Source organism: Primulina eburnea, chromosome 11 (genome assembly GCF_022965805.1).
Source record: "Primulina eburnea isolate SZY01 chromosome 11, ASM2296580v1, whole genome shotgun sequence".
Taxonomy (NCBI): Eukaryota; Viridiplantae; Streptophyta; class Magnoliopsida; order Lamiales; family Gesneriaceae; genus Primulina; species Primulina eburnea.
In genome coordinates, this window is record NC_133111.1 from 2709042 (window position 1) to 2955232 (window position 246191).

General features: G+C 34.3%; 33 protein-coding genes, 3 long non-coding RNA genes and 4 pseudogenes across 57 annotated transcripts; 20 read left to right on the forward strand and 20 right to left on the reverse strand.

Moving 5' to 3' along the window:
• Positions 1–2790: 2790 nt before the first annotated feature.
• On the forward strand, positions 2791–5137 carry LOC140804870 (scarecrow-like protein 8). The gene is given in 2 exon segments (XM_073161027.1): positions 2791–4080; positions 4082–5137. Coding segments are annotated over 2 exon segments (1917 nt in total). The 5' UTR covers positions 2791–3054; the 3' UTR covers positions 4973–5137.
• A 4492-nt stretch (positions 5138–9629) lies between these two features.
• Positions 9630–12250, forward strand: LOC140805018 (uncharacterized; annotated as a pseudogene).
• Positions 12251–12788: 538 nt separating this feature from the next.
• Positions 12789–15053, reverse strand: LOC140805717 (uncharacterized; annotated as a pseudogene).
• A 1513-nt stretch (positions 15054–16566) lies between these two features.
• On the forward strand, positions 16567–17855 carry LOC140804949 (septum site-determining protein minD homolog, chloroplastic). The gene has a single exon (XM_073161114.1). It carries the CDS (start codon positions 16681–16683, stop codon positions 17629–17631), a length of 951 nt encoding a protein of 316 aa, XP_073017215.1. The 5' UTR covers positions 16567–16680; the 3' UTR covers positions 17632–17855.
• Positions 17856–22916: 5061 nt separating this feature from the next.
• Positions 22917–26035, forward strand: LOC140804404 (heat shock protein 83). Its single transcript, XM_073160411.1, has 3 exons — positions 22917–23309; positions 23760–24040; positions 24257–26035. The coding sequence occupies exons 1-3, from the start codon at positions 23030–23032 to the stop codon at positions 25805–25807; spliced, it is 2112 nt and encodes a 703-aa protein (XP_073016512.1). The 5' UTR covers positions 22917–23029; the 3' UTR covers positions 25808–26035.
• Positions 26036–28494: 2459 nt separating this feature from the next.
• LOC140804871 (protein SGT1 homolog) lies at positions 28495–33483 on the forward strand. The gene is made up of 10 exons (XM_073161028.1): positions 28495–28824; positions 29259–29328; positions 30054–30178; positions 31277–31409; positions 31985–32081; positions 32181–32246; positions 32514–32655; positions 32740–32819; positions 32935–33039; positions 33150–33483. The coding sequence occupies exons 1-10, from the start codon at positions 28662–28664 to the stop codon at positions 33255–33257; spliced, it is 1089 nt and encodes a 362-aa protein (XP_073017129.1). The 5' UTR covers positions 28495–28661; the 3' UTR covers positions 33258–33483.
• A 1526-nt stretch (positions 33484–35009) lies between these two features.
• On the reverse strand, positions 35010–37082 carry LOC140804762 (probable membrane-associated kinase regulator 2). Its single transcript, XM_073160884.1, has 2 exons — positions 36114–37082; positions 35010–35397 (listed from the first exon to the last, which is right to left on the reverse strand). Exons 1-2 carry the CDS (start codon positions 37039–37041, stop codon positions 35306–35308), a joined length of 1020 nt encoding a protein of 339 aa, XP_073016985.1. The 5' UTR covers positions 37042–37082; the 3' UTR covers positions 35010–35305.
• A 3150-nt stretch (positions 37083–40232) lies between these two features.
• On the forward strand, positions 40233–43020 carry LOC140804648 (reticulon-like protein B5). Its single transcript, XM_073160728.1, has 5 exons — positions 40233–40548; positions 41781–41961; positions 42050–42191; positions 42436–42505; positions 42600–43020. The coding sequence occupies exons 1-5, from the start codon at positions 40350–40352 to the stop codon at positions 42761–42763; spliced, it is 756 nt and encodes a 251-aa protein (XP_073016829.1). The 5' UTR covers positions 40233–40349; the 3' UTR covers positions 42764–43020.
• Positions 43021–47432: 4412 nt separating this feature from the next.
• LOC140804823 (plastidial pyruvate kinase 2-like) lies at positions 47433–52011 on the forward strand. The gene is made up of 12 exons (XM_073160971.1): positions 47433–47927; positions 48113–48403; positions 48704–48869; positions 49235–49369; positions 49516–49626; positions 49736–49824; positions 50216–50278; positions 50409–50584; positions 50719–50821; positions 50940–51088; positions 51321–51429; positions 51674–52011. Exons 1-12 carry the CDS (start codon positions 47676–47678, stop codon positions 51788–51790), a joined length of 1761 nt encoding a protein of 586 aa, XP_073017072.1. The 5' UTR covers positions 47433–47675; the 3' UTR covers positions 51791–52011.
• A 257-nt stretch (positions 52012–52268) lies between these two features.
• On the reverse strand, positions 52269–56265 carry LOC140804822 (uncharacterized). Its single transcript, XM_073160970.1, has 2 exons — positions 56032–56265; positions 52269–54736 (listed from the first exon to the last, which is right to left on the reverse strand). The coding sequence occupies exon 2, from the start codon at positions 54418–54420 to the stop codon at positions 52516–52518; it is 1905 nt and encodes a 634-aa protein (XP_073017071.1). The 5' UTR covers positions 54421–54736; positions 56032–56265; the 3' UTR covers positions 52269–52515.
• A 1187-nt stretch (positions 56266–57452) lies between these two features.
• On the reverse strand, positions 57453–60802 carry LOC140805277 (uncharacterized). Of its 2 annotated transcripts, none has more exons than XM_073161531.1 (3): positions 58536–60802; positions 58249–58440; positions 57453–58128 (listed from the first exon to the last, which is right to left on the reverse strand). In XM_073161531.1, exons 1-3 carry the CDS (start codon positions 60686–60688, stop codon positions 57705–57707), a joined length of 2769 nt encoding a protein of 922 aa, XP_073017632.1. In that variant the 5' UTR covers positions 60689–60802; the 3' UTR covers positions 57453–57704. The 2 variants fall into 2 exon arrangements, with proteins under 2 accessions (XP_073017632.1, XP_073017633.1); XM_073161532.1 differs by having other exon boundaries at positions 57950–58133.
• A 3454-nt stretch (positions 60803–64256) lies between these two features.
• On the reverse strand, positions 64257–65629 carry LOC140805053 (ethylene-responsive transcription factor CRF4-like). The gene has a single exon (XM_073161238.1). The coding sequence runs from the start codon at positions 65532–65534 to the stop codon at positions 64347–64349; it is 1188 nt and encodes a 395-aa protein (XP_073017339.1). The 5' UTR covers positions 65535–65629; the 3' UTR covers positions 64257–64346.
• Positions 65630–71782: 6153 nt separating this feature from the next.
• On the reverse strand, positions 71783–73649 carry LOC140804148 (low affinity inorganic phosphate transporter 4-like). The gene is made up of 2 exons (XM_073159982.1): positions 72343–73649; positions 71783–72261 (listed from the first exon to the last, which is right to left on the reverse strand). Exons 1-2 carry the CDS (start codon positions 73647–73649, stop codon positions 71967–71969), a joined length of 1602 nt encoding a protein of 533 aa, XP_073016083.1. The 3' UTR covers positions 71783–71966.
• On the forward strand, positions 73561–82660 carry LOC140804149 (mitochondrial carrier protein MTM1-like). Of its 3 annotated transcripts, none has more exons than XM_073159985.1 (11): positions 73561–73665; positions 77380–77709; positions 78241–78330; positions 79545–79673; positions 79928–79987; positions 80115–80285; positions 80371–80473; positions 80880–80971; positions 81059–81208; positions 81667–81725; positions 82230–82660. In XM_073159985.1, exons 2-11 carry the CDS (start codon positions 77479–77481, stop codon positions 82360–82362), a joined length of 1218 nt encoding a protein of 405 aa, XP_073016086.1. In that variant the 5' UTR covers positions 73561–73665; positions 77380–77478; the 3' UTR covers positions 82363–82660. The 3 variants fall into 3 exon arrangements, with proteins under 3 accessions (XP_073016086.1, XP_073016084.1, XP_073016085.1); XM_073159983.1 differs by lacking the exon at positions 73561–73665 and adding an exon at positions 76440–76661; XM_073159984.1 differs by lacking the exon at positions 73561–73665 and adding an exon at positions 76446–76587.
• A 581-nt stretch (positions 82661–83241) lies between these two features.
• On the reverse strand, positions 83242–85474 carry LOC140804580 (putative RING-H2 finger protein ATL21A). Its single transcript, XM_073160636.1, has 2 exons — positions 84704–85474; positions 83242–83838 (listed from the first exon to the last, which is right to left on the reverse strand). The coding sequence occupies exons 1-2, from the start codon at positions 85380–85382 to the stop codon at positions 83402–83404; spliced, it is 1116 nt and encodes a 371-aa protein (XP_073016737.1). The 5' UTR covers positions 85383–85474; the 3' UTR covers positions 83242–83401.
• A 7482-nt stretch (positions 85475–92956) lies between these two features.
• Positions 92957–95715, forward strand: LOC140804816 (GDSL esterase/lipase At4g10955-like). Of its 2 annotated transcripts, none has more exons than XM_073160957.1 (3): positions 92957–93091; positions 93596–93740; positions 94513–95715. In XM_073160957.1, exons 2-3 carry the CDS (start codon positions 93679–93681, stop codon positions 95486–95488), a joined length of 1038 nt encoding a protein of 345 aa, XP_073017058.1. In that variant the 5' UTR covers positions 92957–93091; positions 93596–93678; the 3' UTR covers positions 95489–95715. The 2 variants fall into 2 exon arrangements, with proteins under 2 accessions (XP_073017058.1, XP_073017057.1); XM_073160956.1 differs by having other exon boundaries at positions 92959–93091; positions 93657–93740.
• A 211-nt stretch (positions 95716–95926) lies between these two features.
• On the reverse strand, positions 95927–99590 carry LOC140804595 (probable pectinesterase/pectinesterase inhibitor 61). Its single transcript, XM_073160656.1, has 3 exons — positions 98561–99590; positions 97646–97782; positions 95927–96848 (listed from the first exon to the last, which is right to left on the reverse strand). Exons 1-3 carry the CDS (start codon positions 99496–99498, stop codon positions 96151–96153), a joined length of 1773 nt encoding a protein of 590 aa, XP_073016757.1. The 5' UTR covers positions 99499–99590; the 3' UTR covers positions 95927–96150.
• Positions 99591–106084: 6494 nt separating this feature from the next.
• LOC140804620 (E3 ubiquitin-protein ligase SINAT3-like) lies at positions 106085–109068 on the reverse strand. The gene is given in 4 exon segments (XM_073160689.1): positions 106085–106618; positions 107084–107313; positions 107316–107469; positions 108253–109068. Coding segments are annotated over 4 exon segments (957 nt in total). The 5' UTR covers positions 108463–109068; the 3' UTR covers positions 106085–106255.
• Positions 109069–111149: 2081 nt separating this feature from the next.
• Positions 111150–111668, reverse strand: LOC140804420 (uncharacterized). The gene is made up of 3 exons (XR_012112175.1): positions 111596–111668; positions 111429–111513; positions 111150–111243 (listed from the first exon to the last, which is right to left on the reverse strand). It is a non-coding gene; the product is annotated as an uncharacterized lncRNA (long non-coding RNA).
• A 1064-nt stretch (positions 111669–112732) lies between these two features.
• On the reverse strand, positions 112733–120952 carry LOC140804818 (nicotinamide/nicotinic acid mononucleotide adenylyltransferase-like). 6 transcript variants are annotated; one of them, XM_073160964.1, is made up of 11 exons: positions 120766–120952; positions 115614–115923; positions 115435–115501; positions 115079–115152; positions 114724–114809; positions 114169–114252; positions 113918–114002; positions 113523–113602; positions 113287–113388; positions 113090–113148; positions 112733–112986 (listed from the first exon to the last, which is right to left on the reverse strand). In XM_073160964.1, exons 2-11 carry the CDS (start codon positions 115729–115731, stop codon positions 112917–112919), a joined length of 825 nt encoding a protein of 274 aa, XP_073017065.1. In that variant the 5' UTR covers positions 115732–115923; positions 120766–120952; the 3' UTR covers positions 112733–112916. The 6 variants fall into 6 exon arrangements, with proteins under 6 accessions (XP_073017065.1, XP_073017062.1, XP_073017064.1 ...); XM_073160961.1 differs by having other exon boundaries at positions 112733–112973; positions 120766–120947; XM_073160963.1 differs by having other exon boundaries at positions 112733–112973; positions 120790–120945.
• Positions 120953–122790: 1838 nt separating this feature from the next.
• LOC140804872 (uncharacterized) lies at positions 122791–123536 on the reverse strand. Its single transcript, XR_012112223.1, has 3 exons — positions 123296–123536; positions 123148–123200; positions 122791–122999 (listed from the first exon to the last, which is right to left on the reverse strand). It is a non-coding gene; the product is annotated as an uncharacterized lncRNA (long non-coding RNA).
• Positions 123537–134608: 11072 nt separating this feature from the next.
• Positions 134609–135990, forward strand: LOC140805106 (uncharacterized). The gene is made up of 2 exons (XR_012112271.1): positions 134609–134658; positions 135759–135990. It is a non-coding gene; the product is annotated as an uncharacterized lncRNA (long non-coding RNA).
• A 1044-nt stretch (positions 135991–137034) lies between these two features.
• Positions 137035–141400, reverse strand: LOC140804656 (uncharacterized). Of its 3 annotated transcripts, none has more exons than XM_073160742.1 (8): positions 141190–141381; positions 139476–140658; positions 139301–139391; positions 139046–139203; positions 138901–138952; positions 138696–138775; positions 138492–138585; positions 137035–138399 (listed from the first exon to the last, which is right to left on the reverse strand). In XM_073160742.1, exons 2-8 carry the CDS (start codon positions 140631–140633, stop codon positions 137867–137869), a joined length of 2166 nt encoding a protein of 721 aa, XP_073016843.1. In that variant the 5' UTR covers positions 140634–140658; positions 141190–141381; the 3' UTR covers positions 137035–137866. The 3 variants fall into 3 exon arrangements, with proteins under 3 accessions (XP_073016843.1, XP_073016844.1, XP_073016842.1); XM_073160743.1 differs by lacking the exon at positions 141190–141381 and adding an exon at positions 140927–141117; XM_073160741.1 differs by having other exon boundaries at positions 137036–138399; positions 141244–141400.
• A 10036-nt stretch (positions 141401–151436) lies between these two features.
• Positions 151437–153050, forward strand: LOC140804465 (dof zinc finger protein DOF3.7-like). Its single transcript, XM_073160503.1, has 2 exons — positions 151437–151542; positions 152164–153050. Exons 1-2 carry the CDS (start codon positions 151519–151521, stop codon positions 152899–152901), a joined length of 762 nt encoding a protein of 253 aa, XP_073016604.1. The 5' UTR covers positions 151437–151518; the 3' UTR covers positions 152902–153050.
• A 4263-nt stretch (positions 153051–157313) lies between these two features.
• On the reverse strand, positions 157314–161164 carry LOC140805784 (uncharacterized). Its single transcript, XM_073162089.1, has 8 exons — positions 160937–161164; positions 159776–159920; positions 159526–159694; positions 159151–159421; positions 158694–158959; positions 158370–158585; positions 157856–157958; positions 157314–157574 (listed from the first exon to the last, which is right to left on the reverse strand). Exons 1-8 carry the CDS (start codon positions 161085–161087, stop codon positions 157510–157512), a joined length of 1386 nt encoding a protein of 461 aa, XP_073018190.1. The 5' UTR covers positions 161088–161164; the 3' UTR covers positions 157314–157509.
• A 1807-nt stretch (positions 161165–162971) lies between these two features.
• Positions 162972–168461, reverse strand: LOC140804598 (vacuolar protein sorting-associated protein 26B). 2 transcript variants are annotated; one of them, XM_073160659.1, is made up of 12 exons: positions 168326–168461; positions 168019–168075; positions 167863–167937; positions 167421–167495; positions 167239–167311; positions 166939–166983; positions 166607–166718; positions 166198–166264; positions 165429–165473; positions 165166–165221; positions 163662–163837; positions 162972–163478 (listed from the first exon to the last, which is right to left on the reverse strand). In XM_073160659.1, exons 2-12 carry the CDS (start codon positions 168019–168021, stop codon positions 163300–163302), a joined length of 906 nt encoding a protein of 301 aa, XP_073016760.1. In that variant the 5' UTR covers positions 168022–168075; positions 168326–168461; the 3' UTR covers positions 162972–163299. The 2 variants fall into 2 exon arrangements, with proteins under 2 accessions (XP_073016760.1, XP_073016761.1); XM_073160660.1 differs by lacking the exon at positions 168326–168461 and having other exon boundaries at positions 168019–168093.
• Positions 168462–171914: 3453 nt separating this feature from the next.
• On the forward strand, positions 171915–175479 carry LOC140804386 (metal-nicotianamine transporter YSL3-like). Of its 4 annotated transcripts, none has more exons than XM_073160382.1 (8): positions 171915–172470; positions 172581–172960; positions 173067–173239; positions 173383–173480; positions 173573–173707; positions 173804–173975; positions 174054–174168; positions 174395–175479. In XM_073160382.1, the coding sequence occupies exons 2-8, from the start codon at positions 172603–172605 to the stop codon at positions 175321–175323; spliced, it is 1980 nt and encodes a 659-aa protein (XP_073016483.1). In that variant the 5' UTR covers positions 171915–172470; positions 172581–172602; the 3' UTR covers positions 175324–175479. The 4 variants fall into 4 exon arrangements, with proteins under 4 accessions (XP_073016483.1, XP_073016484.1, XP_073016481.1 ...); XM_073160380.1 differs by having other exon boundaries at positions 171926–172470; positions 173786–173975; positions 174395–175477; XM_073160381.1 differs by having other exon boundaries at positions 171927–172470; positions 172584–172960; positions 173786–173975; positions 174395–175477.
• Positions 175480–177362: 1883 nt separating this feature from the next.
• On the forward strand, positions 177363–178663 carry LOC140804388 (cytochrome b5-like). 2 transcript variants are annotated; one of them, XM_073160384.1, is made up of 4 exons: positions 177363–177499; positions 177632–177731; positions 178094–178160; positions 178242–178663. In XM_073160384.1, the coding sequence occupies exons 2-4, from the start codon at positions 177645–177647 to the stop codon at positions 178481–178483; spliced, it is 396 nt and encodes a 131-aa protein (XP_073016485.1). In that variant the 5' UTR covers positions 177363–177499; positions 177632–177644; the 3' UTR covers positions 178484–178663. The 2 variants fall into 2 exon arrangements, with proteins under 2 accessions (XP_073016485.1, XP_073016486.1); XM_073160385.1 differs by having other exon boundaries at positions 177410–177495.
• Positions 178664–180551: 1888 nt separating this feature from the next.
• Positions 180552–181932, forward strand: LOC140804605 (ubiquitin-ribosomal protein eL40 fusion protein). The gene is made up of 5 exons (XM_073160671.1): positions 180552–180710; positions 180836–180922; positions 181014–181116; positions 181459–181525; positions 181636–181932. The coding sequence occupies exons 1-5, from the start codon at positions 180608–180610 to the stop codon at positions 181660–181662; spliced, it is 387 nt and encodes a 128-aa protein (XP_073016772.1). The 5' UTR covers positions 180552–180607; the 3' UTR covers positions 181663–181932.
• A 1258-nt stretch (positions 181933–183190) lies between these two features.
• On the forward strand, positions 183191–184273 carry LOC140804500 (uncharacterized). The gene has a single exon (XM_073160537.1). It carries the CDS (start codon positions 183191–183193, stop codon positions 184271–184273), a length of 1083 nt encoding a protein of 360 aa, XP_073016638.1.
• Positions 184274–187700: 3427 nt separating this feature from the next.
• LOC140804350 (uncharacterized) lies at positions 187701–193357 on the forward strand. Of its 5 annotated transcripts, XM_073160308.1 has the most exons (16): positions 187703–188154; positions 188331–188381; positions 188493–188729; positions 188842–188940; positions 189046–189101; positions 189391–189502; positions 189807–189986; positions 190070–190324; positions 190747–190947; positions 191045–191257; positions 191615–191722; positions 191795–191908; positions 192021–192119; positions 192202–192611; positions 192698–192730; positions 193195–193357. In XM_073160308.1, coding segments are annotated over exons 1-16 (2301 nt in total). In that variant the 5' UTR covers positions 187703–188022; the 3' UTR covers positions 193196–193357. The 5 variants fall into 5 exon arrangements, with proteins under 5 accessions (XP_073016408.1, XP_073016406.1, XP_073016407.1 ...); XM_073160307.1 differs by having other exon boundaries at positions 187701–188154; positions 191051–191257; positions 191615–191908; XM_073160305.1 differs by having other exon boundaries at positions 187702–188154; positions 191615–191908.
• Positions 193358–194014: 657 nt separating this feature from the next.
• Positions 194015–196067, reverse strand: LOC140805265 (GRF1-interacting factor 2-like). The gene is made up of 4 exons (XM_073161519.1): positions 195882–196067; positions 195424–195500; positions 194591–194678; positions 194015–194518 (listed from the first exon to the last, which is right to left on the reverse strand). Exons 1-4 carry the CDS (start codon positions 195960–195962, stop codon positions 194171–194173), a joined length of 594 nt encoding a protein of 197 aa, XP_073017620.1. The 5' UTR covers positions 195963–196067; the 3' UTR covers positions 194015–194170.
• Positions 196068–197607: 1540 nt separating this feature from the next.
• On the reverse strand, positions 197608–201058 carry LOC140804760 (polyadenylate-binding protein-interacting protein 11-like; annotated as a pseudogene).
• A 2439-nt stretch (positions 201059–203497) lies between these two features.
• On the reverse strand, positions 203498–205915 carry LOC140805045 (ribosome-binding factor PSRP1, chloroplastic-like). Its single transcript, XM_073161229.1, has 5 exons — positions 205550–205915; positions 204541–204684; positions 204191–204445; positions 203935–204043; positions 203498–203858 (listed from the first exon to the last, which is right to left on the reverse strand). Exons 1-5 carry the CDS (start codon positions 205820–205822, stop codon positions 203743–203745), a joined length of 897 nt encoding a protein of 298 aa, XP_073017330.1. The 5' UTR covers positions 205823–205915; the 3' UTR covers positions 203498–203742.
• Positions 205916–211175: 5260 nt separating this feature from the next.
• On the forward strand, positions 211176–214797 carry LOC140805146 (two-component response regulator-like APRR5; annotated as a pseudogene).
• A 1578-nt stretch (positions 214798–216375) lies between these two features.
• On the forward strand, positions 216376–220395 carry LOC140804345 (uncharacterized). 2 transcript variants are annotated; one of them, XM_073160300.1, is made up of 3 exons: positions 216495–216511; positions 216742–216845; positions 218587–220395. In XM_073160300.1, the coding sequence occupies exon 3, from the start codon at positions 218589–218591 to the stop codon at positions 220119–220121; it is 1533 nt and encodes a 510-aa protein (XP_073016401.1). In that variant the 5' UTR covers positions 216495–216511; positions 216742–216845; positions 218587–218588; the 3' UTR covers positions 220122–220395. The 2 variants fall into 2 exon arrangements, with proteins under 2 accessions (XP_073016400.1, XP_073016401.1); XM_073160299.1 differs by lacking the exon at positions 216742–216845 and having other exon boundaries at positions 216376–216511.
• Positions 220396–220857: 462 nt separating this feature from the next.
• On the reverse strand, positions 220858–225457 carry LOC140804344 (uncharacterized). The gene is made up of 6 exons (XM_073160298.1): positions 225351–225457; positions 224242–225136; positions 222158–223704; positions 221807–221923; positions 221493–221670; positions 220858–221426 (listed from the first exon to the last, which is right to left on the reverse strand). Exons 2-6 carry the CDS (start codon positions 225125–225127, stop codon positions 221197–221199), a joined length of 2958 nt encoding a protein of 985 aa, XP_073016399.1. The 5' UTR covers positions 225128–225136; positions 225351–225457; the 3' UTR covers positions 220858–221196.
• Positions 225458–230278: 4821 nt separating this feature from the next.
• On the forward strand, positions 230279–232264 carry LOC140805159 (protein mago nashi homolog). The gene is made up of 3 exons (XM_073161373.1): positions 230279–230551; positions 230642–230818; positions 232008–232264. The coding sequence occupies exons 1-3, from the start codon at positions 230327–230329 to the stop codon at positions 232065–232067; spliced, it is 462 nt and encodes a 153-aa protein (XP_073017474.1). The 5' UTR covers positions 230279–230326; the 3' UTR covers positions 232068–232264.
• Positions 232265–232895: 631 nt separating this feature from the next.
• Positions 232896–233547, forward strand: LOC140804505 (stellacyanin-like). The gene is made up of 2 exons (XM_073160544.1): positions 232896–233052; positions 233168–233547. Exons 1-2 carry the CDS (start codon positions 232896–232898, stop codon positions 233545–233547), a joined length of 537 nt encoding a protein of 178 aa, XP_073016645.1.
• A 603-nt stretch (positions 233548–234150) lies between these two features.
• On the reverse strand, positions 234151–240713 carry LOC140804689 (polyadenylate-binding protein 1-like). The gene is made up of 6 exons (XM_073160784.1): positions 240387–240713; positions 240148–240250; positions 235854–235927; positions 234944–235135; positions 234738–234862; positions 234151–234514 (listed from the first exon to the last, which is right to left on the reverse strand). The coding sequence occupies exons 1-6, from the start codon at positions 240513–240515 to the stop codon at positions 234469–234471; spliced, it is 669 nt and encodes a 222-aa protein (XP_073016885.1). The 5' UTR covers positions 240516–240713; the 3' UTR covers positions 234151–234468.
• Positions 240714–246191: the final 5478 nt, after the last annotated feature.

The window sequence follows — 246191 nt, forward strand, 5'->3', positions numbered from 1 at the left end:
ATATCTGCCTCGCGTTTTTTTTTTTAATAATGCTTGTACTTATAATTTATTCGTTACTTTTATTGTCATTTTAATAGATTTAGAACTTAACTAGTAAAATGTATTGTTATTTTTCTTGTACCATCATGTCAAATTTGACAAAGCTCGAATTTGTTGTGCTTGACATTATGAGAAAAAATGATATGACACAGACTCTCGATGTAGAAATGCATCTTGAGTCATTGAGTATAAGTGAGACCATTAAAGAAAATGGTATCTCATCATCGTAAGAAAAATCAAAAGCTATGATATTATTGCGTCGACATCTTGATGAAAGATTACAATGTGCATATCTCAATGAAAAAGATCTCATGGATTTATGGAAATGATTAAAAGAAATATTTGAACATATATTATACTTCCGACAGCCCGTGATGAATGTAATACATTAATATTCCTAGATTTTAAGAAAGTCAGTGATTACAACTCGGCGATTTATCGAATAATCTCGCAATTAAAATTTTGTGGACATTAGATTACATAATCGAAAATGCTTTAAAAAATATTTTTCACTTTTCACATCAAATATAACTCTAATACAACAATATAGAGTGTGTGGATTTGCGAGATATTATGAACTTATCGCATGTCTTCTTGTGGTAGAAAATAAGTAAATAACAATGAGCTGCTAATAAGAAATCATCAGTTTCGATACACTGGATCAACAGCATTTTCAGAAGTAAATGTTGTAAGTCAAAATGAATTTAAACATGGAAACCAAAATCAAAGTCAAAGACATGGTTTTGATTGAGGTCGGAATCGAAGTAGTGGTCGTGGTCGTGGTCGTGGTCATGGACGTGGACATGGAAGTGGTTATGGGCGCGGCCGTGGTTTTGAAAACAATCGATATAGTTACTTCTATAACTCATCTCAAAATGGCGTCACGAACTTCCAATTGAAAAGACATGATGAGCTCGACTTGTTGCACAAGGTTTTCCTCCACTGTCTGGAATTGAGTATGAAGAAACATATTCTTCTGTTATGGATGCAATTACTGTTTCAGTATTTTATTAGTTTGACGGTATCTAAAAATTTAGAAATTTATCTTATGGATGTTGTCACAACTTACTTATACTGATCACTCGATAGTAATATACACACACGTTATGTATATATGAAAATCCCTGAAGGATTTAAGATGCCCGAAACACAAAGTTTAAAATCTAAAGAATGTTATTATGTGAAATTGCATAAATCAATATATGTGTTAAAGCAATTAGGTCGAATGTAGTATAATCGGCTAAGTGAACACTTACTGAAAAAGAGATATGTAAACAATTCAATATGCATTTGCGTTTTTATTAATAAAACAACATCTGAATGCATAATTATTGCTATATATGTTGATGATTTAAACATCATTGAAATGAATAAGGAAATTCAAGAAGTTGTGTTGTACTTGAAGGAATAATTTGAAATGAAGGACTTTGGAAGAACAAAGTATTGTCTGAATTTATAAATTGAACAAAAAGAATGTGGAATATTTGTTCACGGGTCAAATTATACAGAAAAGGTTCTTAAACGTTTTAATATGGATAAATCAAATCCTTCAAGTACTCCAACTGTTATTAGATAATTAAACATAAAAAAAGATTCATTATGTCTATGTGAAGATGACGAAGTAATTATTGGTCCAGAAGTACCATATCTAAGTGTTATTGATGTTCTTATGTATTTTGCATATTGTACAAGACTTGTTATGTTTTTTGTTGTAATTTTATTGGCGAGATTTAACTAATATCCAACAAAGAGACACTGGAGCGGCATTAAACATATATTTCGTTATCTACGAGTAACGACATATATTTAAATTTTTAGTATTCAAAAGTTACCAATCAAAGCATAATTGGGGTATGTTGATGCTATATATTTATCTGATCCACACAAGATACGTTCCCAAACTGAATATGTATTTTACTCGTGGAGGCATTGCAATTTTTTGGCGTTCACAGAAAAAAAAACTAGTAACTACTCCATCAAATCACGCCGAGATTATTGCACTACATGAAGCAAATCGTGAATGTGTATGTCTAATATCAATGACCGAACATTTCTAAATATAATGCGGATCATTCGACAAGAAGCATGCGACACTATATGAAGATAATGATGCATATGTTACTCAAATGAAAGAAAGATACATAAAAAACGACAGAACTAAAGATATTCTCCCTTAAGTTCTTCGCATTCACCTAAGAGCTTGAGAAGAATAAAGATATTGATATTCGTCACATTCAGTCAAGTGAAAACTTATCAGATCTCTTCACAAATGCACTCTCTGCGACAATATTCAGAAATCATATTCTTACTCTAAAAATTTGTGAATAATCGTTTGCGTTGACACGAGGGAGAGTGTACGTGACTGCACTTTTTTTTCTTTACTATGGTTTTTATCCCAATGAGTTTTTCCTAGTAAAGTTTTTAATGAGGAACTATAAAAACATATAATGAAGACAATCATTGTATCATGATCATTATCACAAATGAGAATGTTGAAAGTAAGAGATTGAATATCGAAAATAAGAGTTGTAAATATTAAAAATTAGTGTATGATGATATATATAATGATGTACTTGTTTTTGGATTATTTTCAAGTTTTTTATAAACAAGTCTCTTAATTTGTGAAGAAAAGCATAATTAAGTATACAAAATTTTATAAAATATGTATTTTATTATATTTGATAAATTTGAGATTTTAAATTTTTACCACAATATTTACTTTTTAACAATAACTAAATTATAAATTTGATTTCTTTTTCTTTCTACGACATTTGCTTCTCTCTCTAGGAATGAATGAAGGTTAGAACTTAGAATAATACCAGTTCCTTAAATCGAAAAAACTCTTACTCTGCACGGCCACTCCCTCTTCTCTCTCCTAAAGGTCCTTCCACTTTTTCATTTTCAAATGCAGAATTTTCCTAAATCTCAAAAAAAGGAAAGAAGTTTCCTAAATCAAGCCTTCTTGTTAATCGCACATCTCTGAATTGAAGAACCAAATTCGATTCTCTGGATAAAATGTCTTCTGGTTTTTCCGGTAGCCTGCCGGACTTCTTAACTGCCGGCAGGAGGCCCGCCAACATGCCATTGAACATGGACAGCAACAATATCTACTCACAGCAGCAGGTTTCTTTTAAGTCGCCGCTTTCTGGGATTCAGACTGACCCGAATGCACAGATCGCCACCTACCGGAGACCCGATTTGATCGGGAAAAGGTCTCTCGTTGAATTTCAGCATCAACAGAGCATCTTGCAGCAGCAGGGGTTGGGGTTTTATCTTAGGAACGTGAAGCCGAGGGCTAATTACCAGCATGCATCGCCGATATCCACTCTCTCTCCCGTAGATTTCCCCCCGGTTAATACCCCGTCGCCTGGCGTTTCTTCCATATCCAATTCTCTCGTGAACAGCACAAACCCGCGGTACGGTTTTCCGATGCTCCAGCAACAAAGGCTACAGCCTTTGATTCTTTCAAACACAAACGTTAATAACGTTCCATCTAGTATTTCTTTGCCAAAGTTGGTGTTAAACCAGGCACCTGTGAATTTGGGTCTCGGCCAGGATCTCTCTGCGCAAGAATCGGAGAAAAAGATGCTGAATCACAAGTTACAGGAGCTGGAGAAACAGCTCTTAGGCGATGAAGATGAAGATGAAGGAGAAGCAGCTTCTGTTGTTACTAGCAGCGAATGGTCTGAAACCATACAGAATCTCATCAACCCGGCCCAAAAACCCATTTCCACATCGCCAACCTCTTCTTCTTCTTCTTCGTGTTCGTCCACTTCCGCCTCACCTCCTCTGCCTTGCCCAAAACAATCATTAGTTGACGCCGCCTTGGCCATCTCCGAAGGAAAGCCAGAAATTGCCGCTGATATATTCACGCGCCTTCAACATGTGGCTAGCGTGAAAGGGAACTCAGAACAGAGGCTGGCAGCACACGTGATATCATCCCTTAAATCGCGCGTTAACCCTGTATTAAATCCTCCTCCGGTATCCGAGATTTACAGTAAAGAACAATCAGTATCAGCCCAAATGTTATACGAGTTTTCATTCATGTTTCAAGCTGGGATTCATGGCTGCAAACATAGCCATCCTTGAAGCCACCTCAGAACAGGGTTTCAACAAGATTCATGTCGTGGACTTGGATATCGGGCAAGGCGGACAGTACATGCATTTGCTCCACGCGCTGGCAGCGAAGAAGTGTGAAGGAAAACCCACCTCCATGTTAAAGATCACAACTTTAACAGATCCCGCCGCCGCGGCGCCTGGCTGTAGTAGCGAAGAAAAGCTGCGAATTGTCGGGGAGGAGCTGGAATCTCTGGCAAATAAACTCGGCGTTTGCTTATCAATATGCGTAAAAAACGCAAACATCATGGAGTTGAGCAGAGAAAGATTGGAAATAAACGCCGACGAAGCCTTAGCCGTGAATTTCGCATTCCAGCTCTACAAACTTCCCGACGAAAGCGTCACAACAGACAATCCAAGAGACGAGATGCTCCGCCGCGTGAAAGGTTTGTCCCCCACCGTGATGACAATCATCGAACAAGAAATGAATGCAAACACCGCACCTCTGGTGGCGCGTGTGAGGGAAGTGTGCGAACACTACGGCGCGTTATTCGACTCGCTGGATGCCACCGTTTCGAGAGATAACTCGAACAGGGTTCTAATCGAGGAGGGACTGAGCCGGAAAATAAAAAACTCGGTTGCTTGCGAAGGGAGGGATCGCGTTGAGAGATGCGAAATGTTCGGCAAATGGCGATCCCGGGTGGGCATGGCCGGGTTCAAGATTCGACCCATGAGTCAACTCTCCGCCGATTCGCTCCGATCCAAGTTGGTCTCGAGTACACGTGGCAACCCGGGATTCACTGTCAACGAGCATTCCGGAGGCATCTGCTTTGGTTGGATGGGACGAACACTTACCGTCGCATCCGCTTGGAATTAATTTCATCATCTTCATCTATTTTTCCAAAAAAGTAGTTTTTATTAATTAAATAATAATAGTAATTAATCAGTATTGATTCGAAATATTTTTCTCATTATTGCTTCCATTATCATATGATAATTTTGTTGTAAGGCTTGTATTTGGAAAATGAAATGTTTGTGACCCCACCAGAAAAAGCAATAACTACTAATAAATGTTGGTGTAGGTCTATTGTGAGACGATTTTACGAATTTTTATCTGTGAGACGGGTCAATCTTACTGATATTAACAATAAAAAGTAATATTTTAGCATAAAAAATAATATTTTTTCATGGATGATTTAAGTAAGAGATCCGTATAACAAAATACGATCCGTGAGATCATTTTACATAAGTTTTTGTCCAAATGTTGTGCATTTTCAGTTGCCTCAAACCACCTTGTGCCAAGTTCAAATTTACGAAGCAAAGTTCGTTGGAATTTTATTGTATAATAAAGTTATAATTAAAGTTAAATATTTTATTTATTAAATTAAATATTCAAATTTATTTCTAAAATACAATATGCATTCATTTTTCATGATGGGTTTTTATTTTAGGAGATTTGCTTATACTGCGCGAGATATGATCAATCACGCCACATTAATTTATGTAATCGTTTTTAATTTTTTATATAGTAAAGATAAAAAGATTATGATTAATGTGCAAATTGTAATACAATTTATGTGAAAATTGTATATATTAATTTTTATGGTACGTTTGGTCATAGTCGAGGTTGGGTGGGGCACGTGTACGATTTTTTCTTTGGCTGTAGCTGATACCATTATTTTTGAATTAACTATGTTGCTATTTTGTTGTTATATTTGTATTGATTTATATAATATAATATTTTAATAATTAAATAGTCAAATTTATTTCTAAAATACAAGATATATTATGTTTTTATGATGAGTATGTCTATTGTAAGACAGTCTTATTAAATATTTATTCGTGAGAAGGGTCAATTCTACCGATATTCACAATAAAAAGTAATACTCTTATCATATTAGTGACCCAAATAAGAGATTCGTCTGACAAAATACGACCGTGAGATTGTCTCACATAAATTTTTTACTTTTATACAATGGGTTTTTAAGAGAGAGGTGTGTCGTGTGTATTGAACATAGTATGAGCTTTTTCCTCCTCCGTTTCTGTTTTTAAGTTTTGGCATATTCCCAGTTTCCCACGAAAGGAAGCTACCTAAAATTATGTGATCACGTTCTTTGCAATTGTTTAATCCTAAATTTGGTCCTAACATGCCTCCATTGTTCATCCTTTCTTTTATTATTATATTTAACAATATTAGAAGCAAACATAAACTTCCAAGGGACATCTTCTATGATCTATTTTAAATCTTTCCTTCCTATGTGGACTCATTTGTTTTGACATGAAACAAGATGTAAGAAACGTACGACATAGAATGGTTATTATTTGATGTGTAATAAAAGTGTGTTTTACTTGGTACGGGTTTATGAAATTAGAGTGGCAGATTATATATTCATGTTAATTTTTGTAGAAATTAACGAATATTGGGTTTGTCCTATATAAGAAAATAAAAGCGACATAGATGAGCTTATATTGTATTACACTCTATGAAACTGTCAGAATGATTGGTCAATGTTGGTGATGGATACAAATGGTTACTTTGAGTAAAAAAATTTGGGATACTAGAAGAAGTAATTACCCGCTCTGTCCAGTTGATTTCATATTTTTAGTATATGTTTTATATATAGGCAAAAACTTGTATGAGACGGTTTCACGGGTTGTATTTTGTGAGACAGATATCTTATTTGAGTCATCCATGAAAAAATATTACTTAGTATTATTTTTTATTGTGAATATCGACAAGATTGACTTGTCTCAGAGATAAAGATTCATGAGACCGTATCACATTATATCTACTCTTACATATAAACATTTATGTTTGAAATACATTATGTATTGTTCATTATGCGCGCAAACACAATCACATATATAGAAAATATTAATCGAGGAGATTGGGTGGTGTTAATTGGCATTAAATGAATATTGAATGATTGTGAGGCAATCCAGATAAATTCCAGTCTGCAAACCTTTGTTGGATATTAATTTATTGTGGCATTTCCTCACACCATAAGTTTTATAATTAGTTCAGTAGATAAATTTCATGTTATTTAATTTAATTAAATGTATTAAATCTTACACCATCTTATTTAATTTTGACATCGTATTATTAGCCCAAGACGGCGATGGTTACGATGTTGTCTTTGAGACATTGGTATTAATGCTTAAATGATTATTAAAATATATAATGATATGAATTACTCTGTTTTTAAGATTTTCTAGCTCCTTATTTAATTTGAATCTGTTTTTTTTTTAATCCAAAAAAATAAAATAAATTACCAATATGAGATTCAACCCCAAAAGTTGCTCCTTCAAATTTTGAATTTCTTTGTTTTGACAAAAAGATAATTAGTTTTCGAAAAACGAAAACTACAGTATAAAGAAGGTCATGTACATGTGAATCAAATATCTTAAATTTTAAAATTCAAAATATTCAGATAATGACTAATTTGAGATAATTGATTCATGAATGTTGTGATCAGAGTTTAGAATCTGGCATCCAGAAAAAGAGTTGCTAGAGCATAGTACCTTGCCTCCATGGTTGGATGCAGGTTTGGTAGAAGGCGCTCTTGTCTTAGATTCGGATAGTTTCTACATGTCCAACTCCCTCCTGTCGATCTCGATCCAACTCATACAAGTTCACTAGTTGTCGATTCCCGTGCATTCATTTGGCTTCAACATTGGATCAAGCTACCTTATTAAGTATTGCGGCCTGCTTTTCAAGGGATAAAATAGAACTCTTTTGGTAATCGGATTTCGCTCGTTCATGTTAGTTTTCTGTGGGAGTAACAGTACAAGGAAATTTTCATGTACCCAAGACAAAAAGAAACAAAGGATAAATCGGTGGCAGGAGGGCTCAGAATTGATGACATATATATCAAGTTCGTTGGGTAAGATGGATAATCCAACATATGCCATTTACATGGATAGAAAAACTTCATTCTGCTTCTGATCAGACAGCCAAAATTGAAGGGAAAACAGAATTTTCAATGGTGAGCAAAAGACAGTGGTGGTCGGATAGCCTTTAGTGACCTTTCGAACTCAGTCAAGTCATCTATCTGAACAACAGGTGCCTAGGACAGCACTTCGACAGAAGAACGTGATAACCATCCATTCCTAAAACAAATTTACTCATATTTCATCATTATCTTAATTTGGTTTAGTAACTTAGTCTTCCTCTTGGGTATCTCAGATTTTCCTGGGAGTCCATCTACAACAGGTGCGCAGTCATTGAAAAAAGTACCTTTTGCACCATCATCTAAAAGTTCGAACATCAACGTTTTAGATGTGAAATGTGAGATGAGAACTCATGATTCATGGTTCAGCTTGAAAATGCCTTGTCTCATGGTGAGATAGAAGAGATAATAGAGCATGCTTTCCTAGATCAAATTCCTAAATGCTAGAAATCAAAGCTTTCCAGCCACATTTGACCTGCGCGTAGATCACCAATATCGCCCCAAGCCATGGTACATTAATATTGATATGATGTTGATCAAGAACCCAAAACCACGCTATCCCTGAAGCTCCAACAATCCATGTGATGAGTAGAACGTGATCATTATTTGAAACACAAGAATTCCAATATTGGATGATGAATTTTAAACACTGATGAAGAATGATCACATATTCAGTCAATTATTTTCAGGGTTCCATGAATTTAAGCTCTAGCTAGTTTGTCTAGAGAGGTGGTGCCTTCTTTCATTGTTTCTGCAAACTCAATTATATTAGGTTGTTCCCTAAAGTGCAGCAACTGCTTAAGCTACCAGTATCCAAAGACCACACTTTTTTTCCTTTTCTTCTTCCCCAGCTTTCGGGAAGCATGGAAGGGTGAAGGTGGTCGCGGGTCGGTATCTTTTTCACCTACCAAAGCTCGAGTTTGATGAAGTAGCAAGTTTGGAACTCAAGTCTAATGGAACAAAAGCTTCTAGTTTTGAGTGATTCAACACAATTTTCTACTATTGTTCACATACACACACAATTTTTTATGAAATTGTTTCATCTCGAAATTGACTTATTTCATCTTCATAAGGTACGTAACAATATAGAAAAGAATTTTAGAAGTGATTAATGGAAAAGTTCGTGGTAGATCATAGTATCATAGATTAAGCTTTTAGAACAAAAAGATGATCTTCCAGATCTACAAGTTTTTTTATAGTATTTTAGTTTCTCACTGGATCTAATTCTAATAACGAGATTTAGAGATAGTAGAACGTGATACGCGAATGACAATAACCAATATATAGATAATTGTGTTAATTATCACTGTTATTTTTATTTTAGTTCATCATAAAAATAAAAATTACAATTTAGTTTTTATACATTAACGACTCACATTTTATCAATTATAATCGATCACTTTTACTTAAACTTAACCTTAATACACAACTAATAATACATAATTATTCACGTATAATTTTATTAACTTTAATTGATCTAACAGCATAAACAAATAAGAGCTGGACAAAAAAAAAAAACCGGAGCTTGAGCTTAGTTATTGGATGGAGGTAAATAGTCACAAAAGGGGTATTTTCGTCAAATGCCCAACAGAAATCAATTGCAAATGAAATGGAATCACTAACAAAGCTGACTGATATCTTCTCAGCAAAAAAAACCTAAAAATTCTAACACGAGGAAGAGAACACAACAAACGACCAAGATTCTTACTTCATCGGACGGTCGTTCTCCATTTTAAGGTTCATCGTTAGCTATTCAGTGAATCAATCACCGCGCATGCTGCCGCCTTTTTTCTCGAGCTCTTTTTATGAACTTCTCCGTTTGGTTGCAGGAATGAGGATTGTAGCTGAGGGGGTTGATTGAATCGAAGATAATAGAGGATTTTGTTGTGAATTCTGCGTTTTTTTCCAGAATCGCACATCGGGTGACTAAGTCAAGTAATTTGAAATCGTACATTTTGTGGAAATCCTAATTGCAGGTACATGAATTGAATCCCTGATATATATATATATATATATATATATATATATATATATATATATATATATATATATATCTTTTTCAGAATATGCATTTTGCTCTGGATTTTATGGAACAAAATTTGGTTTCACTGCCTTACCCGAACGTTGCCGCATCAGAGTATTTTTCTTTCATTTATCAATACTGGCTTGTTCTCGAGAAACCCTTTTGATTCCACAAAACTTCATATGATCGGTATTTACGGAAACCTTTAGAGTTCGATCGATGGTATTAAATCAATGCTTTAGTTCATCCCTTATATATTGACATCGTAAGGTGGCAAGTTCCACGCTCATTTTGTTTCAATTTCCTAAATTTGACTAGTTAAGTTGCTGATGAACGTAAATTTTTACCATAACCTTTATCGTTTGTATATTGTTTGAGATTTGTTTATGACTTTTTGTTTTTTCTTCCCTTTGAAATCTTAGGATTTGGATTTAATTTCAATTAACTGCTTGACTGATGAACTGTGATGTTTTTTTATAGTTTGACTTCGTGTTTTTTAGGGCAAATGCCAAAATTGACGTGGCTTGTGGGAAATTAATCAATATGAATCTGGGGTGGGGTGTTCAAGGCTTTTTTTTTATTGTTGATTGTTGTGTGCAGGTTTCTCTAGCGTTTTTCTTGGTATGTTGATGTTGAGAAAAGCGAAGATGAATGCATGTGATGTTACTGATTTGGATGCGGATGCCCTTTTGCCACCTCGGAAACGCCTGCTTGCAGGATTGAAGAGACAGAATTCTGATGTTAATTTCCCAATACTGTCTGCTTCCAGAAATGCTGGTAGCGAATTCGATGCCCATCTTAATCGTCTTCTGAGCTCCCGGTTGAGTGATCCTAATACAACGAACGAGGAGATTGTTGAAGCCTCTAGGCGTGCTGCCACAGAAGCTGCAAGGATTGCGGGGATAGCGAGAGCTAATGCCGAAGATAAGGCTGCAAAAGCAGCAAAGGCAGTGGCAGCTGCCAAGAGTGCCTTGGAACTTGTTGCTACTCTTTCAGAGGAGGCTTCGAAAAAAGAACACCGTCTGAAAAAGAACAAGTTGAAGAAGCACATACCTGTTGAATCACTGTACAGTAAGAACAAAGGGAAAACTAATTGTAGAGCAGATGAAGAGTTAGCCAGGAATTTGCACCGGTCCATAAACAGTTCCCCAAGAATATCAAAGAGCTTACCGAGTTCTGACGCAAAAACTCACAAGCCCAAGAGGCTCAAGAATTCAGCCTCTTATGAGAAAACCTACATCCACGGTGGAGGTCTCGTCCGGGAAGGAAATCGACCTTCCATAGCCACAAGCATTGGAAATGGTATACAAAAAGAGGTAAGCATTGAAGGTCCTGTAAAAGAAATAGAGAAGACGAGGGTAGATTTGAACACATCAAAATCTGAAAAAGTTGGCAAACCAACATTATTTTATCGGGAAGAATCACACCCCAATACAACCGATCGAACAAAGTTGGAACACAGGGAGCTAAAGGTACTTAATTCCAAGGATAAAGTTTCTGATTCATTTGATGGTTTTGGTAAAAAGAGAGGAAGAATCAAGCAAAAGAAAACTGCCTTTGAGCATCTGTAGTTTCAGGGATAAATCTGGCCCAAAAGAGCAGCAGAAACCCAAAGGCTTGCCACAGTCAGAAGACGATTCGAGCGGAGCTGCGGCAGGAAATCATCCCTCTTTTCCTGATAGTTTGATTCCTGTGGAGAGAACATTAGTCTGGAAGTGCCAAGCATTGAAGACACCAGCCTGTGTCAAGCAAAATAATGTACATTCATAGTGTTCATAATTCTACTTGGACAATGAGAAACTATCATGATAGGGGCGAACGGCCAATGTATTCAGAACAGGTACGTTCTTTATTACTCATACGAGTAGTGCTGTCATTCAGTTTGAGCCTTAGATTGAGAAAAAATTGAATAAGCATTAAACTGAAAAGTGCAATGCTCAGTTCTCCTCTAGAAATCTAAGACTCTGCTAAATCTCGGCATTACTCGTGCAGTAGTCTGAGCAGAGCAGGTTCTTCTTGTTTTTTTTTTTTAGATGAAGCCTTGTGTCTTTTATTCTTTTTCCCCTCTTTTTTTGGTTTTCTTTGTGCTTGTGGTGAGTACACTGTCGCTGAACTTAAATATTTATTGAACTTCTTGAGTGCTTGTAAATTTTTGTTGAATCATATCAATTGTTTTATCACCTATATAGTCCTACACCCAATTGATAACTTAATCCTCTTCGTATATTCTTTGCATTATCTACCTTCTGTTTGTCGGGTGTAACAAATTCTATAATTGGCATTTAATTGCAGATGATAAGAATACGAAACCTAACTTCACACTTCCTGGGGTTTCCTTACGCCTTTTCATCTTAGAAAACATTCTAAGATGAATGCATCATCTAGCTAACTATAGGTATTAGGTATCCTTGTCCTTCCTAGAATTGTTATTCTATCCTAGGGATGCAAACAAATTACACAGATTTCGCTATTATTTATTTTTAAAAATTCGAGTTCGAGGTCAAACTAGAAGCTTAAGTTTAACTCCGACCGAGAGTTCTAATTTGATTTTGTTTAATTTGTTTCGGACTTGAATTCAAGCTTGTGCTATTTTAAATATTTTAATAATTAAAATAAAGTTCAAGCTTGTGAATTTCGTACAGAAATCAAATAGTACTCTTTAACTACATCGAAAAGTTTGTGAACCGAGAACCCCAGTTCAATGCTAATATTATCTCATTTTTTTGGTGACAAATAATCTGAAAGGGGAAAAAAGAAGACTTCAAATGGTAATATATCATTTTCAAGTTAATCGAATAGGACATTAACTTATCAATAATTAATCAGTAAAACCAAGAAACTACAAATGGTAATCGTTCAGAAAAAAATTAGGAATCAGTGCTGCAGTATTTCATTGTTCAGAAGTTTACATAAACTTCAAAACATACTGTCCAAAAGCAATACCAAGAAATGTCGCGATTGCAATGCCAAAAATACCGGCAAGAATACCAGAAACGATTAAAGAACTCCATCCTTTTGCTGCAGCCATACCACAAGCTGTTGTGGGCCTCCAACATTTGCATTCGAGGCCAGTAGTAGTAATCTCAGTTCAAACCCGAACAATTTTCCGAACCCGAGAATAAATGCTAGATGTACCGTTCTCTGAACTAGAGAAAATAAAAAGATACTCGGTGCTGTGCTTATAACATTCCTGATGCTTCCACTAGCGCCAATGACTGAAAAAACACCTAACACCAAGTATAGATAATCATTTCTAAATGAATTTCAGTGTATTGTAGAGTATAAAACACAAATGCGTAATGGATCGATTGTTTTTTAATATATGAGTTGATTAGTTGAAGCAAATGTGAATACACCGACGATTACTTATCAGTAACATGTTGACTTTCCGAATTTCGGTTCTTATCATTAAATGCAAATAGGAAGCAGTGTCAACGGACTATTACTTCGGGAATAATAGTGTTGTAAACATATTTCCAGAAAATTTCATAGTTTCGTGGTGACCCACTTTTAGGATATTTAGCTTGTGAGACGTGAAGATATCAAGTTCATAAATGTAGCATGAAGATTTGAAATGATACAAAAGAAAAGGTGGTGTAATGTGCATACCTGCATCAATATCAATGCCATAGACTCGCTGGAAGGTGCAAGATAAGCAAACTGATCCGGGAAAATGGTTGCCAAAACTACAACAATAGCAGTAATGGCTGGAAAGCTACCTCCTTGAATCCCAAAATATTCAATGAAATAACCAGCACTTGCGCAAATAGCAAATGATACAGCTAGTGCAGTTGCTGTCTGCAGTACGGGTAGTTTGTTTCCTGATGCTGATTTTTTGTCAAATCCAACCTCTTAAACACGATACCCTTGTTAAAAGTGGAGAGAAAAGAAGATGGAAACTGAAGTTGCAAAACCTTATATCACGCACCAGCTGTTGAAGATTAAGGCTCGGCAGGAATTATCGACGCCAGTGCAAATACTGTTGCAAAGTATATTGCACAGAGAACAATATCTGCAGCTAACCCAGCAGCTAACACGGAGGGGGAGACTTGAAGGGCTTCAGAAATGGCAACATAGTTGACAGCTACCTTATGAATATAATCTTTAAGTAACAACATAAGACAGGCTAGCATGAAACTTCATGAACGACCACACGATATGAACTAGCAAGTCCCTGGTAACAGAAGAAAACAACCCAAAACGCAAAGTCCAACATTTGTAAGAAAAAGCTAGATAGCTTTTGAGTGCTCAATACTAAAGCAAAATATCTATGATATCAGGAGGCGGCAATTCTCCAGAAAGCCCCTGGCCCCAAACATCCTACTTTGTCCTTTCTGCGTAATATTGACCCAAATTAACATCTTGTGTTCGGTCAAAAATTGGGAAAAGAGCAAAAGAGTGATTGTTTGTTTCTTATCCAAATTTCTCCATATATTTACATACTACAGAATAGGTAAGGGTCTGGTAGATTACCTCCACCAATATGCCTTCCCATCAAAGCAGCAGCTATCTTCCAACCATCTTGACCAAGTGATCCCATTCGCACCAGCAAGAAAGCAACAACTTTCCCCACCGTGGTTGCAAATGTAAAAGAATAGCACCAGGTTGTTTGGAGGGATAAATTATGGCTAGACTTCCACATAGTTCAAAACCAGTGAAAATTGACAGAGAAACTCACAGAATGAAGCATTTGGATTGTGGGAACGACTTAATTCCATTTTGTCATTTGAATTTGGAACAATTGAAGCACAAATAGGGAAGATAAACAATTTATTCAACCAAGAAAATGTTATTGGTTTCTCATTGCTCGACTATAATGTACTTTAATTTTGATCCATTTAATCATACGCTCTATTTCATCTCCTTCATATAATTACATAAATCACAACGTTATTTTAATCAAAAGAGCAGCAATTGCAATTTCCAAAAAGCAATAAATAAAGCACCCAAAATCAACAAAAGATTTGGCTAAAAACAGGATATTTTACCTGATCCAAGCAGGAAAGCCAACAGCAGGTTGCCAGTGGACCGCATTACTCGGTTCGTATCCGCTCTAAACAGCAGCAATGGCACAGCCAATGGCATCAGATACTCAAACACAACTTTATAAGCTGGCGCTTCACTCGCAATAATCCCCAAATTACTCGCCACAAGACCGATTAAAGTACTCACCAACGCACCACTCAACATGCTCCCAATCTGGGTCTTCTCCGACCCTTCCATTGCACAAGGAAGAGATGGAAAAAAATTAAGATCCATTTTCAGACTTTGCCGGCTAAAAGGAACGTTCAGTTTACCAGATGCCGAAAGCCCCGGTGGCGAAAAGAGCAGTCCAAGTACCCCATTGATCTTGTGGTGAAATTATTGAGAAATTCAACTGTGATCTGGTGATCACACGTCTCTTGGAAGTTAGTGATTTGTTGCGAAATGATGGAGTAAGAATAGTTGCGACCAGTCGGGTGGTTTATTGGGAATGAAGACTTGACCTTTACATCGGGGGACGAAGATAGTGCGTCCTGTGGAGGAAAGAAAACGTTGACGCCGTCCTCCTAGCGATAGGATTGGAGTGTGAAGTGAGCTCAAAGTTCCAGTTTTTTAGACTTTTGTTTGTCGTGCACAAGTTCACGGGGTCAAGTTCGTTGCTCAGCCATCGGAGGCGACGAGTGTGGCGAGTGATGGGTTAAGTGGGATGGTTCACAAGTTACAATCCAACTGACTATCTGATTGATTCAAGATTCTGCACTGACCAGCAGCACTCGGAAACGAAATCAGACAACAAAAAGTTGAAAACTGGGAACGAAAATAAAGAGGAATTGATCACATGAGAGGATGAGCGGATCAGAAGGAGATGGGCAAATCTGAAAATGAATGTGAGAGTGGACACGCCACATATGATGAGGTCTCGTGAGTGGTAAGTACACTCACACCCATTATGCTGACACAAATAAGTAAACCTGAGTACGAAATACAACCGATTTGTAAGCGTCGTAAGCGTATGATTAGTAGGCTGTAACTTCTTAGGTGGGAACTTCGTCAGATTAGATCGATAAGTTGTAACTCCGTAAGTCGAAACTTCACAAGCATAGACCACTAAGCTATAATTTCCTGGATCGTCATCTACGTCACAAACACTTATCAAGTGCGTCGAATAATTACTCGACGATAGACGTTCTGACACTCAAATTAACAAAGAACTTAATGATAATCCCAAATAGTGAGATAGCTCTAAATGAAAAACAAATGAGAAACATCTATTTGCAGATTGTTAGGAGTGTTTGTCGGGTTTGTATCCATGTATCTTGGGCTTATTTTATTAATTAATGTATTCGACTTCCTTGACCATCCCATCAATATTCATAAAATGAGAGATCCTGAATTCCTCGTGTTCCAAAAAACAATTTAATTACGTAATTTTCTTTTCACCTAAATTTTAAAATATTCAATATTGTAAACATACGTACAAACAGCTTAAATGTGCATTTTTTTTGTAGGAATATATACAGTGTAGCGCCTGGGCCTTTGATTGGAAAGTTTCCCCTTTTTCTCCACCGCTACACTTCACCACTCTAACCCACACTATGCTTTGAACTTCTTGACATACAAATACTCAGTATGATATCTCTCCAACCCCTTACCAATCCCAAACTCTCCCCTCTTTCCTTCCACCCCAGGAAACCTCTCAAGAAACCCAGATCCCTAACCACCCATTCCCTCCTACAGTACAATCGTAAGCCCCAACTCGCCGGAGAAACGCCGCGTGTGGTGGTCATCACCTCTGGGAAGGGCGGTGTCGGCAAGACCACCACCACCGCCAACATCGGTCTGTCCCTCGCCCGCCTTGGCTTCTCAGCAGTCGCTATCGACGCCGACGTTGGCCTCCGAAACCTCGATCTTCTCCTCGGGCTTGAGAATCGTGTGAATTACACCGTTGTGGAGGTGCTCAATGGTGATTGCCGCCTCGATCAAGCCCTCGTTCGCGACAAGCGCTGGTCGAATTTCGAGCTTCTTTGCATTTCAAAACCTCGGTCCAAATTGCCGTTAGGGTTTGGGGGAAAGGCCTTGACTTGGCTCGTTGAAGCATTGAAAGCCCGCGAAGAAGGCGCCCCGGATTTCATTCTAATCGATTGCCCAGCCGGGATTGATGCCGGGTTTATTACTGCCATAACTCCTGCTAATGAGGCGGTTCTGGTTACCACACCAGATATCACAAGCCTCCGGGATGCGGACAGGGTTACGGGATTGCTTGAATGCGATGGGATTAGGGACATTAAGATGATTGTGAATCGGGTTCGAACGGATATGATAAAGGGGGAGGATATGATGTCAGTTTTGGATGTCCAGGAAATGTTAGGGTTGCCTTTGTTGGGTGTGATTCCAGAAGATTCCGAAGTTATCAGGAGCACAAATCGAGGGTATCCGTTGGTTTTGAATAAACCGCCTGCGCTAGCAGGGTTGGCGTTTGAGCAGGCGGCGTGGAGGCTGGTGGAGCAGGATAGTATGAAGGCGGTGATGGTGGAGGAGGAGCCAAAGAAACGCGGTTTCTTCTCTTTCTTTGGAGGCTAGAACTCGATGACACCATTTTCAGATGATCTCTGTGCTGGCTTTTGGACAAGAAGCGTGTATAGTAGGAAGTAAGTTAGCTGGTTCATGATTATTTCACGGTTTTGTGGTTGATGTTAGCTAAGCGTGCTACGAGCTTAGAAACAACGGTGTTTGGATGCACATTGTTTGATACAGTTCTTTTGAATGTGATCAGTTTCTTGGCAATTTTATGGTTAATTTTCTTAGCATTTGTGCTGCCTGATACGTTGATGGCCGGAGTTGACTGTTTATTATGAATTAATCTTGGCAATATCATCCAACTGGGAGGCTGCAAATGTGTTTTATGGTGTTGAGTTCTTTGTTTTTTACTTCCTGGTTTGCTTCTGTGTTAGTGAATGTATCTGTCAAAAGTTCAATTCTCGTGTTACAGTGATTGGATAATCACGTGGCGAATTTTTTCCCTCAGTTATACCCATCATAACAAGTTTCAGTTCTTGGGATCTTTTAAAAAGAAAATTATGTTTTTCTCCGTTTGGTTTTATTGAATAGCCCATGTGTCTGATGTCGTTCTTCCTCCCAAATCAAGTTGCGTATCAAAATTTTCAGTTTGAGAATTGAACTCGAACTGGTACATTAAAGATTGAATTGACGCCAAAGATTAAATTGTACCACAACGTGGATCTCTTAGTTTTTAAATTCAATTCATGAATTTCTTTGTGAATAAAATTTCGGTTGGTTTGATTCTCCAAACTTTTCTTTTCCATATTAACTATAACTATTGGAATTATTATATAGAAAAAGTGTTCACACTTGTTTTTGAAAATAGTTATCTCCTACACTGAAAAAAATAAGAAATGAGTATTTTTTTTAAAAAAAAAAGTCGGTTAAAAAATTACTCCATTATTTATTTATTTTTTCTGAAAATTTCATTTTGGTCATGGCGATTTTAGATTTTTATTTATCAAATTTCAGTTGAATTTATTTGCAATTTTGATTTTTTCCTAATATGATATATGGTGTTCAAAATTCGTCATGTAATCATATAACATATTATGTATACCACCATCATCCTCAATCACATTTTCGCTAGTTGCGGGGTCGGATTTAAGTTTTCAATTGTATATCGCTCCTTCCACTCTTTCATTAAATTGTCAATCTAAAATTTGTCGGATTGAGGTCGTGTCTGATCTTCTCTTCACATTATCAAATCATGCTAGACGTCTCTCTCTAGTCTTATCTTTTATGTAGGACTACACCTAAATAGCTCATAATCATTTCATTCATAGCTCTGTCCTTGTATGTTTTGCCACATATTCATCTTAACGTACGTATTTCTGCTACCGGCATCTTATGAATGTGTAGTCATGTAGCGGTCCAACACTCCAAGCAATAAAACATAGCTGGTCGAACAATTGTCTTATAATATTTTTTTTTCAATCTCGCAGCATACTTTATCGCATAAGACTTCTCATGTCATCCTCCATTTCATTGACCCTGCTTTAATCTTATGATATATATCCTCTTTAATGTTCTCAGTCTTTTGGATAATTGATCCTAAATAGCGAGAAATTTCACATTCAAAGACTTCTCGACCATCAATCTCAATTAGACTACCCATTCGTCTTTCTCCTACATAATGTATATACAACAAAATAATGCTGATCAACACATTGTTTACATCAGTGCATCATAGACGATATAATCATTATACAACAAATAACTCTAATACGACAATAAATATTGTCTCTATCCACTATTAAATACATGACTTCTTTGACTAAACACTTTTAGTCCTTCATCTATATCCAGTCTCGACACTAATCATATAACATGTCCAATAGAAACAATCCTCGAATAATGATCATCTACAACAAGCATCATCGAAATACATAACATATATATAATATAACTGAAATCATAAAATAAATAATGTACTCATTCATGCTATTCGAAAATTATTTTGTTTTTCTGAATGATGATTAATATAACAATAAACAAGATCAACAAACGTCAGTCTCGTACTATCGCGACAAACAACATCAACAATATGTAATTCCTTTAATACTGCGACAAACAATATTAGCATGTGTCGTTCTCTTACTACCGCAACTATATTAACAACAAATCACTGCTCGATGATCAGTAGCCGACAACAACAATCACAACAACTCATATAATATCAAATCACTCATTCTTGGTGAATTATCATAGTTTAACATAATAGTACTCATCAATACTAAACAATAATAACATATGTTTATACGTCAATATATATTTGATGATCGAGTATATATAAAACATGACTAATTCTTTGATACCGAGGTTTGTGACCAGGGATGGACCTATGCTTGGCCCGTCCTAAGCCCAATTTTATTTTTTTTACAAAGAGTTATAGAGATTCGAGCCAATTCTAATTTTTTTTGGTAAATATGTATAGAGATTTAAGTACAGTCAATTTTTTTTAAAGATATCAGGTGCAAATTACTCATAAAAGTTAATATCTAGAATACGCATTTAACTTTCACAGTGAATAAAGGTAGATTTTCGATATTTCAAAGGGGGTTTGGTACAAATAACTCATAAAAGTGATAAATTTATTTTATCAATTCTTTTATTTAATAGAATTTAATTTTGAAAGTACATTTAAAATATATTAAAAATAGTTTTAAAATATTAATTTTGAATCTAAGTGTAACTTGTCTTATATTACACGGGTTATATATTAATTTAAATAATATATAAATTTTGAAAAATGATATTGATTAAACTTCTTTTTTTTTTTTAATCAAATCTCCTATTTCGAATACGCTAGCAACAATAGGTTTTTTTTAAAAAAAAATACCAAGATCATATTGCTAACTATTTTTATATTAATATCTCATATTTGATATATATATATATATATATATATATATATATAAACTTGTTATATTAAGTTCAAGCTCACCCCAACTTTAATTTTTAGATCCGTTTCTGTTTGTGAAGTATCTCAAATAAAAAATCTTGTGTCAACGATCTTAAAATTGACATCAGTTTATCGATTGAATAAACTGATAAATCACAAAATTAAAAAAAAATGAAAACTTTTGTTTCGCTCTTCCTCCTCCTTCTTGTGTCCATAAATGACATTTGCTCCATGGAATTGAATTCAATTCCACCAACATGTTTTTCATTTTTAAAATATTATATATACATTATATAATATAATATATATAAACATTCTAACACCGAATGTCCATTCGGACTACTATAAAAATTAAAGTTATCAAATTTCAAAATACGAAATTTATATATATAAGAATTTTTTATTTCATCACAAAATTTCAACTCATTTTGACCGATGTGGATGAGACCTATTCTGGTAACAGGAAGGAATTATGTTTTGACACTTACTGGTTTCTTTTTTTAAAAATTATTCTAATTTAATTTGACTTAAATGTCTTATGTTTATCCCATGCTAGGATAATTTGATTATTATATTATTTATTTTTAATTTATTATTTTCGTTTGTAATTTTTTGTACTATTATTATTTGTAAATATTACTTATTTAAGATATTTTATGAATTTTACAGTTACTTTAATATATTTTTATGTATTTCTAAACACATTGGACAAAGAAAATATTATACCGAATAAAATAACGTGGTAATTTTTTTTTGATCCCGGATAATTAAATTTTCAATCTTAGCTTAATTATGGACTTTAATAAAGTAAAAATATATGCACTTCTATGTGTTTAAAACGTCGCACGTACTTTTAATCTTTTCTAAAATTTAGAATTTAAACTCTTTTGTGGGCTTAAAAAATAGCAAAAATTTATGTGAGACAATCTCACGTGTTGTATTTTATGTGACAAAATCTCTTAATTGGGTCTTCAATGAAAAAAATATTACTTTTTATGCTAAGAGTATTACTGTTGGAAACTTAATTCCGGTGTTTTGACAAAAAGACTTACCAACTGAACTGATCATCAGCTGAACACGTCATCTGCTGAACTCAATCAACTGTTCTATACAACTGAAGTTCATTCTCGGCAACTGATTCGTTACCAACTTACCTCTCAGTTGTACACGTCATCAGTTGAAAGCGACAACAGACAAAATAGTACATATACCTGCAACTAGTGGTGGAACGCCGCATTGCAGAATGAACAGTATACGATTGTCAGAATATATCGACGTGGCAATCAACGGTTTGAATATTCAAACATTCTTTAATGTTACCGTTGAGAGGAAATCATATAAATAGTCGAAGGCAGCAACTGAAGAATCACCGACTTTCAGTTATCTCATTCTACTTGTTGTTACGCTGGAAAAATATCTACTCACAATCAGATATCAAAGCTCACGTTTATTAGTCATATCAGTAGTATTCAAGACTACATTCTCGAGCTTAAATAACACTTTGTAATTGTTGATAGATTTTCTAAGTTGTGCTAAAGATCAGTTACAATCTATAAAAGTGTTGTATGCTAAGAGTTTCAGTTTTGGCAAAGTGTTAAGTCCAAACTGAAGTGGGTCAGTACAGTGTCGTGTATTTGATCAAAGTCTTTTAGTGGATATCCTATCTTCATGATAAAAGGAGTGACGTAGGAGTTATTCAATTCTCCGAACATCCAGAAACAAATTGTGGTGTCATTATTTCAGTTATCATTCTCAGTTAGATACTCTATCTTTCAGTCAGTTAGTTTTCCGTAACTGTTTTATTCAGTTTACGGGATATTTAGTTTCAGTTTGTAACAAAACTAAATTTATATTGTCGAAAAATATTTTTAAATTCGAGCAGTGTTTATTCAACCCCTTCTAAATATTTTTTAGTCGATTAACCGATCCTATCAAGTTTATTTTGAATATCGGTAGTATTGACTCATCTCATATATAAAGATTCGTGAGACTGTCTCATAAGATATTTACTCTTAAAAGACTTAAATGTTTGTTTATTTAATGAAGTATTATAGAAAGTGTGAAAATTTTAAAAGGGTTAATTCGTTAAATAACATATAAGAAAAACCAAGTCGATTTATGAATTAAATAGATGAAATATTTTTCAAGTGTAAATAATTTTTCCTTTATTTTATTTACATTCCGTTTTTAGAATATATTAAATTTATCAAAAAAATATAATATAATATAAAGATCAAATATAAGCGAAATTTGAAATTCCAACGGGAGGAGAAAACACACGACTCTAAGAATCGCGATTTTGTGTTTTAAATTTTGAGAAATTCCAGACACGAATGGAAGAGTCGAGAAAGCGGAGTCTGCGCCTCTCTCGAACCTCCTAGAAATCTCGCCACTTATATAAACCCCTTCAGTGAGTCTTCACCTCAAGACTCGTAAAAATCATTTGATAATTCTTCATCGCTTGCATTCTCATCGTTCTAGCGATTATCGATCATTTCACTATCTTGCTCATCAATGGCGGACGCGCAGATGGCCGAGGCAGAGACTTTCGCTTTCCAGGCGGAGATTAACCAGCTTTTGAGCCTGATTATCAACACTTTCTACAGCAACAAGGAGATTTTCCTTCGCGAGTTGATCAGCAACTCATCCGATGCGTTGGATAAAATCAGGTTCGAAAGTCTGACTGATAAAAGTAAGCTTGATGCTCAACCGGAGTTGTTTATCCGTCTCGTGCCGGATAAGGTTAATAAGACGCTCTCAATCGTTGACAGCGGTATCGGGATGACTAAAGCAGGTATGGGTGTAGATAAACGTCTTCTTTTTTGATGGATGAGAAATTTTAGTTGTGTACCAATGATTTGCCACAGGAAGTGGTGTGATGTTTATGTGTTGATAACTTGATGCTCAATAAACAATAATCCAAATGTGTTTGACGTTGACCTACACTGTGGTCTGATTCTTGATGAACCTGAATTTTTTTGGAAGTAGTTGTTTCTAGTGACTGGGTGTCGTGCCGTGAGGAAGATTTACAATTCTCGATGGGAAGAAAATTTTATCGATGGTTGTGTATTTTAAAATGTTGTCTTGTATCTTGGTAGAAATGTACGATTCTCTTGTTTAATGTTGTCGTCTCTTCAGTGAAGGTTGAGATGAGGGGAAATAGAGTTTTAAGAAAGACGTTTATTTTACTATACTATATTTTAGATTCAGGTGCTGATGATGTTCCGGTTATACATCCTTGCAGATTTGGTAAATAATCTGGGGACTATTGCGAGATCTGGAACTAAAGAGTTCATGGAAGCTCTGCAAGCTGGTGCTGATGTTAGTATGATTGGACAATTCGGTGTTGGCTTCTACTCTGCTTACCTTGTGGCGGAAAAGGTCATCGTTACGACCAAACACAATGATGACGAGCAGTATATATGGGAATCACAAGCTGGTGGCTCGTTTACGGTGACCAGGGACGTTGAAGGTGAGCAGCTTGGCAGGGGGACCAAGATTACCCTCTTCTTGAAGGAAGATCAGGTAATTGTCTGTATGATTCAGGCAGTGTTGTACTACTTTTAAGTACCGGCTCTTTATATTGAGGATATAACAATGTTTTGGGAGACGTGATTCTCTGATGATAATCGTTCATCTTGGTTGTTTGTGACTTGTCGTTGAATTATGGATTGCGTTGAATTATTGGTAATATGATGTGTGGTGTTGGATGCTGATACTGTGCTCTTGTGCAATGTGCAGTTGGAATACCTGGAGGAGAGGAAAATCAAAGAACTTGTGAAGAAGCACTCTGAGTTCATTAGCTATCCAATTTACCTCTGGACTGAGAAGACGACTGAAAAAGAGATCAGTGACGATGAAGATGATGAACCCAAAAAGGAAGAGGAAGGTGACGTTGAGGAGGTCGATGAGGAGAAAGAGAAGGACAAGGGTAAGAAGAAGAAGATTAAAGAAGTTTCTCATGAGTGGCAGCTCATCAATAAGCAGAAGCCCATTTGGTTACGCAAGCCAGAAGAAATAACAAAAGATGAGTATGCATCTTTCTACAAGAGCCTGACAAATGACTGGGAGGATCACCTTGCTGTCAAACACTTCTCTGTGGAAGGTCAGCTTGAGTTCAAAGCTATCCTCTTTGTTCCGAAGAGGGCACCATTTGACCTCTTTGACACCCGGAAGAAAATGAATAATATTAAACTCTATGTCAGGAGGGTGTTTATCATGGATAACTGCGAGGAAATTATCCCCGAGTACCTCAGCTTTGTCAAGGGTGTCGTCGATTCCGATGATTTACCTCTTAACATTTCCCGTGAGATGTTGCAGCAAAACAAGATTCTGAAAGTCATTAGGAAGAATCTTGTGAAGAAGTGCATCGAAATGTTCAATGAAATAGCAGAGAACAAGGACGATTACAATAAATTCTACGAGGCTTTTTCAAAGAACTTGAAGTTGGGTATTCATGAAGACAGCCAAAACAGATCCAAACTAGCTGATCTGCTCAGATATTACTCTACCAAAAGTGGTGATGAGCTGACCAGCCTGAAAGACTATGTTACCAGGATGAAAGAAGGTCAGAAGGATATATACTATATCACTGGCGAAAGCAAGAAGGCTGTAGAGAATTCCCCATTCCTTGAGCGCCTCAAAAAGAAAGGTTACGAAGTAATCTTCATGGTTGATGCAATTGATGAATATGCAGTCGGGCAACTAAAAGAATATGAAGGTAAAAAGCTTGTTTCGGCTACCAAAGAGGGGTTAAAACTTGATGATGAAACCGAGGAAGAGAAAAAGAAAAAAGAAGAAAAAAAGCAGTCGTTCGAGAGCTTGTGCAAAGTGATCAAAGATATACTCGGTGACAGGGTAGAGAAAGTTGTCATCTCTGACAGGATCGTCGACTCCCCCTGTGTGTTGGTTACCGGAGAGTACGGGTGGACTGCAAACATGGAAAGGATCATGAAAGCTCAGGCTTTGAGGGATAGTAGCATGGGTTCCTACATGTCTAGCAAGAAAACCATGGAGATAAACCCTGATAACGGGATTATGGAAGAACTGAGGAAGAGAGCTGAGGTTGACAAGAATGACAAATCTGTCAAGGATCTCGTTCTCCTGTTGTTCGAGACAGCCCTTTTGACCTCCGGTTTCAGTTTGGATGATCCGAACACATTTGCTTCGAGGATTCACAGGATGCTGAAATTGGGATTGAGCATTGATGAAGAGGAAGGCGGTGAAGATACCGACATGCCAGCTTTGGAGGAAGAGGGAACCGAGGAGAGCAAAATGGAAGAGGTCGATTAATAAATTGTCGAATAATCGTCTTTGTGGCTTTTGATGTCTGTGAAGTTTAAGTTTCTAGGTAATGTTGTGTGTGTCTCATTAGCTGAATCGTCAGATTTTCCGTTGTGATGTCGAGTCTTGGTTTGGTGAATATATATATATATAGTTTCTGTATCTCATCTTAATGTTTACTATGATGATTTTGTGGTGATCCGATATCGCAATAATTATTGCTCGTGTGTTTAATAATTTATTTTTTGAATTTATTAAAACTAAGTTTCTATAAATAAAAAAAATAAATATTTAATTATTTGACGGATCATTATATAGTAAATATATGTTGTAAAATTTAATTTTAGTTAGTGACTTTATTGTCTATGATATAAAATCGGAAAAAAAGTTGTCAGTATTTTTACAATTTTTTTTGTTTATGTGGCTGTGTTTACAATGTTTAATTACCTAAGTAAGTAAGTAAGATACCTATAATAAAATGTAGTTCATAAAATGCGGAAACTTGATAAAACCAACATAAATGCAATCCAAGCTAGACTTATATAGATTTTGGTAACAATCATGGTATCAGTTGATCTTAGGGATGGCAATTTCCTCCGAACCCATTGGAGGATCCGATACACGACCCGAATAAAAGAGGGTATGGAGGAATTTTTAGACCCGATTAAATAATTGGGTAATCGGGTAAGGGGATTTTCGGGTTTGGGTATGGAGACGGGTTTGATATAATCCGACCCACGTCTTATCCGAATACTCGTTTAAATATTATTAATATATATAGTATATGTATATAGTAATTATATTTATTTATATTAAATATTCATTTCTCAAATCCAAGTAAATCGATACTTTTTCTTTTTTTTTCCTTTCACTTTTACGTTTCAAGGTTTTACCGCTCTTTCATTCAATTGCTCATCTTCTTCATTGGTAAGTTTATTCCATGTTTGACTTTAAAAATTGAAAAATAATTTATTTTTTTAAAATTACGTACTTTTGTTCAACTAATATAAACTTTTTTTAATATTTTATTATTTTTTTTTATAAAGTTTACTTTGCAAATTTTTATCAACAATAATTTTTCTTATTGTTCATTTAAATAATTTTTTTAAATATTCATAACTTCATTGAAACAATTTAAATTTGAAAAATTCAATTGTATATGATAACAGGGTATTTGGGTAGGGTATGGATATCCGATAATCCGATGGATATGGGGATGAGGATGAAATTCAATACCCGATGGGTATAGGGATGGGTATGAAGATGAATTTAATAAATGGGTATGGGGATGGATGTATCAAATCCGACTCATACCCTACCCATTGACATATCAACTTGATCTAATAGCTCAACTGATATCAGGATTGCTACCAAGATCTATATAAGTCTAGGAGGTCTTGGGTTTTAATCTTAGGGATGTAAAAACTCCAGTGTCTAGGCTGGAGAAGTTCTATGCGTAATGGTGCATGGGTATGAACATGCATAAATATTAGGGCTCGTTATAATCATTATTAATAAGTGAATAACAAAAAAATAAGTTTAAAATTTGTGTTTGTATATATAAAAATTTGGATGTGACATTCTCGTGAATAGGAACGACATACAATAAAATCACATACAAAATAAACATATATCTCAATGTGCAAGCATTCTTTGGGCGAGATGAATAAATTTTGTCTCATTTCACTTTTACCCTCCAATAACATACCTCGTTGGCTATTACCAATTTCTGATCCAGCTATCAAGTAATAAATAAAATCCGTTTCAATTCTAAATTAGTTTTGCCAAAAAAAAATAAAAATTAATTTAATAATTCTTTTCTAAATTGGAACTTCATTTGATGGTGTCATTGGAAAAATGTAATCGGGGTTTGAAAACGTAGTTATGAGATTCGAATGTTATTGTGTTCTTCTCCTCGTTATGTTGTTTTGTTGTAGTTTATTAATTTTTTTTTTTTTGCATCAGAATATTTTGACAATGATTATTTCACATGAAAATTTATTATTTGCATTTGTTCAACTCATTACTCACCTAATATAAAATCACATCTCAGCTTTGTCTCTAATGGCATAGCTACAGATAAACAAACGTTGATTTTTTTTTATTTTAGATATGAATTTGGTGGATCTGTCTGATAAGAGACATACTTTTTTTAAAAGAATATTTTGTGTATTTTATTTAAATAAAAATTGGAAGTTTGGTTCTTGATGTGTTTGCGATTTTGGTTCTCAATATTATTACATTTTAATTTTAATGAAATATACATTTTAATTTTTGGCAATTATAACTTTTTCCTTGAGAATGTTATTTGATCCTGCATATATCAATGAGTGAGTCTCATGTGAGACGGTCTCACGGATATTAATCTGTGAGACGGGTCAATCCTGCTGATATTCAAAATAAAAAGTAATACTCTTAGCATATAAAATAATACTTTTTCACGGATGACCCAAATAAGAGATCCGTCTCACAAATACGATACGTGAGACCGTCTTACACAAATTTTTGCCTACATCTATACTATGTTGACTTCAAATAAACAAATATAACAAATTAAAACCGAGTTTGAAAATAACTAAAAACGCAAAAAGTTACCATATAAGAATAAAAATATTTTTTTCCCTTTAATTATAAAATAAAAAGATATGATATTAATCTTATATATTTAGTTACAAAAGTGGTCAAGTGATCAACCAAGATTTTCTTTCCGTGTGTTTTTGAACACAAATCTCTCTTCCTTTCGGACTGTTCTTCCACCTGAAATCATTCGGTGTTATCTAGAGAGTTCCACGAATTTATTTCCGAACATCAATTTCACGGACATACACTCGTAGAATATCGTGGGTTGACTCAAAATCTGTTAATGGCGTCGTCGGGTCTGGAAAGCAAGGCGAGGGAGGCGTTTATTGATGACCTCTTCGAACTTGCCATTGACCTTTACTCCCAGGCCATCTCCCTAAATCCTAACAGCGCCGACCTCTTCACCGACCGTGCTCAGGCCAATATTAAGCTTCGAAACTTTGCCGGTATTTGCGGATCGAGTTTAATATCGTCTATTGTCTTTTTCTCCACCATATTGCTTTTTACTCTGAATTGCGCGACATGAATATTCTGTGGATTTTAGAGAAAGATTTGTGCTTGATAGGATTCCTTTCTTCAGAGGAGTGGCTAGGTTATGTATTTCAAACGAAGTTACTTTTTTGTTTGCTAGAAGTTGGAATTTTTGGATGGTGTCTACACGTGGAGACTTAGGCGATGAGTTCTTAAAACTCACATGTGATTATAGTTATATACAACGACGATTCCTTTATGACAATAGAATATGGAAGTACTGCCTTTGAGACTGATTTTTTTTCATATGACGTGCTTTTGTCTGGTATAAGTTTATTGAACTTGCCAAGTAATTTGTTGATTTGTGCTTTACAAAATTAGTTTTGAGATAGTTAGATTTGATGCACAGAGGCTGTTGCCGATGCCAATAAGGCAATTGGACTTGACCCAGCGAATGCCAAAGCATTTTATCGAAAAGGGTGAGTTTTTACATTTTATTTTCATTTTTTGGTTTGAAGTGGTATCTGATCCATATTCTTTAGACTGAAATTTCTTTGTACAAATTTCATTATAAATTATGTTACAGATTCAATAAACAGAAAAGACATTTAATTGGTCTGCTTTCAGCTTATTGAACTTTGAAAATTCATGGTTGGATTTTTATGATGAACTACTGTTGCAAGTTCAACAACAAACTCCTGTTGTTGATATTCTTTATTTTACTTTTGGCTTTAGTTTGATGTCTTGCATTTGTCGAGATGCCGTTCATGAGGAATTCTGCGAATCTGGATGTACATTGAATCTCCTGAGGCCTAACTACCAGTGCTCTAATCTTCATGTTACATGAGTTAGTTTAAGTCATGTTTCAATTCAAATCTTATCTGAAGGAGCTTTAATATCATTCTTATGATTATTCAGGATTGAATTTGGGCCCCCTTTCTGTTGGCTGCTCAATGAGTCTTTAAATCATGATCTCAACGTTGTACCTATTACCTCTTTCTTAATGATAGTAAACCAAGTGTATTTTTTCACGGGCTTTTTCCATAGAAGGTCGCAAAATTAGTTTGCGCAATGCGTATGGTTGATTGGTTGCAGTTAATGACTTTCTACTGTATCGGCCAAACTTAGTATATCATCTGTCTTCCTTTATATAATGTTTTTCAATGTAATTCTTACAAATTACGGTTCCACGTTCTGCTCGCAGCATGGCTTGTATCGAACTTGAAGAGTACGAGACTGCTAAGACAGCCTTTGAGACTGGTGCTTCTTTAGCACCTGGAGATTCCAGGTTCACAGACATGATAAAAGAGTGTGAAAAACGTATAGCAGGTAACTTGACTGAAAACTTTTGTGGTATATTAGATACATATTCATTTCATTTCTCGACGGTGATGGTGTCATTGCTCAATTAAATATATTGGCCTCAATCAAACATGGTTAAAGTTAGTTCTTTATGAATTTAAAATCGAATCTCTTTGCTGCCTTCTTTCCCTTAATCAAACCATTGCTTTAGTGCGTCTTTCTGTATGCTGGAAACTTACGTATGCGTACTGGAACTTAATTTTTTATTTATCGACAAGTTAATTTATGTTGTTTTTCTCTAGTTTTTGTATTTCGGCCGCGGCCATTTCCAAATTATGTTACACTTTGATGGAAATGACATGCTTATGGAATTTTTTGGTCCGGATAATTTGTTTTGTGCAACTTAACCTTGGCTAAGAAATGCTTATGTATATCACGTTTCATTGATCAAAAGCCCATATCTCGTGGATTTTCCTTTATTCTTTCATAAATGCTGTGATCAATTTACTTATTCACATAACTGACTGGCAAGCTCTTTTGTAGGAGACTCCCTAGCATAAGTTGCTAAAACAAATGGTAGAGGGGCTACCTGCTCTATCATAATAAATAAAACAATCGTTTTCACTAAAAATTGGTGCTTGTTTCATTTAAATTTAAAGTATTGTTGTCTACATAACGGTGGGTCTATCTTTGATATCATGTTAAGATGGATTACTAGACCTAACTTCACCCCAAAAACTAGTTCAAGAGGGACTTAGCCCAAGTCTCAATCTTAATATGGTATCAGGGTTCAAATCTTAACATGGTATCAGATATTATGTCCACCGTTTTGTGCTGGACTGTCATTATGAACCATCCGTTAATGTATTGTAAACTTCAAGTTCTAGTTGTTTATTCCAGGGCATATATATGGTAGTTGTATATATGGACTTGAAGAATCCTCCCATTTCAGTTAACTTTTGTGGTACTTGGTTTAGATCCAAGTTCTAATCTTAACATGTATTTTATGCGTTGATCATATAATCTCCCTCCTTCATTCATATTGTACCTATTTATGCTCACAAACTGAAATATTACTGTTGGGGATCTTATTCTCATTTATTTCATGTTTCTTGCCTATTTCAGAGGGCGCTGAAGCACTGCCAAAAAAATTAGCTGATAAAGCTCCAGAATATGTGATGACTCCTAATAATGGGCCCCCGGCTGTTGCCATACCTAGTGAAGGAACAACGATTTCATCAACCAAACCAAGATATAGGTTAATATTTTTGCACGTGGATTGACCAACCCATTAGTCTGTTTGTGTAAAATATTGTAATAAATATATGTTGGATGCGATATTTCTTTTTGTATTGTTAGAAGCCCCGGAATGCTAGTTTTGGTGATCTTGTTGGTGACGTTCAAGTCAATACAAAATTATGAGCTGGTTTAAGCCTTTGTATTTTTCGAATCGGTTAAACACTCTCACAAGATCACCAAACGTATCCCCATGATTTACCTAAAGTCTACATGAAATTGTCGATTGGTCTTCCAAATTGTTTGAGAAATATCTCTACATTCCTTTTCTGTTCACTTGGTCTTTTAATTAACTAGGACATATTAAGAGGGCTTGTCATGTGGCTTAGTTGACACGGGAAAGAGCATTTCCTTGTACATATAAACAATAAACAACCCTTTACCTCCTATTTATCGGAATGTAAAGTTTCAATAAAATATGTTCACTTAATACAGTTCTGGAAATTGCTGTGAGCTGCAGTAGGTTTTCAATTATGGGGATGTCCTCTTGCCAGGATGATTGTGTATGTCCTTTAATACTGATAATATGTTTTGCAGGCATGAATTTTTTCAGAAACCAGAGGAAGTAGTGGTAACAATATTTGCAAAGGGTATTCCACCCGACAGGGTTGTAATTGATTTTGGCGAACAAATAGTGAGTGAAACATCCATTTATTTTACTTTGTTTTAAATATCTCTTCAGTAGCTTTTGCTAATGTACTTACTCCTTCTGTCCTCCCCCCCTGATTTTCAGCTCAGCGTTACCATCGAGGTGCCAGGTGAAGATGCTTATCATTTTCAACCAAGATTGTTTGGAAAGGTGATGTATAAACTTGATGCTTCTCAACTGATTTTGGGTCGATATTTTGCTTGAACTAATATCATGCGTCATAACCTTTCCCACGTGGTAAAAATGGACCAATGTTATTGTTAACTGACTTGTGTTCTCAAACTCCTGTTAGTGCTTTGGTAAAATGAGAAAATAAAGGCAACACTATCTTTTCTTTTTCTATCCATATATTTTTGGTACGAGATTGAAAGCCTTCTGCTACTTACAACCTATGTTTCTTACGTTCTTCACCTACAGATTGTCCCTGAAAAATGCAGATACGTTGTCCTATCTACCAAAATTGAAATCAGACTTGCCAAAGCTGAAGCCATAAATTGGTCGTCCCTTGAATTCAGCAAGAATGTTGCATTTGTTCAGAAAGAAATTGCAACATCATCAGGTTTGTTGCTTACTTCTTGAAGTTCCAAGTCCAGGTCACTTCGTGTTCCAGTTTACTTTTTACAACTTTTAACTTGACTTTCAGGTTATCAAAAACCTACTTATCCTTCCTCCAAGCCAAAAGGGGTGGACTGGGATAAATTGGAGGCTCAAGTAAAAAAGGAGGTATGTTTGTAATATAGTACCCCTCACCGTTATCATTTGCCGTGAAATAGTCTATAGAGCTTCTGAATCAGCCCATTATTTACATGTGACAATTCTCTTGTTCTTTTTATATCAGGAGGAGGACGAAAAACTAGATGGCGATGCAGGTTTGAACAAGCTATTCCGAGGCATTTACAAAAATGCAGACGAGGACACTAGAAGAGCCATGAGCAAATCTTTAGTATGGCCATCACCTTTTTCATGGACCTAAAATTTACTTATCTTGATAAATCATCTACAGTAGGAATTCGGTTATGCGTATTTTTAATCACTGCATGAAACGTTGTTCAGGTTGAATCGAATGGTACAGTGCTATCAACTAACTGGAAAGAAGTGGGGTCGAAAAAGGTGGAAGGAAGTCCCCCGGACGGCATGGAAATGAACAAATGGGAATACTGAGGTGGTTATATATTTACCCTTGTTATTTTTGCGACATTATTCGCCCTATGTTCCGAGTTACTTTGGTTTTGCTATGAACCCGTTTATATTTTTTTGTTTGATGAATCAAGTTGGAATATTTTAATTTATGTACTTGTCTTTAAACCTGGAGACATTCGGTTGCCTGAAAACACGAATTCTTATTTCTGTGGTGAAACTTCCGTATACTGATTTGGAATTTTCTTGCTTTGCGTTTTCTTGCATTCTGGAATTTTTCATTTTGAGCTTGCAATTGTGTTTAAATCTTATTTCATGTATAAGCCTAAATAATAATTTGGTATTGGAATTGGATGGGTTTGAAATTCACTTGGGTGGTTCTTCTTTGAGAGTAAGGATTTCAAAATCTTCTAACTTGTTGTGGATGAACAAATTCATTGAATTTTAAATTCTTTCTAGATCAATTTATTATGGCCACGGTTGCCGTCTTGGGTTCAAATCCTACATTTGTGGATTGCAGATATATTAGATAAGAAATTTTTTCACCCCATTTATCAAAAATATTATTTACTAATAATTTTGATGAATTTCAAATATTTCGAAAATGAACATTATTTGAAATTTATATCTCAAATGTCTTCTTAAATCAAATATCTTCCTCAAAATCATATTTTTTCATCAAACACAGTTTGAATTTATTGCATGACAATATGTATTCTTATGCTTTAAATTTTATGCAAACCAAAGGGGAATCTGTGTTCTTATGCTTGCGTGCAAATTGAAATTGTTAAGTAATTTTCTTTCGAAGCAAAAGCGTCATTACTAATCCCAGCAAGACAATATGATGTGGGTAAAAAGAGCATAAAACGAGACGGTGTATTCCGGTGATTATCGCTCGGAAATGACTTTAGCAAACACGAAATGGAGTCTGTGTTTTTGTCAATGGAAACCCAACATCTCATTAATTACAACGCACAATTTCCAATAAATGACATACATGGAACTCAAAGGGAATATTGGAAAATGAGCGCACATAAATAAATTTATAAGGAAAGTGTCGTTGGGTTGGAATTTCGGTGACATAATATTAGCACAAGTGTGCTTTATAAAAGAATTGGCTGTTACTTTAGTTTTTTATTTTTATTTTATTAAAAAGGTTACCACGTGAATGGAAAACCCCTCGAGTCAGAGGTAAGTTGACTCCGATAATATGGTAAATCCGAAAATAAGAGCATGAAGAAAGTCAAGAGAGATGAATGCAAACATTGATCTTCAAAGTGTAATCTTACGATATTAGAGTGAGAAATATGTTTCAAGTGAAGATCAATGATGGGATGTCGAAAAATATCATCTCACGTCGTCTCAAACCTTACCAACTCCCAAAAATAGATGTTACTTTAGTCTATCCTCATGTAATACATTGACAAGGGTCCTATAGAATATTCTGCTTAACATTTATTCACCATTTTTTTTGTTACTAAGAACTATATCATGCTTGAGAGATGTAAACCAAATATAATTTAGTTATTTAGTAAATAAAAATAAAATAAACAACATATCAAAACTATAATAAAAAAGGTAATTTTCTAAAGTTGAGGACGTTTGGCAATAAACGTTTAGAACTTCATAGCAATAGATATTCCGATTCTTGAATCATAAAAGATGCATGTTAATTAACATAAATATAATTAATAAACCAACCATCAGTATGTTCAATTAACTCTATTAAATCCCAAAAAAGGTTAAATTCAAATATCCACAAGCATTTACTTCATTTTTTCCCAATTTAAAGTTAAATACAATACAGAATACTGCTCATGAAAACCATCCCTCTTTACAGAGGAAAAACAGACGTCTGCCATTTACACAGTGTAGCTAAACACGTCAAAACGGGTTGGCGGGGGCAGCCCGACAGACTTAACCCAATTTTACAAGTCTAAATGTAGCAGCTTTTTATATGTGTTTTCCCAAACGCCATAATTTTGACAAAAAATACAAATTATGACATCATGCAATCGTCAGCTCATGTTCCTGCAATTTTGTTCTTTCTTCTTGAACCCCTTCATTATGATTCAAATGCTGCATCTCTTCAGCTCTTGACATGAATTTCTTCCCATATTGTCGTGCGAACAGTAGTTGCCGAATCCAATTAATCGAGTGTATTCTGAAATTATTCCACAAAAATAAATTCTCGAGAAATATAAATACTTAGACCATCTCCAATCCATTGCACTACATTCTGCACTATATTCTGCACTACAATAGTGTAACACTAAATTAATCTTCAACCTATCTACAATAGGTTCTACACTAAAAAAGAATATTCTCATAATATTCTTATAATATTAATTTTAATTCAATAATAACTATTTATAATTTTATTACACAATTATACATAATAATTCCACTACACTAAATATCATTTAATAAATTTTATTGTTTGTATCGTAATTTTGTTGTTTGTTTGTTGTTGTTTTTAAAATTATTTCGTATTATATTGTAAAATGTATCATTTTAATGTATTAGTAATATAATTTGGTTGTTTATTAAATTAATTTAATATCTATTTATTTTTTTAAAAAAAGTTTTAAAAAATTTAAATTAATATTTAAGTTTCAAGAAAAAATTATTTTAAAAATTTAAAAAATAAAAATATTAATTCTATAATTAATATATAATAAAATATTAAATATTTATAATTATTAAAAAACAAATAAAAAAATTAAAAAAAAAAAAGATTTTGTGCTGCGCCACATGTAGAGTGGTATATGGGAGAACTCCAGTCCAGCACCATTTTTGGTGATGGATTGGAGTAAAAAACCTTGCTCGACAAAGAGCGAGGATTGGAGTTGCGCTTTTTCTTAGAAAAAGGAAATGTACCAGCGGATGAAGAATTGTACGATTCTTTGCAGTGAAGAATGGCGCCTTGAATTCCATCATGCTGTTCGAGTAACGAATCGTCTCTCCGGCTGATAGGTGGCTGTGCCGTTGACGTGTATCGGCTCTGTCCCGAATACCTTGCCACAACTTTAAAACTTCCTACTATGCTCCTCCCATCACGAAAATTTGATACGTTCATCGGAGCCGTCATCGGAGAAGGTAATGGCGTCAAGGATGTGTTTGGCTTCACCTGCTTCTCGTTCTGTCTCTTTGAAACCTTTGCGTAGAAAGGTTTAATTAGCTTCAGATACTTTCGGACAGAATCCCTCGAAAGTTTCTCGGGAGAAACGACGTAGGAGGAGGTCTCTCGCTTGCAATCATACTTTTCTTCCAGCATTTTACTTCTCAAGCTGTTGTCTCTGGCGAAAACTGAAGAAACGTGAAATTCATCCTCTTTGCGTTTCGCAGAGACCTGAGTCCGCTGTTCAATTTTCGAGGATTTCCCGAACACAGTCACCGGACTCGTATTCAACTGGGCGTTAGGCTCAGATTTGCGCATTTGCACGATTTGTTTGAAACCCAACCTGAAGGCTTTTAACTTGGGAGGCGACCGCATGAGAGAAATGTGAGACGTCTCCTTCGAATTAGCATCTAACACTCGGTTTTTACTCAAAAAAACATCTCTAAGGGACTCCATAAACTGCAGATCTTTCTTCGAAGCTTCATTGCCTCCCTCGATGGTGGAGGAATCAGGCGATTTGAAAACCAAATCGAAGAACATCTCCTCGTCTTCTTCACCGTCGGTGCACGAATTGCTCGCGTCCTTGTTGGTGTTTCCGCAATAATTCGTGAATGAGTCGCCGCCGGAGAAGGCGTCAAGTCCGAAGCCGGCATTTCGCCAGATATTAAAATCAGTGGAAGCTTCCATTTGAGATCGTTTGAAAAGTGAATTGAATCAGGTTAGTCTGCAAGTACTTATAGGGGAGAGGGCTTGCTAACACCTTGTTTGGTGTGAGTTAAAATGGCGGTCAAGTGGGACAAATGATTAAAGTTAAAAAACGGGTCAAAAAAGATGACACCAAACACTGAATTACACTCGGCTGAAACAGGGACTACTCATGCAGATCACAGACTGTATTTTGCAGACGCACCCCTCGACCCGGACGCAGACCCATAATAAATAACCATTGCTGACCGGGTTTGGATCTGAAAATTTCCGACTCAAATAAATAATTTATTTTAGAATAAATGTTAATTAAAGATTTATTATGTTATAAAGTTAGTTTCTATTTATAAGTAAATATCTTATGACACGAGAACATAGAAATATTTAAAACATTTTAGAATTTATAAAATACAAGATAAATATTTTTGTATCGCATACTCCCAAAATAAAAGATAAATCTTCTCGAAAACTTCTGTAATTAAATTTCAAATAAATACTTTAGGAGAGGTTTTAGTATTATTATCTGCAACTATATGACCCAAAACAAATAGGTAACCATGTATATTTGTTAAATTTTTTTGAGTGTGTTCGAGGTAAAAATTTGTGTGATACGGTCTCATGGGTCGTATTTTGTGAAATAGATCTTCTATTTGGGTCATCCATAAAAAAATATTATTTTTTATGCTAAGAGTATTAATTTTTTATTGTGAATATCGGTAGGATTGACCCGTCTCACAGATAAAGATTCGTGAGACCGTTGTTGACTGAATTATATTTTTACCACGTACTTATTATTTATAATATTAAATAAAAAAAATTATAGCATGTTTATGAGGGAAAGAAGTGGTGAAGAAGGAAATTCACGAGGATGGACATAAATTTTACAAGAAGAAAGTTTACAAAAAAGAGGGAAAATAAAAGTAAAAGAAAAGAGTAGAGAAAAAGGGCAAAAAATTAGTGAATCTTTGCGAGCTTTAAGTTTTACTTTTTCCAGTCTTTATTTGCTAAATAATAAATCTGTCCAAGCAAAGCAGGTATCGGGGATTGTGCATGCCGAGTCAGACTTCGGGTATTTAAAGGTTTGACTTGTAGGTTTGGTAATTTGAAATTTTGCTGACTTTTTTTATTGTTTTATTTTATTCAGTCTAATTTTAGTTTTAGTTTGAATTTTGATTTCTAAAACATTTTATTATGGTATATTTTAAAATTTTAAATATCTCATAATACTTCTGTATCTGTTTACACAGTCTATTTTCAAGAAAACACTTAAAAAAAAAAAATTAAAGTCCAAACATATCTTATAAACTTCTGGTCCTCAGCTACCAAAAGTGTTAATTTCTTTTAAAATTATTTTAAAAAGAGCTTTATTATCTAATGTAAATAAATTAAAGTTGGAAACAACGTGGGAAACAAAAGGGAAAATAAATAAAGTCAAAAGACTGTAAAAGTGTTAATTTTCCAAAAATAATTTCTTCTGCCACACATTTTTTAAAAAATCTTTAACGGTTTTACCACACAAATTTGCTTAAATGTAAAGTAGGAAAACGCCCATCGTATTTCCGTTATCATCTATCATGTCCATTAATAAGTGACATTCATTAATTAAATATATAATTTGGATATAATTTATCACATCTAACATGTAAATGTCATTACATATATATATATATATATATATATATATATATATATTATAATTATTAAGTTTCAGATCCTTGACGTATCTAACTTTTAGTGTCATGTTTTGTTTTAATAATTATATATATTAATAAATTGTTAAAACTTTAACGTTGGTCATATATAACTTAGTGGATAAAATCTTTTTTTCTTAAATATTAAGTCGTAGGTTCAACTCTTAATTTGTTTAAATGAATTATAAAAAATATTATGTAGTGTGTTTCAGTAAACTAGTATTTAATCATGTACCAACAAGATTTGCTTGCGTACACGACCACAACTGAACTTTTTTTTTGGGAAATCGGTCCAACGGATTGGGACCAAGGCCCAACTAAAAAACATAAAACTTTCACCCATTGGGCTAAACTAATTGAGAGTCGTAGATATATAATTATCTATGTCTACACAATAATAAAATATCTAGAATAATTTTGTAACGTCCAAAAAGAGATTTTTTTTTGAAAATTTCAGGAAGGGCGCTCGAGACAAGCTCCGGAATAAAATACCAGCAAACGATAAAATATTATTTTATGATTTTTAGCTTTTATTTCAAATTCCTAGGAAAAAAGTAATTTTAAAAGCCCATTTAATTATTATTTTTCAGATTTTAAAAGCTCATGCACTTAGTCAATAATTTTCAGATTTTTTTAAAGCATTATCATATTTTAAATGCTCGTGCATTTAAAACAGCCATTTGAAAATATAGAAACAAACTATAGCTAGCCCAAAAAAAAAAGAGATGATCATCCGATTTTGATATGTACTGACCGAAATCATGATTGATATTCACTGAAAATTTAGGGTCCGATTTCAGCAAGTGACACTAGATTAGACGTAGGTTTCGAATTTGCACTAAGGCTGAAATCACGAAAAAAATAGTAGAAATATAAGATGAGAACAACTAAAGATGTCGCTGAAAAACAATATAGTGAATGAATGAATCATATGCTCAAAACTGATATTTATAAGAGAATATATGTGTCAGTCATGGCCCATGGGCCATTTACTTGTGTTAAAGGATTAGTCGGGAGTTTGGGTACGATGTTGATGGATCCATTCCTGAGGTATCAACGACTCTTGACGTTTTGTGAAAAATATATGCAAAAAAAAAAAATGTAAAATCTGTCAAGTCTTCCATATCCAGAAATCGCCTGTTTTTTTTGCCTCCACATAGTCCGGTGCCATTGCCGGAGACCGATTGGGAACAAATTTTTTTATTTTTATGTAAATGTGAAACGTAGCGTCGTGAAGCTTCGCCCATCTAAAAATTTCATGGATACTACTTCAATGTGCATTAAAGATAGAAATATTTAATAATTAATAATTATGGGTTTACTGAACCAACGACCTATCATCCCTCACCGCCCCACACGATTTCCCTTTCCCTCTGTATCAAAATCAAAAAAGAAAAGAAAGGCATACGTTGCCCCGGGTTCTTCCGAACCTTAGGCTCTGAAACTACAAGCCTCAAACCTAGATAGGTTTAAAACCTTCTAGGCTTTTCCACCATATCCCCCACTCTCTTGCTCAAGTGAAGCAGTCAAAAACTGCCGAAACAATCAACTCTCGGGAAACACACCGTAAGTCAGCTTGTGAGATCGTTGATTGGATCCATGGCCGACGAACGGGAGAAACACGCGCCAACCTCTGAATCATTGATTGATAAGATCACGGAGAAATTTCACAGTCACGAATCATCTTCATCGTCATCGTCAGATTCGGACAATGATAGAGACGAAAAACCGGTCGCTAAGGTCTACCGTCTCTTTGGCCGCGAAAAGCCAGTGCACGAGGTCCTAGGCGGTGGAAAACGTACGTTTTTCCTGCTATTAAATTTTTCTAAACATTTTAATCGTTCTTTGCTCTAGATTTTGTAGTTTTATAGAGCGATAATGCAATTTTGTGTTGAAGGCGGATTTCGGAATTTGGATGTGTCGATTGAATCACTTGCACGTTCACATTTATAGAACTATTACTCTGTTCTTTAATTATTTAATTGTTTCCGAATTCAATTGTGAGAAGTGCACTGTCAGTGAAAATTGATGTATTTTTTTTTGTTGCGAAATGATACTAGTTATTTGGGATTCTTTCACAAGTTAAGACACCGGATGTTTTTGGTCGATTTTAGTTGTTGCGGGTGTTTATTCTGTTCTTTGTTTGTCCATTAGATCTGTTCTAATTCTCTTCTAGACTCGCAGATAAACCGTGTAACGAGTAAAGAGAAATTCGGGAAGTTATTTACAGTATGTGTACGTGTCTCTTTTGGATGCCGTACTGGACTAGTTTTTATATTTTGTGCGAGAGATAATGTTAGGGATGTTGCTTTTCTGTGTGGTTTCCTGAGGTATAAAGAAATAAATGTTCAGTGAGTTCCACTGATGAATATGAAATTATAAAAAAGTTTTTTAGTGGCCTTACTTAAGTAAGGAAAGGTCTCTATTCGACAGGTATACAGTTAACAATCATTTAACGTGACTGATTGACTTTCTCATTGACAATGTGTTCAAGTAGCGTTCTCGGTTTCACTTTTTACTTCTCTTTCGTTGTTTCATCCTCATGACACTTGAATTCCGCAGATGAACCGAGAGTTGTTAAGTTTTAAGTTTTATATTCTGAATCCCATGTTTTGACTGGAATGTTATTTTTTCATATAATATGTCTGTATATGACTCATGTCCACTTGAAACACGAAGAGTCTGTGTGAATGCGTGGGAGCCAAATTCGTTAAGTTTTGTTATACCAAGGGACGGATTGGTACGGTTTTGTATTTTGATTTTCTGAAATACAAGGTATAGGATCTAAATTTAAATTGTGATCTGTTCGATGATGAGTTTGCCACCAGTCGAAAATTCGATGTTTAATGTTCTCAATTGGTTTGCAGGCCAGTGGTTCTTGTATGCATACTGTTGAAGTTCTATAAGTTTTTCAGCCATAAGAACTGGCAATATGTTATTATGTAGTCGGATATGCTTTATCACTGGTGTTTTGAATTAACCCAACTAGATTGAATCTTTTGAATTCGTCTCACACTGATTATCTGTCAGCTGCTGATATTTTCCTATGGAGGGACAAGAAAATTTCTGGCGGGTTGCTTGGTGTTGCCACCGCAATTTGGGTGCTTTTTGAACTGCTTGAATATCATTTGCTCTCGCTAGTGTGCCATATCCTGATTTTTGCCCTGGCAGTCCTTTTCCTGTGGTCAAATGCATCCACGTTCATCAACAAGTGTGTTTCTCAAGTGGCCCATAAGATTTCCGTTTTTTGCATAATTTTTACAATCTTCTTATTTTTCAGTTTTACTTGTGCATCCCAGGTCTCCACCTAAGATCCCAGAAGTCATTATTCCGGAGGATATCATCTTGAGTGTGGCTTCTGCTTTTAGGGTCGAATTCAACAGAGCTTTTGCTATCATTAGAGATATTGCGCGTGGGAGAGATCTGAAGAAATTCCTCGCTGTATGTGCTAGCATTGTTTGCTCTTAATAGATTATGAGAATGCGGTTTCTAGTTTAATTTCATTTTGCTTTTATATTAACATATATTTGTAGACCATAGATTTCTCGATGGCAGGGTAAGTCTTCTTGAAATTAATTAGATAATGCATAATTTGATCACGTGAATAGTTTGCCTCAAGGAACTTTATTGCTATTGTACATGGCTTGTTCATCAATCATCAAATCATTCTGTTTCTGATTTTTAGGTGATTGCTGGCCTATGGGTGTTATCTGTTCTGGGAAGTTGGTGTAGCTTCCTCACTTTATTTTACATGGGTACTAAGCATTTTAATTCTGGGATTAAAAGCAATATTCTTTGCATTTCTTGATTGAGTTTTTAACTATTTCCCATTTTCCCCTTCAAATGTAGGTTTCATTTTGGCGCACACAGTACCTGTAATCTATGAAAAATATGATGATCGGATTGATGCTTTTGCCGAGAGAGTTGAAGCAGAGTTCAAGAAACAATATGCTGTGTTCGATGCGAAGGTACTGAGTAAAATTCCTAAAGGTATCAAAGACAAGCTTCCATAGATCTTGCAAAATGGTGCGTACTGAGTGTTTTTCTGCAAGACTCGGTGTCTGATAGAAGAAACCTAACTCTTACTGGTTTGTTTTTTGACCAAGTCTATGGTTTCATATAATTTATAATGGATTCAGTAGTTTTGTGAGTCGGTTCAGTTTTTCCACTCAATGTTTGATTCAGATTGCTGTGTTGTATGGTTACTTGGTTACTTGTTGGTATCATAACTGAGAGGTTTTTTTTTTAAAAAAAATATTGTTATTATCTATTTTTTTATGAGTTGTATTTATCTTATTGGAATAAACTTCAAGTAAATGATAAACTTTAAACTTCAAGTTTATTGGAATAAACTTCAAGTAAATGGTTACTTGGTTACTTGTTGGTATCATAACTGAGAGGATTCAGTAGGTGTCTCAAATTTATCTTATTGGAATAAACTTCAAGTAAATGATACGATGAAAGAAATTTCTGAAATTTTGTTCGACAATTCAGAATGATGTTATTTGCTCAAGTTGCAGTTTTGTAATTTGCAAATACGTGCGTTTAGGTGATGAAGGCGATTTAAGCTTGTATTTTCAAAATATCGGAAAATTACCTTCAAAACTAATAGCAAAATGTCTGTCTTTCTAACATGATAATCATGATTAACAATAGCTAAAAAGTTTTGAGAAATATTTCGACTTTATAAAAATATTTTAATTAAGCTAAGCAAACCAATTTTTTTTAACAGTTAATTTCATTACTTTTTCGTAAATGTAAATTGTTGCATAAACTTTTACGTACTTTTTGAGGCTCAATAACGATTTAATTGAATTATACATTAGGATTTAAACCGACTACATCAGTTTTTATAGAAGACAATTATATCTTCTATTAACTTAAATTTAAATTTAAATTTAAAATATCGAATTTATACCAGTGGAATACCAAATAAATCTAGATAATAGATTTTCAGGTCGTACTTTTTTGTTTAGAACAATATTTTATGTTGATAAATGCTTTGTCGGCTATGGGGAAATGCAAACAAAATTATATCGTTAAAAATTAAGTTCAAATAAATACTGTTTCCGAGAAACTCAAAATATTACTATTGAACGATGTATGATAACAGTTTCATAGTTCCTAAGAACAATTTAGACAAAATTAATGGATTTAACACAACAAATTGTTATTATAATGACAATTAAAGCTGACTTAGTCGATATATTTACATATTAACATGAATTTATTCGAAAACATTAACTAATTGTGTCCATTTACATTTTAAAAATATATGACATCTTGGCCTATTTTTTTTAATCACAGTGTGTTTTTGGTTTCTTTAGGAGGTTCCAAATGTTATCTTGGTCTATACTCCACAATCCGCCAAAGTCATGAGAAAATTGGCTTTGGTTAACTTGAGTTCTTTTTGTTTCGGTGGCACTTGATTGCAGTTAGAAAATAATAGAGTGTCTCATCTAATCAAGAAATTTTCAGACATGCTTAACACATAAAAGTGAACAAACATACCATAGACAAAAATCAAGGTTCTAAAAAGCGTGAAGCGTTCTGAAGCGCGGATGTCGAGTTCGAATCTTAATCGAGATTAGCACAGGCGTAAGCGTAAAAAAAACGTTTTTTTAGTGTATTTGTAATTATCTCAAACCAATAAATAGATAAAATAATACATAAATTTAAGATTGATGCATTAATTCTCATATTTATAAAAGCATAAAAATCTAAAATTTGCGATCTTTATTTGTTTTTCCAACTAGACCACATAAAAAATGCTAAATATTTGTCAAATCATTAATAGATATGCTTAATCATAATTAAAATTAAAAAATAAATATCTAAATTATAAACTTAATTTATTATTTTAAAATAAAAAGACGAACTTTCAAAATAAAAAAATGTAAAAATAAATAGATGTGATTAATTGTGTTTAAGTATACTTAATTAAATATCTTAATTACGCTTAATTCAGTCAAACTACATTTTAAACTCTTTTTTCTACTTTTCCCCGAAGCGGGGGGTTTTTGTCGAGCTGCAGACTTAAGCAGATTTTTTAGAACACTGACGAAAATATATGGCTCATTTCACATGGTTTTCTATTCCACGGTTTTTTTGCAGTTGCCTAGGACATTGTAAATCGTTCTGTGATAGATGTATCCTCTAATCAAAGTAAACACACATAAAGGTGACACCTGAAAAAAACGATATTTTTTTAAAAAATATTTTCTGTTCCCCATTTTTTTTGCAGTTTACTAGGAAGCTGACACATAACCATGATTCTATGTTGCTAAGAATTCAAAGCACGACTAGAGATTGCCTTACAATGAAGATATGTCTAAGAATTTAAGGGTTTTCACCTGTCGTGTCGATAGAGGTTATATCTGAAGTATGGCAAAAATTTATGTTAGACGATCTTACGGGTCGTATTTGTGAGATGGATATCTTATTTGGATCATTTATGAAAAAAGTATTATTTTTTATGCTAAGATTATTACTTTTTATTGTGAATATGGGTAGGGTTGACCCATCTCACGAATTAAGATCCGTGAGACGGTCTCACATGAGACTCACTCCCGAAGTATTGGAGCACTTGTTGCTATTTCTGAAAACAATTGAACCACAACTCGATCCGCTTCAAATACAGTTCTTCTCATAACCACGTCCATGGGAAAGAACCAAGAGAAAATGAAAGAGTGAAAGATTAAATATAATTGTGGATCAACTTATCTTTCTCGGGACTTTTCTTTTAAAAAAAGGTGATTATCATGAATTCCATGAAATAAGGTTTAATCTTTGGTCATATTAATAGATGGTGGGTATAATATAATGACATATTGTAGAATCCAACAAGATATCTAATACTACTGATAATATGTACCTATGTATGCTCTTTTGAAAGCATTGCGTATAATATAATGACCTATTGTAGAACCCAACAAGATATCTAAAACTACTGATGTTGCAATGCACTTATGTATGCTCTTTTGAAAGTGTTTTTCCAATCTATATACGATGATATCCAGGTGAATCGGGTATGAGATACTTGGGCAATCCATCGGATGATGAGGATAATTTTGTGTTAGGAAATTTGAGCAAGAATAATGGCTTCAACTAGGACTTGAAAACAAAGAAAAGAACTCGTGAATGGGCGCTAGAAGAGTGTCCGACGTATTCACTCTGATGCTTAAGTCAGCATGTTGAAGATAAGGACAATATATGTGAGAATATATGAGAATACTCGAAAATACAAAATTCCAGACCTTGTAAATGAGAAATGTATCTTCTGTTTATAGGAGGAGATCTCATTATTACCTTGTTTTCAGTGCTCACTAGGTCTGTAAACGAATCGAATCGAATCAAATTTTAAGAAATTTTCAGTATTCAAGCTCGAGCTCGAATCCGAATAAACATATTCGAAGCTCGTTCGAAATTCGAACTTTTATTATTTTCGATTCGAACTCGATTCGAACTGAGGCTCGAGTTCGAATTCGATTCGAACTTTTCATATATATATATATATATTGATGTATCAAAAAATTATAATTATCCGAACTACTCTACTGGTTCGTAATCGGGTCTTCCAAGTAACTGATGGAGAGAAATATTTGTGGGCTATCACCTGCGTCACAAACAAAATGTCAGAGGCGCCGGGGTAGACACTCCGACACTCAAGTCAGGAAATAACTCCTAGATCGTAATTGAGAGTTTAAGTATCCAAAAAAAAATCTTCCTTGAATAATGAAAATACTCTCTTATTTATAGATTTTTTTGGAGAGTGTATAGTGGGCTTGGGCTTTTATAATTAATATAATGGGCTTGGACTTTTATAATTAATTTGAGCCTCATAGTGCATTAATATATATATATATATATATATATATAATATATATATATATATATATACTCAATAATATTTTATTTATTTTTTAAATATAATGCTAAGGTTCGCGAACAGTTCGCAAACAATCGAACAATATAATTTTAGCTCGAATTCGATTCGAAAAATATTCGAACATGTTCGAGTTTTCGAATTCGAGCCAAATATTATTCGAACCGGCTCGAAAAGTTAGTGAACGTGTTCGGTTCGTTTACACCTCTAGTGCCCACCTGATAAGTATAGAAGGGCAGCTGCCCATACCTTGCGCTTCTGATGGCTTATCTAACATGTCAAACCCGCGTTGTTCTGACAGATAAGATTGTCCATATCAATATACTCGAGTGCAGTGCGCTTCTCGAGATAGTCCGTATAGAAGTTTCTGGGAGATTGCATGAGAGCTTGGGAAGAAAATATCCTGGGTGTCCCCATGCCCGATTGCTGAATAAGATACTCTGTATATTGACTCTGATTTGAGCCATTTATTTAGTACTCCAAGTCATGTGTGACCTGGGTTCTTATAGAAGTATCAATATTAATCTTAATTTCAACGTGATTACAAAATCCACGTCAAAATTACAAAAAAAAAAAAAAAAAAATAATAATAATGTAGCTTGTAAGCTCTTTCACAACCACAAATGGTTGTCACTGGTTACAGCATTCCATAACCTGCATATGTTTAAGACAATTCGATTTGATTCGTATCCATGATGATGTTATTTCCGAGGATGCCGAAATCAAAGATGCAAATAAATGAAGTTCCATTATTATCTAACATGCTTGAACGTATTTACTCTGTGGTCTAGCCCGCAGGCAATAGCAGCTCCCAAAGCTGAAGCTCAAAACGCGACGTCGTTTAGTGGTTAGCTGTTGGCCTGAAAGCAACATAGGCCCAACTTTCTCCCGTAAAGCGAAGCGATACAAACGAAGGCCGCCTCGCAAACTCCAATTTTGTTGTCGATTTCTGCAAAATCTCTCCCAAGTTGTCACCTATATCTCTCTGCATTCATCTCCGCTGATCACTCTCTCTCTCTTGTTGTATCGTGATTTTGGCGATGAATACAGCGGTGTCGGCGCAGTCAATGCATGGCTCATTTTCGCCGAATCCTGGCTCTGGATCACTTGAAATCCGATCCAAGAAGCTGGAGCTGAAGCTGAAGCCAAATGTTGGTTTCATGTCGGAGGCTTTGGCTCGAGCCGAGAAGAGTAGTAGCCGCCGTGGGGTTGTCCACTTCAGCGAGCGGATCAGGGCATCCGCTGGTGTCCAGACGGAAGCCATTAAAGTGTCCCCTGAAGATGCTGCCAAGGTTTCGTGTTTTCATTTTTTCGCTGATTTCTTTGGTCGTTGTGTGTGTTTTGGGGGTGAATGACTGCGTTTGTATTTGTTTATCTTTTACTGAATGATATGGACTCCTATCTGCGTGTGAGAGAAAATTAAGTACAGCGACTTCTATTATTGATGCATATTTCTTGTTGCTTGTCTGTTGATCAGGCAGAGGAGCAGCAAAATGAGTATCTACAAGGAATTCAGCAACTTGACAGCTTACCAGAGGGTATGTGGTCTAAGCCTATAGTCAGGCGCAAGACAAAGATTGTTTGCACTATCGGTCCCTCTACCAACACCAGAGAAATGATATGGAAGCTGGCAGAGGCTGGAATGAATGTTGCTCGTCTCAACATGTCCCATGGAGACCATGCATCTCATCAGAAGGTCATCGATTTGGTCAAGGAATATAATGCCCAAGCAAAGGACAATGTTATTGCCATCATGCTTGACACCAAGGCAAGTCTTTCTTCTTTTGGCACGCATGAATTAACTGGGTTGACAAAATGGTCCTTTAGTTAAAACTTCAGCCAAGTTAATCACACTTGCAGTTATATCGTTGATGGAAACATTTGTCGATAAAGGATGTCATAGGTTTGAAAAACATCATTATATTTATGGTGAATTTGACATTTCCATTTAGAATTATATCCAGAAGTAATGTTCTGCAAGGCGTGTCCATTTATCTCTATTTTACATGCTTAAGTGTTGTGCATTATCATCTGATGTTTCTGCTTTTGGTATTTGGTTTTTTTTAAGGGTCCTGAGGTTAGGAGTGGCGATTTACCTCAGCCAATCGAATTGAATTCTGGTCAGGAATTCACTTTCACAATTAGAAGTGGAGTGGGATCGGCAGACTCTGTCAGTGTTAACTATGATGATTTTGTAAATGATGTAGAAGTAGGGGACATACTTCTTGTTGATGGTACGATGCTATAACTTTTCTTTCCTTTTGGTTAATGACTGATCAACTTACTTACTCAACAGAAAGATTTGAACTGTTATTCCAGATGCAAAATCGATTTGGTTCTTTTGGACTTTGTTGATTAATTATGATGTTGGCCAAACTTATTGATTTATAATCAAGGTCATATAACTTCACCGAAGCCTACGAATGGGAATTTGTACATCACAAAATTGAACTTTTGAGCTCTTCCTCGGTCGATTTACTTACTAAAGAAATTCACTCCCGCAGTTTTGTGCACTTGCTCGTACCGAAATTTTAGTCTCAGTATATTTTGATGTTGCTTTTACGTTTGCTTCTCTATTGACTACCTCTTGGCTTTTTAGGTGGCATGATGTCATTCTTGGTAAGATCCAAGACTAATGATTCTGTGAAATGTGAAGTTGTTGATGGAGGAGAACTTAAATCCCGACGTCATCTTAATGTTAGGGGAAAAAGCGCCACACTTCCATCCATTACTGGTCTGACTCAGCAATGATATTTTTAATATACATCGTAGCCTTTTTGTCCCATCAAGTTAAATAATCACGTAGCAAGTGCTCAAAATAACATTTCTTTAGGATGTGCTTAGTCTCTGAAAGAACCTTTTGGTCTTTATTTGCTTCAGAAAAAGACTGGGATGATATAAAATTTGGAGTGGACAATAAAGTTGACTTCTATGCAGTTTCTTTTGTTAAAGATGCAGCTGTGGTACATGAATTGAAGAATTACCTGAAAGGTAAACATAAAATTTTATCGATTTATTTGCTTCTACAGAACAGTTAATTGTACCTGATGAATTAAGTTATGCGTCTTTAACTTGAAGATTCATAATCTTTACGATGCAGATTGTGGTGCAGACATCCATATCATAGTGAAAATTGAAAGTGCAGATTCCATCCCAAATCTGCATTCAATAATAACTGCTTCTGATGGGGTTAGCACAATGATGTTATCAATTCGTTGGATGAATATTGTTACTTCCATTTCTTTTAATTTGAGACGATCAAAACTCATTTTGAAGAAGCCAATTTATTTTGAATAATCCCGACAATCAAGTCTCAATTCGTTTTAGTTAGTACTTATTGTGTTGACTGGTGTTTATATTTTTCTTAAAAGCTGTTATTTATCCATTTGAAAAAGAATACTAGAACTCGTACTATTGTTGTCAGCAAGAGGGAAACAGCTGGAACAGCAGGTGGGCTGTTGAGGCAGTACTCCATTGGAGCCAAACTGCTACTTCTCTTTTTTGAGTTATCTCTACTTTTAATCTGGTATTCATTTACCAAATACATTGAGTTCATGGTCATTTTTCTCGTCTTTCTCAGGCCATGGTTGCCAGAGGAGATCTTGGTGCAGAATTGCCAATTGAAGAGGTCCCTTTGTTGCAGGTAATCTTATGACTTCTCTCTACCTGCTATGCCAGTTAGAGCAGAAGAAACATTAATATTTCTACAGTTCCCTACCAAACATGGTTGACTCCAAATAATTTTCCATGAAAGCAAAATATGACAACTGCAGGAAGAAATTATCAGGATATGTCGTAGTATGGGAAAAGCCGTCATAGTGGCCACAAATATGCTTGAGAGCATGATAGTTCATCCCACACCTACCCGAGCAGAGGTCTCGGATATTGCCATTGCCGTTAAAGAAGGTGCAGATGCAGTTATGCTTTCTGGAGAAACTGCTCATGGGAAGTAAGTAAATTGGTCTTTATTTTGACATTAAATCTCTATCCTTTTATCATATATTTTCTTGCACAACTTTTGTTGTGAATGAATTGACCTCGACTAAGAAAAAATTGTTGAATGGATTTGTCTTTCAATGAAAGGTTTCCTCTCAAAGCTGTCAAGGTAATGCACAATGTCTCCTTGCGAACTGAAGCTACTGTAGTGGGAGCAGAAACTCCTCCAAATCTAGGTCAAGCCTTCAAGGTAAGTGCATTCTTGTTTAGCAATTCCCAAGCCAATGTTCTTTGCATGATTTTTATGCATGCCAATGCATATCCTCCTCCATGCAGCCAAATTTTACCATGTATTTGGGTATATGCAGAACCATATGAGTGAAATGTTTGCTTTTCACGCAACAATGATGTCAAATACGCTTGGAACTTCAATTGTTGTTTTCACTAGAACGGGATTCATGGCCATTTTACTGAGCCATTATCGGCCTTCAGGCACTATATTTGCCTTTACAAATGAGTAAGTATTATTTATATTATTTCAATTGCATTGCAGCAGCTTTTAAAAAATGATTGTACATATTAATACGAGATTGTGTTCATTCATGCATAGCATTTTGGTGGCTGAAGATAAACTCTCAACTGAATTTGATTATTCGACTAGTTAATTGGGAAAAATTATACTTGTCGAAAATGATTAGTCTTGACTAGTCCATTTCGTTGACAGATTTTTGCCATGCAACTGTTGACAGGAAGCGAGTACAACAGAGACTGGCTTTGTACCAGGGTGTCAGCCCCATTTACATGGAGTTTTCTTCTGATGCTGAGGAGTCATTCGCCGCTGCATTAGATTTATTAAAGGTGAACACTCAATAGTATCAGTATCGGCCTTCCCAGTAGTTTCTACCAGTCGATGATCTACTGCTAACATTTTGCCAAGCAAATAACTACATACATTATCTTGCCGTTCTTCGACCAATGGGGAAAACTGAAAAGCTAGTGATTTCCAATGGGTTCAAGCTTCCCTGAAATGTCTATTTTCTTATTTACTGTGCAATAAATACCACCGGCTCTCTTCTCACACTGAATTTTCGCCAATTTACAGAATCAGCGAATGGTGAAAGAAGGCGATGAGGTTGCTCTTGTTCAAAGTGGCAGGCAGCCGATTTGGCGGTTCCAATCCACCCATAACATTCAGGTCAGGAAAGTGTACAAGGGATGATGACATTGGATACGACCACTCCCTTGCATTACATTGTAATGATTTTCGGTGTGTTTTTTCCTCTATTTTATTTAATGATAACGCCGCCCCGAACTTCTCAATTGTCGACTTTCTTTAGTTGTCACGTGTTACTATTAGTAGCTACATACTGTGATGATGATTTTGTTGGTTGATGAATATTATAAATAAAAGTGGCGGAAGAATTCCTGCAAAAATCTGACTTTGCCCAATTTTGTTGTTCTTTCCCTTAACTATTTACAATTTGACTGTACAATCGAAGATACGATAAGTTTCGCATGCCTAATGCAATGAGAAGCATTGGGTGTAATTTTTTGCCCCCCGAGGGATCATTGGGTGGTATAATACAGTTGAATTATGTAAACTAATGTGGGTGTCATGCAAAGTAACTAACCCACGAGTGCATCTCACACAACCTAAATAAAAAGGTCGAAAGCCAGAGGGAATGACCAGCGGCAAATCAAGCAAACTATGGTTCAAATACAGATAATATCTACACATAACAGAGTCAAACCTAGCTTAATCTGACACTGTAGAAATCCCAATACCACGCATTAACTTAAGAGTTAAGACACTTATGACATACGCAAACACTTGTACATTTTGTGACACTAACAAAAAATAACAATTTGTTATCAACCACGACCAGACATCAATACAAGCACAAAGCATACTAGTCGACTGAAACCAAGAAAAAATGCTTACAGTCAACTATGAGTTCTAGGATAGGGCTCTCCTGGCTCAACACCACCACTGATTTCTTGAATATTGTTCCTTGTACCACCCCTAAGCATTGCCATCAGGCTACCTCCATGAACCCTGCCCTCGGGAAGAGAGAGATGATTCAAGCAAGCATTTCCAAAGGTGAAATTCTGGTTCGGCATATTTGGTGGAGGGAACAACTGTGCATGATCGAGTACGGTGAAAGGGTAAGAAAGAACGTCTCCAGCTGCAGAAATGCCTTTCATTTGTGTAGATGTTGCGGAATGTGTGTCATTAGTTGTCGAATCCATTCCAAAGCTTTCTTTAATTGGTTTGTTAGGACATTGAGCACTGTGGGAAGCACACAGGCCAGATTTTCCCCTAGCAAATTTATCGCATGGAACCACACATGTACCACCAAACTCTGAACCCAACTGTCCCCAAGAACATCGTCTTCCTCCACCATGTGCCTTGCAAAAATCTGTGCTCCCTTGAGCACTCTTTGGGCAACCTTCAAACTGACACCTTTTTCCGCCACCATGGCCGACACAATAATCTGTACGCCCTCTGGCACTCTTGGTACATTCAAGAATAGCACATCTCTTGCCCCCACCATGACGAACACAAAATAAAGTTCCCCCATGCACACTCTTCGAGCATCCTTGCGATGTACATCTTTTCCCACCACCATGGCCTTTACAGTATGGAGTGCTACCTTCTGCACCTTTTGTGCACCCGAAAGATGTGCATCTTCTGCCACCGCCGTGAGCTTTACAAAACATGGTGCTTCCTTGAGCACCCTTTTTGCAGTCTGGGTATTGGCAACGGCGGCCACCTCCATGGGATATGCAGAGTCCAGATATACCCTCAGCACTCTTCGAGCAATTTTCCATCTTGCACCTTTTGCCGCCCCCATGACGAATACACAAGCCTGACTTACCTCTTGCTGCACGACTGCAATTCACATGACTGCACCGTCTACCACCACCGTGACTAATACAGTACTCGGTGCGGCCTTCAGCACTTTTGGTACATCCAAGTTGCTCGCAGCGGCGACCACCTCCATGTGCCTTGCAAAAAGCAGTCTTGCCTTCAGCTCCCTTTTGACACCCGACCCTCTGACACCTCCTGCCACCTCCATGAGCAATACAGAGGCCAGAAGCACCTCTGGCACCTCTAGTGCATCCTTCGAAGCTGCAGCTTTTCACACTCTTTTTGTGTTGTTGATTAGGGAGATCAGAAGCAGCGCCCACTAAGCTTGATGACACTGTAGATGATGAAAATTTTGGTATCACAGATTTAGGATTCACACAACCATGATCAATGTATAAAAGGGTAGAACTCTCAAAATTTTGTGATGGGGGAACAAGAGGACCAATTCTCCACCGGGATGAAGTTGATCCTTCATCCACCAGTTGGACTGTTGAAGTTACAGCTGGTGGCTCAAAATTACCCGGATGAGAAATTAATCCATGATTGAGAGTGGTGATGTCAGATTTAGAGGGTCCGGTGGATAGGCTCAGCTGAAGATCTAAAGTGGGCTTCCTTGTCGCAAATGAATTCAGAGTGCCAGTGGAAACCCTCTTCGAATTGTGTAGCCTTTCATCTCCTGTGTTGAGGCTAATACTTAGACCAAGATCTATAGAAGACTCCTCTTCCGATTCTTTCCCCGAGGATGTGGTGGTGCAGGAAATTGATGAAAGCCCCAACCCAAGAGCCAGAGGAGACCCATCTCTCAAATTTGTATGTCCATTAACGTCATTACATTTTCTCTTAGATCCGCCTGAAAATAAAGAACTTGGCACACCAGGCGAATTAACATGTACAGCAGAGACAACCGTGTGAGGAAAAACTCGTTCCAAATCTTTTGATGCAGAAGGGAGAGTGGTATAGCCAGGGATACCATCCATGCACTGAACTTGCAGCTTGGCCAACACAACTTAAATTCAATTAAAAACGAAAACAATAATTTACTGGGCTTCTGAATTATAAGTGAGAGAAGAAGACGGTGGGTGGGATAAGAAAAGAACGGGAAAAAAACCTAATAGTCAACTATCAAATTATAAAGTCCCTTGTGAGGAAGCAACCGCCACTAACAAAACCTGAAGTGTCCTGGCGATCCATTTGAAGAGCCGATAATACGATTTGAGCAAGTCACAAGAGACCAGAAAACATTAACTGAGATTTTTTTAAAGCTGTCGCAGACCAAAATTCCCAACCGGCATCCTGTTTAAAGACATTAGAATCCATTACAAAAAAGAGTTTTCCATAAAAACTGACACAATTTCATTGAAATTCAATCTAGTGAAAAGGGTGAAGTCGCTTCGAAACAAGAACATCAACTCCATTGCAATGTCCGTCAAAGCTCGATACACACAAATGTGAATATATGAATTCATAGATTTCTATAACAAATTAACTCAACATAGCAGTGTGCAAGTTCAAATGACAAGACTGAACCAAGTATTTTTTTGACTTATTTTTCAAGGGCCCCGAAACTATATGGCAAAGTCCCAAGGGCGATAAGATTCCAAGGCAGCTCAAGGGGAAGACATTTTTAAAAAAAAAAAACCTTGGGAGCCAGCAACCGCTACCTATGGTCGACACAGTAACCTCTAACCACGCTCATCGAACAAATCAGACTGGTCAAACCCTACATGACAGACTCAAAACTGAGATGGCAGACGCAAGAAGAGATGGAGATCCCCATATCCTACCATTCAAACCACCAGGTAAAAATCTGCTCAAGGAGAAGACACGACAGAACGAAGTGTGTTTAAGCATGAGAACAAGTGAGAAGAGTGATATGTGTACAAACAAAGAGGCTGTAAAAGAAGGGTACAAAATTTCAGAATCCATCATCCTTTCCTTCAATAAGCTCATGTACAATCAAATGTATGTCTGTCCAATTCAAAACACACTTCAGCATACGTCTGTCAGAAAATAAAAAAAGAAAAGCGATTTTTTATGGAAATTCACCTCACCCTCCCTCAAGAAAAAGCACAAAACATCTGTTGTTTGTCTTATTAACACAAGAAAATCTTGAAGAATGCAAAGAAAATCAAATCAAATCAAATCCCCGACCAATAAAAAGCAGAATAAAAGAGTTTCGAAGATAAGTTAAATCAAACCCCAATAATTATTAACACAAGAAAATCTTGAAGAATGCAAAGAAAATAAAATCAAAATCCCCGACCAATAAAAAGCAGAATAAAAGAGTTTCGAAGATAAGTTAAATCAAACCCCAAGAATACTGTCAGACATAAAATCAACCACGTTTAAACACAGATCACCGTATAAAATCGTCATTCTTCAATTTCTTCCGGCTTTAATTGTATTCGCATGCACAGAATCAGAAATAAGCAGCAAAACACGCTAAAAACTAAACACGTCAATTCAGCACAATCCAATTCTTTACCAAGAAATAACACAACTTCAATCACAAAAAAAATTGTATAATAAAATCGATATAAAACCACATAATACCGAATCGTACTATTCCAAAAAGAATATTGAATTACCTCCAAATCTTAAGGAAAAAGTGGCTCTGCGCAGCACAGAATGCGCCTGCGTTGGGCGCAAAGGGAACTAGGGTTCTGGGGTGCCAGCAAATCGCGAAACGAGGAAAAATAGAGAGGTGCCCAGGTGGGAAGAGACAAAAAAGACCGGTGGAGAACACGAAGGGTAAGTATGTGACTGATTAGGCGCGTGCATATGCTAGTCGCGCAATATCGATCCTCCGCGTGCGGGCGCAGGTTACTACCTATGGGTCTTCCCCGGTCTTGAACTTTTAAAGTCTGAATCGAACGTGATATATAACATATGGTAAAAATTTGTGTGAAACGGTCTCACTAGTTGTATTTGTGAGACAGATCTCTTATTTAGGTCATCCATAAAAAAATATTACTTTTTATGTACTTTCTATTATGAATATGAGTAGGATTGACCTGTCTCACAGATTATGATCTGTGAGAAGTCTCACATGAGACCCACTCAACATTATTACCAACATAAAATTTTAATAAGATTTCGAATATTTTAGAGTTAACTTGAATTATTATAATCTTATTGTGTGGATTGTGTATTGATTTATCATATCGATATCGAATCAATCAAGGATTTGTTTGAAATATTAGAAAACAAAACATTATTCATTTAAAAGAATGATATTCATTTTGATATACGAGCTATTAATAAATTGATTATTATAAATGATTTAATTAGTATATGATCAAACTAAAAATTCAATTTTATACATAACAAAAATCGAGTTTTTTAGTTTAATCTTAATAAACTCAATAAGGTACAAATTTTTTATTTCAGGCTTATTTTAATGATTGCTATTTTATATATATAAAAAATTGCACTTATTATATTAGGTCGTATCTCTAAATTCCAAAAACGTGGGGGAAAAGGTGAAGAAAACGCAATGGGAGTAGCAAAACATCGACCGCAGACAATCAAAAATGCATATGCAAATGACGCCATCAGTGACATCATTTCCGCACTCGGAGTCGTAAGGTTGTTTGGTCACCAGTAACTTTGGGTATATACCAAAGTTTCATGGATGGAATATGCTCTTGTTTTTGTTGTGTGGGTTTCGAACTCAACTTTATATTATTAAATTAAATATCAATTTTCACTGCTTTAAGATTATTTTGGAATGTGTAAGATTTCTACTTCTATTTGGTTATGCAACATGAAGAGAATATCTGGGTAATATTCCTCTTCATATCTTTAGATTATAAGATAATGATATAAGATCTACTTTTTGCCACTTTAGAATTGAGGAAATTAACGTGGAGATATTTAATTGCTTGTTAATTATTAAAGAAACGAAAATCAGGAGGAACATATTTTCAGTAGCTGAACAATGAGAACCGAAAAACAAAGAAAAACTACATCAATTTCTTTTGTTACTTTGATCGTAATGAAGTATAAAAACCAATTTATAATTAACATTATTATTCAGGACAGGAATAAATTGTTACACAGGTAAGTGATACAACACTACTATGTTGGCATGTTAGATTAAATACATCAAATACACCTCAACTTCAAGCTGTTGATTTGTCCTCAGGAAATATGTCTTGAAACAAGGCCTTGGAGACAGAACAAGAGTTTCCCAAATCTTCTTGTTCTTTGTCTCGTCTGGTGCCCGCACGTTTGTTTCCAGTCAATGGTGTTTCATGTACTACACTAGAACCAGGCTCATGCCAATCCTTTCTTTTTGATTTTTTGGAAGAGAATCCAACTTATCTTTCATTTTCTGCTGCTGTTTTGGAGCCCAGACTCTTTGCAAATCTTGGACCCGGCTGGTGAAGGACGAGAATCTTCGAGCCCTTTCCCTCCGTTCACGAGCTTTATTCAGCATTTCGAAATGATCATTTTCACCTGTTTCTTTTTTATTCTCTTCGCAATTTGAGTACTTGTCTTCTTCTGAGACCGATTGACTAATGCTGTAAGCCTCAGGCTTCTCATGTTTATCTTTCCACGATTGATTGCTATCCTCGCTGTTGAATAATGAAAGACTTGGTGCTTCATCTTCATCGCCAAATGGCAGGAAATCCATTTTTGTGTATATCTTTCTCACGATGTCTTCAAGCTCTTCTGAGTACCTATACTATACTATAGTGTCAAAATCCTGATGATCGTTTCAATGACATGTAATTGCTTGGACCCATTTTGGAAGAAAATGAAGAAAATATAGAATTTTAGGTTTGAAATGATGCGATTACCTTGCTTTGATACTCCTCTCTACGTAATCATATAAGCTAATAGGACCGTGAATACCTCCTGCCACAAGATATTGAATGATCTCTAAGAGAGAACAAATTTGTTTCAGCAATTTTTGTTTTCGAGATTCCTCTATCATTGCTGAAACATCTGATCGCATAATCTCCAGTCGAAGAAAAATTTGCAGTTCATAACTGTTGAACAGTTAAGGAAGCACATAAAAATAAAGATAAATTGCAACTTTAGATGTTCTTAGAATTAGGAATATATAATGAAAAAAAGAGGATACTCTCTGACTAGGTTTTCTGATGAAGAAGGGGGTTGAGATGCTTTCGAGGGAGAATCTTGTTCCTGATGCATCTCTTTCATTTCCTTAGGTTCCCTTAGGATAAGCTCCATCAATTTGATGTCAAAGGCATCACTGCAAGAACCATCCTGAATTTGCATTTGTGATTGATCGATATGATCATTCTTAGTTGCACGATTTTGATGCAACCAATGAATGGATGATCTGACCACTCGCTGTGCAAGAATATGCAAGTCTATTCCAGATTCCAGACCGTGCTGGATTCTCTTTGGAAGATTATTAAAAAAAGATTCTGAACTCTCTGAGCTTGAAGTAAGCATAGCCTCTTCCGTTGCAGATGGAACACAGTAGGCAGAAAATTCCTCCGTGGACTGGGATTGGAGCGATGTTGTTAAGCAATATGGATCAATCTTCTCAATTTGTTTCATCCAGCATTTCAAAAACTTCAGCTTTTTAGAATTTTCAAATTGTCCGGCAGCGTACACCTCAAACAAGTCCATTTGAGATCCTTCAAATGCTGCCTTGCAGAAGGAACTCCATGTCATCTGCTGATACAGTTGAATTCGTTTCTTTTTCCTCTTTCCAACTGCATATTTTTCATAATTTCCAGATGTCGACGACTCAATTTGGGAATCAAAACAAGGATTTGAGTCAGGTAAGGCTTCAGCAGAAGTACCACAGACCCGATCCTCTATCTTTCGCAATTTCGATCGACTAATACAGTTAGATAAAACATTATCACAGTCCAAGATGGATAGAATTGCTGAATGAGCTGTGAAAGGTTTTAGACTCCCTATGCGTGTTTGCCCATTGCCACTCAAGAGGGAGACAACAGCCGAGAAACCGTTTGTATGGAGAAAGCTCAAAAAAAATTTCCAGGTGGGAATCTGACTACTATAATTGACTATACCCATGTCTTTATGCAGTGATTCAAGAACCCTGTCTGCAAAAAAGTCCCCATTACATTTCTTTCCAACTTTTCCCACCTCTTCAAGGAACTCGCGCACAAAAACATGATCTGAATAGCATCTGATCTTCTTAAGCTCAGGATATCCAAGCACAGCTTTAACGTACAACTTTAGACTACCATCACCAAACTGACTCAAAAAAGAGTCTTCATCATGGTCTTCACCCTGTGAATCCCTGAGTTCCAAGTTACCAAATGCATTATTGTTTCTAAAAGCACTAGACAAACTCTTCAATTTCACAAACTCAAGATCACAGCACTTGTACTCTAAAGGCATCCCCTTCGTATCCAATATCTCAAGATTCAATTGTCCACCGCATTTGCTCTCATCCGTCCCACCAAAATCCACGAAATCAAATGGTAGCCCAATTTGTGGATAAATCAACCCTAACGGTAACAAAGCTGAGCCCAAAACAATCCAATTGGTCGAACAAAATCCCCACCCCATTTTCCTAATACAATTCAAAAGAACTTGTGATTGGGTCATGTATTTGTTGTCTAATTTCTCATCATTGATGTTTTCAAGCTGTAGTTCATCGCTATTGACATCAATCCAACATACATGCATATCCCTACTTAAAAAAGCCTCCCTCACAGCAGAAAATATACCATCAAACTTCGCCGATAATTCTTCAGAATCATGAAAACTTATAGAATCTAGCAGAAATTTTAGCGGAGAAAAAAACAGAACCAAATTCGATGGAATTTTAAAAAATTCACTAAACACTGATTTATCCCTACCTACGGAAATTTCGCTCTCATTTTCCCAACCGTAGTCGTGAACGAGCTGAAGCAGCGCTCTTTTAATATGCAGAACAAGTGGACTCCCCGGAGAATTTGGCGGATCAAGAAGGGTTAGAACTGAGTTTAGGTTGATCGAGAGGGACGCTAAAGTTTCAAGAGGGAATTTGAAAGAGAGAGATGTAGAGCAGAGGTGGCGAGGGAGCACGTCGGCGGATCTGAGAGGAGACAGGGATGAGAAGAATAATTTGTAGGCAAAAAGAGAGTTGGAGAGCGGCGGGAAACGGAGCAAACGAGACGCGGCGGAGGTTACAGTAGCGATATAGGCCGATTGATTTTGGAAAGAGAGTAGGGGTTGGAGGTCAATGAGGAAAACCAGGCGTTGTGTTTTGGAAAAGTCTACTAGGTGTGGTTGATTTGCTGCCATTCGTGAAGATCCAGCTGTTAGACGGCGAAAACTGACGTCCGCCGGCGAGTCTATGGTTATGGAGGTGGAATGGGATCAAACGGAGGACAGCCCCATGCCTTCAAGATCTGGAGTTTAAGCGGGAAAATGAAAGTAGGCGGGGAAATTAAAATTTTAGATTTCTTTAAAATAATATATATTATTATATTTTCATTATTTTGTATCTCAAATGTCATATCTATAATATATATATATATTATTAAGCTTGAGATCTTTAGGCATAGTTTGTTATACATGATAGGATAAATATGTCATATATAATATAAGGATAAATTAAGGATAAATAAGATGTAAAATATTATATTTAATGTTTGGTATGATTTTAATAAGACTGATTAAATTTATATATTAGATTGTAATGACAAAATTAACCTTATCATAATAAATTTTATAATTTCAAAGTTGTTGCTTGAGTTCATATTTTTTATCTGTTCATGTGCCGATAGTACTTTCATTATTTATTTATTTTTACCTAATTTTATATATTATATAATATGATAATTGAGTCCTTGGTTTTTTGAGTCAAGTCAAATATCAATTTTTAAGGTTAATCGAGTGATACTAATAATTTTATTGAGATTTATAAAAATTATTTATATAATTATCTCGAATTCATTTATATAATTATCATATTATATAATATATAAAAATAAATAAAATATTTATTTAATTTTAATTTCTACCTACTAGCATAGATTTATAAAAAATCATTTATAAATTGATGGTAATTAAGTCATTTGTAATGTATTTTATCATTAAATTAAAATTATCACACTTCTATTAGGGATAATTTATCATTCTAAAAAATTATTTATCAAACGCACATGATATTATCATGAGCTTTTTAGAAAGATACCAAACATGGGATAAGGAGGATTATTTATCAATATCTCTCTTATCTCATGTATCAAACTATGCATAACTGTTATTTAACCGATTAATTATTTGATTGTATTTTAGTTGAGTATATCTAATAAATTCGAACGAATTATGAAAAAATATTACTTTTTATAGCGAAAATATTATCTTTCATTATAAATACGAATTAAATCGACATGTATCACGTCTAATTGTCCCTCATACCTACTTTGTCATGTCTATCCAAAATTCCTTCAAACTAAAACCAACTAATGTCTGAAAGTTGAGGTTACACGTTTCCACGCCATTTTTCAATTTTGCCTTAGTTTTACAGGTGAGGAATTAATTTAAAAATAGTAGATTTAAAATTTTAATATGAAAAATTCCTACAAAGTTAAACTTCCTTGTAATTATAATATATAATTTATTTGAATAAAACGACCTCCGTTATCGATGTTAGGCACGTATGCAAGTTCAAGTAAGAGGACGTCATAAAAAAAAATTAAAAAGTCCAAATTCTGCTAAAAGTCTGCAATCGATCATACAAAATATATAGTAACTCAAAATTTGAATGGCCTACGATTATACTTCATTTTCAAAGAAGACGATAAATAGTACTCGACCTTGTTTAATTGTCCTATTTCTTTTATTTTTTCTTAAAAACTTTTGTTGTTCATAATTATTTGTTATTTGCTTAAGATTTCTAGAGAAAATTTCCCAACATTTTATTTTATTAAAACAACGATTCTTCAAATACATCGCTATTTTTTTTGTGTATGAAATAATTGAACATGGTTGTTATTTGAGTAGGTGTTTCGTGTGATTGTGTCATGAATAAATATCTGTTATACAGGTTAACTCGATCCATTCTTAGAATACAAAATAATTTTTTCACAGGTTAAATCTGATAAAATATCTACACATAAAATTGAGAGTAAGTCTCTTGTGAGACGGTCTCACTAATCTTTATATGTGATATGAGTCAACTCTACCGATAAACACAATAAAAAATAATACTCTTAGTATGAAAAGTAATACTTTTTCATGGATGACTCAAATAAAAGATCTGTCTAACGAAATATGACACGTAAGACCAACTCACACGAATTTTTGCGTAAAATTGATCATTTAAAAGTTTTGTTTTGCTGTTTGTAAAAAATCTAAAAAAAGTTAAAATTCTACCCTTCTTAAAAAAAAAAAAATCAAAATGTGAGAGGTTTTTTTTTTTCACATGAGAGTTTGTCAGATAAAACTGACTTTTGATAAAGTTAAGTGTTTGGCCCAGAATTCTGTCTGTCGTTGGTTGGTTAACCAAAGGGCCCAACAGAACATGGCCTGGGCAAGTACTGACTTGAACCACGAGTCATTATGTTTTTCCTACACAATGATTGAAATACGTGGTGGAATACAATCAATCTCATGTTTTCTTTTACTTCTTGTTCCTTTGTTCTGATTTTAATGAATAAGTCGTGCATATCCAATGTCGGGTATGACCTTTCCTCAATAACAAATATATGGACATCTTCGATCTGTAGCCGAATTCACAAGTAGCCGATGTAATATACGAAACTTTTAACTCTTAACAAGTTGTTTCAGCGCGGGAAGAAGAACACGCATAACCATTGTTCAACAAAACGGGATTGAACACATATTAAGTGGTATTAGATGAGTCGAGAATTTTGTCTATTGTGAGATAGTCTCATGAAATTTGATTTATGAGACGGGTCAATCCTACCGATTTTTACAATAAAAAATAATATTTTTTTATTAATGACTCAAATAAGAGATTCGTCTCACAAAATACGACATGTGAGACCGTCTCACACAAGTTTTTGCTTAAGTCGAGATAGGCACCCCCAATCTACTGTGATAATGAAAATTAAATTATATCACTACTATTAATTTTTTTTCCAAAGAACTAATATTTAATGTTGTGAATTGTTAAGGTTCGTTGAATGTGATGAATTATTTTGGAGAGATGGATTTGCCCATCGAGATATTTTAAATATTTGGATTTGTTTGAATTGGTAACATTCAAGTTAATTTCAAATTCATTGTATATCGAGTTATACAATTTTAATAGTATTAGTGTCTGTTTGCACGTACTTATATAATTGTAAAATGATTGAAGTATGTTATTTATATTTTTCTATTAGCAGTTATATAATTATCTAAAAATTAAAATAATATAGATAAATATAAATAAATACTTTTAATATTTTTCTATTATAAGTGATATAATTAGCTAAAAATTAAAAAAAATATATAGATAAATAAATTTAATAATTCAAAAAATTACGATAAATTGATAGAATGTGTTAGTTATAGATAAGTTAAAAATTAACTAAATATGTTTTATAATTTTTTTTAAAATAAAAATGGATCTTAATAAACAAAAGGGTATTTATTGGTATATTTTAAAAATTCACCGTGACAGTAAAGTTAGTTACTTTTGATCATCAACCTTAATAATATTCTAGTATCTTGTTGCGTGCTTGTAAACTGAGTCCTTTATTTTGAAATTTTTTCTTTAGATTTCAATTAATTTTTTGTAATTAATTTGATTTATTTTATAACATATGGGCTATATTTATGTTGCTATTAAAAATCCAAAAATATATTAAATGCAAATATTACATTATAGTACTTAGAATAAATAATGCCTCTCAAATTCATAAAAAAAAATAAAAAATCCGATACACAAAATTGGTGTATTAACTAGCAAACCGGCCACATAACGGCAGATGTTTAATTTTGAACCTCACAGAATGAGCAATGAATCGGCAAAAACATAATCACTAGAATCATTGAAATCTTGAAATGTATCGTTAAACTCTCCGATATAGGCTTCTCGCAAATCGGCATGCAATGGCCACAAGTTTGAATCATCGGGAGACACTGTAAGATCATGACCAAAATTTTGTGGCCCCTGCGATAATGTTTGCTCTTGTGGATGAAAAATGAATAACTCATTCAAGAATGGAATTTCATTGTACAAGCTATCGCATGGCAGATCCGATTCCACGCTTGTTTCAACTTTGCACACGATTTCAGGAACCGGTTCATTTACCAGACGGGTGATATTCGTAGAATAGTACTCCGTTGTACCAGTTTTCCCTCGAAGATCCTTCTCTGCATGAACTTGTTCCATACCAAGACGGAATTCATTCAATAAACTATTCAGAAATTCATCCGGTTCGTATTCTGTGACCTCACTTTGAAGCGGGTGGGCTGAACTTGGTTCAATAACTCGACACATATTGCTGCTTCTGAAATGAAGAACGGAAATTGGAGAAGGAAGGCTGCATGGCTCTTCACCTGAATCATAGCCGGAAACTGAGGTCACATTGATCTCTGTCGACTCCTCCTTCACGGGAATAGTGCCAAAGTTGGTCAAAGCATCCGGTCCACGGAGCTTTATCGCGGCATTGTCGTAAACCATAGCTGCCTCCTCCGCCGTATCATATGTTCCCAACCAAAGCCTAACCTTTCTTGCAGGATCCCTGATTTCAGCAGCCCACTTTCCCCACGGCCGTTGCCGGACACCCCGGAACTTCCTAACTCCACCGGACGCTGCCACCGTCGACGCAGGAGCCTCCTTGACTTTCTTAGGCTTCGGCTTGGGCACGTGACGGTCTGTCTCTGCTTTTTTCTTCCTGCAGTTAGTTTTATTAATACTAACCGATGTCTCCATTCTGATTTCGGACACGTATTTCTTGACACGCTGCCTTCGGAAAAGCTCATCCTCTTCATCGCCGGACGAGTCTGTCGCATCAGGATCGGTGACATAAATCCTGACAGTTCTCCAGCCATTGAAAGTTTGCTGTTTAAGAAATTCTTCTGATCGAATAATCGAATTTTTTGAGCTATGTTTGAGGGGATTGGTGATTTTTTTGGTAATATTTTTGTGCTCCGTATGCTTAACAGACCACAGCCTACACTGTTCCATTCTCGCTATCCCTGGAAGCCAATCGAAAACAAGAAGAAACCCATAAAAGAGTGATCACAGAACCTTCATATAGAAGCTTAAAGAAACACGGAGAATAAAAAAACCCACCAAACTCTGACAGAAAAAAGAAAAAAACTTGCATTAAAAGATGGGATCACTAAAGTTACCCGAACGAACCCAAACAAGAGAGGAGGGGAGAGACCCTTTTCATGGTAAAAGAGAACGAATCAGTAGCTAAAAAGAAGCGTCTTCAAAAAGATGGATACAAGAGCGTGAGATTTATAAAGGGGTTTTTGTGGGGTTAAAGTTGGGAACTGTATCTGTATCAATTTCGAAAAGGGTAAACTCAAAGATTCCAGGATCCTGGTTTTATTTTATGTAATGATTTCCGTTCGCAATTTTACATACCGTATATACATAATGTGTTTCTATGTTTATTACGAAAATCAAGAATTTTTTTAAAAAAGGAAATTAAGACAATTAGTCGAGGAAGAGTTTTTAACGTTTTGTTGTATCAATAACGCAAAATCTGCTGTCTTAGATTCGCCCATAGTGGAAACCTAAGCATTAAACAACTGGAATTTGTTACGTCAATAATTAATTATAAAATTTCACTTTTCTCTTTAAAAAAACAAAAACTCATGTGAGACGATCTCATAGTTAATATTTATAAGATAAATCTCTTATTTAGATCATCCATGAAAAAATATTATTTTTTATATTAATAGTATTATTTTTTATTGTGAATATTGATAAGATTGATCCGTTTCACAAATAAAAATTCGTAAAACCATCTTACAATATATTTATTATGAAAAAACTATATATTTTTTGTACGATATTTTGCGCGCGTGAGTTCTTTCCCGAATCTTGAAGTACGGCCGTACGGGTGAAATGTCACGTGAGGCCCAAGATGCGCAGCCCAATTTAAATCAAAATTAAAGTCAAATACATAATTGGTTTCTTCTGAATTTTCTTGATACCTCGATTTATCAAAATTTAAGATTGTGTTAGCAATTAACATCCTTCAAACGCACGATTAAAGGACTTGAGGTACAACTTACGAAAGCCTTGGTAAAGAAGTTTACACGTTTTTTAACCTCCGGAATTAGAATTCAAGTCCAATTTAGAGTTTGCATTAAGTTTTTGTCAAAAAATTATGTGTTTGCACTCCTTATCCAAAAAAAAAATATATTTGCACTCTTTGAGACTAGGTGTTGGGCTACCCAATGAACCACTTGAATAATCATCTTCTATTGAATTAGCTTTTGAGATATATTTTGTCTAAAATCTTATATCCTGTGTCATTTTCTTGGCCCACAGTTGTTAGGAATTTAAAAATAGGGTTGGTATTAAGTAGTTAGGCCATCTCCAACCCATTGCACTATCTTAGCGTAACACTAACTTCAAAATAATGTAATTTGTACACCAAATATAAAATTCATCTCCAACCCATCAACTCTAAATTCAACACTAAAAAGAATATTCCCGGAATATTCTCTAATATTTTATTTACTATAACTAATATTCATTCCACAAAATAAATGTAACATATTAATTAAAAATACATTAATATTAAATTTCATTTGTTACTGAATTATTAATAGTAGTTATTCATTTATATAGATAATAATATGCGATTATAAAATTTAAATAAAAATTTGAAATTTGAAATTTATTATTTTAAATAGTGAAATATATTAAATACAATTGAAAAATTAAAAAATATATAACTATAATTGGTCTTTTAAATATATGTATAACATCCATCGAATCAATTAATTGAAATTATAATATTATAATCGAATAATGAAATGCACCACCGAGTTTTATAACGAATTATAAGACATACCACTTGCTTTCAACTAAATTATACATTAAATTACAACCATAACAAGAAGCATTAAAATACTAAAATAAAGCTTATGAAATAGAAATGAAACACAAATATCGAACTTCTAACTAACTGAATGACTATATAAATCCCACAAATGGTCGATTAGTGCATCACGTAGTGAGAAATGAGCCTCTTTATCTTTAATTTTTTTAAATCGAGCAAGAAATTGTTGAAATCTTATGTTTTGATTTGTAACAATTTCCACATTCAGAGGCGGTGATTCCATCACATCTTGGATTGGTGTATCCAAGTCTCGTTCATCCTCGATAATCATATTATGCATTATAATACATGCGGTCATTATGTCTTGTAGGTGTCTCTTCTGCCAAGCACGTGCCGGAGATGCTACAATCGCAAATCGTGATTGAAGAACTCCAAACGCCCGTTCAACATCTTTTCTACAAGACTCTTGTTTCATTGCAAAATATTTTTTTTTCGGACCGCGTGGATCATGAATTGTTTGCACAAGAGTTGACCATTTCGGATATATGCCATCGGCTAAGTAATATCCTTGATGATACTCTTTTCCACCAATAAAGTAATGTGCCGGAGGAGCTATACCTTGTGCAAGATTTGAAAATAGATTTGATGCCTCAAGAACATTAATGTCATTATTAGATCCTGGCATGCCAAAAAATGCATGCCATATCCAAAGATCATAATCAGCGACTGCTTCCAAGATAATTGTCGGAGATCCACTACGGCCTGCATACTGTCCTGCCCATGCTGTGGGGCAATTTTTCCATTTCCAATGCATGCAATCGAGGCTTCCCAGCATTCCAGGAAATCCACGTTTTTCACCGATACGTAGTAGTCTATCAATATCGGAAAGGGTAGGTGACCTTAGGTATCGTTCCGCAAACACCTCTACAACAGATCGACAAAAACGTTGAAGGCATTGAATTGTGGTAGATTCTCCAATCTTTATATATTCATCAGCAGCATCAGCAGGTGTACCATATGCCAACATCCGCATTGCAGCTGTAATTTTCTGATTAGTTGAAAGTCCGACTCGCCCGAGACCATCTACTCGTTGTGTGAAGTAATGGTCGTGATTCTTCACAGCATCAGCGATACGAAGAAAAAGTCCTCGTGACATCCGAAAACGTCTCCGAAACATTATTTCATTATATCTTGGATGCTCAGCAAAATAATCGTTGAATAGATTACGATCGGCCATTTCACGATCACGTTGAATAACGATATGACCGGGAATCGATCCGCCATGTCTAACTTCGGATTCATTTTGCTCAACATATGTGGCCGCTAAAACAGTGTTATTAGCAGCTAGAATCCCTAATAAGTTCTCTGTTTCATTAAGAGACTCAAATTGAGTTTCAAGATGTGAATCGAATTCATCATCCGAAGTAGAGGACGATGAATGATAGAAATGAAAATTTTGATAATTCATTATGTAGATTGATTGAATTCATTACCTTATCATAGCGATATTATATAATAACACTAAGAAGTCACATGCATTGTAATATTTTATCCAAGAAATCTAATCCAACTTACACACCGTTGGATTAGATTTCATTCAATCACAACCGTACGATCTTTATCTTTTATCCAAGAAATCTAATCCAACTTACACACCGTTCGATTAGATTTCATTCAATCACAACCGTACGATCTTTATCTTTTATCTAAGAAATCTAATCCAACTTACACACCGTTCGATTAGATTACATTCAATCACAACCGTACGATCTTTATCTTTTATCCAAGAAATCTAATCCAACTTACACACCGTTCGATTAGATTACATTGAATCACAACCGTACAATTTTTATCTTCTAATATTATTCATTCTATAAATATATATCACATCATTCATTAACATTCACCACTACAATTTTCTATCTAAGATATATCACTTATCACCAACCATATTTCCACTACAATGGCTTCCAGTGCACGAAGTGCTTCTTATTCCTATCAAGAAGATATGCATCTCTGTCATGTTTATCTTGATATTTCCCAAGATCCTATCAAAGGCATAAATCAATCTCGAAACCAATTTTGGACTCGTGTCGAGGAAAGCTACAACAATTCCAGGACATCCGATATGACTGAAGTACGTAACAAAAGATCAGTGCAATCTCGTATGCAGGTAATATTGACGGCAATTAGTAAATTAAAAGCATGCATCCAACAAATCGAACAACTCAATCCTAGCGGTGCCTCTGAAATGGATATTGTGAGTTTTATTAAATAGAATATGTTATCATTACTTTTTATTATTTACAATTAATTTAACATCTTTATACAGATGATCCGTGCGAAAGAGTTAATGAAACAAGATGATAATTTCAAGAAAGGATTTAAGTTTGATCATGTATGGTCAATTATGAAAGATATGGAGAAATTTACAGCTTCCTCAAACCCGTCAAGGAATCCAATTCAAAGGAGTGTTGAACTTTTCGATTCTCCACAATCAGACACACAAGCAACAGATTCTCCCAAATCAGCGTCTCCTAGTTTATCTCAATTTGAACTTAATCTCAGTGATGAAAATATTGGTGGTAGTTCATCGCAGAGACCACTTGGAGTGAAGAAAGCAAAGCTAAAAAAGAAGAAAGATGAATTTTTTTCACAGACAATTGAATCAATGAGAGCAGGACAAGAAAAAATTATTGAAATGATACAACATGGAACTGTTTGTCGTGAACAAATCAATGAAATGCAAATGCAACGCATGCAACAAACTCAACGAAAACTGGAATAAAATGAAACAAAAATAGAACAAAATCGACAACTATTGGAACTAACGAGGTTTCAAGAAGAAAACAAAATTTTGCTAATCGATCTCAACTCTATTCAAGAGCCTTTATTGCGTGAAAATTTTCGCGCCGAACAGTTGAGAATTCTGAATGAAAGGGATGAAAGGAAACGTGCACATGAAAATCCCAACTATGGAAAATACTTCGGAGATATTGGAGGGTCTGGATCCGACTTACCGGAGTTTTAATCTTTTCGTGCTTATCATCCCGTTTTAATTTCTGTTGTATTGTGTTGTGATATTTGATAATTTATTTTTGCTAATCATGTTTAATTTCATATTTCATTGGCTTTTATTCGGACGATTTTAGTGTTTGTCAGTTATTGTACTATCTAAATGTTCAACCGTGATCTGGTTTTAATAAAGTGTTTTTCAATACTTCAGTTTCTATTCAATTGTGTTGTTATTTTTTTTAAATTTTTTTAATTAATATTATTTAGACAAAATACAAGTTTATCATTATCAAGTATGATAATATAAAATCAATATGTACAATACTTTACAAATTTACAACAAACACATAAATTTACAAATTTTAAAAATCAATAACATCAAAAAACAAAATATAAACAAATTATCAAAAAAAAAAGAAGGAAAAGTAATGCAGAAAACAAATACAAAAAATTTAAAAAAAATAAAAAACTTTAACGCTATCGCTACAGTGTTGCACCAAATTTGGTGCAACACTGTAGCTCTATCTTCAAAATAGCGTTAACTTTGGTGTTGGTTGGAGAGCTTTTCTCAACGTCAATTTAGCGTAATACACCAAATTGATGTCCGATTGGAGATGCTCTTACATTTCCAGTAACTCTCGTACCCAATTTCAGTCCCGACAAGAATTGAGATTTTTTTCCTTCTGATCCCATATCTGACACAAATATCCGAGATCCTGAAAGTTTCGGATCTCATCGGGTAAAGTGATGATATCCCAAAAGTTTAGGACCTCACTAGATAGGAAGATGATATTATGAAAAATATAGGGATGAAAACACTAATGTATTCTCTTCATGTTTTTAAATTAGGTTGATAGGGAGAAAATGATGATAAAATCTTTTATTATTATTTTGCATAATTTTATTTTAATTATAATATTTGTCTATATGAATTTTTATTTTATGATTTTGATGAATTAGTTAAACCATTCAATTTAAGCCATAAAATCTTCATAAATGAGCTAACCCCCTTTTTAAATGGGTGAGTCAATTTCTATATGGACGTGGATCCAATTTATTTATTTATTTATGATAATATGATAATAATATGATAATATTTTTTTAAAAACATATAATATGGTAATATTTTTTTTAAAAATTAAAAAATAATCAGATCGGGTTGAGAATTCCTTCGGGTGAACATTAGTTTCTCTCTTCCTCTTCCCACATTGATTAGCATTTGAAAAATCTCGACAATTCGGGTAAGAAAAATTCGGTTTCAAGATTTTTCCTGATCGAGATTTGAGTTAGATCAGGATTTTCAGTTCTTTTGTCAGCACTATTTAAAAGTGGTATTGGCTTTTCAGTTCTTTCAGTTCAAAATAATTGTGTTCGGGTTTGTGCAAAGTCAAGCTAATTTATGAATTTTATTTTGGGGGCGGTTTCTTGAGCCTGGCTTCATGTTCGTATACGTGTATTGATTGGTATAGATTACGAGCAACCACACTCGCTAGTATGGTTTATTGAATCCAACGAAGGATTGCTAATTTGCTTCTATCTTACATATTCGTATCAATGTTCGACTGCTCTTATAAGAATTAAAGATAATTCCTCGAATCTTCCCAATTTTCCGACTGACTGGCCGGGTATTTTGCAGTCACCTGACCCTCCACGCCACCTCCGTCTTCACCGGAAATCTCCTCCAAGGATCTCCCCTTTGTTTCTGTCAGAAGAAAAGTAAAGAAAAAGCCCAATAAATTCGTCACGGCCAACAGAGTCATAGCTTTCCTGATCTTGGGCACGTCTTCATCTTGGGTGTAATATTGAATCCCAAAGGCGCCGATCATCGCCCCCGCCTTCCCTGAGGCGGCGCTAAATGCATGGCATGTGGACCTAACCGGGTGCAAAATACACAATTAAACTCTGGAAGGATTTGAATACAGGGGATATGAGTTTGAATGTGAATCAACTGACCTGACCCTCGTCGGGAAAAGCTCCGCTGGGAGGACAAAGGTGGTGCTATTAGGGCCAAAGTTCGCGAAGAAGAAGGTGAGCCCATAAAGCGCTGCGAAGGTCCATCTGTGTTCTTTCATCTTCAGCGTTTCATACTCCACAGCCATTGTAAGCATGAAAACGGACATCATGAAGAAGCCCACCAACTGTATGTAAAAACGTCCGATCCTTTCAATAAAAGCTACGGTGAACCAGTATCCTGGAAAGGTCCCCAGCAAGGCGATCACAAACATCGCACGCGATGTTTCGAACATTTCTCTGAGCGCACTCACGTTTTCAGCTTTGTTGGTAAGACCAATAGTTGGAAATATGTCTTTTTGTGTGAGATTTTGGCTGTAAAATGCTATGTCTAGCAGAAACCATGTGGTCATTGTGCCAATTAGATGTTTCCCATGGCGTCTTACGAATTCATATGAGAATAAAGAGTACTCGTTTGACGCATTGAATTGGGCTATCTTTTCAGGTTCGGCTTCAATTTCAAAATCAAGAACTCTGCCCATGTCGGAAGCTGCTAGCTTTGCGTTCCCTTCGATTATGGCCGTGTAACGAGCTGTTTCAGGCATTTTCATCCTCCAGTAGAATGTGAGGAGGGCTGGAAGTGCCCCGAGCATTAGCAATATTCGCCATGCATAATCCCCCTCTGGTTCTGTAGAGAAAAGACTTGCCTCAGAAAAATTTCGAGCTCCATAATAGTTGAGGAAAATTTTAGAAACGATCATTGCAACAAGTCCAGCAAAAACGATCCCAACTCCTTGCATAGCAAACACTGCGGCTATGAATGCCCCACGAGTTTTCTTGTTAGCATATTCTGACATGATAGTAGCAGATAAAGGGTAGTCACCACCGATCCCAAATCCGAGCCAGAACCTAAAGAAACAAAGAGTTCCCATCACAGCTTTCGCACTGTGCCCAAAGGATATACCAGAACAGATGGCACAAATGCACATAAGAACTAAAGTGATGCCATAAACCTTTTTCCGGCCTAACTTGTCTCCCAAGTACCCAAATACCAATTGCCCCATTAGCGTACCAACAAGCGCGACTCCAATAACTAAGTTATTGATGGAATGAGGAAGCTTTCCAGGCTTCCCTGTGGAGGGATCGAAGTAGTATAAACGACCTAAGAGTTTCGAGACGGTGGAAATGCAAAAAAGATCATATGCATCCGTGAAAAATCCCATTCCAGCTATCACAATTGTGGTAAAATGGTACCATTGTGTACGTGCATTATCCAGAGCATTAAGCACAGAAATGCTGTGTGAGGGCATTGCCTTTTCTTCTGAGGTTTGCTTTCTTGATCTGTTTCTTTCGTGCTGATATGATTTGTTTTTTTGGAAACAATGTGTTGATATGATTAGTCTTTATACATGTGTATAATTTCTTGATTATGCCGATGTTTTTACCATAAGAAATTGACTGATGGTGTATACTTTAGCATATACCTTTGTGTTGTTGAAATCAAGGGATTTGATTACTGTACAATGAAGTTTATGGATGCATTTGTAACATATAACCAATAGATTGGCTTAATAAGAGAATGTTCATTGAGTGATGCTGTGACAATAATATTAATATGTAAGTTTTGTTTGTAGTTGTTTTTAAAAGATTATTTAATTGCTCCTTTTGTTTTATATGATTGTCCGTTTAAGATGAGTTTTTCTTTCCGGAGTATTTGATTTAAGTTAATGAAGTATCTTGAAAAATGGGAGGGATATATATATATATATCTATACTATTTATTAAGGTCGAGCACCTTAAAAAAACTGTCAAGAGGACACCATCTTTTTTCCAGTTTTACCCTTACAGTTATAGTAATATTACACTTTTGTTTTTTAGTTTTTTTTTTATTTTAACAGACACTTTTATTTTTATTTCAATCATTCAAAAATCAATTTAGTCCCTCCATAATTTGTCAATTTTCATTTTAGTCTATCGATAATGATAAAAAAAGACTGTACACACACGCAACGCGTGTGCAGATTAACTAGTATATATATATATCAACGCTATATATATATGTATATATATATGTGTGTGTTATTTATATCGCATACAATCTTAATAAATATTTTAAGAGCACCGATAAAAAGATGGAATTTGAAGTTCTTAATATGTGTAATCTAAAACAAAACCCTAAATACCGATTCCATTTTTGTTAAACCATGAAGGCATCTTTATTCTTCAAAAAAATTGCTGGAGCTTCAGTTATTTCACGGTTCCCATTAATTGGTGCGCTCAACTTTCGAATTAATTCTCAATGATTCCTAATGATATAAACCTTAATAATAAGTGATGCCCTGGGTAGTTCCCAGCCCACTAAACCTAGCTAGACTAAGTTCCTAGGACTAGCTCGAGAATTACCCGAGGTAAGTAATGTCCAAGGAAGAGGAGGTCGGATGATCTTTAGGTCGGGATAAAGGCTGAACTCGAACATTTGGTGACCGGATTCTAGGAGTTGGTGCTTTCGGGTTAATGTTACGACGGTGGAAGTTGGGTTCACAATAAGGAGTCAAGGACTAACTAAGAAGACAACCAAGTTAAATTATACCCGAGGAGGAGTAGTTTGAACACCCTGTACAATGGGAAGAAGAGATGAGTTCGGATACTTGATGATCCAACTCTAATCACGACAACAGCGATCGGGTTTACAAGACGCAGTACCATACTCTAGCTAACCATGTAGATTACGATGTCTTTAAGGAAAGATCCTAAACTCAGGCCCGAGCTCATAGTAAAAGCTTCAGGTTAATGCAGTTATTTCACTCATTCGGCTCATGTCGTATTTTGTGTATACTTATATATTTAGAGTTTTCTTTTCGTGAGCTCAATAATAATTGACTACGTGTTGAAATGATCCCGCCAATAAAATTTTCCGACACACCGTCCACGAGTTTTTTTTTAAAATTGAGTGTGTGTGTGTGTGTGTGTGAACTAGGGTAAAAAATCAAAGCCCTTGGAGCTCCACTGCTGTCAAAAGATCTCTCTTGAAGCTCGGAAATCTCATCTGGAGCTATATTCACGAACAATCACCAACTCGGGAAATGAGCAACTTGGGCAAGTAACATTTAGTTGACGTGGAACCTGATGGGCTTTGCAAGTTGTGAACTAGATTTTTATGTCGGCCCAATTCATCTATATTTATCATAAAAACTAGTGCAGACGTGTATAATATTTTTTTTATTCATTTGATTTATATTTAAATGATGATCAAAATATAATTATAAGAAATAGTGAGAGACTCCACTATAATTTTGATATATAAATTAAAAAATAAATTGAAAAATAAAAGAATAAAAAAATGACCTCAATAAGAATTGAACCAATAACTTAAATCTCAAGAAACAATAACTCTATCCGCTGAACTACATATGACTTGCATTAAAATTTTAACATTTTATTAATATATATAATTATTAAAACAGACCATGACAGCAAAGTTAGTTATTCTAAATGTCTCAAACTTAATAAAATAATATAAATAGTAAATGATCGTGGGAAATAAAAAACTTGTATTACCACAATTTTGATCGAACAATAAGACAAAAATATAAAACCTCCGTGTTTCTGTTACTTTTTTTTTCTTAATTAATAAATAATTAGTATTGCTGCTACAAAAAATATTCAATTTTGGCAACAATGGAATTGGACTTATTTCACTCTTTTCTAGTCGTTATTTTGATTATTATTCACAACTTATTTCACTATTTTCTTATAAAAATTCAAAATATTTAACGTGGAATTTATTCACATGTAGACTAAGACTTAGGCCATAATTCGGTTTGCACTTGGATTGATGGATTATAAATCTGTGAATTTCGAATTTATTTAAATGCTTGTTTGTAACCATAAATTTCAAAACACTGTTTATATAATAAACATTTTAGGATTATCTAATAATGATTTGATTGGAAATATATTATAATTTACATTATTAAATTTTTTAAAATAAATTATAAATTCAAAATTTAGATTATTATTTCATTATAAATAATAAAATTAATTGTGACACACAAAACTAGTGGCTTCCGTGAGAGAATTTTTTGTATAAAATTCTAATTTCGGGCAGCGGACCAGAATGGAGCCCTAAAAATCGAGAGACTTCGATTAATTCTTTCTGTGTGGCGACGATTGCTTCTTCCCCAAGAACACGGAGAACTTGGATGTGATTCTGTAATTTACCTTAAATACGAGAAAGCTACCAAAAAAGTAAATAATCAGTGCTAAGCTCTTCACTTTTGAAGCTCAACGGCACATGATTCAAACTTGACAATCGCAAAAAGGCTAGTTTGGTCGTTAATTAATCGTTATTTTAATTGTTTTGGTGTTTTAGTTTCAGATTTTACACGTTTTATTTATAGGCTGTGTACTGTTTTATTCTGTTGCTTTTCTTTCCGGAAGGATTGATGTTCAATCGTATTTTGTTCGCAGAGTTTTGCGAAGATGGTGTTGAAATGTCGTTATTTGTTATTGTGTCGTCGGTTTTTGTTTCTCTTTGGTTTTATGTTTTATTTTTGAAGCATGGTACGCACTCTTCGAGTGAGTGCAAACTCCTACAAATCATAGGAGAAGGTGGAGGACGAGCGGAGATTTACAGCCTTACTTGGAAATGAGAGGAGGCAAAAGCCTAGAACAATGTTTTTATGCCTGTTCCAGTTGTTTAGAAATTAACTGATATCTATGCTACCAAATGTAGCCGGTAACTAAAGCCCATATCGCTTTATTAAATTTGGATGTATTGATTAATCGATTATCCAAACGTATCTCTGTGCAGTTTTGTGTAATTCAAAACGTGATTTTCTTTTTTCTTTTCTTTTAAATGTGAAATTGTTAGTTATTGTTTTCTCTCTGTTATCTTCTTATTGTGTTGATTTTACCTGTTGGATGTTTGAATATAACAAGCAATTCCGGAGTTTATACAAGATTTATTAATTTCATGTGAAAACTGAATATTATTACCCATATGCTGGAAACTTGACATTATGGAATTTTGAATTCCAGGTGGGCCCGTTTTTTAGTCATGGTTAGAATTTAATTTGAAAAAGGTTGTGATCCTTACAGAGGGTGTTCAAAGAATCACAGCACCCCAAGGATTCAAGGATGAGCACGGCCAAGCGGACCTCCAGAATTCTGGAAGTTGATAATGGTATATCCTTGATGTCTGATTCAATGTTGATTGAGGATGGAACTGAAGTTACCAGGACTTCAGAGCTGCAGGCGCACCATAGCACCGTTTTGGATTACCAGTTAGGTCTGCGTGAGAGAGCATTTTCTGCTGCTGGAGCTGCATTTCTATCAGCCATTTTGGTTAACCCACTTGATGTTGCAAAGGTACATTAATGCTTTAGTTGTATCCTTTTGTTTGCTTAATCTTTAAACATTTAGTTTTATCTATTGATAAATATCTATTGATAAATCTGACATTCAACAATGCTCCTGTTGTGCTTTTTATGTTTCCCATCTCATATATTTGAGTTTATTCTTGGATATTCCGCTTGTATTTTTATGCTTTCTGTAGGCTGCAGTTGTCCGATGGTTTATTTTAAAATTCCCTTATATTCCTTGCTAGTGAGATTTCTTGTAAATTTCAGTACCTGGTTTGGCGTTTGAACTTTATAGAAACTTTTTTCCCCATGGTTAATGAGAAAAATTTATCTATGACCTTGGATCCTTTACATTTGTTGGCAGTTGTATCTTCCTTTTGCTGATTTGAAATTTTAGTGCAACTTTTATATGGTTTAAACAGTATGATTTGGAATTTACTCTTTTCACCCCTTGTCATTTGGGTCTTTTCGGTACTCAAGTGAAGTTTTATATATAAACTTCATAATTTTCGGATTATTTAATTTTTAAACATTGCAGACGAGATTGCAGGCTCAGGCTGCAGGAGTCCCTTACTCACACCCATTGAGTAATGTTATAAGTCGCATGGCAGTTTTCGGACCCCAAATGGTTGGTGTGATTTTGTTGTTCTCCTTTATTTTTTCCTGTTCATTAGTTTCTTCACTAGCCATTGTCATACATGACTAATTGAGTTTTTTGCCTTTATTAATTGCTAATGGTTCAGAAGTTGTGGCCCTAGGTTAATATATGTTAACTAGATTCTGTGGATTGGTATTTTTTGTGCTGATAAATTCCGGATCTGTTCTCCATTAAACATCGATCAATGCTAATTTTGGGAGATAACAAAGTAAGATCTAGATGACATACATAGTATTGGCAATGTAAGAAGTTTGCTGTTTTTACTTTGATATTATGTCCCAATTCATTTACTTATATGCTTTGTTCAAATCTCATCATGAAGGTATTCAACATTTTACATTGTCAGAACACAAACATTTTTTTTGGAACATTCACCTCTTACTTGTTTTGTATGCATTTCAGACGTTAGTACTGCTAAATAAGAGTTTGAGCTTTTGTTGAAGCCTTCAGTTGAATTCTACAGTGGCAATCACACATCTTGAAAAACGTACCTGGTGTATTAGTATTTTTCAAGGTTATCTTGTAGAGGTGCAAACGTGTCGCTGTAGACTATGGAACTTAAGCTTGAGCTCAAAATGACGGTGCTTGAGTTTGAGCTTGGTTTGTGAGATCAGATTCTGTTCACGGTTTAAATCATGAGTTTGGGTTGTGAGCTCGAGCTCATAAACCCTATGTATAAAATTAGTAATAAAGTTTATGTGTCAATGCTATATTATATAAAGCTAAAAATATCAATCTTATTTTATATTTTCCAAATATAAATTTTTATTTAAAATTTAGTTTTGAGGTCATGATGCCAATAACTTTCGAGCTCGCATGATTTCAGAGAACCCTTAGCTCAAATCAAGCCAGCTCGCTGGCCAGGTTTGTGATCCGAGTAGACTCATTTTATGTTCGTATTACTTGTCCATCACCATCTCCAAGGGATACTAATTGAAATATTTAATTGAATATGCTACGATCTCCTTCTCTCACTGTCATTAATAGTATATTCACAATCAACACTCAATATAATATTAATAAATATTTAGTTACTACAGCTATGGTACACATGCTTTCAGAAAATTTTATATTTTTTGAACCACTTGGTATGGTGTGTTCACCATGGTCGATTTCCACGCTGGTTAAAGGTTTCTTGTCTCTGCAATTGAAATTTGATTCATGTACTGCAATGTGTTTGCTAGATGTTTGCTGATCTAAGGTGTTCTCCCTCATGCACGCGTGCTGGGGTTCATGGTACAGTGGCAATTTGCCCACCTGATTGTTTCCATTACAAAGGGACACTCGATGTGTTTTACAAAATCATACGACAGGTTAGTGATTTTTATTCAACTTTAGACATATGTCATTATGAAGCTAATACAATTTCTGCACTGTATTTTGTTGCTAAATCCAACCATTAAATATGTGGTGATGTATATGAATTTCATGTCATTCGTGTGTTCTACTGATAATAATTTGTATCTTCTGGATGCAATATTCAAACTTATTATGTTTCTAGAGCACATCTTTTGCAGATAAATATTGAGTATTTTGGCTTATGTAGTTACTTGTACATTTTCAACAGGAAGGATTTTTGAGACTTTGGAGAGGCACGAATGCTGGCTTAGCGCTTGCTGTGCCCACTGTCAGTTATTTAAGAACTTCCTCAAAAATTTCAATAGGAAAAACTATCAGTTACTGCGTGTCTTTGTTTTTTTATTGAATCCCTCTGTTTCAAACTGAGTAATGCACTTTAATGTTTGACAAAACAGGTTGGCATATACTTGCCTTGCTATGACATTTTCCGTAACATGTTAGAGGAATTTGCTGTACAGAGTGCTCCTATCTTAGAGCCATACACACCTTTGCTGGCTGGTTCAATGGCACGTTCACTAGCTTGCACAAGTTGCTACCCTATTGAGCTTGCCAAAACACGAATGCAGGTGCTTGATATATTTGTTGCGGACGGATTTTCTTCTCTCGTTCTTCACTTTCTTATACATGTGTAACTGCTATCTCACCATGCAGGCGTTTAAGCATGTGAATGGCGATACAAGACCCCCTGGAGTCTTGAAAACTTTAATTGGCAATATTCCACGGGTCAAGAGCACAAACAACTTTGGAAACAGCTGTAAGTCGATTTCTTTAATTATTTGAAAGTTGATCTTCTGCACTTACTGTATGATATTGCCACACTTCCACCAGAAATTGTAGCTTTGTAATTTTTGGTTGATGTCCCTTCGAATCCTTAAAAAGAATGATAAAGTTTCTTTGGCCGTTTCTAGACTATGTTCATGTTACAGGCGGACGATAGTTCTTTTCCTTTTCTGGCAGTTGTTTTTTTGGTCTCAAATAAATGGTACTTTTTCCCCACTATTGGCAAATGCAAATCCCTTTGCCATGGTGGTAGGGATCTAATCAAACTTTGAATTTTGTTTAGTCAGTTAATGAATTTCCGTGTTCAGAATAACCTTAAAGTTTTATTTAGTTTTTTATATCTTAACCATTTACCTATAAGATTGCATTTTTTTATGCAGTGCAAAGCTACCGTGTCTTGTGGACGGGCCTTGGTGCTCAGCTTGCTCGTGATGTTCCTTTCTCTGCCATCTGCTGGCCAACCCTTGAGCTGGTTTTACCTCATTCCTTATTCCTTGTTTATATGGAATTGTGCAGATATCTTGTGCTATGTGCCTTAAGTGTAAAAATGTGGTTCCAGGTAAGAAGGCGGCTTTTAGGTCTTGTTGGAGATGAAGCTAGCGCAGCCAGTATCCTTGGGGCAAATTTTTCTGCTGGTTTTGTTGCTGGTAGCCTTGCTGCTGCTGCTACGTGTCCACTTGACGTTGCAAAGACCCGCAGGCAAATTGAGGTTGTTTGTCCTTCTTAATTACTAGTGCTTGCACAGTCTGTATGTCCAGTTTCTACCTAAATTCTATTGGTTCTTGTTTTTACAATGGCCCCAATGAATGCTTTTGATTGCTAATTTTTTAGATTTTGGGACCATTTGTGTCACACAACTGAACTGCGAAATTAGTCTGATGCATGAATAATCCTAATTTTAAGTGATGCCAGGACCTGTATAAGTTCAAGCAGTCAAGCTGATATCAGACTGTATGGATTCATAGACTTGTCCATCTGGTGCAATTTAACATTTCAACTTAACATTTCAATTGACATTTACCATTTTATTGTTTTTTCCTAGTAAAAGAATTAAACATTGAGCTATCTAAAACTATGTTGGAGTTTGTGCACCAAAGTGAATGGTTTATTTTATGTGAAAATGAGCGGTATCTAACTAACATAGTAATGTAATGTTGCATTTTGCAGAAGGATCCCATGAGGGCATTGAAGATGAGTACAAGACAGACACTGTTAGAGATATGGAGGTATGTCTACAAATGACTGACCGTTCAATTTTTTCATGCACTATGATCCATTATGTTCTTCAGTAGAAATTTTCATCTTGGGAATCAATTGCATGAACAAGCAATTTTAGTTCATTGTACTTGGTGGTTTCTCCATAAACTTGGTTATAATTTGTAGGCTGCCCGACATTGCCCAAGGCTTCTAAGATTTATAGGCAGAAAACCTGATCGTACTTTAATGGGTTTTTTCCTACGGAACCAAAACCCTTACTTTACCTTGGCCTTTTTTGTTTCATGGAATTTTTTCATAACACGTTATTTCCTGTTAAAAACTTTTAAAATGGTCAAAACAAGCATTCTTAATTCTCTCTCTCCAGAATTTTTTCATAACACGTTATTTCCTGTTAAAAACTTTTAAAATGGTCAAAACAAGCATTCTTAATTCTCTCTCTCCAGATTTTAGGTGTTGGTACATGTGACAATTCTTTCCAACCATTTTTGACAGTGTACCTAAAATTTTGACAGGGATGGAGGGATGAAGGGATTGTTTACTGGAGTTGGTCCTCGTATTGGCCGTGCTGGTCCGTCGGTTGGGATTGTGGTTTCATTTTATGAAGTCGTTAAGTACATTCTACAGAATCCATATACTGCTGCTTAATCTATCACTAATCTTCCTTCATTTGTGAAAACCAACATCTGCTGACACTTAGAGCTGAATCATTGGCATCGAGAATAGGCTAGATCAGACAGTTTTGCTATGTTAATGGTAGCATTGCCTGAGTGGCAAAAAATAATTCATCTTCTCATTTATTTTTTTTCATCCTACTTTTGTCAACTTGTTAGCCATACACAAGCTCCTCGAATGAGAAGGGATTTTGTTGAGTTTTTTCCTCACATCGATTAGCAGAGCATTTTGGCATTTATTTCACCATTATGTTTGATATTCTACTTTGTATTTGCCGATAAAATAACACAACCATACGTGAGAAATGTCTTATCAGAAATTTTTTGTTCACACTCCTCATTTGTTAAGTACTCCAAGCTAATCGCTTTTGTATTTTTCACCCCTATTGCAACTATAGTTTTGCTTTTTCCCTTGTTGGATGAGTTTAATATTCATCTGATAAGTTGGTTTCGTAGTTTCACATATTAAGATGGATTCTGGCAAATATAATGTATAAGAAATCAAAATTATTTTTTTTCAGAATTTTTTTGTTCTCTATTGAGACTAGAAAGTCATGGCGAGAAAATGCGACTTTGAATTTGATCGACGGAGGGGCAAGTAGGGTGGTCCTAACAATGAACTACTGCTCTTCGTAAGTCGAGAAAGTTTGGCCACCAAAAAATAGATTTCTAAAAAAACGCGCTTAATTAGCAAATACATTGATACCAGAACACGTTCTTACGATGCCAATCTCGAATTTTTTTTTAGCTCCTATTCTTAGGACACATATAATTTTCAATTCAAGGAAAAAGAAAAGAAAAAAGTTCCTTGAAACTATTTTCTTACTGCATTTCTTGGCACTCACACATCAAAATATATTTTTCTTATTGATGTGAACTATGTACATTTTAATGCTTATTAAATATCTTGTCCATCTCCACGTTAGACTTGCATCAATTCTCGAAGGACTTCAAATTTAATTTTCTTCACAAATACTTCATGTTACGAAAAAGAGAAAAAAAAGGCAAAATCCTCAAGAAACTTGAATATCAACGGACGTGCATTTGGGAGAATTCCTACAAATGGGGCACGAAGCTTTTAACTTCAGCCATTGGTCCACACAATCTGCATGAAAGCAATGCTGACATTCGGGTATACTTCTGAGGGTCTCCTTGGGCTTGTACTCAGATAAGCAAATCGTGCAAGTGTTGTCGTTAGGCTCAGGCAACCTTCGGCTCTCCCCTAGGATCGTTTTGGGGTAAGATTCAATTGTTGAACTGTCGAGCCCACCCGTGATGACTAGAGTTTGTGGCGCTACAGCGGCAGAGCTGCTGGAGTCAACAATCGGTAGGCGCCGCCCCGTGAAGCCCTTCACCTTGCGGCAAATCCAGCACATAAATCCCATTATTAAAAGGAGCGCAGGCACTCCGGCCCCAGCAATTACTGCGTAACGCGCACCTCTTGGAAGTCCTGGGAAAATGAGTCGATGATCATAGGTTCTGATCAACATGCCTAGCTATAAGGTTTTCCGAGGCTCCAAAAAATTACTAGCCCTTTAATCTTTTGTTCACATCTTTCTCGTTCCCACAGCTATATTTGACCCTAAACTAATTCATTGTCGAATCAAGTCGAATCGAATCCGGAAAATCTGATTCTTGATTTACAGTACCCAATTCAAACTTCAAATCAATTTTACGTGCTGAAATCGAGCTTTTAATTTATGATGATCACTCAATATCCCATCTAGCTTTTGATAAAAAATTTCCATGAGGAAAAGGTCGAGCTAAACAATATATATACTTGCCCTAATACAAGTGATTTGGTTTCAAGAAGTTTTATTTTTTTGGGAAACACTTTCAGATAATATTTCGAAATAAATATCCGGTTATATTTAGAAAAACTACAGAGTAGATTTTTTATTATAACTTGAGTTCATTATCAAATAAATTTACATATAATTATCTGGTAAAAGCTTATATGAGATGGTCTTACGGGTCGTATTTTGTGAGACGTATATCTTATTTGGGTCATCTACGAAAAATTATTAGTTTGTATATTAAGAGTATTAATTTTTATTATGAATATCAGTAGATTTGACACGTCTCACAGATTAAGATTCGTGAGACCGTCTCACAAGAGACCTGTTCTAATATCTCTAGTCCACCCTACTCTTGTCCTCGGTTAATATTGCAATAAAGTGGTGTATTCTAAATTTTTTTAATTGAAGTTTTTTTTATTTATTACTATTGATTGTTGAATTTCCCCGTGTCAAATTAGAAACCAATCATCGGCGGTTTACGTTATTTCAAGGAAAAATGTTAAATGAAAGACTTACCGCGGCGAGAAACGAGACTGCATTCAGCAAGTGTAGTGGAGTTGCTCTTGAGCCCACACCGTCCACCTCTCGACTCGCACCGCCCGCACTGCGGGTTGTCCCAACTGAGCAAGATGTCTTCACTGAGATCCGACGTCGCCATTGGTTCAGAAAACGTCCACTGAACCGGCACAGACACCGTAGATATCAGGCTACACCTAGATGTCAAGAATGAGATAGCAATCACAGAAGACGAGGCGAAAACCGTGTAATTCTGACCGCTCAAACATCCGATAGGGTTGAACTTATACTTGGTGTAATCAAGCGTCGCGCAATTAAAGAAGGCAAAATTCTGATTGAAATAGCCAGAAAACGGAGACGCTGAAAGGTTTAAAGTAAAGAGACGTTTGGGGAGGCAGCTGTCCGGATCGTTGAGCCATATGCGTTGCGTTTGGTAGTCTATAGCTTGGACTGTGAATTGGCCTGAGTTTGGGATGTCGATAACTGTTTGATCTGATGCGTTACAGGAAAGATTGAAGCCCCGGTAGCCGCATGACTTTGGCTGAAGGTTTTGGAGCTGGAACGGGAACCGGATCTTGGGTTCCCCGAGATGGCAGGAAGAATCTGAACATAGTTGAGCAAATGAATACTCGACGAATAAAAAAATGAAGAGAAAGAAGAGGGTTTCGATGGTATCCATGGGAGCAGCTGGTTGAACTTTGAAGCTTAATTCTCAACTTGGAAACACAGGAAAAAACCTGCAATGGATCACTACTAATTTAAATTGTTTAATAAACAGAACTATGGATGTCATTCTTTTTTTAATTTATAGAAGTTTATTAATTTATTTTTTTTAAATGATGGCTTTAAAAAATTTGAGTAGGTAGGTATCTTGTGAGACGGTCTCACGAATCTTTATATGTGAGACGGGTCAACCCTATCGATATTCACAATAAAAAGTAATATTCTTATCATAAAAAATAATATTTTTTTATAAATGACCGAAATAAGATATTTATCTCATAAAATATGATCCGTGAGACCGTCTCATACAAGTTTTTGTCTAAAAAATTTGAGACAAATAATTTATTTACTGACTCAATTGTCATGATTAATGTTGTAACACTTTTTTTTTACGGAAAATTATTGCAAAACCTAAATTGATAATTAATAAATTAATTCTTTTATTTAAAAATATGATCATTCTATATCACTTTAATATTATTTAAAAGTTATTTGAAATTTAATTAATTTATGTACATCAATTGTGTTTAAAAAGTAATCAACTAAAACCATATATTATATATTATAATCAACTAAAACCATATATTATATATTATTCATGTATAATAAAAAGAAGCATATGACATAAATCAATATAATTAATTTATGCTTTTGTCATTGTATAAATTGGCTTTCTGATAAAGTATTTATTATCTAGTATTAATATATAATTAAATTCAAATCATTATGAGCGAGTCTCATGTGAGATCATTTCACGGATCATAATCTGTAAGATGGGTAAACCCTACCCATATTCACAATAAAAAGTAATATTCTTAGAATAAAAATTAATATTTTTATAAGTGACCCAAATAAGAGATCCGTCTCACAAATACGACCCGTGAGATCGTCTCACACAAGTTTTGTCATTATTATATTAGATTAATATTCTAAAAATTATTATAAGTTATATTTATGTTCTTTGTTGTTGTTTAAATCTAATGGTTGTCGTCGCTTCCGGCCAATTCCAAGTAATATAGGTAAATATCGTTTATTTATTTTTATTTTTTTAAATCTTTTGTTTTCTCGTCGATTTTTTGTTAATACAAATTTATATTTTAAGTTCAAATTTAAATTATGAAATTGAGCTAGTGGAATGACATGAAACCAAGTCAAATGTAGAAGTTTTTTAAAGTAAAATAGTGCATATGGTCATTTACAGCTTTCAATGGTTCAAATTGCTGTCCATCAATTAATGATCGTATTTTTACGTAAAGAGTATGTCTTTTGTGAGACGGTTTCATGAATCTTTATTTGCGAGATGAGTCAACCTTATCGATATTAACAATAAAAAATAATATTCATAGCATAAAAAAAAATATTTTTCATTAATGACCCAAATAAAATATATGTATCACAAAATACAACACGCGAGATTATTTCACACAAATTTTTATCTTACATAAAAACTAATGAAATCAGCTAGGTAGTTTCTCAATATGAGAGGACGAAGACCATCGCGTAATATTCAAAGTAACCCAAAGCAGAAGTTATTATTAATTCAATTCAACGCATCACTTTTTTTCTTTTTATTATTTATATGAGTTTCCATTCATCTCATCTCACTTTGCATTCCAGTCCTTTTTAAACAACACTTATTTTAATCTATTTTCATAATTATAAACACACGCAATATACTATGTTTAGAAATACAAGAACATAGAGGTGATAACGGTGCAGTTTGGATTATTTTCTGATAAAATTCAGACCGAGGTGTTATGTGTTGGAAATTTGAATCAAATTTAGAGTTTGAATAAAAATTATGTCTCTTGAATGCAGGGACAGATCCAGGAATAAGAGTTGGGGTGGGCTTGAACTCAATATGATAAATTATATATTATTAAAAAAGTACATTATATCGTTCAACGAAGTTGTGCCTTACGGGATTTTAAAACATAAAATTCATCAATAATTGAATTTACATCAATATGTTTAGCTAAATCTCGTTCAACATAGAGTGTCAAACAATCGGCAAGAAAGTCATCCTCCATTTTATTGCGAAGTGTCGTCTTCACATGCTTCATTGCTGAAAAAGCCCGTTCAATAGTGGCAGTAGACACAGATAATGTCAAAACAAGATGAATCAATCTAGTCAACATAACATAAACACTTGACCGTCCACTCTCGGTCAATTGCTGACACAACTCAACAAGTGTAGAAACCTTTAAATTCTGCATCACATCGAGTTTATAAATGTATCAATGCATACTTCAAAACAACAATTTCTTGATCTGTGAAATCTCCAGGATAAAACTTCTTCACAAGCTTGCAAATATCATCACTGTTAAATGAGTCAAATGAATTTTTAGGATCTAAAACTATACTAAGAGAAAGAAGTTTCACCGATGACTCATTGAACCGAGTATTTAACTCCATCAAAATGAAATTTATTGCTGCATTAAAAATATCAAAGTGGTAATGATGTTCTATTGAATAAACCGTCGCTAATTAAAACCGCCGATCCACCTTTTTTTTATTTTTTAATACTTTAGCGACGGTTTTAGAAATAACCGTCGCTAATATTTGCGACGGTGTTTGATAAAACTGTCGCCTATCCACATCGGCGACGGGTTTACTAAAACCGTCGCAAAAGTAGTGACGGTTTTCAAAAAACCGTCGCTAAAACCGTCGCTAAATAAAAAAAATGGGCTGGGCTACAGCCCAGTATAGCCCTAGCGTAGATCCGTCTCTGCGTGAATGTGTGAGTGTCTTTTAGCTCTCTACATTCTTGAGTTAGTTGTGACTCATTATTGTGGAAGTATCTTTTGACTTTCTACATTCTTGAGTTAATTGAAAACTTTTGGCTCTTCATATTCTTGAATTAATGAGAAGATTAATTAATCTTGCATGACTCTTGGTGTGTATTTTGGGGAATATAAATAGTGCATTCATTTCTTCATTTCACATACATTAAAATTTTAAAAACACTCGAGATCTCTTTCAAGCATTCTCTTACATTTCATATTGTTATCTTTTCATTTGACCTCCGTTAAATTTCGGTGATAAAGTGAATGTATGTATTCAGTTACCCGTAATAGTGCCTAGCTCGTACTAAGTCACTATTGGTTGTTCTGTTGCATCATGGGAAACATACGTCCAAGACGATCCTCGAAGCACATACAGTAGGGGACGAATATGTTTTAAGAACACTGTACTTCGTACAAGCCTCTGTTTGGTTACTTTAAGTTTTGCCCTATTGTGTTTTTTCACCACTTTTTTCACTGGTTTTTGCGAAAGTTTACTATACTTTATCGTTCGATATATAGTACAACATTATGTATAGTTCGATTTAAAATGTATTTTTGTAATTACTCTTTTTTTAATGCAAAATTAGATTTGCGGTTTGGATGGTTGGTTTGGTTTTTTTTTTTTCAGTGGAGAGAATGACTACCAATAAATAAGAAATAAGTTATTAGTACAATGGAATAAAAAAATTGACATAAAACAGCAAACAAACTTAGAATGTCATTCAAATAGAAAATATAAAGTATAAATAATAGAAAATATAAAGTCTAAATGATAAAAATCAATAAAATTGTATAAAAAAATATATTTGTATTTTAATTCTTCAATATTTTTACGTTTATGATTGGTTTTTTTGTCTTATAGATATAGAGTGGAAATAGGTATATTTGGAATTTTATAACCTAATCAAATTTGAAAACAATCTCAACCATAAACTTGGAGCCTGTTGCTCCATAAAAAAACGTGGAATCTTCTAGTGTAAAAATGGGGTAAAATTATATTAGAATTGCACTAATTAAGAATGTTTCCATACACTAGCTAGGGATGGCAATGGATCGAGCGGGGGCGGATTTGTCATTCCCATCCCCATCCCCGAATTCCATCCCCACCCCCATCCCCGTCCCCATCCCCGTCCCCATCCCGCTTTTTCGGGTTCGAGGAATCCCCGAACCCGAAACTTCGGGGATCAACATCATATCTCCGTTCCCATCCACATTTCAAAAATATTAATATGACAAAACGATGATGGATTCGAAAATTTTCTCAAACCAAAATTTATTATTATCTATTATTATTAGATATAATATTAATATTGATAACAATATCAATATTAATAATAATAATAATATTATTAATATTTTAAAAAACAATATTATTATTATATTATTAATACTAATAATACTATTATTTTATTATTGATATTATTTTCGGGGTGGGTTCGGGGATTTCAGGGGTGGGGATAATAATCTCATACCCACCCCAAACTACATCGGGGATTTAAAAAAATCCCCGAACCCGAAACCAAAACCGAAAAAATCGGGGATCCCCATCCCCATTTCGAGTTTTCTCCGCGGGGCCCTAAACCCGTGAGGAAAATTGCCATCCCTAACACTAGCAGCTATAGGTCAAATATAAAACTACATTATAAAAATAAAAACTAATTATTTTACTTATGTGGTGCAGTTGGTTTAGCTGCTCACTCAAATTGCGACCGCACCATATCATGAGGTACGGTGTGTGATTTGGTTTTACACATCCAGATATTTCAGCGTTAATTTTTCTGATAATTTAATTTAAGTTAAAAATTTGTGTGAGACAAGTCCTATTTTGTGAGACGGATCTCTTATTTGGGTCATCCATGAAAAATTATTAATGTTTATGCTAAGAGTATTACTTTTTATTGTGAATATCGATAGGGTTGATCTGTCTCGCAGATAAAAATTCGTTAGATCGTCTCATAAGAGTCATACACTTAATTTAAAGAGGTATGTCTTGATCTAGTTCCCTCCTCTTTTAGTTTTTCTTGTCCGTTTATATATATATTGGTTGAGGTCCATCAAACCGCACCAAAATTTAAGGGGGTATATTCAATGTAAGAGATTTATTGATTTTTAATGACTTTTGTAGATTTTAAAAGTCTAGATATATTCAATTAAGACTTTTACATATTCTATAGAAATCTAGTGATATTAAAAATAGAGTTTCATAAAGTTTTAAAAAGTCAAGTGGTATTCAACATTGATTTTTAAAAATTTATAAAAGTCTGTAGGTATTCAAATTTTCAATAGACTTTTAATAATTTTATGGAATTCATTTAACATACAAACATTAAAGCTTAAGGTACAACTATAAATTGTCAAAAATTATATTTGATTCAACCCAAAGATTTGGATGAATTTTTAAAACTTTTAACTTATACACAAGCTATTTATTTTTTTCTTTGTCGTTTTACATTGCATCTCTTCTTATCTTCTCTCCTCTCATCTATCTCTATCACTCCCTTAAATTTTCGAAGTATATATACATCTTTACTTTTCAAATTTTTATTATTTGGCTGATTGTTGATTTAATAGTTTTTATTTTAATATCATAGGAAAATTTGAAATCTAGAATTGATTTTGTGACTTTTAATTTTATGATATATACAAATTAATGTAATATTCAATAATAATAAAAGATGATCAAAAAAATGTCGGTTAATTCTTTATAATTGAATAGCTTCACAACAATCGTGATTTTTTAAATTCTTCTTAGCATTTTCAATGAATATGTAAGATATGGTATTTTTATACAAAATTATATCCACACAATACTAAATAATATTCTTTTCACATGTATATTTTATTCAATTAAAAAACAAGGTTATAGATTGATCAATTGATTATTTTAAAAAATTTACAAACATGTATACAAACTCACATATATATAAATATAAGGATTAAATTATATAACTCTTAAATAAGTAAATTTATTTATTAATATAAATATTGAAAAATTATTTCAAACGAATATGTTATATATATCAATTAAGTATTGGTTCAAAAAAAAATTAATAAAAAATAATATGTTATAATTAAGTACAAAATCTATAAAATCATATTAAAAAAATTCACAAAAGTCTACAAAAATCTTGCAAAATAGTCTACATGAATCAACATAAATATGTGAAATTCTGTAAAAATTAATAAAACTTTATTAAATTTATAAAAGTATATCATTTGAAAAAATAAAACTTTGGTTTGAATATACCCACTAAATATATTTTGAATTTGGTCCATTTAGGCATTAATAACCAAATGCACCAGAAAAATCAATGCTTTTTCCCTCTTAGAAAAACGGTAGAGTCGATCCTGGGTGTGGGGGCACTGCCCCACACCCAATCAAGGGTCAAGATTCAATCATGGGGGGTGGAATTTTTTTTAAAAAAAAAAATAAAATGGGCCAGAAATTTTCTGGCCCTTGGATCTGCCCGTGCAGGCAGTGCCTGCACGGGCAGCATCGAATTTTCCTAGAAAAACTGTGTGTAAGACATTATCTGAATCTCAATGTAAGTGGACCACAAAAGGCCTTTATTCTTCTATTAAAAATTCTCGAAATATTCTCGAAATTGCCTCCTAATTGTTTTACTCAATTTATTGTGTTTTTGTTTCTCCCCTCGGAGGATACTATATGAATAAATTTTTTTTTAAAAAAATTATTTAAGGGGTTTTACTGGTTTATGTGCTTGGAAACCTTTAATGGGTTAGTTCGATTATGGGTGTGGGGGCAGTGCTCACACCCCATATGAGTGGTTGAGATTCCACCTCATGGGGATAAAAAAAATTAAAAAAAATAAAATTGGGCCAGAAAAAATTCTGGCCCTTGGATGTACCCCTGCAGGCAGTGCCTGCAGGGGTAGGATGAAATAATCCCCTTTAATGGGCTAGAACTTAACATTTCCTTGCTATCTACAAATAAATGAACAAGGACGATGACGATCGATTATCTAAATTGTACTGTATTTGAAAGAGTTTATTTTAAGTATTTTTCATTTTATATATATATATATATAATTTTTAATATTTAATTTTCCCGAAGGTTGAAATCACTTAAAATAAATTCTTGCACACAGTATCTTGATGACTTTCTACGTAATCTCTAAGATTTCACGAAATTTTTAATATTACTATTATAATTATCATTCACGGCCTTCATGAGTGTAATTATTGGTTACAATTAATTTTATTAATTTTGAATGGAATAAAATAAATTTAATATTATTTATTTATAAAAAAACTTATTGTTTATTATAAAAAAAAGGCCCGCTAAACATTTTGAAACTATAAACTAGTTTAAAATTTATTATAACATTCTAAACTTTTTTATGGAATATCACAAAATAAAACCTTTCATATTATTCTCATAGTAATACATTTTTAAAATTATACAAAAAATATCCTATAATACCAAATGTATCACCTATTCACCATATTTAAGCTCAATTATCTTATTTTATCCAGATATCTTGAACAATTATTTCTTAAAATAATAAAATCTATTTATTAGTGGGCCAAAATAGCAACTTGATCCTCTAGGAAATAGGTAACCAAAAAACTTACCCTACACTTATCTCTCCATTTATTAGACGCAATGCAATTTATTAGTTGGCCATATTAATCTAATTAACAATTGATTCTTTCAATATATATAAAATATAAATATATAAAATAAATCACCCTCCCATTGACTTCTAAGTTTTCCGTTGACATTGGACAATTTTCGTGCCAACTTGTATTGTAATATCCTCGATTCTTTCCTCGGCCTTGTCTCTGCATTTGTATACTCACCAATTGTTGGAAAGCAGAAAACCCTCATTTTCTGGAGATATCTTCTAGATTTAAGGTAATTTTATTTATAACATGAAATGTGATGTTTCTTTCTTTCTTGTTCTCAATTTTGGATTTTGTGAGTGATTTTTTTTTTTAAATTATATTAAAGTCATGCATGCACTAGGAATGAACTTATCCTATATCTATTTCTAGTTTACTTTGCTTTTAGATTTCCAGTGGTTGAGGATTACTAGATCTCCAGCTTCATAAGTTTAACTAGGACCATTTAGAGCAATTTGACATATTCAGAAATTTTTAGTTTGGATCGATGAATTTGATTTAAAAGAATTTAAACGGTGAATTTCAACTTATACATATTTAGACAGATCTGAAATCTGCCACTATCACTTGAAATCCATTTAAATTTTGTCATCGAAAAGAAAAGAAATTCGAAATCAGAATATTTGAACTATATATTCTCAAATCTATCATTCCAAGTACAAGTACTGATTATTTTTACATCGATTCAAATGTAATTTAAAATTCATTCTCGAAAGTAAGTTGACTTTTTTGTTAGGTATAGATTTCACCCACTATTGGAGAGATATGTGCTGACAAATCTGGCTCTCACATTTTAGGAGGAAAAGACAATTTGGAGTCATGGCATCGGAAAAGGAAAGTTTTCATCTAGCCGGTCCATCTTTTTTGACTGCCATTGATTGGTAAGTGAAGTAATATGGATGTTGCATTCGCCGTTCAATGCCAAACAGGAATGTGCATTAAACTCGAAAAAAAAAAAACAAATTTCGTCTTCTCTCTTCATAATTTTGTGAAGAAAAAAATAAGAATTACTTTGTTTAAAGTTTAAAGACAATAAATAAATCTATAAACCGAATTAGGGTTTCGTATAATGTTAGAAGGGTGAAGGCAAAAACTTATGTGAGACGGTCTCACGGGTCGTATTTGTGAGAATCTATTATTTGGGTCATTCATGAAAAAATATCACTTTTTATGCTAAGTGTATTACTTTTTATTGTGAATATTGATAGGGTTGACCTGTCTCACATATTAAGATTCGTGAGACGGTCTCACATGAAATTCACTCACGGATGAATTCATCAACATATCAGCGAGTCAAAAGGGTAGTGTCATTCCCTTCTAAGTAAAAATCTATTTTTTTTTTGAATCATTTTATCCAAAAATTACAATACAATAACAAGATTTATAAACCTAGCTCTAAGGAGATTTTTAATACATACTTGGGCAAAGAGGGTTTAACATATCATTTACACCAACATGCTTTTATTTTATTTTATTTTTATTTTTAAAACATAAATACATGTAAAAAATTCATAGTTCCATTAATAGACTATTTATTATTTATAGATGTAAAATAAGAATTATTTTAATAATTTATGAAATGGGAGAAAATTGAGTAGTTATTGACATTAAGGTAACTTTGACACCAATATAATTTTGGTGAAATTTAAACAGGAATAACTCGTACCATAGGAGATCCATTGCTGCAAGCTTGGTTCAAGGAGTGTACCAGCTCGAACGCGACCGGCACCACAACCGGCAAGGACCTCACGCCCTCGCGACGCAATGGTGGGAATTCTTCAATTTCAGATTAATCCAAGTCCTCGTAGACGATCACGACGTCTCCTACTTTGGCGCCATTTTCGAGTTCAAATCTTCCCATCCGATACCTCTCAATTCTTCATTCCAGAGGCCACCTCCGGTCTATGTAATCGCCTTCCGCGGAACCATCAGGAAAGCTATCAACAGAGCCCAAGATTTCAAGCTCAACCTCCACTGCATACTAAATAATCTTGAAAAAAGCACGAGGTTTCACAGCGGGTTCGAAGCAGTTCGAGGGGCGGCCGCTAGGGTCGGCTCAGGGAACATTTGGTTGGCGGGACATTCGTTGGGAGCATCCATTGCGCTCACCATCGGAAGGGAAATGGCCAGAAATGATGGTGACCATGTAGAAACTTATCTTTTCAATCCTCCGTTCATGTCCCCTCCTATCGACCGGATAAAAAACGAAAATTTGAGGCTCGGGTTGAGGTTCGCAAGCAGCGTCCTCACAGCAGGACTTGCTATGGCTGTTAATGGAAGGCAAAAGGCCAGAGAGACCGACCAGTTTACCATGTTGTCGTCTTGGGTGCCGTACTTGTTTATCAACCCGAACGATCTAATTTGCAGCGAATATATGGGGTATTTCGAGCACAGGGAGAAGATGGAGTCGATCGGGGCAGGAAAAATTGCGAGAATAGCTACGCAGCATTCTATTGGGAGCATCGTGTCGGCTGTTAGAGGGAAGGTTTGTGGTGCAGTGCATCTGATTCCTTCGGCATATTTGAGTATCAATTGCGGCCCTTGTAGGAGTTTCGGTGAAGCCCACGGAATTAATCAATGGTGGAGGCCAGATTTGGAATTGAAGTACAAATTTTACCAATACAAGTAAATGCATGCTTAATCGGTTGTTGTTATTACTTTTTAAATGTTGAACAAGTTTGGTGTTCGAAAATCTTGTTGCATGGATCAATTTGGATATCGAACTTTGTGTAAATTAAGGTTTCTTTTGTTGCCTTTGGAAATTACGAGGCACATATACAAGTGTGAGTATTATATTTACCTTCTGCGTGATAAAAATTGTATTGTTTGAACTATTTAAGAAAATATTTCGAATTATTGACGTTTGAATTGGGCTTTTAGGCCAGCTTGGATAGATAAGGTGTAAGATTTAAAGTCAAACTTCATTAATGGATCATTTGCCTTTAATCATCCACTCACAATCGCGAGTCTGATAATTTTTCAAAGAGTTTTAACGCCACCGACAAAATAGGAACATTTCCTTTATTGTAAGCAATTAAACTCCACCGATCGAATTGCCCTTTACCAATTTTTGGGGTAAAATTCAATTTTATTTCAAATTAGTCAAGTCCCCTTCAAACAAATGATTACACCAACGAGTCCAAAACTCGTCAAATTAAAGCTAGTAGTACATTTACAAATTCCTTTTTTAACAAATACATAAACGTAGACTTAGTACTACACACTAAATCAAGAATTGATTTGATTCAACACATTTTCTTATAAGCTTCATGTGCGTATGAGTAAAATAATTCAGGTTGAGAGACCTGACAAGAACGCTACCCCGGTCGAGGGCAACCAAGACGATCCATAAATAAACCGTGCCACCGTGAACCTGCTGGCCTCCTCCGTGGACTTAATGACACGATAACCGGGCCATTTTACGCGCTGCCCTAACTTGCTACCGGGACCATAATTCATATACTCGCCATAGTACAATGTGTCTAGGGCAAATGCTGCATTCCACTCTAACCAACCCCTGGGGTGAATGTGATCTCCCATGTTGGAAAGCATGTACACCGTTCTCGAATATAACTTCCAGGGTCGCCCTAAATATGTTGGATAGGCATCCTTTTCTTTCTCAAGATCGGGTTCCGCCACGAGTGTGCATGCATGGATCGAAATGCCAGTGTTCTGGTTAGGATCCTTGCGATTCTGTGCCGTGATGGTGTTCTTTTGAAGTGACATCGGCTTACGTGCATGAATGGTACAGCTCTGGATAACGACTGCGGCATTGCCGAATATAAAGTCTACGGTGCCGTATATGTCGCATTCACGGTAAAATTGCCTCTGGGAGTGAACGTATAGGGTGTCTTGATATCCAACGATGTTGCATCGGAAAATCACTGCGTGATCGGCTCCGACACGGAGCGCCACAGCTTGGTGCTTGCTCGGTCCTGCCCAGTTTTCAAATGATATGTCCCTCGCAATGAAACCAGCTCCTGTTGCCGCTGTATGCAAATTAATATATTAATAATCAATTTATAGGTCCCCGTCACTATTCATGTACTCTTAAAATGCATAGTGCAATTTTGGATTAGAATTATTAAATAGGCGTGCATCAAGTAATTAACAAAACATATTTCATTATCAGTCGATCGCATATTTTATCTACTAAACGCGATGAATTATATCTAAATTATATATATATATATATACAGTGAATGAACATCATATCAAAATTATATATATATATATATATATATATATGTATGTGTGTTTTTTTTAAAAATAAATAAAAAATTCATTGTTTATTGTTAGATAATCGCTTTCCAAAAGTCAAGTGAACAAGGAACAGAAACATGTGAACAGGTTGGCTCACGCTGGTGGGTTTGTTCTTGTCTAAGTCAAATTAGTCAATGCACCACATCTTTGCTATCTTTGCTAAATAACAGTATACCTAATTTCATCCCATATCTATTTTATTCTATTAAAATTGAAGACAAATATTTGTGTGAGACGGTCTCAGGGGTCGTATTTGTGAGACAGATCTCTTATTTGAGTCATCGATGAAAAAATATTATTTTTTATGCTAAAATACTACTTTTTATTGTGAATATAGGTAGGATTGACCCGTCTCACATGACCCGCTCAAAATTGAATACATGATAAAAACCGTCAAGGACATCAAAATATGTATATTTAATTTTCTCCTCCATTAACAAAGGCTAAAACGGTCAATGATTTTATATATAAATAATAAAACTGTGGAAAAAAATATAAAAAAAGGTGGCGAATAGAAATTTACCGAAAGAAGCGGTGTGGAATGTAGTGATGTTATCAAATATATTTCTCCCACCCGCAATGACCGTCTTGCCCTTCCCATCTCCGATAAACATCACATTCGTCTTCTTCCTCCCCACTTTCAAGTTGTCCTCTTCATACCTAAGCAACGAATAATGGCATTTATCAAAACCCCCCACACTTTTGTCAAAATTTTATTATAAACCCAAAAAAATTCAATATTTGGAAATACCGATTGAATGACAATTATTTCAACATGAGAGTATATTTGAATGAAATTTTCTTAAATCAAATATTTTCTAATAGAAAAGTTTGTTTTCTTAAAGAGTAAGTCTCTGGTGAAACGGTCTCACGAATCTTTATCTGTGAGACATGTCAACCCTACCGATATTCACAATAAAAAGTAATATTTTTTCATGAATAACCCAAATAAAAGATCTGTCTCACAAAATACGACCTGTGAGACCATTTCACACAAGTTTTTACATTTTTTAAATTAAAAAACAACCCCCATATTCCAACTTATCATTTCCATGTGTTTACATTATTATTAAACTTAATAGTCAACATTTCAATTATTATATAATGAAACTATGACTCACTGACATGTAATTGTTAAATAAACCAAGTATACATGATTAATTAAATCAATTTAATAATTGTTAAGAGTAATTAAAAAGCAAACAATCTTTCTAGAAATAAATATTCTAGTAAGTAGGTATTGTATTCTCCATACTAAATGTATTTTGGGTCCTCTTGTAATATTTGTCTTCCCCCCTTTTAGATGTCTAAATTTCCTTTTTAAATTATTATTAGTTAGCACCAAAAAAATATGAGTCTATATTGGTATTTATAGTAATTGAATTATGAAAAATGGAATTTCTAAGGGTGTTGGATATATATAGACGTGTGAACTTACTTTCCTGCCCTCACATAGACTATAGTTCGACGAGTAGCGTGCTCCGGCACCTTCTTGATCGCCTCCGCGATCGTCTTGCACGTTCCACTTCCATCTTTCGATACGATTATATCGGCATTGATCGCCGTCACCGGCATGTCTAACAGCATTCGATCTTTTCGAGACAACCATGCCGGGAAATTCCCGTGGTTTTCCTCGCTGCCCAGTAATCTCCGCCGGCGATTCTGTATTGGAATATAGGAGAAATCGTCGTTACCGCCATTGGCTGCGTAAATCGCGAGTGAATTACTCACGAGTTCGGATAAATCCTGCAACCGATCCGACATTTGATTCTTCACGTCTCCTGTCAGTTCCTCGAATCCTTCATTGCAGGTGTCATGATTGGTCAGCGAGGCGCTGAGCCAGGTTAAGACGTCCTGAGTCGACGCGGGGGCGGCGTCTTCCCCGCCAGGGTATACGGATAGGAGTGAACGCCTGAGGAGGTCAACTGAATCGTCCATGAGTTCGAGGCAGTCTTCGTACGCTGATCTTTCGTGAGAACCCATGGGGATGTTAGTGAATTCGGAGGCGTGATACAGAGCGCGGCCCACTCGCTGCAGAGTCATGTTAACGGAGATGTGAACGAAGTCTTTATCGGAGGCTGCGAGTGCGCCAGGGAAATCTATGAGGGAATCCAAACAAAGAGATGGGTACAGAGTCTTGCTGCAGGTTCTTGACATGGCTTGTGAGGGATGCCGCCGATGTAGCTTTGTGGCTGTTGCTGTGTTTCGGAGAGTCACCACTAGCGCGGCGCAGATGGCGGACGCCACCATGAGAATGGCGGCGAGGATCAGCAGAAGCTTGAGTTTGGACTTCTTTGGTTTCAAGTTGGGTTCGTTGTTCAGGTTCGGGGTAGAGGAGCCTTTAGGCTCCGTGGGTCCGAGCCTGCCACATTCCATTGGCTTAAGCTAAGTGATCTAGAGAGGGAAGGAAGACACTTAGGTACCCTAGTCGAAGCTGTGGCCTCTATAAGTAAGGACTGAACACATTTTTTGAAGTTGATTTATGACAAAAATTTGTGTTAGATGGTTTCATAAATCGTATTTTGTGAGACGAATTTCTTATTTGAGTCATCTATGAAAAATATTACTTTTTATGCTAAGAATATTATTTTTTATTGTGAATATCGGTAAGATTAACTCATTTCACATATAAAGATTCGTGACAAGAGACATACTCTTGATTTATACACTTGTCTCTTTTATGACCCGTGGCCGAGGAGAGGGGTTAAAATGGAAGTTTAGGTATAAATTGGATTGCTTACAAGATATAATTTTATAATTTCAAATACATCTTGTAATATAATGTGTAACTCAATTTATATATTTAGCATAATTCAGAAGTTTATAGTTTTAGCTATTTATCTCCCATCCAAAAAAAAAAAAAAAATATTTCAAGACCATAGTATTATCAAATCATGAATAATAAAATATTAGTATTTTCATGGGTAATTTAATACGAAATCTCTCGACAAATTCCGTTATCGAATTCAAGTGTTGCAATCTTGAAATTTCAAATTTTAACATCTTTTAACTATATTAATATGAAAAAAGAGAAATTAGAAGGATTTGGGTTTGAGTATATGAATGCGAATCAGGGGTCTATTTATAATGTGGTGAAGAGTTATGAGCTAATATTTTGGTTAAAAGACACATCCGACCTATGACAAAAATTCGTGTGAGACGGTCTCACGAGTCGTATTTTGTGAGACGGATATCTTATTTGGGTCATCCATAAAAAAAGTATTACTTTTTATGTTAAAAATATTACTTTCTATTGTGAATATCGGTAGGGTGGACCCGTCTCATAAATAAATATTCGTGAGATCGTCTCACAAGAGACCTACTCCCTACTATAGACCATGTAGACAAATAAATATAGGGTAATATTAATTACACGTTTATTTCATCCCGCGTTTGATTCATTATCGATCCTTTTTGGCGAATTTTTAGCATCGTCGCTTTTTAATGTCTCAATCCTTTGGGTGGATTTCTTTTATCACCATTGCCGTAAAAGGTCTTTCTAAACATTGCTAATTTTTTTATGTATTCAATAACTATACCTTCGTGCAGCGTAAGCTACTTAGATTTATGTGCCAAAAATATATATGGACTAATTTTAATTTGTACATATATATCAAATAAATGTTCAAATACATATACTTTTTTATGTTTTTTTATTCAGAAACTTTACCAATATGGATATTATTTAAAAACAAAACGTAAAATTATTGATCTAAATTAAATTATTTTATCCAATCACAACCTCATACCCATTCAGGTCTTACACAATGAGTGGTGTCAATAAGCCAAGTCATGCTCCATATATCCATTAAATTAATTAGAGATCCACTCACCCTATTTTTTTTATATAAAAATAATATATTTTTATAAATAATCCAAATAAGAGATCTATCTCACAAAACTAACATATTAGATCGTGTCATGTGAGTTTTTTTTTTATTTTTTGTTTTTTATTTTTTTTAGCAAGCCACTGACGCTATGCTTTATTCACATTATTATTTGAAAATTTAATAAATTGAATATAATTTGAATAGATATATAGAGTTATATATTAGCATGATATCACATGCACATGGACGAGTCACATCGTATATAATTTTTATTTGATGTGGAGTTTCATTTTCTTTGAAACGGAGGTTTGGTGTAAGGTCGATGTCTTGGGGAGGTAGATGGCATAGAAAATTCCATCGAGGTAGCATTGAGAAGGACCGGTTTCTTTCCAATTTTTTTTCGTTTTTTTTATTAAATCCAAGCATTTTGTCGTTCTGGAAAATACAAGAACAATTCGATACAAACCTCACATTTTATGTAATTTTTTTAAATTCAAGTTTTTTTTTTTATTGTTCATGAACTAATAAATTTTAGGAAAATTTGAAATTTTACTCACATAACTTGGTTTGTTTTGACGTTGTTAATGTTTAGTTTTCATCTACAAACATAGATTTTTTAGCTATTTTTTTGGCCTGAAGCCAGTGACTCATTTGTATAATGTATATCTGATATCGGTGCTCTTCTACGTAGCTCATGTATCGAGAATAAACACATATTACATACACAAAATAAATCTAAAAAAACAAAGAGAAAAAATAAAGTAAAATGATACTCAATATTATAGATGGAAAAACTTGTCGTTTTCCTTTACTTTCCTTGTATAAATTTCAGTATGTATGATATAGATTTTATTATTGTCATATGGATCATGTAGAAAATTATCGGTTTCAAATAATCAATAGATTTAATAGTTTCGAGTGAAAATTATCAAAATAGAAAAAATTCAAGTTAGTTGATAAAAACAAAATATTGATAAATTATATGATTAAAACAAAAAAAATACTTCAATTTTTCCTAAATTTTTAAAACATTCAATCCACTAGCTTATAATTAAATTAGGGGAATAGATTATAAAAATTGCGGATAAACACGAAATATATATTTCACCATTTGTGTTTGTCTTGGAGCCCTGAGAATCAACCACATGTAAGTTTTTTTTGGCCGTACTCTTAAAAAATTCAAAATCAATTGTATTCTCTGAAGAAATTGTTTGAATTAAGGACCAATTAATATCATTTTCATGTTCATTTATTAATATATCTTTCATCAAATTCTGATGTGTGAATGACTTCTATGGCCACATGGGGTTAATGGTAATGTGGACCGAAATAAATTGTGCGTGGCTGCCAAACCTTTAATTCGTAGGCAACTGAAAATGCAATATTTGAGTGTTACCTTTGGCCATCGAGAATTTGCAAATTTTCTGATTTTCTTCCAGTTGAAACCTTCTAAGGATTTCACACTCTCTATAGATGATATATATTTTTCTTATGAGGTGTGTGCTTAGAGACATCAATCACCTCTATTTATAGGCGTTTCTCATACCATCAACGAAAAAAGTCAGGACTCTGAATGTCAGAAGAAGAGGCGCATGCCGTCTCAATTGTCAAAAATTTGAGGCTGGATGTACTGCTCATAAAAAATGGTAGACTTCTTGGCCGTCGTCAATTCCTATACACTACTTCTTTTAATATGTGTCATGTTTCTTACAGGTTAACTATGGGGTTAGTGGTTTCCGTGATTAACTTGAGACCAAAGTGTCCAATTATGCTTGAGTTGATTATCTATAACTGGTTATTATTATTTGTAATGAAAATATTGAAAGCATTCAAAAGGTAAATGATGACTTATTTTTTGGTAACACGCACTTAATAACACAATGGAATATTGAAGAAAGATTCAGAAAATTTCAGATAAAGGTATGAGATCCATTAACTTAAATATTGCCTGTTGTATTTTGGGCAAAAATAGAAACTAATGAACTTTAAAGGAAGAAAGTGTCATATGTTGTATCTTGGTTGGATTAATTATCTCGAAGTTGTATATATGTATTTGAACAATCATATCTTTTTGAATTAGTTTTTGAGATTGAATTATGTACAAGTCTCGATCTTAACAAGATATTAGATTCAAAGTTCACTGTTATGTGTTGCACTATTCTATAGACAACTCATTAATGTCTTGTAAACTTCAATCTCATTTGAATAATTTTCTCTCATTGAATCAACTCTTGATGTTGAATTATGTCCAAGTCCTGATCTTCGTGTAAAACGGTGAAAATGTCAGGGTAATATATGGATGCTCGTAGAAGCAAAAGGAGAAAGGAATTTAATGTTGTAAAGTCATATATATACATAAAAAAGGACAATAATCTCTTATTCGTTGAATCATATATTACATACATATATATGAATTAGTTTGAGCGCTTACGTGTTAGGACTCGGGACCACTTCATTTTAACCATATTGAGAATATAGTATAATATAGTGTGTGATTGAAAAGATTGATTGATCAGGGTCATGGTAATATATATCATATACCAATTATTATATATTGTTTATAAGTGTTTGATTTTTTTTTTTTTTATAATTTTAATAATTTTAATTTTTTTCATCTTTAAGTCCTGATCGATATGTCAGCACCACATCAATACTGCAACTGTGCTACATCAGTGTCACACAAAAAATGGTTAAGTTATCAAAAAATACAAAGATGGTGGATTAAGACTGATTTGAAAAAAATAAAACATCGAAATCGTTAAAAGACAAATATAAGAAGAAAAAACAATTTTACCTATATATTATATATAAAAAGAAAACACATCCCTTATTTTAAATATGGTCCTCGTTCAATTTATATTTTTAATATGCGACCAGCATGCAGCCTTCACTCTGTAATAATTAAGATATGCAAGTTTTATTATCATAATTTTGTATAAACCATATATTCCATTTGAGAAAGTAGTGAAAAGCACACAAAAAAGAGAATCTACATAAATGTGAGTGCCCCCCCTTTCACCATTTTTTTTTTTTAATATATAACAAAGTCAGCTAGGCTCCTAGCTATGACAACACTTTGGAGTTAATTACTGAAACTACAAAATTAATTTTCATAAATGAGGATTTTTTTTTTAAAAAAAGGTATTGCAGCACATCTCATGCCAAAACCAATAATTTTAAAAATTATATGAATTGAATCTAAATTAATTTCAATAAGGGAAGAAAAGCGATGCAGATGCTCTTGCAACTTTAGAATAATAAAGAAAAAAAGAGACTTGTTACTTTAGATGGTTCCATCTCTTTTAAGTTGTTCTCTTGGTAGAATAAGCTCACAGAACTGCAAATTCAAAATGATCAATTTGTCCTACATTCAATATATATAATATAAAAGATGTTGATGAAATTCGGGATGGTAGTTGAGAGGTCGGATCAAACTTTCGAAATCTGGAAGCACAAACGAGAACGTTAGAAGGGAGACGAGAAAGTTGTTCCGGCGTTCAAAGAATAGAAAGCAGAGAGAATACTGTGTGCAGAGTGAGTGAATATCTGAATCAATAAACAATGAATTAAACATGATATTTATAGAAAAAATAGTAAAGTTCAGATTTGGTAAGTCTAGATTCTCAGAATTTTGGACGAGATTAGATTAAATTTTCGCAGGCTTTATTTTTTTGGGCTTTATTTCTGTGGACTACTGTTAATGTCTACTCGAGCTCTCCTAGGCAAGAGCTCGTTTCCAATCTGGATACTGTGGGAGTTCGGCCAAAACATTCCCAATCAATATGATACCATAAACGGGGAGGTCGGCTCGAGTCATGATGGAAAGTCGGCATGGGAGGTCGGCCACCTCCTGATTGACGAGATTACGGGCGGATAAGAGGTCGGCCGAAATGACCTCCCATCAGTTTTGTGTAAATGAAATGATCTCTTGACGGACTCTGTCACGAAAATGACTTTATGCGACTTTCTGAATACTGAGCTCAAATCCACTGGAGCTACCGAGGGTGGGCGAACCCATCTTTAGGGGTATCAATATAGTTTTAGGGAAAAAAATTGTAATAATTATATATATAAATTGCTTACTTTTATATATCCACGTCTCGAAAGTGTACAAGAAAAACTCCACATAGAGCTATAAATGAATGAAAAGGTGACAAAGTATTTAATTTGTGAGTGGTCCCAACAATGAAAGGACGCAATTGAACATGGCTTGTTCCAACATTTCCAGCTACGTGTCCAAATTCACCAGTTGTATGTAGTATAATAGGGGTGGGGGGCTGTCTTCGGGAATCGGATCGAAGGAAAATATGGATGGGCTTTTGCATGGATAAATCACTCGAAGCAAATGAAAAGGTTTCGAATGCTAGGCTTCGGATTTTTTTTATTACAAAAAAAATGAAAAATTTAATAGCCTTTGTATTTAAAATAAACCAAAAATTTAAGAAGGTTATTTTACTCCATTGCGAAAATTGTTTGATTGCACACGATCAAATTTTTTAACTTCAACCATATCAATAAATGTCTCATTTTAGCATGACCGTTCGTATCAACATGTGATACATATTTCAACAAGGCAAAAATTCGTGTGAGACGGTCTCACGTATCATATTTTGTGAGACATATATCTTATTTGGATCATCCATGAAAAAATATTATTTTTTATGCTAAGAGTGTTAATTTTTATTGTGAATATCAGTAAAATTGATCAGTCTCACAGATAAATATTCGTTAAACCGTCTCACAAGAGACCTACTCTTTCAACAATATAAAATACCAAGACTTGTCATTTTTTGCATTCTTCTTCTGGTTTGGGCTTTTTACTTCCCAACTCAACAAATATAATTTATTTTATCATTGAATTATACTTTTGAAAACACATATTATTTATACTTGTAATTAGTTAAAAATACACAGTTGATAATATTTTAGAAATTACCTAATTTCTTTTACATGTCATTTAATAATTATACAAAAGAGAAAAAAAAACAGGTATGAAATAAATAAAGTCTAGACAAAAGGTTTTTTTTGGTTAAAATATGAAGTATAGGGATTGTGTTTGGATTTGTGAAAAAAATAATATCTATGTTTAATAAGCCAACCCAAAAATGACGATTACCTCCCATGCAAATAGATGATTGGGACGTACATTTAATAACAAAATTATAAATGATTTCGGAGTATCAGTCAACAAACTGTACTTGATATGTTAAACAGCAGAAGTTTAGCACCGGAACACATCCCTTAAGCAGACACACGAAAGCCGGAAAACACGTAAAATCTTACTAAAAAATCAACGTGCTCGATCAACTACAGAGATTTGGTATGCAGGCGCCAGCATCTGGATTCTGCTGTTCTTTCCATATTCTTCCAGTGACTCGAAGCTTAAGCTCTTTCCTGTCAACTCCAGAGAAAAAGAGTGCCATGTTTCTTTGAATGACAAGCCCATCGTGGCTGTCTCTTACTTTACGATGGCTATCTCGAATGCTTCGCGGTGTACCCTCCCATATGAGCTTCCTGCCATTAGCTCCAACCTCTAAACTGTAGCTGAAGTTTCGGGATTCATTCTCATCGCCCATGAAACGAAGAAATGCCATGTAAACGGGTGCCATTCCGAGTTGAAATGCTTCAAAGTGAAGGCAAAAATATTGGCCGAAACAATGGAATACCTAATGAAAACAAGGAAATGGGCCAAGATTAAGAATGCAGATACCAAATAAAATGTTTAGAAGAGCACGGCCAGTATGTCAAATCTATACTATTATCAGGTGGCATATACTGCAAGTGTTGATAATATTGGATCATAAGAAACATAATAAGATCCACAAAGATTCACGTAGAACCAAAAGGTAACTCACGTGATCTAATGGCAATGACTAGGCCAAACAAAAATCACCATGCATAGCTTGGAAAATCATCTTTGGACACACTCAAAAAGAAATAAGCAAAGAGTGTATTCATTCTGAATAGAGAAGACTACAAAACACTACAATATGTGCACAAGAAGTCATCTAGATCACAAAAGAAAAAAATTAAAGGCGATTCAAAGGCTGGAGAAAATCAAGAACATCATAGATTCTTGCTACCGGTGCCCAAAATAAATTCGAAGTACCCAAAAGGGACTGTGAACTCACTGTTAACATCCAAGTGGCATTTTCTACTTCACGAGGATTTGACTTCACATAGCGATGATTAAAAGTACAACCTGTGTGCATGTCCACTTTATGGTCATCTTTCAAATGGGAAACGAGGAAGGGAATGTCCCCGGTAACCGAACACTCCGATCCAGCATATGGACAACTGTATGGTCTGAAATTGCAAACTACTTCATGTTTGAGTTTACTATAATATGGAAAAATTTCGGGCATCCCAAAGAATAATATGTGCAAGGTAGATCTAATGATTCTGCAACCTTCTCCAGTGCCAAGCACCGGATATCACCAAGCTCTTGTCTGCATGTAGGGCATCGATTATGCACTCTTGTCTTGCACGTTGAACAGAGAGTGTGCCCATTGTGACACTGTAAAAGAGCACATTATATATCGACCATGCTTCATATTACAAAAATAAACTGGAACTACATATTGTTTTCTAGCTTGTAAAGTTCTCTATGAGCCAAAGCTCAGGAACAGTAAATCATGGCAATAATAAAAAATGGATAAAATGAAAAGTGACAGTGGCATATAAGAATCCTGAATCCAAAATGCAAAAATATCCTTCTCAAGCTTTTTAATTTAGTGCCAGTATAAGCAACTAAGTTTGCTGTGTCTTGTTTCACACAACTTTTAATGTATTATGGAAACATAACCTCTCATTTTCCAGGTATGTCATAGGTAAAGACCCTGAAATTTACAGAAAAGGGACTTAGATACTACTACAGTGTATATACAAAAATATAGCAGAATCCAATCAAAATATTGAAATGAAATTCCGATTCTGAATGAAGAAAAACATATATGCTTGCCAGAGAGTGCGATTTACATTCTTTATATATTCATCATCTAAGGTAGAAAAATCTCCACACACAGCCATCTAATGCCAAAAATACATTAGTATACCTCACCTAAGAATAATGCAACCAAGATTCTCATGACTGAATAGATGCTATAAATTACTCCAGCAAATTCCAACAAATCGAACTAATCTAATTCAGTTTCAAACAAGTAAAACCAAAGCATCACATTCCAATCAACACGTAACGGTATGCATATTTAATCACAGATTGGATAACAATAAACAATATACCAAAGAGATGAATAAGCCCCATAAAGCTAGAATAAAAGAACCGAGAGAAAGAGTATACCTGATGAATTGGCGGGTACATAGAATTAGTACAGACAGGGCATTCAAGCAATTCATGGACGCTTGTCGGAGTAATTCCAGAGGGCACCGCCTTATGATTCTTTGAATAAAACAAATGTGGGTGAGAAGACACCAATGATTGCATCTCTTCATCTTCAATGTCATCCGATGAAGAAAAGCACTCGACGCTTTCGATTTCAACTGTTGCCATTTTAAGTATAAAACAGAAATATGACAACAGATCCAATCTTCTCCAAATGATTGAAATGCACACTTCGAATATTGGAAATTTTATGGCAGAAATATGTGAAGCTAACAAGGGAAGAAGATACAATCTTTTGCAGAAATCTCAAAAGCCCAGATCTATAAGTTTAATGATTGAGTGCAATATCTTCTCCCCACCCGAAAAATTCGACCTTTGGCACAAATCAAAACTGCCCACTTTCAAAAACCCATATTTCGTCGATTTCGAGGGTAATGCTTCCGATCTCCTCCCCTCGAAATCTTATCTTTCTGGGTATTTTATTAAAAAAAGAAAGAAAAACAGAAATAACAATAATTAGAAGGAAACCGAAAGAGAGATCGATAAGGAATCAAGGATCGATTCAAAAGAACCCAACAAGAATCATTTCCTGGAGACGAGGTTCCTTTCTTCTTCTCTCTCTGTTTTTGGGAAGAGAGAGAAATAAGGATCGCCGCTGGTTTTGAAATCAGGATGTCGATCCAGCGGATACAATCGTAGTATTTACGTTCACTTTAAAATATATATTTTTTTAAAAAAGATTAGTCCTTTATTCGTCAGATTTGAGTCAAAGAAGAACACTCGTCATGTATTTTCTTCGATTTAGAGCAATGTTGGTTGTGATTTCGTTGAAAAAGAAAACTTCAATTTGTCCTAAAAAGATTGGCTTCCATTTGCTGTTATTGTCCACCAATAATTCCCTTTTTTCTTATTTTGTATTAGTAGATATGATATTATTTGCTACGGTAATATATGTGGAAAGTAATATTTGATCTCTGAAAATGAATGCTTTATTTCTTTTTTCAGGCATAAGAAATATTATATATAATAATTTTTAAATTACTCGACTAATTGATTATTGAGTAGGTCTCTTGTGAGATGGTCTCACGAATCTTTATCTGTGAGACAGATCAACTATACCGATATTCACAAAAAAAATTAATATTTTTAGTATAAAAAATAACATTTTTTCATGGATGACCTAAATAAGATATCTGTCTCACAAAATATTATCCTTGAGAGAGTCTCATACAAGTTTTTGTATTGATTATTTGATGATTTCACAATGATATAAACCATGAAATCAACAACAAAATGATAGCAGGGACTGTTTTGGCATACAATCTAGATAGGGGCGTCAATCGGGTGGGTTGGGTCGAGTTTCGGGTTAACTCGTGAAATTTTTTTATTTTTTTTTCAACCCGAACCCGAAGCAACCCGAAAACCCCCAACCCGAACACGAACCCGTATAACCCGATTCAATCCGTCTAACCCGCCTAACTCGAATTTTATTAATTTTTTTAAAAAAAATTAATGAAAAAAATTCAAAAAAATAAAAAATAATAATATTATTTTAATTTAAACACATAATAACAAAATTTTCAATTTAAATTTGAAAGTTTAATCGTAGAAAATTAAAAGTATATTTACTAAATCAAATAAAAAATTGTTAAAAAATTAAAAATATGCAAAATAAATATTAAATGATGAAATTTATAATATAAATATACAATAAATTTTGTTCAAAAATACAATATATAAAAATATAGGTAATAGTTTCAAAAAAAAAGTTCGCGGGTCAACCCGACCCAACCCGAAACCCGCCTAACATGGCACTAACCCGAGTCCACCCAACCCGAACCCGAAAAACCCCAACCCGAACCTGATTTTTTTCTTGTTAGGTCGTGTCGTATTTTGACACCCCTAAATCTAGACTTGTATATATCCTAATTTTCCATTAACTTGTAATAGAACCATTGCTAATGTGGTAATATGTGTTAATTTTCAAAATAATTATTTTTTCAAATGCTAAAATAAATTAATTTTATAGATCAGGAATTAGATACAACTATTCTGGGACTGCGCAATAGAAAACACAACAATCATTTTCATTGTCTTTCTTCTTCCATTTTCATTTGTTGCAACTGATGTGCAAAAGATACAAGGCCACAGAAGTTGAGAGCAATAAATTTGACTAGATATATGAGGTGACCCGGGTGAAATGGATGAGCAGGGTCGGGTGCTCCACCGGATCGAATCAAGAATTTATAGTGTTGTTTAGGAAAATGAACAAGGTAGATGGCTTCGATCGTGACCTGCAAACAATGAAAGGAACTCGTGAATGGGCGCCGGAGGGGTGTCCGGCGTGACCACTCCGATGCTTAAGTCAGCAGGGTACTCAAGCAATAAAACCAATGTAACCAAGTGATGGCTGTGATATTGGTGCGTAATGAATGAGAGTATTAAATGTTCATTAATATCTGAATGAATGAATAAAGAGAGAACCTGGTATTTATAGTATGAGAAGTGATGATGACCTCGTTCTCCGTGCTACCTACTAATTATAGTAGGACGGCTGAGCACACTCTATATTCTGACATGTCAACTCATCGGCACGGTGTCAGAGATGGGACAGTCGCCCACATCCTATTCTGCTAGTACACTCGAGTGCGGTGCTCATATCGAGGTGGCCGGGTAGAATGCCTCCCTGGAGATTTATACAAGAGCCCAGGCCTATGACTGCCCGGAGAGTAGAGCATGGGCTTGCACCTGCCCGGCTCCAGAAGAATCCACTTGCAAACTCTCGGATTTGGGAATCCATTTGATATTCCGGGTCATCCATGACCCGGGCTCTTACGGGGATATCATCAATATATAAATTAGCTACATTCATTACACAGTCCCAGCCTTTGTCATCAACCCACGGTCTCAGCTGCAGCACCTTTCGGTGAGTTTGACGGAACCAAACTGCTAAAAAGGTTGTAAAAAAAACAAAACAAAACAAAACAGTATCAAGATGCATGAAAACAGGGCCAAGGACATTATCTATTCGTTACCGCGTATTTGTGCAACAAATTTTTAAGAAATCTTACTTGAGTTTAGACGTAAGTGCAAAGCATAGACTTCAAAACTTTTAAAAAATACTAAAACTTCACCTGTCTATTCCGCACTTGTCGGGGAAACATGCAGGAAAGAATATAGCCTCACCGAGATATTGCTTGAATGCCCATGATTCAATATCTATTGAGTAAAAATTGTATTAGAAGCTTGGTGTGAACTTAAATTAAGTCAGTCCCATGAAGAAAAAGAAAAAAAAACTTACTGAACTCCTCTTTCCAATGTTTTTTGTGCTTTTCATCCAGGTAAAAGATCTGGTCATGGATAGGATGTGCAACCTAAAAGCAAAAGCAATAGGCCAAGTGAAAAATGGGATTTCAGAATACACAAGGAATTTCCCAGAAATATTGCTCTGTTGCCCGGACTAAATTTTAAACGATAATTTTTTTTAATATTTTAAATTGATCTACTCGAACTAATAGTATATTATTTAAAATTATACAAAATTTATACATTAAAACAAAAAAATTGGACTGTTTGGGCCGCATAAAGGAGCAGGTGGCTCCGCAGCCTCTGAAGAACTGCCGAATATTAATGTCAACCTGTAACATCATAAACCAAAGTATTACAATACTTCTGCTTCAAACATAGAGATCTTAATCGCAATTGCTGATGTCTGGTGCCATTTTCCAGAATGCGATTTGGCATAGGACAGAACTGGAGTGGAACGTTTTAAACATAACTTTATGATGTCATAAATTACTGTTGCAACAGATTACTCTCTAACATGTTAAATAAAATAAATTTATATATATATATATATATATATAATATTAAAGTTTTTTTACTTCTAAAAAAGTGTTGTCGTAAATTTTTTTATATATTGACTGTCCAAAAATTGTTATTATTATTATTTTTATTTTAACTAAAAATATAATAAAATATTCAACTATATCTTCAAAAAATTTAATCAAAATTTTTCATCTAATTTTGGAGAAATATTATTTACTTTTTTATAGATAAAATAATATAAATATTTTTATTTATTGTTTTTATTATTAATAATAAAAGAATAAAAGTTCCATTTAACCAAAATTAAAAAATCAATTTAACATTATCTTCATTTGAGATAACTATGAAATTATCTCCAACATAAGATGTGGCAGTGAAGAAGTATGTATTACCCAAAAAATAAACCTCTCATTTAGATATGGCATTCTTTAAATACCCAGAGATATGATTGGCAGTAATTGGAATATTTTGTATACTTTCAAACTATTTGATCCACACAATTTGGGAAAGAAAACGTGAATGTGTCTCTTGGGAACTCCACATATTTCAGTGGAAACCACATGAATTTGAGTTCTCTTTTTCTTTTCTTTTTTTGTTGGCAATAAAAGCATTCATCGGAATTTCTTTGTAAGAGAATCATTAATAATTGACAAACCATGTATAAGAAATAATGTTCCTCATCACCATACATGTTCACTTTCCGGGCAAAAGAGCTCCAAACAGTGAACACTACTCATCCGTTGATAGGATAATCTTCTGTGTGTCTTGTGTACAAGTTATTTTGTTGGATATAGTCAATTACTTCGTCTGCTGTCAAATATTTCACCGACTGCCGTCTTGAAATGCATTCTCTGGGCATGGAAACTTGTGCAGTGTTATAAGCTCGAATTCGTTGGATCAATGACCAAGATTCAAACTATATATATGTATAAGAAGATTGATACATGTTCAGAGTGGGCGTTTTTACCTCAAGCCTGTCGAACTGATCCCATTCGGTACAACTTCATCGACAATCTTGATATTATCCTGCAATGAATTATGTTGATCGAGAAAATAGTTTGTTTATGATACGGAGAGAAACTTGCAAGGCTTTTGAAAAATTATTTGACCCCCTTCGTTCGACGACAACTTTGGAACGACTGGAAGGCACAATGAAAGTATTACCTTGAATTCATTCAAAATATCATCATTCAATACGATATTCTCGACGTCTTGACCATCTCTACGGATGCAAACCAACCCAAAGTCTCTACATATAGTTTTTACCTGGAAATAAAACAATGCGCGTGACAAAACTAAGCAAAATGAAGTTTTAACAATTTGCTTTTGCAAATTATTTTAGACATGCACATTTCTGTATTAGTCTTCTTCCTCTACTCGAGCATATTGCACAACTTTACCTGTTCACGAATCCAAACTCCGGGAACGGTGAAAGATTCTAATAGATCAGAACCACAAAGAAGCATGACTTTCAGAGACTCTACGAAAAAGGACAATTTCATTAGCTTGACATGTAAAAGCGAAGTAAAAATGGTAACTTCATTGCAACAAAGATTTCTTATTTAATCATCAGAAAGAAAACTTGTAGAACAGTAAAATCCAAAAAAAGCACATGTTTTTACATTCAGAATGATATTTTCGACAATGCAGAACTCTAATTTTGGGATAGACTCAACAAGATTGTCTATAATATCTCACTGATGTTTCACTTAAACTTAAGCTACTTTAGAAAATGGGATCTATGTGCAATTAACCAACAATCAGTAAGAACTAACATAAAAGGAAATGAGTTTACCATGGGATACACATCCGCTCTCGCATAGAGAAGTCCTAATTCTAGACAAAACTGTTAATGTGCGCTGGTAGGTATCCTGACTTGCCTATCAGATAGAAATAGTCAAAAAGACAAAAAAATGTACAAATTTAATTGCAGTAGCAGATGCATGAGAAAGTAATTCAAACTTCCGAAATTTAATGATTTGTGTGCTAATTATTCTTTAGTCTGATAATGTGCAATGTGTGTGTACGTGACAGAGTGAGAGTAACCTCCCATGAATCCACCATAATAAAGTTAGAACTTCTACAAGCGAGATCACACATGGTAACACGATGTTGAGCAGGTAAAAGACCCTGAAATTTAGATAAGAACATAAGAAACTGATTGGTTCAAAACCCTTATGCATATAATGAGATCTGGTGGAAGTTGTTTTTCCGTACACCCATGACACGCAGGCATAAAAAAACAATTCAAAAATTTAAAAAAAAAAAATAAGTTGAAGTTACCTTACTCTGAAATATTTTAATTAGAGAGTTGATGAAAAAACTTAAAAGGGCATGAGTTTACTGATCAAAAAGGTAAAATCCGTTTCCACCATAGTTATCAGGGAACTAGCCCGGTGCCATTATACATGTTATTTCTCATGTAGCTTCAGCAACTTATAATCTTATAATACCTTTTCTTTCATTAATTTTTTCATCTTAACATCTTCAATATTGTTGAAAATTATTCTACCAATGGAAAGTCGCCCAAGCTGTTACTTTCTTTGCCGTAAATCAGGGAATGGGCATCCATATAGCTCATGTCGCATGCTCAATACCTACCTTCTTTTTGTATGCATCATTTACAGGTGAGATATAACCACCAATGACACAGAACCCTTGCGAATTTAATGCGTCTCTTGCAAGCTCTGACCAAAAGAACAAGAATTGTCGGCAAAACGTCATAGAAATATGCAACAACGAGCAATAACAATTAGTACAACTATCAATTTCACTAGGAAAATTCGCACGAGAATGTATTCAACAGCAACTAACCCAAACCATTGGAGCACATCTACTGGTACAAGAAAAGAAATAAAGGCAAGAAACAATAGATAAAAGTGGGATTAGAACAACACAAGAATTTATCATCATTGCTGCATTGCATAAAAGTATCATTGACGATGAGATGTCTCACCAAAACAACGCAAGTGCATGTATGTAGGAGGATTGAAACTTCCAGTTGCAACCAGTACCACATAAACATTTCTCCTGAAACAAATTGTTCAATGTCTAAAAAGACATAACCAGGGGCAAAACAACCAAAGGGAGCCACGATTGATATGCCAATATTTCAACTAAATTATCAAAATAGGATATGCTAAAGAAAAGGAAAGCAAAAAATCCAAATTCCTATGCAAGCCATTAAGTAAATTTACTTGAACTAAGTTCTTGATCAAGAAACAGAAAAACTATAATAGGTAAAACAAGCAACAAATTTCATCATGAGAAACAAACTAAAAAACGTGACAAAAGGCTGAGCGACAAACTTACTGTCTCTCAGAGCTGGATAAACCATTTTGATGGATGGATTTCAAGGTTAATTTATCCCGCGGCAGTGCTATAATTATATCAGCAAAGGAACGAATAAATCACAAAGCAACAACAGGAGAATTTAGGCAAAAAAAAATTTACGTTTTTAACATTCGCTGTCTGCGAGATATTGAATTTACCCGAATCAAGAGCTGACATCAAAGGGGGGCGGAATGGCACTAATGATTGCAACTCTTCATCTGCAACGTCATACGATGCCGAGATGCATTCAACGCTTTTGATTTCAGATGTTGCCATTTTAACACAGAAATAAAACTCCAAATCCCAGACTCGAACTTTTCCCAATATATGAAACGCCCACTTCGAAAATTGAAATTTTTGGCAGAAATTCGAGATGACCACAAGCAAAATTTCAATCTTTAGCAGAAATCTCCGAAGCCCGTGAGTGGTGACATAGTAGACAATCTGCTATCGGAGATTCTATAACAACTGCAATTGCAAAAATCAGGCATTCGAAATTTATGACCCAGCTCGCAGTTGACAGTTGATTGAGGAACATTGCAGTGAAGGACGGAAACTACTCCAAATAAGGGTAATACGAAGAAAGAAAATTCACCCTCATACCCATTTTTTTAAACCCTTCATACCATTTTCAGTCAGCATTCATAAAATAGTAATAGATTTATTTATTTTTATTTGTTCAAAAAGAATTATGACACGTTGTAAAGTTATTTTGGGTTTTATATATATAAAAAAAATTAAAACTTAAATTTTGTAAATTAAAAATCACAATTGAATTGATGTAAGTTTCACAATTTTGAATTTTGTTAATTTTTTTTATTGAATACTAACATCTGCTTTTTCACCTTGCCGGGTTTTAACTGTTATCACAAACAACTAATTCTCTCATTCTGAATACATTTAAAGCTTGAAAATAGACTTTGAAGCAGGGATAATATGCAGTGTTGCCTCCTTGTCAACTGCCAAAGCAGTATGAACAATTCAAGCATTTTCCTCAGACCCATAATCTACTTCCAAACAACTATTGAAGTTAATTTACAATCTTGACGCACTTCAGGTATTGGTCTATTGGATGAGAGGTTTAAGACTCCACAGATTAACCCAAGACTTGTAATACATTTCAGCACATAGTCACACATTTGAAGCCGACGTGCATAAATTTCACATTGAAAGGATCCAATTTAATGCAGAAAATAGGAGTACAATAATAAAAGATCGTCAGCACACCAAGGAACAACTTTCTGTAGTTCTAAACTAATTGAATCGAAAACATCCCATTGTTTACAAATGAACCTTCATAAGAAAACTATTAAATGCTCAGTAAAGCAAACATCAAATCAAAAATTTCATACAGAACCATGGACACGATAAGTAAACCTATGGCTACCAATCAAGGCCGCCGTAATGGTCGTGGAGACTATCGTTCTAGCTACATCCTATTACAACCCAAATCTGTTCCGTTCCTGACCATATTGCCAAGTGTTGTACCAATTCGTGCCTTCCAAAATAAAACAACCCCACAAACCTCAAAATACAGATACAAAGAGCACAAGTGTAAGAAAACTAACCAGCTAAATTCCCATTTGCATGGAGAGTTGAAGCTCCTGTTTCCATATTTCAACAGCACGACGGCGGAGCAAATTTGGATGCATGAAAGAAGGGTTTATGTGTTGGTTATGACAAAATGGCCGAACCATAGTTTAGAATGAAATCAAAAATGGGCCGTATCTTCGTTGAAATAATTGATTTAAAAAAGTCTCCATTCCTCTACATTTTATGAGACCACGCTTTTTTCTTTTTTTTTTGACAAAAATTTGCGTGCGACAGTCTTACGGATCGTATTTTGTGAGACGGATTTTCTATTTGAGTCATCCATGAAAAACTATTATTTTTTATGCTGAGAGTATTACTTTTTATTGTGAATATCGGAAGAACTAACCCATCTCTTTTTTGTTTTATTCAGACATGAAAATTTGTTATATTTACCACTATATTGTCTTGTAGGATTAAAACTATTCTAACAACCACATATTAAACGTAAATGTTACTTTGGACACAATAAAACAAAATTATTTTTGCTGTCCTTTACGGCATCCGAGATAAAATAGTTTGGGGATTGGAGCAAAATTTGGTTTTTGCCCCCAAACCATTGAGAAACCCCAACCTCTTCCTTTCAAGTCCTCATGTTCGATGAAAGTATGTTCATCTCCATATTCGATCATAAATGACAATTTCCTCCTACTTACATTTAGCTTCGAAAGGTGGCAGGTTTAATAAATATTAATGTCACACAAATAACAGCAACTAAACTATCGTCCCACTGACGTTTTTAAGTCGTCGTTGCTTTCGCTCATTTAATAAGTTTATTTATAGATTACTGACCAGAAATATGAACATAGAAAACAACTATGTTGCATAACATAATATTTAACAAATAAAGTTACATCCAGACAAGAGTGTCCGTGATGACACAAGCATTCGTAGTAATTCTAAACATGTATATAGAAAATAGCAACTTATTTCCCTTTAAAAGGAAAAAAGAGCAATCCCCTAGGCAAGCCATATGAACGATAAAACTCCATGTCATCTATACACAATAATATCACACAACATTCACATCCTATGTTACATACTAGTGACGAAGAAACTGGATTTACACAAACCATGGTTTAGAAAGCTGAAAATAGCCATCCGATGGTCCAGCCGACAAGCAAACCAGCACCAGCAAGGCTCAATCCTAGTGCAAAAGCAAAAGCACATTTGCATATGCAACATCCACCTTTACCCGGTTTTGTTCTGATCTTATGCCTGTTCTTTCCCGATACAATGTTTTTAACTGATGGGAGGTGACTTTTACTCCCATGCTGGAGACAAAGTGTCTCAATTTGCAGAATTCGGATCCATTGCTTATAAGCAAACAGATAAGATGCCTGTCTGAAAAAAAGTTCGATTATGTGGTCCTTCTCATCACAGGCATCCTGTGCTAACTTCTCGGCTTCTCTTGCACGGGTTTGAGAATGGCAGAGTGCCTCTAAAAGCTGAGTTTTGTTGAGGTCGCAACTTTCTTGTCCTGGGGTAACTGATGAATCAACTTTGATTGTACCAAAGTTGCCATTGCTTGTCATACAGAGAAATATATAACCAAGTTAGTAACTAACTAGCCTTCACTTTCTTTCATATGATTCAATTCGTCCACGGGAAGAGGGCGGGAGGTGCTTTTCAAATTTCAATTATTAACGCAGCAAACGATCAATCTTAGCTCAAAGCCTCGAACAAGACATCAATTTTTTTTTTGAAAAAAACAATATACATGAGTAATTAAAAGTAAAATGTAATTACATGTCAATCGTGAGCAAGAGTCACAGACTCCATGTCATATGATCAATTTCCTTTCCCCGTATTCAATTTCTACTGTCCCCACTTCTAATCCCAAATTTCATCACCAACAAAGCCATAATATTATCTCCAGTGTTAGATAAAGGTAATAGCACTTGAAGCAACGCTTTTTTTTCGTAAACTCATGCATGAGGCGCATAAATTTGATAGCAGCCACAAAAAATTAGAAATCTTCAAATATGGTTATCATATCCATCAGAAAAAAGAACAAGAAGAATAGCCATACATTTTAGGCAGGCAATGAACCATTTACCAATCTAGAGTAGTGAGGGATAAATTCTCTGTCATTAAACTTCTAACTTCATACTTAAGTAAAAAAGGTTGACATTGTCACCTCACACGTAAATTTCCTGAGTATACCTGAATGTTTCATCCGAACCTTGAAATGTGCACTCCATTAATCCTGCACCTTTTCCTAGAGAACAGTCGGCCGCACGCAAAACCTTCTCCTTTTTATTTTCCATTTGTTCTTTTACCTGGTCAAAACAGTTTACACCATTATCTGACCCCTTCTCAAAATGCAAGGCCTGAGGTTCTGGCAGATCACAATTTATGATGTGGGAAGATGACCTCCGAGAAATAAAGGATGCTACGTCATCTTTATCAGCTGAATGCCACCATGGTTCAATCTTCGTAATTTCGCTCCACTGAGAATCCAGATCAGAGCAATTTTTCTCTGACCGTTCACAGTCCAAATATATTAAATTAGTAATTGGGTGCCAGGACTCTTTCAAGTCCTTGCTCATCGATGCCCTTTCAAAACTTTCATCAGCAATGGACTCAAGTTCCCGCAACCATCTATCTTGATCGCTTTTAGCATTAGAACAACTATTCTTTGATGGCTTGCCCAAACAAAAAGCAGCAGAATTTTCGGAAAAGGTTTCACAATATTCCTCAATAAGCTGGTTCTCTCCACTTACTTTCGCATTTTCATTAAAGAGTGTGACATCTAGTTCCGACACGTTTGTTTGGCCGCAGGAGCAACTTTTCCCAAGATTTTCATCTTTTAACAACAATAACAATTTGTTGTCATGCAAAAAATCGTGACTTGAAGAATTACATGTGCAATGCTTGTGATCCCGGAGAAAACTATATGACCTATTGACTGACTCACCATCATTGCCACGTGATAATGGTTTCAACATAGACATGGAGCAGCAATCTTACAGAAGTATTCAAGCAAAATCTTAAAATAAAGACACAATGTTTTCAGGTTATCTCTACACAACCTTGATAGCACGAAACTGGAACAAAATCCAACTCAACTCTAACCACATATAACTGCAGCAAAGTAAAAACAACCAACAGTTAGTTGCAACACAACTTTTATCTCTCATATGCAAATAGGATATCGATATAAACAAGACTAGAAGAATCCTAAATAAATAAAATGGTTCAGAATTGATAAACCACGCTATCATTAACAGAAAAAATACCAGTTGAACGCAAAAGGAAGTTTAAACCTGACAGGAAAATCACCACATAGAATCGACCAAGTTTATATCTTACATGAATTTTACCACTCTTCAGAAAACAAGCCCCAAGTCAAATTAAACCCACAAAAGTTCAATTATGGCAAATTTAATCCAAAAAGCCACTAATAACAGGACTACTGAGTGCAATCAATAAGATCAAGCAAATCGATTCAATATTCCATTCCATAAATGAATTTTACTCAGCTCCATAGTCCACACAATAATTCACCGAATATTACGAAGAAAAACGCACTTTCGGATACAAGTTACCTAAAATTTTCACCAAAAAGGAAAAAAACCACAAAGAAACTAACCAAAATTAGCTAAAAATAAATAGATCAAACACAAAACGTTTTAGCAAACCAAAAACCGCAAACTTCAACTACCGATCATCAGTCACACGAAATTAACGTAAAAATATAAATTAAACTCGAAGCACCTAGGACAAAAATTGGTGTAACACCTGACGCTACGAAAATTCGACGAATTGGAGATGAACTATTGATTTTGCAATCTGATACAGATAAAATCTAGTACAATGATACAGTTTACATTTTATGTTTCTTGTCTTAGGTGTATAAAAAAAGACTAATTACATTTGTCCCAATCCTTTAGATTTCAAGAAGTTGCTATTTACCTAACACGTTTTTAGTTTTTTTTCTTACACACGTTTTTAAGTCCTTGTGTGCAGTTAGCGAGGAAGTCGCTTTCTATCAAAGTTTAAATATTATCCATTTCGATCCCTTTTTTAACCTATTCTGGCTCGGTCCATCTTTTGTATCCCATTCAGCCCACAGAAGAGAGAGGTAGATTACTTTTTATTATGAGCAGATCTTTCGAGACATATCAACTTTATCGATATTCACAATAAAAAATAATACTTTTAATATAAAAAATAATAATTTTTCATAGATGACCCAAATAAGAGATCTGTCTCACAAAATACGACTCGTAAAACCATCTCACTTAAGTTTTTGCATTTTATTATAAATATAAACAAGATGCATTCGTTTGTATGGTCTCACAAAAAACCTACTCATTTTAAAATTATTTTGATAATGTGAGAATTTGGATTTTTTATTTTTTAAAATAATGAAAAAACTACGATTTTATTTTATTTGTCAAAAAAAAAAATTATCTTCACATCTCAATATATCTTATTGGATTAATAAATAAAATTGCAAATCAAATAATTTATATGGCCGGTCAATACAATTTTGCTCTTCCATTGGAGTCAAGTCCCGAACCTCTTCTCTGAAGAAATATGGACAATGTTTTTATTGTTATTCAATGTAACGACAGAACCAAGATGCTGCAAATGGTCTCAAGAAACTTTACAAACATTTCTTGAATGGTTAGATCCATGATCTTAAAAGAGGTCATTCCTTCTTTGATCGATTCGCTTAAATACCAAATCCAGTTGGACGGAAGGTTTTCGAAAATTTATGTAAAAAAAAAAAAAACGATCATCGATCTTACAATCTTTATAATGGTGTGTCTATCTTGAATCCTTATCAGATATCAAATGCTTGTGGTTAGTGGTTAGTGGTTGATACAACACTTTACATGGTGTGTGTTGAGGCATTGAAACTATTTGGCCTTCACTTGCATTATTTTTGAAGACAGATAAAGAGATGCACTTTATCCCATATATGTAGGAAACGACATATTGTACTACAATTTTCATTTTCATAGTACTACGTGATAAAGTTACCATCAAAACATTAGTCATTATGCAAGAATGAAAATATCTAAAGAGATCAAGATTCTGTAACTAAGGATCACGAGTCTGAAACGGTTCTTATCATAACTTAAGATCCGCCCCACATCATTTAGACCAGTTTGTCTCGGACCCTAAATTCGGCGGGTTCAATCTGTGTTGGACACTCTTAAAATTAAATAATTCTAATAATTATACAATAAAAAATTATTAAAATTACTTTTAACTTTATGTTAATAATATTTAGAAACAAAAAAATATTACCCAAGTTAAAATCTTTTAATTTTTATTCAAATTATGGATTAATGTATATATTATTCAATAAATAAAAAATATAAATAGATTCTTAATAATATATGTACATATATATACATGGATACTTATATAGTTATTTATATATACAGTGACGGGCCGGGTATATCGAATCCCCGAACCTTCTCCGGACCCGTTTAATCGAGTCTAAATATGCCGGGACGAGTTTAATACAAGATCGAGTTTAAACTTAATCTATTGTCATCTCTACTTGTAGTTATGTCCATAAAGCGTACATGGACTAGGCCCTATACTATTAAAATAGAAACTAAAGCGAATTATATTAATTCAAAATTTAATAAATCCGATTTAGAGCCAAATATTTAATTATTCTCGATCACTTACACGATATATGAGATAAATTCCAGTTGATCAGAAAGCTGACGGCGCTTTCAAAATTGATTTTTGTTATTTCAATAATATATATATTATATCTCAACTATCACATTTATATATATATGCATGCATAATACACAAACAAAACTTTCACGTTTTGATCAAGAAAGGGCTAGCTAGGGATTCTTAGCACCACCACCGTTTCCACCTTTCTTTCCATGCTTGGGATTAGGGCCTGGGTCGTCGTAATCCATTATAACATCCTTGAAAGACAGAAGCTTTCTTGAATTTATTTTCACCTCTTCCTATTTATGAAGAAACTAATTCATCAAATTATATATAATTAAACTTTAATTTGAAGAAAATAGACATAAAATTAGATAATTTTTTTGGGTACTTTGCATAGGGAAAATACGTCCCAGTTCTACATTACAAATTGTAGAGCAAACTTACTACGTTAAGCGAATTCATAGGGTTCGCACGAATGCCGAAACCCGCAACGATGCCTGCAAAGAGAAGGGAAGACAAATATATAATTTTTATCAAATAAGCAAAGCAATATCAGACTTGATTTCCGGGGTAAGCTTGATGCCATAATCACCTGCGATGAGGAAAATAGCTAAGACAGAGGCTTTTAGTCTTGGATTCATAGCTATATATAACCTCGACTGAAATAAAAGTAGGCCACTTTTCAAAATTTAAGAAAGGGTAATATGGCTTCTTCTACAAAACTATATGTTCAAGGAATACGGAGGCGCCGTTTACGGATCAGCTGCTTGTTCTTTCTTTCTTTCTTTCTTTTCCGAAAAAAACGCAAACGTTTGAGTGATCAGACATGAAGTTTCGTTGCCTTTAAATAAAAGTTCCACAAGCAGGAGAGGCGTGGCTTTAGATGCACCAGTACCCGACCCCCACCCACCCCACTCAACAGGTTGATAATGGTGATGCATGACCAAAAATTTAAGTCAACTATATTATGTGCATGTTACATCAAGGTATAAGAACATAGTGCTTATATGCATGTGGACACACTTCTTTCTTTTAGATGCCTAAAGTTATTGCCATTTCTCGAGGTGGAGTTTTGGTTTTCAGTTCGCTTTTCACCTCTCCATCTGGTTTAAGGTAATAATATTCTAGCTACTTTGTGCTTTGAATGTATTATATCACTTCTAACTTCTATCTAGTACTGCCCAAATGGCTTATATTAAATTAGGTATCAAACATGTATGATGCACGAGTCTTCTTTTTTCTTCTTCTAGTGGTCACCACTATATGAACATGAAAAAATACGATCTCAAAGCCATTCATTATGGATATGCTAGCTACTTCGTTTGCTTCTTGTTTTCTACCACGCAATATGCTATAAGAGTTCGATTTCTCCTACCAACATTTTCTCGTGTAAGCATGTCGGTTGTCGCACAATGTTCTTGCAGTCTCTATCAGTAATACCTAGGGGATTATGATGCGATGATACTAGATGCTCTTGCCATTCACTACAACAAAAATGGTTTTCCAGCAGCGCGCAGTAAAGTTGCAAGCGGTTAAAAGTTCAAAATTATCCGCGGTATACATATGCACGCTGTTAATACTATTATCAACGGCGTGCATATGTACGCTGTTAATACAACTTTCCGCAGCGTGCAATGTACGCCGTTAATAGTGAAAAAAATAAAATATTAGCGACGGTTTTCGACAAAACCGTCGCAAATCGACGACGGTAAAAGATCGGAAAACTGTCGCTGATTTATCGACGGTCCTTAAATTTAGTCACAATTTTATAATTTCGCAACCGTCGCAAAATTTAGAGTAAAAATAAAAAAATCTACTTTTATAATTTAATAATTTTTTATAAAAACTATAATAATAATAATACTCATTCTCTTAATTAACAATTTAAAAATTAATCATAAATTCAAACAAAAACACGTATCTAAATCGAAAATAAAATCGTATAAGTAGAGAAAAATTTTAAGTGTTGTGAATTAAAATGAAACGGAAATCGGATATAAATAGAGAATTTGCGATTTTGTAGCGGCGGTTTTTTATAAGACCGTCGCCGATGTACATTTATTAGCGACGGTTAATGCTAACCGTCGTCGATTTTAAATCCACGACGGTTTTATATAAATCGTCGCTCCATTAGCGACGGTTGTAAGAACACCGTTGCTAATAAATTCGCATGTCGTGAATAATACTATTGACGGCGTGCGATTAATGTATGCCGTTAATGTCTTAACACAATTTTTTTTTAAAAAAAAATATGATTTACTTTTAACAGCACACATAAAAATGTACGCCGTTAATGTCTGAACACAATTTTTTTTTAAAAAAATATGATTTACTTTTAACAGCACACATAAAAATACACGTCGTTAATAGTATTATTAACGGCGTGCATTTATTGTGCGCTGCGGATATTACCATCCGCAGCGTGCTTTTAATACACGCCGTCCATAGTAATATCTGCAGCGTGCTTATAATGCACGCCGTTCATAGTATCAAGTTACTATCCGCAGCGTGCTTTATGCAAGCCGTCAATAGTAATATCTGCAGCGTCCTTTTAATGCACGCCTTTAATAGTATCAAGTGCAACACTATTAACAGCGCACATATGGGTGCACGCCGTGAAAAGTAATATTCGCAGCGTGCATTATGTGGAAATCATTTTTCTTGTAATGATTATATGATGGGTGCAATAAGACTTCAGTTCAGACGTCCTTGATCAAGGGATTGATAAAAAGAATGAGACTAATTATGATAAGTCTGAATAAGAACAAATATTGTTCTGAATCACATGAAGTTGTGAACCCACGACTTGTTGTATCTCTGAACCATTAGGGTCACACAAGTTTTGGATTATGTGTTCCTGTTGAGATGGTCAAATTAAAAGAGTTGAATTTGACGACTGTAGTTGGATAGATGTGAAACAGATTGAATATAAATAAGTTTATAAACTGATTATGTGTATTGGAAGTTGTGTAATTTAGTTTAACTTCTAATTAAGTGAAGAGAATGGAACTATTTATTTTAGTGAATGATTTCACAAAACTGACAACTATAAAAAATAGATCAGTGAAAAATTGTCCTTCAAAATTTTCTTTTTTCATTATGTGAACAAGATTTGTACCCACAATTTTTTGTCCACAAAAAAAAATCTCTCCCTATCTCCTCTCACACGGCCAAACCCCTTCCTCCACAGCAGTGACAGCACCACCGTGCTGCCGCACCAATTTTGAAATTCTGGCAATTAATTACTATCAAAACAAATTTTTTTAAAAAAACAATTTTTTTAAAAAAAAATTTCTAGTGTGATCTATAAAATGAATTCGGTTTTTAATCGTGGTCCTGATATAGAAAATTGAAGAAGGTGGTTGATTCTAGTTGATCTTTCGTAGAGATTTATAAGAACGACCAACTCCACTAATCTCGGACTTGTTTAGTGTCCAGCTTTCTTAAACGCAAAGGTAAATCAAATATGAATTTAATATGAATGGTGTAAATCATACGACGCTCAAAAACTTTCGCTTTTCTTTGGATGCGAGAAAACGGTAAACCAACACATAAAGTCGAGGTCTCATCATACTTCGATCGTCTATAGTTTGGCACTCATGCGGCATATCGAAACGTGCCATATTGTGGCTGATTAAGGAGCATGGACTCATGCATGCAACTCCCGAATTTAGTTGTTAGATTTTGTTAACTAGCCATATATGCATGGAAAGAGAGCTACCTACAAGATCGAAGAAATTTTTGGGATTTCTAATGTAACTAAAAACAAGAATCTTGATCTTATCGAGCTCGATCTATAAACGGCCATGCGAAAGAGAAACAGTGGAACTTCTAATTGTTAGTCCATAAATCGAAATTCATATGTATCATCGTATGTACTTATTCGTGCATCCCTTCTTCTTTGTTTACCAAGGAAGAATTAATGTTTAAGAGTTAGTTAAATTGAGGTTATGATTTTTTAGGCCTTCAAAATTTTGGTCCAGCTAGCTAGCTATCGATTGTACCAAATTCAAACTTTTCTTCCACCTATTTTGGCTTTCGTCACACTGAAAAATCAAATTTCGTTAGAAGAAAAAAATGGAGAGTGACCAACCTTTGTAATAAATGTGATTTAATTTAGAGTTGAAATTTTGGAAAATGACACTGCTGTGGGAGCACTACCAAAAAAGGTCGACAACAACACATGCAAAGATAACATTACTATTTGAGAAATAATATTGATATATATTCTAAATTTATATTTTAAGAAAAAATAAAAATTATATACATTATAAAATAAGATTTGATGGCAAATTTTATACACATTAATATTCCTGATCATCGAAAATCCAAAATCACTAAATTCACGCGAGTATACAACATAATTACTAGCACACATTTGAACGTTCAGTTGTGATGATTTCAATGTTAAATATTACTTATATAAATTTAGAGTAGGTTTTTTGTGAGACGATCTCATTGATTTTTACTGTCTTATGAGACTGTTTCGTGAGAATTTTTTGTGATAAATCTTTACTATCACTTAGATCATTTATTATGAGTGATGTAATATATGGTGAGAATTCAAATGTTTCAATCAAAAGAAAGGCAACAGTGGGAAAAGGAACCGAAAAAGGAGCAGTACTATTTGAACACTGTTCAGTGTGGCGGATGCTGTTCGTTCCAAATTCTGGCCTAAATCGTGTTTTATTTATCCAACGCGTTCTTTACCGTCAATAATTTTGCTCCCACGATTTTATGCATGCATGCGCGTTTCAGTACGTCATCAAATTAGTATTATTTTTTATTTTTTTTACGGAAGGAGTGAAATCATCTACTTTTAACTCCATCTTGTGTGTCATCTTGTGCTTATATAAATACATATTAATATAATTGACCCTTAATCTTTTATTTTTTTGACTAATAAATCTTGTGTATAATTGGAATTACGCATGTATTTTAGGAACTAAAAAGTATTGGCAAAAAGTGTGTGAGACGTTCTTACGGATCGTATTTGTAAGACGAATCTCTTATTTGGATCATCCATGAAAAAATATTATTTTTTATGCTAAGAGTATTACTCTTTATTGTGAATATGAGTAGGGTTGACCCGTCTCACAGATTATGATCCGTAAGACGGTCTCACATGAGACCCACTCAAAAGTATTTATGACTCGCCTATGAGCCTTTTCCTAAATCTTTTATTTTTAAAAAAAAATTTGGTGTAATTTGAAAAGATGGAATTTTGAAATGTTATTGATAGTTGATGTGATTTGATTTAAGTTAATTAATAAAATATGTCTATATTTAGGATTGAATGATTTAGATATGAGAAAATAATTGCGGGAGAATTTAAAATGATTTCATTTTGGGATTGACACGACTTAAAAATAATTATTTTAGATTTGTAATCTATTTATTTATTGTCAAGTTGATTTGTCCAAACAAACTAATATATTTGTTATTATAGATTTGAAATCTATATATTCAAAAATGCAAAGATTTTGTGGGACTTGGGTTTTGTGGAAAATAAAAATTAATTTTTAAATTTGTATAACTTACTATAAAATATTTTTTCTAATTTTCCAAAAAAATTATACTACTAATTTCCACACAGTTTACTATATATTTTGAGAATATTATTTTAAAATCGATCAAAAAAATTATATTAAATTTTTCTATAAATTATTTCTTATTCTTAAAAAACCTCCATTTTTAATACAAAAATTCTAATGTATCAAATTTTATTAACTTTTTAAAAATTTCTCTTGATGAACTCTCTATTCTTTTCATTTATTCGAAAAAATATTTAATAAAAATTGGTTTTTCTTTCAAAATACTTTTTCTTTTTATATCTTAAAAAACCATGTACCAGCATTTATATTAATGTTATAAATAAACAAAGTTATTTTTTAAAAATAAGCAACGTAGAATTTTTGTAATAGCGAATAATATTATTTTTAACAGTCAATCCTAATTCTTAGATAACATTTAAAATTTTTACCAAACAACAAAATGGAATTTCAAATCCATGATTCAAATCCAAATATTATAGATAGGGTTTACGCCACTTCTGCAGTTATGCTCAATGGGGCTGTGTTCAATAAGTACTTTGAAAAGTTAAAATATATGTTTGATTTCGTTACGAAATATATTATTACAGTTGCACACCTTTAAGAAAAATATTTGACTTATTTAAATATCAGACTAACCACGTCTAAAAACCTTCATGCGCCCCCATTAACATTCTTTGTTCTTAACAGTGTGCAGATCATTCAACCCGAGAATTATCTTCAAGCGTCCCCGAGAGAAGCTTACTTGGCGCGGTGAATCTCCCACCCAACTCACCCGATTTACTCGACCATCATCAAAGGAGATAACTTATACATCCAAAATAAATAAGTGAGACAATTTATCTCATGATAATATATATTCATATTGTAAAATATAAAATAATAAAGCTAGAGAAATGTCCGAAGTGACATATAAAAATATAAAATTCAAAATTAAAGGACATCAAATTACATTTACTTCCGATATGGACCGGCCAAGCAAAAACAAGCAATATATTTTAGAAAATTTTTTTAAAAAAAATATTTATTGTATATTTTATTTCTAAACACATAGATTTAGCTTAGAAATATATTACATCGTCTCTATGTATATATCAGTTTTGATAACACTTTTGTGATCATCGATGAGGTGTCATTCACCTATTATATAAACGACACCTCGTATCAAATTTATTGAGAATGTATGTGTGCATATATAACTGGTATCAAGATCTTTTACCCGAAGAAAACCGCGCGCGCAATCGGAGGACCTCCTTTTTAACATTGCTTGCCCAAATGAGCATCACAAAAACTGATTGGAAAACCCGAAAGAGAAACCAAGAAACAACTTGTGTTCCATTCGGTTTAAAAGTTCCCCTTTGGAATACTCATTTGAGCAAGAAACATTATATGAAGGAATATTCAAATATCATTTCTTTTGCATCACTTCTCCAGCGATCTCTAGGTTTCATCCAAAGAGGAAAAAGAAGAAGTCGGATGGGGGTATATGTGCCCACGAAGTACTTATTAAAGACGGTATTCAACTACGGCTTCTCAGGAAACCGGGCGTTCGGATTCGAATTCGAGTCCTCCCTGCCAGCTAGAATAAGATTTCAAAAACAAAAAACAAACAAACCTCGGCTTCTCCATCAGGTTTCACTCGATAAGTGTTTGGTGCAGGTTAAGGGACGTAGCCAATTAAATTAATATTTTTTGTTGCAAACTATGAATCGATGTTTTTAAAACAAATGCATGTCATCTAACAAATGTGAAGTAAAACAAGAAATTATTGGAATGTTGGTTGGGAAATGGAGAAACGTATGTTATTTGGTAGTTGAACCATGAATGGCAGATAAAAAACACGGGACGAGTATTCCATTTCGTTGCTAACAATATTGTTTTTCTTTTCTTTTTAATAAAATAATTTAAAAAAAAAAAAACATCTATATATATAATATGGATGTTATTATATGTAATATAAATTCATCGAAATAATTTTAAGTAACTCGACAGATTTAGATACGTTTAAAATTTGTTCTATTCTAACTAGATATTCTTGATAAAATTGTCAAAATGCGGATAAAAAATTAAGATTAAATGCAAATTTAAATACCGAAAATTAATATTTCATTCATATGTTCTTCTGTAATTTCATGATGGAGCTTAATTAGATACATATATATACAGACTACCCAATATGGTTTATTTCACCCTATCTTGTGAGGCACTGCCCCATGAAGTGATCAAAGACCCAGATTTAATCACCATGTAAAATCAATGGTTGAGATCCTGTGAGGACACTGCCCCCACACCCCCACAGGTAGCATCTACTCTACCATCATGTTCTGAATATCTGTTAACTGTACTTATAATAACCTTTACGTCAATTTATTGTCGGTAACGAATAGCCTTTACGGATTTTTTTTTTTAAATGTATATATATATATATATATATTAAAGAGTTTAAACCGAAAAACAATCGCGCCGTAAATCTTGGTTTGTTTTGTTCGATTTAAATGATTTTTGGGTTGGTTTCTGTTTTGATTGTTTGAGAATTTCAATTTTCGGTTTGGTTTTCCAGTTTTTAAAATTAAAATATTGTAAACACGAAATCGATCGTTTTACATATAATATATATGTATATGCGAGGTTTATATAACTAGTTTTCTTATATAATCATTTCTTCTTGATTATCTTTGAACTAATTCAATTTTTATATAAAAATTAGGTAAAAAATTGTGTGAGACGGTATCACGGAGTCGTATTTTATTAGACGGATATCTTATTTGGGTCATCAATGAAAAAATATTATTTTTTATGCTAAAAGTTTACTTTTTATTGTGAATATCGGTAGAGTTGACTTATCTTACAGATAAAAATTCATGAGACTGTATAAATTTTTCTGAGATTCTGTTTCTAATAATGGAAGACTGGGAGGATATTTTAATATTCTTTCCAATGCAAGAGGTCTACTCTTTTAAATTAACACACTATTATAAAGTAAAAGAAATACGCTAAAATTTCCAAATGAATAAAATGATAATTACAAGATTGTCAGGGTTGAAATAAAAATTATCAAAACATATTATGTTCAATACAGAATATTTAATGACTTTTACTATTTTTTTATATTTTAAAATTTTAGATATATTTAATTAAGATTTTTATATATTAAGTCCCAAGATATTCAAATTGACTTTAATTGAGTTTTAAAAAATCAAGTGATATTCAATATTAATTTTTAAAAACTCTACAAAAGTCTAGAGATATTTAAATTTTCAATAGATTTTTAATTCGTAAAATTCATTAACATATAAACATTTAAGCACAAAACAGAACTATAAACCATAAAAAATGTCTTTTTCCAAATATTTAGATGGTTTAAAAAACTTTGAGTGAGTCTCACGTGAGATCGTCTCACGGATCTTAATCTGTGAGACGGGTCAACTCTATACATATTCGCAATAAAAAGTAATACTCTTAGCATAAAAAAATAATATTTTTTCCTGGATGACCCAAATAAGATATCCGTCTCACGAATATGATCAGTGAGACCGTCTCACACAAGTTTTTGTCAAATACTTTTAAGGAAGGCAAACTTGTGGGAGACGGTCTCACGGGTCGTATTTGTGAGATGGATCTCTTATTTAGGTCACCCATGAAAAAGTATTACTTTTTATGCTAAAAATATTACTTTTTATTGTGAATATGGGTAGGGTTGATCCGTCTCACGGATTATGACCCGTGAGACGGTCTCACATGAGACTCACTCTTTAAGGAATACACACTCTTTCTCGATCACCTATAATCTTTTCTTCTCTCTCACTCTCTGTCATCTTAAAAATATATTTGTGTATATATTTTATCTTTTCCTCTTCAGATTTTTCATTTTTTTTTTTTGCGCTGGCTCATTTATTAATTTCTTTAGAATAATTTGAAATCAAAATCAACAGTACGAATGTAGTAGGAATTTTTGAATTTTGGTGCTGATTTCGTGATTTTTAATTTATGATGTATATCAATGATTGTAATATTCAATAATAATAATAAATATTATCTAAAAATATATAGTGCCACTTAATTCTTAAATATTTAAACAGTCTCGCAACAAATATGATAAAAAGATAAAATAAAAAATAGAGTTTAAGTTATAGAGAAATTTAATGATATATTTAATAAAAACAAATATTTTTTTGTTGTCTAAAAAATTTAACTTTATTTTCTTTATTTTATAACTTCTAATCATGAAATTCTATAAAGTTTAAAATTATATTTTTTTTAATATAATTATTACACTATATATGGGAGAATCATAAAATTTTATCGGCCTATATAATTGAAAGTAATAATAAATTTTTAATTAAAAAACTATAATTTTATTACGAAATGATTTTTAATTCTTTTAAAATTTCCAATTAATCTGTAATTTTTTATATTTTTATCAAGAATTATATTTAAACAATGGTAAATAATATCAAACACGAGGTTACAATTTAATATTGTGATTTTTTTTAAAAAAATTCAAACAATCACACAATCTCACATATATACACATATAAGGATTAAATTATTTTACTTTTAAACAATTACATTTATTTACATCAATAAATTTTAAAAAAAAAGCCATGTCAAATTGTCATCTATATCAAATAATTATTAATTTAAAGAAATCAATGAAAAATAATAAATTATAATTATGTATAAATTCTAAAAAATTTATGAAAATAGTTTACAAAATATGAGGAGTAGGTCTCTTGTGAGACGGTCTATAAATCTTTATCTGTGAGATGGGTCAACCCCACCGATATTCACAATAAAAAGTAATACTCTTACCATAAAAAGTAATATTTTTTCATGGATGACCCAAATAAAAGATATGTCTCATAAAATACGACCCATGAGGCAGTCTCATAAAGTTTTTGCCAAATATGAGTGCATAGAATTATATTTGCAAATCTGGAAATTATATAAAAATAAAAATGAAATTAAACTGAAGTATAAGAAAACCAAATCGAATTTAGACATTTGAAAACGATCCAAAATTGACCAAGACCAAACCGAAGGCTCGTAGCTCGATAATATGTGGCAAGGTCTTTCAAAGCTCGGAATTTATATATAAAAATATTATACATTCCTATATTCAGAAGTTCGAAATCGTAGAAACACAGTAGATGGAGGATTCCGGCGTGAATACGGCGTCGTATTACGAGAAGGTGGACGGCCTTGCGCGGTGGTTTGGGACTAGCGTCGCGGCGGCGTTTTTCGCCTCACTCGAGCGATGTTCTTGTGTTAATCTTACCACCTCGGACACTGACGATGAGGACGAGGAGGCGAAAGATCGCCCACTCATGTTGACAAATCTCCGCTTCAGCTCCACGTCTTCTTCCTCCTCCTCCGTGAATCACAATGTCAACCATTCTCACTCGGCCGTCGATAATCTTCCAGTCTGAACCCGATCCAGCATCCCTTGATCATTGGTAAAATATTAATCTTTCTACGGGTTTTATTGTGCGTGATCTGTTGATGATCGTCTGTGTTTTTGGGTAAGTAAGTTGTGAAAGTGAGGGATTTTTAATTTAATTGATGTCATGATATAGTTCTCATTTTGCCTTGATTCTATCACCTATACTTATATTAATCGATGCTCGCTCTTTCCTTGTGCAAGCTTTATTTTTTTTAGATATTTGAAGTTAAAACTCTATTATCGATTAATCTATGCATTTTTAAGGATGATTTGAATTGGTTTTGAGAGATTCCGCAAAAGTTGAGTCAATTTTATTTATTTTTTATGCTATGATAGAGAAATTTAACCTTGTTTATTTCCCAGTCGGCTGGATAGCAAATTTGTACAAAATGGGACAGTTTTAATGCAGTGCATTGTTGTGCACCTGACCTAGTGAATCTCCGTGTTGATGTTAAAATAGCGATGCATTTTATCTTCTAAATTCTAATTTTATTATTCTCTATGGAATTGCACGATGATTGAGTTCAGTATTAAGATAAAATGAAGACGACCTCAAAAGTTTCTCTAATTTTTATGGGTAATGGAAGCAGGAGCCAGGAAGTTGACATTTTTATACCAGATATGAGAACTACATGATTTGCGAAGCCTCACTGGTAGCACGCATAATATCCATGCTTATTATTATTATAATGGAGTTGTTTTGTCCCCCTTGTTTGTAATTTGTGACACTGAGATTCCACATTTTTTTACATTTATAATGTCTCTCTGTTTGTGGGTTAATTTTTAACTTTCTTGCTTGGACACTTGGTAAAATGGAAATTTTGGTTGAGTAATATGATTTTGGTTAGTGATTGTATGCGCAGGACAAACCAAATTTAGGTGCCCCATCTTTTTGTTAAATTTTTTGACAGGATTATACCACTATCAGAATAAAAGTTCAACCAGTTGTGGTAGTATGATGTATTATTCCTATCTCCTGATAATCGTGTTATCGGTGATAAGCATTACTTTTGGACCCCAACTCCCGCTCATTCATCACATATCTTGTTAGTCTATGATGACAGTAGAATGTTTGTTTTTCTCCATCGAGCTGGTTTCTACTTGTGGTGTATCCTGTTATGGTTGCTTCCTTAGAAGTTGTCTGTTATTACATCATTTAAAGTGAAAGATAGAAATAAAGTCTTTATCCTCGGGCTGTTGATGTTTTGGTATAACACAATGTTCTTATAAATGTCTCACGCTCCCCAAGAAAACATTATGAAAAGGAATTTAAAATTGTGGATTTGTCTGCATGGGCAACAGTTTGCCACTAACTTGTGCTAGAGAATGATTATCCTTTTAACTGTTTAATTCATGGACGAAAAATTTTAGGGTTTGGCAAGCAGTAATAATATACCTTTATTACACTAGTTCTTGGAACATTTCAAAGTCAGAGTCAGCAAAATATTTTGTCTATAAATTTTGGACCATTTAGTTGAATTTCTTTGTCCAGCAGGTTTGAGAATCCTGATCTTATCCTAAAATATGTATTCTATACTGTCTGAATTATGTGATACTCCTTGACCGTCTCAGATCACCATGCATGTCTGTGTGCCAATGTCGCCACTCTTATCCATGAACTTTTGTATGCTCTTAAATGCAAGTCCCGTCCCATGCATATTGCTAATTCTTGTTGCGAGTATGGATCATTTGATAAGCCATGCATATTAAAAGGAAATCATGCCATTTCTGATTTGCTGATACTGGTCCAACTTGTTGTGAATCCCACATGTATCAATTATCTCACAATGAATGATTATTATGATGAAGAAATTTGGTGATATTCAATGATTCTTTTAGGATAAAAACAACTATGACGGATCCATTTTGTAAAGCTTCGACCTGAAATCAGGCTAGTCCTTGTGCATGATGGTCCTTTTGCTATGATGAATTTAATTTCGTTAAGGTTTTGCAGAAATAGTGGAATCATCACGGATAACTAAATAATTTGTCTGCGTTCACATGCCGAACATGTAGTTTTGATAGTATTCCCTGAAGCTAACTTCCAAATTTATCTTCAGGCACTATGGTTTTGCAAGTTTCAATTCGGAGTTTGGATGTGGGGATGCCAAGAACACTCTATTTTCACTGTGTTCACATATGTAATTTGTTTGTTACACTAATACAAACTTCTGGATAGTTGCTCTTTCTTCCTGCATTTGTTAAAACCGCAGATGTTTTGTCATACAGTAATCTTCCGATCTGCACCTTGTGCTTGATTAGTCTCTGTATAATTCTCACACTTCCCTTTCATGCCTCATTTATATTAATAGTATAATATATAATATAAAGCTTGAGATCATTAGAGTAACAGCAAAATCTTTCCAATTTTTATCTCAACATTCTAATATGTAGATATTTTATTTTATATAGTCATGTCACCAAAATTTTCTCAACAAATTCCTTTGGTAAATCACTTTTTAATGTATTTAATAATCATTAAACATAATAATTATATTTAAAATAATTATTTGAAAATTTTTAAAAATATCATACATAAACAACCAATGATATTTATGGTAAGATCAAGTGTTTAAAATTTTATTAAAAGATATAGTTGGTAGAAACGTTCTAATTCAAATATTTTATATTGTATAATATTCCAACAAAAATAAATATTACATAATATTTGTATATAATATTATATACAACACAGAAAATGCCATCACGTCACTAGTATATGATAAAAATTGACAAGACGCCATGTTTTAAAATTCTACCAACAATTTGAATTTGTCTGGTGGGTATCTTCCGGGTCCTTATATCACGTGCTTTGCTCCAATGATGCACGAGAATATATTTCATTCAATATTTTTATGTCCCCATTCTTATATTCTTTAAATTCACGTTCTGAATATATATATATATATAGTGTAAGACGGTTTCACGAGTCATATTTTGTGAGACGGGTCTCTTGTTTGAGTTATCCATGAAAAAATATTACTTTTTATGTTAAGAGTATTATTTTTTTATTATGAATATCGGTAAGATTAACCCGTCTCATAAAGATTCGTGAGATCATCTTACTCTTATACAATTGAAAACGTATCCATTTTTAGAGATTGATGGAACATATAAACTTTGGTTCTAAAAGTTATATTTAATTATACGCGTATAATTATCACACCAAAGTTAGCTCATGTAGCTTAATAATAATAATAATAATAATAATAATAGATATAGTATATATGTATACATGTTTGTGTGTATGTACTACATATGTATATATACATGTATATTAGGTAATATATAATATATCTGTATGTAATCAATTGAACCAATTATTAACTCATTTATTAACAAAGTTTCAAATCAACAGCAGAAGAAATTCGTTACTCTACACATCTATTCGGACATAAAAATGTGACTATAACATTTTTTTTAAAAAAATAATTAGCAAAAATCACATAAAATTTGCAATACTTCTGAATTCTGAACACTAGCTACAGCCAGAAGCGATCCACAAACTCGTTACCCCCGGAGACAAAATCATAGGCCACCCCACCGGAAAACGTCCCCGGCCCCTCCCCGAGCCCTGGCCAGCAACCTTCGTCGTGATCAAAAAAATGGCAGACAAATTACTTAATAATTCAGACCGACCAACGTAACATAAAGATGGGATTCCCCACTAAAATCTTCCTCAAGCAACTCTCAGCCACCGGTTTTGCTCTCGGAGCCCCACCTGAACGAATAAATGGCACAAATTTTTCGAGGTCCCGCGAGCAATTCCATCGTGCATATCAGTCTCTAGCTGACGTTTCCTAACACATGATTCCATTTCTTTTCTGGGCCAGAGGCAAAAAAATATCCAATTCACAAATGAATGGATGAATCATACTGAAAGCTGCATAGTTACATCGCATGCAGATAAGGCAAACCTCAGCTGTTTCTTTAAATGGAGTGGTGCTTTTTACAATTTGGATTTTTGACTCCCATCCAACTGTCGTTGCCTATACAAACTTCATTTTGTGAGCAGCATTTGAAAGGGACCTTCAATACAGAGCAGGGAAAGGGATTGGGGCCGGTCAATGAATTTCCAATATGTGACAGCCTGGACTGAAATGACTGGCAAAAAACTGCCAATCAAGGAAGATTGCATAGAAGTTCTTGATATTTACGGATCCTTGCGTTATGGGGGAATAGGTAAACCGTAATTGTGGAAAGATTTGATTTTTCCATTCCAACTTGCGGTAACAAGTACCAGACCCCATGCATGAGAAGTGGATGAACTCTGGCAAGAAGTCTTGAGAAGTTTGTACCGAGATTTACACATTGAAGATGATGCAGACCCAGGAATGGTAGTTGGAAGCTTTTCCTCAGGCCAAGTGGCGGATCCCTTCAGGTTTGATTCGAGGAAAAATTCTTGCCCCGAAGAGAGGTAAGTGGACGGTGAAAAAAGCAATGAATTTATAGGAGTATTGTGTTTTCTTGATTTCAACTCGCTTTCTGAGTTTCTGATTTTCAGGCCGGACCAAGGTATGACAACGGAAGCATCTGAGGGGAAACTCTCGAAGGATCTAACGGATTTTGACTGCGAAAAAGTAGATGTACCAGGACAGGTGTAGTTCCAAATATAGACATTTGAATCCTCAGACGCGGAGACAATGTGTTTGCCGTCTGAAGTAAATGAAGCGGAAATCTGATTCACAGCATTTCGCAGACCTGAATTATAAAGAAAATAAGACAAGACGACGTGATTTTAAATTATCAAGCAAGTCGTCGAATAAACAAACATGAAAGAATCAAGTGCGTACCTTTGTACTTGATCATCACATCCATCCCATTAAGAACTCTGACTTGTGAATCGGCACATGTTACCAATAGTTTGCTCGGGTCTTGTGGTAAAAACTGCTCCACAGAATAACAAAATCAGTAGGAATTTTGTGAGAATTTACCAAAACGAGAACTGAAACGAAATCAAAACAGATTAGCAACCTTTGAAAGTTAATGACAGCTACCTGGAAGCCGGTTATTCTTCTACAGGATGTTTTCTTCTTACCACCTACGCATATCTGAGCTTCCAATTGAATTTGATCATCTGATACAATCAACACATTTTCGTTCAACACTTGTTAGTCACAGAATGTATATGGAAATTTCGGCTCCCCAAGTAATGCATTAATTAAAAAGCATAACAATTTCCAAAGAACTGACTAAAAGTACCTGATATGTTAAAATATCGACAGATACCGGTAATGGAGCCAATAACACCACTCTGTAAGACAAGCAAACATATACTCAATTAGTATGCCTCGATGATTTACAGAAGCTAAACTTGTTAACAAAAAAAGAAGCAATCCTAACAGACCTGACCATCAGGGCGGTAAGAAATGGCAGTTATTATGTCCTTTATTTCCGTCCAATTCACAACATGACAGCCATTTATTTCCCAAATTCGAACCTTCCCGTCAATAGAACCACTGATGAAGTAATCATCATTCACAGGGTTAAACTGAATGCAGGTCACTGCATTGAATGAATATTTGAGAAATCAGTATTTCTAAGCCATGTGCAATTTTAAATTTTTGGGAAATTCAATAGATTGCTGATTATATGTACACACCATAGTCAGTATGAGAGAAAACCTTGAGACACTGATCAAGTCCAACCCGCCACAAACGAACAGTTTTATCAACCGATGATGAAAGCAAACACTGCGAGAAAACAAGTAAAAACGCCTTAATTTAAAGAAACCAATTTCAAATATTTCAAATAAATTTGCAATGATTAGACAGTACATCATTCTTTGACCAAGAAAGATCCAAGATCTCTCCTTTGTGTCCATGGAACACGTGCAGTGGCTTCTCCAAGATTCTGAAAACCTTTGGAGGGAAGATAATGCATGCCGAATCTGGTGTTTTTTTAAGATTCTTGGATTTGTTAACACTACCATTCTGTGACGTAAGAGGTCTTAATTCAGACAAATGGTTTACTGAGAAGTACACACATGATGGATCCACATCTGCAATGTCAAATATATCTGATCTTTCATCTTCCAGCACTTGCCACACTTTCACAAGCTTATCTTCTCCCGCACTTGCCAGGTACTTACCGTCATGACTAAATTTCATAGCCAATATTGAACCCTCGTGGGCTTGGAAATCTTGTCCCACGAAAAGGGCTGAGAGTTCCTTCAACCTTCTTCGATAATTGCGAACTCCAACTCTCTGAAACCCCCTCTCTCGAACTTGGCTCAAGTTATTTGACTCCACAGTACCATTTCTCATATTCATGCCCATCATACAAGTCAGGTAACGCAATCTACTCCACCTATCCTTCGCCCTATTTGTTGTTTTTGTTGCATTTTCATTTCCCTCCAGCTCTCTTTGTACAAGTTGCTGAACCGATTTAGCTGATTGAGAATCATTCTTAGACTCCCCAAATATTGGAACTTGGGAATTTGTGTCCCGAATTTTTTCTATCCTCTTATCTCCCCCCCATTGGTCCACAGAGTATTCACTTCCACCATCAGAAATCCCACAGCAGATCCTACCTTCAAGTAAATCCGCTCCGCTTAACAAATCCAAATCATCAGTAGACCAACTCGACAAAGAAGAGCGGCTAGAAGAAAACTCGTCTTCGACACCTGAAGTTCTCAGAACAGCCCCGGTATTCTGCATAACTCTGCCAACATTACCTCTAAACACACAACCATCTTCACTATTGTCACATACATCAACCGAATCACCTCCTTCTAACCCATTTTTATTCAATCCCATCCATCGAACAAATTTCCTTCGACGTTCATCAATACTTAGGGGACTACTAATCCACACATCATATTCCCAATCTTTGTAACCAGGGCAACCATCAACAGAATCAAATGTCGGTGACATTTGCTCTAATGCATCAAAAAATCGGGAACCTTCCGCAAAGTCGCTGAAACTATCCATCATTCCTAGACTTCAACCCATGGATAAACTGAAATCCACAAAAAAGAAACCAACCTTTTCAAACCGTATGAAACGAAATGTGGCTAATACCATTACCATTCTAATATAACACCTTTAACAACAAACAAAGCATCGCAGACGTCAGAAAAAAATAACAAACTAAACAAACAATCCACACAGTAATCAAGGTTTCAGAAACATTGAATATTAACTAAATAAATTTATCAGGTCACTAAGAACATAAAAAAAGTACAAATGATAAAAATAATAGATCCAACATGGATCCCAATCCTCACCCATTGAACCTAGTCTCCACACGAATACCTCGTTACCTTCCCATAAGTAAAAAAACAATAAATTGTTTGATTCATTTTATACTACAATGCCTAAAAAATAGAACCCATATTTTTTTCGGAAATACTAGGAAAACCCCACTAACGCCCAGCAAAAGATATGAGAACCCATTATGAAGACAACAACTTTCTGGCCTCTAAACACTAACCCGACAGCGTTTTGACAACAGCAAGTAAGAAAAATTAGCAAAAACGAAAAGGCTCGCCTCGTAAACATGTATAAAATGAACGAAAATTTTTTTTATGTAAGATTTTCTCACTTGGGTTTGATTCAGCTTTTAGCCATTAAAGCATAGAGATCAAGAAGGATAGCTTTGGGATTCTCTGAAGTGGAAGAGTAGCACTGAAAAAATGGCAAAGAGAGAGAATGTTTTAAACATTGCAATTTTTTCCATTCACTGGAGAAAATTTGGTTAAATAGATATAACCCCACATCGAGAATGCAACTTTTACAGTAGATAAGATTTTTTTTCCCAGGGATGCATTCAGTATTCGGTAGTAGTTTCCGGAATTCTTTTTCCCCCAACATTCAGCAAAGCAACACGAGTTTTCGAAAAAAAAAACAAAACAAAAATTTGTGTGAGACGGTCTCACAGGTCTTATTTATGACACATAAGGTCATCAATAAAAAAGTATTACTTTTTATACTAATAATATTATTTTTTATTGTGGATATCGATATGATTGACATGTCTTATAGATTAAGATTTGTGAGACGGTCTCTAATAAGACTTACTCTTAAAAAACAATCATTTTAGACAGATTTTAAATATATTACAACACACATACGATAATATTTGAAATCATATAGTATTTTTTAAAAAAATATATTTTACATAAGTATATTCTGTTTAAGAACTAGCGACGTGTAATATCATAGCTAATCTTAAATTTATTCATTGAATAATATATGAGTCAACTTAAAATTTATTTTGGATTTTTTTTACGTTTTACTTGATAATTTTAAATATATTTGCGATCATTTTTCTATATCTACATATAATCGTAAGAAATTTGATCGTCGTACTATCGATTTTATATGAAAGTTATTACCATATTCATCATCCAATTTTGCATATGATTTATTAATAGACAAAAACTTGTGTGAGACGGTCTCACGGATCTTATTTAATGAGACAAATATCTATTTGGGTCATTAATGAAAAAGTATTACATTTTATGCTACAAGTATTGCTTTTTATTGTGAATATGGGTAGGGTTGACCCCTCTCACATATAAAGATCCGTGAGACCGTCTTACAAGAGACCTACTCTTATTAATATATCTGATGTTCACTAAAAAAATCAATGGACGTCATGTATATTGATAAATTTATTCCCTTAGATGCAAGATAATGCATTAAATATACCATCTAAACTTTAGACCTGAGGCAGTGAATGTGCTCGTGATACAAAAAATTGGTTAACTGAGAAGTTCATCCAACCATATTTCATGAACCTGACTACTGCATTCACTAATTAATTAACACAAAAAAAAATAAAAAAATTGAGAGGTTCTCGCGAGACATTTTTGTAAGACAGACATTTTTGTAAGGTCACTAGTAAAAAATATTAATTATTATTGTAAATATGAATATAATTGACTTGACGTGAGTCTAATTTATTAAAATATCAAAAATATCGTTTGTATTGGTCTAAATTGAGGGCATGCAATAAAGAAAGACAACTTTAATAAAGTGACATATATATCTATAACAAATCGGCTTGGTTCCAATCAATTTCTTGAAGTTGATTGGCCACGAGTTGTTACTTTATATGCAACTGCGATAATTTTTTTTTAAAAAATGAAATTAAATAATATTATATAGTTGGGTGAGCAGATGCATTTATTTATATAAGATAAGATAGGATAAGATGTTATATAGAGTCTCGTGTGTGTGTTATGTAACTTAAAATCTGAATTTGTGTTAGACGGTCTCACACGTCATATTTTGTGAGATAGATTTTTTTTGGGCATACATGAAACCTCATTCTCTCATGTAAGGAGAACGACTAATGGAGTTGTCCATTTTTCAGCAAAATTTTGCTTGTTCTTTCTTTGATATATTTCATTGAGTATCTGAAAATTTTCTTTTTGTCTGGTTAATCTTTTTATAAAAGACATTCAATGATATCAATAAAAGTTACAATTTTAATTGTCCAAAAATATATGTATGTGAAAATAGGTGGGCGTGAGTAAGAGTTTAATTTGTGTTGCTAGATTTGTTTTCAATGTCTTCTACTATTTTATATTTCGTTTGGACAAAAGTTATAAAACGTTTGTATAAAAATATTGTTTACAAAAAGCTTATAAAATAATTTAAAATTTATTTTAAGAATATATATGTGTTTATACAAATCTTTTATAAAACATTTTTACATTTAAAAATGTATTTTTACAATTTCCTCTATTAAAAATATCAAAAAAATATGTCTCACTTGTTTTAAAAACTATATTTGAATAACATTTAAAAAAAATCATAAACTATTTTAAAAAAATGAATAAATAAATATAGGTCTTGAATTAAATTATTATCAAATTAAATAGTTTGAATCATATAAATTTAATTTTCTATGCCAGCGATCTTTTATTAAAATGTAAGTTATAATTTTGGTATTGTTTTTTTTTCCAGATTTAAATAGTTCGAATCATATAAATTTAGTTTTGTTTATCTAAATATCTATTTTTCTTGTTAGTTTCTATATTTTTCAATAATTCATCTATATCGTATTCAAATTCATAATCAATTCTTTTTTATCTCATACGAATTGTTTAAAAAATATACCGAATATTTTTTTCCCAAATCTTTCGTAACACCGAATAAAAGTCGGCAAAAACTTGTGTGAGACGGTCTCACGGGTCGTATTCGTGAGACGAATATCTTATTTGGGTTATCTATGAAAAAGTATTACTTTTTATGCTAAGAGTATTACTTTTTATTGTGAATATGGGTAGGGTTGACCCGTCTCACAGATTAAAATCCGTGAGACGGTCTCACGTGAGACCCACTCATAAAAGTCACCGTCGAGAAAACTGTTTTCCGAATCGCCATTAATTGAAAGTGAGGGAAACACCTGATGGGTTCCAATCTCATTAATTATAGGAAAATTAATCTTACGACCCAACGCAACAAATAATGATAATTCCTGTGATAAATACGATAAACATTATATTATATAAAATTAATTATTTTGTATAAATATAAAAGAAAAATTGCGTCTCATCTGGCATGCGACGTGACACAAACCATATGTATACAAAGTGGTGGGGATCCTAAGGATTTGACAATTTCTATGACTCTATCGATTGGGTTAAAAAATAAATAAAATATTATTGAATATTTTTCTGTGGATAAATCATTAGTGACACTATTCTCAAATCTAATTGGTAGCCACAAGAATTGGGCATATTGAGCTGTCTATTTCAAGTAAAATCAATTCCAAAATAGGTCAATTTGACTTATTTCTCCTGTAAGAATTTCTGTTCTGTGTAGGGAAAATCTTGGTTGGCTCATATCACCTTGGATATTTTTCCATGTGACTAACAAAACTATTTTTGGGATGTTCTGGAGTACGCGGTCCTCAACAAACACGACATTTGACAAATAGCATTCTAAGCGAAGAAAGATTGAAAGACATGGAGGTAGTGAAAACTATACGCCCTTCCTTCGTCTTCGAGTTCTTATTCATAGTTGAAAGACTTCCAACATCCACCAGCAACCAGAACCATAGTTTAGCATCAATTTCTCGCGTCATTTTTTTACGTGATACAATATATTGATTGACGTGAAAATACATGTGTAACTTCTTTTGAAATCATTTGATATATACTTAGCGTCGAATAAATCATTGTTTACTTTAAGGAAGCCTCTCAAACACCAAAATTCGTTTAAAAAAACATTATTTCGGATGATTATGATTATACATTAATTAGGATAATTTTGAAGATTAAAATATTATTTAAATAAATATGAAAAAAGAGTGTGAAAATGATACTCTTTTACATTTGTTTAGATATTTTAGATGAGCCATTATAACTACAATGCATTGTTTGAAGAGTCCCACAAAAGTTGTTGTATAAAAAAGACAGTGTCGGCATCCGACAAATTAGTGGGAATTTTAGTCTCTTTATTGTTAATAATTAACATTTTATTTTATATGTATAAATAAATAATTTCTACGTAATAAAAAAATAAATCAAGATATAAAGAATGGAAAAATATAAAACATTTCGATTATAATAAAAAGATACGACGAACGATTAATTGGTGATGTGTGCTCGCTAACCACCATGTCTTTAGCAAAGCAGGGATGGACCTTGTCAATGTCGATCTGTATCGCTTTCTCTTTGCATGCAAATTAGTTTTTTTATCTATATATATATATATATATACACACACACACACGTACATAATGTTGATACGGTTTTATCTTATTTTACTCGATTTTCATGATTAGTCCAATTAAAAAATAATAAAACTGAAAGTAAAAATAAGAACACGTGCAATTTTAACGTGGTTCGTTCCAATCGACTTACATTTATGAGACCATGAATATATATATCAAGCAAATCCACTAAATTTCATATGTTAAGAATAGAATTTATGAATGAAAAATGGATCAAAAGAGTTACAAACCAAAAGACAAACAAGAATTAAATAATGAAAAATGTCCATATTTAGAATAAACTGTCCAAATAGAACAAACGAACTAGAGATGTTCGAGACATGAGACTCGAACAAACCAGACGAAGCCAACAGCCTTCATTTGGCCTAAGTAATTATTGGAAAATTAGGAGTGAGCAATAACTTGTCCCTTATCTTTTATTTGGCACTAAAAACAATATTATTGGTCTACGTTTGATCATAATTTTGAGATGAACAAAGTCACTTCCCATGTCACACTAACCCCACCACTATTTTTACGGATTATATATAAATGGTTAAGGCAAAAATTTGTGTGAGAGGGTCTTACGAGTTGTATTTGTGAGACGGATCTCTTATTTGGGTCACTCATGAAAAAGTATTACTTTTTATCGTGAATATGGGTAGAGTTGACCCGTCTCACATGAGACCCACTCAAATGTTAAAAAAGGATTAAGCAAACACCATCTTCGTTTTTTCCCCTCATAACGACAATTCTTTCAAACATTTAAGATATTCAAAAATTATAAAATAAGATGTAAATTGCTTTTTCTCTTATGAATGGAATCCGTAGTTCACTACTCTTCGATTTATATTGGGTAAACATTCGAGATAAAGCAACACGGTAGCCTGCAAACCATGCTAGGTGGATAAAATGCATCGAACAAACCATGTGTGACAGCCTCGTCCATAAAAATGTTGTTAAAGGAAGTCAACTCATGACTATTGACCAAACACTGATTTAATTAACCAACTTGAACACGTTTAAAGCCATTTCGTTTAAAATCACTAGCAGTTTGTTTGGCAACTAGGATTTTGGTGGATTTAATGGGATTTGGAATTGGATTTGAAAATTCAAGAATTTGAAATTCCATTTGGTGTTTGGTTTAAAATTTAAAAATGATATTCACAAATCTATTTCTTGTTTGGATGAAAAAGGATTCGAATTTGGAATTTTAAAATTTTACTAATATACCCTTATAAATCATCTAAACATAAATAATCCAAAAAAGTTTAGAAATTAATAATTCTTCTCTATTATTTGTGTATGTAAATTAAAAAATTATGTGAAGAAAGTTGACCGATGAGAATGATGTGTTTGTGAAGAATGATGACGAGAAAGAAACAATATTTTTTATATAAGTTCTCAAAAATAAATAGAGATACTTGAAATTTTTTTCTCGAATATGCAAAATATTATTATAAATAAGAACCAAATAAAAAACGAAGATGATTTGAAGAATTGTATATTTTGGGAAAGACAATATATATGAAATTATCGTTTGAGTATATATATAAGTTAATGAATTATGTTAATACTACCTAGATAATATATAATATATTTTATTTGGATAAAAAAATAATTGTGTGTTTTTAAAATCCAAAATCCCACCAAATCTTGTCAAATTTGATGGGATTTGGATATTTTTATTGAAATCCCATAAAATTTTAAACAAATCCGAATTTTTTTTTTATTATCTTGCCAAACAGTAAAAATATGATTTTGAAATCCAAATCCCATGAAATCCATCCAAATCCTGGTTACCAAACATACTGTAGATCTAACTTGCGGTTGTTCCAACTTTTATTACACGAATGGAAAGCACAAACAAATCCAATCTGTGTGGTATGATTAGGCCTGGCCGTGTTTCGGGTTGGACTGGACCATACCCGGCCCATGCTCAACAGGTTGGTTAACCGGATTAACGGATTTTGACCCGGAAATGTGACCGTTACGGGTACGGTTTTAGCATTAAAAACCGTGGACGGGGTTGGGATTATTTCACCCTACCCCTGCAGGCACTGCCTGCAGGGGTATATCCAAGGGTCAAAATTTTTTCTGGCCCAATTTTTTTTTTTTTTAAATTTTTTTATTCCCCATGATATGAATCTCAACCCTTGATCCTGGGTGTGGGCACTGCCCCCACACCCAGGATCGAACCTTCCACGGGGTTGGACGGCTCGAGCCTGATGATTTGACATTATTTTTATTATTATTATTATTATTATTATTATTATTATTATTATTATTATTATTATTATTATCTAAAAGGTGAGTATCATTTTATTGATAGGTATAAATATAAGCACAAATATTATGTAGCATAACAAAACTATATATATACATATGCGTATGTTTTTAAATTTTAAAAGAACTGGAAATTTGGATAGTTCTTCGAGGAACTTGGTGAAAAATCCCCAATCAAAACATTTCTTTTGGTTTATTTCCTACCCACAAAATTTTGGTACTATGTCATACAAAATGTGGTACACTTCATGTGAAAATGTGATACTAAAAAATTACCCAAGGACTGAACACAAAAAAAATCGACGGCTGAGGACTGAACGCCAATTTCTCGTAGTTCTTATATCTTGGAATCTATCTGGGCCTTTGAATCCGTTACTAGAATTGGGCCAATTGTTTAGATGAAGTTCCATAATACAACATAACTTACAGATGGGCTAACCTATTATACATCGTGGATTTACTCTTTTTTTTAAAAAAATTATTATATTGTTATATAAAGGGAAGACAAATAATAATTTGGCAAACGTGGGCTGCGACATGCGTGTGTTATCGAACCCATGACTTGAGCTCAGCTCGTTTTGTGGACAATGTACGGATGAGACATCGGCTCATGTTAATGATAAACATAAATTGATTATATATTTTTGTTTCATCCAATATTAGGTTTGAATTCTATATAAAAAAATTAAATTTATTGATCATTATATCTTCGTATGTATGATTTAATCGTCAATATTTTATATCATATCGAATCATTAGAAGTAAACAATGTATTACCGTTGGTACAAATTTATTTAGAATTCTGATTATATATTTGCAACAACTTATTTATAGAAAAAAAGTATTTAAATTTTTTGAAAAGAATAAAAAAAGTTAATTATTGTCCACCAATTAATGTACGTACTGTGACGTCGGCGCATTTCCAAATCCGAAGTAGCTGGCGTCACTTGGCTGCTAGATTGGACGGTCCAGATTGGCTATACAAGGTTCCGTGTTCCAACGTTTTGAGTTTCAAGGTCTCCTTCCTGGTTGGTTGGAACTAAGGGAGTTATGGAGGATAAATTTTCTTTAACTTTTTTTTTAAAACATAAATAATGATACATTGTTTAAAATATTTATGTATCTAATTAAGAAATTTCACATTATCTACTCCTGAATACAATAATGACGTGGCTGCAAATAATTGTTGATAAATCATATATCACATCGACGATTCGGGGAAAAAAATAAAACTGAATCAAAATAATTATACTAAAGTAAATTTATCTAATTAGATAATCAAAATTACATAATCAAAAGTACACATTCTCTTATATTATCTAGACTAGTCCACATGCCATTTCCTTTTTTTTTTCCAGACAATAGTAATGTGACATTAGGATCCAAAGATCCGAGGATATTACATGGTTTGTAATATGAATGGTTAATACCCGAAAGATGAAAGTTTCACCAATACTGTTCAACATAGTGCATGGATGAACCGATTCATACCTGAATAGAAGACATAAAATATTTGATAGAAACTACTCATATCAACAAGATATATATTTTTTTCGGAAGTTCAACACTTAAAAAATTCAAAGTTAAGTGTGTATGCTTTTGTGGAATTATGAGATAGGTGACGACCCCTGTGAATTTTCTCGAGCGTGTGTGAATGAGGGCGTAAACACATTAGAAAAATTTGCGTTGGTGCAAAGGTGATGATCCTCAAAAATAAATATATATATATATATATAAAGAGGAAATGGGAACCCCTAACAAAAAAAAAACGACACAATAATTTTCTTTAAATAAATATTACGTATAAGTTTTTGAATTACATTGATTTATCATTATTACATGAGTAGGTCTCTTATGAGACGGTCTCACGAATCTTTATCTGTAAGACATGTCAATTCTACCGATATTCAAAAAAAAAAAAAATACTCTTAGAATAAAAATTAATATTTTTTCATGGATAACCTAAATAAGATATCTGTAGTGACCCGTTCCAGAATCACCTACTAATCAAGAACTAAGCATGCAACTAACTTAATTAATAATAATCAGAGATAATTGCGGAAAAGGCCAACAAACGACAGTTATACAACCCAATCGAAAATCCAGAACAACTCGAACTAAAATGAAATATACGGTACAACCATATCGAAAAGAATAGTACTGAAAATTAACCCAACCAGCCACTCACTGTCCTCCTCCTGCTCTTCCTGAGCTGTCCAACCTGAGGCCTGCCCCGTGGGAATGGGGTGTCCAAGATAAACAAAACCGAGGACGTGAGCGATAAGAACGCCCAGTACAAAAGCATGAGTATACAAGCCTATATGAAATGCACATGCTATGATATTACCAGGGTAGTCAAGAAACAGGAGTAACAAAGGATCTCAAAATGCTCAGTCTAGAGGCGCCAAGTGGATAGTGCCGCGCGGTACTCCTCTGGGTCACTGCATCCACTACAAGAACAGACGTGGACCAAAAATGTCCCGGATCACCGAAGCCCTCCCGACCCGTCGGCCACTGTGTACTCTCGGTGTCCATGCGTCCACAAGACAAGACAGGGCTGAGCGGCCCCACAAGATATAGCTTATCTCGAAAGAGATACAGCTCAACAGTAAAGACTATCTCGAAGGAGATACGGCTCAACATGAAATGCAACATGCATCATACAGCGTGACATAATAGCATGCATCATATGACATATATCAATGCACCACATAATCATGCAACACATATAAGAATGTATACTCGACCAGGATATCTCGGATAGTACTTTCGTACCTCAAACCAGCAGATCCTAACAATCAGTCCTAGACTCACGCCTGCGTCCGCAGTCAGCCCACTGGTGCCGCTAGCTCCAAACTAGAGCACAGCTCCGCTACAACACTAGTAGCTCCCCGCTAGTGCCCGAACCTCGGAAAAAGACTAGAACCTGTCAGAAACGACTGAAATGCTCTGGAACACTCTGAAATGGCGAGTCACAAATGAAGCCTCGCGCCTCTATTTATAGCCAATGTTCGGACGCTCCGAACCACTTCGTACGATCCGATCCGGTACACTTCGGACGGTCCGAACCCTGATCGGACGATCCGAACCTTGCATGACTTCCACGAGTACAGCCACCTGTCTCGGACGGTCCGAACCCACTTCGGATGATCCGAACTCTTCCACGTGTCCAGAACCCTTCCACGTGTCCAGCCACCTGTCTCGGACGATCCGAACCACCTTCGGACGCTCCGAACCCTCTTCGGACGATCCGAACCCGGTTCGGTCCTTCCGATCCTACCGAAAATAATTAATCCAATAATTAACTCAAATTAGGAGTCGGGATACTACAATATCTGTCTCATAAAATACGACATTTGAGACCGTCTCACATAAGTTTTTGCCTTATTATATTATGAATTTTTCATCATCTCATCCATGAGCCAATCGGTGTTTTAAGAAATTGATTCTTGAAATTTCAAGAATGAATATTAGTCACATAATGCTACTATTTCTATTCGTGTGTTCTTATTCGTTCCATAATGCAACTTCTATTCGTGTGTTCTTAATCGTTCCAAAGATCGAGCATCTATAAAATTATATATTTTTCGGTTTTTTTTTTGTTTTCGAATTAATAGCAATGATTGAGAAAGGTTAGATCCGGTCCACGTAAACCCACCTGTTCTACTTGCAATATTTATCACCATCCCCCACTATGAGCGGGCACGTATTGTAGGAAGAAAACACACAGAAACGCCAAATACTAACCCTTCATGTACGTAGCTTTCTTGCTTTAACAAAAGTGGTTCACTTTCCTTTCTTTCAACACCCTAACTCATCTTTTTTCCTCTCTTCCTTCATTTCTTTTCTACTTTCCTTTTTGCTATGGATGCCTCTCAGTGGACACAGGTAAATTAATTTTTAAAAAAAAAAGAGAGAAAATTCTTTCTAGGGTTTAAAGATTTATAGGGTTTATTTTAGATATGGTTTTTGCAATTTCTATATTTTTTTAGCTGATCACTTTACCCTTGTTGGGATTATCAAACCCCACCAATCTTTTTTGCTTTGAATTTGTAATATTTGTGGCGACAATTAATCATGTTAGAAAATAGTACACACTTCCTTATTTTATAGTTTATCATATGTAACTTTCTGATCAATAATTCACTTTTGTTGGGAAAAAAAAGAAAGTGGATTCAGTTTCTTGATATTGCTTTTGTGGAAAAGCTAGCTAGCTCACATGTTATCGTATGTTTTGATTCTTATATTCGTATTGCTTTCTTATCTTCTACTAATTCTCAAGCAAAAGTTTAGGCCTTTCTTGATTTTTCATCAACATCATGCACTGATTTTTATAAAATCAAGCTTTTAGCAATCGTGATATTGTGACCTAAAACTGTGTTTTTGAGCTTTTTTTTCTCAATCTGTTGTTCAGTTTATTCATCAGATCCTTCTGCATGCATTTTTATAATTTGATTGCGAAATTATTCAGTTCTTCTTACAATTTCTTTTAAATCTGAAATCAATTAGGGTATTGAAGCTTTTGTAAACTCAAGGCCATTAGGCATAGAAAAGAAGCAAAGGCCACCAAAAGACGAAGTTTTAAACTGTCCAAGATGCAACTCAATCAACACAAAATTCTGTTACTACAATAACCACAGTTTATTCCAGCCAAGATACTTCTGCAAGACCTGTAGAAGGTATTGGACTAACGGAGGTTCTTTGAGAAATGTTCCTGTGGGGGGAGGTTCAAGAAAGAATCGAAGATCATCCCCGTCGTCGAAAAAATCAGCTCAAAATCACGTCCCATCAAAAGTTTCACCTCAAAACCCCGATGTTCAAGAAGGGCAAACCCTAAATTTGGCCTTTAATCCGTCCACTTCTTTTAACAGCTTTAATGGGGTGTCTCAGTTTGTTGGTCTGCCAGTTTATCTTAATATTCCTCACAACCCTAATAGCTCTCAATCATGGGGGTTAACTAGTTCTTTTGTTAATGATCCCATGCCAATTGCCGAGGATACCAACTCCATAATTTACTCATCTGGTTTAGTTTCTACGCAAGAATTTAAGCCATGCTTGAACTTTTCATCAGATTGGGTAGAAAATAGATATGTGAATTTGCAAGGAGTTGATCAAGATCGTGATAATGGAAGCTCATCAAAATTTATCCTCCCATTTGAGGGTTTGAAGGCAAATGAAGAATTGGATCAAGAAAGATCGAATGGAGATATTTGGAATGGAATGCTTGCTGGAAGAGGTCCATGGTGAAATCATTATATAATGAATTTAGATTTATATGTTGTTTCACTTTGGTAGATTTACCGATGTAATTTCTTTTTTTTAAAAAAAAGAATCATGGGAGGAAATTGGTTTTAATTTATTTTGTTGGTCATGTGTTGATCAGTTACTCTTGTTTAATCTTCTTTTGAAGTTCATGATAATCATCTAGATTCTTGTCAAATATTGGTTTCCTCTGTTACGTGCATGAATTAGATTTACGGTTTTAGAAGTATAGGATCAAGTGAACGCTTGCCAAAGTATATATAGTTGATGGTAAATATACAATTCTCTAATCTAGACGTCCGGCCTAACTACTCGCCACTTTTTGAATATATGCTGATTTACAAAGAGGTGATTGATCTATTCTTTTACTTGTTCGTTCCCCTTGTGTGCTATTTTTGTAGCTTTCTAGCAGCACCTTAAAGCCCTCGAAACTAAAATTTCAGATTTCGTGCATAATATGTTGAAGACCTGCCGCATAAATTCGTGTTTATTTTCTTAATAAAGATTCTTACAAAATCACATCTGCGTATTGAAAATTGAATAACGCTCAACTGAAGCATAAAAAAAATAAAAGCAAAATACTTTCGTTAAAGGCGAAAACTTGTGTGAAACAGTCTCACATGTCGTATTTTGTGAGACGAATCTCTTATTTGAGTCATCCATGAAAAAATATTACTTTTTATGATAATGATATTACTTTTTATTATGAATATAAGTAGGGTTGACCCGTTTCACAGATAAAGATTCGTGAGACCGTCTCACAAAAGACCTGCTCTCCATTAAAAGTGGTGTTTGATTATATTTTTATTTTTAAAATCACTTCAAATGAGAGACAAGAAAATATTTTAGATATGGTATTTAACTATTTATATATCTCCAATTTAAAATTAAATTTAAACATAAGCTTGATCCTATGTTTCATTAAAAAAAAATCTTAAAATTTATACTAAGTAAAATAATTTTTTTTAAGCAACGTAGTTTCGTATGACAAAATATTTTTGTTCATTCAACAAAAGATAAAATTAGAAAACAATATTTTCTCCTTTAAATTTTTTTTTAACTGGGGCCCACTGACATTTCCCTTTACCAGGCAGGCGTGCTGGACTACTTATCCATCCCATTCCATAAACCCTCATCTAGATTGGCCCATCGCGATTCTTCTGTTTACGCTTCGCCTTTTTAAAATTTTTTTTTTAATTAATATTAATTATTTTTGTTAGAAAAAATATATGGCATATTGCATTTTTTTCTCCAGATTTTCCCTCTAAATTATCTTCCACCATTAATCCCTCGGGATTTTGAGTTCTATATATATGCACTCTTGGTTTTTTTTTTTTAAATGATTTTGTGATTTGTCTCTCTTTTTCTTCTCTTATATACATGGATGAATATAATGGGGGAAGTTGGTGAAAAATCCCCAATCAAAACATTTTTTTGGGTTCACTCTTTACCCACAAAATTGTGGTATTATGTCATACAAAATGTGGTACACTTCATGTGGAAATGTGGTACTAAAAAAGTACCCAGGAACTGAACAAAAAAAAATCGACGCCAGCAGTAGCAGATGTAGAATGTGAAAGGTGGGATTCGAATATAATGTACATGCACGTGTACAGTATCTATGAAGTAAAGCTCGATTGTACGTATCTTGATCGTGGTTGAGCTCAAGAATCTCTCTATATTGAGCTACAATTAAGTATAATCATCTTTAATCCAAAAAATCGAGTGTGCTGATTTATCATCTTTCCATCATACAATATGCATTATACTCAGGGACGTAGCCAGAGGTTTTTCATCGGGTCGGAAAATTTTGTATCGAGGAAGCGTCGACGAGTTATATCTTTTAAAAAAACTTGTTTTATGGTTGTTTTAATTAAGTGCATCATCAAGCAAAGTAGGGAACAATTTGAAAATTGAAAAATAATTAAAAATAGTAACATATTTGTTGTTAAATTAGAATTTGATAGTTCCTACTTGGATATATTTTTGTTGGGCTAGACTACCTAAACATTTCGACCAAAAATCCTGTCGGGCAATTGTCCACCTTTGCCCATACTTCTCCTCCGCCCCTTTACGTACTTTACATTTAAATTCAGATGATCCATGCATGAGTTTTAAGTTTAAATCGAGATTATAACGTTCATAATTTCATTTAAAATAAAAAAGTTTTCTTCGTCTAAGAAAAATAAAAATCCTCTCCTATTCTCGAGTTGGAACGTACGTGCGAGTTTTCAAATACAATAACGGGTAAATTTTTTCCCATGCCTCGAAAAACAAATAGTAATGGAACATGAGAAATTCCGTGTTGGTGAAGAAGGTCTACTTCCTTCACATTGTGGCAAAGAAGCATAGAGGAGTGATATTGATTCGGCTCAACATGATCACGTACATTTAGCCTAACCATGTCGACCGATTCGGACTGGGTTTAGTCGTGCCGCGTTGAGCCGAAAGCAATATCACACCATGTCTACCTCTTCATGGAAGACAATTTTCTCTAAAGGGGATATGATTAAAAGTTCTATGGATTGTGCAAATCGTGCAATATCACCTCATTGTATATATAAGCACAAAGGGTACTGAACTAATTTCTTTTTTCCTTTTTTTTTTAATTTTTAAAATGATGATGAAGATAATGAGAGGTTCAATATTCAATGGAATCTCTCCTATTCTAATTGGTGGCACCTATAATTATTTAATTCAATAATTGTCCATGATCGAACAATCGGAACATGGTGTTTGAATAACTGTACGGTTTAAAATATTTGAGTTACACAATTATCACCAGCTATATTTTTTGTTAAATCAAATATTTATGAAATTTATTAATACTAATTTTCATGAATTAACAAGATCCAAGAATCAACTATATATTAGTCTAGTTTTCGATTGTTTATCATGGAGAGAAGACATAGCTGAGGATAGTATGGAAATTGCACATGATGCGTACGAGATTGTTTAAATTACGACGACAAACATAGGTTAATTTATATCTTTATTTATAATATTTTATCACGTGGAATTAATTATTCAAATTCATATTTGTTTAGAATTAACGTATTAGTGGAGCGATAGTAATTAATGATGGATAAACAATTGAATAGATCTTTGGGTTAGTAATTATAAAATAAAATAGCAAAAAATTGTGTTAGACGGTCTCATGGGTCGTATTTTGTAAGATTAATCTCTTATTTTAGTCATCCATTAATCTAAGAGTATTACTTTTTATTGTAAATATCGATATGATTAACCCGTCTCGTCTCACATATAAAGATTCGTGAGACCATCTCACAAGAGACCTACTCAAATAAAATAGACTCTTATATCTTTTAATTTGGGAGCTCGAGCGCACGGTTGCGCGAGGATATCGCTCAGCTCCGCTCTTGTTATTGTCATGCATCTCAATTCTTATTGCTTAGACTTGGTTTCCTTTTAAACTCTGTGGTATGTTTTGGGTGTGATTACAAATTCTTAGGAATCTAAATGGCGAGGGAAGATAATCCACAGATTCTTAATAATGTCATTTACAATAAATATTGATGAGCGGTGGAGACCAGACAGGGATAGTAATAATTAAGAAATCATATATATTAATTATTATTATGTAATTAATGAATTTAAATAAAACCGACCAAGACAAAAATGCACCAATCTGTCGGCTTTTATTATTAATATTCTCCTCTCCCCTATGGATACCAATAAATGAATTAGGTCAAAGATTAATATATTAATACACAAGGACATTTAAATCGCCGCCGTGAATTAGGTCAAGATACTATTACTCCTTTTAATCATCGTCACTATTGAGTAAGGTTAAGCCTAAATGTAATTAAAGTAACAAGGTTCCATTACATGAGACTACATAATTAAGGGGACACACGTTTCACTGTTTCACGAATTAATTTTATGAGACGAATCTTCGATCTGACTCAAATAAAGCAGCCTACGGAATGCTCTTGTCATGGCCGGAATTGTTTAAAATAGGTCAAAGCGAATAATAATTGCAAATAATGTTTAGAATTTTAAAATAGGTCAAAGGGAATATGTGCATATGAACAGAGCACAAGATTTTATACAAGCAAATATTGTGAGAAATAAGTTTTCTCACCTCGATCGGATGAGAGTAAACAACAATGTCAATCAAGCCCTGATCTAGCTTCTTTAGCGGTTATTACTTCGTCTATGTCTACCAGATCGAATCCAAAAGAATACTTTGTATAATTCTTAAAACCCTTTCCGAGAAGTCGATGACTATCCATAGCTAAAGTAACATTGATAAAATTAGGTTTCACACTCCATTTTATTTGATTTTTTTAGGCAAATGGAAAATAATAATCGTGGATACAAAAATAGGGGCCTTTTGATATTTAATACAAGCTATAAGTTTTGGGAGATGTGGGTGGGACACCAAAAGTAGTGAGATATTACTACAAAATTAATTATTACATATAGAATAGGACATAAACCTCAGGTGCTACTGCATGTGTCTTTTGTTTTAGGAAACAATATCTTTACCAAAAAAAAAAAAACGATTAGTAGCAAAAATTGATTTTAAACTCTGTTGAGATATAATCGCAGTTAAAGTTATTTGAATCTTCAAGCATCACCTAACGGCTCAGATTCTGTATCATTTTCCTTCAACATTGTCCATTCCTCCGTCTCTGCAGATAAGAACAAATGGAAAACTATAAATGTCATACATCATAATATATATCGGTCTGTACAACCAACATTTCTTAGAACTGAATAGAGAAGTAATAACTAGTATCAGAGAAATGGGGATTTTAGTAGGAAAAACATTTGCTATTTTTAGTATAGAATAAGATATAGTTCAAGGAATTTTTAGTGATACTTCCCATTTATGATCTCGCACAGCAAGTCTCTCATGGACTTTCAAATAGTGGTCCTATTATAGTTTATTGGCAACAGAATGAATACTCACTTGGCTTATCCCCGATTGCTGCGAGCCGTCTTTGAAGAATATATGCCACAAAGAGGAATATGGAGCACATGCCAAACATAACAGTGATGGGGAATGCATTAACCTACACAAACACATCAAAAAACTGTTATTAATCTTCTGTTTATCCGGTAAATAACATACAGTATATCCCTAAAGTTCAAATTTAATATTTTACGATATTTGGTGTTACATTTCCAGCTTCAGGATGTTTATCGTGTGTCTTAGGACAGCTATCAAGTTCCAATGTCCTTTTAATTAATAGGTATGCACATTAAAATGTCTAAAATTGAGGATGTAAATCAGGACTAAATATGGTAAAACTGTGGAAAAGTAGGAAAAGCCACCATTTATTATTGTCCACGAATGTAAAATTGGGTTGATGTGTTAAGATGTGTAGGAAAAAGAGACGTCTGGGAAAGACAACTAATCAAATAAAGAAAACAGACCATAAGAGTTGTGTGCTGCTTGAATAGCAGTAGTCAAGAAAACATACATTGTACAGCACGATGCAGACAAAGATGTTTAGTGGGATACGAAAGAAGTTCATGATGGTGCTTCGAGCCTCCTCGGGAATGTATTGGGATCTCATCTTCATAATAGATGGCCAGAAAATTCCAACACAAGCTTCAAAGATACAGAAGCCAAGAAGTTGGAGACTGCCTGAAAAAGAGATGCCACCCCCTTTCACATCTGAAGGAGGTACCAAGAACTGCCACAAAACAGTAAGAAGTTAATCATAGCTCATCAAGAGAACACGGAGACAATGAATAGATATGATCAACCAAGAAACCATTGGTTAAGGTTTACATTGACCTACATTCGTCAATACGGGGAGCAAAAGAGAGGCTGAAGAAATGACAAATACAATCTGCATATAGATCTCAACTCTAAGAGTGTTGCGGGCTAATAAGCGAGATGCAATTGAGCTTCCCAACATTGAAGACAACATGAAATTCGCAAAAATAAAACCATGGGGAATTTCTTCATCATTTGGACTCAGAGCAGGCGTCCAGAGGAACACAAATGTATACATAGAACCTTCAAAGAGGGACTGTATGGCACCGAGTAATGCAATCTTCTCATCTGACCATTAAAACCATTAACGAAATTCCATGAGGAAAACGCGAAAAAGAACCAGAAAAACCAAACGTCCTACAAATCCAAGTTTTGTTTGGGAAGATAAGAACCTAGAACTAGAACCTTTCTTTTAACTATGCAGGGGATGGACTAACAAATAGCTTGAACGATTTTTCATACAAGAAATTTAGAAAAACCTGAAGCAATTGCTACAGCTGCAACCTTGAATTGAGTTAGTAGGTCCTTGTTCTCTGAAGGGTCCCCATAGTTCTCAGTCCATGATGACAATATGACGGCCATTCCAATAGCTAGAATTATCCCCGCAGCATCAAAGGGGGATACAGGGCCAAGATTCAAGGAATCAACTAGCAGATTTCCTACCAATCCAGATAGAATGGCAACAAGACCATTGCCAAAGAATATTGCCTTGGAGAAAGTTATTGAGAGCCACTGCTGATCGAAACCTCTCTGCAAAGACAGATTGAATTGAAAATTTCAGTCAATAACCGTGAATCAATTAGATATATGATTACACAGTAGTAACACCAAATAATGTTGTACAGACACATCACCTTGAAGTGTTCAGCCACAAGCCATGATTCAAATGCTGAAAACAATAGAGATGTGGCAATACCACCCAAAATACGTCCGATCATCAGAACCTTGTACTGAGGAGAATGCTTGGTCAAGCAGCTGAGAATGTAAGTGACACAGTAAGTAACGCATGCTCTCTTCCGCCCCCTGCAATGTCAATGCCAAAAACAATTGGGAGAGAGATTCAGAACGATGATCAATTCACATTAGCTCAGGAAGATATCTCACTGTTTGTCTGCTAGGGATCCAACAATTGTTCCAAACAACATGGAAGACCCAAATCCAGCAATAAACAGCTGCCCAATTTCACCTTTCCCAAAACCATATGTGCTGTAGAGGTAGTAAACATATGGACCCTGCAACCAGTCACCAGCTATTTGCCACATGAAAAGCATCATCAGCAACACCGATTATAGTTCACAGGCATATTTCTTGAAATAAAAGATAAGTTTCAGAACCTCTTATCAAGAGAAAAAGTATAATAAAAGAGACAGAAATACGGAAATCTAAATTGACAACAGTTGGAGAATAGTTAACCATATCATATAAACTAACTTTCCTACATTCAGAGACCAGAATTGAGAACAAATATGGTAAAGGAATCCCCTCATTTAAGAATCGATTTTGTATATTCTGAAAAAACCAGTGTAAAACTCAAGAACAAAGCCGATATCATACGGAATGAAGGTATTGTTTTTCTTAACATGTAATATTTATCAATACACAAAGCAATCCTGAGATATAAATGTATAATTGACCATCATGATCAGGCCCATCAGTACAAATCCATTCAATAGTAATGAGATGGATACAAATCTAGACCCAGACACTGATTTTCAAGTGAGATATATCATATCACAAGTGATATATAGGTTCAACTGTGCAAAATTCCACTAAACGATCTTCCAAGTGTAAAGCTTTAAATGGAACCACATTCATAAATATCATATCCAAAACAAATCACTCGTCTACTTCAGTCGATGAAAGCAGAAGATAAACTAACTAAATAATAATCACGTTGTAAATTCTCAAAATTATTAAAAATACAAAAATAATATCAACAACATATCTTCGACTCCTGATTGTTGGCGCCATTTTAGTGGAGCAAACACTTGGGTACCCATTTCCATAAATTTTGTTTCACGAAGAAAATAGCAACAACAAATTAAAGCTTATATAGGTTGAATAATTCAGACATTCATTAACTTACCCATCGAACTCATAATTTTCCAAAATTCTCATTTATAAAAAGGGAAAATGCATGCAGTCGAATTTTACTCTCCAGTCGTTTGCCACCTCCCTCATATTTAGATCGAACAAAAATGTTCGCACACGATGAGATTTTATCAAATTCACCAGATCGAAGGTTTTTACTATCATTTCACATACCCATCATAATCGAGTAAACAAGCACGTAATTGTTCTTGAAGGAATTGAAAGAAGCTGACGCATTGATCCGATCTTTGTTACTTTTACTCAGCTCCAATGCTGCAACCACAGCTCCTACCGCCCCAAAAACCAAATAATAAAACAACTCCATTTTCCTCCAACACAATACACCACGAAATTCCTCCTCGGAAAAATGGAGATTGAAAGTGTCTACAAAGAAAATGTATATGTGGCGTGACGCCAGAGGTGTGATCTTTATTTTTCTTGTTTGATTGATCATGTACGTCTGCCGGGATTCCGACACGTGGCGGGCTCCGGATTATTGGATCTGTTGGATTTTGAGCGGGTTACAATGAAATGGATCTTTGAGAAGGATCGGTGAACTATGGGACGTGGATTTCGCGAGCTGTTAATATATGCCGTTGGATTTTATTAATGGTAAGACACGCTCAATTCATCATTTACCAATTAATAAATATTATCTTTTTGGATTTGGAATGATTTTATGTTGAGATACATCTAAAATAATTGGAAGATGTATTTATACTGAAAATCAAGGAATTTGAAATTTTTAACTTCAAAATAATCCATCCAAATGCAATCTAAATCTTTTTTGAGCTCAAAAATCAAACTTACAATCTAAATTTTTTTATAAAAAATAAAATTTATCCTCGGGTTCTTGAGTATGTCTCTTGTGACACGATCTCACGAATTTTTATCTGTGAGACAGGTCAATCCTACCAATATTCAAAATAAAAAATAATACACTTAGCATAAAATGTAATATTTTTTCATGAATGCATAAAATACGATCCGTAATACCATCTCACACAAATTTTTGCTCGAGTTCTTGCTAGTTATGTTTGGAAAATGTGCGAGGGTTGTTTTTCATTTAATTGTCTTAGCAAATGTCACATGGGATTGACATAGGAAGATATAGCATGACATGTTTGGAGACCTAAATCCTAAGAACTTGTGCCCATAATTTGCTACATTTGGCTCATCAAATTTGTTTTTCAAAGTTTCACGTGTGACCTATAACTTTAGTAACTATAAAATCAGATCATTTTAAAATTCGATTCGTTTCTTGATTTGATGGCCACAACCGATCATGTGTTAAGGGAGGGCATGGGGTTTACCTGTTTACATTAAATATAATCGAATTTGTCAAGTTTTTTTGGAGCAACGATTTAAGTTATATTTATAATTTTTTTATCAATCCAAATGCAATGACATTTACTTGTCCGCAAGCAGTAATATATATATATGGCAAAAACTTGTGTGAGACAGTCTCACGGGTCGTATTTGTGAGACGGATCTTTTATTTCGATCATCTATGAAAAAATATTATTTTTTATTCTAAGAGTATGACTTTTTATTGTGAATATGGGTAGAGTTGACCCGTCTCACAGATTAAGATCCGTAATATATATATATATATATATATATATATATATATATATATAAAAGAAAGGTTGGTGTTGATCAAAATTGAAGGATAGTTATCAAAATATATATATAAAGAAATACAAGAAAGGTTGGTGTAGATCAAAATTGAAGGATAGGTATCAAATTTAATTCATTATTAATGGTGTGACTAACTAGGGAACTTTTTGAGAGTGTGGTAGAACTACTGATCAAAATTGAAGGATAGTTATTAAATTTAGTTATTTCTTTCTTTCTTTCTTTCTTTCTTTCTTTCTTTCTTTCTGTTTTTATCAATTATATCTTTATTACTGATACCGAGTGTGGTAGAACTACTCCTTTCCGATGAAGATTGAACAAATTTCTTGCTTTTAGAAAATTCTTGAGATTTATTAAAAACTAAAGAAGCCATTACGTGCTAAATTATTGTTTCGATCTCTTCATGTCGAGTGAGTGCCTTGCACGTTTGGTATATTTGATAATCGAATTGACAGGTAAGTCTATCCACACGAAGAACCTAATCGTTGCCCATATTCATTCATCTAAACAAAAAAGACTTGGAAGATCGATTCAAATTGTATTTCACACATCTAGATAAATGGAAAGCATATTCAAAAGAACTTCAAAATTATTTGACATACAACTCATTCATCACCTTCTGACAGACCGGTTTAGGCCAAAGGCCTTAAAAAAGTCGCTACACGGGTACATGTACACAATGTTCAAACTATACAAAGAACGTGTTCTGCAGCAAAGATGAGACCAATTTATGACAAATACTGATGGAAAGAAAAGTGTGAAAAGTATCCTCTTTCTATAATAATAATAATAATTAAAAAAAAAAAAGAAGAGATCTTAGTCTTACAGTCGAACTTCAGATGGTAAAATCACATAAAAATGCCAGGAGGCGATATGTGTCCATGCATTCATGAGTTGAATCAAGATGATTTCTCGAGCCGGTACACTGTAATTTCTTGTTGCTTGAAGTACCGACGGTCCTCTTCATCAACAAGAACTAGGTTCAAATAGTACTTCACGCTGAATTTGTTGTTGATGTTTCGATATGTAGGAGTTAGCTCATATGGGCTTAGGAACAATCTTACCGGAATCGATTCACCTGTCAAAAGAGTGTTCAAGATGTAAATCATCTTACTTGTCAAAATTCAAAATCATTACAGGTTGTGAACTTCAAAAGGCTATCCAATTTGAGGACCTAAAGAGGGAGGTACATGCGCGGTTACTCTTAATAAACCAATGTGTATAAGCATGAATTGCAAAATAAAAAGAAATCTTTATATACCTCTGACTGGGGTACCATCCATAAGTTCAAACTTGGCTAGTGTCTCTGTTTCTACATGAGTGTTTGTCCCCGATCCTGTTGATTCTCGGCGTCTAATCTCAAGATCCATGTTTTTTATCTTGATTCTTACAAGAAGGAAGTATATTTTCCCGATGATGACGTCTTTCAGATGGTACCTAGATATTTTAAATTTCAAGTTACAGTCTATTTGTAATGCGTGAATCCTTATTTGAATGAAGTATCAATGAAGACATGATTAAAGAGTGTTCATTAAATATTATTAAGAAATTGATTAATTAAACATCAATGTGTTGGGATTCATCGAAATTAAAATAGATCACCCAATCTACTTCAGATTACTTTGTCCCGAGAAATCTAACCAGACGAATGAGATTATTACACGTGAAAGAGAAGATTGCATTATGATCTTCTGAACTAGTCCAGATACAGCCTATAAATGAAAGTTAATTTCATTTGTTTCCTAACCCGCTTTCCCTCAGTTTCTCATTTTCTAGAAACTTTAGTGTCGACTCGATGAGGGGTCGGTGAACCGGGACATGAAGATCGAGACGTCATCGGTATGTTGGTTTTGTCAAGGTTTAGACGAGTAAACTTTCTTTCAAATTGATTTAGTGAGGTACGTGAGGTACGTGATGCACTAACTGGGACATCCAAGCGTAGTATACATATTTATATGCTGCATATTTATCTGTTGCATGATACATGTTTTATTGTTTTGATATATTATGCATGACATATCATGTTGGGCCTGATATCTTTTGAGATATACCTCGTTTTTTTGGGCAGCTCAGCTTTGTTCTGTATTGTGGACGGTTGGGTATCGAGAGCTACAGTGTCCGACGGGACCCGCGGGCTATGAAGACCCTGGACATTGTAGTCCACGTCTTGATGATGAGTATGGTAGCCAAAACATGTCTACGACAGATCAAAGACTACACACTCAAACGCATCCAGACCAAGCATTAGATTCTTGACTTGATCCTTGATATCCGAGCATAATGCATTTCACATGCATCATATCAGTTTGTATACTTGTACATTCTCGTATTGGGTGATTGTCGTTCACGTCCTTGTTTTCATCTTGTACCCCATTCCACGAGACATGTCTTAGGTTGGACGGTTCAGACGGCCAGGACAATGACTAGAGCAGTTGGGTTTTCGGTGGAGATCCAGTGGAAGTTTTATTTTGGTGTCTCGTAATCTCGTGCATGATTATGATTTCGATTCGTCGTATTAACGATTAAGATTGACATTATTGTTCTGTTTTGGGTTGTAAAATGATTAAGTTATTTGGTTTCGTTGTTTAATTGTTGTTATCAAGTTTAATTATGCATGATTTGTAGTAGCTCGGGCAAGATCACTACACCATTAACAAACCACAAACATTATTCAAATGCAATTCTACTTGTACCAAAATTCGCAAGTGAATTTAGATTGAGATACATAATTGAAGTTAAAGGTCACAACGTGATTAGTAACTCACTTGCTCTTATTGTACTCGAACTCAATATGGAGACAGTCCTCGATTCCAACTTCCATCTACATATAGAAGACCACATCTTAAAGAGAACATAGTGATACTTTGCATAGATGCATAAAAAATCACATGGCGTTGTTCAAGTATCCAGGAAGTCAGGTACAGAAGCTCTAGATATGTTTCAAACATCTTCAAAATAGTTTCATTTGCAAAATTGTATATGCCTCAGATGAAACAACCTCAATAAAAATTACTGTTAACAACAATACCTTGATACTATTATTGATAGATGGGAGAGGGCTATAGTTTCGAACCTGATCCATGGAAAACAGAATACCAAATTAAGCGATTGGGTAGATTTCAGCAGTTAAAGCTTATAAGGGGCAAACAATTGAAGTTATGAACGCTAACAATAAAGGAAAGTCCAACACATGGATCACAGAAGAAAAACATGAAAATTGAAGATTGATTCCTGCCATAATGGCTCCTTCAATCTGAGTATAAAATTGAACAAATTACTAGTAAGCCCAGAGTGCATGAGAGACTAAAAATCGAAATGTACTTTAAGCGTCTTCAAGTATAATAGCTACAAGCAGGGAAGAATTTAAAGCATCTAACAGTTGCAAGAGGTGTGACTGTGTGAGAATCAGTTTTTCATGCAGCAACAAGCAGTAAAGAATTTAAAGTATTTAACAGTTGAAAAAGGTGTGAGTGTGAGAATCAGTCTTTCAAGCAGCAAGACTGCCATTTTATTGACAAGTTGGGATAAAGTCGGTGGTGTCGAGATGACAAACATATTCATATAATTGTGAGTCTCTGGTTCATCGACTTCTTCACAGACCAAGGTCACCACAAAATGACCAGGCAATGGCCTCGACCGTGGTAATTACGTCATACCGCGGATCGCATCTCTATAAATTACATAAATAAACAAGATTCAAGAGAAACGTTGACATCAATGCATTCCCTTCAACATCAGAAAATTCTGCATTGACAGTGTTAATATTTCTTTGTTAAGCAAGATAATTTTTATATTACCACAAAGTCCTGGTATTCCACAATGCTACCAGCATAGCCCCGACTTATCGTCACTTTGAGGACATACCTAAAAGCATAGAAGTACCTAAAGTTAGGCTACGATTTAATATCTGAAATTAGAAACATGTTACACACTAAAAAAGATAATGTTAACGCATGTGGAAATGTAACGGTCTTCTGTGAACTTCGCACCAGCAGTAAACTTTTTTGAAGGATATTCACTGCATGATGAACGAATAAGTGTTCCACTGCCATTAAACTAAGTGAAACAGAACTTAATAGAGCTCATTTTGCAAATACCCAAAGCTAATTTTATGCTTCCCACAACAGAAAGAGACACTATTGGAGTTGTGCAATTGATTGAGCAACATGCCATAAGGAAATATTTAATATGAAATTAATAACTCACCTAAGCCGCACATTAACCCCGTTATAAGTCTCATTTGGCATCTCTACAGTCGAAAATTCAAAAGGAAATGTTTTCCGCTCATATATTTCTCCAGGAACATCCAGTTCACGAACTAGAGGAAAAGAAGAAGGAATATCAGAACTATCGTCAACAGGAAAATCTTGCTTACGAGAATGGGAAATTGTGCCATGAAGCTGAATGGGCTTTTACAGAAAATAATAGAGATATTAATCAATCATCGCAAATCATTGCATGTTGTGAAACCAAAAAATTGTAAGGTGTCAGAAATCAAAAAACTTGGGAATGCAGCACACAGCCTTATTTGTACTTACCCAAAGACGTGAAATCATAGAAGTTGCCTTTGTCGAAGTACATTTCTGCAAAGGAAATTAATGGTTAGAAACTGCAACAAGACAAAAAGGTATGAAGATGAATCATATCCAATATGCAGAAAGAATCAGCACATGCTTAAGTCCATCTTTCTTTATGCTTTGATAATGTCTGTACATATGAATTCTGAAGTATGTTTCAAGTAACTACATAATACAATTCAAAAATTCAAGCACATCATAGAAGCAAAAACAACTACATAGCTACTGAATTCAATGCACGACATATGAGCAGAGAAATACCTATCTGACCAAGAAGCTCAACTTTGATTCCATTGTGTTCTACCTTCTTCCCCGAAAATGGTTCAACCGAAACCTACAGAACAGTGCATGGATATGCATGGCTAAACAGTCTTCTGTGCATAAAATTTCACAAAAAATAGATATATGATAGCAATAATATCAATGAATAAACAAAACAATACCTGACCAGTGATGTTCTCTTGATTTTGAAAGAGAGGTACCATAATAGTTTGACCATTTTCTTTCTTCAAAGGGACCTATTATGCAAATAAAATGGAGGGAAATACAAGGTTGACAATAAGCAATAAAAACTAGACATGCAGATCTCAATATAGCAACCAAGTATCTTTGGAACTAACAAAATTACTATTTTTAAAAATAACAGACAAGAAGCAAGCATATTGACAAGACACTATAGTATCTGCTTCTAAAAATATCAACATGAAATAATGTGAAAAACGCATCCCCGTGTACAGGGTTGTCCAGAACAGAATGACCACTTTTCGGAACAAACTAGTGAATACAAAAAAACTACAATGACATTCCACAATGATTCAATCTAAGTGGATTGATGCGTTAATCCCACAAATGGATTACAAAAAGGTTCAACAATTTGAAACAAACCTGCTTTCGGGTTTTCCCATCTGAAAACACAACGGAAATGTGGCATGCTGGCTTAAAAGCTCCAATTATGTAATTCTGGGGACATCTAACACCAATTAACAAGGTGAAAATAGAAAACCCACAAAAAAATCATTCTAGTAAGTTTTGAAGATTAACCATAGCTGAGATTTAAACCCTGACGGCTGAGGCAATCCAAACACCTGTCCGTAACACCTGCGACATATTCCATCCACCATACAAGCTCCGATTATTACTACATATGAACAATTACGAAAGATCTAATCCAACAAAACACTGAGGCCAGTATATGAGCTGAAAACGCAATGCCTTACGTGAAATTATAACAGAAATTGCAAAGCTATACACTTAAAAAACCCTACCCTAAACGATCAATTCTTTCGAATTCAAATCATTCGCCAAAATATTCGATTGAAAACCAAATCAACCATGCATACTAACTTACAGGATATATAGGAGGTTTCTGAAGAAGATCCACAGGTGATTGACAACAATCGACGATGGGAAATGCGCTGGAGAGAGAAAATTACTCGAAGTCTAAAGCCAGCCAAATGATTTTTTTATTTAAAAAATGATTAATTTCAACCATCGGAAACTTGAGTGTTTTATTATTTATATTATTTTTATTTTTAAGAAGAAAGTAAAGGTGAAATTGAAAAAGCGATTTTAGAAATTTAAAATATTTTAGGAATAATTTTTCTACTTTGTTAATATATCTTCTTAAAAAATAAATATTTTTAATTAAAACAACTTTTCTATTTTATGCTCGTGATGGTGCATTGGTGGTATGAGCATGAGACAAGAGCCTTTGTAATAATCTTTTTTGAAAAATATATATTAATTATTTTAATTTTAATATAAAAGAATCAAAGAAAATCATTAGTTTTTTTCCTCTAAAAACAAGAGTTGATTTCATGTGAGACCGTCTCACGGATCTTAATCTGTGAGACGGGTTAACTCTACACATATTCACAATAAAAAGTAATACTTTTAGCATAACAAGTAATACTTTTTCATTGATGACCCAAATAAGATATTTGTGGGGACGCGGACGCTGATCTTTTTCTTAATCATCTTTTGGGATTTAATTATCAATTAATATAAAACAGGGTCTAAAAATTTTTCTTTTAAAATACAAGTGCGGAAGGTAATGGCATCTAAATAATATACATATCTGTATAAAAGTACAAATCTTGTACAACATGTTTCTAGATCAAATTAATCTAAGGTTTAACTACTAAATTCAAGTATTAAACCAGGTCTACAATAAGTCCGGAATCACCACGCTAAACTCGTCTTCTCTCCTTATCTTCTGACCTCGATCTTGTCTCACCTGTTGTCATGCACACATACAAAACAAGACAACAGCCAGATAACTCCGGTGAGAATAAATCACAGTATAAAACATGGTAAACATGCATACATACAAAGTAAATCATGAATTATTCTATCATGAATAAAACTAAAAGCAATAGGTTTCATAATCTATGAAATCTAATCAAATAAGCATGTTAAACATGCTACTCAAATCAAATCATAAAAACATGCTATCATGACTGAAAGCAATAACAATGGGTTCATAGTCTATGAAACCACATCCATAAACGCATACAGTTCTAGTCAAATCATGTCTAGACTCGACTCAACTATAACTCTAGGGATCCCGGTATGAATAAGACGTCAATGGCTGTCACCTACCCTCCCACTCGGGGTGACTGTACGTCTTATTCCTAGACTTCGGCCTGAGCTGTATCGAATAATCTACAATAGGACAGTGCCTGCTCCTATGTAACGATACACCGAACGTCTAGAAGTCTGACTGTTTCTGTCAAACTTTCCTATCTCAAATGCAATGAATAACAATCTGTAAACAAAGCATAATCATATCATAAAATAAACAATAATAATTCTAGTATGTGATTTTATTGGGAAACTCAAATGGGATCTATTTGAGTTATGTCTTCCCGAATATCACATGAATTATACCTTTGTCTTCCCGGTCTGACGAAGACGATGATCTGTATTCAAATCTGTCCATATCAATCTGAAATGACAATATCGAATACGCTGTGTCAGTGAATAATTCAATACACAATCTGTTCTGATCAATACTCAACTCAGTATATAATCTGATCAATATCTTAACAATCTAATTTAACTGATGTTTCAACGGTATAATGATATTGTCTCAATAACCCCGTCAGTCTAAACATCACAGATATAATACTGGAACTCATAATCTGTGTCAATACAATTCATAATCTGAATACTAACACAATTCTGGTATAGAATCTCAGTCAATATCTTTCGAAAATCATAACAATTACAGAAACAATCTGTTCTTTAATCTGACTTCAATTCTATACAATATCCACGGTAGTAGAAACATCATATCTGATTCATATTCAGTTCTGCCAATATCATAAAGTCAAATCTTGTCTAAACGTAACAAAACTTACGTCCAGTTGTAGCTGTCGTTGCTAGAAACACGGTACCGAAGTCAGATTCAAAATCTGACAGACGGATTCCTCGTACTTAATTTCCAAAACTCAAGAACGAAGCATTTCCCCAACTTCTCGATTTCCTTCTGAATATTCTGAAGGATTTGCATGTATATATAATATATATATATATATATATATATCCATGACATGCATGAAAAGTTAGTGGCGTACTTCATGATTTCCAAGTGGCGCTCGGGCGGTCAAGAATTACCGTCCGGGCGCCGAACCTTCTGCCCGGTTACTTATCTTATAATTCCCTGGCGCTCGAGCGGTCAATTTCTACCGCTCGGGCGCCACATGTTCTGTCCAAAGATCAATTTGCGATGCATTGGCGTTCGGGCGGTCCTTTTCTACCACTCGAGCGCCGAAGGTTCTGTCCAAATTCTTGGCTAACCATGCAACGACGCCCGGCCTCGTCATTTGAGTTCTTATAACCTCAATCATGTCAATAATCAACGTCTGATTATAATGATTAAATTTCGGGCATTACAATATCCGTCTCCCAAATATGATCCGTGAGACCGTCTCAAACAAATTTTTGCCTAAAAACAATTATCATAGTGTAGACATTCTCCAAATTTGGGTAGCATATGCTCCTCTGATTCAGTTAATTATACAAATACAAATCGTATTACAGTTTGCTCGAACAAATTTCGTTTGCATGAATTATAAAAAATTAAATGCACCAAACACAGTATATAAACAAGATACAATAAATCACATATAAAATATTATATTCATGTATTTTTCAATTAAAAAATCTAATATAAGTTTTTCTTTTTTTTTTTTGGTAAAACTATTGCAAAGTTAAATCCAAATATATGGAGTTCTTGATTCAATATATGAAGTTGGAAAAACTTGTTTAAGACGATCTCACATATCGTATTTTGTGAGATGGATATTTTATTTGGGTCATCCATAAAAATATATTACTTTTTATGTTTAGATTATTTTTTTTTTGTGAATATCGGTAGGATTGACTTGTCTCACATATAAAGATTCGTGAGACAGTTTCACAAGAGATCTACACTATAAAGTTCTAAAAAATCAAACATACAAAATATAGAGTGAATCTCATGTGAGACCGTCTCACGGATCATAATCTGTGAGACGGGTCAACCCTATCCATATTCACAATAAAAAGTAATACTCTTAGCATAAAAAGTAGTACTTTTTTATGGGTGACCCAAATAAAAGATCCGTTTCACAAATACGACCCGTGAAACCGTCTCACACAAATTTTTGCCCAAAATATAAATTTTAAAAGCACACCTCACAAATCACCAGCTCACCTGCTTCCACATGTATATAAGGTAGAAGTGACGAGATGTGAAGTTAAAGATTCAAGATTTTCCATTTTGAAAGAAGAATGTCAGTCTATTCGTTGACAAATGTATAGCTTCGTTATTTGTTTAAAAAAATAAAATAAAATGTACAAACTTATAAGGTTTGCCGAAAATGTAAGCAATTCGACGCCAAAACGCCAACCGGTAAAAGGAAAGATATTCAGAGTTCGATTAACCATGTTTCAGGCGCCCGACAACAAGTAAAAGTGCTCCATAATAACTTGCACCAAGTTTCTTTAAATAGTGGAAATGACAGCGCAAAAAGTGAGGGCATCAAAGTCAACAATAATGTGCATGTTTGTGTTTCAAAGTTTTCATACACTAAAAAGAGTCAACGAGAGTGAAATGGAGGCTTATTACCCACCACCTGTCAAAAATCACCAAAAATGAACCTGGGATTCGCCAATTTCTTGTTGTTGTACATAATATGGCTTCGCATATTTTTTTTGTACTATCTAACCTGTCTACGATGGAAAAGTTTTGCAAGTTTTTCTTGGGTTTTTTCAAGTTGTCTTCTTTAAATTCGAGGAGTTGATGTTGAAGATGCCAGTACTGGAGAAAGTCCAATTTCGGTGTCCCTTATTCTCTGACTGTATACTTGGTTGTTATAGCCTTTGATTTCTTATCCAAGAAACCTGAGGAAAATATCAACTGGGATTTCTTTAAAATTTTCTTTTGAACAGTTCAATTATACAGGAAATCGTATATTTGGATTATTTCACTCTCTGATCTCTTAGAAGGTGAGGCAATTGCTGTGTTTGATATATATTATGCATTAGATTACTTGTTTTTCCCTCAAAAAGCCTAATCTTGATGGTGGGATTAATGACGTGATTATTGTTGCTACGAGCAGGGGTAAGTGGTTCTTGGAAATGGGAACCAATGAAAATGAAGGAATGATTGAAATTGAAGGGGAAGATGTAGAGGAACTGAGAAACGAGGAGGATGAAGTGAGGAGAATTCCCCCATGGACTAAGCAGATTACGATACGAGGAATCGTGGCGAGTTTAATGATCGGAATCATTTATAGTATCATAGTAATGAAGCTCAATCTCACAACTGGGCTTGTCCCAAATCTCAACGTATCAGCTGCTTTTCTTGCATTTGTGTTCGTAAGGACATGGACAAAACTTCTTCAGAAGGCTAATGTTGGGGCAGCTCCATTCACTAAACAAGAAAATACTATTATTCAAACTTGTGCTGTTGCTTGCTATAGCATTGCTGTTGGAGGTTAGGAAATTTAAGGTTTTCAACAACGCTTTCTTGTATGTTTGAATGTGTCAGATACGAGGATTTGTTCGTTTGTTTGATTTCTTGGTTGGGTGTGTTGTATTAGGTGGCTTTGGTTCTTATCTTTTGGGATTAAATAAGAGGACATATGAGCAGGTGGGAGTTGATACAGAGGGGAATTCACCGGGAAGTTATAAAGAACCGGGACTCGATTGGATGATCGGCTTTCTTTTTGTTGTTAGCTTTGTGGGGCTCTTAGCGTTGGTTCCTCTTAGAAAGGTACCTTTCCGTTATTGGGTTTGGAACTTGAATTTTTGTGTGTTTGCTCTGTTTGAAATTACAAAGAGCGCCATTATTTTGCGTTAGGGAAATTCCTATGAATTGTGATTTTGAAGGTCATCATTTTGGTTGCCATTCCGCAGATAATGATTATAGATTATAACTTACCTTATCCAAGTGGAACTGCAACTGCTGTTCTCATCAATGGATTTCACACTAGAAAAGGAGACGAGACAGCGAAGTGGGTGCTTGTTCTTGCTGTAACGAATCTATATTGTTTCGAGCTTATAACGGGACTAACTTGTGTATCACTTTGTGCTCTTCGTTTATCAGGGAACAGGTTCGTGGGTTCATGAAGTTCTTGTCGCTTAGTTTCATATGGAGTTTTTTCCAGTGGTTTTTTGCCGGTGGGGAACAATGTGGATTTATCAATTTCCCTACATTAGGATTGGAAGCTTGGAAAGAAACGTGTGTACTCTATTTTTGTTCTTTGAAAGTTTAAGAAAATTTTCCAGCACAACTGATTTGAGACGTTGAACTCTGCAGATTTTACTTTGATTTCAGCATGACTTACGTAGGAGCAGGAATGATTTGCTCCCACACAGTAAATTTTTCCTTGCTATTCGGAGCCGTTCTTTCTTGGGGAGTCATGTGGCCGTTGATCAGTGAAAAGAAGGGAGATTGGTTCCCTCGAAATCTCAAGGAAAGCAGTATGAAGAGTCTCAACGGTTACAAAGTAAAGCACTCATTTAATTTATCAGGTTTCACTCACTTCTGATTAAAGTTTAAATAATTATGTCATGTTCATCTGCAGGTTTTCATATCTATCTCCCTTATTCTTGGGGACGGTTTTTACAATTTTATCAAGACATTGTTTGTTATAACTAAGAGCATGTACACTACATTTAATGTGGATCATCTTAAATCAGGTGAATCAGCACTTTTACTCACAACCCTTTCTTTTTTCCACTTGTCTATATCCACTCCCGCAATGATAAAAGATAAAGATTTTTATGTCGGGTTTTTTAAAGAGAAAATGCACAGTTCAACAAGTTGCCTATCATTTTTAATGGACTAAGTGATTTTGGAATGTCAGATTCTGTCATCTAGTTTTAGCACTCCGTGATCTGATTTTAATTTTGGTCCATACTACAGTTTCGGGCCACAAGAATCAATCTGTATACAATCGTAAACAGAACGAAGTATTCACAAGAGAGGGCATTCCTCTGTGGATGGCATGTGTGGGTTACATCGTTTTCTCCGTAATCTCCATAATTGTGATCCCATTAATGTTTCCTCAGCTCAAATGGTATTACGTTCTTGTTGCTTATGTTCTTGCGCCATCTCTAAGCTTCTGTAACGCTTATGGGGCTGGTCTGACCGATATGAACATGGCCTATAACTATGGAAAAGTGGCCCTTTTCGTGTTAGCAGCTTTATCTGGGAAAAATAATGGTGTTGTTGCTGGACTGATCGGGTGTGGAGTTATAAAGTCCATCGTTTCGATATCATCGGACTTGATGCATGATTTTAAAACAGGGCATCTCACATTAACCTCCCCACGATCAATGCTCATTAGCCAAGGTATCGGCACCGCAATTGGTTGCATAGTCGCTCCATTTATGTTCTTCATTTTCTACAAAGCATTCGACGTGGGAAATCCAGACGGAGACTACAAGGCCCCCTATGCTATAATATACCGAAACATGGCAATTCTTGGTGTGGAAGGGTTCTCTGCACTTCCACACCATTGCTTGCAGATGTGTTATGGGTTCTTCTCTTTCGCGATTCTAGCTAATCTTTTGAGAGACGTAGCACCTGAGAGGTTCGGAAAATGGGTGCCTCTCCCGATGGCTATGGCCGTTCCGTTCCTTGTTGGAGCATATTTCGCCATTGATATGTGTGTGGGGAGCTTGGTGGTGTTTGTTTGGGGTAAGGTTAATCGGAGAAAGGCTAATTCAATGGTTCCTGCCGTTGCTTCTGGTTTGATTAGTGGGGATGGATTGTGGATTCTTCCTTCATCTATTCTGGCTTTAGCCAAGATTAATCCTCCAATTTGCATGGGCTTTTTGCCTTCTAGATGAATTGATTTTAGAAAAAAGAGAACATAAAAACTAGGCTAGTGGTAAAATGTAGTGTTAGCATGGTTTTCGGTTCTAATTTACTTTGTAAAAAATTGTGAAGAAATTATAGTGAAGTATGATTACATGTGCTTATATATATAATTTTGATACATCGCACGGTTTTGTTGAGTGTTATAAGATTTTCATATGAATATCTTGCAAGCATGTATATAATTTTGATACATCATACGATTTTGTTGAGTGTTATAAAATGTCCCCGTGAATATCTTGCAAACGTTTAATGCAACATATTTCTCGAGACAATAAATATGACATTCACAAAATGTTAATACACATCTTGTACCGTCCATAAAACGCTTAGCAAAAGGCACACATCATATATATATATATATATATATATATATATATATATATATTCTCGGTGCGGATTAAAAATATGCGGTCAATTTACGACATTCGTAATTTAAAAACTGTTTAATTGAAATTACATTTGTTGAAAAAGGTTGATGATTTAAAGTTGACAGATTGGAAATAGAACGCCCAGGGATCTTTCGCTGGTTTACTAGTTTTTGGAACACAGAATTGGACTAGTCGGACATCTACGACTCTTATTTACGTTCTTTTCCTAAAATTTGACCTATATTTGTTATTATTTTTTTCTATACATTTTTTGAGCTAATTAAATCATATATTGATGTTAGTCGCGTCATACGGCCTATTATTTTTAAATTTAGTATATTATAATCATATTAATTTTGAAATATTTAGCATTTTGCACGCCATCTTGTGTTATAATTTCTACCTATTTGGGTTAGCGTGCTTCATTTCATGCTTCTTACCAATACAACTTGTTGTTTGCCGCCGAACTACTGCTCGCTCATCAGAGGCACCATTGGATCGGATTTGCTCGTCTAATAAAAAATTTCATTCGTGTCTTGAAACAAAAAAATAGCAAATCTTTATTTATTTTTACAAATCACAACAACAAGCTATGGAGTATGTTAGATTTTTAAATGTTTATGGACTCTACAAATTTTATTTTAGAAAAAGATAAAAATATCTTCCCAACACACAGAACAATAGCAAAAGCTTATGTGAGACGATCTCACGAGTCGTATTTGTGAGACGTATATCTTATTTGAGTCATCCATGAAAATGTATTACTTTTTATGATAAGAGTATTACTTTTTATTGTGAATAACGGTAGGGTCGACATGTCTCACAGATAAAAATTCGTGAGACCGTCTCACAAACGACCTCCTCCAAAACAATACATTTGGATGGAAATATTTCGTTTCTTGTAAAAATCTTGATATGAGTGAACGCTGGAGTTTAAGATGCCAAATTTATGGGTTTTTTTTGTTTTATCTTTTAATTTAAGAAAGAAGTAAATAAAATATATCACATTTAAATTTTAGTTTTTTTAAAAAAAAGCATCAATTCTCTCAATACATGGTAATTTCATAGCCTATTCACTCCAACTATAGTTGAAACTCCGAGTATAGTTGAATCTGACGCATTCATGGTAATTGAAGTATTGAATAATCATGGATCGAGTTTCTTTAAGTATACTTGTAGAATATCGTAAAATATTTGTTCGAAATGTATCATTTTATCGTTTTGTTTTTGCATAATATCGATTAGCGAATGTTCTAATTAAAGAAGTCGTTTCTAACATGTGAAATGAATAACACGGTGTCCTATTTCGTCTCCAATGTGATTATTTTGGATATTATTTAGTAGTATTCTCGTGGTTTTTTTTTAATTTATAGAAAATGATAAATATATATTTATTAAACGGATATAGGTTGGAAGTTCCATTTCCTTAAATTTATCGGTGAAACGATACAAAATTTGTGTGAGACGGTCTCACATATCGTATTTGTGAGACAGATCTCTTATTTGGATCACCCATGAAAAAGTATTATTTTTTATGCTAAGATTATTATTTTTTATTGTGAATATGTATAGAGTTGACCTGTTTCACAGATTATGATTCGTGAGACGGTCTCATGTGAAACTCAGAAAGAAAAAAAAAAAAAAAAGTGGGCAAAGACGTCATCGAGTCCTAGTATTTATAAATGATCTCGATGAAGTTGCAGCATTCAAAAGTCTAAAAGGTGTCTGGTGGCAAATTCACTTTGAGCTCTGCCTCTCTCTCTCTCTCTCTTCGTAAGTTATTTTCTTTGTAATATAATTGCTTCAATTGTTCACACGGAGATCGTTTTAAAGCCTACGCATGAGTGTCAAGAATTTTGTGTAATCTTTTACGTTTATTTGACGATTGGTGAATCTTTTGGGCAACTAGGTGTGGTGAAAATATGGCTGCGAATCTGAAAACTTACACGTTCGACGAGGTAGAGAAGCACAACAAGTTAGAGGATTGCTGGCTTATTGTCCACGGCAAGGTCTGCCTCTCTTCTCCTCTCCTCTCCCCCTTTGGTTGCTTGCTTGCTTGCCACGATCAGGATCTCGTTTAGTTTTGACTTTCAAATTTTGTTATCCGCCTGTTGAATTTTGATGTTGTTTTTTGTTCTTCGTAAGTAATTAATTGGTTGGAACTTCGAACAGCTTAAATGGACAATGCAATCAATCCATTTTTTTTTTTTTTTTTGCTTAGAAAAGAGGAAAAGGAAAAAATTTAAGGACACTTGCCGGGAAATATACAATAGGCCTACATTTCTTGAGTTTTCTTGGTACAAATTGATTGTCCTTCAACTGTTCTCCGATTCCCAGGTTTCTTTAACTAGATTAAGAATCATCTTGTCAGGTGTATGATGTGAGCCCGTTCATAGTAGAACATCCCGGAGGCGAAGAAGTTATGCTATCATCTACTGGTAATAATTTTGTAAGAAAAATCATGAAAATGGAGTCTTTGATCAAAGAAAATCTTAATTTCTTTTGTGGTCTGGTCTCAGGAAAAGATGCCACCAGTGACTACGAAGACATCGGGCACAGTGACTATGCCAAGGATTTGATGAAAAACTACGTAATCGGGCAAATTGATATGTCCACCGTGCCTGTGAAACGCCAGTACCTTCCTCCATTGTCTGCACACGAATCGAGCAATAATTCCTTGTTTGCGGCCAAGATTTTGCAGATATTGGTGCCTCTGTTCATTTTGGCGCTTGCCTACGCACAATACACCAAACAGAACTAAGTAAGTCACACACAAGATTTCCAAAAAAACATTTCCACAAAAAAAAAAAAATAGAGATTTCCCAAAAATACATTTCCTTGTAATACGTTTGGCCTGGATTTTTATGCGTTCTTCTGATTGTGTAATAAACATATGAAGTCCAAGTAGAGTCTAAAATAAATCCGTATTTTAATTTTTTTATTTGGTTTTTTAGATATAAAGTTGTTGAATTGCACTAATAGATTTCAACTAGACATTTGTTCGATGATTATATTTAGTTACATAGCTCAACTGGTATCAAGTCTCTTTGAACTATGTCCTTATGTCAAAATGTCATGAGTTCGAGATTTTGGGAGGTACCACTCCACCATCCTGATGTGAAAAGTCCTATAAATAATGACACATGAAAAAACTCGTGAGGGAAAAAACCCCAGTGAGAACTCAAGATGAGAAAAGGATTCCAAAAGAGCCCAAAATCGAGATAGTCCATAATCGTTACAATTATAAAAAATCAAAATATGTATAAACGATGGATGGACTATGCAGTCTGTTCTTCAGACGCCAAAAAATAAAAATAAAAGTCAAAAATAGAAAAACTTGGTCAATTATGTCACCCGAGGATGACAATCTTGACATGAGATTATTTAATTTATTATTTTCAAATACATTAATTATCTCATTCAAATCATATATATTTTAAATGTATCTAATATTATTAATTAGTGGCTAATTTTCATCTTAATATAATTTAATATTTATTCATATCTACGAAGCGTAGCCCAGTGGTATAAGATTTTTCTTGGGTATCAAAACTACCACAATTGGAACTTGATTATCAATTTTAGGTATTTCGAATGTTCAAAATCACGTTATTAAATTACGGATATCATTGTTAATTTTTTTAAATCAAATTTTATTCCGGATTTATATTATTATTTTATGAACCGTTATTTACAAATTATAATAGTGTTTTTTTTTAAGTATTTGCAAAATCTACTTAAACCTCAAATTTATATGAACTAACACAACCAATACCATATCCGATGGCATGAAACATGTATTTCTTGACAAGGGAAAAAAGTTTATTGATGTGATTATTTATTATGAAAGCTATGCCTATGATTTAGTAAATGGTAATAAATGAGTTTACAACGGGATCCATTGAACTAGCCAACAATCTTTAATAGGTAAAAACTTGTCTGAGACGATCTCGTGGATTTTATTTTATGATACGGATATCTTATTTGAGTCATCCATAAAAAAATATTACTTTTTATACTAAAAATATTATTTTTTATTGCGAATATCGATAGGATTGACCCGTTTCACATATAAATATTTGTGAGACCGTTTCACAAGATACCTACTTTATTTAATAAACTTTTTGATACCTTTGTTTCATAGAACGAATATTTAAGATAAGAATTCAAAAGGATTTTTTGATAAGATTTTCTTATTGGGTTTCAAATTATTAACAGTAAAACAAACATATTTCAAACAACTGTTTCCTTCGAAATTTTTAACAATTTTATCAGTTTTAGTTTTTTCAAGAAAAAAGGGGTGAAAAAATTGAAGCTAAACTGGATTAGAAGATATTTTTTAGTGTTACCGGAAAATGAAAATGTTACTCAGAAACACAAAATTATACTTACACATTATTTTAGGTAAAATGATTATTTTTTTTAGTTGGTTAACTTGTCTGATTTTAAGTTTTGATCGATTAAATTTTCAAAATTTTATTTTGATATACTAACTTTTAATTTTCAACTATTTTTATTCAGTTGTTAACTTATATCTAAAAAGTTAGCAATTTTTGATATATATCAGAATTTTCGTGCGTTAGCATTTTCTAATTACATATTATTATTGTACCAAAATAGTCAAATACTTAAAGGTAGTGAACTAAAACGAAATTCTGAAAATGTAATTATTAAAAACCAAAATTAAATAAATTAATGAAAAAAATTCACCGTTAGTTTATGATTCTTGTTCTAAAATATATTTTTTAGATTTTTTTTTTTGAAATCTATTTAAACGCTGTCGTATAAGTGGAGAAAACCAAAAACCCTAAATAGCATCATATAAATACCCCCATTCTACTACCAACAGTACAGGCTTGACACTACACAATTCGACTAGCGAAAGATGCAGATCTTTGTAAAAACCCTAACTGGGAAAACAATAACGCTCGAGGTTGAATCAAGCGACACCATCGACAATGTTAAGGCCAAGATTCAGGACAAGGAAGGTATTTTTTCTTCTTTTTTTGGTTTCAATTTGATCGATCATCTTCCTTGTTTTTAAGATTATTTGGAAATAAGTTGATGTTTTTATTTTGGATTAATTTTTTTTGTTTGGATTTCTCAAATTCAGGAATCCCACCCGATCAGCAGCGTTTAATTTTCGCCGGGAAACAACTCGAGGATGGCCGGACCCTAGCTGATTACAACATTCAGAAAGGTTTCCTTATTTTTCTTTTTCGTGATTTTTTCGTTTTACTTATTTTGTTTTTGTTTTTAATTTGTCTCTGTATACTCTGTTGGTATTATAGAATCGACTCTGCATTTGGTTTTGAGGCTTCGGGGTGGAATCATAGAACCTTCTCTTATGGCATTGGCTAGAAAGTACAACCAGGACAAGATGATTTGCCGCAAGTAAATTTCTACTGAGTTTCAGTATCAGTCTTTTTCCTGTCAATTCCATTGCTTTTACTTTGTGTAAAGTGGCTTAATGTGATTAATTGGCTCATAATTATGTGGAATATTTGCAAAGATGAATTGCTATGTTAGGATTGTGTACAGTTTATGATTCGGATTCACTAATTGAGACTTCATGCAACGGAGGAAAGATCAAGTATATGATAGTTTATAGATTGGATGATGCTCTGATTAATCAGATTTATTGTTATTTTTATTGGTTGTTTTTCTTTTAAAAGATTCGGAGTAAGTAGAGTTTCTGGAAACTTTAGTTATATTTGTTTTGTGATGTTCTTGAAGATGTTATGCTCGTTTGCACCCTCGTGCCGTGAACTGCAGGAAGAAGAAATGTGGACACAGCAACCAGGTATGGAGAAGTGATTTTATATTGGTGCTTGTTTTGATATATTCAAACCAATTGTTTGTTTATGGTGAATTTATAGGTTAATTATGATCTGTCTTACTTTTGTTATGCAGTTGAGGCCGAAGAAGAAGATCAAGTAGAGAAAGGGATGGCTATATATTTACTTGCTTGTGCTAGTTGCCAGTGGAATTCATGATGTAGCTTTTTACATTTAACCTTTCATTGACTTCCATGGATTTGGAAGATGTTATACTGTTGTTGATTATGATACCATTGATACTTCGCATGCAGCTTGGTTCTCTTTGGTCTATTTTTGATGTATTAAGCTGTGTGTGATTTTGAGATCTTCAGGTTTCTTGCTTTGGAATCTTTGGCCCATTTTAAATTTATTATGCTGTGTGATTTTAAGATCTTTGAGTTTCTAGTTTTGAATGGATTGAAGTGTTTTGAATCCATTTTTATGTATTTTTATTCAAGCGTGTTCGTTGTTGAGTCAATTCATTAAATTAGGAAACAAGGCCATTATTTCTGTCTTCATGACAGTCATACGCATTATGTACACCTATAATTGGATATGCACATGTATAATTGGTCTTCGATGATCCAATATAGAATGGTCTTGTTTTGTACTCGGAAGGATTTTGATTGCAGCAATGGCTGGCATTTTTGTCTGGAGAACGGGATCTTGTTACTGGTCGATTTGCATGTCAAATCACTTGTATTTATCTTTATGTTGAATTCACCTATTTTCGGATTCCATACACACCTACTTATGTGTTGTGTCAATAAATAGGATATACGAGAAAATACTGACGGAATGTGATATATGTCATGTCACAACCATATATCGCATAAGACCCATCCTCTGGTTTTAATCCTATAATCCTCGCCATTTCTCGGGATGCCGAAAGATGGCCAGTGCGTTTTCATAGCTTTTTTTTATGCGTCTATTTTTCTGGTTGCTTGCTTTCGTCGAGGTTCTTCCGATGGTGTGTTTTCATTTTTTACTCTCTGTGGCACCGTATTGTACGGTGCGTTGTGTGAAATCTTGATATTGTAATTTTGTTTTTGTTTTTGTTTTTGTTCCCGATAAATATGCGTTACTCCGGGGTTACTTAAATTTAACTTTTCATCTATTTAAAAAACAATTTTATATTTTATGTAATATATTAATTGATCATATTAAATACTTTGAAAGGACAGAAATCCTCAAACATACTCCGCATATATATATTTCGTAAAAACAAAATAAATTAACAAAAACTAAAAGGAAAATACCATTGAATTCCGAAATGTGTGGGAAGCATTTCTCTTTTGTTTATTCTACTCTGGAGAAATGTCTCCTCGTCGTTGAGACAAAGGAAAGGGGAGGGGAAGAAGCAAATACACCTCCATAAAGACCGATATCGTTCCTCTCTCTCTCTCCGTCTCCTCCATTCCTCGCCGCTAAATTTTGCTGCCATTTTCCTCTTCAATTTGCGAACGATTCTCCATGTAAGGTTTCAGATTTTTTTGGGTTCTCTTGTTCAAGAAGGTAAATTTTTTTCTGCAAATTATGCTGTGTTCAGCCCCTAATCGCGCCGACAGATCCATCAATATCATTGTTACTCACATCGCCACTGCGACGGCCGCCGCACAATTGCCGCTGCCGCCGTTTGTCTCCGATCTATGAGAAAGCTTACCTATTCCTCTTATCTATTCGGCCCGGATTTTCCTCCACCGCCTCTTCTCTCGCCTTTACCATCTCCATCCCCGTCCCTGCAAACCAGTTTCTCAGATCTCAATGATCGTGAGATTTTTCTATTCAGTTCGGTACCCACTGCCAAAAGCATTTTCGATTTCGCGACATTATCGTTTATAGCTTGCTTGATCCTCCTCTCTCTCTTTGCCTTCTCTTTCGTTTTCCATCTCCGGCTTAGATCTCGCCGCCTACAACATTTAAGGAACTTCAATTCTCTCTGGACCGTGCGGTTGCTTCTCGTGTCATTTGCGGCATTCTGGGCACTTAATGAAATTTTACGGCTACCATTTGTTCGTAGAAAGTACTTTTACCCCTATTTGCCTCCAATTTCCCTGCAACAACAAGCCCATATCTGTAAACTCCACGTTGTTCTCTCTCTTGGATTGTTCGAACCCGGATTCTTGATTACCCTTCTCTTCCTGGTCAATGTTTCTATCAAGAAAAGAAACCCATGTCCAGTTTGGGCCCTTGTATCTATTTTCGCAGCCTGTACGCCCATTGCCCTGCTGCAGATATTTTTTGTCTACTTCTGGTCACTGGAGGCCAAATTGTCAAAATTCTTACATGGCAGCTCCGTACTTTCAAAAGATAATTTTGGAAACGGAACTGTACTCTGCACATACCCCTTCTTCAGCTGTGTTGTATTTTCAGCATTTGCGATAGCTTATGTTATGGTTTTTTTGCTATCATGTTGGAGGGTCCTGACATTTGTGATTAACAAAAGCATCAGACGTCGAATCAACTCCCTGTCCACCATGATTATGGTGGCGCTTCCGCTGCAAATTCTCTGTCTCAGCCTGTCCTGGCTGTGGATGCCGGAGTATGTAGCATACGGCTGTGTTGTCCTGGCCATGTTTGTTGGCGTAACGTGCTGTATGGTGGTGGGGGAGGTCATTTTGGTCATTAAGCCCATCAAGGACGCGTTGGATGCCGGAGGAAACTTTTCGCGGTGTGATTCCGGCAATGTTTCGTGTGAGGCGTTGGAGGCTCGGGATCCGAACCAGTTGTGACGAGATTCACTGCCATGATTGACGGAGCAGATCCCTGTTTCTTGCATGGAATTGAGGGTAGTATGGTCAATTTAACTAGACCCATGGGGTTTCAATGAGAATGAAGGCAATTTTTGTCATTCGGATAATGGCGGCAATATTTGTTTATACATCTGCTGCTGTGGTGAAAAGGGCAAAGCCGTAAGTTCACCTTTTTTTTGGGGTCTTATTTTTTTCTGATTCAATTTGTATATTATATTTTTTAATTCGTGAATGGGATTGCTGAAAAAATTGTGAAGTTGATTTCGTTTATTCGTGTAACTTGTATCATAAAATATATAAATATTCCTAACTAATACATGTTTGAGTGAGGGCAAAAACTTGTTGAGATGGTCTGACGGGTCGAATTTGTGAGACAGATCTCTTATTTGGGTCATCTATGAAAAATATAGTTTTTTATGCTAAGAGTATTATTTTTATTGTAATATGAGTAGGGTTCACCCTTCTCACATATTAGTATCCGTAAGACGGTCTCACGTGAGACCCACTCTTGAGTGAGATTATATTTATCGAAGTAATTTAGTAAGTTATGTCATTCGAGAATATTAATCATCATCATATTTAAAATAAAGACGTGTGAAATTATAGTTCATTATTTTTGAATTTTGTATCCTTTCGTTTTGTTTGAAGAGTTCTCGAGTGTTAAAAGATTGAGACGCAAACATAACTTAATTCAAAAGGTAGCTCAAATGATATCTTTTTTTAATAGCATAATAATTTTTCATATGACATATGCATCATATTTCGTAAGAAAAATTGACAAAAAAATATAATATGAAAAACATTTATGTATTACGAATTCTTCAAAAAATATGGTATGAAAAATAATTATATTTGTTATATAATAGCAATCTATTTATTGCCTTAAAAACTTCACGAAATAAAATCCTTGATTTATATTTTTATAATATATAATTTAACATTTCGAATGAAGTCTAATGTAAAAATCAATTATCTAAAACACAGAAAAGTCCAAAACCGGCCCATGTTTTACCGCAGCCACGCCCGTCGGCTAAAAATAATAGAGATTTCCCAACATTACAGGCCATATTTATCATTCAAGCAAATATATCATTATCCACCGAAATTCTTTTCGGGTTTTTTTTAAAAATATTATAAAATAATAAAACCATTATAAAAATATGGCAAATCTTAAAACTTTATAAAACTATGGCAATCCGGGACTTACTGTCCCGGATTCAAAAAAATCTTTTTTTAAAAAAAAAACAGAAAGCGGGGGCTCGGATTTTTTAAAAAAAATAAAAGTAGATCGGCGACGGTTTGGAAATTACCGTCGCTATTGGCGACTGTTTAAAACAAACCGTCGCTATTACCGACGGTTTTAACCAAAACGGTCGCTAACATAATCCGTGAACCACTGTCCGGGATTCTAAGAAGCCGTGCGTGTGTTTTCTTCCTCTAGCTAGAAATGCGAGTATCCTTTCTATTATTGTCGAAAATAATTGTTCCTCGTATTCATTCTCGCAACTTATTTCTTTCAAATGATTTATACATTCAAAATCCATCTTTTCTACTTCGATCATATATTAATATTATTTGTTTATTTTATCGTCCATTTCATTTAAAGAGATACGAAGATGTAATTTTTAATTTCGTTGATAATATTATAATTATATATTAATAAGTAATTTTTTGTGTAATTTTATGTATAGTATATGTATAATTATAATATTAATTGTATTATAAATCACGGAGGTTAAAATTACGTGAAATTTTAAAAATTATTTTCAATATACTTAAAAAACGTAAAAAAATACTTTATAATTTCATTTGTATTAAGTACACTAATATTAACCAATTTTTATATTAAAATAAATTATTTATATTAAAAATACTAACCTTGAAATATTATAAAAAATTGCAGGTACCATATTTATTATTTTTTTAATATTCAAACTATTTTCTAATATTGCGATTAATATAAAAAATATACTATTTAACTATATTATACTTAATCATATAATGTTATTGAACAAAATTATAATTACATTAATATAATATAAATAATACAAACAAAATATTAAAAAATTAATTAAATTACTTTCTCAGACGTAATTATACGGAACTTGTAATAATATCAACGGACGATGCTAATATCTGAAATAAATGACAAGTATTATAAAAAAATTACACAAAAAATTACTTATTAATATATAATTATAATATTATCAACGAAATTAAACATTACATCTTCGTATCTCTTCAAATAAAATGGACGATAAAATAAACAAATAATATTAATATATGATCGAAGTAAAAAAGATGGATTTTGCATGTATAAATCATATCAAAAAAATAAGTTGCGAGAATAACTACGAAGAACAATTATTTTCGACAATGATAGAAAAATACCCGCATTTCTAGTTAGAAGAACAAAACACACGCATGGCTTCTTAGACTCCGGGACAGTGATTCACGGATTTTGTTAGCGACCGTTTTGAATAAAACCGTCGCTAAGAGCGACGGTGTGTTTTAAACCGTCGCCAATAGCGACGGTAATTTCCAAACCGTCGCCGATCCACTTTAATTTTTTTTTAAAATCCGAGCCCTCACTTTCTGTTTTTTTTTTTTTTAAAAAAGATTTTTTGAATCTGGGACAGTAAGTCCCGGATTGCCATAGTTTTATAAAGTTTTAAGATTTGCCATATTTTTATAATGGTTTTATTATTTTATAATATTTTTAAAAAAAACCCGAAATTCTTGCACGTGATTCTCTTAAATGGACAATAGTTATCAAAACAAAACATGTAAATTTAATTATTAATTCTTAATATGGAGAAGTGTTTCAGGTACAATGTAACGATTATATTTCATAATATGGAGAAGTGTTTCAGGTGCAATGCGACGATTATATTTTGATTGATGAATTTCAAAAATATTTATGGATTTTAAAATATACATATTATATTTTTAAGTTTGAAACACAACTTTTGGTGTCATGATTTATTTTAATAATTACAAATATCAATAAAATGTTAAAAATATATCTCAGTGGATAGAATCTGTTTTTCTTGATTATCAAGTTTTAGATTCAATTCTTAATTGTATCTTTTTTTTCTTTTTCTTTTCTATTTGTTTTTCTAATTCATATATCAAAATTGTAGTACAGTCACTTGATTATTCGGTGCACTAATATATAATAAAGTAGGTGAAATGGACGAACTTTCGCTTAACTAGTAAATATATTATATGTTTTTAAATATCTAAAAGGTAAAATAATATTGTGTTTTAAAAACAAGATTTAACTAACATACATACATGGATACATACAATGCACACAAAAAGACATAAATATTACATTTAAATAGACGCGCATGTAATTGATAAATGCCCTTGTGATCTCTTTATAAATAGCGGAGGTTCAACGTCGCTGGCGGTTCCCTTGTTCGCTCGCTGCCTCCTCTCCTGGTCCCTGGTGAGTATGTCCACGGGTTTATTGTTGTAAACACCCATATTCGCCCAAATTTCCTCTATCACTCGCCCGAAGAAGGTATAAAAATCCATTGTTCGATTCCGCTGTTCGTTGACCTCATTCCCCAATTCTCACTGTTACTCGCTCTAGGTTTCGCCTTTCTCCATTTTCGATCTCTTCTTTTCTAGGGTTTTTGTTGGGAATTTGTTCTTGGTCCGTTTTGATACGGAAATTGAGAGTGGGGGAAGTGTACAATTGTTTTTTTTTTTTGGAATTAATGGACACGACGGCGGCCGGTGCTGCCGCCACGCGGGGAGGGGTTTCGCTGCCGCTTTCATCGTCTTCTCAGCCTTCTCGGAAGGAGTGGCGCGTTGTTTCTGAGCAAATGGTTCGAAACCCAGCTAATGAGGTAGATTTCTGTGAGAAATGTTACTTACATTTGCTTCATCGTGATTTGTGTTCAATGTGGGTGCTTTTTAGTCTTTGTTTTGAAATTGATTTATGTCGTAGCAATGAATCAAAAGGTTAGGGTTTAAAATGATTTCTTTTTTATTATTATTTTTTTCTGGTTTTCTATATACGCAGGAGGTAGATCGTTCAAAAATGGGCCAAGCTGATGAGAGATTGATATACGAGGTAATAATCGGGCTTCGTTGAAGTTGGAATTTGCTTCCCTGTGTTTTTCTTTTTAACTGAATCAAGGACAACGTGAGTGAAAGTTAAGCTGATTTGATGTGTTGTATTAAGGTGCAGCATGGGAGAGAGTCAATGAATGTGGATTTCTGCTCAATAACTATTGATAGATGTTTGGACAACAATGTTTTGCAGCAGAGACTTCAGACAGTGGCTAAACAGAGAGAAGAATTGCAGCACATTGAGATTGAACTTCGGGGGCAACTAGTTGGAAGTTCCAAAATTTTGGAGTTGCAGAATACTTATGATGCTCAGATACACGAGAACGTGAATGCAAATATCAAATTACAGGTTCTCTTTTCATTTTTGAGTGTTAGTGTTTTCTTAAAGTTTTGATTCATGCTAGATAAATATGTCGATTTTTATTTCTTGCTAAACTTTTGTATTATGTTTGCGTGTTTAGGAACAATTGCATGAGATGGAACAGAAGATACATGAGCTGGAGAGGAAGATAGAAGAAAAAGAAAGGGAGCTGCATGCTATTAGATTGGATAATGAAGCGGTTAGTTTGATAGTTTTATTTGTTTTTCTAACCTTTGATGATATTTTATTCTGCTGTGCCTGATGTTTGTTTTGTTTAGATTAAGTTCTCTATATCTTATTGCAGGCCTGGGCCAAAGAGGACCTTATTAGGGAACAAAATAAAGAGCTCCAGAGCTACAGGCATGCCTCCGTATATCTGTTGAGTTAGTTTATTAAGATGTTCATTTCTATTCATTGGTAATTCTATTGAGTTGCTGCAACATTTGTATTTTCAGTTCTGTCACATTCTTGAATCGTTATTTTTTATGTTCTTTTAAGCATGTATTTACTGCAAAGTAAATAAACTAGTTAGAGTTATTTTTCTGTTTTTTAAACTTTTTCTTTGTTCCTATTTATTTCTTTTGCATTTCTGAGCCTCGTGTCCTTGGGTGTCTATGATTATGATACAATAACCTGCAACTTCTTCCAGGAGGGAGAGAGATAATTCTGAGGTGGAAAGAGTGCAACATATCAAACAAATACATGATCTTCAGGAACATTTTCAAGAAAAAGAGCGGCAGTTTCTGGAGCTGCAGGATCAGGTTTGTGTTTTGCAATTTTATGCTGCAATATTTATTTGGTAAATCAGAAGTTCAGAGGAAATATTTATCATATCCATGTATGTGGTATCACAGTCTGCATTATTGGTCATATAGTGCTATTTTTTTGTCATGGTCATCTTAGACTTTTCACGGAACACTTATTTTTTTTATTGATTGAAATTTTTGTCCTTGAAAAACATTTGATACCGTGCCTTGGATCACGTCAACGACGTAAAATATTTTTGAATGGATATATTTTACTACCTTGTTAGATGTATTTTGACTATTAGCTTTCTCCATCCAGCATAGAATTGGTCAAGATAGCATTATTTTCAAAGATGAGCAGTTACGTGAGGCACAAGCTTGGATGACTCGTGCTCGGGAAATGGATGCCTTGCAATCTACTACTAACCATACTTTGCAAGCTGAACTGCATGAACGTACAGAGCAGTGTAATCAGCTGTGGTTAGGTTGTCAAAGACAGGTGGTTAAATAGAAATGCATGTGCTGAGGTTGATTGTCATGTTTGTTTCAAATAGATGATAATTTTATTTTTTTGTCAACCAGTTCGGTGAGATGGAAAGGCTTCATATGCATATCCAACAGCTGCAGCTTGAATTAGCTGATGCTAGAGAAAGAAGTGGAAGTCACTCAGATGGGTCACAAGTATCACAAACAAATCCAAAGGATGTTCCTATTGCACAAAACAATGGTGGACAGCCGGAGGGAAACGGCTTGCCAAGTGAAAATTCTGGTAGCCTACTAAATGGGAATTCTGAAAATGTTTTGTCCATGGCTTCTGGAGGTCATTCATCAACCCAGGTAGATCATGCTCTTGTTGGATTCTTGTGTCTGCTACCTGTGTGTTAAATGAGTTTTTATTGTTGGTGATTGTGAGCCACTGGATCAATCGTCAGATGAAATGTCAACTTTTGTAATCTGTATCTTTTTTCTCGTCTGGTCATTTTTTGATCGTTCATTGGGCCATATAGGAGTTTTATGCATGTCAATATACCTGTTGCTTTTTGTTTTGTCGACCTGATTCTTCACGAATTTTAAAATGATGGTAATCATGAAACATAGTGTTTTGTATTCTCTTACTTTCTTATGTAGTAGTGACTGCAATTCTGATTAAACTTCCTAGGTCTAGGGAGTTCAAAAAATTTCCCCTAATAGAATATTAGTTCACACATGCATGTGGCACCCATATGTTGTTACTTTTAAACCTTCAATTTTTTTGGTAGACCACCGACCATGTTCATGGTGTTCCATTTTCTCCATCACTGATTGGGATGCCAACCTTCCTTCCACCCGGACAGATGACTGCATTGCATCCATTTGTAATTCATCAAGGACTACCCCATTCTGTGCAACCACAAGTAACACAATCCCCTTTTCAATCTGTGCCCACAATCTCTACAATTCAACAATGGCAGAACCACCAGGTATGCAACCTTTACAACATATTGTTATCAACTTTCTTGATTATATTACGACTTGTTACATTTCATAATTTGTGGCCTTTTTCATTATTTTTTTAAGGATCAGCCAGATAACCAACATGTGCCCATGCACCAGCACCAGCACCAGCACCAACACCAGCAAACCCAAAAAAACTCCGTGGGAACAGATTCACATAGTTACTGTGAAGTATCAGAGAATGGTCAAACTCTGAATTCGAGCTTTTTGGATAACAATATCAATCAAGACTTACTTCCTGGTTCAGAGGTCCCTTCACCGAATGAAGAGGCACAGGTAGCTCATTGAAATTGTCTAATACACTTTCCTTGTGCAGTGCGATTTCAATTACTCAATTCCCTTAAGCTGTTGAACAATGTTCTGGTGCTCAATTCTGTAGATAAAAGCTATGATAGTGTTTAATCTCAACAAAACTTGCTGCAAGTTTCTTCCCAGTTTCATTATTCTCTAAGACTGCATCCTATTAAAAACAATCATGACAATAAGATCGAATATTTTCCGCTTACCGTCCCACTTTTTTGAGTTGATATGTCTTGATATTGTGTTTTTCAATCATATTTTGTCTTATAAGCATGAAATTGTGCTTCATATGATGTTAGATTGAGAGTTTGCCATGTATTATGGTTTATACAGGAAAAGAGTGTAAACTCTGTTATTGATAACGGAGTGGAGAACAAAGACCCTGGGATGGAACTTTTGAATTCTTCCATGAGTGCAGCCTCGTCCGAAGTGTCAACTCCGGTAAATTTCATTGAAACAACAAATACTCCTTTGGTTTCTGTTTGGACTGATGGCGTTGTTTCCATTGGACAGAAAACTAACGTGGTTGTGAAAACCGGGGAACACTTTCTACTTGATGAGAGATCATTGCTTGCTTGCATAGTTCGCACGATTGGATCTGGTGGCAGAATTCGGATTAGTACAACTGTGAGTTAAATGACCTGACCTTTGTTTACATGTCTTTTGTCTATCCTGCTTTTCACAGAAGTAGGTATGATGCATGGCTTACAACTATTTTGGTTGTGATTTGTGTAAACAGCTCCCTAATAGACTTGGAAAAATGCTCTCTCCTCTACACTGGCATGATTATAAGAAGAAGTATGGGAAGCTTGATGATTTTGTGGCTAGCCATCCTGATGTATGACATGCTTTTTGCTAATCGTATTTCCGTTTATCATCTTGTTTTATTTTATTTATAAAGTGTTATTTTGTTACTTTAGTTATTCGTGATAGAGGGGGACTACATTCAGCTTCGAGAAGGTGCACAAGAAATCATAGCTGCTACAGCTGCTGTCGCTAAAGTGGCCGCAGCAGCGGCTGCTGCACCATCATCATACTTGTCATTTTTGCCTTCAGCGACTGTGACTCCCATGGCACAGTCTCACCGGTTGAAAAAGATATCTTCTCTTGATTCCTCACCTATCAATGCTGACAAAGGCAGTTCAAATTCTTTTCAATTGTCAGTGACACCGAGTCAAAACATGAACGGGACTTACTTAAACATTGGTGGTGGAGTTTCGAATGTCAAAATTTTGAGCAAATCCAAGGATCGTGTGGAAAGAAATGACTCTGAATATAAGACAGGTCGATCTGTACCAGTCGAAAATGGTACGAGACTTGGAACAAGCAGGTATTAACCGGAATGGTTCGCCACTTTTATGTAATTTCTGGTGCTTGTGAGTAAAATCTTATGGAATTTATATTTATTTTCGACAGGGCAATGGGGGCTGCATCCAGTCCTAGAAGATAGTAAGTCATGTCATCCTCTGAACCCAATTCTTTTAAGAAGCATTTGGATTGAGTTTTTTAATCCGTGATTTCCAATACATTATAGTTTGGTTAAATTTAATCATTCGAAAAATTCAATTAGTCTATTTTCTACATGACAGTACAATGTCATTTGAAATCCATTGTAGAAATTATTCATCTTTCCACTTTTCTTTTTTCAAATGCTACCTTAGATTATGTTTGGATGGAGACACTTGTGAGAGGACATGATGTCAAATCGTGGAAACAACTTTGGTCAATATTGTTTGTTTCAACTTCTAACTTGATAGAGTTACTTGAAATCTATCGATCCAAATTTACAATTGAAATCAAAATCCTAATTCAAATATTTGTTGTTATCATGTCGTCGTCTTTGCCACGTCAATGAAAATCATTGTTATTCTTATGATTTACTATGATATAAATTTTGGGGTTTGTTATTGCAGGTCGTATGGGCAACAATTGGAGACTGAAAAAGGAGGGAATCTGTAAGGTTTCATTTTAAAATCTCCGGTTATACTTATTGGACAGAAATCTGATTCTAAATATTGACTTATTTATAACATTATTATATTCGATTTAATAGAAAGAACTTGAATTCTCATCTTATTCTTCCCTCCTTTTTATTCGTGGCTGTGCATCTAATTATATCGAGTCAAGTAATCAAAGTATAATATTTAACTAAACATTTGCCTAAGCTGAACCATGATTTGGAACATCCACTCTCCCTGTTTCAGCAAAAATAAAAACCAGAACGAGTCACCAGTTTTAATGGATACAGTCGATTTGATCACAGTTCGAATCATTTCAAATCAAAATTTAGTCTTTATTCTTTTATCGTCGAGAGAAAAAATAGCATCTCACGAAAGATATCGAACGAATTAAATTTGATTTAATAGCTAAACAATGCAATATTATAAATATTTTATTAATTTTCTATTTAAGAATCAAAATTAAAACTTCATTGACGTAAATCAAATAATTTGAGTGATATACAACACTTATCAAGAATTTTAAAATTTGACTTGGATTTACCAGTCAGATTACTACTACATAAGACTAACCGTTCAATTTTCCCATTTCCACATAATGGAACCCAAAAATACGAGTCCAATTACGATCCATTGTTTTCAAAACATACAGTGGTCAGGTCTACCCTCGAAGCCATGAGCCACCAACCGCTACTGCTTCAGCCGCGTGAAACAAAATAAACACAATTTTGCAACACTAAACCAAAATTTACTATAAGGTTTCATGGCAGGCCGGTCAGGTAACACCTTAGCAACATTAAACCAAAATCATCTCAGGTCAGATATATGAGAAACTGAGAAATACAATCACCCAGAAAAAGTCCATCTAAGCAAAATGGTTGAATTCGAGCATCGCCAATAAACCTCCCACAAAAAATCAAGAATCCCGTATTCATTTTCTTCCCTCAACGGATCCCAACGCAGAGTGTCCGTGGCCATCACCAGAATTAGACTCCAGAGCACCCAGCTGGCTTCCTCTTAAATCCATCAAATTACCTGAACCGCCAACTCCAGGTTGCATAAGTAGATGCATACCATTATTAGCTATGCCTCCAAAACCAAAATGGCCTTGCAATTGCTGTTGTTGGAATTGTAGAAGTTGATTTTGTTGGTCTTGAGACCTCAGAGAATTAAGCTGGAAAGGCAACTTTGCAACAGGAACGCCGACTTGTTGCTGTTGAGCCGTTGCATGAGACTGCAGCATATGGCTTCCCGGTGGGGTAACAGAACTAGCTGGAAGCTGCAAGTACAGTTGATTGTTAGAAAGAGGAAAAGCATGTATAACAGTATAGAAGAAATAATAGAGACACGCCTGTGAAGGGGGTGCAGTTGATCCTTGTGGCTGAGCATCAGCGATGGCGGCTAGATACATTAAGTTCTTCTGAAGAATGGCTTGATACCTGAATTATTTAATTAACAGAGCATGTTGCATGGGTCAACATACATGGTGAAGTGTTTCATATTGGATTATTTAGATTACCGATTGGAGACAAGTACTACCTAAAAAATGATTGTTTATGATTTACGAAATAATATGAAAAATGAAAATGACCTCTGAAAATTGGTTTTCAAGTGGACGTCGGCTATAATCTCATCAAGTTACATGTATACATACATGAATAGCAAAGCATACCATTTCATACACATCCTATTTAGAAAGAAGAGTTCCACGACTTTTCTTCTTCCTTTATAATCCCCACTCCTCCCTTGTGTAAAAATACTAGTTTGTTTTCTTTACCATGAATAATATTTCACTTTGAACATGGCTACTCAAGAAACGAAAATGCATTCAACTAGCACACTTCTAAAGCAAAAAGTGTTTGTGTTACGAGAAAAATGGCTTATATAAATTTAAATAAACGAGTCTTTGCAAGGTCGAAATCCTAGCAAACAGCATCCTCATCAAATATTGATGAACTGAATTGGATCACATCCGCAGATTATTAATTACTGCAACCCTGAGATACTCTTGCAGCACAGATGAAGCCCAGATTCATTCTAGACATCAGTATTCGTTTTCTATATAGATAGAGTCAAAGACCAGCCAAAACTGACAAACGAATAAGGGAAAACATAAAAACAAAAACTATAATATTCTCAAAAATAAAATATGTGTGCATCGAAGGCAAAGTAAATAATACTCACTGAGCGCATTCAGCCATTTTTCCAATTTTTTGGCTCTCCAGTATAGCCAAGATCAAGTTTTTGTTCTCATCCAACAACTGCATCGACCAGAATTTACCAACGTAAGATTTTGGTATGATGATTCGTAGTCATATAAATCCCAGAACACAATTAACTCTGCACTAAAAATATAAATCCCACGCAAGTACGCAAACAAATTCTTCAAGCCAGGGAACTCACTGTTCTAAAACATGAAAAAAAAAAATACAAGAGGGAAATTTCAAATGATTTTAGATACTGCAGAGAAGGCATGTAAATTTTAGAAGTGGTCCAATGTGCCCACCCGAAAAATAAATAAATATTCTTTAAACATAGAAAAATATAAATGTTTCGATTTCCAACAAAACTACACAAATCATACGCCACATTTTCGAGAATAATAATAATAAATGAAAACAAAAAGCTAGAAAAGCGCTAACCTTTTGAATCTGCTCGCTGGAGACGAGACTGAGAGGGGATGGGGTAGCAGAATTCATTCCTTGGGGTGTCTGTTGCTGCATTTTGCTCACTGATTTCTTGCAGAAAACCCTTAAGCTCTTAATAACTTAAACCCTAATCTCGAAATTTGGATAGGAATCGAAATGATTTATGATTTGACTTCCCAAAACCATTCCCGTCAATATAATTTGTTATATAAATATTGCACTTTAATACCAAAAAAACAAGAATTTTTCAATTTAATCCCATCGCAATTAGAACCTTTAATTTTTTTTTTATTTGGAAAAACTCGAAAGACAGATTTTACATCATTTTAATATGAAAAATGATTCACATTCTATGGCAATTAAAAGATTTTAAATTGAATGATATTATTTACACCCTACTTTAAGACAAAAACTGTGGTGATACGATCATCACGGGTCGTATTTTGTGAAACTAATCTTTTATTTGGGTCATCCATGAAAATGTATTACTTTTTTATGCTAAGAGTATTACTTTTTATTGTAAATATTGGTAGGGTTGACCCGTCTCACAGATAAAATTTCGCGAGATCGTCTCACAAGAGATCCACTCTTCTTGGCAAAAACTTGTGTGAGACAGTCTCACGGGTCGTATGTGTGAGACGGATCTCTTATTTGGGTCATCCATGAGAAAGTATTATTTTTGTCATTATTTTTTGACAAAAACTTGTGTGAGACGGTCTCACGTGTCGTATTTGTGAGACAGATCCCTTATTTGAGTCACACATGAAAAAGTATTAATTTTTATTGTGAATATCGATAGAGTTGACCCGTCTCACAGATTAATATCCGTGAGACGATCTCACATGAGATTCACTCTTATTTTTTATGCTAAGAATATTACTTTTTATTGTGAATATGGGTAGGGTTGACCCGTCTCACAGATTAAGATCCGTGAGACAGTCTCACATGAAACTCACTCTTCTTTCTTTCCTCCGAGGACCAAGAAATTGGATCTAGTTGTGAGAAGAATGTTTGGTATAATGATATTTCATTCTTTTTTTAAAAAAATAAAATAAAATATATCTTAAATTTTTTTAAATATTTAATTTAAAATTTTAAATGAAAAACTCTTTGTATAGATGGATTTCAAATTCATGTATTTTTAATATATTCAAATATATTTTTGAAACTTTTTTAAAATAAAAACATAATTACATTCATTTTATGTTTATATAATATTTCATGTTAATTAAAATAAATCTCTTTCCGACGTAATCGTACTTAATCAATATTTTTTGGGAAACTTACGTATCAGTCCTTATTTCTATTCAACTTTTACTGCTACTCTCCCATCACCCTAAGAACCCTCAACTTCACTTGTGAAATAAAACTCTCTCACTAGGGAGTCAGGAACAAAATTTGTTTGATTTGAGGACTGACTGCAAATTTACCGATGTTTTTTCAATGTTTTTCCGTGCTCTTTAAAAGTGATAATTAGAGCTCATATTTCAATATCCTACGTAAAATCAGAAGATGTATTTCAATAATGATTTCAAATCCAAACATTAGATCAACTGCATATTCCATTCAAAATATTTTATTTAATAAATCATATCTAAAGCAAAACGAGCTTTGTATGTCAAAAAAATCTAGGCTGTGCTTGAAGTCGTAACTAAATCGTTTAGCAAGAGTTTTATTTATGAAGATTTTATGGTTTTATAACTATGAAAACAGACGAAGAGAAGTAAAAATCAGTGTTGATGTGAATTGAAATATGAAATGACAAGAACGTGCGCATTTGACTCCCAAAACTCAACATGAAGCACAACAAACAATTAATTGTGTGCAACCACAAACATCCAGGTTGACAAAATAAGCAAGCATATATATATGTAGAATCTCAAGGGATGCACTTCTATGCAACACGGGGTCGAACCGGGGTCTTTGATGGGCTTATCCTGCAAATACATCAAAGCTGCTTCTATTACATACTAGCTACAACATCAAATTTTTGGGGCTAGTGAAATGATATTATTGTTGCTCTGCTTGAGAGTTCCCACAACAAGGGTGTGATTCATTAAAGATGATGAAGGTGATGGTAGAAAAGAAAGCATACCTTATCGGAAGTAATCCTAAGACAGCACCGCTGCAATTCAGAGCAGCAATTGCGCTTTCAGCCTGTCTCACCCCCAACAAAAACAATAAATATTTCATCCAAACTCGCTCGGTCCCAGAAAAACAAAGATACAGATGAAGAACCAGAAAACAGCACTTGATGGACACAAACAATGATCAACTTAAAAAGTCCCATAATTGAACTTTCGCCAAATGCTAAACGCTGGTAGATAGATAACACAAACATGTGCAAATGGAGAGGGTGTAGTGAAAGATAAAACTTCCTTGACTACAATAGAATCTCAAGTTCACGAGACTCATTGATAGCATCACATGCTTCAGTTTTATGAGGATAAAATCGAAAATTTTAGTCGAGTAAGGTGGATTCAATAAAATGAAATGAAACTAAGAACTCAGACTTTATCGTGAATTTTACAAATGTGAAAGAAATTACAAAAACTAAATATAATAGCAGACAGTGGAGTGGCAAGGGAATTTGATTCAAATCTACTATTCACATAGCCATAATGGATTGCATGAGTAAATCCGTAGTATTACAAGAAAGGAGACATGGTTATTTTGCTTGCATCACCATTCTGAAGCAGGTTGAACACAACGAAACTAGAGCTTCTTACAGGTTGAACACAAAGAAAATAGAGCTTCTTACCCTTACAAACTCCACAAAAGCTATTCGAGTCGAATGCCTATAGTCTCCAAGCAACCTCAAGTGCAGAACCTGTATCAACCGACACACATTTTACAACATGACTGACAATCTCATTAACAGTAATTCTGAGTCATCACAAGAGAAGCTACAAACCTCTCCACAAATGGACTCAAAGAAAAGTTTCACATCAGCTTCGGTAACCTGGACAAAAAAAAAATCATACATATATGTTACAATGAAAGATTTTAAACCACGTGTCAAACAGATGGTGAACTTCAAAGCTACCTTTTTGTCAATATTTGTGCAATAAATAGTTCTCGCACACATCTCCCTTTCATCTTCAGACTAGTGTCATGCAGTGGAAATTAAATTAGAGTTGTGTTACACAATCTGAGTCTGACAAAGATATGCAAGTGACTTAAAAATGCAACATAAATTCTCACCCTTGGCAAGAATGTAGGATTGACAGGTGCGATTGCAGTTTTGGAAGGCAGTACTCTCACCGGATAAAAACCAAGCACAGTTCCAGTCAAACTCAAAGCATTATGTGCCCCTTCTGCAAGTCATGCAACACAGTCTATATTAATATGAAGAGAAACCGTCAAAATAGAAGAGTAAGTGATCCAGTCATAAGCATACCCTCATCAGTAAATTCCACGAATGCGAAACGAAGCACGGAATTAGGGTCACCACAAATGCGACAATCCACAACCTTCATCTCAAACATGTGGAAAAGATACTCAAAAAATGAATGAATAAGTTTATTGGTAAGCAAACGCATTATAAAGTCATAAATGCAAAGTCATGGTGATCAATGGTAGCACAATATTACCTGTCCACAATTTATGAAAAGAGAAGCAAGTTGCTCTTCAGTAACCTGCACTAGCAACAAGACACTCCAAAATTATTGCACAATTGACATTGTCAATATGAATGAGCATATAAAACAACATAATGAGTTGCGGAGCCAGAATATTTTTATCGTGGGGAAAAACTAAAACTAGCTGAAGTTACGGGCTCAAATTCGACATGTCTATTGAATACATAAAATAGAGGATCTGTATGATAATTCAAATGGAGGGGGCCCAACCCTCTCTGGCTCCGCCATCAACGATGGCCGAATTTTTATAACCTGGTGATCGATGTCAGACACATAAACCGTCCTTCTAATAACGTCTTCTCTTTGAGCCATGCTTGTTCGGCTATTCATCCTCCGATTCCCTTGAGCGTAGCCACTTTTCTGCAGTACATTGAAATGCGGCAACTAATTTTCATAAAACTTGATATGAAAAAAATGGTTGAAAATAATAAAAACCAAACTATAATTTTCGTTTCTGTAATTCTAAACGAGCCAAACTTTTAATCTCTTAATCCAAATGCACCAAACTTTTACCATATGTGATTTTCAGTTCTATTGAATCAAAACAAAATGAGCAGCAACTGAAGAAGTAGATCACTGCAACTGAATAGAAATAAAGAGGGTGAATATTTCCAACCTTCAACTAAGCTCCATCTTACCCTTTCAACCAAATAAAGATATAACACGATAAACTACGACACAGGACCAAGATAATAAGATTCCTTGGATTGAACTTAATACAAAATCATTTTCTTTTAAAAAATAAGAACAATAACGAACCTTTCTAAATGAATTCCTAGTTGCAACTCCATAATTAACAAGGTGCGGCATTAAAAAACTGCTGGCATTATTGCCAAAGTGCCCAGCTGCTGCAGCTCTCACCGCTTCAGCATATGCCGGCGGGAAAACCAGCCTGTGGTTCCCACCGCCCCAACTGCGGCCAGAGACGGCGGAACAAATTCTTCGGCCATGGGGTTCAATTTGGACAGCATTTCCTCTAAATCTCTCATCCCTTTCTTAAACCCTTCCCCCTCATCATCCTCTCCGTTCATTCTAATTTCTCCATGACCTCTAGACACTTCATTCCCGTCGATGTTCTGCTGCTGTTGGTAGCGACGATGGTGATCCGCGGCACCATCGCTATGGCGGTCAGCCCTATTCGAAGTCGGAATCACATTAACCCCAGCACTGTCCACCATCGCCATGATCAGTATTATTTTCCTTTCTTTCTTTTATTGTTTATTACAGACGTGGGACTATCACAAAACAACAAAAACCAAGAAACCCAGAAACCAATTCATTAGTTCAATGGATCAACGCTAAAAATTCCTTTTAAAAAAAAAAAAAAAACCCTTCTCACCTGATGAGATGGATTCAATCAGCCAAAAAACCCAGAGACCTCGAACGAAAACAACTATTATCGAAGAATCGGAAGGAGAGGGGAAGCAGAGAATATTTCTTCACACCACCCTTTTCGAGGGTAAAGGAAATGTTACTACTGTATCTGTATTTGTATCTGTAGAAATAATCGAGCTTTTATTTTCTTTGTATTTTCCGATTTATTTTGTTGTGTTAGCTTTAATTAATTGAATTTCTTGATTACAAATGACTTTTCATGTCATTTCATTTATTCCGGTCTGACTAAGCTTTTCGTTTTATCGGTTAGTTAACGACTTGTTAGATACTACTCATATAAATAATATTTTTATGATAAAAATTTGTGTGAGACGGTCTCAATGGTCGTATTTTGTGAAACAGATATCTTATTTGGATCATCCATGAAAAAATACTACTTTTCATGCTAAGAGTATTATTTTTTATTGTAAATATCGATGAGTTGATTCGTCTCAGAGATAAAGATTCGTGAAACCGTCTCACAAGAAATCTACTTTATTCTTATTTATTTAATAGATCATGACCACTCATCTATACATCATATTTAATATATTGAATGGATAAAGATACTATTCATATGAGTAGAATGGACAAAACTTTAGATAATATTCAATTGTATTCTTTTGAAGGATTAATTTTTTTTCTTATTACTATTTGAGGATATCAATAAGACAAGTCATCATTTCATTTTATTTGAAAGTCATATTTATTCTTAAAAGTTACATCTGGACGTTTTCGATATTAAACAAGTAGTAAACAAAATCTAAAATCAAATAAATAATGTTATATTTTTATATGTAAGACGAGTTGATTTTATCAATATTTACAATAAAAGATAATGTTTTTAGTTTAAAAAATAATAATATTTTATTGATAACTCAAATAAAAGATCTGTTTCACAAAATACAACTATTAAAAATGTCTCATTCAATTTTTTGCTTATAATATAACGGGCTGAGTTTATATGACAATTATGTCAACAATTTTTTCTTTTTTTTTTTAATCTTAAGAAAAAAGTGAAGAAAAGAAAATTCCGTCCCACGTTTTATCATGGGTGCTTCGGCGCCGACGGACCAATCATGTTAGTAGAAATGACCTTTATTTTTCAAAAGAAAAAGGAATCACGACTGTTCCCGCTTATAAATCTCTCCCCTTTCTTCACGGAGAAGAGCATCTCCCCCCAACAAAGTAAAGTTCTTAACCAATTTCTTGCGCATAGAGATGGCGATCATGTCGATTTTCAGTTCATTCGACGCTCTCTGCGCCGACTCATTTGGCAAGACAGTGACCGGTTTTTTGGCTACAGCTCCTTCCGAGAATCAAATCCAAGAGCAATCACCGAAGCAGATGGGTGCTGGAAAAATCCACGAATCCAAGGAGGACGAACAAGTTACTAAAAATAAATCGCGGCATCCGTCGAAGAAGCTGGAAATCCGCAGGACGCCGAGGTTCGCGCCGGAGCTGGACGGGGTCTATTGTTTTGAGACTATTCTTCCTTATTGATTTTTTTTTGCGGTCATGCATACATTAGCTGAGAGCATAGAATACAAAAAAAGCACACACGTAGTTATTTTTAGATTATTTTTTTTGGTTTTGATTATTAAATGGTTGTGATTTAATGTATTGGATTGAATTAACCATTTCCGGATGAAGTATATAAATTATTTGAATCCAGAAAGTTTTTGTTTCTTGAAAAATTAATTGTTTAGTAGTGAGCTGTTTGTGAATCTGTGAGATGTATAATAGTAAATAATATTTTTTTTACGAATGATCTAAATAAGATATATGTCTTAGAAAAAAAAATAGTTTGACAAAATTATTTGTGAATGTTTAGAAACATTCATTAATTTTGAGTCAGGTAACCAAGTTCAATCACAAAACGGAAAGAATTCATTCTCTTACTTTTTTTTAATAAAGCAAAAACATGGAAAGGTCTTGTTTTACTTTCTCTAATTCCAATTTTTCTTTTTTTAAAAAAAAATTTGTTTGAGCACAAAAGATTTTGAAGCTGATAAGTGTAGTGCTAAAATAATCAAATCTATCAAATAATGAAAAAAAAGTATAAATTCTCTCAAAATTGTTGGATTATTGATTGGTGAATAGATATTTAAAAGAGTAATATAATATAATATAAAATAATATAATATAGTCAAGCTCTTAAATACGGAAAAAATAAATAAAGAAATAGGTTGGGCAGGCATAGTTTAGCCCTTCCAACTACCAAAAAGAAAATGAAACGTGCAGTTTGAACTTTCAAATTGTGCTAGAACAAAATTATTGTGATCAAAGGATTTGAATAATCTGTTATATTATGATGCTGCCATTGGATTGCACGGCTCTCGACAGAAAAAGACAGGACAAAATAAAAATAATACTTTTGACTTTTGAGTTTATTTTTTTTTTAAATTTAATCTTCTCTTTTAAACTACAGCATGCAAATGGTTATAATTTCTGCAAGTTTCGTTTTGCCTTTTCACAGGATTAACGTTTCTTTCTTGTCTTAGAACCATTATTTTCTTGTCTTTCCGATCATGCAATCTCAAGATTCCAATTGGCATCCACGTCCCTTCCCATTTTACACTTTGGGGATGATGATGAATATCAGAATACGATAGGCCACGATTTGCACTTTCGATTTAAAGAAATGGTATTACTCTTTTTGAGAGAGTAAAGTTACAAGCCAGACAAAAAAACAGGTGGATTCGTGATCAGACAACGCCTTCTCAGACGATTCAATTCTACCCATCAACTTTACAGGAGCCATTTCGTAAAATTTTATTCATCATTTCCAAGAAATGGATACTCCATAAGAAAGGGCCCTTTTCATATCACCGACGCTGTCAATTTATGGCTGATTCAACCACAACAGTTTCCAGTTCCTGCGTTTCGCCATTTCGTTTGGGGATGATGAGACCGTAACCTCCAGCCTTCCTCTTGTAAACTATGTTAATCTCACCTGAAAGGGAGTAGAATAAACTGTTATAGCGACTTGGGAGACAGTTGAAAGTGTAAGATTATTGGTGCGCACGTACCACTTTCCTCGTTTCGAAAACCATAGAAGTCGTGGTTCACATTTTCGAGTTGCTCAACTGCCTCCATGACAGTTAATGGGGGCATGTCAAAATATTTTGTACGAACAATCTGCAACACAAAGCTAAAAACTGATAGATTGAAACTAAAATGCCGTTTCCAGCAAAGGTTCCACTCTTGAGGTTAATATCAATATGGGAACACAAAACTACGAGATAACCATTTAAATATTCACAAACTAGTAGTTGAAATAAAAACCTCATCGACGATGTCTTCTTGTCCATCTCCTTCTTGAGGAAGGGTCTCCAAATCCTCAGCAACTACAGGCACGTCAGGATCCCTAACCTTCTGCCTATCGAAACCCTTCATATGACGACCATGGTCAGAGTCTTTCTCCTTGATCTTTCTCAACTTCCTTTGTATAATAGAAGAAACCAAATCTATGCTTTCGTAAAGTGACTCAGCATGTTCCTCTGCTCGAATCACTCCATGTTTTTTCGAAAACAATGTCACCTAAATTTAAGCCAATTGTCAAGGATGACAAATTAAAGTAATCCAATCCATGCATGTGTATAAGGTTCCGTTCGAATATCGAGTACAAAACACACCTCACACCTTCTTGATTTAGGGCCTCTTCCAATCTCTCCTCCTCGAAGAGACAATCTAACATCTACCTCCCTCGCAAGATGGCTATACTTTTGAACTGCCTTGCCCAACTTATCTTCCACGTAGCTCTTCACCGTTGGAGTCAACTGCATTAACACAAAGTCTTCAATTTAATTTCTTCAAGTCATGAAATAGAACAGAAAACGAAAAAGAAACCGCTGGTTATACAACTTACAAGGTGGAAGAATCAAAAGATCAAGCATTTATCCCGTGATCATTCATGAGAAAACAAAATAGCAGAAAAGGCAAAACTAGGAGGAGGCGATCACTTCCTCTCATTCAAAGATTCAAAACTCCTTGTACTTAAGTAGTTTTTTAATAATTGAAACTTTGACCCAAGTGGCCACATGAATATCTTAGTCAAACCAGCTTGATAGAAACACCAATATCAGGATCCGTGACACTGATTCAAACATATTAGACATTTATGGGTTTAGCTTATACTGGCTGCCGCCCATAATAAACGGAATACCGAATGATCACTGAATAAAACGTTTTGTACATAATTTCCTTGATACATGGCAAAAAAATCAACAAGTTTGGTTTCCCAATTAATTGCTCATCTCCTCTTTCGTCCAAAATTCACTTTCCATGCTATAAAACTACACTCAGCAGCCATTTGATTCAACTAAAACATTACTCAAAAATATATATCCGAATACCACACAAGAAAAGATTAAAGGAAAAGGGAGAGACCAAATCCAAACACACAAGGCAGAAAACATCTAAAAATCATGCCACGCGAATTAAACACAAAAGAAACAAATAACTTATACCACTTAATACTTTCTCAGGCTCTGAATTTTTCACCCCAACAAGGAGAAACGAAATGAAGAAGATAAATCAAGCACAAACTCATTTTTTGATCCACATTTTCTCATTTTTTTGCACATCAACAGGGAAAAAGTCCCGAGTTAGTACTCTTCTCAAGTCCAAGGAACAAAAAGGTACCTCCAAGTTTTTGCCTTGAATAATCAACTTAACAGAAGACAGAGGACCATCCCACGACATCCGAACTCCAATCGATCGTTTGCCGCCACTTTTGACAAAAACCATCTCATAGGCCCGAAGGCCCATTCCCAAAAGGCAAGAATTTCGCGAAGATATTGCTGACGGGTGAGAATTATTGGAAGATAACCAGCCAGAAGATGAAATAGTGCAGCAAGCAACGTGATGATGATCAAATCTTTTCTGCATACAAGGAGCAGCAAATAGTGTAGCCATTTTGCTGAACCTACCCGGATTTTTTTTGAATTTCTCGCAGAAACAGTAGAAACTCGGTGTGGGAGACGGATCTGTTCCAGATTGATCTATTATCCAAATTCGCATGATGGCTGACACGTAAGAGGATTGAATTAATTTGGTCCCCGAGGGCTATGAATGGCAAGGGTCGGGGACGGGTTTGTCATCTCCATCTTCATCTCTGAATTCTATCCTCATTCTCATATTCGTCTCAATCTTCGTCTTATTATTATCTATTATTATTAGTGATAATATTACTATTAATATCAATAATATTATTATTATTTTTAAAAAATATTATTATTATATTATTAATATTAGTAATACTATTATTTTATTATTTAAATTATTTTTGGGATAGGTTCGGAGATTACGGGGATGGAGATAGTAATCTCATATCCGTCCCGAACTATATGGATGATTCAAAAAAATCTCCGAACCCGAACTCAAACCCGAAAAAATCGATGATTCTCATTCTCGTTTCGAATCCATGAGATCCCAAACTCGTGAGAAAAATTGTCAACCCTAGGACAGTGTAGGCCCCCTGGTTTGACCCTAATTAGAGGCCCGTTGTACTGTCCAGCTCATCAATTGGATAAGTGTGAGTGACAGTGGGAAAATTCGATGCTGCCCGTGCAGGCACTGCCTGCACGGGCAGATCCAAGGGTCAGAAAATTTCTGGCCCATTTTATTTTATTTTTTTAAAAAAATTCCACCCCCATGATTGAATCTTGACCCTTGATGCCCCCACACCCAGGATCGAGTTTACCGTGACAGTGACCGAACGGTACTTATTCTTGTATTTTTCGAGGATATTATTTAATATTTATTTCTTTTTAAGCGAAAAATTTGAAAATAAAATTTTGATTAAAATATGCAATATGTGTAGATCTTTAACATTGGAATAACGATGTGCAGCAACAATAGGCAAGAAGTCGATACAAGGATAAGTTTTTTATTCGTAAGACGAAATTGTTCATATAATAGTGTTGTATGTTGACGACAATCGTCTCTAAGATACAACGACTTCGAATCAAGAGAATGTAGCACAACAGGTCTTGATTACAGTGAACGAACTATGCAGAACTTTCAAGCACAAAAGTGAACGAGAAAGGAGTGTAGCAAAGATGCGAGAAAAAAAAAATGAGCAATGCAGATGGAAGAATTATTTGTAATAGTCCACTAGTTACGTAGAAGGAACACAACCTTCTGGATACAATACAAACACAACTTTATGTAAAAAGATCCAATACAAATGCAAATTTATGTGAAAAGCCAATTGTAGTACTGGATCAAACTGGACGGACACACTGTTTGATCTATTTTTCCAAATAAATTTTGTCCAAAAAAATTAATCCGGTCAAGAGACCGCACCATCCCGTGCCAGTCTGGGCCGAGCGCGAGCGTGTGTTTCACCGAGACTCAGTTTATCAGTGTCTTCCTCCTCCCAAAAACTTCGGGTACCTCTTGGGGTCCAAACCCTTAACTCAAATTTGGAGTTAATAAGGAATACTATTTTGTCATGTTTTTCAATGTGAGACAACTCCCACTTATTTTCATTAACTGCTTACCATTAATCCAAAAAAATATTCATATTTAAAGTGTGATTCATATTTTATTTTCAACCCAAATTTTTGTTTAATGACTCTTATATATTATTTGAAACTGAATGAAACAATTACAACGTCGTTACCTATTGTATTTATACACATACATTTATTCAAATAATTCAACAACTAATATCGTTATTGTAACAAAAGTCTAAAAAATAACTAAATAAATAATATACATTTCTTCAAAATCCATCAACTATTATATTATTTCTTTATATGATTTTCCATCATTATGCTATTTATTTTCATCATTACTCTCTATAATATTTGATTTTTGAGTGAGTCTCATGTGAGACCGTCTCACGGATCTTAATCTGTGAGACGGGTCAACCCTACCCATATTCACAATAAAAAGTAATACTCTTAGCATAAAAAGTAATACTTTTTCATGGATAATCCAAATAAGAGATCCGTCTCACAAATACGACCCGTGAGACCGTCTCACACAAGTTTTTGCCTTGATTTTTTACCCAAAAAGAATTGTTTTTAACACTTACATTACTATTGTTATTTTCAAATGAAATACATACATACAAAAATAATTTAAAACTGAAATTACAATGAGTTAATATATCAACTAAGGCATAGTTTGGTACATGGGATAAGAGAGGGATTGATAAATAATCCTCCTTAACCTATGTTTGGTACATTTTTAAAAAGCTCATGATAATATCATGGGCCCTTGATAAATAATTTTTTAGAAGGATAAAATATCCCTAATAGAAGGTGTGATAATTTTAATCAAATGATAAAATACACTATAAATGACTTAATTACCTTCAATTTATAAATGATTTTTTTATAAATCTATGCTAGTAGGTAGAAATTAAAATCAAATAAATATTTTATTTATTTTTATATATTATATAATATGATAATTATATAAATGATTTCGAGATAATTATATAAATAATTTTTATAAATCTCAATAAAATTATTATTATCACTCGATTATCCTTAAAAATTGATATTTGACTTGACTCACAAAATCAAGGGCTCAATAACAATTATCATATTATATAATATATAAAATTAGGTAAAAATAAATAAATCATGCAAGTACTATCGGCACATGAACAAATAAAAAATACGAACTCAAGCAACAACTTTGAAATTATAAAATTTATTATGATAATGTTAAATTTGTCATTACAATCTAATATATAAATTTAATCACTCTTATTAAAATCATACCAAACATTAAATATAATATCCTACATCTTATTTATCCTTAACTTATCTTTATATTATATATCACATGTTTATCCTATCATGTGTACCAAACTATGCCTAAGTAAATAACATAAATGACAAGCTAATCCGACTCAATCCAACCCATAACCCAAACAAGTTGATTCATTTTTACCCACTTTAAAATTAGTTGCTAAAAAGTTAACTCCATCTTCTTTTTTTGTCGTGGCGCAGATTGAGTTGGCCAAATTGACATCTTTAATGATTTGCCCAAAAAGCATGTTGTATATATAGAAATTTGATGAAATGCATGATGAACTAAATAGTTAATGAAAAGAATATTTTATTCTTAATTAATTTTTGTTTTTTTATTTAGAGTAAAAAATAATAGTTTTGCATTTTTAGACTAATTTGATTTGATCTAATAATAAGATTTATTTCTAGACTTGGTTGACCTAATTTAATATTGATATTTATCTACTATGATTTGTTTTTGATATTTATCTCTAAGATATAATATCTTATATTTGAATAGAGTCTTGTTCCTAATAAACTCTTGGTTCCATGTTTGTAGGGTGAACGATTTGTTGTATATATTTTAGAGACCAAATTTAATATTAAAAAACAGTATAAAATTTATTTTCATATATATTCTCTATGGCCTAAGCATCATCCATAGTGTCAGTGTGGGATTTTATCCATCAAAATCTAATGGTGGTGGTCATTTTGGATAATGCAGACAAATAAACCACAGGATTTTATTGAAAGGTGTGAGCCACTCTACTAAATTTATAATATTTGTCAAAAATATTATTTTTATCATAAATATGAGTCATATTAATTTTTCTAACGAATAAATATATGAAATTGTGTTATAAGATATCTATCGAGTAGAAAATACAAACATCTCGTGGGTTATTAGTAAATATCCAAAGTGACGAAATATAGATTTATATACTTTTAAAAATCTATTAAAACTTTTCATGAAGTAGGTCTCTTGTAAAACGATATCACGAATTTTTATATGTGAGACGGTTTAACCCTACCGATATTAACAATAAAAAGTAATACTATTAGCATAAAAAAGTAATATTTTTTCATGGATGATCCAAATAAGATATATGTATCACATAATACGACTCGTGAGACCATCTCACACAAATTTTTACCCTTTTCATTTTAATCTATCTGAAAGATGTTTCGCTGGCCTGTATAACGTGGCACATTCTATCCCTCGAGCATCAGTAAGTCAGTTTTACTTTATTTATATACTAACTATTTAGTTAAAGTTAAAACTTTAGAATAACTAGTTTTTGTTATATTAATATAATTTTTTTAAAAATAATTCTACATTTATCTCCTCGTCATATTTTCTTTAATTCTATTTCAATTTAATTTTTTAAAAATAATTTATGCTACATTTATTCTACACACCACACACATCGATCGTGCCAAGATCCAGGAATACATACGTATGGCCTCGAATTTACGAAAAATTTGCTCTACCCAATAGCAAATTGACAACATATTTCATGTGGAACTTTTTTGAACGTGAGCAAAAACTTGTGTGAGACGGTCTCACATGTCGTATTTTGTGAGACAAATATCTTATTTGGGTAATCCATGAAAAAATATTACTTTTTATGTTAAGAGTATTACTTTTTATTGTGAATATCGGTAGGGTTGATCCGTCTCACAGATAAAGATTCGTGAGACCGTCTCACAAGAGACCTACTCTTCAACATATACTATTGAATTTAATGCACTTATTTTATGTTTCAAAAAAAATAAAATAATAATATTTCAGAGAATCCATTTTAAAAAAAGTATTCAGACGAGAAAATAAATAATAAAATTTATGTTTCTCTAAAGAATTCCCACGTGTCAACACGATGGAAAATATCTACGCGTGGGACCCACTCTTCAGATTTTTTTTTTTTTTTTTTGGAAAATGTGAGGTGAGGCGAACAGCTTCCCCTGGTTAATTTCATGAATTTTGGGCCACCAATTTATGCTGAATTCAAATGCCCAAAAATCCATCAAAAAAATGTGTGGACGTGGCCCGAGTCATTCCTTACCAAGATATTTTTGCCATTGTATATATTTATTTCCCATTCTCGATTATTTACACTTTGTCCCCTCCAGCTGCTGACGTTTTCAAATCTTACCCGATTCAAATCCAAATCCGATCCATCCTTCCGAGTAAACCAATCTTAAAACACAACCATTTCGAGGATAAAATTTTTAACATTTCCAAGAAAGGGGATTATTTCTCCTTTTGATTGAAATTTGAATGAGAGGTATGAGTTGGATTAAGTCGAAAGTATTCTTTTTTATCGTACGAGGTGAAGAAAAAAGATCGATTTTTACGAGATTTCATAGGGTGAACTTGCTACTATTGTCAACTTTGGGGTGGAAAACATAAATTGAAAAGGTTAGGTGCATTGAAGTGTGAATTATTGGAACTTATTCCTCCAACATGCCAAATTATTTTGAAATAAATCTGAGCCATTAGATGTGAGGTGGTTAAAGATGAACCGGTAAAAAGTACGCCAATAACCATTGGACACAAATTCAAGAAAATACTCAGATATTTTTGGTTGACGCTGCTGCAAAACTATTTGCCACGACTCTTGTATGTTTCCAACTCTGACCACTTCCATTTGCTCGTTCTTGAAGAAAGGCGAGATCTTGGAAAATGGGAAAAATTGTGTTGAGCAGTGATGATGAAATGGAGGGAATGCAAGAAAAAGTGGCGAAACAAGCGAGAAACAGGCACAAGAAGAAGAATAAGGGGGACGGTGGTGGTGGTGGTGTAGGAGGAGCTGCAGCGGCGGCGGGGGGTACATCTTCTTCTTCAGTTGTGGAGTGGGCGAGATTTCTTCCAAAAGTGGTACTGAGGGTGCTTTTGGTGGAAGCTGATGATTGCACCAGGCAGATTATTGCTGCTAGTCTTAGGAAATGCAGCTACAAAGGTTGGTTTCACAATTCAAATGATTTGTGGAATTTTACGTTTGAGAGATTAAAAAAAACCGTAAATTCTTGGAGGTTTGAAACTCTGATTGTTGATGCGTGGTGGAGGTTAAAGGACGGTCTACTATTTTTGCTTGGTTGCTTTTTTCCATTAGTTTTTTGTTTGGCGAGTCTTGTGTTTTATTGCTTCTGAAGGAAATGGATATATTTTTCCTATGATGGTCAAGATTCAGATTCAGATGTTAGTTCGAAATCATGTTTTCGTTTATATAATTTATTGCTTTAAATTTGGGGTTGACCGAGTTCAATATGAAGATCTCCTTTTCTTCATTTGACATTGGTTTTAGGCATGGAAACAACTATGCTTCTGTCTCTCAAGTCCTTAATTTTCTCTCCAACATGTTTCTATAGGTAATTTCAACAAGATTGTGCATCAAATGTATGGAGTTATTGACTTATGTTTTTGTATGTATTCTCAGTTGATGATTCAAATAAAAGAAGCTATTATTCTTTACGTTTAGCATATCTTTTGTCAAGCCTGTGAAAGTCTACGAGTGTTATTCGAAGGATGTAGTTTTTACTGCCACTAAAGTCTATCGCAGTTGGCCTTTTTTTTCCTGCTTTTTATAAAGATTTTAATTCCCTTTGCTCTGTTCCAGTCGCTGCTGTTTCTGATGGCTTAAAAGCATGGGAGGTGTTGAAAGGGATCCCCGAAAACATAGACCTTATTTGACAGAAGTAGAGCTGCCACCAATCTCTGGATATGCTCTCCTGACTTTAATCAGGGAGCATGATGCCTGCAAAAATATTCCGGTTATAAGTATGACATAAAGCAAAAATCAAATTTGAAATAATTTCGTTTAGTTTTGTGGTAGAGTAAGCTTAATCGTCTTATACTCGAACAATGTAGTGATGTCGTCACAAGACTCGAACAGTACTGTTTATAAATGCATGTTGAGAGGCGCATCTGACTTTCTTGTAAAGCCCGTCAGGAAAAATGAGTTGAAGAACCTATGGCAGCATTTTTGGAGGAAACAAGCGGTAAGAGCAATTTTCGATCTCAAACATATAGATTTGTTGAAGTTTTAAGTTCATATGCTTCATAGTTTCCATAATTCCATGTATTTTTCTTGTTTCCTGCTATTCTTTTAGTCGAGTAGTGCTGGCAATGAAGTGCCGGATGAGAGTGTCGCTCAACAAAAGGTTGAAGCCACAGCTGAGAATAAGGCTAATAGCAATCATTCAAGCGATTTCGTAGTATGCATTCAGAGAAATAGGGAATGTATTGATAAAGGAAGCGATGCTCAGGTAACATATATAAATTTTTCCCCATTCTTTCAAACAAGTTACGGCGAGGACATGATGGTTTGATAAAAAATTTATTAAGCTTCCGTATATATCTGCAGAGCTCATGCACAAAACCTGAGTCAGACGCTGGAAAAACTGATATTGAGCATGGACATTGCCCACCACGGACAATAAATCTACAGCTTTCAAATGACCTTAATACTTCAAAGCATGAAGAATGTCATCGACAAAGTTTAAAAACTCAAAGGCACAACAATGAGAGTGGAGGTAACGAACTTACCGGCGTGGAACAAGCTAATGTCAATGTTCAAAACCCTGAGAATAATCTTGTCCTTGAGAATTTTTCTAGAGAAGCCATTGACTTAATTGGAGCATTTGATGATTACGGAAAAGGCATTTTTGGAAGCTCTGTTTCAAATGTTAGTGGGAACAAGTATGATAGTTTGTCTCAGTTGGATTTGTCCTTGAAAAGTGTTAATCCTAGTGGCCCTGTGAATCAAGTAAATGAGGAGCATAGATTGAATCACTCTGATGCATCAGCTTTTTACCGGTGAGTTTTCGCACTGCATATTTTGATCTGGAACTGTCTCTGTAGTGGTATTATTTCATCTAAATTACTCAAAAGATAGAAAACTCCAGAAGGGATTTCATCAAACTTATTGCAGGTATATTGGAAAGCCGTTGCATCCAGCACCGCGTACTTGCGATCAACAGAAAGACCAACAACCCGAGTCTGATAATACACTATCTAATAATATCCCTCAGAACAATGAAAAATCTCTTCCAATCCAGGTTAAAGGTATAAGATTTGAAAATGTAATTAGAGCGTGTGATTTTGTTATGCCGAGCCCAGGTACTTCGAACCACAAGGAATCTTTCCGAAAAGTGAATCAACTCCATCCATCAAACAGTCCTTCCTCGAGTTCACAACAAATCAATAACCTTAAAGATAAAAAATAGATAACATCTTTGATCAGAAAGATGTTAAACAGGCTCAGAAATTGGAAATCTTGGGTGATATGGAGGATTTATGTCCTGAAAATGACCAGAGTGCGAATAGTAGTCTTCATGTTGGCGATATGAGCCATCATCCAATCAATGAAGGTTCAGCTATTAATACCTCATCAGAACATGGCAACGAAGAGGGCTTTAATGTTTGTGAGGGATCCTCTCATCAAACTTCGCAGAGGGAAGCGGCTCTTAAAAAATTTCGGTTGAAGAGGAAAGAAAGGTGCTTTGAAAAGAAGGTAAACTGTTAATATTAGTCCAGTCGACAAATTGGAAGATGAAAATTTGAACATTACTGTCACATGGAATTTTCAAGGATCATAACAAAATTCCCATTTTTGATCATAGTTACAGAAAGAAAACTTGTATAATAGGAAAACTGAAACATATTCTGTTAATCTGCCATTAAAAATCTATTTTGAATCACAAACTTGAACTTTGTACTCAGGTAAGATATGAAAGCAGAAAAAAGCTGGATGAACAAAGGCCACGAGTGAAGGGACAATTTGTTCGTCAAGTGCCTACTGATGATCCGCAGCGCGGAGAGTCCTCGACGGGTTAGACCACCGTACAAACAAATTTTGCACGAGTTATCTGGTTCGCTGTAATGGTCTTGCAATTAAGTTTGTATTAGGCTTTCTCTGTTCTCTACATAACTTCCCTTTGTGCAGTTAACAGACATTATCTTTTAACTGTGTAAGATACATTTATTTGTTGTTTTGTAGTGAGTTTAGAGTTTCCTGAATGAGAAAAAAGCCAAGGGATGATTTTTTATCTGGTTGATTCAATTCATATTTTGTATAGAAAATAGATTTACTTTGATCTATCAGAGATAATATCTGTCATTTTAACATCATTTTGTGACATGCCGTGTTTATATTGCCATATCCATGTTCTTCCAACACATGCAAATTGAGAACATTGTCACTGTCAAGAAAAAAATGAATAGAGGACAACGGAAATCATGTTTTATTTTTACATGTAGTTTGGCAAACACCACCTTTGGGTGAGGTGGTGATGGCACGTTCCGACCGGCCTCTTGTTCACTAAATCAATCTCTCTGTCTTCTTTTCTCCTTACTCTCTTGGTCAGACTATTTACATATAATGTCATACTCGTTATGATCTATTTGCTAGTAATTTTGTAATTTAAAAAAAGATTTACCAGAAGCTAGTTAGGTATTGATGTCTCTTTCTTAATTAATTACTAGCGGATAACTCACACACGTTGCATGTCTACATAGTTTTTGCGTGAAAAAAAATTAAATAAACTAAAAAAATGGCATAAAAGATAAATTTGGAATATGAAAATAGCTTCACCAAATGTTAGTTATGTAAAAGGTCTCTTCTATTTTGATCTTTTTATCAAATATTTTTCTTTTATTTTTCACTTTATGTTAATTGTCATGATTATATATATATATATATATATTATCAATCATAATGATAATTGCAATGTGTGGGACGTGCTATATCGCTACCTATTGGCTTGTGACTACTTTTTTTAGCACTTAAAAAGAGTATTTTACTTTTCTTCCCAATAATCTTTATAAAGCATTTCCCTTGGATTCCAAGACCAAGTTAGTTACATACTTACATTTCCCTACCCTTTTTTTATATAAAAAAAACAGACAAACACTATTATGTAAATCAAAAAGCATATCTGTATCAGTGCATCTGCGTGATAAGCTAATATGCATTTCCATGAATCAAGATGGACATTTACAAAGCAGGATCGGATTAAATTCAAGTGATTGGGATATTATGAGTTTTTTTTAAAGAAAAATGGAGATTTTATTGATTCAAATCAAGAACAATCATATCAGAAAGAAATGTACGAGATGAACAAACTTATCCCACGAAATCATCAGACATAGAAGCAGTGATCTAGCTAAGACGTAGCATTTGTTGTCAATATGTTGATGCCACAATCTTTGCCAATTAGTTTTCCTAGTTAATATCTCAAATTCATGTGAAATTTCCCAAACTCTGCCCTAAGAAACAGGCTCTCAACTCCCACAAATTCAACAAAAAGCTCTTCTTTTACTTCTTAACAATTTAGTAAACTGTCGCTTAATTTAGTATAACGACGGTTTGTGTATAACCGTTGTCCGCGACTCGCCGATAATAGCGACGGTTATGCACAAACCGTCGCCGATCTTGGCCCCTGTTTTTTAAACCGTCGCTATAATAGCGACGGTAAAGAAAAACCGTCGGATATCGAGATCGGCGACGGTGTTTGGAAAAACCGTCGCCGACATCGGCGACGGTTGTTGGCGAAACGGTCGCAGATCTACATCGGCGACGGTTGTAGGAAAAACCGTCGCTATTGGAACGACGGTTTTATTAAACCGTCGCTCTATAGCGACGGTTTTATTATTTCTATATATACCGAGGTTCCCGAACATTTTCTTAAACGATTTTATCTATCTCTCTGGTAGTAGTTAAACTCTATCTATTTTTTCGAAGTTTCGATTTTTTTATTTCGTACTAATATTTTTTCGTAATTATTTCGCAGATTTGCTCGTCGTTGCGATCTTACAACGTTACGTGGTAGAGTATATCTTCGCGCAAATCAGGTTTTAATTTTTTTTACAGAAAATTTACTACATAATTTTAAGTTTTGTGTAGTAGTTTCTTTTATGAATTTTATGGTTACCGAGCGGCGGTTTTTTTAAAAAACCGCCAATTAATATAGAGACGGTTTTTTAAAACCCGAACAACCGAGTCGGGATTTACTACGACGAGTTTTGGCTATATGCATCCTATAAGGGACAAAAAATCACTTCTGATTCGTCCATTTCCGTAGTTTGTATACGAAGTTCAACACGATCACCGCACGGGGAAGTTGGCCTTAAATTTCAAGGTGATAAGCAAACTCAGGTGGCAAGTGGGATCTTGGGTTTCAGGGAGGTATAAGTTAGCTATAAATTGTATTGCTACTTTACAATTGGGACATGCATCTTCCCAACTCTTTTGTTCCAAGCAAGGCACGCGGTGTTCTACCGTAGTGTGAAGAAGACCTTGATCTAGCTTTGTAACTAAAATCGTTCCCTACATATATGACAAAGACCAAACAATTCAATTCAGAGCCAGCATATATAAAATCACAAGACCATATTCCAAAATTTCTCACCCAGAAATGTAAACTAAGCTCTAAGATAAATATAAATCACAGATCAACTACGAAAAATTTCAAGCAGAGTGAAATAATTAACCGAGAAAATCCTATCGCCGACTCATGGTTGAAGAAAAACTGCAAAATTTGGCAAAATATAGAGATGCGTCAACTGCGAGAGGTCGGTTTATATATCGCTACTAATTCATAATGGGCTTAACCGAATCAGTTTTACAAATGGGCTTGGAACGAGACAAGTTACTGTTGACATTATTTGATTTCAATTTGAATATTTTTAATTTAATACTTTTTAATTTAAGAAATAATATAATAATTTAAAATATATATGAGTATTAACAATAATATAATAATTTAAAAATTCAATAATTCGGACAAAGATTAAAAACTAATTTAATAGTTTTAAAATCTTTGAAGACATATATATTTACATTGTCATATCTACTTTCCAAAGATTTTAAAACTATTAAATTAGTTTTTAATCTTTGTCCGAATTATTGAATTTTTAAATTATTATATTATTGCTAGTACTCATATATATTTTAAAATTATTATATTATTTCTAAAATTAAAAAGCATTAAATTAAAAATAACAAAAATATTCAAATTGAAATCAAATAATGTCAACAGTAACTTGTCTCGGTCCAAGCCCATTTGTAAAACTGATTCGTTTAAGCCCATTATGAATTAGTAGGGATATATAAACCGACCACTCGCAGTTGACGCAGCCCTATATTTTGCCAAATTTTGCAGTTTTTCTTCCACCATCAGTCGGCGATAGGATTTTCTCTTATTTAAGGCGACAGGATTTTCTCTTATTTAAGGTTAATTATTTCACTCTGCTTGAAATTTCTCGCAGTTGATCTGTGATTTATATTTATCTTAGAGCTTAGTTTACATTTCTGGGTGAGAAACTTTGGAATATGGTTTCGTGATTTTATATATGATGGCTCTGAATTGAGTTGTTTGGTCTTTGTTATATATGTAGGCAACGATTTAGATTCATTGGGTTTTTTTAAATTGGGTTCGGATTGATTTTGTTGAATGAAAATTTTGTGTATCTGTGGGAGAGATCTAACATTTGTTTTAAGATTTTCTTATATTTACTATTTTAAGATGAAGTGGTAAAGTTTTTCTCTTTGTATTTTTATGGTTGAATATATGCTTCATATGCAGAATATATACGTGATCCTTTATGGATTTCATGGTGATTCAGGTCCATGATTCATATTCCTGTAGTAATTTTAGCTGTAGAGGTTTATTTCTTCAACAACAGCTGCCGAGCTCCTGTGATTGTTGAATCATGCCTTGGGAGAATGATGTGAAGTTTTTATGAAGCTACTTTGATTGACTGAGTTCTGCAAACTTTTTTTAAAGTGGAAACTTTCTTTTGGGTGGTTTTTTTCCTGAATTGCTAGAAGATTAAGGATAAATTTTCCACTTCTTGGTTTTATGTTTTTTAATTGTGCTAGGTATCCTGAATCATTCATGAATAATTTTTTTTTTTGGGTTACATAGGCATGGCAGAAGACGTGGGTATGTTTACCGTGTCCCAGACAATTGGCAGTGTTTTATGCTGCAAGTGTGGCATTTTGATGCCACCAAATGCTGCAAATATGTGTTCAAAATGCCTGCGGTCTGAAATTGACATCACAGAAGGCCTACAAAAGCATGTCATTATCATCCATTGCCCTGAGTGTGACAACTATTTGCAGCCACCTCGGACTTGGATTAAAGCACAGCTGGAATCCAAAGAGTTGCTGACCTTCTGTGTGAAGAGATTGAAGAACTTGAATAAAGTTCGTTTAGTGCATGCTGAATTCATTTGGACTGAACCTCACTCCAAGAGGATTAAAGTGAAGTTAAGGGTCCAGAAGGAGGTTCTCAATGGGGCAATTCTCGAGCAAGCTTACACGGTTGAATATGTTGTGCAAGACCAGATGTGTGAATCTTGTTCACGAGTGCAGGCAAATCCTGACCAATGGGTTGCTGCAGTGCAACTGCGGCAGCATGTTTCTCACAGGCGCACCTTCTTCTATCTCGAACAGCTTATTCTTAAGCATGATGCTGCTTCCCGCGCAATAAGAATTAAGCAGTTGGACCAGGGGATTGATTTTTTCTTTGGTAATAGGAGTCACGGTATTAAGTTTGTGGACTTCTTGGGTAAAGTAGCTCCAATTACTAGTCGTGATGACAAACAACTTGTGTCCCACGACTCTAAGAGCAATAATTACAACTACAAGTACACATTTTCTGTTGAGATATGTCCAATCTGTCGTGAGGATTTAATCTGTCTTCCCCCTAAAGTTGCCGTCGGTTTGGGAAATATCGGGCCACTTGTTGTATGCACTAAAGTGAGCAACAGCATTGCATTATTAGATCCATTCACTCTGAGGAACAGCTTCATGGATGCTGGTCAGTATTGGAGATCATGTTTCAAGCCCTTACTCTCCTCTAAGCAGCTCGTGGAATATATAGTGTTAGATATGGAGGTTGTTTCTTCTGAGGTCAACGTTGGTGGCTCAAGGTATGTTCTAGCTGATGCTCAAGTCGCCCGAGTATCTGATTTTGGAAAGAATGACATGATTTTCAATGTGAGAACACACCTGGGCCATCTTCTGAATCCTGGAGACTATGCCCTCGGTTATGATTTATATAGTGCCAACAGTAATGATATTGAACTAGACAAGTACAAGGGTCTCGTTCTTCCAGATGTAATATTGATAAAAAAGAGCTATGAAGAGAGACGTCAGAAGAAGAAAGGTAAGCCACGATCATGGAAACTCAAGTCTCTCGACATGGAGGTCGATATCACTTCTAAAGGTAGAGATAACGAGGAGAAGATTAACTCTGAGTATGAACAATTTTTGAGAGATCTGGAGGAGAATCCAGAGTTGAGATTTAATATTTCCCTATACCGGAACAGAGAATACCAGCAGTCGGAAATGGCTTCTGTGACTGATGGTGAAGATGCTCCTTCCATTCCAATCGACGAACTCCTAGCTGATCTTGATTTAAGTGAAGCAGAAGACGAAGATGACATGGATGAATGAATGTTGTAGCGGCTAGGATAGGGATCAGAGGGATGGTTGTGCCTTCCTTCCCTCGGATAGTTCCTCAGAACTATCTTCATGTAGAGCTCCATTGTTGAAATGATACCAAGCCGCTCTATGCGGCAGAAATCAGGTGAATTTGTTTAAATGAAGGGTGGGATTGGACAATCTTCTTGTGTGACCATGTTATAAATTTTTATGGAGTGAATTTTGTTTTGGTATGAAATGCAGAGGCTTGTTGTGATATAAAGAAATTATTTTTGCATTGATCTAATATACTCTATTAGTCTATAACAGTATTACCCTCGGCATGGACGGGACACCCCGAGACATGCCTTGGGCAATTTAAGATGGCAGTCGTGCTGTGAACTCGGAGATTGTAGGATGATTTTTTATGGTTTTTTTTATCCCCCATTAATTTTAAGTAGTATTTGGATATTAACCTAGGACTTATCACCGTCAAGTGGCATGTGATGCAACGATGGCTGATTATTTATTTACAAAATGTGAATTTATTGGATGAACGTTCGAAAAGAATTTAAATTATACAAGCATAATTTTCTTAATATTGATATGAAATAACTTTGAGGAATATTGTCTCAATCAAGTTTTTATAGCATGTTCATTCTATTTTTAGAACATATCAACTAAAATTTGATATGTTACAGCTTTTTTTTTCCAATATTTTTTTGGCACCACCATTAAATAATTTTTTGGCCAGAGAAATAAGAACCTCTAAAAATCGAAGTCCAGACACTTCATACTGCAGGTTTCAGCAAAACATCCATTTGTACAAAAATGTACACGGGTCAACAAATATGTTACTAACGGCATCACCATGATCAGCAAAAAGAGAGGTTCGTGACATGATTTTGCTACTTTCCCGAGTTCTACCATCGAAAACCCTCTTACAATTCTTCTTAGCTGAAAGAGAGAATATCACAGTAGCATCTACTTTGATCAGATCGCCTAATGGTAAGGGTGTTGGAGCTTGATGCAAGAAGTCAGGTTCAGCATATTCAAGGCTTCACCTCTAATAGATCTCCAATGATTGTCTTGGATTGCTGCTCGTTTTTCATACTACTGATTTCAAGTTGTCCTCTCGAGATTTCAAGATATTGAATCTAGACATAACGGAGTTATTTTTATCATCATCTTGAACCGTCATAGAAACAGAAGAGGTCAGACACTGTGTGGTTGGTTTTGGAATCATGTTATCTTGAGACTTAATGGTTAGCTTGGAAGATGTGCTTGGAGCAGGTGAAGTGTGAACCTTTTGCATCGTTGACGCGACATCTTTATTTTCTGTGTTCAAAAGGTTAGCGTCAATTGAAAGGAGAACAAGATTTGATGATTTCTCTAAAATCTTACCTTTTGATGATTTGGGTTTTGCTTGTTCCATCTCAATCTTCAATCGGTCGAAGCGAGCTTTATAGCTGATGGAACAGAGTGTAGCTTCGGCCTCGAGCCACAAGCTCTTAAAGAGAATTGCTTGAGAATCCATTTCTTCATTATAGAGGAAATTCTCCTCGAGTACTGTCTTTATGGCCTATTATACAGCACCCCATATTGGATGAATAATAGATGATGATATTTGCAAATACATGTAATTTAGACATCATATAACCCACAATTCACAGCAATGCTTGCCTCGTCAGACCTGAATTTACAAGAAAAGAGTGTACCTTGGCCGTACCATCATCTCCTATTATGTCTGTATCATCCCTCAAGAAAGAAAAAACAGGTGATTTCTCAGCTCTCTCACCGTCTGGTGCGTGCCCATGTTTATAATCAACAGCACCCTGAAGAAAAAATATACAAATTTATATTTAAGAAACAATAAGATTTTTTGTGAAAGGAACCAAATATATAGTCAAATAAAATGTTCCGAGATCTAAAACGTGACTGAATGAACTCAATGGCATTTAGAGAGTTGGTAAAACCCCGCAGCAGAAAACGGTAGAACCCCGCAGCAGAAAACGGGAAAATAAATGGCTGACTAACCAATACTTCACAAAAATAAAGTACTAACACACCCCTTTTGCCCGGTTGTCCGAGTCCAAATGAAGGCATTTCTCGGATATGTTTCCCATAGGATTGGAAGTTTCCTGCTTATTTCTTGGCTGAGCAATTCTACTACTCATACAAGTATCAAGATTGCTGATTGTGTGATTCAGAGCCAAGATGTCTTCTTCTTCCAAAGCACATGCATCATACGAAAGTTGAGACAAAAGCATCTCTGAAAGATGATGCAATGTTTTAATAGTTGTTTTGATTTTTGGATCTAGTTGTAGTTCAACATGCTCAGTTGCATCTTCTTCAGAAGAAGGTGAAGCTAGGACCTTCTCCGCCACATGAAATGCAACAGCACCACTACTTTCAGAGGCATCATCGAGCTTCATCCTGACTTCATCTTTACTGCTGAAATGCTTCAGCTCAGAATTTTTTGTGTGAGAACCACAATTCAAGTTTTCAGGGAAGTCAAAGTTTATCATCGGCATCTCAAGAGCATCCCCTGTCTGAACTCCCTTGCTGCTTCTCGCAGTTAAAACCATAAATATTTCAGCTTTTGCATCATCTGATAAAATTTGTTCTTTACTTGGGTGATTAGCATCCAGGAGACTCTCTAAAGGAAGTACTACATTGTTTTTTACAAATATATTTTCATTGTTCTCGTCGTTGTGACCAGCCACAGCAGGAAAAGCTCTGGTTGGATCATCTAACGGATGGAATTCTTTATGTTTTGCTTCATCAAAACCAAAATTTTCATTCAATTTCCCTACAAAATTATGAGAGATGCCAGCTTCAACATCAAATTCTGAAAATTGTGAGGATGGTGCCCCTTTCCAACAAGGAGAATCCACAGCCAGGTTGTGGTGATCTATGAAGTCTGATGAATCCTCAACCGAGTCAACTACTTGAACACATTCATCAACCACATCCAACACAAGGGAGAAATTCGAATCTGATATTTGAGAGTCAAATCTCTCTTTGATATTTCCCACAAATGTATCATTGATATGCAGTGAACTTGAAAGTTCATTTACTACAGATGACGATAGGAAACCTCTATCTTTATGTTGCTTAGAAAATTTTGGATCAAGGGGACCTTCTTTGATCTCAGAGCTTGGTTTTGGGCCAGGATCTTTATTGTTTGATGGATTGGAGCGCTCAAAGTGCACATTGCAGTCACCAGCAACATTGTCATTTTCTGCAGCTTTACGAGAATCATCATATCGTCCCAACATATCAGGGATAGCAGGTGGTGGCATAATAACCACAGTAGGTGAAGATCTTTTCACTGATACAGAATTAGTGAAAGCAGCATCATCTGGCCTAACACGTTTGTCATATGGACTGCAAGAGTTTTTATAGTTATAGAAATTCTGGCGCATCTCATGTGACAGACTTCGAGGGCGAGATTCTGGACGAGTCAATCCGGAAACCAGGGAGCTTGGTTTTTTCTCAAAACATAACTTATTATTTACACACTCCACAGTTTGAATTCCAAGTGCCCTGTCAGTAACCAGATTAGATCTTCCATGTATTTCTCCAGGTTTGCCTCCAAATTCAATTCCACATCCTACTCATTGACAGAGAAGTAATTTATGTCAGAGACACATACACACCCTGTGTGTGTGTACTCCCAGAGGAGGTAAAGTGTGTGGTTAAACACTTAAACTCCTTATTAAGTATATTCACCCTACATTTAAGAGGTTTCTCGAACAGTCTCAACTGTAAAAATACGATAATGCATAGAAATAAATAAATAAATGCAAGTTCTATCTGAGAATTCAACACATATCAACAAACTCGTAGCACAATCAGTTCAACAGAATGATTGTTTCATACAAGCAAGTTTATGATAAATGTGAGAATTGAGATGCCAATCCTCCCACCAAATAAACATTCCTCTATTTTATGAATTTAAACATAAGATGAATCTTGGTTGTTGAGCTAAGAGTCCAATTGGGTGTGGAGGAAATTTATGGGTCCTAAAGCTTTAATCCTTTCCATAAAATTTTCATTTTATTTATGTAAAGATTCAAATTGCAGAATCAAGAAGGTCGGCTGCACCCTCCAACGTAAGGCTCTGGCTAAGAAAAGATGATGAGCATACCTTCACTAACAGGATTTGTATAAATGTGTGAGCCACCAATTTCTGCCCTCTCGGGAAGGAAATTTCCATCAAACTCAGCTCTTTTATACAGATTTCCATTGATATTCAAGCTATCCATCTGCTGAGGCCTGTACTCCCAATCATATGCACTTTGAGTATAATCGAACTGAGAAGACATGTCCCCAACATTTTCCATGTATGAAGAGCAGCTTCCATCAAGTTCAACTCTTCTATATCGAATTCCATTGATATCCAAACTATCCATCTGCTGAGGCATATAATCCTTATCAATTGCGCAATGTGTATAATCAATCTGAGCTGACAAGTCCCCAATTTCTTCCCTCTCAGAAGAGAAACTTCCATCAAGTTCAACTCTTTTAGACTGCTGTCCACTGATAAATTGATTAAATTCCAACCTATGCATCCACTCAGGCCTGTGATCCTGGTCAATCACTCTATGAGTATAAGCTGATCCGTCCTCAACCAATGGGCTACTTTCGTCAACCATAGGAGGTACAACCGATGGATAATAAGACTTCACTCCACCACCATAAGCAAGAGTATTCCCCAAGGTTTTGGCATCACGACTACAAGGCATCCAATGGGTAGGAGAAGGGCTCGTAGACATAGCATCTGATAACGGAAAGCTAGTGGTTCTGGTAGAATGCATATCCAGTTCAGGTTTATGGGATGATGAGTTTGTATACTTCCAAGTGTCGCTAAAGGGTTCAGTGCCATAAGACGATTCAGGATGATGCAAAAGAGGATTTGAATTATGGTTTAAGTTCGATCTATCGACAGTGAACGGTGGGGCTGAAGCTGATAAATTTGAGGTTGAAGATGACGGGTTTCCACCGGCACCATTACCCCCACGACCCAAACCCATCAACTTTCGCTGTGATTAAAAGCATAAATCAATCAAAACCCAGAAAAATTCAAAAGAAAACGAGATATCTATGAAAAAAAGCAGGAACTCGGGACCAAAATTCAGCACGGAAAAGGTGATTTCAGTAGTTTAAAAGATTGAAAACAGCGTATACTTTCTCCTGCGGGTGAAGATAAGACAATATGTTGAACATCGACAACAAATTTGATAGGGTAAAAAATACCTGGCAAGAGGCCAAAGGGGAAACGAGAAACGAAAGAGAAGTCGTCGTCTTCTGACTGTTCTTCTTCTTCGACGACGAAGCAACTTTGTTGGGCACAGGTTTCTTAAATTATTATGTTATTTGCGATTATGCCCTTTCAGTTTTGAACAATATCTTTGATGACCCCAAAAATGCCCGGTGAATATCATCCAAGCGTTTGTCTAAAATTTCTTATCACGACTCAAAAATACAAACTAGTTACATGTGTTAATATTATTTTTAATTTTGTCAAATAATATTAAATAATTAATATAAAATTATTTTCAATTTAAAAGAGTTATTCGATTTAAAAGAAAGTATGTATATATTTTTTCTTTTAAATATGATGTGAATTGAAAAAGTTTATAGCAAGATAAGAAGGATAATTATAGAATTAAATATTTTGATATCTTCTGTGAATTTGATAAATTTTTATTTACAGAATCTCACAGATTTATGTGGATTTATATAGACTTTTTAGCAAGATTTTTATAAACTTTTGTGATTTTATTTTTATAGAATTTAAAAAATTTGTACTTAATTATAGCTTGTGTATGAATTAGAAGTTTTAAAAATCCATACAAATCTTTGGATTGTATCAATTACAATTTTTGACAATTTATAGTTGTATATTAGGCTTTAATGTTTGTATGTTGATGAATTTCATGAAGTTATTAAAAGTCTATTGAAAATTTGAATACATATATACTTTTATAGAGTTTTTAAAAGTTAATATTGAATATCACTTGACTTTTTAAAACTCTATGAAAGTCTATTTTGAATACCACTAGATTTTTATAGAGTATTAAAAATCAATAAATCTCCTATATTGAATATACTCTCTTAAGAGTCACGCTTAATAATATAATATATATAATTAACGATGAACCTGGCTAAAAAATCAGATGAATTTATTATGGGATCTTTCTTTCGATCTGATCCTAAATCAATAAACATTTAGTTAATATTTGTAAATACAAAACTGATAATTGTGTTTGATTCTTAAACATCGATCTCCAATTTTATATCGAACTCGAAGAAGTTTATTTTTGAGTTTAATGCTTTGTTTACAAAATTGGTTAACTCAGCGAGCTCTACGTGCATACGAATAGATCTAAAAAAGAATAATATACCCATAACACAAAGAAAATATTATAACATATTATTTTGTTATTTCAAAGAATAAAATATTTTGGACATGACAAGATTATAATATTTCATTTTTAAATATTTTGATTTTATAATTTCATGCTTACGAATTTATGTGTTATGACATATGTTAATGACAAAAACTTGTGTGAGACGGTCTCACAGGTCGTATTTTGTGATACAGATCTTTTATTTGGGTCATTTATGAAAAAATATTATTTTTTATGCTAAGAGTATTACTTTTTATTGTGAATATCGGTAGGTTTGACCCGTCTCACAGATAAAGATTTGTGAGACGCTCTCACAAAAGACCTACTCTATGTTAATTATTTAAGCCTACTAAAAAGAGAGTGATTGTAATTTATTTATTTGTGGAGACATATTACATACATACTTATTTTACCTAAATTTTCATATAAGGAAAAATTCATTCTTAAATCTATTTGAATATTACATACATACTTATCTTCCCTAAATTTTCATACTTCAATTTCGAGTCCATGATAGAAAATCTAACTTCATCATAATCATTTTATTGGAATTTTTTAGGGTATAACTTATAAATTATTATATAAGTGCGCATAATCATCTATTGAAATCACATTGTATATAGAAAAATAAAATATAACTGTAAACTAAATAAATATATGCAATATTGAAAAAGTTAGTCGGTTTTTCTAGCGACAATTCCCCATTAAATGTGATTATTGTCTAATTTTTAAAATAAAATTTGATGCATAACCCCATTAATTAAATGAGTAGATAGAGACATTTGAACCAATTCTCTTGGACCTTTTATCGTCATAAGGAACAAATATCAAACTTCCCATGTTTTTACATTTCAATGTTTCTGTTCTTCCTATATTTCAGCACATAACAACAAATTGTTGGATCAATTTTATTAATATAGACTTAAATGTACGTAAATAATTATGTGTTGTACATTGTCTATTAAGTTAAGCCCAAAAATAAAGTTACCAGCTAATTTTTGTTCAGATCGCGTATCTGGAAAACCATCAAGACATGTCATAAATAAGTCAGTATTATGGTTTCGGATACAATTTCACTTATGTTTTCAGTCAAATTATTGATGATTTAGAACGATAGATTCTGCTGTTTATGGATTTTCCTCGACACAAACAAGTAATTCGATATTCGAATAGAACCTTAATCAAACTACTGTTCATTATATATATACAGTCATGACCGTAAAGGGGGCCAGTTCAAGAAAAACCAAGAGAAAGAAATAAAAGAAAGGATAATTAATTAGTTTTTTTATTCTTCAAAATACGAACAAATTACAAAAACTTGGGAAATTTCAGCAGATACATATGCATGCATAATATTGAAAAGAAAAGCGTATTTAATTAATAAATATATAAATTAAAAGAAGACAAGAAATGAAGAAGAATCTGAATCAGCTGGAGGACTTCTCAGCAACAGCAACGTCCTTCTTCTTGGAAATATTAAATAGTAAACCAACCTTTCCCTCATTCTTCCCATTATCAAACTGCATTCTTCCATTAATTCCACCATTTTCTGTACATTTATCATCTCTTCTATATATATATAGACAGAGAGGGAGAGAGGGAGAGGGAGAGGATCGGGTTTATACGAAAATTTGTAAGAAATTTGGATATGGGGTTTGCGCAGAATTCATGTATAGATCAGTAATTGTGTGCCTAGATGTTATATATATAAATGGTGAAGAAGTTTCGTTCAGTCTAGTAAGAGTCCAATAATTGGAGCTTAATTTAGACCAAAAAAAAAAAGAAAAGAAAAAGAAAACGAAAAAATAATTATGTGTGTATAACGTTGAGTGAATTAATTATATAAGTACAGTATTTAAAATGGTTGTCTGAAACTCTCTCTATTGAAAATTATTAAAAATAAACATAAAATCAATTTCACTTAAAATATGCGACAGGATATATATATATATAGATATATATATATATATAATAATAATAATAATAATAATAATAATAATAATAATAATAATAATAATAATAGTTCAATGAGTAATTTTTAAATGTCACGTTTAATATATGATACAAATTTATTTTAACAATTATAAAATAAAAAGGGGATAATAATTCACTTTGGTTTTGTTCGAAGAAACAAATGTCAAATAATTATAAATCTCAGAAAAATATATATTGTATGTTACGTTTCGAATAAGTAGCTGCTAATTAATATTAAATCTGGCTCTTTCATTTTGCAGTTTATAAAAAGATGATTTTGGTAATTGTTCTTGATGGTATATATTAAACATGCGTTTGTATTACTTTTGATTGCAACTGCGGAAAATGAACAAAAAGTTGATGTTTCTTGAATCTGAATTAAACCAACTTCACCTTTGAGCGAGGATAGTACTGAAGCATCTCAGAAATAGCTCAACTCAAAGATCAGACTGGTTCCCATCTCTCAGATAAACCTGATCAGCAATAGCAGTGTGTGTACTGTGTAGCGCAGCTCCAATGGGAAGCACGTCCTCATCAAGAAAGAAATACGGCGAGTGCGACGAGTGAACCGAACCCACTTTCTCGTTTCGAAATCCTATGCTGAACATGGCTCCTGGAATCACTTCTTGATAGAACGCAAAGTCCTCACCAGCCATAACTTTTATAGCTAGCCTTCTTCACATTATCTGTGCCAAGTAAGAGTTGGCCAACTCTCTCAACATGTTGAAATTAAGAGCCCAAAGGTATTGCCACCAACTCTTCAAACGAGGCGAGTCATAAAGCCCGTAGCTACCTTGTACCCATCTCGAACTGTGTATTTTCCTTTTGAATCAAATAGCCAGAATCGGCAGTCCTCATGGTGAGATGGGAATGGATAGGATCTCTTCCACCAGGTAATGTGAGAAGTGCTAGCTGACGTACCAATGACTCTTTCCATCTCCCATTTTCAATAAGGTACTTAACCACCATGCATATGGTTGTCCTGCATCCCTGCTGGAATGACTCAACCCCTATAGCCCGGTATCCATCTGTTCCCCTTCATGGTAATCTTTGCTCCATCTCCGACATGCCAACAAAGCTCAATTTCCTATAAATTAAGGTCTGCTCCACAACATGGACCGTCAAAGGTAAGAAGGTTTATTACTTAGACCAGCCTCTGCGATATCTTGGTGCCTAAAGTACAGTGCATGCTTTGAGAACTCGAGCTACCTGAGAGCCCGAATCCACTATGATACGCCATTTTATTAGTTAAAAACACTTAAAATGCACCATTGATCATGTCGCGGATACATTAAAATATAATGATTAAAAATATGATTATTAATCCTGTAAGATATGATATTAACGTTTTCTTTTTTGAAAATTTTATTTTATTTTAAATGTGTGGGTGTATATATACATACAAAAAGAAATATTAAATAACTTATTCATCTAGACATGAAATGGAGATGAGAATAGAATTACAATTATATTGGAAGAATAGTTTAACATGAATGAATTCCACTCAAAACATATATTTCTTCAAATATCTCTTGTAATTATGGTTTTCATAAAATAAATTACCTATCTAAATGTTGAAATTCATTTAAAAATATTAAAAAAATTCATAAATCTTTTTATTCATAATTTTTCCCCTTGATTTTCATTTGCTCATTTATCGCTAAAGTTTGGGTCCATAATTTTAGTGGGCGGCCCATCACAAATTGTGTCGAAACTATAAGTAAAAGCCCATGAATTCTTCCAAAAGCCCAGTAATTAACAAGAGCGAAAAAAGGCCCAAATATCTTCTAAGTATGGCGCCCTATTTCTCTATAGTTTACCCACGCAAAACATTGGACTAAACCTATGTCAATGGCAGACGGCGAAGATATCGGCGAGTTCTACCTGCGTTACTATGTCGGGCACAAGGGGAAATTCGGGCACGAATTCTTGGAATTTGAGTTCCGACCCGATGGAAAGCTCCGTTATGCCAACAACTCAAACTACAAGAACGATACCATGATTCGCAAAGAGATCTTCCTCACACAAGCCGCCCTCAAGGAGTGCCGCCGAATAGTTGCCGAATCTGAGGCAACTCTTACTCTCAATGTCTCGACTTTCTTCTGAATTGCAAGGGGCTCTTTAGTGTTTTGAAAATTGGTTGTTATATTTGTTTTGCAGATAATGAAGGAGGACGATAATAATTGGCCGGAGCCTGACCGTGTGGGTAGGCAGGAGCTGGAGATTGTGATGGGGAACGAGCATATTTCGTTCACGACGTCCAAAATTGGTTCCCTCATGGATGTTCAAACCAGCAAAGATCCCGAGGGTCTGCGCATTTTCTATTATCTTGTTCAGGTATGATTACCAGTACAATTCCTCGAAAATTTTCTTTTAATTTATGACCTGAATTTGGTTATTCGATTTCTGGATTAATGTTAGTGGTAATTGTAATTGTATTGTGAAGGACTAATTGTGTGCATTACTAGTTAAACAAACAAAGATTGATGGGATGTGGTCTTGATTTGGTTCCACGCCATGTATTCAACTTGATATTTGATTTTCGAGTGCATTCAATTTGCATCCTACAAGACTGGATATCGAATGAATTGTTATTGCTTGTATCTGTTGATGGATCAAATCATGTCGATCCGATCTATGACTTTTTTGCCATAGGAATTTATTTTATGTTTAGTTTAGTCATGAGTTAAAACTAAGAAGTCTTTATAAAGAAAAAAGTCTATAAACATGTTTGTCTTGTTCGTTTACTGTTTTCAGGAATTATTACTATAAGAGTAAATTTCAATATTATGTACATACACGATCCTGCATTGCCAAACTGACCAGTTTCACTTATAAAGCCATTGATATTGATGTGTGAAATAGCTGGCAGAGTGTTGCATGAAACCTTGTTTGAATTGAATTGAACACTCTGGATGTGATATGTGAGCTTCATATCTGTAATGCAGGGTTATATCCCTTTTTGGCCTGTAATACTTTATATATCTCGCCCGTTATTATCTCGCATTCTAATGAAAACCGAAATAATAAACTATCAAGACACTTTTATATTGGTATTTGTCCATGTTGGTTATCAAGGATGGTTCTTTATTCATGTCCCATGAATCAACTGTGTTCTAAAAAGCACCGCCTAGGACTGCTTAGGAGGCGTTTAGGCACTTGACGGTCGTCCATCACCCCGATTTTTAGATCCGCCTAGGCAGCCATTTAAATGTAATATATTGAACTTTTTTGTTTTTTTATTTTTTAAAATAGATTGGTTGGCATATTTTTTGATCACTTTGTATAGGATAAAAATGACGACATGCCTTTAATTTTGAGTTAAAATTTGACAGAGATGAATTATTGGAGAAATATGGAGATTAACAAGAAAAATTAAATATATAGATAAAAAAAAACTGTCTAAGCCCTAGGCAATGGGTGGCAGCCCGAATACCGCCTAACACCGGTGAGTTGGTACGAGTATGTCTTGACTTGTGTCATACTACCAAATTCCATGTTTTTTTATGGTGTTCTCTCATTGCAGGATCTGAAATGTTTTGTCTTCTCTTTGATCTCACTCCACTTCAAGATCAAACCCATATGATGCAAGTTCAAATCTGCTGCAGAAGCCACTCATGCTATCATCTTAAGTTGTACCTTCTCTTTGGCGATCTTTTTGTAGTTCTTGAATGGTTTTATGGGTTGTTTTGCTCGAGATTGTAAGGCAAGGTGGCCCAACCTTTAATTTGTTGTCACTTGAAACATGATTATTAGCACCGTATGTTTCCTAACTTGTATTCACCTTTTTTGGCTCTCAACCGGTCCACCGGTGCTTCCATATTTCTGTGTAGCCACTGAAGTACTCGGAACTTTTACGAAGCCAGTCATCCGTGTTAATTTAGTCACTCATCAGCTTTAGAGGACTTCCTTTTATGTATGCCTTATTCTTGGAATGTCGAGCTATAGAATTTTAAACATCCCAGATAAGTCTCTTCGTCAACATTTCGTTCTCAATGGGTCATCAAACACTCAAGACCGTCATTTTTTCAGTTGGGAGGCGTTCAACTTCCAGCCAACAGAAAAATCTTCGATTGTTTCTGTAATTTTTTAAATAGATATAAGCTGATTTTGTCCAACCAAAATCTTAAAAAAGTTCATTCGAAAATATCATAATCCCAACATTGACCTTTCAACAGCTCTTCTCGAACAACCATACCTATATCAAAATTGAATATTTTTATGCTCTCCGATTATTCAAAAATTTAAGCTTCTCCTCCAATTTGGTAAGATGTAGTAATAAACAAATGCATAATTCAAACGGGTAGCTCATCTAACAACTAGCGACGTACAACAATAACCCATCCAAAAGCAGCTAGCTCTCACTTCTTTATAAGCATCACAAGTTGTAACATATAACTTGCAACTCATGCCAATGGCAAAACTTATAGTACTTTTAATATCCACGATTCTACTCACGTTCCATACCTCGGCAACTACATACATAGTTGGCGACAACTCGGGTTGGGATATTAGCACGGATCTTGAATCATGGCCAAATGACAAGACTTTCATGGTTGGGGATACCTTATGTAAGTCGTCGCAATCGATGAGCTGTTGTGTGTTGAGTTTATTAGAATTAAAGCTCGACAAGTTTGATTGATCTCTGATTTTTTTCTGATGTTTGCTTCCTCGTTGATTCTGCAGTATTCCAGTATTCCTCTTCTCATTCTGTGAGCGAGGTGACCAAAAAAAAGTACGAGGGATGCAACATGACTGAAGTACTACAATCGAATAGTAATGGGAACACATCGTATCCGCTAACCAGAGTTGGGGATAGATACTTCGTCTGTGGCAATAGGTTGCATTGCCTTGGAGGGATGAAGCTTCATGTCAATGTTGAAGCAAATCAAAAGGTGGCAGCAGCAGCACCTGCCAGCGCCCCGCAGGCACAGCCAGGAGGAGATCTTGCACCACCTTCTAAGACCAACAGTCCCACAAATTCATCATTTACTAGCTTCCCTAGCATGAGTTATATTGTTGGGGCCATTTTTGGGTTGCTTGTTTGGTTGTTTCGGGTTATGTAACGGAAATTTGTGTTTCCGACTTGGCTCAGGTTTTGTATTTTACGGCACTAATCATTGCAATGTATCTAATATTCGTTTGCATCATTTTTTTTATGTAATTTATCATGACAATTCTATTTCGTTTCATATAACTTGGTATGAGAAAGAAAATGCTTTAAATTTCTAAGTAGATTTAAGGACTGACTAAACCACATCTTATCGATGTATTTATTAGTGAGAACTGTAAAAAGAAAACAAGAATATTGAGGAGATGTTAAGAATGGGAAAATGTTGTACCTTTTAAATTGGCTTCTCTTCTGCAGAATATATAACATATGGCATTAATCGGAATTCGGAAAAACAATTTTAAAAAATTGAATGGGGAAATTCAGATATTACAAGGGAAATATGTTCATAAATTAGCGAGTTTAAATGGGCATCGATCATAGGTCAAGGGGGCAAAGGAAATTAGCCCTTAAAGCTTTTATATACCATGATCACATCTAATTTTTAAAATTAATATTAGATAACTAGTACTAATCTGTAAATAGAAAACGTCATATACTTTTTTAATGTCATCAAAATTTTCCCATAGAAGAACGAAAAAGAGAAGAAGCAAAAGGATAAAAAGTCTGAAGACAAGAAATGGCATTGTAAGAATATGACGACATTACAAATGGCTGATAGTTTCCTATTTGTACTGTCTGTTGCATCCGATATGAAAATGCGATTGCATGGAGTACATAGCACAAATCAATTTTACCAAATAGAGTTACAAGAAGTTTGAATCTCAGACTAAGATAGATCTATAGGCATGCCAAACTAATTGAAGTTATCAAGAAAGGATGTAATATGGAGGTCCGGGTGCATGACTACTGTTTCAAATGGATTGTTCTCAATCGACTTCCACTCTCTTAAAGCATAAAAAACTGGAAAAATTCGTCAGTAAGGCCTGTATCGCATTGGACGCCTAAACCTTGGAACCCTCCTGCATAAGAGAGTTTGAAACCTTAAATGTAAGACACCAAAAAAATAACAGGGAAAGGAGGGGGAGGGGGGAGATTCCATAGCGTAAAGGTGAACCCATACACAAACATGCAAAAGAGAAAAAAACTGGAGTAATTAGGTAACTGAAAACCCCTGGACCCAATCTTTCTTATAATATTCATATAAAAGCAAAGCAAGCACAAAACAACTGTAGTGCTGCTTACCCATAACCATAAGGAGGGTAAGCAGGAAAACCAGGAAAAAATGGCCTTCTCGATCCAAAATATGGATTTGGGCGCCTTCCCCGATACTGCTTCATTCCTGGAACATTTGTTCGCTTAGCAGATACCTGCCAATTATCACATCACATCAGTTTCAGGAGTTCAATAATCATTTGCCTTGATGTTAAAAATAAGATGAGTCGACACACCTTCAGTTGACGGCCATGTAACTCTGACTCGTTTAGCAGTACAGCATTTTGGACAGCCTCAACTTCAACAAACTCTACATAAGCGAAACCTTTGGGCTGACCAAACTTATCTGTCAAAATGGTAACCCTGTTGACCGTCCCACAAGACTGAAAATGCTGCTGCACCTCCTCAGGCGTGCAAGCATAGTCCACCTGTAATTGGAAATGAAAATTGCCAAGGATCAAGTGGAGAGGTGAACCACACATATACAATACAACCATGATACATAGTGTATACAGATGCAGATTCAAATATAAATCTTCAATATTGGTAAAATTATCTGTAGAAACATCAAAGTTTTCTCCGACTTGTGATTTATAAAATATATCACAATAACCAAATCCAGTAATCTTTAGCCCTTCTTGAGACGAGAGTGGGAAAATAAGCGCAAGAAAAAAAATCCAAGATAAAGCAAATTTAATTTTGTTAAACCAGTAAAATCCATGTTGAACTAAAACTTTACAATCTAACCCCAGTTTCTTTAACATAGGCTGCAAAAAATTCTAAAATTGGTTATTACAACGTTTTGATTTTCTAACCAGGTCTACATTCTCACTGGAAGGATATGATGAAGAGCAACATTTTACGGGCTCAAATAGCATGGGCCCACCACCCTTTAGGGAGGATATCGAGTATTTACTTTTGGTCAGAGAATTCTAATTTGACTAGGGGAAGTGGGAAATCGTTCTCTCTTGTTAAGGGCTCTCCCTTGAGGACAAATCTTCAGCATAGAAGGTTTTGTCATAGTCTTGTATATCTTTCATTTAAGTAATATAAAAACTAATTTGTTTATGCGAATCTGTGGTTTTCACAATATGACAAAACTAACATTGTTGTGGTGAAAAATCAATTAAGGGCCAAGAAACTCACATTACCAACATATATAGAGCGAGAATCAACTTCCTCCTTTTCAGCCTGAGTAGCAGAGGCACCAGTTGAATCATCTGACATGCCAACCAAATAAGTTAATACAATTAGTTTGGTCACAAAGAATGATGATAAAATCACTGGTTCACAGCCAATCATTTAAAGACTCAAAAACAGAAGTTGGGAAGCCCTAGAAAGTAAGAACAAGCTACAACCTCCTAGAAGTTCCAAAGGACAACTAAACATCCACTGACAAAATTTTAGAGCCTCATAAACAGGTAAACACCCAGAATGCTTCTAAAATCATTAAGCCAGTCCAAATACAATTTTGTTTTCTCTTCCTAACTCTTTTGGGGAGGACAAATTGCTTATCCCTTGTCCAACATCATTGACTATGGTCAATAAATGAAATATTATTCAACAAAGAATTTCCCAACTTATTCCAAGTGCAACACATTGCTGCCTGTCTATAAAAAGTAATTTGAGGAATATCAGAAAGTGAGAGAGAGAAATTTGCCAGACAACTCATCAAAACATCTCTCCAGACTCCAATTTTAATTCAATTTGTTTTCATAGAGACACAAGACCAAAGTAGTCAGTGAATGAATTTCAAGACCATTGGTAAGCACTTGAACCAAGTAAAATGATTGAAACTAAATGTGTTTTATATTTCGAAATTGATCTGTTGATAACGTGTATCTAGGTTACGTGCAACAGCAGTCATAACAATCAATCGAGATATAGTTTAGGAGCGCAAACGGACCTATTGAGCCAAATTAAACAAACCTAATATGCCATAAACCGAGAAATAGAAAGTCCAAAACATAATTGTATCCAGGCAAAATATTTCACAATCTGCGACTTAAAATAACAACTAAGCACAATAGCATTGTAGATCAGGAAGAATTCAAATAAGAAATATGAGATGAAATTCTACATCAAATCATTTCATTCATCTAAACAGAAACTAGATAAAGAGTGAAGGTGGATCGATTCAATCGTGATTCGTTCAATTAGTAGATCTTAATAACTCTTCGCCAATCATTCAATTGCTTGAGCATTTAGGCTTCGCTCAAACAGGGTAAAATGATTTGAAATTGTCTTTGGCTTGATGTGATTTAGATCTGACCCATAAGTGATTACCTACCTTTTTTGCGTAAAGGATTCATTCGATCTTATCGCAAAAAATTTTGCCTGCTGTGCAGAGGGGAGGGAGGCGTTTGTATCGATGAAATGAGAAGAAAGACCTATATATACAAAGGATTTTCGATATTCACTCAAATAAGATGCGTTATGCCCAACGAATAAAAAGGTAACTAAAATCAGTGCACGCACATTCAAAGGCGAACGTCGTTAAATGACTACGATTTGTTGCACATTCAATGCTTTTGTCTCACAAGTAAAATAAATAAGTGGTATGCCAGTTCTTTAGATAGGACAACAGAAAGTATAACACGAGCATAAAAAATTTATATAGGTGGAAAGTAGTGCCACAGTTTCACATTCGCTATGAGAAGTGTAAAGCACACCAAGACTTATAAGTATCATAGACTAGAGCCTAGGCACTAAAATGATAAAGCACATCACAAGCTTTATTAAAGTAAAATACCCCAAATAATGATATGTTAGAAACTAAATATCCAAAGAAAATTAATCACATAAAATACAGTGTGCATTTTAATAAATCGATAAACATAATTCATTCATATTTAAGCGAAAATAAATGTTCGTAATCATGGATTTCATTGTGGATTTACTATCTCTGATTTGAAGGTGCACTTAAAAGTAGCCTCGAGCCCTTGAAAAATACCAGGACTTGGGCTTTATGGTTAAGGCAGGGGATTCGTTAAATGATAGTGTTTAAGCCAAGGATATAAAAAGCTCAAGGTATGGGAAACGCCGAGACCAAGCATCATGAGTTGCAAGTGTAAGCATGATTAGTCATAAATTAAGCAGTAAAACAAATTAATTATTAATTAAATATATAAATTTTCAAGCTCTAGAAAACACAAAAAATTCAAAATTAAATGTGTCACTAGTTTTCAACAATTATATCATGTACAAAAAAACCTAAATATTGTCTAAATCTTTGTTGGACTATAATTCATTGTTATCCTCTTTAAATAACTCATCTCATTGGGTTTATTTGGAGAAAAATAATGAAGTTAAAATTCTTTCGAGAATAAATTTAAAATATTAAAAGTCCATATGAAAATTTAAAGATTTTCTTATTCGATAAAATATCAGATTATTGCAATATTAATGTTGAAACTAAGGCTTGCGATTTATTGATCATCAAACATGTTTAATGCGCTTAATTATAGGTTTGAGTTTATTTACATTTTTTGCCAAATTGTTGCCTTTTATTTTATCCACGTTTCCCACTTACTCAAAACAATTTACAGACTAAGGAGGTTATTAAATCATCAAACTAAGTTTAATTCTTTAATGATTACTATACAAATTATTATGATTTTTTTCTTTCTTTAAAAAAGTGTGATATGAATGAAGTTTGATTTTATTTTATATAAACCAAGTAATTTAAGTTACAAAAGTTAATTCGCCTGCCTATGGTAAAAGTATTAAGAAGTTAAGATGGGTTCCCAATTACAGTTTAACACCATCCTGCCTTTGATTTTTTATTTTCATAAACCGAAATCAAAACAGAGTCCTCGGCTTCCTAATGGATCGGGATTATGTTTTCTATTCACAATCCAACACGAACCTTGGCAAGGGATAAAGTAAACACTAAAGGCAGGCAAACTAATAGATATGTAATTAGATTTAGCAAAATGCATGATTTGGCTAGAAATGAAAGCATTGACTCATGCCCACATCAAAGGCATGCAAAAGACATCTGAAAAGCACACCAACTTTACCAATAAAAAGTATAAATAGAACTTTTAATTTTACACCCTCGTACGCTTTCACTCTTCACCTACACACTCCCATATTTGCAATGAAAGTATTTATTTTTTTTATTAGTTTTGAATGACCACACCATGCTATAGACAAGTGTCCTAACAATCTAAAATTATTTAATCTCCACTGGCAACAACAACAGCCACTACCATCTAGCTAATGCATTAAACCTAAAGTTGTCTTCACAAACACATCTTACCAGTAAAGTTACTCATTACCCATATTTGAATTTATTTATTATTTAATCACACACAAGGGACGAGGTAAGCACAAATGAGAACAGATCAACAAAAGTTAAAGATACATAGAAGACGATGAAATGTTGACCCAAAAGCTATGGTCTCGTCTATCCATTCTTCTATATGCATAATATTGATGATATAAAATGTTTCAAGGGGTGTTGTTGACTTATGCAAACCCATTCTGGTACAAATCTAAAGGGGTGTGTGTGTGTGAACTTTTAGGCCTTATTTCATTTCAGTTCATAGTTATGTAAAATGTCGGTCTTGACAACGTGAAAAGGCTTTTGTTTTAGTAATATAATTCAGAATTTAACTGCACACAATTCGATATAAAAATTAAGCCATAAAAAATAAAATTGGGTGTGAATAATGAAAGTGGCCAAACCAGCAAGCCAGAAAAACCAGAAAGAAACGAAAAATTGAATACCAGATGCACCAAAATTTAACTCATCCAGGTTATTAACATTCAGTTTGGTAGAAGAAAAATTAGTAGCACGCACTAAAGTGAATGGTAATTATGATATCCGGACTTAAATGTGTGGTCGTATATAGACTTAAAATCGTTAGCTTCCGATGTATAAATAAAAAAAGCACAATGAAGAAACAACTATCTTTCGTATATCGAATATTGCGGACTACATCTAATTAAATTGCAACCACTGTATGACCTAAGTCATTTTACAATAAAGTTATCTTGAACTTTTGACCTGGTTTCAAATAACTATCATGTATCTCACGTCATTAGAAGATAGTCAAATGCAGTTAACCATCTCACTGGAATTAAACAGGCTTGCAGTGTTTTGATGCCAAAAGAATGTTGATTTTGCATTATATGAATTATCTTGAGCAGAATTAGATAGCAATAAAATCCCATCCAATTTGGCATAAATAAAAACTGAAAAATAAAACTGCAACAAGCAAGCGAACACTCAAGACAATACTAACCAACTCAACTAATCAATTAGCAAATACCTACATTTGTCCCAAAATCAAATTTACCCTTGATTTCTCCGAACAATTAGACATAAAAAATCTTTTGAGATTTTTAATCAGCTACTGATTCAAATTTTTTTGAAAACATACAAAGATACTACATTTTTGTAAAGGTCCATAAACTCGGAGTGAGCATAAACCTTGAGTGGCTCCCATCTCATTCTCGACCTTGGCCTGCATATCACGAAGCGCAGATGCTTCCTCCTCAATCTCCTGCAACCTCTTCTTCATACTCTCCAACTCCTACATAATGAAACCCCAAATCACACAAAACCATATATACACAGTTCATACACGCACAAACCCTTATTACTTTCTATTTTACAAACACAAAGAAGACAGAAAACCCATTCATATCTTCACACACACACATACACACCTCAGATTTGGAGTCAACATCGGCTTGAGGTTCCATCGATTGGTCGAAATCGGATTCCATGTATGCTTCCTCAGGCACATCGCCGCCGTAAAGGTCGTCTTCTTGTTCGTGAGACCCCTTGTACTCCATTCCCAACAAACTTCCTTTGCTATTTCTGTATGTAATGGCTGTGTATGTATTTGAGTTACGATTTGGGGCGAAAAGGACAACGAAAGAGGGAGCGAATAAGAGGGAGAGGGGATGGAAGATTTAAACGACACCCCAAACTGTCGTTTTTGTACTTTTTATTCTTCTGTTAATTATCTTTCGGAGTTGCTGTACTTTTTCAAGGGTTCTGGTAAAAAAATGAGAACAATATGTCTCTGTGTTTTTTTTAAAAAAAAATATACTGAACACACATATTTAAATTGTAGTTATTTTGTATACGTGCTCTATGTGTACAGTCTTTTTTATCATTATCAATAGACAAAAATAAAATTTAACAAATTATATAAGGACTAAATTGATATTTGAATTGTTGAAATAAAATAAATATAAAAGACAAAAACTTGTGTGAGACGGTCTCACAGGTCGTATTTGTGAGACGGATCTCTTATTTGGACCACACATGAAAAAGTATTACTTTTTATACTAAGAGTATTACTTTTTATTGTGAATATGAGTAGGGTTGACCCGTCTCACGGATTATGACTCGTGAGACGGTCTCACATGAGACTCACTCAAAATAAAAATGTATGTTGAAATCTAAAAAAAAAAGTAAAAACAAAAGTGTAATATTAATATCAGATAAGGGTAAAGTTGAGAGAAAAAATTGGTATTCTTCTTAAGTGGTTATTATGATGTCATCACTCTTTATAAAATAGAATAGATGTGTTAGCATATGCACATTGGTGGTGTACCACCTTATAAAAAAACACACACATACATCGTATTAATAAATGTTTTTTCACATATTCATTTTAACATCAACACTAATTATTTATGGGCCTCACTGTTCAATCATTAATCTTTATTCATGTTTTATTGTAAATACATATTTTTAATTTTATTTACATGATTTAAACTATTATTACTTAAAATAAATAAAAATATTATTTTTAAATATATTGCTTTTTAAAATTATTTATTTATGATAATCATGAAATTTTTGGTTTGAGCCATGTTGTATGAATTCGTCACATTCATCGTGAAAAAACAAAATTAAAAAATTACAATTATTAATAGATATCGAAGAAAAATTAATTTGTTTACGCTATTTATTACAAAGCCGTTATTCGAGGGAAAAAAGAATGAAAGAAACTGTTGACAAATTAATTCCACTGATGCGAAACGTTAATTAAATTTAACCTATAACTACAAGTCCAATATTTCCAATCTGCATTAATCTCATCTTCCTTAAACTAACCCTATAATGGAAGGATTCAAGCTACCATATGCTCCCGCAGCATTCACCCTCGTGATTTTATCTACTGTCTTGGCGTCACCAGCGATCGTAGCTGCGGACCCAAACACCGTCACGACGGCCCTCAATGTACCCGACATCCCAGCGGCGGCACCTTCAGACGAGATCCGTGCTGAACCATACCCCGGATTCTACGAATTGTCACGGAGATGTATTTCGATACTGACAGATGAGTGCGGGAGACAAGTGCTGAGCGGGCTGTTTGACAATGAAAACAAGGTGAGCCAGAGCTGCTGCGTGAAGCTGATGGCTATGGGGCAGGAATGCCGCAGGGGCTTGATGAAGGCGTTGCTTCTGTTTCCGGATCTGACGGAGAAGAATAAGGAACAGATAGTGATGATCGATAACATAATTTGGAGCGAGTGTTTGAAAAGCATCAATGGACAGCGGATTTGAGACTGCGTGGATCTCCGGCGCCGCGGCATGCAGCTACCTAGTTTATATATGCCTCAATGCCTCATGCATATTCAAATATATAATGACGAGTGCAATTTTTCTAACACTTGAAAAATACACCAAATAGTACTGTGCGTGTGATAATTTAATCTCACATCCAATTCATATTTGGAACAAACAATATAATAAGGGGCGGATCTAGAATTTCGATTCTGGGGTGACCGCTTATAAAATACAGACAAAATATTAAAAGAGAAAAAGACAAAAATTATATCGGTTATATTCAACTAAATATAAACAATGCATTTTAAAAAGAAAATTTCTAACTAAAAAGAATTGACATTCCTTAAAATTTTCAAACTCTTCAATAATAACATCTATACAAATATTTTAGCAATTTCTCCTTAAATAAATAGCATCAATACATCCGAGAGAAAATCATCATTCGTTTTGCTCTTAACCCTAGTTTTGACGATATTCATAGTTGAGAATGATCATTCTGTATAACGATAAAAATTGGAAAAGTCAGCAGACTCATCACCTGGCTTTTCATAGCTGATAAATTTAAAAGTAATAAAGTATTAAAAAACTAAAGGTAAATCAATTATTAATTAAAAAAATGAAAAATATCTAAGATTCGAACATGGGTTTACGCATACAGAAACTTTTATATATATATATATATATTTCAAAAATTAATACCAAATAAAAAAATTTTAAAAAGTTGGGGGGTCATGGCCCTCATGGACCATATTGTAAATCCGCCCCTGAATATTATATCTATGAATTTTACACATATAGCTATTCTTATAAGTACTAAAGCAGAGGAATCCATCTGTGTCTTATACACACATACGTACATATATATATACATAAAAATCATATAAAATACCATTTAAGATGAAACGAGGTTCTGAGGTTCTAAGGTTCAATGCTATAGTATTGTATGGATCGGTGCATGCATGCTGTCATTATTCCGTATGTTGGGGGATTGATTATTGATATATAAATAATTGCTACTTTATACGACGCAGAAATATATGGCTATGGAATTTGGAATGAGATTCTCAATTTCTTTTTTCTTTTCTAAATTAAGTGTAGAATATATATGTTTGCGTGTGCGTGTGCGTGTGCACGTATATGTAGATTATCATCATAGGTAAAAACTTGTGTGAGACGGTCTGACGTGTCATATTTTGTGAGACGAATATCTAATTTAGATCATACACGAAAAAATACTTAGATCATCCATGAAAAAGTATTACTTTTTATGCTAAGAATATTATTTTTTATTGTGAATATCGCTAGTGTTGACTCGTCTCACAGATAAAGATTCGTAAGACCATCTCACAATAGACCTACTCATCATATTATTATGTAGCAGGGAGGTGTGATTTGCGTTATCTAAAGATTAAGAAGATCACACAATGTTTGAAGTATTAATACGAAATTACATATGCTTCCACCATTGAAAGAAACATATATCCATAATATTTGATACATTTTGAATGGATTACGTAATGACCTATTTCACCAATATGCTTCGTACTTATAAAATATTATATCAATAATATTTTATGATACATATGCTTCGTACTTATTTTTTTAATATTTTAATCCCACGATTTTATTTTATTTTTTGGTTTATTTGCTACATTTCAAGTGATTTGACCAAATTGTCTTCTATTTTAACAGCACTACATCTTGTTAAAGAGATTACGTAATGACCTATTTCACCAAATTTAAAAGAAAAAAATAAATAAAAATTAAAAAACAAGTTTGTTTCACAAATTGGACCGCAACTAATCAAGATGCTCTACTGATTATCAACACAATAATTTTTGTAAAACGATTTCACGAATTAATTTTATGAAACAGATATCTTATTTGAGTCACTCATGAAAAATATTATTTATTATTATAAATATAAATAAAATTGACATTTCTCATTAAAAAAAATGAATTATACTATTTCTACGTACTAACTAATTAAAATTGTCCCCAATCACGAGTAGTTGACCGACAATAGGCTTTTTGAAGGAAGGCATCGGTCAGAAATTCGGACCGGCCTACTCTGCATTTGCATAGTTGGCACAAAAACTCCATTTATTTTACCATATTAAATGCCTAGTCCATATCTACATGGAACTTGTAGAACCTTACACCTTATTTCACGTGTAAAATATGGCGATAGCTTGAACAAAAAAAGTAACCAAACACAATTAATGGAAAAATATAATATAAAAATATAAATAACCAAGGGCACAGGACCGAAAAAAACGAAAAAATTTAGAAATTCGGTTCGGTTTAATCGGCTTAATCGGGTTATTCGGTTTCGAAATTCGGTTTAATCGGTTTATTCGGTTCGGTTCGGTTCGGTTCGGTTCGGTTTTCTTGGGAAAAAAATCGGTTAGACCGATAAAACCGAATATATACATATATTATATATATATATATATATATATATATATATATATATATATATATATATATATATATGTTGGGCCTCAAATTTGGAAGGTTTTTTATTTCTACTGGGCTTTTTACATTATGGAAAGTTGGAAACCCAATTCTATTGAAATAAACCCAACTATTGGCTGTCCTAACTCGGTAACTCCTCATCATCCTCAAACGCAGCCACTCATCATCCTCAACCGCTCAGCCATCATCCTCAACCTCTCATGAAAACTTCCATTGAATAAGTTCAGCCACTGCTCCACAGACTCAGCCATCGTGGAAGCAGCTGAAGCCGAGCTACGTCCATCTTTGACCGCCTCCAGCACTTGATTCAGATCGTCTCCAGTTGAAACCGAGCTACGAAATCGGTGAGAAATCTTTGCTGATCTCTGCTCGATTTCGATCGCCTAATCAGTGAGAAATCTTTGATGTTCCATTTTGCATATCTGACTGATGTTCGATCGCCTAATCGCTTAACAATATTATAGGCTTTAGAAGATGATAAAATGCTTCGATGATATTTAATCGTCTGTTTATCGTATTCGAGAATTATTGATTTGAACTTCTTTGTTTATTTTCTTCTGTATAATTATTCCAAAAATAGAAGATGAACGATCAGATATGGACTATCAAGTAAACTTTCACTTTGCATAAACAGTTATATTATTTCCAATAATCAATATTTGAAATAAAAACAAAAAGTAACACCTTTTATAGTGAGAAATCTGATAATACCAGAAATTCCTTCCTATTGAATTTTTTTACTTGTATATCGTTTTTTTTGTTGCAGATGAATAAAAAAAAAGATGGTGCACAGAGTAAACTTTCATTTGACAACTACAGTTTTGTTTTGGTAGTAAACGAATCGAATGAAGTCAAATATCAAAAAATCTAAAATTAAAGTTAGAGAATACATGAGTTCGAGTTTGAACTCTTTTAAAATTTCCAATAATTAAATAACTTTTGCTTGGATTGAAACTAAAACTTCATTAGAAATATTCGAACACATTTTGGAGTTATTTGAACTATTATTCATAAACAAAAGACTCAAAAGATATTAATAAAATATTTAAGGTCTTGAATGGTAATCCGAGAGTTATTTAACAGACAAATTTTGTCTTGCCAAAAGTTCAAATACATTTAAGTTTTGTTTTTGGTATTTAACGAAAGTTTTTGCTGATATGGACAGTAGGTATCAATGCAAGAAAATATTTCAAATATGGACGTTGATGGTAGTTGTTCAGTACGACAACCTTCAGTGGGAACAAAAACATGTGCTGATTCAAAAGTAAAGACAACCAAGCGAAAACCTGTCCAATCAAGAAATGAGGTATGGAATCATTTCACAAAATTTACTAATGAAGATGATGAAAAGAAAGCCAAATGCAATTATTGTGAAAAGGAATTTTTTTCTGACCCGTACAAGAATGGAACTACGAGCTTGAAATCTCATTTGAATTCATGTAAGAAACATCCTCATGCCATTGAAA

What these genes read in the sequence shown, in the direction of transcription:
- LOC140804871 (XM_073161028.1), top strand. Translation starts at nt 28,662, where the DNA reads ATGGCGTCGTCGGGTCTGGAAAGCAAGGCGAGGGAGGCGTTTATTGAT. An exon ending in AACCAAGATTGTTTGGAAAG is followed by an intron (nt 32,247 to 32,513) that starts GTGATGTATAAA and finishes CTTCACCTACAG; the next exon opens with ATTGTCCCTGAAAAATGCAG. An exon ending in AGGCTCAAGTAAAAAAGGAG is followed by an intron (nt 32,820 to 32,934) that starts GTATGTTTGTAA and finishes TTTTTATATCAG; the next exon opens with GAGGAGGACGAAAAACTAGA.
- LOC140804500 (XM_073160537.1), top strand. Translation starts at nt 183,191, where the DNA reads ATGAGAAAGCTTACCTATTCCTCTTATCTATTCGGCCCGGATTTTCCT.
- LOC140804598 (XM_073160659.1), bottom strand. An exon ending in GGGGTTAATGTGCGGCTTAG is followed by an intron (nt 166,265 to 166,606) that starts GTGAGTTATTAA and finishes CTATGCTTTTAG; the next exon opens with GTATGTCCTCAAAGTGACGA. An exon ending in TTCGAGTACAATAAGAGCAA is followed by an intron (nt 163,838 to 165,165) that starts GTGAGTTACTAA and finishes TAAAATATCTAG; the next exon opens with GTACCATCTGAAAGACGTCA.
- LOC140804823 (XM_073160971.1), top strand. Translation starts at nt 47,676, where the DNA reads ATGAATACAGCGGTGTCGGCGCAGTCAATGCATGGCTCATTTTCGCCG. An exon ending in TAATAACTGCTTCTGATGGG is followed by an intron (nt 49,825 to 50,215) that starts GTTAGCACAATG and finishes CGTCTTTCTCAG; the next exon opens with GCCATGGTTGCCAGAGGAGA. An exon ending in GGAGAAACTGCTCATGGGAA is followed by an intron (nt 50,585 to 50,718) that starts GTAAGTAAATTG and finishes TTTCAATGAAAG; the next exon opens with GTTTCCTCTCAAAGCTGTCA.
- LOC140804345 (XM_073160299.1), top strand. Translation starts at nt 218,589, where the DNA reads ATGGCAGAAGACGTGGGTATGTTTACCGTGTCCCAGACAATTGGCAGT.
- LOC140804386 (XM_073160380.1), top strand. Translation starts at nt 172,603, where the DNA reads ATGGGAACCAATGAAAATGAAGGAATGATTGAAATTGAAGGGGAAGAT. An exon ending in CGTTGGTTCCTCTTAGAAAG is followed by an intron (nt 173,240 to 173,382) that starts GTACCTTTCCGT and finishes GCCATTCCGCAG; the next exon opens with ATAATGATTATAGATTATAA. An exon ending in AAAGGAGACGAGACAGCGAA is followed by an intron (nt 173,481 to 173,572) that starts GTGGGTGCTTGT and finishes TTCGTTTATCAG; the next exon opens with GGAACAGGTTCGTGGGTTCA.
- LOC140804388 (XM_073160384.1), top strand. Translation starts at nt 177,645, where the DNA reads ATGGCTGCGAATCTGAAAACTTACACGTTCGACGAGGTAGAGAAGCAC. An exon ending in GGCTTATTGTCCACGGCAAG is followed by an intron (nt 177,732 to 178,093) that starts GTCTGCCTCTCT and finishes TCATCTTGTCAG; the next exon opens with GTGTATGATGTGAGCCCGTT. An exon ending in AGTTATGCTATCATCTACTG is followed by an intron (nt 178,161 to 178,241) that starts GTAATAATTTTG and finishes GTCTGGTCTCAG; the next exon opens with GAAAAGATGCCACCAGTGAC.
- LOC140805045 (XM_073161229.1), bottom strand. Translation starts at nt 205,822, where the DNA reads ATGGCTACACTATTTGCTGCTCCTTGTATGCAGAAAAGATTTGATCAT. An exon ending in TTCAAGGCAAAAACTTGGAG is followed by an intron (nt 204,685 to 205,549) that starts GTACCTTTTTGT and finishes GTGTTAATGCAG; the next exon opens with TTGACTCCAACGGTGAAGAG. An exon ending in CTAAATCAAGAAGGTGTGAG is followed by an intron (nt 204,446 to 204,540) that starts GTGTGTTTTGTA and finishes GCTTAAATTTAG; the next exon opens with GTGACATTGTTTTCGAAAAA.
- LOC140804465 (XM_073160503.1), top strand. Translation starts at nt 151,519, where the DNA reads ATGGATGCCTCTCAGTGGACACAG. An exon ending in ATGCCTCTCAGTGGACACAG is followed by an intron (nt 151,543 to 152,163) that starts GTAAATTAATTT and finishes GAAATCAATTAG; the next exon opens with GGTATTGAAGCTTTTGTAAA.
- LOC140804350 (XM_073160305.1), top strand. Translation starts at nt 188,023, where the DNA reads ATGGACACGACGGCGGCCGGTGCTGCCGCCACGCGGGGAGGGGTTTCG. An exon ending in CACCGAATGAAGAGGCACAG is followed by an intron (nt 191,258 to 191,614) that starts GTAGCTCATTGA and finishes TGGTTTATACAG; the next exon opens with GAAAAGAGTGTAAACTCTGT. An exon ending in ACGAGACTTGGAACAAGCAG is followed by an intron (nt 192,612 to 192,697) that starts GTATTAACCGGA and finishes TATTTTCGACAG; the next exon opens with GGCAATGGGGGCTGCATCCA.
- LOC140804148 (XM_073159982.1), bottom strand. Translation starts at nt 73,649, where the DNA reads ATGCCCTCACACAGCATTTCTGTGCTTAATGCTCTGGATAATGCACGT. An exon ending in CTTTTCCCGACGAGGGTCAG is followed by an intron (nt 72,262 to 72,342) that starts GTCAGTTGATTC and finishes GCACCCGGTTAG; the next exon opens with GTCCACATGCCATGCATTTA.
- LOC140804648 (XM_073160728.1), top strand. Translation starts at nt 40,350, where the DNA reads ATGGCCGACGAACGGGAGAAACACGCGCCAACCTCTGAATCATTGATT. An exon ending in GGTCCTAGGCGGTGGAAAAC is followed by an intron (nt 40,549 to 41,780) that starts GTACGTTTTTCC and finishes ATTATCTGTCAG; the next exon opens with CTGCTGATATTTTCCTATGG. An exon ending in GCATCCACGTTCATCAACAA is followed by an intron (nt 41,962 to 42,049) that starts GTGTGTTTCTCA and finishes TGTGCATCCCAG; the next exon opens with GTCTCCACCTAAGATCCCAG.
- LOC140804404 (XM_073160411.1), top strand. Translation starts at nt 23,030, where the DNA reads ATGGCGGACGCGCAGATGGCCGAGGCAGAGACTTTCGCTTTCCAGGCG. An exon ending in TATCGGGATGACTAAAGCAG is followed by an intron (nt 23,310 to 23,759) that starts GTATGGGTGTAG and finishes ACATCCTTGCAG; the next exon opens with ATTTGGTAAATAATCTGGGG. An exon ending in TCTTCTTGAAGGAAGATCAG is followed by an intron (nt 24,041 to 24,256) that starts GTAATTGTCTGT and finishes TGCAATGTGCAG; the next exon opens with TTGGAATACCTGGAGGAGAG.
- LOC140804818 (XM_073160960.1), bottom strand. Translation starts at nt 120,002, where the DNA reads ATGTCTATGTTGAAACCATTATCACGTGGCAATGATGGTGAGTCAGTC. An exon ending in GGTTCGGATGAAACATTCAG is followed by an intron (nt 118,573 to 119,211) that starts GTATACTCAGGA and finishes CTGTATGACAAG; the next exon opens with CAATGGCAACTTTGGTACAA.
- LOC140805159 (XM_073161373.1), top strand. Translation starts at nt 230,327, where the DNA reads ATGTCAATGGCAGACGGCGAAGATATCGGCGAGTTCTACCTGCGTTAC. An exon ending in GAATAGTTGCCGAATCTGAG is followed by an intron (nt 230,552 to 230,641) that starts GCAACTCTTACT and finishes TTTGTTTTGCAG; the next exon opens with ATAATGAAGGAGGACGATAA. An exon ending in TTTTCTATTATCTTGTTCAG is followed by an intron (nt 230,819 to 232,007) that starts GTATGATTACCA and finishes CTCTCATTGCAG; the next exon opens with GATCTGAAATGTTTTGTCTT.
- LOC140804762 (XM_073160884.1), bottom strand. Translation starts at nt 37,041, where the DNA reads ATGGAAGCTTCCACTGATTTTAATATCTGGCGAAATGCCGGCTTCGGA. An exon ending in GTACAATTCTTCATCCGCTG is followed by an intron (nt 35,398 to 36,113) that starts GTACATTTCCTT and finishes GAATAATTTCAG; the next exon opens with AATACACTCGATTAATTGGA.
- LOC140805784 (XM_073162089.1), bottom strand. Translation starts at nt 161,087, where the DNA reads ATGGAGTTGTTTTATTATTTGGTTTTTGGGGCGGTAGGAGCTGTGGTT. An exon ending in GGATCCCTAGCAGACAAACA is followed by an intron (nt 159,695 to 159,775) that starts GTGAGATATCTT and finishes TTGACATTGCAG; the next exon opens with GGGGCGGAAGAGAGCATGCG. An exon ending in TCTGCATCGTGCTGTACAAT is followed by an intron (nt 157,959 to 158,369) that starts GTATGTTTTCTT and finishes GTGTTTGTGTAG; the next exon opens with GTTAATGCATTCCCCATCAC.
- LOC140804949 (XM_073161114.1), top strand. Translation starts at nt 16,681, where the DNA reads ATGATATCTCTCCAACCCCTTACCAATCCCAAACTCTCCCCTCTTTCC.
- LOC140804656 (XM_073160742.1), bottom strand. Translation starts at nt 140,633, where the DNA reads ATGATGGATAGTTTCAGCGACTTTGCGGAAGGTTCCCGATTTTTTGAT. An exon ending in TCGATATTTTAACATATCAG is followed by an intron (nt 138,776 to 138,900) that starts GTACTTTTAGTC and finishes TGATTGTATCAG; the next exon opens with ATGATCAAATTCAATTGGAA. An exon ending in GAAGAATAACCGGCTTCCAG is followed by an intron (nt 138,586 to 138,695) that starts GTAGCTGTCATT and finishes TCTGTGGAGCAG; the next exon opens with TTTTTACCACAAGACCCGAG.
- LOC140804149 (XM_073159985.1), top strand. Translation starts at nt 77,479, where the DNA reads ATGAGCACGGCCAAGCGGACCTCCAGAATTCTGGAAGTTGATAATGGT. An exon ending in TAGCGCTTGCTGTGCCCACT is followed by an intron (nt 79,988 to 80,114) that starts GTCAGTTATTTA and finishes TTGACAAAACAG; the next exon opens with GTTGGCATATACTTGCCTTG. An exon ending in AAACAACTTTGGAAACAGCT is followed by an intron (nt 80,474 to 80,879) that starts GTAAGTCGATTT and finishes TTTTTTATGCAG; the next exon opens with TGCAAAGCTACCGTGTCTTG.
- LOC140804595 (XM_073160656.1), bottom strand. Translation starts at nt 99,498, where the DNA reads ATGGAATGTGGCAGGCTCGGACCCACGGAGCCTAAAGGCTCCTCTACC. An exon ending in GTCTATGTGAGGGCAGGAAA is followed by an intron (nt 97,783 to 98,560) that starts GTAAGTTCACAC and finishes TTCGTTGCTTAG; the next exon opens with GTATGAAGAGGACAACTTGA. An exon ending in ATTCCACACCGCTTCTTTCG is followed by an intron (nt 96,849 to 97,645) that starts GTAAATTTCTAT and finishes ATTTGCATACAG; the next exon opens with CGGCAACAGGAGCTGGTTTC.
- LOC140804689 (XM_073160784.1), bottom strand. Translation starts at nt 240,515, where the DNA reads ATGGAGTACAAGGGGTCTCACGAACAAGAAGACGACCTTTACGGCGGC. An exon ending in ATGTTGACTCCAAATCTGAG is followed by an intron (nt 240,251 to 240,386) that starts GTGTGTATGTGT and finishes TTCATTATGTAG; the next exon opens with GAGTTGGAGAGTATGAAGAA. An exon ending in TACATGGCCGTCAACTGAAG is followed by an intron (nt 234,863 to 234,943) that starts GTGTGTCGACTC and finishes GATAATTGGCAG; the next exon opens with GTATCTGCTAAGCGAACAAA.
- LOC140804580 (XM_073160636.1), bottom strand. Translation starts at nt 85,382, where the DNA reads ATGGATACCATCGAAACCCTCTTCTTTCTCTTCATTTTTTTATTCGTC. An exon ending in CAGTCTCGTTTCTCGCCGCG is followed by an intron (nt 83,839 to 84,703) that starts GTAAGTCTTTCA and finishes TCATTTTCCCAG; the next exon opens with GACTTCCAAGAGGTGCGCGT.
- LOC140804822 (XM_073160970.1), bottom strand. Translation starts at nt 54,420, where the DNA reads ATGGATGGTATCCCTGGCTATACCACTCTCCCTTCTGCATCAAAAGAT.
- LOC140805053 (XM_073161238.1), bottom strand. Translation starts at nt 65,534, where the DNA reads ATGGAACAGTGTAGGCTGTGGTCTGTTAAGCATACGGAGCACAAAAAT.
- LOC140804505 (XM_073160544.1), top strand. Translation starts at nt 232,896, where the DNA reads ATGGCAAAACTTATAGTACTTTTAATATCCACGATTCTACTCACGTTC. An exon ending in CATGGTTGGGGATACCTTAT is followed by an intron (nt 233,053 to 233,167) that starts GTAAGTCGTCGC and finishes TTGATTCTGCAG; the next exon opens with TATTCCAGTATTCCTCTTCT.
- LOC140804344 (XM_073160298.1), bottom strand. Translation starts at nt 225,127, where the DNA reads ATGGGTTTGGGTCGTGGGGGTAATGGTGCCGGTGGAAACCCGTCATCT. An exon ending in TACAAATCCTGTTAGTGAAG is followed by an intron (nt 223,705 to 224,241) that starts GTATGCTCATCA and finishes GTCAATGAGTAG; the next exon opens with GATGTGGAATTGAATTTGGA. An exon ending in AAAACCCAAATCATCAAAAG is followed by an intron (nt 221,427 to 221,492) that starts GTAAGATTTTAG and finishes TTTTGAACACAG; the next exon opens with AAAATAAAGATGTCGCGTCA.
- LOC140804605 (XM_073160671.1), top strand. Translation starts at nt 180,608, where the DNA reads ATGCAGATCTTTGTAAAAACCCTAACTGGGAAAACAATAACGCTCGAG. An exon ending in CAAGATTCAGGACAAGGAAG is followed by an intron (nt 180,711 to 180,835) that starts GTATTTTTTCTT and finishes TCTCAAATTCAG; the next exon opens with GAATCCCACCCGATCAGCAG. An exon ending in GACAAGATGATTTGCCGCAA is followed by an intron (nt 181,117 to 181,458) that starts GTAAATTTCTAC and finishes ATGTTCTTGAAG; the next exon opens with ATGTTATGCTCGTTTGCACC.
- LOC140805265 (XM_073161519.1), bottom strand. Translation starts at nt 195,962, where the DNA reads ATGCAGCAACAGACACCCCAAGGAATGAATTCTGCTACCCCATCCCCT. An exon ending in CCAGCGAGCAGATTCAAAAG is followed by an intron (nt 195,501 to 195,881) that starts GTTAGCGCTTTT and finishes TGGTCGATGCAG; the next exon opens with TTGTTGGATGAGAACAAAAA. An exon ending in AAAATGGCTGAATGCGCTCA is followed by an intron (nt 194,679 to 195,423) that starts GTGAGTATTATT and finishes TAAATAATTCAG; the next exon opens with GTATCAAGCCATTCTTCAGA.
- LOC140804816 (XM_073160957.1), top strand. Translation starts at nt 93,679, where the DNA reads ATGGCATCGGAAAAGGAAAGTTTTCATCTAGCCGGTCCATCTTTTTTG. An exon ending in TTTTTGACTGCCATTGATTG is followed by an intron (nt 93,741 to 94,512) that starts GTAAGTGAAGTA and finishes AAATTTAAACAG; the next exon opens with GAATAACTCGTACCATAGGA.
- LOC140805277 (XM_073161531.1), bottom strand. Translation starts at nt 60,688, where the DNA reads ATGGCAGCAAATCAACCACACCTAGTAGACTTTTCCAAAACACAACGC. An exon ending in TCAGAAAACCTAGTCAGAGA is followed by an intron (nt 58,441 to 58,535) that starts GTATCCTCTTTT and finishes ACTGTTCAACAG; the next exon opens with TTATGAACTGCAAATTTTTC. An exon ending in GAGAGGAGTATCAAAGCAAG is followed by an intron (nt 58,129 to 58,248) that starts GTAATCGCATCA and finishes AGTATAGTATAG; the next exon opens with GTACTCAGAAGAGCTTGAAG.